This window comes from Erithacus rubecula (assembly GCF_903797595.1).
Source record: "Erithacus rubecula genome assembly, chromosome: 3".
Taxonomy (NCBI): Eukaryota; Metazoa; Chordata; class Aves; order Passeriformes; family Muscicapidae; genus Erithacus; species Erithacus rubecula.
The window spans coordinates 130,488,930-130,777,287 of NC_136689.1; the positions used below are offsets into that span (position 1 = coordinate 130,488,930).

At 36.2% G+C, this 288,358-nt stretch overlaps 1 protein-coding gene across 1 annotated transcript; it reads right to left on the minus strand.

Moving 5' to 3' along the window:
• Window positions 1–17,305: 17,305 nt before the first annotated feature.
• ANGPT1 (angiopoietin 1) lies at window positions 17,306–165,051 on the minus strand. Its single transcript, XM_079300957.1, has 9 exons — window positions 164,379–165,051; window positions 98,439–98,594; window positions 97,430–97,551; window positions 88,526–88,758; window positions 72,292–72,419; window positions 66,860–66,961; window positions 52,478–52,644; window positions 26,735–26,865; window positions 17,306–17,907 (listed from the first exon to the last, which is right to left on the minus strand). Exons 1-9 carry the CDS (start codon window positions 164,670–164,672, stop codon window positions 17,747–17,749), a joined length of 1,494 nt encoding a protein of 497 aa, XP_079157083.1. The 5' UTR covers window positions 164,673–165,051; the 3' UTR covers window positions 17,306–17,746.
• Between the last annotated feature and the right edge of the window lie 123,307 nt (window positions 165,052–288,358).

Consider the following 288,358-nt stretch of genomic DNA (forward strand, 5'->3'; position numbering starts at 1 on the left):
GTCCCAAATTTGCAATGCTTGCTGATTTCAGGAAAGATTACTTGTTTTAAAGACTGTCTGCTCAATGTTTTGGTCAGTGTGGCTGGATGCCTTCTGTGCTGAGAGAACATGAGCCACAAGCAAGGTACTACCCACAGCTAATAAATGCATTTTAGCAAACCTCGTGGATTGTAGGTCTCTGATTGAGCCCTCAGTGCCCTGAGCAGGACTGCTGCCACCACTTGGGTGAAAATTCATGTGGAATTTAAATAGCCTTGGGTTTTCCCAGTTGATGCTTTAAGTGTCTATCCCTTGCTGGGATGATTTTCAGAGGTCTGGAGGTTGCTTCAGCTCCAGCAGGACTGTGTGTGATTTGTTCTGTGCATCATCTGGGGCAATGAGTGTGAGCAATGCATCTACCTGAAACAGAATGGCTGCCAACCTGTCAGGTCTGGCCCCTTCTAATATCTGGAAGCTCACACACCTCAGCAAATAACTTTGAGAAGCATTAGTTGAGATACATTTGCAAAAACAGGAATTCAGTTTTTCTAACTATAGAGATTCGAAGTACCATGAGAAAAATTAAAGCTTGATTTTTGAGACAATCAACAACTAACATTTGTTTTTTAGATTATTACTTAAATTTCCAAGTTAAATCAGTCGTTTCTTATTCCAGTGTAACAGTTCTTGTGTCAATGTGATATCTACTAGGAAATATTTTTCTCTCAATTTTGATTAAAAAACAGTGGTTAGTGAATTTTTCTCATCCCTTCATTTATTATAGACTCAGTACAAATTTAGCCTTTTGACTCCAATTAGAGCTTTGAGATTTCTTGGGAACAGATGACATATTTACAACTCAATATGTTTGTTTCATCCATCTGTTCTCTTCTGGCAGGTTGTAAATTATTAGGACACATGCTGCTTTGTGCATATCTTTCATGCACAAAAATAATTGTGTGGGTAGGGTTTCCTGCTCTAATTGGTATTTAGGTTCTTCCATTGTGTGAAAGCTATACAGTAGTAATCTATGGACAGGTTTTTGATCTTCCCTAAGTACACTTATTTTTGTCCTCACTGGGGGTCATCTCAGTAGTGGGAAGTCACAGTAAAAAGAAAACAAACACTTAAAACTTGAGCAGTGTCAGACACTGTTGGACTCAGAAAATCAGCAGGTCCCAAACAGCTTTAGAAGTGGGAGAAAGTAAATAGGAAACCTGCTTAGACATAAAATGCATTTAGTGACAGCGATGTCTTCAGTAAATGGTTCAGTGGGAAAATAAATTGTTAAGCTTGTACAGATATTTCCAATCACAAACTCATTCTCTAGGGGAATAACCATCAAGCCAAAAAAATTATCTTTTTCATCAAACCAAAATTTGCTTCATTGAAACATATGTCACTTTGAACTGCTGTAGTTTATGTGAACTCACTGCTGGAATGAATTTTCTTTGAGAATTCTCCATTTATCAAGTTTCATTTGCAAACTACAGTTGCAAGGCTGTGTCTGGTGGTGTGGACAGGCTGAAGTTTAAAAGCAAACCATAGGGAATAGAAAAGGTGTAGAAAGATTGTGCTGTAAATGCTGCTTCAACTGCAAATTCTGAGAAGACTAAAATTGCAATGCAGGTTTTCTGGAAATCAAACAAAAAGTTAAAGACTGTATTAACCACACTAGGAAAGATTATTAAGGAGTCGAGGGATGATATTGTTGACAAGGCATGAAGCCAAAAAATATTTGTCCAAAGCTGATAAGGCAAGAGGGTTAGAAATTGGAGAAACTTAAGCAGATATTTTTAAAATTTTGCTTAGTACAAACAAGCTCTCCAAGGACTGGGCCATGTTTTGCATAACCCTATTCTTAAAAAAAGTGTTCTAGGGATTTACTTAGAAAATGTATATCAATGTATTTAGCCTCATCTGGGACAGAAGTGTTTCATGAGATCAAATAAAGATACCCTTGGAAAAATCGACAGCCTGAGAACAGCCACATGTTCTCAGGAAGTGGAGATCATGCTTCAGCTGTTTGGAATTCCTGGTGGATATTATTACTAGAGAGGTGTGGGTTGATTTGCTAAAGTAGCAAACAAAAAACACAGAATTTGCACTGTGGTTGTTCAGGTATTTTGATCATGTAAACATCCTAGAACTTAAAACTGGTGAGGATTAATGTTCTATGATTCAAGGACAAGTGAAACTGATTAATGAAATTCAAGTTGTTTCTTAAATTCCCTTGGATTAATGGTTTCGAAACCAATGTCAGACTTAAACTTTGCATTTAGACTGCCTCAGATATTGCAGGATTGTACACAATGAAAAAATACTCCTGAATAGTCCCATTTCTGGAGTATTAAGACTTAGAGAGATGAAAAAAGAAACAGGAAGGCAAAGGAGCTCAGAAAATTTTTAGGATTTCTCTAAACTGCATTCTGCCACCTGGGAGAGACAGAAGAGCACTGTGTGTCTGAGCACTGTGACACACTGTGTATCTCTAATCCACTAGAGAAATGGAACTTTGGTTTGGTTAGTTGTAGACATGGACAATGCTTAGTACAGGCTTAGCAAAGCTCTTGTGTAAGTATGTTTAAAGTTAGAATCACTTTAATATTAATGGTTTAGTTTTTGGTTTAGTGCACCAAATTACAGCAGATCTACTGGGATCACCTGATTTCTTTTTGACTGCCAGTGGTGTAATACATATTCAGGAAAGATTATTAGATGAGCACACAGAGAGAAGCCATTTTCAGGAAATACTGAAGTTACTGTTCCAAGAAGAATTACTTTAGGAACTGTAAACTTTGCAGCTTGGATGACTGGAGATTTCATGATCTCCATAAAATTCCCAGATTGCATGGATTAGACAGAAGAGTCAGTTAACAAAATGAACAGATGTCAAACGAAAGCTTTCCAACAGATCTTAAGGAAAGAGCTTTAACAATCAAATCAGATCAAGGGTAAATTCTTTTGAGTGACATGGGATTACTGTAAGTCAAAGTAATAGCTAAATTCTCAAAATAAATATATCCCAAGTTATTCAATAAAGTTCAAGAGCCCTGTATGCATTGAAAATACTAGAGACTGTATTACTGGAGGAGCAACAAATAAATGTAATGGGACAACTTTAATCAGTACACTTTAACAATTTCTGGTTTGAAATGGAAAAAAAAAACAAAACAAAACAAAACAAACCAACAAAAGGACATGTGCAAATAGTGGTTGTATCTTTGGTGTTTTTAAATTTCTGCAATGAAACCTCTACTCATAAGAGAAACTTTAGCCTGCTGTTCTCACCTAAAGAAAATGAGGCAACACATCACAAAATCTCCTTTGCCTTACGAAAAAAAAAAAAAAAAAAAAAAAGAAATTTGAAATTTGTGTTATAAAATAAAAGGGAACATTTAAAAGGAAGAAAATTATGGTTTTTCTCCTCCTCTAACTGCTGTCAAGACATCATCATGAAAATTAATCCTAGCTCTTTCTCTGGCTTTTGGGCTTCTTTGAATAAAGTGTCTCCCACATATCTCTTTCAAATGAGTACAAGCCTTTCCAGGAGAAACAGGTGAGGGGCATTTCTGCTCCCTGATGGTGCAGACTGGGTTTGGTGTGTGCCAGCAGGGCAGAATGGGAGCAGCAGCATCCCCAAGGCTTTGCTGGGGGTTTCAGGTGAACCCTGCAGCTGCTGTGGACTTTGTCCTACTCAGCACCAGCCTGTCATGGTCATTGTGAAATCTCACTGTGGAAGACACAAAATCAAGGGGTGAATTCCTATGTTCAATAGCTCTTTTTTTATATTTCAGCATTGACATTGTGACTGCTAATCACTCTTTTTTCGAATTAAGTCACTGAAATGTTCTCCAGATTTTTGATTTAGCACTAAACTTGTTTTTTTTGGCTTTGGATCTGTTGAAATATCTAAGCTTGTTAGAAGTAGATGTTAGTCCAGATTGAATTGAAACCAGATTTCTGCAGCAAGGAGTCTAAAAAATTATTGACACATTTAATTACTTTTACTACAGTCTAAAATATTGGACAAATCACTAATACAAATTCACAGTTTCAATAGATTTTGGAATAAAGGCAGGCCATTAATTCTTTATGGTCAAACATGATACCTAATCACTCAAGTAACAGCACTTTGTTTAAAACTGCAGATGTCATTTTTGGTTTAGATTTTATATTAGAGGTTTTTCTGATGAGCAAAATTTGGATTATTTCTTTTGTTATATGAATTATCCTGTGTTACAATCTGCAGTTTATCTATTGCTGTGGGGTGGGAATCTATAGACAACTTGGCTTCAGTCATACTGCTCTAATGATTTAATTGTTATTTAGGGCAGAAAATGTCAATGTTGGCAGATCAAGGCCTTCTCAAAACTAAAATGAATTCCTTGGATACTCCAGAGATTTGTATCCACATTGGATCATATTACTTACAAGTCTTGCAATAATCATTTTATGCCTGTCCATAAACACAGAGCAGAGGCAGGTTTCCCCTTCTTTTAGTGTTCTTATGAATCCAGCATGGGGAGAGGCTGCCTTAGCTGTGCAGTCCATTTACATAACTCTGGATGCCCAGCAGATTTCACTGCTCTCCATCCACCCATCCAAGGGCTGACCTTATGTTTGACCAAAACTGGTAAGAAATTCAGTGAACTGGTGATCCAGACCACACAGAGTGCTGCAACTGTGTTTTGTGGAATGGATCTCCTTTTTTCACTGAATGAAGGGGCAGGTTTTTTGTAAGACTATCATGAAACTTGTGCTTTCCTATGAGAACCTTCATTTCCATGTGGGCTGCTTGATTTAAGGTGAGACTGGAATCAAGCCAGGGGAAAAAAAACAACCAACCAAACAAAAGAGACATATGACATATGAACAGAAGGATTTCTTGTACCACCCAGAACTGAAAAAGAATTCCTGGTACTTCTTATAGTTTGCCATGCCATTTTGAGAGTTTCAGGATAATGAGTAGGAAGTTGACTGCTACTTTATGGCTTACATAAATTTGGATGGTTTTCAAGTCCTGTGTTGTCTTTGGAGGTGCATGAGACAAACAGTATTTTTCCTTTGGATGTTACTGAAAAACATACATAATCCAAAAATTCTCCATTTTACATTAGGTTCTGTACAAGACACTTGGTCACACTTGAAATAAGGAATACTGACTATTTTCAACTTTCAACTTCTTTCCTCATAAAATTTTTTTCTAGAAGAGCTGGGATAGTTGTGCTTGTATTACAGAGGAAGTAATTAAGAAAATGCTTTCAGATATTTAATCATGCTTTTATACTACCTAAAATAGAGAGGTAAGGGGCAGGAATTTCATATTTCCCACAATTTCCTTTCCAGAAAACCAATAATTATCGTTCTTTATTTGAATTTAATTGCTGATTTCCTTAGTGAAATTTGGGGGTGGAAAAGGAGGAGTCCATAAAAAAAGGAGAATTTTTCCACCATAATACCAAAATATGTGGATCATTCGTTGGAAACCCACACACTTCATTCTGAGGTTTTCAGTGGGGCCACAAATATTTCCAAGGAGAAATTCCCCTTCTCTGAATATTTCTTTTTATTACCAAGACTTCTGTGAAAAAACACATTTTGTAGAAATAGATCAACGTATTTTTGATATTTGGTTGTAGTAAAAAGGTCTTTGGGTTTAAATTTTCTTAAATTTTCTTTGGATTTAATTTTTCTTAAATTTCTTAAAAGAGCTCAGTTAATGACATCATTCAGCTTTTTAGACTTGGAAATCTTAACCAAAAATCTAGAATAAGTGTCAGATACATCAAGCCTTTATAGCTTGATATACTTCATTGCATAGATATTTTATATGTAATTAACCAAGATCTGTGAAGTATAAAAATATAAATTTCACCAAAAGAAGTATTTTAGAAAAAGCTTATCAATATAAGTCATTAACATTCCAGGTGTTAACATCAACCAAACCAAAAATAACAATAAAGCTACCATAGCAAGGAATAAAGGAGATGAAGGAATATTTTTCTAAACTTTCTAAACAAAGCTCCACATGAACACAAAGAATAGCCATGGATTCTGCAGCTATACTATTCTTTTCACAGAAATTATTTGCACTGCTAGTTGCTAGAGATGGAAAAAAATAACATAGAAGTTTCAACTTCAGGATATGAATCAATTTCTATTTTATATCCCAGTTTATGTATGTATGCTGAGTATTGCCAAACCAATAAACTATCAGTTCATAGAAGTTTAATTCCTGTATTTTTCTATAAGTAATATACTGTGCAGGAAAAACCAAGAAAATACATACAAAATTGTTTAAATTCTGCTTATATGAGTTCTGACACTCAAGAATTAAAGAAAGCTAAGTGTTATTTCTTCATTTTATGAAGTTTGATAGGAAATAATTTAGAGGAGTTATAATTGAAAAAATAAAGCTACTTAGCTAAGGTGAAGCAGTTAAGAAATAATTTAAGTTGGAAATATTTTGCATTGCCCTGAGAGGGAGTCTGTATATTCTGTCACATGTATTTTTTGCACACAGAGACATGCATGTGAAATATTTTTGCATGCAGGAGACTGCAGCCTGAATATGGGATTACTTATTGTAGGCCACCCACAACAGCACTGCACTGAAGTAACTCTTCTACCAGCAATGATTCAGTTAACCTTTGATTAAACACAGGAATTTAAACTATGGAAAGGTCTGAAACCTGACACAGTCCTTTGACATCTCCATGTCTGTCATTAAAGATAATCCTGTGTTAGGTACTGATTTTTGAAAATAGAATTAAACTACTTTGGTTTTCAATCTTAACCCTTCCATATTGCAAATGTAACCCTGCTGTGTTAAGAGATTTCCTGAATTACTGCTTCTCCTTTCAAGTCTCTGTGTTTGTGAGGGAGCTTTAAAGGGAGCATTGAACACAAACTGGGCAGCTCCATCACCAGCAAATGAAGCGACTGTCCAGGCTCACAAAACTGACCAGGACTTCGTCATGCCCCATCCTTCACTCACTTTCTCACTCTGTCGCAGTGAGACAGTCACTCCAAGACAAAGACAAACAACATCTTTGTTATTTTTTTAATCTTTTCTTTGATTCAGCATCACCAATGCCCTATCACTACTTTTAACTTTCTTTCTGGGGTGATCCTTCTCCATCTTTTCCCACTATTTCTAGAAGGTTGTGTGATGGAAGCTCTATGATGATCTCAGAGGTCTCTCAGACCTACTTTTACATCTTTTTAATTGCTACTTTTTCTCCACTTCCTCAACTCTGTTTATCCAAGTTACTATGAATATCTCAGCGGGAATCTCTCAGTATTTTCTCAGCCTGATGGTTTTTTTTTTCCTTTGTCCAACATTAAACACAGTCAAGAAGTAACAGATTGTCATTTTTTCAGCTTTTGTGTCTCACCTGAATATATAAAGTAAAATAAAGATGGAGCACAACTCCGCAGAATACTTCCACTAGAAAATAGTGTATGGTGTTCCAAAGTTCATAGCCTGTGAAACATGAGAAAGTATTTGGATCTATACTGTTTTTGAGAAATTGCCCATCAGTGTTTTGGATAGGTCATGTACTGCAGCCAGTAAGGAATAAACAAGGTCCTGGCTGAGAATAGCCCAATAGTTCTGCAAAGACAGCTCTTACACCCTTAATCACCAGCAATGCTGCTGGTGACAGGACATCACCCCACAAAGGCCTGATTTGGAATTATGGCAATAGGCCAACATGAGCAAAGCAAAAACTGGCTGACAGCAGAAGACTTCTCTTGAAGCTAAGAGAGAATCCTGACCAGACTGTCAGGCGACAGTCTCACTCCTCAGCCATCTTCAAACCACACAGATGCCCCTGGATGCTCAAGTATCCACCAGTCTTTCCAAGTCACTGAAATCAGTTACATGGCTTTTAGAGAGAGAATATTTAATTTTTTTTCTTTTTCCCCAGAAGAGGCTTTTCAATCTGCCTTGTCAGCCTGTACCATCTTGCCAGTGCACATTGGGGATTCCTAGAGTCCAGCCACCCACAGCAAACTGAAAAAAAAGAAAGAAGCAGCTTGGTGTTGTTTTCTTTTAGCTGCATGATGTATAGGCATGAAGCCTGAAAAGAGCAACTTGGTCCTGGACAAGCTTTCCAGTGGCACCTACTTAACTGTCCCAGTGCTGCAGCTGCAGTTTACATATATCTAGCTTCATAGGTTCTTCTTCATTGGTGACATATGAAGGAACAGTAAATAGGTTTCAAAATTATTAGTTTCAACAGGACTGTTGAAAGGTTCTGTATTAATGGAGCCATTTTAGAAATATGTCTATATTAATATTTAAAAGCATTGCATCTACACTTTATGGAAGGAAGAAAAAAAAAAGAAAAAAGGGTGACCTAGGGAAACTTCAGTTTAAAGTTGAGCAGTGTAAACAAAGAAAAATGACAAGAGTAGAAAAGACTCCCTTGGGGATTTGAACTTTATGGAAGAAGGAAGGTGAGATCTTACCCCTGTCAGTGAAGCTCATTTTACAGTACCAAAGAGGGCATTTCATTTTGGCAGGGTCCTGCTGGCTGCTTATTAGCGCTGCTTGTTGAGCAATCATTGTTCCTGATAACAATGTGCAGAGCACTGTCTGGAGACAAATACTTTGGGATGCACAGAGTAACCTGGTATTTCCTGGTGGAATACCAAGCTTATCCCTTCCATGACACTAATCACATAATTCACTCACTGAGCAATAAAGTTTTCTCTTACAAATTAGATGTTTGATAATCTGTTCTGTGTTTTGACATGCTTGGTATGTTGCTACTAATGTTCTTTCTTGGATAGCAGTTTAATATGGTGATTTGTGATGCCAACAGGAGGTTCAGACAGGTACATGGATAAATGGAATTTCTCCATGTTCCCATTGACAAGGGGGAAATCTCATGAATTGCAAAATCTCTGTATTCCCTGCCTTCCTATTTTGTGTAAATCCTTGCTGAGTGTTGCTTGTAAAAAATTAAAATACAGAAAGAAATAATGCCAACTAACATTCCCTGACTTTGCTTTTGTGAAGAAAGAAGGATGTTTGATTCTGATTTGGTTTGGTTTTATTTGCATTATGTTCCGGATTAAAGGCCACAGGAACCATTTGATAGGTTCTGAACCTGTCCCAAAGTTCTAAGAGCTAAAGACATCAGGAGACACAGTGCTAAAATCAGAAGAAAAGGTAGGACCAGAAGGCAGTTCTGTCCCCATTGAAGTTTGGCTGTCCATATAATGCACAAGTGTTAGTACTTTGAAAAGTACATTGACTTCATGTTCTAGCTTGCCTTTCTTTTTGTAGGAATAGGACATGTCATGAGGACATTAATTTTCTCTTATTCACTAGGCTGTTTCCTGGATGTGCCCTTCTTAGGGTAGTCAAATGGAAAATATCTCATTTAAGAAACCTGTAGCATTAGGTACAAATATTGGTTCCCCACGACTGGGTAGCAGTGAGGTTTGTTATGAGTCAACAAACTGATCTCTTAGAACAACATCTGCAAAACATTTCAGTGTCTAACTCGTCAGTGGAAGTGTCTGTCTAGAAGTATGTGAATTAATGATGCTGATTTGGGCTCCTTTAGACCATGCAATAGTGATAACCCTAAAAAGGGTTGTTTTTGTGATATCTGAGCTTCTTTATGGCCAGAGATTAATCTCACCCAAAAAGATGGCAGAAAGGATATTAGTTGCATTTTCCATGGGCTCCAAGCTTCCAGGTAATTTGCAGAGCAGGTGAGAGCTGAACCACAGGCCAGGGCCCAGCTGCCATGAAAAATAGTCTTTCAGCCATTAAACCACCATTCCTTTCTAAGGATACCTATTCTGTAATCCTATGTTTCTTAACAGCCAAGCTTCTGAGGTTGAGATTTCTTTGCTTAGGTGACACAGTGCCAGTTCCTCCATGCTGCTCAGGCACCATCAACTTGCCTGTGGAGCTGCAGCCCTCTGGGGCAGCCATGGAATGGTTGTTTGTCCATGGTGGCTGTGTCCAGTGGGAAACCAAATTTCTTCTGGTTTTCTTTCATCTGCATTTCTTTTTATTTGTTCAGAGATGCTAAGTTGGCTGCCTTTGAAACTCAAAGTGGACAAGAGCACACAAACAAACGGATTTCTCCAGCTTTCTAAATATTGATTTACTTCTGGTTTCTGTAAGAAATGGCATGAAATCCTGCTAATATCTGAGGTTATCTGTGGCCTTGTGACCTGTGAATCCTAACCTCAGTGCAACTCTGGTTTGAGCACCAGAAAGTGAAAGGTCAGTGAAATGAGATAGCTTATGTATGGCACCAGGATTAACAGTTTGGGCTGCTCTGAAGATACTAATTTGGACCATCCCATGGCAAATAGCACTCAGGTGAACTTAAGGGGAAAAAAGGAATTTTTACACTCTTGAATAGACAAAGTAAGTTTTGCATTTCTGAATATGGCTCCAAAGCAAATAAAAACACTAAAATGAGCTGATTAGTTGGGAAGTTAGAAATATAAAATCATTAGTATTTATTTTCATTTCCCAATTAATTTGTCTTCATTAATCAAAAACCCAATTGAAATGTGATTCTTGAAGCATGATATAAAACCTGTGAGAGAGCAATTAAAACATTCAGGATAGTTTGTTGTACATAAATTGGTTAAGTTTAGATGCAAAGAAGAAATTGTATTTTTGCTTTTATAACTGCTGAGAATTTGTCTTGAAGACTGTTTTAAAGTGGGTTTTTTCAAATACAGTTCAGTTCCCATCTTGAACTATGGCTTTTTGCTTTTTGTTTCTTCCTTAGGCCTCTTGATGGGTGTGCTCTGTATATATAATTCTGGTCTAGTGAAAATGTAGTAACTGCAACATGAATTTTTACAATGGTTTTATGTTATTCCCGTTTCTTCACACCCGTGTTTTTTTGAGCAACTTTGTACATACAGTTATTTTCTTTAGGGACAGTCTACACTGCTATAAAACCAGTGTATTTCTAATCCACTTGGAATAAACTGAAATCAGTGGGAATTCAGTACTTTTAAAACTGAAAGCATGTACCTAAATATAGACCTAATTTTGTCATCTGTGCTGGACATACTCATCATTTTTATTTGTCCCTGCAGTTTCCTTTGCTCAACTCTCTCACTGCGTGTTTAGTGACATAGGTGATGAATTCATCTTGGAAAAGCTTCTTTTCCAACCACAGGTGGCAGCAAACAGCAGAAGCTTCAGGAGTAAGGGCTTCTCTGCATCTCTGAGTGAGCTGAGGTCACAGAATAGCTTGGCTTGTTCCACAAAGAGTGTTCTTTGTCATTTTCTCCATGCATCCATATAGTTAAACTATATGTTTTATATATTTATATTATATTGAAGTGTACTGAAATTATAAGCATTTTTGATTTTTCACTCTGAGTTCTTACATGAATAAATCTTGATGTGAACATGTTAGTCACCCTATAAATCTTCGGTTTCCAACATTTCATATATACTTGCACTTAATCTATTTTAGATTATATCAAACTGAGGCCCTTTTTCTGATCTTTTCTCTGGGTTGTGGGGTAGCTCACACAGTGTGAAAAGGAGATTCAGGAGATGCTGGTGTCAAGTGAATTTGCACAAGTCACTCAATCAAAAAGAAGCTGTGAGAGAGCTGGTTCCTGCTCCTCTGTTCATAAGCCCATATTCACATTCGGAGATGTAAATTTTCTGTCTCTGCATTTCACTGTTCTTGCTTATAAACTTATTTTAGCTAGATGAAGTCCAGTGTATTTATTGCTGTTTTTTTCCCAAAGCCTTGAAAACTCCAAACTAATGTCAAAGTTTTTGTAGCACATCTTCACCTATGTGTTTAGAAAACTCTTTGCCTGCTCCGGTAGCAAAACTAGCTCTGGTGCCTTAATCTAATAAATTGAATAAATTAGTGGAAAAGCCTTTGGCTAATGCCATTTTACTCCTCAAAAGATATTGACGTGTATTTGCATCATCTTTGTCTCGTGACCAGGCGTTCTAAATTCACTCCAAGGGTTTTGCCTTAATGTGTGCACATCCTGCAGCTGCTGTGCAGAGACACTGGTGTTACTCCCAGGAGTTCCAGGTTTCCTGGAAGGACTGAATGAACCCCCTCAAAAAGAACAGTGTTGGCTCCTGGCTGGGTGATGCTCCACTTGAAGGCAGAGCAGAAGATGAGGACAAGAGCCACTGCATTAATTCAGGAGAACTTTGCCTGGGGGTTTTACACAAGAAAGAGCACTAAGTGAGGAGGTTAAATGAGCATCTCTGGTGAATGAAATGTGAACTCCAAACTAGAAGTGTTTAAATTAGGGGAAAAAAATGGAAAAAAATAAAATAAGGTAGTGTTTCGACAATGCAGCTGAATGAGATCAGGTCAGAGATGTGCAGTTTCCTTGAGAATGTACAATGATTCTAAGTAAAACTATTGGTGGGTTGCAAATGGATGGAGATACATATATTTTAATGGAACAATAAATATTATCCAAACCTGATTGCTCTACTGGTGCATTTGTGTTTCATGGTAAAAGCATGAACTGTTTCTCAGGCCGCATGTTAGTAAAAATTTATCTAAGAAGGAACTGTTTCTCAGCATTGCTTTAGATTTTATTAGTGTACCTCCACTGCATTGCAAATAATAAAGGCAGAAAGCAAGAGAGTGATGCTATTCCTTTTAGGCTTTGGAAAGTTAATAGGATACTAATTTTGCTCTAATAAAAAAATTAAAGGATTCTTCTGCTGGATTCTTCTTAATTTGTTTCTTATCCAGTGCTTTCATCTCTGCCATTTCTCCATATTCTTTCTGTCAGACAGACAGCCTTCTTTTGCTGACCTTGCCTTCAGCTTTCTAATCTGATTCCTTTGCATTCTTAGTTTTCTTATCATATAATAAACATTTTTCTCACTCAACTCTTTCTTACCCACTTTAGTGTATCCATTTTTCTTTTACTGTGTTGGAGGTTTTTTCCCCCCATCCATTTCTTGCTGTGGCAGAGAAGCTGCCTATGAGTTAATTTTCTGGAGTCTCTTTCAGGGCTGACCTGGCAAAGCATCCACATCCTGTTTAAGTTCAAAGAAGAACCTCTGTGTGTCTTATTTTCCCCTTCACAACCTTGCAGAGCAAATGACAAGTGTCAAGGAATGTTCCTTACCCGTGTTTTGGTAGGGAGTGACTTTGCTTTCCCCACAGGTGGTGTTGTGTTGTGAAGGGTGTTGTGTTGTGAGCACATGCATCTGCAGATCTTCTGCTGTGTGGTTCTTGCCTCCTGTGACTATTTCCAGGCAGCAAAAGGCAAACACTGCCAGCAGTTTTAAAGGAGGCAAGGAGTCATAGGGGCACTATTAAAGTGGGAGGAAGGTGAGAAGTGTAAGAAGAGAAATAAAATTTATGGCAAGACTTCAAGGCTCAAAATTCTTTCTATCAAAACACAAGACTGGTGTTTAGGCCTTGATGCATTTTAATATATCATTTGGGGATCATATTTACAGTATATTTCCATTCTTTAATGTTCTTCAATTGTACTCACTGGCTCAGAAAACTGTGCTGGGCATTAGAAATTTTATCTAGTGGAAGAACAAAGTCTCTAATTTCACAAGATTTTGGATGAGCACAGGCTCTATTTCATCATCAGTACTTAAAAGTCACACAGCAGAATTCAATATTTTCTAAAGGAACTTTTTCATTTTTACAGGGCTTGCTACACAGCTAACTTGAGATAGCCATAATCAGCATGTCTTCTCAAAAACTCCATACTAAATGAGTCCCTGTGCAAAGATTTTAAAAACATACAGACAAACAAACCACTCAGAGCATATAAAAAGAAATAATATCCATAGATTTCTACTCATATGAGCAAGAGTCAGGCAAAGGGGTTTTGGACAGTCCTAGAGGACAGGGGAGTTCCCACAATGTGTGATAGTCATGGCATGGTAAATATGAAGCTGTTGTGTCTCACAGTTAATCCCTTCCTTTCAACTCTTTTCTGTCTGTTTTCCCCCCTCTCTTCATTACAGTCCCACATCCCTGTCCTCCTCCTTCCTGCTTTTACTGCTTGACATTGGCCCTTTCCATTAATTTTTTTTTTTTTTTTTAATTTTTTTTTTTTTTTTTTTTTTACCTGAGATTACAGCTCCTTTACTTAAAATTTAGGCAAGGTCATTTTGATTGGTTGTGTCAAGTTTTCTCTGGACACATGGATTTGCCTGTGCCTATGTGTCTGTGTTCACACCAGAGCTGAGAGTCAGCAGCAGCAGCAGCAGCTGTATTCAGGGTTAGTGCCTCTCTCCTCAAGCTGTCCAGCTCATGTAAAAGCTGGTAGGCAGGAATGCTTTTTGGCACAACTGCAGCACAGTCTGCTTGTAAATTACTCTTGATCCTACCTAGAGAATTAAGCTCTTGTTGTGATTGCTATTTCAGTTTTGTTCTTCCCAGAGGAGAAGGGGAAACCGTGCCAATCCCAAACAAGATTATTTGAGGCATGGTCAGAGCTGTGGTTTGTGCTTCAAGTCTGCAGAGAAGAAAGTTGTTTTTATAGCTGGAAGGATTTTTTAAGGAACTTTGTCTTGGGACTCAGTTGTACAAATGACTATAAATGTGGATGATTTACCTACTTAATAGGTCAGAACTGGATGATAGAGCACTTTGGAAAATGTGGATTTAAATAACATCTCCAGCCTCAAAAGATATTAGCAAATTAAGGATCAATATGCTTTGGAGAACTCTTCTATTAGTTTTTCAAAATTCTGTGTATTCTTATTTTATAAACTAGGAAACAGTTATCTGAGAAGGGTAAGTAGTAAAGTTATTATTACCACTGACAAATGACTATTTTTTTTTAATTATTATCTATCAAGGCAAGTTGGATTTTAATATAAATCAACTCCAAGCCCAACATTTTTAGGGATTACAATTCTTAGATTTATGCAGTACATATTCATCCAACTTTAGCAGTAAAGTGTGTTTTTATGTATATAATTCCTTGCATTTATAGTGTTGATTTGAAAACCTGTGTGTCCCTGAAGGAACATAAGAAACAAGTCAATTAAAAAATTCCTGGGAAAATAAGGATAAATTGACTACAAAGAGATGTTAAAACTGATCACTGTAGTGTTAAAAGGCATATGAATGAATGGAGCAGAAGGAATTTCTGGGTAAGAGATCAGCAGAGATTTGTCACTGCCACACAATGTGATGATAGAAGAACCCATCATAAATCAAGGAAAACATCACACTTCAATTTATAGCTTTGCATGTCAAATTAAAGAAATCATATATTTTAAAGTTTGATAGACAGTTGTATGATTTGAACCAGAGATAAGAAATATAGTCCCATGATTTTAATCAAGGAAATTAAATAGAAAATACTGAAGTATGGATATGACAGGTTAGAAATAATAATTACTGGATAAACTTGAATTAGAGTTCTTCCCTTTCTGGAATCTAAGGAGCGTCTAAGCTTATTGTTATTTCTTACGGAGAGACATAACATTTTGAAATGATATCAGCTTGCCACAGAAATTTATACTTAGAGGAAAGCAAATCACATACTCCATAATTTTTTAAAAACATTTTATTATAAAGGATAGGAAACCAAATCCACAATTTTTTCAAACCCAGATAAATAAACAGTAAATATCATGCTTTTAATATTAAATGTGTTTTGCCTTTTGCAATAGGATCTGCAAAAATGGCATTCTTAGCTTGGAGACCTGCAAAATTCTATCTTTTGAGAATATGGGGGAAGACAGACTGTGTATTTTCCACATTAGTGAAGACCATTGAAAAAATGTGCTGGAAAATGGGACAAAACATGTCTGTGAAGAAAGTGCTGCATAAAGATTATTATGGTAACTTACTCAGCAGAAAACTTCAAATTAACCCTTAGTCAAGATTGTTTCAAATATATATATAAATATATACAACTACACAAAAAAAAAAAAAAAAAAAAAAAAACCAAAAAAGAAAAACAACAAAATCTTCCCGCTTATAATGAAACAAACATCCAATTGTAATAAAATAAGAGAACCCTTAGAGGCTGCAATAGCCTCAGTGGTACTATAGCCTTTTGATCTTTAGGAAGAGGTGTTTAAAAATATCCAAGTATTTTTCCCTCTATTCCATAGAAATAAATTGATAAATTAAAAAAAGGTGAAAAATTTAGGGGGAAAAGTTTATCATTACCCTTTAAAAAAATCAGGTTATCGTTGTGCTCATCTCAGGAACAGTTTAATAAATGGAACAAAGCAAGAAAGAGATGAGCAAACACCTCACCATGTGCAGATTCTGTGTGCCATGTTGGTCCTGACTTAATTGATGAGAGTTGCTTGTGGTTTCAGTGGGAGCAGGGTAAACTTTTCTAACAGAAATGATTTCTAACAGAAATTTCATTTCTAACAGAATGACTGCAAATTACTTTCCAAATGGACTCTGTTCATATAACTTAATCAAAAGGGCTGTAAATGGAAACAGTTGTCTCTATACCCTCATAGGCCACCCATTACTTTATTGCTTGTTATTAGAAGACTTCTATCTTTTCCAATAGTCCCACACATCCGCAGCATTTTAATAGAACAAAATTAGTTGTTAGTAACCTGTAAGCAGTCATCTATAGTTCTTTAATATTTATATCCTTTTGAGGCTTTTCACCCTTCGCGTGAGTTCAGGGTTGCCTGTACAAAATAAATGACTGTTGCAGGACATATAAACATGATATTTACAAGTTCACAATTATTTATTTTTATACAGTTCTGATGAGTATTTTTAATAGTTGTAGCCTAAGCACTGTGTAGAACCGGCATGCTTCTGATATTCACAAAAATGTAATAAAAAAGTAAAATAATTAAGGATAAATCGCGCACATGCAAGGATACTGTAAAATTAATCCTGCCTTAAGCTATGCATTTATGTAATTTTTTTTGTATCCTAACAGTTTGCCTTCCTGTGTTTTTCTGATGGAAAAATTCCATGCAAATTCCTGTATTTTCTCTTGGATAATATTTCACATTCTTTAAACCTTCCATTAATTATTGTACATGACATTCAGGCTGCCTCTAATGAAAGAAAGGAAAAACCTAAAAACACAGCTACTTTTGTTATCACACTATAAATCCTAGCTCAGGGATTATGCCAATTACCTGATTTACCTCTACAGAGCAAGTGAGGAATTTATGCTTATTATCCTTATCATTTTTCATATGTTTGACTCAGTTTATTTATTAGAAAACTGTCCTTAAAGTATTTAATGAAAAATAATATTTTCACAAATAACTTGACTCTGGGATTAATATAAATCCATCCATTATTCAAATTCAGTTCATTTAAGAAAATCAATATTTGGAGTGGTCACCTTGGATGCTTTAAGACAAGTTTTAATAAAAGTGTCTCTGTAACCCTTTTTCATGGGTATAATGCTGGAATTTCATTGTTGAATAGCATTCTACTCAATAGACCATGGTTGGTGTGTTTCAGTTCTTCAAATTCTTCTGTTGCTGATTAAAAAAAGGAAAAAAACCAACATATCCACTGGCAAGCACCAAGTTTGGGCAGAATAGACAAATCCAGTTCTTCGGAAAATCATTTCAGCCACCTTCTTCCAAACGAATCTTCTGGAGCAACCAAAATGTGGGGCGAGGTGGGAAGGGTTTGCGGGTTATGGGGTGACAGCGAAGCAGCTTTGTGACATCCCTACGTGCCACTCTCAATAAACCCTTTGCCTTTTACCTTCTGTGGGTGTGCTGCTGCTGAGGGCAGTGCCAGCCAGGCTGCTCTGGGATCCACTGCAGAGCTCTTCAGAAGTCCAAGGGCCGGATCATCATGGTGGTGGAGCGCAAGGAGTAGCTGGGGCCTTTGAAGTAATGCCACTTGATGCCATTGAGCTTCCCGTGGTTCTGCCCAGCTGTGTAGAACATCCCGTTGAGATTGGAGGGGCCACAGGCGTCAAACCACCACCCTGGAACCATTAACACAAAATCTGAAACTGCAAGTGCACTAAATATTTTGTTAGCTGATTACAAAATTCTGGTAAATGGCTCATGATTAGTTCTGGTGTGGTTTTTTGTTTTGTTTTTTTTTTTTTTCTTTTCTTTTCTTTTCTTTTTTTGCTCTTTTGTGCTATTCTATAGTCAGCAGTGCTGGAGAACACATATATGTATTTACAGAATTGCAAAAGTAATTATGTCCCAACCCATCCTAGTTTTATATGCAGTATGTGAAGTAAAGGCAATAATATGAAAGATAAATGAACTGGTTTTCATATTTAAATGTCATATTCATTTAAACCTTAGAAAAAGACTATAATTCCAAAGTATTTTCCATAATTTCACTTGCTATTTTGAGTATAAGTAGATTTGATTTTATTTACCAGCCTTTTCCTTCTGCTTTACCTGTGACAATTCAGCTGCTCGATTAGTTTTGCTCTCAGAATAGATGGTTTTAGCAACTAGATTATGAGAACTGTGGTGCTGCCTTGCCCTATTTTAAATTGTTGTTTTTAGATGAAATTAATCAGTGAACTCTCTTGTTTATCTCTCCAAGATCTTTTCTTGTTAACGTGAATTTTAGATTGCCATGGGAGCTAGAGTTTTAAGAAAAAATCCAAATAACATGAAACTTGGCAACACCAACACTACAGAACACAAACTGACAAAGATAAACTAGGTGACATGCTGACTTTACTGAAAGTAGTGGGAGTTTTACTGGATACCTTGATGGGAATAGAATTTTCTCTCCAACACCTTACACAGTATCTATGTATAGTAACAGAAAGATGCTTATTTCAGACTGAGAAAGGCAGAATGAATTCCCAGACTGCAAAAAGCAACTATCCCAAATGTCAAAAATGTATTAACTTCTGTGGCTAGGAGTTCTATTTGACAGAAAGATTTCTGTTGGGGCTTTTTTATAAATCTTTAGTACAATTTTTATACATTTTTCCACGGAATATGGTTGTATTGAACATTTGTGTCATGATGAAAATGAATTTCAGCCTGCTCATCACAGCATTGCAATCTTCCCAGGACCTCTTGTAAAACCTTTTCTAACAGTACTGGCAGTGGCAAACTGATCACCCACTGAGTGCATACTGAATTCTGCAGGTGTCACTGTGGACTAGAATGCAGAATTTAAAATTTTCAATGAGTTTGACTTCTGGAAAAGGAATTAAACTGTGACAAACTCATTTCAGACAATGTTCACTGTCCCAGGGAATCCCCCAATCCCACCATATTTAATGGTTAGACTTTTATCTACCTATAATGAATGTATTATATTAAAGTATTTTAATCCACAGTTTACTACTACCACCAATATGATACAGGTTGTGTTTAGCCCTCAGAACCTTTACTCTGTCCTTTGTATTCAGATCCACATAATTTATGCTTCTAGTGTTGTAATTCCTAAGAATTTGGAAAGTACTTAGTGTTTGGGTTTTTTTTTTTTTTTCTTTTTAAGAAGTAACACTTCATAATGAAATCTTGAGGGATGAATTCATGCCAGATAAATTCTGACAATCTTCTATTTTGGTACAGCTGACCTTCCTTTGATTTCAATGTTATGCCTAAGGGGGCAATAACCAAAGAAAGGGAAAGCTGTACAGCTGATGTTTTACTATAACCAGAGCCTAATCTTGTAGAAATTTAAGATGAAGTTAAACAGAGAAATCCTAATCCTCATTTTTCAAAGCTGAAACTCAGATGCAGCTGGATTCTGTTTATGGTGTTGGGATGAAGACATGGCAAACTGACTTAGTTACTATTTCATCTTAAAGGAACAGGAATAGATCCATAAATGGTCTTTTTTGGGGTGAAGGTTTCAGTGATGCCATAAAAAAAAATCAGTGTAAAAACTGGAATAAACCAAAGAAACACATAATTTTATAAAACATTTGTGAGGACTTTTTCCAACCTCTCATAATAGATTTTTCCTAAATAAATACTTATGTGTTTTAATGATCTTAACTTTTTTCATATTGTCCTGCTCTTGTTAGTGAGAATGAATGAATGAATGCTCTTAAGATGTTTCCTAATATCACATTAAAACTTTGGGTTTAATTTCTCACTGTCTTTTTTTTTTTTTTTTTTGTGAAGTTTGGTGATTTTTTGTTTTTATTTTTTGGTTTTTTTTTTTATTTTTTGTTTGTTTGTTTTGTTTGGTTTGGTGGTTTTTTGGTTTTTTTTTTTTTTGTTTTTTTTTGTTGTTTTGTTTTTGGTTTTTTTTTTTGTTTTTTTTTGTTTTTTGTTTGTTTGTTTTTTTTGGGGTTTTTTTGTTTTTTTCCTCACAACTTTGAATGGATGCAAAGGAAATATTTTTTGCAAATGCTTTTTACGTTGAGGGAAAGAAGAATGCAAGAAAGTGACTTTCTTGGTAGCTATAAGGAAGTGAGGGGATATAAACCAGGGGTTTCTGGAAGATATACCTGAAACATGCCATTGCAGAAAACACCAAATGAAGCAGCTCCAGAGCTGTGAGACAGCCTGACCCAAATAAAGACACTCAGTAGTGAGATGTTGGCTTTTTACCTGGAGTTCCCAGGATTTTCTTATGAAAAATCTTATTTTTCTCTGCAAGGTAGTAATGGCTTTTTCAAATAAGTATAAAGTCATCTTTGAACCACAGTAAGAATTTAACTTTGGAGAAAAGTTCTGGCAACAATTTCAATGAGATATTTGAATCAGGAAAGAGAATGATGAATAGTGGGCATTTTAAGAAGTAATAATAGAAGAAATATTTGAAAGTGAAGTGATAAAAATAAGGCTTTCTTGAGAAGTTTAAGTGGGTTTTTATTTAGAGAGGTAGTTTCAAGGTGTTGTGATCACAAAGTCACTAACTACATATTTGAACTGAAGGCCAATTCAATTATTTAAGTTACCCTATCTCTAATATTTTGTATAATACAAGCAGCATTACCATCTCTGTTTGTAATAAAAATCCCTAGGTCATAAAATATATTTTCCAGACAAAATATAAAGTAAATTATGCAGAGATAAGTTGTTTGAAAGTTCAGCTACACATACAGAAATGAATCCTCAATGTAGATGGTTGTTCTTCTGGAACAGTTAAAGTAGGTTCATGTATTATGCATGGTTATGCTTTGGTCTTTAATTCGTGTTGTTATGATCAATGGGAAGTTGTTAAATTTCATGCCAGCTCTTTTCATTAATAAATATTTTTTTTTATGCTTAAGCTGCCTATCTCAGACACTTGAGCTGCAGACTATTCTATGTCTATACTGTACTTTATATTTGACTGAATATAAATGCATATTGAAATAATTTCCACAAATTCTTGCTAAAAACCTAACAAAGAGGCATTGCCCAAATGAGTAACAATAATAAAAGGAAAAGAAACCAACAAGCATACTTTATAATGGTTCTCTGAAGTGACAAGTATAATTTTTGCATGATAGAATCTTCATTGTCAAAAGCAATATTTTATAAAGTTCTTGTGTATGCCAAAGCTAACAGATTTGCTTTTTTGGCTTGTATAAATTGCAATTAAGCATGCATGCATGTAAAATTCTTTTTCAGTGACCTAATGCTCATCAATTCATGAATGCACTGTAAGGCTGGTGTGCATTGGGAAGGGTAATGACCTCTCAGGTTTGATGGGAGGTTCACTTGCTGACTTTTACATTCTAAAATAATAGGAGTCTAAACACTGCATATTTGAGGGCAGACTCTTTCCTCACACATCTCTGTTCTACCTCCTGAGGACACTGAATGTCTCCAAATGCAGCAGGATCAGTGGAGGCCATTCAATGAGATCTAAAGTATGTCTGAATTGTACATTTGCATGAATTTATGGAATAAATGGATCCTATGGAAAGCAAATATTTCTTTCTAGCCCTCTGGGTTTGTCCATAAAATTTTGTGCATTTGGCAACAAAGCCAATAAGAAAATCCAAAAAGTATTGAAATAGTCCTCAAAGTTAAAAAGAAATAAAATTCACTTTAAGAAAGATTTCAATGTTTCTGATATTCTATTCTTTAAAGAAGTTAGATGTCAATACTTCAGATCTGCTTGATTTTCCATTGGTAATTTCTCTGGGTGAACTTTTGGATGACACCTCAAATATCAGTGGAGCCACAGGACAGATTCCAAAAGAGTGAATGTAACAGGAAGGACTTAGGATTGTTTAGTCAGAATTTAAAAGACAAATTGCCAGCAATTTCAAATTAGAAAAAAACCAAAACAACAAAATTCCAAAGGAATGAAAAGGAATGGAGTCTATTCATTCCAATGGTGGAGGATATGACAGGATGGAATGCATTCAAATTATCATAGAATTAGTCAACATGCAGAACTTGCTTATATTAAGTGTAGATAAACTCAGTAACAGATTTTAACATGAAAATGAACATAAATAGAAATCTTGAAGATTAATAGAAAGGCAGAAACAAATAGATAGAGAAGAATGTGTCTTGGAAAGGGACTAAATGATCACTGGAAGTAATTTCTATTCTAGTTTATTCCTTAGAGTACTGGATTGACCAGAGTACCATTTGAGAATCTGAAGATTACATTAGAATTTAGCTGTCAGAATATAAGATGAAAAGGCATTAGCTTTTCATGTCAACTAGATAATGTAGTCCCTTTCATAGGGACCTTTTTATGAGGCAAAAATAACATGAAACTTGCAGACTGGTGACTATGTTCTAATATATCAAAAGTTAGTCACTTCCTGAAGGTCTCCTTAGACTCTATTACAGTTGCCCATAAACACACCAATTTAGTAATGCTTTTGCTAAAAGTGCTGCATAGTCATATGTCTAAATATTTTGAATATTTCTAGCAAAAAAACAAATAATGTTCTAACCACTTCTTATTTGCTTGGTCAATATATTTTTTTCATAAAAATGTTAGGCAATATAAATGGTATTTCATTAATGGTATTTTTTGAGCAATTTTTTAATGGAAGTTGAAATATGAATAAAACTTAAAAATGGGTGTTTTTTATGTAAAAAGATGTATATTCAGAGTTTCAGATGGGATACTTTTAAGTGTGTTGCTGTTGTTTCTTTCAAATATTTTGTTTCAAGGAAAATATAAAAAAACCTGTGGCTTTTCTGATTGGAGTGTATGGGCAGATTTCTATATTCCGCCAAGAACTTCCCTCCAAATTATGACATGAATCCTCCATACCAGAGATGCATAAAATTCATCACAAGGAGAAAAAGTAGTGAAACAACAGGCAATGAATGCAACAGTGTTTGGGAGTCATTGAGCAGTCTTTGACTTGATAGATGACAAATCTATAGAGGCTCAATAAATATGTATTTAATAAATACATATTTCTCTAACTCAGGATGCCCCTGAGATTCAAAAGATACTTGGAAAATACTCAAGAGATGTGTAATTTATTTGCCTACATTGACTGCTGTCAGAGGCATCAGGAGGAGACTCCAGCTGGATGGACCTCTGCTTCCAGTAAAATAAAACAAACAAACAATTTATTTCAGTCATCTATGCTGCTTCAAACCTGGAAAGGCATCTAGAAAGTCTCCCTGTCTTTGTCAAATTACTTTAGGGTTCACAAGTTTAACAATATTTTCACTTCTCCCTTGAAGCAAGGTAAATGCCTTTGTGAACACCTCAGACTGCAGCCAATGCCAGACAAAGAAAATCACCTTAAAACTTTCTTGGTGAGCCAAGATACCATAAGTCACTTTCCAGAGACTGAAAACAATTTCACAAACAATTTGAGGCTCAGCTGACAGGTGGTATCTGGCAGAACAGATGGGAATTTGGTCCAGGAATTTGATCCAGAGATATTAATGGCTAAGGGCTGTATTGGAAATCCAAGCATTTTTAACTTCTACTCATAGACTCATTCTGGTGACAGTTTGTTGCATTTTTAGTGCTGTTTCTTGCAAAAAGCTGTGTACATAACTAACTGGAGCATTCTTCAGACTAAAGCTTGAAATAATATGTGGATATATATATACATTTTATATATATATAAACACCGGGGTTTTTTTTGGTTTTTTTTTCAGTTTACTGGCCTGAGATATTGCAACACTGAAGAAATTATTTAAATTAATATGGTTTAAAGTAAATCAATCATGCTTAGCTTGAATTTTCCAAGTCACAAAAAAGGAGCTAAAATATTTAAATATTATGATAGTTTAGAGGGCTTAAGAATCCAACTCAGGCACATAATTTTGAAGGCATTCCCTAAAATCCATGTAGAGATAGAGCCAAGTACCACAGCATGGTTCTTGAAAAGAAAAGACACACACACACACACACACAAAATACACTGTTGGCGTTTCTATATTATTCTCCCAGTATTTAATTTCTCATTCTAGGGAAGAGGGTTGAGATATAGGAGGAGAGAGAATAATAGTTATGATATAGACCAAATAAAACTGACAACTAGCAAGATCACAGAGAGAAATGTGTGTTTTCCTTACATTTTTATTTTCAGCCTTGATTATAACCATATTCACAGTCTTGAGCTTTGGCTTATCTCAGCCTTTATTCCTGACATAAATATATTCAGTTCACCTCATAGAGATAACAGACTCACCCAAACTGTCAAGATAGCTAGAAACTTGCCTCCAGATTTCATACCATTCATCATTAAAGAGCTCTCTGTGATGTTGCCAAAACTAACAGTCTGATATCTTTTTGAGAGGGGAAAAAAAGAGGTTTTCCAAAATCTGTTATCATTGCTACTTTTCTTTTGTTTGTCTGGTACAAAACTGAAATATGCTCCCTAAAAAGATGTTTTAGTATTTAATTCAATTCTGATATTTCTCAAGGAATGAGAAAGTTGTTTCAAGGAGAAAAGCATAGCAGAGTGTTTGAGTAAAACTCTGGCATGATTAAAGTCTTTCTTGAGGAACTACAAATTACAGTGCTGTACAACCTGCCTCCAAAGGAATATTACTCAGAGTCTAGTCCATAAGAGTAAACTCATCTATCTCCAAAGGATAATTGCACCTCCTTTTACTGTGTGGTGATTTGCTAAACTTGTGGTTTTCCCAGCCTTTGATAATTCTCTCCCTTCCTCCCTATTCATTTCAATTGGTACCAGTAAATTCCAAAATGTGGTTATGCTGTTGATTTAATGGAATGCTGAAGCAACAGATGTGAGCCTGGTGGAGTGGCTGTTCAAGAGCAGACTGACCTTAGCAGGGCATTGACCTGTCATAGAACTCAGGGCAGGAAAATAAGCAAAGCCCTCAGCTCCCAGAAAGAGCTGGCAGGCAGCAGAGGTGTTTCCAGGCAGCTCAGACACATGGATGAGTCTGCACTCCAGCACAGACACAACTCACACTCAGGAGCTTCTCACTACACTCTGGCCTGCCCTGGAAGTAACACACTTTAATTTAGCATGTTCTCTAAAGAGACAGGTCAACAGCTTTAACTAAAATAAACTACTTACTTCTTATTCCTGTCTGTCTCCAGATCTATCTGGTTACCTTCTCTATTTTATAGAAATGGAAAGGTAGTCTGATAACCTGTCCACTGGAAGAAGTTTCCCATGACAACTTCTAATATGATATCCCTAGAGGAAGTTAGGAGAGCTCAAAAAATTGGCTCCTTAAAGATTTTCCCAACTGGGTTGCTTCCAACTGGCAAAAGAGAATGAGGAGTTGGGTTGTGCATCTGATATAAATTCTCAGTGATGGGAAACCATCTTTTGTTAGCAGATGATTGCTTTAGAAGCTCATATGTGCCTGGATGTAGCCTGAGCTGAATTCTACCAGAGTGCCAGTAACCACAAATAATACAGGTTTAACAGTCTGATCCAAAACACTGAAAAATTTACATGCTATAGACTATTTTTCAGGAAAGTTAGAAATCACTGAGAGAGAGTCTCCAAACAAGATCACATGTGAAGATAAGAAAGGGCCTTTCTTGGTCATGCAGTCAGCAAACCAAAGAATCCCAGTTTAAGCTTTCTGCTATAATGTGGTATTCTGGAGATAAAAGTGAGCTTGCCCATCGAGAGACTAGGAATAACTATCATTTGCCAGAGAAAATTCCCAGTCTTAAGAGCATTAGGAGTCTGAATGGAGAGATAAACTCAGATATTCATTCTCTGTGCTGGAGGGTACAAATACAAATCATATACACTGTACTGGCTGGCAGTCAGATTGACTTGGGACTTTAAACTGTCCCAGTGTAACTTGTCTGTGCTCTTCCCCACCTCAACACTCCTTTCATTCCTTCTGCACTTTGACTCAGCTCACAAAGGATATTAGCTTAAACCTTCCAGATTTACACAGGTAGTTGAAGGTCATCTTTCACAGGTGAGTGAATTAGTCATTTGGTATCTTTATGCATTATGCTCACCTAACAGAGAAAGTTTAACTATTAAAAATATCTTAATAACAGAATCACATCCCTAAGCTAAATAGTATTATAAGTCTAGACTTTGATTGTTTCTAAGCTGTTTTCTTTCCTGGTTGATTGTCCAACTTCTCACAAACTTCTTTTCACCTTTTTAATCTTTTATATTTTTCTTTCCTATTTTGCCTTTCCTGCCTAAACAATTACACTGACTTATGCCTTCCTCTTTGACAGTGTTGCAACAGCTTCAGTGCAGAATTATACTGACTGTGTCTCTGAATAATCCTTTCTCTGCTGATAGGAATCCAAGTATTGACATCATGACAATATATTTATAGAAAAAAGTAGCAATAATAATAATAAAAGATGGTTTCACTTAGGACTTATAATCTGTGACAAAATTCCATCCATGGGTGCTTTAGGAAAACACAGTAGCTTCCTATTCAATGTACCATATTTTCTGAGTCAGTTGTACTCACCTCCAGTCAACATGAGAGCACATTTACACATGCAGTTGTCATTGTCAGCATCTTTTGTACTGAATTCAGCACCATGCAAGATCAGGCTACTCTGTTTTCCAGCAGTTCCACTATGACCTTTTAAATAAAGCCTGAAACAACAAAAGAAAAAAATCAGGATCATCAAACAGGAAAAAAAAAAAAAAAAGATAAGATTCAGATTTTTTTTCCACATCAGGTTGGCATTGTATGAAGTGCACCCAGGAAATTTGTGAATCTTTTATGCTTTGACTCAATCTCTCTGTTGTTTCAGGTGTGAAAAGGGGACATTTAGGGTTTTTCAGTGTATATGTAGTAGCACATAATCCTTCCTCCAAAGTAGAACTGAGCTCAAGGAATTGGAACTGGAAATACAACAAAGTAGAGGCAGAGAGAGAGGAGGAGTGAGAAGAGATGCCCAGATATCTGGAATACATTGACAGAATTACTGATGACTCAAGTAGCTGGTTTCTTTACTGTTTCTTTACTGTGGCACAGAAACAGCAACCCCAGTTAATAGGAGTCATGTAATTAATGCCTGGGCTTGGAAGAGGATTTTAGCAGCCTTAGAATTTTAATTCCACCATTTACAGCACAAGCCAACAACCCTGTTCTGCCAAATCTGTCTGTGACAAATGGAGAATAAGTTGGAGTTCAAGCCACAAAAGCCTTCATAATTTGCAATGCAAAGCATCTCTTTTTTTTTAGGGAGTCTTTCAACTAGTTGAAACCACAATCATGAGCTAGGAGCTGGAGTTCATCTGCCAGCAGCCAAATGTGCCAGCTGCAGGAATGTCAAATGGAACCTCTGATCCAGCAAGGAAATGCTGAGTACCTGGGCATGTCTGACCTGAGATCATGAGGAGGAGAGGAGAGGAGAGGAGAGGAGAGGAGAGGAGAGGAGAGGAGAGGAGAGGAGAGGAGAGGAGAGGAGAGGAGAGGAGAGGAGAGGAGAGGAGAGGAGAGGAGAGGAGAGGAGAGGAGAGGAGAGGAGAGGAGAGGAGAGGAGAGGAGAGGAGGAGAGGAGAGGAGAGGAGAGGAGAGGAGAGGAGAGGAGAGGAGAGGAGAGGAGAGGAGAGGAGAGGAGAGGATGAGGAGAGGAGAGGAGAGGAGAGGAGAGGAGAGGAGAGGAGAGGAGAGGAGAGGAGAGGAGAGGAGAGGAGAGGAGAGGAGAGGAGAGGAGAGGAGAGGAGAGGAGAGGAGAGGAGAGGAGAGGAGAGGAGAGGAGAGGAGAGGAGAGGAGAGGAGAGGAGAGGAGAGGAGAGGAGAGGAGAGGAGAGGTATCCTTTGTCATAATAGCTTCATATGCAAGTAGGAAGACATAGGATGTCAGTGTCACTGGAGAAGTTTGAAGCCACAATCCTTACACTCAGGAGCAAGCCCTAGCCACTGGAGCAAATAAGGGGGGAGGACACATCCCTCCCCTGTCTCACTGAATCTATAGGCTAGGAATAAACCAGCCACAGGGCTAACCAAGAAAGATTTGGTAAATAGTGGGTTAGACTTCTCCACTGAAGTGAGAGACATCTGTTTCTGTTTCTTTTTGAGTTATTGAAGAAGGGCAAATATGTCTTTTAAATATCAAATATAAAATGCATAAGGACTCATAAGAAGAAAGGCAGGACATAAACAGGAGAGATGTCTTTTTTCTCTGTAATTTACCTGTGAGTGCTATTCTAGAAAATGTTTACCCTACTTCTCCCACAGACAGAGTGAACAATGAGAGCAGATGAGAGTAACTGACTGTCACTGTCTCTCTGTTGCTGTATTTTTATGTAGTTACTTTGCACAAATAAAAGAATAAATGCCTTTACAGAGTATCATTCATCCATTTGTTTAGATGGAAGACATATTTGCTGTGGTGTTCACAGTATCAACAGCTGGAGTAGAGATCATCCCTAACCTTTCTAGCCTACAGTAGTAGTAGTTAAGCTGTTGGCATTTTTCTGAGATGAGGAGAGTCTGTCCCAAGACTGAGATTTAAATAAAATCCAGCTCTCCCACAGAACTTTGGAGCTGAATTCTGCTTATGAGAGCAAGGGCACCATATGACAGGTTCCCTTAATCAAGTGGCTGCTGGTTTTTGTTGGTTTAGTTTTGGGTTTTTTTTGTTTTGTTTTGCTTTGCATGCATCTGTGGGTGCATATTAGGTCCAAGCAAAACCAATTGGATAAAACTTGTCACAGAGACTCCTTACAGAAAAGCCTTGTCAGAATATCTGATGAGGTTACTCAAAATGTGAAGGCTTAGAACCAGAATTTAGCAACCTACAGTTTCACTCTTGTAGACTGATGTGAACTTCACCTAATTTTCAGTGACTTTCTTCCTATGTGTCCTTTGTTGAACTCTAAAAGTGAAGACAGTAGATGCTAAGAATGAATATTAAAAAAAATAAATTAGAAGGAATTGTCAGGTTTATCCTTTAAAGCAGTTACACTGCCTACCTTAATTTAATTTTGAATGTTACGTGGCTGAGGCTGATGATTGAATACCCTTGGACTCAATCCTTAGAGCAAATTTTGTATATATACATAGATAACTACACACACATAAACATACAAAACTTTTTGGATTCAATACAAATATCATACATAGTCAAATACCTTCTGATGGAACAAAAATAGATAAGGCCAAGTGTAAGCCTCACTAAAAGACTGTGAAAATCCTTTATAATTTAACAAGAAACAGCCTAGGAACAGGAATTCAGGAAGGTCATCGCATTAGGCTTTTGCCCAATCATGGTGGAAATTAGCCTGTAGTGACCTTGTTAATCTATCAAAGGATGTTTGTTTTAGACAAGATTAATCTAAGATCTGTCTTTGCACATGTCCATTTCTTTGTTTCATACAAATGAAAAGCTGGAATTGATCCCATCTTCATTCATTGGACTTTTGCCTTGTTTTTCAGGCTGTTCTTAATATTTTGCAGAACAAAATAAACTTCCCGGAGGTTGTGTTGATAGAAAAATTATTTTGTCACATGATATCTATGATCTGAGTTTAAATGGCCATACGTTCTCATTATATCAGCCACACCAAAGCTCACAGAAGTCTCATAAAGTCAGTATAAAAAGCACATGCTGTTTACTTAAATAAGAAAGACAAGGTTAGCCAGACCTTTTTATTAGCAATCAACACTATAAAACACACATAGTTCAATTAAAAAAAAAAAAAAGTATAATCTAAGAAAACATAAAACATAAATAAATATTACTTGATGTTCAGTGTTTTCCCCAAAGGGTGAGGGCATTAGGATTGTTTACAAGCTCTTTACTTTCCCATATATTTTACAAGCATTCCACTCATCACAGATTTAGATGTTGCCAGTTATGTTTGACTATCCCTCAACACAATTTTTCTAGTAGGTCTCCACTGACTTTAAAAGAATAAAGCTTAACTTGGCTCTGAGCTCTAGTGTATTCATCTGCACTGCAACCATGAGCAGATTAACCACAGAGTGAAACAGTAATTCTGTGTCTTTGGGCTTTTCTCCCTGAACTGGCATTGCCCAACAGTTAGGAAAAAATAACACTGTGAAGTTGGCACTACTTTATACCAAAATTAGATCTCAGTCAAAACCAGAACTGATCCTGAAGCAATAAGGAACTTCAGTTCAAGCCATAAAGTCCAAACTAGTCTGGCTTAGGACAGCAAGCCCGCCCAGCAGAAGGCCAGCTGGTGAGCTGGTTAGGTCCCAGGAGCAACAGACATCTTACTGCTCAGCTCAATTATTTATTCAGTGTTCTCAGATCTAGATTGGTAGCATTGAACCTTTAAAACACACTTCAAATAACTGCTAGGACACAATTTCTCTCCCTTAGAAAAATGGCAATTCAGGGTATAGTTCCTCTTGGTTGTTCTTGTGGACAAAGGAAAGGAAGTTATGAATAAAAAGCAACTCATTATTGATCAAAATTCAAAGAACATTTTTAGGGGTACATCTCCAGTCTTTCCACTTGCTCACAGCCAGGAAATTCTGATCAAGGAAAGAAGGGGAAATGCTACTCTGATTTACACAGTAGGCAGGAAAATAAATTCATGGACATAATAAGAATGAATCTACTTTATCTGCATAGAAATTGAAAAAGCAACAAATAAGCAATAGCAATTAAATAATGAGTATATAGGAGCAAGAGAAATATTGCATTTGTATTCATATTGAATTTTGAGGACTTCTGAAGAATTTTTCATGAAACTCTGAAATCACTATGAGGAACAGAGCAGTACTCATTTAGAAACTAGCAACTTTCATGTACTGAAGAAGAAACAACAGATTTTTAAAAATATTTAAACTGGTAGATCTTATCTAGGATGGATGTTAGAAACATTCAGCATTTTTTACTGGTGATATTATATCAATGGCAGCTTGGGATCTCACTTCTCAGATGGTAAGGGAGAACTCTTAAATATGTTTTGCTTTTCAGCATTCTTACTGTGTGATACAACTTGACTATCTACAGTCCCTTGAAACAAAAGTAAGGTATACTGTGTGCAAAGAATAGAATTAAAAATATTGCATATTAAATTAATTTCAGGGCAGCTTGAAAAGGCATTTTAAATTTGCATCAGAAATTTTTGCTTTTGCAGTGATTAGATGACCTCAAATTCTTTCAAATATATACAGTTTAACTCTCTTCATACCATGTTAAAAAGTTTAACAGATAAACTTGGGATAAGTCTAAATAAATAACAAAAAATATTAAAATAGTATAGTTCTGCAACATACAGCTGTAAAAATTCCAACATACCAAATGAGATATAGAAAATTCTTAAAAATAAATGCAATCATAAGTCCACATGAAAAAGTTGCCTGCTATATATCACTAAAAGTGTAGGAAATCGTTTCTGGTGCTGTGCTTCAAATACCAAACATCTAACTTTGGACTTTGCATTTACATATTTATTTCTTTTTAGTAGAATGAGCGGGAGTTCAGTAAAACTCTGAGAATTTAATATTAACTAGTTTTTTTCTAAGTTTTTGTTGTTGTTGTTGTTTTTTTTTTTGTTTTTTTTTTTTTTTTTCTTCTCAGTTAGAGTTGCTAGACATCACTCAGTCCTTTATTTACAGCAGTTTCTCAATGAAATAACTGAGAAGTCATAACCAGCTTTGCTGGTGAGTGATAGTTACTTTGTCTGTAAAGAAACAAAGAAGATAACAGCTTATTGCAAACATGAACAACCATCATTAAGAGATGTAAAGAACCATCTCAACTACCTCAGTGTGCATCTCTTGAATATCCTGAGTTAAGTGCAAATTTCACTGTTGTCATAGTACTAAAAATTTGAGCAGAGACCTCAATGACTGGAATTCATAAACATGAGTAATGGCCTAATATCCTTAACAACTAAATAGAGAGAACCAGGAGTTCTGAAGTAGGATTTTAGTTTCAGCATGATGAATGGAGATGAACACATCAAAGCTTGCCTTTGGGAAATATTTTAAAGGGATGCCTCCAAACTCCCACCTCAGCTTTGCCTCTGCAGCCTAAAATGTCCTTTCTCAAGCCAGCTTGTTCCACATGGCAGGAGGGAATCCCAGATTCTGACTCCTTCTCAAAAGAAGGGTTGTTTTGAAGGAAATGATCATGGGGGAAAAAAGAATAGTTGCATGGGGGTCAGAATCCTGTACCCAGAGTTTCCTTTTCTGAGCTCCCTCCTCACTGGGTTTTTATTTTTTCCTAACTTTGACAGGAATAGAGGGCACCTACATCTCAGTCCTTCTAACCTACTGGCCACCACTTAGGTATGTCCTGCAAGTGAAAGACATCATAGTTTTTAAAATGTGACTTGCATTACTTTGCCCTGGTTAGAGTTTAGAAATGTTTGAGGAAGGATTTAACTTGCATCTTCCATCTGGTTCACAGCTGCATCTAAATTTTAGATGGCTTCAGTTTCTGAAACAAAACCCAGTTGCAAAGATGCTGAGATTGGTAAAGTTTCATGAAATGTTGTGTTAGTCAAATAATTCCATTCATAGTGGATTTTAGGGGATTAAGTCCCCTTGTGAACCAAAGCCCACTGGACTGCAACCACTTAGGTGGATCCAGTATGAGATTATACTTAGGATCTCTCAAGTCTAGACATTAATTGTAATTATACTAGTAAGAAATAAAAGAAAACAAAACCAGAGAGTAACTTCATTTTAAGTTAAGGTTTGGGGGTTGTTTTCCCTTCAAAATGCTTTGATTAATTATTTGGGAATAAAACCCCCTTTTTGTCAATTAATAAGACCCATGTCTACATTGAATATTGTTAATTTCTTAGAATTCTTGGCAATGAGCCTTTTTCTGAACACATTGCAAAATCTCACCAAGTCTCCCAAAGGTAACAGCTGTCCATAAATAGCTAAATCACCTCAATAATAAAGACATCTTACAAATATTCAGTGATAGATAATATGTTGTGAACAGGAAAAAAAAAATCTAAATAATCACTCTGGAGAAATACTGCTGTCACTGAGGTTGAAACTAAAATGTCTTCCAAAAGCTGGCTAAACATGGAACAAAATATAAAGTGGTAACTATCTGGGAATCCCAACCTTGGTATTTTACCTATATACCCTAATTGTTTCATCATTTAGTACTCTCGTTGAAGGATAAAGGCAAACATCCCAGCCTGCTAGGTTTTAAAATCAGTGGGAAGATGATCTCACTACAGACAGAGCATGAGCCATCAGTGGTGACCAGGGAGAACCCTTGAGTCTGAACTGTGACAGACTGCAGAGCAAAAGGCACCTTAGTCAGTGCCCTTGCCCTTTTTTACAGATAGATTGCCTGGGCACTCATTTTTATCCTTTTCCTTTTTTAGCAAATAAAACTTTTTCTTAAAATAACTTCTTTTTAAAAAAAAAAAATACTTATTTATTTGAAAGGGAAAGGTGAAAATATTTAGATTTCATTAGGACACTGCATACTCTCCTTATGAAAACAAACTAAATTCAATCGACCCACAGTATTTTTTATCATTAATCAAGATTAACTAGATAGAAAGAATGTAACACCAGATGAGGTAAATAAGTATTAGAAATAAACTAAAAGCTACTCTAAAAGAAAGGAAAATACTTTGGAGAAATTGAAGAAACAAGATAGGGTGAAAGATGACAAAAGCTTGGTCACCACCACGTGCAAAATATTGAACTCTTGCTAACTCCTTTAATCAAGCTGCAAGAATAATTCACCTTGATCGCTGCCTGTTTTTGAATTAATAACTGATATAAAAGTACCAAAGAGATGCAGAAAGGGAATACCACAGTTGGTGTCTGATTGGAGAAAACCAGAAATATCAACAATAAAACCTTAGATATAATTTTTTCCTACTCCTATCTTTAGTACAAACTTGAGAAACAGTGTACTTGGTAAATTCATGGACTTTTTATTGAACTTTATTAGATTCCTAATAGAGGTTGTGACTGCAAACAGTAGGCATGATGGCTCTGCAAAATGTTGGAAACCTGAATAAAGCAGTAAGTACCTCTGGCAACTTGAATAGATTTTTAATTTGGCTCTTAAAATTCTTGCTGCCAGCACATGAAAATAATTTCATTCTACATTTCCTTTAGAAAAGTGTAAGACAAAATAACCTCTGTATTTCTCCTCAGTTGCTCTGTAGCAATGACTCACTGCTGTAATTATTGTTTGACATCACTGCAGCTCCTTGCCCATTCTCCTGTTGAGACAACTGAAATGTGCCAGCCAACAAAATATTAGTTGAATATATCCAGAGTAAGAACACATATCTGGCAATTTTAAAGATAAAATGTTAATATAAAATACAGCTGTAAATGAATATGATCAGCTTTCCTCTGGAATTGTTTCAGTTCAACCTGTCTAAGGGACAGCAAATGCTTTACAGCAGAGGGATCCTTCCCTGGTCTTGCACACTGTTAACAGAAAAATTTGTTTTCTCTCTAAGAACCCATGGTAATTTTAGCTTGCATTTGAACTTCACACCTGACAAGTCAAAGGAGAAAAATATATTTAATCTGAACAGAGAACAAGCAAACAACCCAGTCATGAATAAGAAATGCATCTACACATTACAACAAAATATAAAATAGTCTAGTAACCTGGATGATGTACTGATTGTGAGTTTTTACATATAATGCAACAAATTTGATTTTTCTATATTAAATTTGATTAATGATCAAGTAAAGTACTGTACTCATTGAGCAAAAGTATACTGGGTAGAGATAATTAAAAGACATCAGGATCTACTGTCAGAGAAATCTTTCCTTACATACAGCACATGGCCTGTCATGCTGCTGTGTGCAGACAAATGGTGCTTTGTCAGGGTTTACAACAACTGCTTGAAAATATGTTTATTCTGGACACTGAACAGGCAAACATATGTTTCTATTGCTTGAAATACATGCTACAGAAGCCACAGAAAGTCACTGAGCTGCTGGGCTTGCAGCTGATGTCAGTAGCACAGTGGTGATGGAGAGGAAACATACGGTAACGCCGGGTTTTACTAACAGCAACAGAAACATATTTAAGGCTTCTATCACAATGATGTGTTGAACAGGAATAATTCCCTCTACTCTAATCTCTCACCAAACACAGCACAGAAGAGATACATTAATCTGCTACTACCATTTTCTGTTAAAACTATTTTTCAACACAATACTTATTAAAACAAAATCAACCACCAAGGTTTTTTCTTGCAAAAATCTGAAATAAAACTCGTCAGTTGTTAGATTTATTACATTTTGTATTAAATGAAAGTTAAATTCTTGCTACAGAAAAAAAATTCACTCTCCCATCAGTTATATAGAGGCTAAGATTTCCTGTTGCTGCACAAGTGACCTCTTTTGTCCTGATTCATGGCTATATAAAAAATAATGTTAATTTATAAAATGTAGAAGTTGCATTAATTTCAAGCTTGAAATAACTAGAGATGATCAATGTTTTAAATGGACACATAAACACTGAACTAAGCTAATTGATAATGCAAATTATTTTTATACTACTGATGAACTTCTTAAAAAATAAAATACAAAATTAGTTATATGAACTTTTTCCCAGGACATGGACAAAGCTAAGGTTAGAGAAATTTGGTTAATTAAAAATGTAGCTAAAAAAAAAGAAAAAAAAAAAAAATCTCCCTGCTCAAATAACATATTTCCTGGGTTTGGCTGAAGCCAAGACCAGAAATGCCAAAACTGATTCTTATGGGATTTTTTTTCAGCACAGAAATACAGGGAGTCTACAGAGAAAGTAATATTTTAAAAGTTTTTAAAGTTATATAAATAATCAGACATTCTGATGATTATCTTTTCTGAACTGCTGAAGCTTGTGGTGTTTGTATATCTTTATTTAAGAATCTGTTTTACAGACATTGAAGTTAGTGGAAAAGTTCAGTGAACATTTGTTGGAAATTTGATTTATCTTTAAATTGATTAAACATGTTTGAAAATCCAGTAAAAAGAGACACACACAACTACAGTAAAATTTAAACTTAATACTTCTTCCAAAATATGCTTGGAAGCTCCAGAAGTCTCATAAATATACTTTGTTGAAATCCATGCAGATATATTTTAATAGTGGATTTCATAAATCTATGCTTTGGTTGTACTGAGGGTGACATTAATTACACACTGTCATCCACATAGCTTATACATTATCCTAATTAACTGGTTTAGATAAAATAGAAATAGAAAACTTAATGTATCAGCATGTTCATGCTTACTTTTACCCTGATGGCTACTGTAGAGATATTGGGTTTTTCTTACCATGCAGTGTCATTGAGAAATATCATTTACAGGTCACAGTAAAATATTCATCATACAGTTCACTTAACTGAAAGTCATTAATCATAAGTAACTACAGAAGTTACTAATATCATAGATAGACTTAAGTTAAAAATTCATATTAATCTTACTGAGATAAGTTGGTGTTTGGAAATTAATGTGTCTAAAAAGTATATAGTCAATGTGGGTTGGGGGAGGGGTGCTAGTGTTTTGATTTGGGTTTCTTGGTAGTTTTGTTTTTTTTTTTTATTGTAATGAGTGTGCTGGAATTATGCTTGAAATTATCTATAGTTGTGGTCTAAGAACGTTAAGTATCCTAAGCCCATCTTTACTAATCAATTATGTTAATTAAAACTTTGCTATGTTGTTGTTTGCAATTAGAAGAAGAAATATATGAAGATGGCATTCAAATATGTCATTTCTATTTACAGACATACAAAAAAATGTGTACATATGTACATGCCTAGTTCTTGATGCTCCATGAGTTTTGTATTTCTTTTATATTATTAAAAAAAAAAAATAGTAACTTTCTGGATGGTTATGGTTTTTTATTTTACCTGGATATTGGATCCTCACTCCTTTCTTTATAGTGGAGGTTCAATTACATGTCTATACAGCTCAGCAGAGAACTGCAGTCTACCTGCAAATGCCACTATCCCAGGGAATCAGAGTAAGTCTCAGGGAAGAAATTGAAGTGGTAGTTTATAATTGATATTGGCCCATTCTGAACATTAAATTATTTTCCTGGAATTCCATGGTCATGATAATATCTCAGGTCAAAAAACAGGCATTGAGGAAATTGAGCCTTAAGCACCCTGTCCTGCTGGAGAAACAGATCAAGAACTGCATCTAATGCCACAAAATACTGAGTTTTCTATGAGAGCAAGTGGGAAGAATCAGATTAGTGAGGATCAGAAAAATAAAAAGAAATCTAAGGACTGGCAGTTAGATGATGTCTAAAGATTACAAATATTTTGCATAAACTAAAAAGAGGCAATGTCCTTGAAAAAACCTGTTCCAAAAATGTCAGAGGTTCAAAAATCTCCTGTAGTGTCAGTTGTTGTGATTTCACTTTAGGGAAATATCTACCCTTCCATAAAGTCAAAGTAGGATAAAATTGGACAAAATACCTAGGTTGAATAACATTTTTCCTAATGTTTCCACTGGCACAACAGTTAATTGAAACTGTGAAAGGTATCTTTCAATATCATAGAATGACAGAAAAATTTTATATTGGAAAAGACCTTAAATATCATTGAGTTGAATCATTAATCCAGCACTGCCACACTAAGCCATGTTGCTAAGTACTGCATCTCTACAGGTGATACCTCCAGGGATGCTGACCCAAACACCGCTCTTGGCAGCCTGTTCCAATGCTTGACAACTCTTTCTGAGAATTTTTTTTCCTATTTTCCAATCTAAAAGTCCCTTCATGCAGCTTGAGGCTGTTTCCTATTGTCACTTGTTACCTGGAGAAGAGCTGATCCCCACCTGGTGACAAACTCTTATCAGAGATTTGTAGAGTGATAAGGTTCCTTCCTGAGCCTCCTTTTCTCCAGACTAAGCACCCCCAGCTACCTCAGCTACTCCCCACAAGACTTGTGTTCCAGACATTTCCCCAGCTCTGTTCCCTTTGTCAGGACATGATTTAGAAATCTCTGAAGGGTTTGTTGTTATTTTTTTCTCCTTGTGAAGAGCTTGGATGTAAGGAAGTAAATCATTATTGATAGAGGCAGAAATAGTCTGCAATTAATTTTTAATCAATTTTTTTTGATTATTTATTGTTTATTCTGTTCTAGCAGTGCAATCTTCTTTACAATTCTACCCCTTTGGGCATTTGCAGATTCTACTTTAGAATTTTTTCTGGTTGCTAATGACCTAATAACCCTATCAAATCTTACTACAGCATTATTTTAATGTGGATGGAACGGGATGAATTTTCAGCTGCCAACAGGCTACAATGTAAAGAAATAACTTAATGAATAACACATTAATATAAATATTTTGGGTTCTTCATGAGATTTTCAAGATTTATGCTGGGATTCATGTCAAGGGCTTTAGATGTGGCTGTGTACTCAGACTCATGACATCAGTAAACAGCAAGAGATACTGAAGAATCACTTTGTGAAAGTGACAGGAAAAGCAAAAATTTCCAAATATGGAAACAACATAAGGTAGTATAAATGACAACATAATTGTCATGATCTCTTTCTGACCCTTATATTTTAAAAGTTTTTTATAGTTTTATGTCATTTTAAAGAGGGTGCAATCACAGTGAAACAAGAGTGACTTGACCTTCAGTGACAGCTCTGGTGGTCTTGCCTCAACAAGTACTTACTATGTGCTTAAAGGCAAAAATTTGCTTGGGTACATTGCAGAATGAGGGTCTAAGCGTGTGAAAAAAAAAAATTAAATGGAGGAGGGGAAGGAGAAGAAGAAAAAAGGTGGAGAAGAGAAAGCCAAGGCCTGTCTTATTCATATAGCATAATTCATGCCATCATTGTTAATTTTTTGATTAAAGATTTATTACGTTGGAAACAGAATATAGAATAAAAGGTACTTATATACACAAGCACACCCCACCTTCAGTCTAAATAGTGTGCAACAGGCCTGGCTTGATTCTTTCACTCATTAGTGATTGTATTGTACAATATGCTACACTTATCCTCTGACTTTTGTCTCCATTACCACACTAAGGTTAAGCTTTCATTATAAGGGCAAGTATCTAGGAAAAGGTAACAAATTTTCTAAGTGACTGATGCATAGAGAGTTTCTGTGAAATGTTTATAGCTATTTGAAAAATAAATATGGGCTTCACTGTTTCCTTCGTTTTCTTAATGCAAAATTAAGTTTAAAAAATGCCAAAATGAGTTATGTGGCACTAAGACCTTGGTAGAAAAATATAAACAGACTATTAAAACATATTTCAACTCCCTTGGCGTCATTTGTGGCCAACAAACAGTCATCTGTGAGTGAAAGGTTAACTGACTGTCACCCATTTATGATCCAAGTCCTTTCCTGGTGCCACACTGACCAGGCTAACAGAGAGCAGCATGTTTTACATGCCTTTTTCCCCCTAAAAACCCAGGTCATGACCTAATAAGAGTTGTTATTCACAATAATGACTCCTTTGGTTCAAATGGCTTTGAGGTAGGTGCAAAGAGGTTTTACTTCAGTGCAACTGAATTATAATTCTAAATAAAAGAAAACAAAACATGAACAGTGCACATGCACTTGGCTCGAGTTTGTTGAGCTGTTCCAACACTGATTAAAAATTGAAAACACTTCAGCCTCTAGGATCTGTTGAAACAGAAGACTGGAGACAAAACTCTCTATGGTACCAGGAACTTTTCTTTCTTTTCCTGATTAGGCTTTCATTGTTATTGACTGCATCCTTCTTGCAGATCTTTCAGACCAACCAAACGATAAAAGATTTCACTGTATTAGATATCACAATAACTTTGTGCTCTGATATTCAAAGTTGTTATCTGTTCGATGGTTTATGTAAATTAGCAGTTCTTTAGACATGATGTATACCTCTGCTTTGTGATCTAACTCAGCTGCTGCATTGCTGCTGGGGACCAAATAATGAATAATATCACTTTTTATTACCATTATCTTAGGAATAGAGACAGCTAAATCAAGTGTCCACTTGATAGGATAAAAGTCCCAAAACTCAAACCCAAGACAACAAGAAACTCTCAAAGATTGCTGCAATAAACAACTATGAAAAATCTGAAAATTATCCCTTTGCCAGATTCTTTTCAGGCCCTACAGGTACTCTTTAATCTTTGACTCATGGAAGAAGGAAACTCACAAAAAACACCACACCACTTTGTTGGTATTTGCTCAAAATAGTGAATCAGTGCAGAAAGTGTTCTCAGGATCAGGCTCTAGAAACCTTGCCAGTGGAGCTGTTAATGATAAAAGGACAGGGGAAAACCACTGGCATTGGTTGGCTGGAAAGCTGGTAACAGATTTCACAGACTTTAACCATGTACATTCTAGATTAAATAGGGGTCACCCTAAGACTTTCTGCTTGTGTTTTTCAAGCAGATGAAAGCTTGCTCTGTCAGTTCTCTGGGCAGACATGAGCTCATTCTGCCCACTCTCTGTCCTGGCTGACACTGAGCCTACTCAGAGGCAGGATATTTTAGCTTGGGCTCAATGCCACATTGACAGGTCTACCAAGCTTCTGCTCAGCTCAGAGAGAGGGCAGAGAGTGGGCAGAGTCAGCAGCTATGGGGACTCACTGAGCCCAGGCTCTCTTAGGGGAAATTCAGGTCTCATTTTTCTTTGCTTCTGCAGTATGAAGATATAAATTTCAATGTTTGACTCATGGTGAAAACTGTGGACATTCCAGAAAACTTTGCAAGCAGCATTTTTTAAAAATCTTGAGATATTGTCACTAATACTAAATAAATTCATTATAAACACTTAATGATCAACTACACTTTGATGGAGGTCTGGTCATCCACAGTAAAAATAATTATTTTCCTCATTGAAATCAGAGATATATTCAATTTTTTATACTCAGATTTTCTACCTTTTCAGGAATGGTATTTGGAAGTGTCATTTTTTTCAGTTTTGATCAAAGTTATAGGAAGAATAATGTCCAAGTTAAATATTTTGAGCTGGAGCTGGACCTGAATTTGATCCTGAAAATGTACTGCACTTTACCTGTGCACAGATAATAGTAAAGAGAATGATGCAACCAAGGAATCTTCATTAAAGAAACTTTTCCAATACAGAAATGTTTTCTAATTGTGAATTTTACTGTGAGATTTTTTTTCTCATTCTGCATTTTACTTTTGTATTAGTTCTTCTGCTTGCACACTAAAGATAGGTGTATATGCTGCAATAATATAATTTCTGCATATCAGTGATTAGCAAACATTAATGAAACTCTAAATTTTTGCACTGTGATGCTGAATCTATCTGTAACATTTGACATGGCCTTAGATATATCCATTACACTTTGTACATGAATTTTCACTATGCTAATCTACATTCTGAAAATGATTATAAATTGCAGAGAGTTTTAACACACTATACAAGCATAAGAATTAAAACACTGAAAAAGTTACAAGAGCACTCAAGTTCAAATTAAGAAAGTTATTGTAATAATAAAAATCAATTCCTATATTATTAATTTTTTATAGAAATTGAGGCAAATATCACATCATTTATGCGCCTGTGATGAATAGTCTGAATTTAAAAACCACATGACCTTGGAGATGTTTAAATATTCTACAAAGTGGAGTTTTGACATTAAAACATTCCTCATGGGTGGCAAATATCCAGAAGTGTCTCAGCTACACAAAATACTTTTATTCAAGAGCTGTTTCATGTTAAAGCCCAGGGGAGATGAAGAAACAATGTTACTGACTTCTATATCAAAATCTACACTAATAAAACGATTACTTTTTAACTCTTTGTAGATGCATTGATGGAAGCAGTTTAAAGAAATGTAGCTATTTTTGGTGTTATTACTGGTAGAATTGGGAGCTCTTACTCTGGGGACCATGAAGTCAGCATAAGATTTGTTAAATTTTGTTAAAATACTTGTTTGAAATTCTTTCATAATATAAATGTAGAGGTGGCATAAAGCAAGAAAGGCTTAAAAGAGTGCAAGACTGACAATGTAGATAGTGAAGATAATAAAACCAAAATGAAAGTGTTCATTTTAAATTGGAAAAGCAAAAACCAATCAATATTATGTTAAAGTCTGTGCAGCTTTCTTTTAGATGCCACAACATGCTCAGTCTACCCCTTAGCTGGGACAGACCTTGTGAAATCTCCACTGAACTACAACATGTAACAAGTAAGATCACTACCAAGTTTCCATTGATAATTTTTCTGCCAATACTTACACTTATTAAAGAGTTCTCTCAGATCTCAGACTCGTGTAGCTCTGTAGTAGTCCTCACCAAGTATTTCATAACACTGTTCTGTCTAAAATTACATTATTCTCACATAAATTTACTTTTTCTTCATTAGGTAGTAAGTGGTTGAGCTACCAGTGGCTGTTATTCTCAACTTTTCATGTAACAATTAACTGACCTGAATGATTACTACCAACCACACAGGAGTTAAGGTTTCTATGGACTCAGCAAGAGAAAAGTTTAAAACCACAAAACTTCCCTCAGCATGCCATAACCAGCAACATGTGTGCTGCTGCAAATAAATTAAGATTCACTGAGCCTCAAAGGGAGTACAAATGTGTGTAGCAGAATAGGATCCACTGCTTCATAACTACATAATTCAATAAAAACCTATTTAATTCAAATTAAGACATGGATCAGGGAGCAGAATCTTAGAAACCACTCTCCTACTTCATTGACAAGTGACCTGGTAGCTATTCATTCACTGGGCAGTGAATTCAGCCCTGCACAGTGTCACAGATTCATTGATGAGCAGCAGGGATTGCTGCTTTCTCTTGGGAAACAGTAGCTGAGGTCTGGATACACTCTGGCAAATGAATGCATTAACCCAAGGCCTTTCATTTCTTTTGTAAGACAAGATATTGTCTTCCTACCTTCAGGCTGTGGGCTGTGAACTGTCATGGGATATAAATGGATGCCTTGCTATTTTCAGAATTTCCTAATGGTTAACTCTAGGCAGCTTTCTGCTCGGCATGTTGCCTGATTTGGCTTCTGTCTAAGGAGTTTATCTCTCCCCAGGCATGCACAGAGAATTGAGTGTCTCAGATAGGGTCCTGCAGTCTCTTCCTAGGGCTCAACAGCTCTAATGTTAGCACTGAAAAATCTTTATCTCATCTACATGTAAGAAAATGTGAATAATCACTTAAATTCATTAAATTTAGGATGATGTCTAAGCCTAAAAAAATTTTACAAAATATTCTTTTTTTTCATTGCCTCAAATTCGAATAGATGTTCATTTTATTGCAGATAAGCTTTATGGGAAAATAAGACAATTTTGTTCTTACTCATATATTTTCCATTTCTTTAAAAACAAGTTTAGGAGTCTGGAGGAGGAGATATCATGCCCACTATGTTCCATAGTGATAGTTGTGGTGAAACATATTGGAAAACAAGCTTCTCTTCAGCTAAGTGGCAGAAAAGCATTCTTGATTTCATCCCTGCATAACCAGGCAGTGTATACCTACACTTTTTCCAGGATACCTGACTGTGCTTCCACTGCTGTGCACTTCCTTCTTGCCCTTTAGTTTGACCAGCAGGTCTCAAATCAGCCATGGTGCTGTCTTGCCTTTCTTTACTGATTTCTTGCACCATGGATTTCTAGATCTTGAATTTTATGGGAAGCATTCTGAAAGATCTATCAGTCTGTTCTGCTTCCTTATCCCTGAGGACACACTCCCAGGGGGTCCTATCAATTCATTCTTTGACTGGAGGTTTGTGTTCCTAAAATTGAGGCTCCCAACTTTACTGTTTGTCTGACCAACATCCCTCAGGACTGTGAACTCCACCAGTGCATGAGCTACCTGGTCTAGTGGGAAGTGGCCCTGTCTTTGACAGCGAGTTGAAACTAGTTGATCTTTAAGGGTGCTTTCAACCCAAACCATTCTATGATTCTATGATTCTATGATTCTATGATTCTATGATTCTATGATTCTATGATTCTATGAGCACTGAAGTGCAGGTTGTTTTCAATCTTGATATCATTGATTAGCTAGCTCCCATTTTTTGGTAACCATCAGATCCAGTATTCCATCCTCTCTGGTAGGGCTGCTTGTTACCTGGCTGTGTTGGGTTGATGTGGCCAGAAAATGTGTATTCTATCACCATCTGCTAAAACCAGGTGGGGTAGTGGTTCCCTATCTCTGTAGCACATATGTTACATGTAACACATGTGTTACATGGTCCATCTTTAAAACCAGGTGGAGCAATCATCTTTATATTTTCCACAACCCATCCTCCCTCCAGGAAGATATCATCTGCTGCTGGCCCATTGAGTCCCACTGTGTGACTGATAAAATTACATCATCCCACTGGGAGATGCTCCAGCCAGGGGGAGGATCCAAGCCTTTCCTACTTAGACAAAAACTGAGATTTTGGACACCAAGGTACCTTCTTTCCACTGGATTCCAGAGGAAAACTGGACCTTTTCCACATCATCTCTGGACCTTCAGAGGAAAACTGCACCTTCTACAGGAGCACTGCTCCAGCTGAACCACATCTGCCACTGCAGGAGGATGCAGCCACCATTTAATGGGACTGCTACAACACCCTGACTGACTGACAGGGTGTCAGGTTGTATTCTGACTCTGTCAGGGTTGGGATTGTTCTTTGTAATACTGTATTTCTATTTTCATTTTCGTAGTAAAGAACTGTTATTCCTAATTCCCATATCTTGCCCTGAGAAACCCTTAATTTCAAAATGATAATAATTTGGAGGGAGAGGGTTTACATTCTCCATTTCAAAGAGAATCTTCTGCCTTTATTGGCAGGCACCTGTCCTTCAAATCAGGACACTGGCTTAAGAAGTTATCCTCCATGCACTCCATGAGTTTCCTGGATAGTTACAGCTTGCTATGATAATTTCTTAGCAGGTGTTGGAGTGACTGAAGTCCTCCAGCAGGACAAGAGCCTGTAAGTGCAGTGCTTCCCATAGCTAGAGCAAGAAGCCTTTGTCAATAGACTCTTTTTGATCAAGTGGCCTGGAGCAGACACCAACAACCAGGCTCCAGTTCTTACCTCTAAACTTTCAATCTGTTTGTGGCTGTTCTTCAGAAGCAGCTCTTTGCAGTGTATCCATTTATTGATGTTGAGAGCAATCCTCCACCCCTCTTTCCTTGCCTGGTCTTTCTGAACAGCCTGTACCCACCGACAGCCACACTCTAGTCAGGACACCCATCCCACCAAGTTTCAGTAATGGCAAGTAATTCTCAGTTTTCCAGTGGCACAGTGGCTTCCAGCTCCTGTCTGCTGCCCATGCTGTGTGCACTGGGCTGTCAGCTCTGCCCCCTTCCTGGAGGAATGACCCTTGATTCTTTTCAAATATTTCTGTGATGTTTCTCTCTTGGCTTCTGTTACCTCAGGAGTCCCTCATCTTCTGAATATTTGAACTGCACTCCAGTGCAGCCAGCATAGATTCCATAACACAGAAGGAAACCTCTGCTCCATGGTAGTCACAGCTATTATATATTGAACTATAAATGACTTTAACTAAGTTAGAAGTGGGAAATGATTAGCTGTGGATGGATAGTGTATACTGGGATGCATGTGGATTAAGTTAATTTTTAAAAATTCCATGAGTATATTTACATTGACTTTCAGTCAGAGAAATTGTTATATTTAGTTTCTGCTTACATTTGGAGATACTGCATGAACTGCCAGTGAGTTTTAGTCACTGATATGATATAGCAACACTGGCGTGTTTCCAGAAAGACCTCTGGTTAATGGGCATTGGATTGAATCCTTGCTCTTCCAGTATTTAGGCTTCATGGAATATAATTGGAGTGGCAGTATTGTTAAATAAAACAAAATTATTTAAGCCAGATATTTATATATACATAAGATATTAAATATTTTTATCCATGTTATTGATTTTAAACCACTGTTAAGTGAAAATATTTTTAAATCATAGAAATGATGCATACCATAGATACCATTCTGTCTGTTAATAGAACTTTACATGGATATTTCCTCTGAAGTAGACTTGCAAATTGAATTTCAGCTTCCAAAGAAAAGTGAATACCTACAGGTTTTTTTGCATTTTTGCACCATGACTATTTTTAAAAGTTATTCTGTATTTTTCATATTTGGCAAGAAAAGTGCTGGGGTCTGAGCACAGAACTGGTTCCCAAGAGGATCTATGTTTACTTTTTTCACTTTGCTACAGATTTCCTATATATCTTCTACTATACTTTTCTTTACCCATTTTACAAAAGACTGAATAGATCCTTCTAAGGTTTACTGTGATACAAATCAGAAGAAGATAAGCAGATGGCTCAAAAAACCTACAAGTCAGACTGATCCTCTATTTTGCCTAAGAAACTCAAGTGACATAAGAAGAAAATGTTACTTATACAAATACATCACTGAAAAGTCTGGGTAATAACAAGAACCACACCAATATTTAAAAATGAGATTTTGTACACCAAGGAAGTGGCAATGGCCTATTTGTGTCCTGCTTCTGAAGCAGCAATACTATGTGGAATATGTTTTTTTATTGAAGATATATAAAACCATCTGTTGCCATAAAATTTCTACTCTCAGATAATACTTATTTTACTATCTACTACAGAATTTTCAGCAGTAAAATTTTAAAGACTGTACAGATAAATATAGTTTTCTCTATTTTACAGAAAGATAAGTGAGGCTTTTTGCAAGATATTCCATCATTAGTTCAACAATCATGAAATATAAATAGGCTCAACCTTAAAAAACAAAAATCTAAGATGAACATTATATCAAGGCTTCTGGCAGCAGACTACCTACCTGATTTGTCTAAGAAAATGCAAAGAAACAATACTATTGCTAAAATTAAATATACAAACTCTTAATCAAACAGGAACTAAAAGTCCAATATTCTACTCAGTGAATTGAAAACTCTCTGCTACCTGGTCCCATAAAGTTTACCAATTCTTGGTTTACTTTCAACAACTGATCTTGTTTCCTAAAGCAAAACCTGGAGAGACACAGGATATTGGAGAATTGGAACTGTCACCTAGATTTGTGAGGCTTGGAAGATCATGTCAGCAGTATAAGTGATCTGAAAATTTTAATGACTACCTCTCCTGTTTTCAGCAAGTTTCATCAACTTGTTGCCTCTGAGGATCCACACTCAAACTCTTCCCTACATGACTGTCACTGCCCTGCCAAAGAGTGTCTTTTGTTCCTAATGGATCTATGCTCTCTTTCACTTTCCCATGAGATTTTGTAGTCTCTTTCTCATGCACATTCCAATATAAAGTCTTTTCTTTATTTTAACTACCAAAGGTCAGTCACCACCTTAAGTCTAAAATGACTCAGGGGAATTAGGATGTTCTCTGTTCACCATCAGGTTTCACCTATGCCTACACCAAAGCCTTGCTCACCTGAGCAGCCCTGTCTGATAATTTAATCATATTTCTCCATGGATAGGACCAAAGTTAGTGATTTATTGCAGCAATAACAAACTTTTCTAACTAAAAGAATTATTAAATACCAGAGTATATTGTCACAGGGAGATGAGTGTCTATTAAACCTCTCTAATGGTTCTGAAGTAAAAATAACTCAGCCAATTAAAAAGTATAAATTCCCCCATTCTTCACCCCTTGCTTTTCTTGGAAGAGCTTCTCCTGTATCATGAGTAGAACAAACAGATGTATCTGAGTCTGAAATTACTACTGTTCAAAATTCAGCATCAATATATCTGTTTTCATAAACTAAGATGTAGGATCTTGAATTGTGGTGCCTGGAATTCCAACACATGGTTACTTCTCCTGTTCAGTTTTGGAGGATCTGAGGACACAGGTCAGGGCAGCACTGTATCATAGCTAAACAGCTCCTGAGTCCATCAAACAATGTCAAGTGGGCTGGCAGAGTCACAGAGGAAGAGAGGTTGTGTGTCTTTTAGGATTCACTTTCAACTCATGTTTTATAGTTCTATAAATAATTCTTAATTACATTAAGAAACAGTGCACTAAATGGGAGATCTGCGAGATCTGGCTCTTCTTACTGCATGGAGAATTTACTTGCCACAGTGTCAGTCACAAAGAGTCTGACAGAGATATTTTCATCATATTTACAGTCTCTGTGTAATCATCTTGTGTAGATAAGAAACCTAAGGATGTTCTAAAAGATATAAATCACTTAGATGCTATTATCAAAAATTTCACATGTGGTGCAACATTAGATTTTCTGTTTCAGTTATCATTTATCATTATACATTTACTGATTCAGTAACCACATTCTCATCTCAACCTTCTTCCCATCATCTGGGATAAATAGATTTTATTCTGATTTCCCAGAAAACTTCTTGGAGCTGTCTCATTTTGAAATAGAAACAAGTATATTTGAACTTACATGTGTTCAGCATTACCCTTTTAATAATAGATTCTTTAGACTAATAAAAAGTAGTAAAGAGAATGCAGAAAGCCCAGAGAAAAACCAGACCCTTCTGAAATCACCAACTGGGAGTTATCCAGACTGAATTGAACTTTGTGTAATGTTGAGGCTGGATTTTGGAAGAACAACATGAAAATTATTTTTGATATTTTCTCCAGCAGACTTTATCACTTCATAGATTTTTCTTTTCTCTTTTTCCTTTCCTTTCCTTTCCTTTCCTTTCCTTTCCTTTCCTTTCCTTTCCTTTCCTTTCCTTTCCTTTCCTTTCCTTTCCTTTCCTTTCCTTTCCTTTCCTTTCCTTTTCCTTTCCTTTCCTTTCCTTTCCTTTCCTTTCCTTTCCTTTCCTTTCCTTTCCTTTCCTTTTCCTTTCCTTTCCTTCCTTTCCTTCCTTCCTTTCCTTTCCTTTCCTTCCTTTCCTTTCCTTTCCTTTTCCTTTCCTACCTTCGTCTGCCTTTCCTTTCTTTCCTTTCCTTTCCTTTCCTTTCCTTTTCCTTTCCTTTTCCTTTCCTTTCCTTTCCTTTCCTTTCCTTTCCTTTCCTTTCCTTTCCTTTCCTCTTTCCTTCTTTTTTCTTTTTTTGTTTTTTAATTTTCTTTTATTCCCTCTTCTCTTCTCTTCTCTTCTCTTCTCTTCTCTTCTCTTCTCTTCTCTTCTCTTCTCTTCTCTTCTCTTCTCTTCTCTTCTCTTCTCTTCTCTTCTCTTCTCTTCTCTTCTCTTCTCTTCTCTTCTCTTCTCTTCTCTTTTTATTTTTTAACTGTATTTGAACATAAGACCTGGAACTATTTTTTTTTTTTTCATGTCTTCCAAATATACAAGGCACTGCCATAGCAAAATTTAAAATGGTCCACTTCTTGAGATTTTCTTTTCATTTCATTTCAATGCCCTTTTTCTATTTCAGACTTTCTTGATCCACTTCCCAGACCAGCTTAGAAACTTGTCTCTTTCCTGTTACTATTACTGAGTGAACTTATGCTATTTGACACTAATGTGACTCTAGTTGTGGTGTACAATTACATATTTCTGCTAACAGAAACAGCATTTAATGTGGGTCATTATAAGAAACAAGCTTCCAAAATAAGACAGCATCTGTTTTGTTTGGCAAAATTATTTCAAATAACAGTAAGAAAAGTTTTGAAAAGGTGTGCTGTTCTGTGTTTGAGGTATTGAAAGCAAACATGGCAAATGCCTGAAACTTGTGAGGAAAGGCACTGAGAGCAGAAGTCTGGGAATTATGGTATTCAGCTTCAGAGGAATCATTTAAATCCTTAATGGCAGCTCCTCAGATAAAGGGAAAACAGAATTCTCTAAAGAGTGGCCAACTGTTTAGTACTCAATAATTAGCTTTTTATTCAGCCAGCCTTCTGGAATTGCTGCTATCACAGATAGTGATGTTGGCAAGCAAAATAAAGAGTTTTTATGTCATAGGATGCATGTCTGTAAAAATTTATAAAATAGCACAACATAATTTTGGTTTACAAAATATCTGTTGGGCATATATTTTTTCTGGACTAGACACTAGTACATTTGTGTAGCATGCAAAATGGCTTAGACTTGCATGTAACTTATACATAATTATTTCCAGAACTGTCACCATGTAACTCAGCTGTTTTCTTTGAATATTCAAATACACTTGAGTAAAAATAATAGAGGAATTAATTTAGAATCCAAAGGGCTAGCAGAGATGGACATTTTTATTTCTTTATGTTTTCACCTTTGCTTATTCCATAAAAGTACGAATGAGACTGGTTCCCCATTTTCTCAACAGAAGAGTTTCTGTTGCACCATAAGGAGACCACAGAGTGTGAGCAGATCTCATTCTGGCCTTCATTTATACAATGGAGTAGGACAGGAACCAAAAGTGCAGTCAATGAGCTTCAGTTAAAATCCTTTGACTTTTGTGGAAAAGTGGCTTGGACACAAGTAGTAGAATTTATGCCTGTATGACCCCTCTGATTTAATTTCTACAGGTTTGAATTATATCTCTTTTGGTTTTCTTGATCAGCAAGAAGAATTTACAATTTTAGATTTTTTTTCCAAGTTCAGAAAATATTATTTATATTGCAAAAGATCTCCCTTTTTCATAATGAAAGTGATTCCCTTCCCTTCCCTTCCCTTCCCTTCCCTTCCCTTCCCTTCCCTTCCCTTCCCTTCCCTTCCCTTCCCTTCCCTTCCCTTCCCTTCCCTTCCCTTCCCTTTCCCTTCCTTCCCTTCCCTTCCCTTCCCTTCCCTTCCCTTCCCTTCCCTTCCCTTCCCTTCCCTTCCCTTCCCTTCCCTTCCCTTCCCTTCCCTTCCCTTCCCTTCCCTTCCCTTCCCTTCCCTTCCCTTCCCTTCCCTTCCCTTCCCTTCCCTTCCCTTCCCTTCCCTTCCCTTCCCTTCCCTTCCCTTCCCTTCCCTTCCCTTCCCTTCCCTTCCCTTCCATTCCCTTCTTTTGAAACATAACAAAACACTCTCTTGCAATTTTGAATGAATACAGAGGAATCCTGAAAAAGGAATCCTCTCTAAACATGAGTTCTAACATGTTAAATTTTCAACAGCCTTCCAATTCCTCAACAATATGTATTGTGCTTAGTTCAGAATGAAGATGAGCAAAAATGATCCTATTTTTGTTAGTAAATTCATTCATATTAATTCATCCTCTGAGTAAAACTGCTTTCCTCTGATTCATCATACATTTTTGGGCAATGTGTAACTGCCCTTCAACATTTTTCTTCATTTGACAAGGATTTGTCTCATCTTTTCCTTTTGAATATCTCCTACTAATGTTTAAGTCCCCACTTTTACGCTGCAGTTTTTATGTTTTGTATAAATCATTTTAGCCTCTCTTTTGAGAAATTTTCTCTACTTACACTTATCCTTTGCCAAAAACTACCTTGGAATAGGTGTCCCACCTTTCCTGACTTGGGGAAATGTGTTCCCATGGGCAGTGTCAGGCACAGCACTGCTGGAGGCAGGAGGGGATGGAATCATCCTCTGTGTGCAGAGGGACAATCCTGGATTTATGCAGGAGCTAAACTCGTTCTGATTGCTTCTGAAGGCATCCTCTGCACTTGTGCACCATTCACTGCTGCCCCCACAAACCCCAGAGGGCAGGGGCACTGCTCTGTGTCCCACCTGGGCACAGCCCTGTCAGCAGAAAGAGCAAATTGCCATCACCTCCATTTCTCTGGGGACCCGGTGGAGGCAGCCAGCATTTCTGAGAATCATGTTACTTGAATTCAAAGATCTGAATACCAGCCTGGTTTCACATGCCTTGAATGTTTGAGTTCACCATATATCTGTTTCTCTACCGAGTCTTATGCTAATTAGATGTGTTGTAATAAATAATTAGATATTTTTATGGGTTTTAGTTTCTTTTTCTAACATTGTACTGTTTGCTCAGATGAAGCAATGATAAAAAATTAGTATAAATGACTAATTAGGTTATCCAAATTTCTTGTGTCTTCATTTCTCCATTTATTTTTAATAAGCTTTTATCTTAAAACAAAATATGGGAGAAAAATAGTATTAATAAAACTTTTTGTGTTCAATTTCTTCAAAATAAGATTTGGCATTCTGCTTTTCCTCTTCATTTACACTGAATGTTTAGTTTGGAAATATCAAATGGTTTAACAGCATTTCTGGTGTTTTATTTCCATATCCATTGTTTCACTCTTCTGCTTCTGAGGTAGACATCCTTTAGGTTTTATTGAAGAATTTAAATCTTTGGGTTCTATAAAAGTTGTACAGTTAGCAGTTATACCAGACAACATGATTAATAGACACCTTGTTCTCAGATATGTTAGGTTTACACTATCCTACCACCACCGAGAAATCTTTTTATTTATTTTTACAATCTTTATCCACTTTTGATGAAAATCAGTATCATATCATTGCCATTTTTCATATTTGAACAATGAACAATATGTATCACTCATCAGAGTCATAAGAATTTCAAAAGATTCTTACCTGTAATTCTGTTTTTCATTTCCTATGTGAAATCTGTCATATTGTGAATACGCCCGGTTTCCTTCCCAGTCCATTAATTCGATTCTTAGAGAATATTGCCTCTGACTTGTTATTGCAAAGATAAATTCATTTCCCAGCCAATGTTCACCTGATGGGCTACCAAAACCCTAGAAAAAAATTGGCAAAAGAACTAGATGTAGTTATTATAATTTGCAGAGCCTTTATACAGTAAAAAAAAAAAAAATCATTATATTTTACTTATATATTTTAATTACTGGTCATATCTTTCTTTGCTCCAGCTTGACTGTTTCTAAAATGATTCTATGAATACATATGATGTAGGAATGTCATGCAGTTCAGCTGGTGTTTGAAAGGGCAGCTGAGGTTATCAGCTGGAAATCATTTTGCAGGTCCATGGTATTAACAGCATGATGCTGTATTTGCACGTTGTTCAGTGGGAATACTTGACACATTAATAGTCTATAATGCATTTAATATGGTGTTAAACATTGTTATCTAGGTCTTCTCCCAGTCGCCTTGCTCTGCTCACATTTCAGATGATCTTATTTCCAGTTAAGCAAACAATATCATTTTCAAGCATAGAAAAATAATAATGAAAGAAAAAGCATAATTAATTTTCAAAACAATTCCTAGAGATATGTTTTTATACATTTCCAGGTTTGGAAAAAAAATACATATATATATTACTACATTAAATGTAAGGTTGTATTTAATGACATTAACTTATTTACTGTATATTAGGATAATTATTCTATTTAAACTATTAGTTCATACTTGAGAACGCTACAGTCTGTTTGCAGTTTTCTATTTTTCCTCTTTAAACAGTAAAAGTTATTTTCAACTATAAAATTTACTTGTGAAGAACTACTCCAACACGACTGTGCTTATTCGTAATTCTTAAGACAGGAAAAATGGGAACCAGAAATCTCCTGATTTGCTTACATTGGTTTACTGAGGGTGTTTCAGAAGGTCCTGTGAAAATTTCCTAGTCAAATTAAATGAAAGATTGGATTATTTCCAGAAAGCACATATTTTTTAAAGGGGTTTAAATCAAGAGACTTCCTTGGGACTAAAGGTTAGATAAGGAGAAATGTGTCTGTGAGACACATTGGCAAGACATCAACCTCTCTATATAATGTTTCAGTCACTCCTAACATGAGATGAAAACATTGAAAGTAGAGCTCTCTCTCTTTTTTTTTCCCTTTTTTCTTTATTGTATTGCTCTGACTCCAGCCTTGATTAGTTGAATCTCTGGAGGATGAAATCCTGCCTCCCCAGAGGCCATGTGGCTGCACAGGTAATACTTAGGCAATGCATAGGTATATCAGTTGTAAAGTTCTAAAGAAAATTAATTTTAAAAATTTAGGAGCTTAAAAGCTTGACTGGTCCAAATAATAAAAACAGAGGAAATTTTTTTGTTGTTCCTAGAGAGAATTACAGTAGAAAATACTCAGGATGCATTTTTGTTGACACAACCCTACCTGAGCATATATTTGGTGACTCACTGATGGTACAGGCTGAGAAGACATGCCACATTTGGTTATGCTGAACTGAGTACATTAACCTATATTTTGAATAAGTATCTGCCTTTTGGCTCAGAGACCATCAAGAGATACCCATGGACAGAGTGTTTCATCTGCAAGAACTGAAATTCAGTAGACTGTGGCAAGTCTCTAAGAAGTCTCAGACTGAAATGTGGGAGCATACTTTTCCCTTCCTGCATGTTATTTCATCAAATCCTCTTTCTCCAGCAGACTATTTCCTATAGAAGTCTCTGTAAATACTGGTTGCAGGTAATACTGGTCATACCCTGCTTTGAACCCATCTGTCTTCCAGTGTGAGCTGCTGCTCCTCAAGGTTTCCATTATGATGCTTTCTGTTATTTCTCACTTGGTGCTTTGATGGCATTCACATTCATATTGCTCCTAAAACACAAAAATACTTGTTCCTCACCTGTATAAACCCTCTCTAGATCTGGCACACCCTTCTGTAGTTATCAATCTTTTCTGTCTGTGCCTTTGATTCTCTTCTTGCCTTTTCTTCCTACCCTTGACTGACCCATCTGGTGTCCCTTGTTCTGGTAGCTTTGGCAGTGTCATACCAGAGCAGTTGGTGATTTGTCTCTGACACCTTTCACCACTGGTCACTGCCACTCATCTCAGAGGAAGGCAAAATATGCTCTGCATATACTACCTACCAGGAAGTTTCTCTCCCTAAAATCCAGAAAGAAGTGGAGGATAGTTGTTCAGACATCAGTCGAATTAGATTTTCTTGGAGTTTACACGGTTTCTTCTTCACAGAATTTTTATTATTATTATTATTATTATTAATCTCTAAGAGAGGTTATTATCTTCTTTAATAGATTATCAGGAAATTCTTTCTCCCTTTTTTCCAGTGGAGAAAAGCTGAGGGGACTCCCCTTTGAACTGGCACCTATTGAATTATATATATCTTATCTCATTTAGATTACAGCCTATTCAGGATGTAATATATGTAGTGTTTTAACATTATATAATCTCTTATGTATTCTATAGAAACTCCAGACCCCATATATAACTATTCTGAAGTAATTATTTTTATTCTTCAAATTTTCACCTTCTTCTCTCTTTTCACATGTGTTATTGCACTAAAATGAAAATCTATCACTAAAGTGCTTTGCTCTCTTGACCAGAGGAAATGAAGCTGCAGCAACAGGGAAAAAAAGCAATATAAAAAGAAATATTACAAATTATGAGGAAATCCATCACATTAGTTATGAAAAAGGGAATCCTACTATCAGGGGCTACAATACTGATTAGAAATAAAGATCAGAAAATGCCTAGAAAAACACTTTTTTTCCTTGACAGAAGTAACTTCTTTTTAAACAAGCTACTTGCTTTTATGAAAAGAAAACCAAGGAAGTAATTTGGATATAAAACATCTCTCTGAAGCAAGGAATGTTCCAAAGGAGAAGCAGTGTACTTTATTAAACACCTAATATGGCTAGGAAGACATAAACAAACAAACAGCCACTCAAAGTTTTCATAGATGTAAACCAAAGAAGAGCAGTACATTTCTGTTAAGCACAGGGGTTGGCAGCAATGTCTTCAACCATAATTTTATTATGCCAAACTCAGCTGTTTCCAACCTGTATTTAGTCTGCAGTTTACTGCCTGTATTTCGGAGCTGAAGAAAGGCTTGCGTGCATACTGTTTTCCCCAGATGCTTTGGCTGACTTAATAACTACACAGCTCTCCTTGTTTACATCTTATTTAGACTGTCTCTACTACAAGAACACTACCACTTTGATGGGATATGTAAACTTCTGTGTCCAAAAGAAAATGACATAATATTAGCCAAAAAAAACCCTGAAAAGCATGATTTAATTTTGTGTTTCCATTCCCAACCCTGAGGCTGGTAAAGAAAATGGTTGTGCTGGTTCTTTTGATTTACCTTCAGAATCCTTAGAATATTTCAGAATTATACCTTCAAATACAGTTTTCTTTATTGTCTCAGTTAGAAAACTAGGGAAAACAAACTTGTGTAATCCTTATGCCCACCTCTCCTTTACATTTGTGAAATATTTTTGGAACACTTTTGAGATTTGGTTAAATACACACAAATTTAAGTACAAATTTAACATGGTTTCAGAGGACTGATGTCTCTGTGATGAGCTGCTGCTGGGAGAAATGCTGAAGCAGAAGCTCAGCAGTTGCCTATTCCAATTCCTACAGGCAGACCCAGAGCAGCCAGCCAAGTGCAGATGCTGAGCAAATATTGCCTCAGAGGTTCTTAGACATCTGGGAGAGATTGAGGGACATAAAAGGGGAACTCAAGCTTTTACCACAGAGAATTCTAGAAAATAATTTGGTTTCAGACGATTATCAGTAATAAGAATAGGAGTTCTATGTGGGATATAGGACAAAGTCCACAGAAAAGAAGATCTCATTAATTTTGATGTTCATGAGAGAATTCAGCAATTGTTCAGTAATTAAAATTCAGTAATGAGAAATAAGCATTTTAGTTAGCAGACTATTCGGTTTTATACTGCTTAAATCTGTGGGGCCCCAAGTGATAAGATGCCTAAAGCCTTGCCTAAGACCATGCTTTTCATTTATGGACCCATGCCTAAGATTTAGGACAAGAAATTTGGGTTTGAGAATGCCTTAGGGCAGTGTTAAAAGTTAACATTAGGAATGATCAATTTCAGGCCCATAGTTGTTATTAAATATATTTGTTTCCCAGTATATATATTCCCTGTCAACAAACATTTTGGGTTTTACATTCAAATAGTTACAGCAAAGGCTTCCAGAATTATTTGTGTTAAAGTTTTGTGCCTAAACCCAAGGAATTACATGAGGTGATCCAAGTTATCCTCAGCTATCAATCCACAAGGAAAAGGAACATCTGCATTTCATGAATGTGTTTGCAGTTAACTACATTTTAAGACTCTCTGAAACCCAGTGGGTCTTAAACACTGTTCCAAAATTGCATTTAAAGTTACTAAGAGACACTTATTTTTTTCATTATCTTTCTATATTTTGTTCATTTTGTGTTTTCAAATAAAGAGATTAATACTTTAAACCCTACATTTTATTAAAAAAATACTCAAATTTGCTTTTCCCTAGAAATTTGCATAATATTTTGAGATGGCTGGTGAATCAGAGGCTTTAAGCTGCCAAAATAGTGCTTAATGTAATAGGAAAAAGAGTCAGTAATTTCCAAAGGTTCTCAGAGTTCTCCTTCATTTTCCCCACTAGCATTCTATGGAAGCTGGGAAAATATAGCAGGGAAATATGCTTATATTTTCATAATATGCTTTCTTATCTCTCCACTAAAAGGATACACAAATGTTTGCACTGACCCAGAATAGATTATTGTAATGTGTTTTTTTATTCTTCACAAACAGAAGAAAATTGTATTTTAGCTGCTGAAAATTGCATTAAGATCATATTTTGGCAAAGGCTGATCTGAAATAAGACATAAAAATTACAAACAAAGAGTAAATTTTTTTATCCAGGTTTTGTCATTGAGGACTAATAAAGTAATGCTTCATACTACATTAGAGCAGATTGTTCTTGTCAACATCATAGAATTTGTTTTCAGAGAAAAAAATAACACAATATAGAACTTTACTGACAATTGCTAATCCATTTTTCTAGTTGAAAGAAGCAAAGATGTTTTCTGTTTCTGTATAATTGTATTGTAAATTCTGTATATTCTGACATAATGCCCAACTGCTATCCAAAAAAAAAAAAAAAAAAAAAAAAAAAAAAAAAAAAAAAAAAAAAAGATTTTTTATGGATTAAAGTACTTAGAACTAACAACCAAAGACAAAAGCATATGATTGTATAATATTTATTCTAGATGACATCTGGGTTCTACATCAGCTCATTTTCAATTTCAATTTGGTTATTAACAGAGTCCAAACTAGTAAAGCAGTCATAAGTACAAAGAAATAGAATTCAGTACTGGTTTTAAAAATGCCCTTAAGAATTTATAAAGTTGATACTTATTCAAAAATAATAAGTAGGGTGCAAAAGAATTTTATTAGCTTTGGCAAAATCTGTGAGGGTATTCTGCCTGAATCATGTTGCTCCAAGTTCATTAAACAATTATCTCTCTTACTTTATTTATTTTGTCTGATAATGCTCACAGGAAGCTCTGACGTTTTATAGACAAAACAAATTGAAACCAGACACAGCCAATATATTCTATGGGTTCATCTTCTGTCAGAAAATTCAGTGAATAAAGCAGATAACAATTCAGTGTTTTAGAGCAGCAGTGACTTTCTAGAAGCCATAAAGAATATTCATCTCCTTTTGCCTTAGCTGTGAAAGTGGAATGGATATTCTTTAGGAAGATAATTTGTAAAATAATGTTTCCATACTTTCTTTGTATACTTGCATCAGATTATATTATTCATTCTGCTAATTGAAATAAAGATTTGGTTTATAGAAATTACTTCGGCTTCCTCAGACAATGTGTTAATTAATGCTAACTTAAAAGAAGATTGAAAAAAAAATCTAAATATTCAGATTTTTTTTTCCTACATATGTTATATGTATATATATATGTGCATACATATATATATGTATATATGTATGTATAATATATATCTAACTTTATTTTTTGGCAAATTTTAAAAATATATTTATATTGAAGCCAGAGATACCTTCTCAAAAGACTAAAAAGAAAATAAAGGTATTGTCAGATTAAATAAAGAACTAAATATCTGCATAATCTGCCTGAAAATGTTGTTCATAATCTGCAGCAACACTGTTGCATTTCATTCTAGACTAAATATATTAGCAGGCATACAGAAATTAGGTTTATTTTTTACTTTTTCCTTCTCAAACACAAACAGTATCAGTAGCTACAAAATTCCCAGTGAATAAAAATTACAGTGAGAGAATGAAGTACAAACCTTACACAAAGGTTAAATCTGGCTGGGCAAGGGGCCCAAAATAGCTCAGTTAACTACATACATTTTCTACAAATAAAACAAGCACTACATCTTCCTCAGGCCTGGATTTCAATTTAACTTCCTTTCCATGTAACCAAAAAATTGAGAATAATTCTTATTGAGAAAATGGTGTTGAGAGCCTCTATCCCAAACCATGCTTTTCATTCCAGGACAAGTGGGTCCTAGGAATACATAGACATTTAGTGTAGCTCCTAGCAAGAGCATCCCAGGGAAATGGGCATGTATTATAGAAAAGAAAGCTTGTTTTTTGTGCTCTAAGGAAAAGGAATGTTGATCTTTCTGATATCTTTCTAATGACTTTCTGATTCATTATTTGCAAAGAAATAAATGGTAAGTTTTAGGGCTAAACATGCAAAATGTAAGACTAAAACTAAAAAAGATATTTTTGATCATTTCAGGTAAACCTAAAAACTTTTGGGATGTAGGACTTCTCCAAGTACACTGATTAATTCCAAGTAACAAAAATGAGCATGACTAGCAGCATAGTTGCTACAACAAAGACCAAAAGTTTGTGAGTTTGAGAAGGGATTTGAGTTTCAGCCCCATAATCTGTCTAAATAGAGCAAGCATCAAATTTATGGATTGTTTTTGAATCTCATGCTTGGGCTTAGCTGGTAGTCTAAACAGTTGAACAAGAATAGAAGTCGACTAACATCAGAGTCAGAAAGTTATACTTCTAATTTGACATAAAGTGAAGAGCTGTTCCAGTAAGGTCCAAATGGGGCAGATCACACAGAAGATGCTCCTCCTTGAAGAGAAATGCTGTTCCACCATGAGAGCACACAAATGCTGTTTGGGAAGACCTCTGCTACAATTCTACTATATTTTCAAGTCAGAGATTTTAAAAGCAGCCTCACAGAATCTCACCTGGCTCTTCTAATAAAGCATCTTCATCTTGTGATTAGAACAGTTTTAAATGACTTTAGTAGTTCTCATGGTGCTCTTCTAGAGGCTGTTTGCATAATTAAGCTAAATCTTGATATCATTATATAAAATTTATTAAATAACAGTCTTTGGAATGTCACATGAGTCTTACCAATATAAATTAATGCTGTTAAATTGAAGCACTGGTGGCAAAGGAGGCACAAGTACATATCCATGTGTCAACACAGCTCTTGAAACTGATGTTATCCAGTAATGTTTGATTAGGAAAGGCTGTGCTGAGTATAGGACATTTAAAACACAACTGTGCTCTAACACAAAATTGTGTTTAATTTCACATCCAAAAATATTCTCCAAAATAAAGAGGATGCTTCCTTTTGTAGTAGCATCCCTGGTGCCGAATATAGTGATCCAACCCTCTCTGAGACAAATATTGTTTCATTCTTGCTCCCTTACATAAATCCATGGAAGCTTAGACTACAGATTAAGCCTTGGTCAGGACCAGAAGAGTTTCATGAACAAGTTTTCATAGAATGAAACATGGTCTCTTACCACTTCAATATCATGTCTATCTCTACTGGACATAATGGATTTAGATCTCGGGAGAGGCAGAGAAAATTCTGCCTCTTTTCACAGCACTGATGAAAATAACAATTATCTGAGTAACTGTTGCAGTCAGAAGGGACATTTTATTAAACCAGCATGACATGCCATTCTTTATCACAGAAGGGTGGGTCTCTGTCAAAGGCGTTACTCACACAATATCTTAATACACATTCCAGTCACCAAAAATCATTTCCTTATATCCAACTTACTTGGTAAATGTGTGAAAGAAACAAATTACTTCCATGTCATCTATCCCAGTCCCTTGACGAAAATTGTTTCGTTTCAGATGTAAGAAATTTATGACTTTGAAGCATACTATCATAAGTAATGAATTTGTCACTATATGTTACAAAATTATTCACATCTTGAGTGTGCCTTTTTTATCCCCCTGTAATCATAACTCACATCTATAAGTCATTCATTCAACATATTATTTCAAGACCACCACTACTCCCAACCTGTCTGATTAGTTTACACTACAGGAACCTAACTTCTGTCTTCTCCAAGGTCATACATTCTCTAGCTTTTGCTTTTCTCACAGGTCAGTCCTGTTCTCAAATCCTTCATTTTGCAGAAGGACCATGTTGGTATTACAAGGCACTTTATAAGCTGCTTCACACTACTGACAGGTTAAAAACACAAAGTCATCTCTGCTGAAAAAATTATGGGATTCATCTCCAGCTAGTAACTAGGTAGATAGATCTTGTACAGACAGCTTTATGAAGGCTTTCTTCCTTCCAGAATTTTTTGGCTTCATTTCCTATTCCAAGATTATCTATAAAATGCTTACTCAGGTTCTTTGAACCAGTAATTCTTTCCCTCACAAGTGTTTCACTAAGATACAGGGGGAAGAAGAATCTGTGAAAACTGCCCTGAAGATTTCCTGTGCTAACAGTGAAACTGTCTGGGATCTAATATCAAAGTGGCCCCATTCCAGCTGCCATTGGAGAGTGGCCCATCGCCTGTCACTGCTTGGGAATTATCCGTGAATATTATTTGAGTCAGATCAAAACTGCTACTACTACTACTCTAAAATTTAGGGATGAGGATCTTTTGACATGAGACATATTTGAGTCCTCATTTAGAGGACACAGGGATAGATCTATTAATGCAAGAAGTGTGAAGATTTCATGACAATAACAATGCATATTATACCTTAAATAATTATAATTCTGAAAAAGGAATGAAAATTCATTCATAATATCTAGCTTTGAAAAACTGAGAATTATGAAACATACTGTTCCCACAGTATGGCCTTTGAAATTATGCGCAAATTTTTTTCTGTCAAGAGCCTTCTCTTCAGCCAAGTCATATGGTTTATGTATTTTTTGTTTAAAATCCCACCCACATCTGAAATTATTTTGCACTAAGATAGTGGAAGTAGAATCAATAAGCTTACACAAGCAATTCTACAAGGTGCTTTATGCATTTTTATGCAATCATTGTATCACTTGAAAAAGAAAGTAATGAGCATAATGCTCTAATTATTGAAAGGGGTTGGAGCTCTGTCTGTAGTTGTTTGATTCTTCAAGTATTTGGGGATAAAATATAACCTGAATACTATTTGTAAATGGATACAAGTACAACAGAGAACTATCCATCATTACTGAAGGCTCCAAGAGGAAACAACATCAGCTTGAGTTTTTGTCTCTTTGTTCAAGACAAATACAATATAAATGGTTTCTCATTCATTATTTTGAATGAGAAAAATGTGCAAGTTAACATTACTACTGAAACAATATGGAAAAAAGAAGAAATGTTAAAGACAAGAAAGGTGGGCAGGGAGAATTATAACAGAACTTGAAATTTGAACAGAAACTTGCACAAAAGAAATTAAAATTTTCAGGTTTAAAGGCTTTCAACAGGTGGAGACCATAAAAGGAATTAGGAGGCCATATTCTAAAACAGGAGCTGAACAGTTTGCAAATAAAACATCAAATGGAAGTAACATCTGGAAGTGTTCAGAATGAACTGAAAAAGGCACTGAGAATAAAGTCTTTGTTGGAATGGTAGCTCTTATGTATAATTCAGGCTTGTTGGACTTGCAAAGACTAGCAAGATGAAAACATGGGGTGAGCAGCAGCCCTACTGTCACAAAGAAGGTCTTCCAGGAAATAGGTAGGACCTCTGTCCAAACTAGAACTATCTCACAGAGGGGAACTGTAGGAAGTATATAAAAATGTGTAAAAACCATCGTGTCTGGAAGGAAATCAGAGACTTAGAGTCCAAAGATGTGCTCGGCTGTCTTTTAAGTAAGCAGAAGACCCAGATCTCCAGATTTGTTATAAAACCTTAAATTTTCGGAGGCTCACAGGAAAGTCAGGCCATTCTAGATAACACAATGTAGAATTGCATCCCCCAGAAAGTTCTGGTGACTACCTCTGTGGTCTGGCCCTCAGTGTGTGGAGAATGTAAATCACAGAAGAACACAAATTATCCTGCTCCAGTGTCACACCATGTCGGCACTATGGAGATATCACCAATTTGACCCAACAGCTTTAAGGAGAAAAGAGAAAGAAACTGCAACAGAAATGGAAGTGGTTTTGTAGATTTGCTCTTCAGGCCCACATAAATGCTACTGATGACTTCTGAAACAATTGGCAGCAGACTTGTTTTAAGCACTGAACTGTTGTTGGACTCTTAGATATTAATCAGGAACATGAAATTAAAGGAATGTGGAATTTAGCGCTGAACGTCATTCTTGCCTCAAAGAAGCCAAAAGAAAAAGCAGCTGCTGGTCAGGAAGGTAGGAGGTGGTTGCCATAAAGCTTAGAAATTCATCTTTGGGTATACCATGTACAAGTGATCCTAATCTAGCTCATGACATTTTGAGTGATTAAAAGAAATGATAGGGGTCTTTTTCATCAGAGAGTGGAAAGTGGTAATTAAGGCATAGAGTACAATTAAATACTGACATGCAGGAAAAAAAGCTGGCTAGGGAAAGGATTGCTGTGAGCTGGCTAAGGCATGCAATTCAAATACCTATTGAGAGTTTTTCTCAAATGAGAGAAAGTAAGAAAAATTATTTTAAATGTCTGAGGAAGCTCCCAATAGACTTGAACCCAAAGAAGGCCCCTAGGAAACTCAAAGTGAATGTTGGGCTATCAAGTGTAGAATAAACTCAGAGAATTTCACGGGAATTATTAAACTAGACATGTTAAAAGGCTGGAGAATAGGGAATCCAATATTCCATCACCTAATTTGGCAAAAATGGAGACAGTTACTGGGAAAGGTGCATTCATCCAAGAACTGAAAACTGGAAAATGATCAAGAAGTCTCCACAGCCAAGTTAGCACATGAGCTAATCATTTACTCAGATTTGATTATTGCTAATAAGTGCCTGATAAATGCCAGAAACTCTTTCTTGGACAGTAAGCTTGCAGAAAACCCCTTCTAAAAAGTCTTGGGTTTGCAGATGGCAAGTAATAGGTTTTAAGTGATATTCTTCTCTAGAGATCAAAATTCGTAATAGTGTTTTACATTTACTCAGGCAAGAAAATATGAAAAATGCTTGAAACTTGCTTCAGAGTGATCTCACCTGCTGTTAAAGAAATTATTTGTTATTCCAATTCAATTTTTTTTCTGATAAGCAACAAAAAGTATAACAGGAAATTCATTGCAAAATATGAAGGAACAAATGTAGTAGATACTGTCAAGGAAAAGATGGAAGGATGAGGTTGTGGGGTTTTCTAAGAATTTATCCCAATTGCTATTGAATGCACAAAACTCAAATGGCTGGCCCAAGAGATTTCCTAGTCAGAAATGAGTTTTCAGAAGCAAAGGTAAAAATTACACTGCACACCATAAGACTAACAAGAAAATTGAAGGAAATTGGGGATACATGCCCCTAAGCAAGAAGGTACATCATCAATCTTGCATAACAGTGAATCTGCAGAAAAGTTTTTGCACTCATTAGCTATTATTTTAGATACCAAAGAAAGTGCTAATTTGTTTTACAAAGTGGAGACTGAATACAAGTGGAAGCGGAGAAAAAATATACCAGGAGAGAAAGTTGGAACCACTATTGCTCTGTTGCTGACTGTGGGGGAATTTATGTATGAATGGAGTTGTATATTTCCTACTCAAAAGATTTATAGCTACCCTATCTCTCACTTAACCTGTTTACTATATGGGTGTCTAGAACAGAATTTAAATGCTCTAAGAGTCTGTGTAGAGTCAGAGCATGTGTGCAGTGGCCTCCTAGCACTAACAGCCATTTACATGTGAGGGCTTTAGCACTAGTGCAGGCTGGTGGCCTGAATTCCTGTCCAGCTCAGAAGCTGGCAATCAGTACTTGCTTATAGTGCAAGTTTGGAAAACTTCAAGAGTTTTCCAAGTTTCTTTCCAGTAAGAACTAAATGCACTGAAAATAAATGAAGCCCCAGAGACCCATGGTTGCTGTTATTATATTATGATATTATTTCTGTTAGCTTTAGGACCCCAATGAGATACAAGCACAAGAAGAATATCTTAACAAAAGTGGAAATCTCTATATGAACTATGGGCTGAAAAAACACACACTTTAAATTCAACTACTCCAAATAAGCCTAAGTGCCACCTTATTTCCCCACCACACTACCCAGCCTCCACTGGCAGAAACACCAGGCAGATGTCAGGAAAGAGAGGGGGTGTGGTTCAACAGAACAATCAAAGAATTAAGTGAGGAGTGCTATTGGCTTGAAGCTCAGATGTTTCAGACATCCCAGTAACACAGAGAGAGTTCATCAGCCTCTACCATTCTACATTCAACACTTGGAGTTATGTGATGACCAGAGAAGGGAGCCTAACATTGTTACTTGGGTGAAATGGTTCATAGAAGCAGAGTAAGCCTGAATCCCATCTTGTTTCATGACATATAGGATAATCTGTCAGTAAAAAAGGGATTCTCTTTGCCTAGTAGCAGTAAATGGTCCCTTAGAATACTATATAATTCCTAAAGAAAAGCAAAATTATTTCATACTGCTTGAATTAGACAAAACCAAGATAATCTAATCCTGTACAGATTCACACCATTGTGAAGGAAATGTGGAGGAAAATTACTAAGTGAAGGGATTTATATAAAAAAATGGCCACAGGGGAAAATTTACAAAGGCTTTATTTATTACACTGCCTAAGAAAATCTCAGGAGATACAAGCTGAGAAAATAATTTATGTGATTTGTATAAATTTTAGAAAGCCCATATGTAAGTTACATATGCAAATTCTAATTTCTTCACTAATAATACTGGTAGAATCTTCAAATTTTAGTCCCCAAAAGTAATTTGGTGGTTTATATTTTATTTGATTCTGAACAAACATCGAGTATAACTGTTTCCAAGTTTTCTGCTAAATTAAATCAATATGAACTCTAAAAGGAATTTATAATTTTGTAAATCTATTAAAAACATTTTTGTCATTTTAATATCATGTTAGTTAATATCTATTATGAAGTAGATTGCATCCTCAAGTTATCCACAGGAGCAGGAGTCTGACCCAAATGATTATTTATATTTTCAAGCAATATAAAATTATTAGAAATAAAGCATCAATAGAACCAAAATTAGATTTTTGTTCAATAATATGATATTATGTTTGTTTCTGAAATTGTAAGTTCTACAATAGAACTTTTTCCCATAGAAATTTTTACTGAACTGAACTTGCTTTTATTTTTAAACATTTAAAATTCTCTTTTCAGGTTTTTTTTTCAAAAACTGTAAAAAATTCTTTCCTCTGTCAGGCTGATAACACAGTGTTGAAAACTTCCCTAGGAATGTCATTGAAATCCAAGCCAATCCTCTGGGACTCAGAGAAAGGAACTCCATCAGAAAGTTTGATTAGGCAGAGAAAGAAAAAAAAATATAGAAGTTATTTGGATTGGAGTAAAATTTTTTGAGTTGGCAAAAGGAAAATAGCCTGCTTGATGTAATGTCATCTTTAATTTGTTAAGTTATTTATTTTCTTGTAATCCAATTTGAAGTATCAACATTAACTTGATTGGCAGAGGTGCTGGATGACTTGGGATAAACCCCAGCATAAAAATTTTTATTCCTATCTGAGGTGCTCCAAATTCTGAATGAGTTCCTCTCAGCTGAAAACATCCCTGCCTTAGAAACATAACGTGCCTTTTACCTCTTAACATCACATCAAGTCAAAACTTCAGAGAGATAGACAACAGTGTTCTGGCCTCATCTCATTTTAATTTCAGTAACTGGTCTGAAAGAAACCCTAAATAAGGGGAAATCATACTCAACTAACTGTGCAAAAAGTACTATCAAAAGTAACAGACATGGTGAAAGGTAGTTCATAAAAGACTGCAGAACCATACCACATCACTATAGGAAGAATTATATATTTAGGTCAGTAGGAAGTAATATTTGAAAGCTGGCACCTATATAAATTGTACAGCTATTGCACATTTTTCATCTTACCATTTTGTATTCTTTCCAGCTTTTCTGAAAATCCAGACTTCCATCTTCTCGGTGTTGTATAACTGTCCATCCTCCTCCAGCAATTTCCATATTGCAAAAGACCTACATAGCAAATAAAAAAAATTTAAAAACAAACAAAAAGAAAGCAAGTTTGCATTGGAATTCTGGCATCATGGGGAAGGGAAGCGTTTGTGAATAACAGTATTATGGAAGTGTGTTCTCTGTGCACTCATGCCCTGTTCTCTCAATGATGTCCTCAGACATTTGATGACAACCAGATTCTCATTATGTTTAGTGCAATTCTCCCAGCAATGTCTCCTTTCTGAACATCACCAAGAACATCTCCCCATCATCCCCTCTGCTTCTTCAGCTTCCCCCTTCACATTCCCTCCATGCTCTTTTCTCTGTTTTCTCTGCAGTGCCCCTGAAACCACTCCCTTCCTCCTAACAGAGAGTAATTCTTACAGTGATAAAAATGCTTTGTATATCTAGTAGCAGTGTCATTTGGTCTCAGAGAGAATCTTGATAATTCTTACAGAAAACACTCATTTTAGGAGTCTGAAATGTAGCACAAATGAGGTTATTCTGTTTTCCTTTGAACTGTATATTACCTACAGTGTTCCCAAAATGGGACAGGTGACCTCAGAGCAAGCTGCCTGATACTGACAGAGAACATAGAAACAGGTTCAAGAGATGAGGTCTGTGAGACAAGTTCAGATCTACACTGAATATATAAGATCATACCCTGTCACCATTGCATGAAGAAAATTATAACCTGTGTATAAAGGATAATGAAACAATTTGACAATTTTGTTGACCTTTGATATTAGAATATTGTGTAAACTGAAATCTGTTACCACTCTTTAATAATCTGTATAATAATTAAAATGGATATTAACTTTTATTCACTTCACTCTTTCTCATTATCCTTCCAAAAATATAGAAGATAAACTATGAAAAAAATAAAATACTGCTTGTGCATTTGTTTTCTTGGTATGTGACAAGCAGTAATAATTTTTGTTCCTGTTTTTGTAGCACACTTGATTTTAAGATCTAAGTTGCTTAGGGCTACTCCTTCAAGGAAATTTTCCTGATTTCATTCCCCTGTACTCATCAATGCCATATCTGCAACTATTCCAAATTCTCTTTGTCTGTACTTTTAAAAGCTGAATTTGCTCTTTAAGTAAAAAGTCAGTATATAAGAGTGTTGAAGAAGTTTAGCTTTTGGCACTCACATCATCAAGAGACAATCCATTAAACATTGGCTGGCAATTTAAAGCTTTATGTTGCTTTGACAAATTGGAGGTTACTATCCAACACAGTTAAATAAAAATGTGTCCTGCAGTTGACTAGGGTACCATATTCTACCCTCAGGAAAAGCCATTCTATTAATAAGAACTGTCATAGTAACAATATGCAAGTGTTTTTGTTTTAATTTGCATCAGGCATGCCAAGTGAAGTCCCTGTGAAAGTACAGGAAGGAAATAGAATATCAGGACAAACATGAAATTGATCCAGGGTAACCACAAGAAAACCCACAATTTTCTAGACAAATATTTTGGCCCTATTCCTTCTTTAGGGAAGCCACTGTGAGTCAAAACATTTATCTACAGGATTTAATGTCTTTAGTCTGATTTACGGTGAGAATTTCTAAAAGATGGATTTACTTTCCTTATAAACTCCCATGAATCCACTGCCAATTTTTAAAGCATTAAATCCTTGACTGTATTAAGATTACTCATTTTATAGACACACACAAATTTTGGGATTTTCATACTACAATATAATGAAATACCTATAAAAAGATTGACGTTTTCTGAACAATATATCAAATTGAAAGAGAGAATTGCAGGGTGAAGAAAAGATTTGCCAGCAGCACATTTTTCACTTGCCATCATTGTGTGGTCTGGCACTTTCCACAGTGGTAGACACAAACACCTGTCCATGTTAACAGGAGTTCCAAGGTGATTGTAGATGTTACTGTGCACAGCTCCAGCCTTGTCTGTCTCAGAAAAGATCAAGGCACTCAGCCATTTCATTAATGTGCTCTGATACTTAACCCTCTATTAGAAAAGGATGAAAAAAAGTGAGTGATTTTGTATGCGTTATAGATTCTAATTTTATAATTAATAAAATAACCTGACTTAGAATAAAAGACTATCGAAAATATCTTGCTTAAATGCATGGGTAAAAATTCTCAAGCTCCTAAAAGGCAAATACGGGATTATTTCTATTTATTTTAGCTTTATGGACTACATTATTAAAAAAAATATTTAGAATAAAAAACTATTTAGAATAATTAGAGTAATTAGAATTCAGATATAAACTCAATTTTAAAGTAAAAAGAAGATGTGAAATTTTCACAGATTGCATTTTAAGTGCATGTACACTAAGGCCACAAGTCTATTTCATTGCCATGGGGCAACAAGCTGGAGACCAGACCTCTGAGATCCAGGGAATGTGTCTCTGCTATGCAGAAACAAAAAAACCTGATAGACTACCATGTTGGAGGACAGTCTGCACAGTACAGAGGGATAGCCTACATTTAATGGGTTAAAATTCCTCAAGATATTTTCATCAGCACCAATTTAGTGGGAAGTCCACAAGAAGGAAGTAAAGGGGGAGGAGTGAAGATCACAGCCACAGCAATTGCTTTTGCAGACCATGCAGACACACAGAGGCCAGCAGTGGTGGATAACATTACATTTCCAGTGAGAGCTGGTGACATTCAGGTTTGTGAGGACATTGGGGGAGACAGTGGTGACTCACTACACTGACCAAGGGCATGTGCAGAGCTCCTGTTTGCAGCCAGACCAATCACACCTGGCCTGCTCTGGCTCCCAAAGGTCACTTGGCTCTTTCAACCCCAAAATGGGGACAGCCTCACTTTCCCTGCTCCCTTGCTCATCAGAAGCCTTGCTTCCCTGTATTCCCAGCCATATTCCCTGACTATGCTGGGGACTGAGGTGATTCTTCCTGCCTTTTCTTTCACTTGGAATAATCACTTGTCCACACTGTACATGCACACATCACAGTAAGCCAATTAATGAGCTGAATAGTTTAATTCTATATTTTTCTCTATCTGTATAAAAATATGGAATATTATTAAGATCCTTTCAAACAGATATTAAACACCAATATTTGATGAGGGTTTGAAGACTGATGAACTATATTAATGAACTGTTGAAGCTAGGAACAAGAAACAAAAATTGCAGTCTAAAGCATATGTGAGCATATAAAAATGAGGCATGTAAATGGTATGGAGCTGTAAGAATGAAGGGTAATTTTTGATGAATATATGAATGTGAAACCAACAAAACACTAAAACTGAGAGTAATATTTGTGTATATACAAAGGTATTTTCCACTGAATATCAGGATTCTAGTAAGTAACCACTAGAAAATATAAATTGAAATTAAGGTGTGTTTTGTAACCTGATGTATCAAATTGTTATGAATGAGATAGTTGCCTGTGACTGTGAGTAATACAGAAGATAATAATATATTAGGGCTGCTAAAAACGTCAGAACTGTGCATTGTATTGTAGTAGTCCAGATAACTAAGCTGGCTTTAAACAAGCAACTCTGTGTCCTATCAGAATATTAGAACAATCTGGCTGTGTCTGCATGGTGCTACCTCTGGGCTAATTAGTGCTGGCCTGGCACAGTGCTGCAGTGATGGGATTTTGAAGCTGTCTCAGCTGGAGTTAGTTCAGCTATCTGCACAGCACTGCCTTACAGCTTGTTTAAATGACCTTCATGTTTAAAAAAATACCTGTTAAACCAACCACACTCCTCACTTGACTGTCATGAACATGTCTGGGATCAGCTCTTGCTGTGCTATTGCTAGGGCAGGACAGAAATGGGTGGATGAGAAATGCCCTCAACACTCAAAAACACACACTCCTGCCTTTCCTTGCTAAAACAGGAACCCTCCAGGAAAACATAATGCAAATGCAGCTGAGTTTTGATACCTCTGTTGATTGGCAGCAGCATCTCTAATCAGGGATATAGTGGAAACACAGGATGGCTTCCATTGTGTCACTGTCCTTATACTGGCAATGCAGTGAGTTTGAGGTAAATATACCAGAAGCATCAGTGTCACAGTGTTTTCAAGTAACCATTGTTTTTAATTTAAGTCCATCTTCTGGTCACAGTTTATGAACTTTGGTAAAGTTAAGAAAACTACTGTCAATTGGTTCATGTGATTTGGACGTGAATGTTACATCTCTTTTTGAGTGGAACACCAGCTACAGAATTTCTTTTATTATTTTTGTCCTGCTCAGTAATGTTTTCAGGGATATTTGCCTTTTATGTCATGTCAATTGTTTTCCCATTCACATTCACCAGAATTATGTTGATCTTGGCCCATAAAGCTGCCTCACCCCAATTCTACTCATGGCTTAATGAACTGGAATTCCTTGCAAAACTATAACATCTTGATGCTTACAGGCTTCCAAAGGCCTTTGGTAATACCAAACTCCACTTAGGAATAAGGTTGGCATATCTTAACCTGATCATGATATTATTGTAAATAATAATACTGGTAATATTTTTTACAGTCTTTTTCTGCTTGCAGGGTCACCATTTTACTGCAGTAAGAATAAGTTCACCAGCCAGAAGTGGCTCCTTCCCTCCTGTCTGGCAGCCTTTATGGCCACCACTGTATTTCCCAGGCAATCAGCCCTTACTCTTGGTGGCTGCTCCCAGCAGTGCCCTGTCAGAGGGACAGCCACCATTCCTCCAAGGATAAACTGGGTTTGAGTTATCCTCTCCTGTTCCTAGGCTCAGCTGACTCAGCTACCTTAGCAACAAAAGCCTTGCCAAAAAATACTCTCTTATACAAACTAATGTTTCATTTGCATAAAAAAGAAACCCTCCCAAGCTTCTTTTTTTGGGAAGGATGGGATTATACATGCTTCATAATTTCAAGCAGTGCTAGCGCTCAGCATGTTGTGTTCTTTACAGCCAAAACCACTTTTTCCTGTCCCCTACAAGAGAAGCAGAATTTTAAAAAAATCCTTATCTTTAAAAACTACTCATTCTCCTATTTCTTTCCTCATGCTACCAGATAATCCCCTAGATCAGCTTCCTCATTATCACACTTTACAAATTCACTTCTAAATTTTATTGCAGATTTATTTGCACCCATAGTTTGATTCAACTGAGCTTGCCAAGTGGGAGGAAGTGAATCAACTATTGAGTGTACACTGGAACTTAGGAAGGATTTTCTGTCAGTGGGAAAGAAGAATGTCTGGAATAATACAGTTAATCATTTTCTCAGTCTATTATGCTTATTAAAAACTAAATATAAAGACAAGCTTTTTATACCACAATATTTTGTGGAATGGTAATTTCAATAAAGGCTCAAAACACTCCTTTCAGTTCAGAGCAATATGGTATTAACAAACAAGAAAATAAACCCAGTCTTTACCTTTTTAGGATCTGACACATTGTTAATATAAATAGTGTAGACCCCACTCTTGTTAAAACCAGATTGGTATACATCTGCACAGTCTCTGAATGGCTTTTCTTCCTCCTTTTTTGCATTCTTTAGTAAAACTGCAAAACAAAAAATATGATAATATAAGTTACATCAACAGTCTTAAGCATTTCTGTATCTAGGAGTCCACTTTTGCACACTGCATCCCTTACAAAAATACACAGAAATAATTGTACTGTGTTTCTTACACCTTTCATGCATTTGGCAAATTCTAGTAAAGAACAAGTACAAAGCTTTCAGACACATGGCAGAGTAAGCACCAGAAGAAATCATGATAAAAATAGCTGAACAGGGCATTCTTTGCCCTGAGAGTAACACAGCATGTTCTGAGTGCAAAGGTCTGTGCCACTGCAGCTGTGGCTTCCAGCTAAAGACCTACCTGGGAAGCTGCCAAAGAATGCCCCAGAGATGGCACATGAAGGTGGAAAATGTGTTCAGTGTTGTGATCTGACACAGATGCTCACATAAGACATCAGTGCTGGAAGGAGAGAGTTTGTGCTGTTCATTAAGTAATGGCTTTGGGCAGTACAGGAGCTGGGGGCAAGGCAGCTGCTTGCTTAAATTTACTTTTTGGAAGAGAATAATTTAATTATCTTCATATCTACATTCATAAAGGTTGTGAAATACAATAAAAGAAAAAAACAGTGCTACTGAAGTCAGGTGTCTAGAGGCAATATTTATAGAATTCTTTTTGGCTCAGCACAGAGAAACAGTTGATGTTATAACACCAGGGCAGATCTTGATCCTGTGCATTACAGACAGACCTGGGCTGAGAAATCAGGAGTGCAAAATGTTGAGAATCTCAGTCTTGAACAACCAGGAAATTCCCTGTAGGAGGAGTAACATCTGAGAGTGTTCTTCACTTTCACAAACAAAAGTAGCATGACCCCACACAACAGTGAAGGATATGATTTCATTCCAACAACACATATTTTAAGCACATCAGTATTCCCAGAAATCCATCCATCTACTCAGATTCTTAAACATGTCTTTAAGTGATGTGCAGGGTTCAGGCCAGCACTTCATTAATCCCTACAACAAGGATACAATATTTAAATCTTCCAGACACACTCATCCTCTGGTGACAGATACTTCTTTTTCATTTTGGCTTGAAAGTGTGAGTTATAGACACAAAAGGGACTATGTCTTATTCACTAAGAGTGAAGTGGCCTCTGCTGCAAAACTGATGTTGATGTGCAACAAGGCAATGCCCTTGCAGAGCATGTGGGACCACATGGGCATAGATGGTGAGAATAATGTCAAGGGTGTGCAGCTGGAAACACCATCTTCCCTTTGAACACCTCCAAGCAGCATTTTAGGATGGCAAATTCCTGCCAGAGCACTTGTAATTATTACAATTTCACAGATGGGGAAATTGGAGTAAATAAGGGTTCAACATTTTACCTGTCATTCTGTGAAAAGGCAAAAATAGAAAAATAGTGAGAAATCAAATCCTAACTGTAAGGCTATACTGCTCTCTAGGTTGGAATTTTGTACAAAAATGATATTATTATTTTCCTTTTATGTGATTTACACTATTATTTTAAAATTTTATTTTAAGAAACAAAAATCCCTTACTTCTCCCTTGACATGTATTTGCTTAATATTTATTATTTTTATTCAAGACCATCAACAAAAATAAAACCTAATTTATATATTTGCATATGAAATTCGATTAGGAAATCAATGGCTTTGAAACTTAGCCATATATGGAAAAGTAAGTGCTGGCAATGCTGTAGATTACACACTTCCCTGTGAGATAGCAGGGAGTGAGGTCCTTAGCAAGGTGCACATCAATTGTGCACTCTCTCAAAAATTACTTTTTAGATAAGACCTAGAACTGAGGCCCTCGTGATGTTTTGTTAATCAAAGACTTCATGGTACTTTCTGTAAGCAGATGGTGTTAGTATCTGTGGCCCAAGTCCAACCTGAATAATTACTTGGGGCTGGAGCCAAAGCCTAGAGGAGTTAAAGAAAAGCCTCTCATTGATTTCAGAGGGCTTTAGAATAGATCCATTCTTTCTGGCCTGAATTTCTCTAGTGCTGTTGTTTCAACTGTAGACATCAGTCTCTCCTGTCTAAAAATCATATTTAGTGGTGTAAAGGCACTGCTCATTTCCTTCAGTCTTAAAACACTTATATTTTATTGGCTGTGTGCAGTGAGATTATCTTACTTCTCACATGAGTGTTATGTGTACATTGAAAACCACTTGAAAATAACTAAGAATCAATAAAGGAAATTTGAATTTTGGTCCTTTGTAATTGAAACTTAGACAAAAGAAATCATGAGAGTATTCTAAAGTTTATATCATTAAAATTTTAAACAAGGTAAGATTTTAATATCAGAACAAATAGCTTTGGTAATTTTTTAAAGAGTTGGATCTCTAGGAATCATCCTTAGAAATAAATTACCTTCTCATGCTTAAAAACTAAAAGAAACCAAATAAAAGGCATGTTTGTGTGATAGATTAAGTTGAAAAAGACAGATAAATGTCATAGATATGGCCATCTTTCCTCTTAGAACCATTCAGCTGAAGTAGTTGAGATCACACAGAGAGCACATGTATAATTTTCTAAAAACTAAGCAATCCAACACCTGTTTGGAGTTTTTACACCAGGGATTTTATTCCACTGCAGCCAGGAGAAGAGGGCTTTCCTTGGGTGCCTCTCACGCCTCTCTCAGGATCTGGCAAAACCTTCACAAGGACCTGCACTATTACAGATTGCAGCACAGTATATTAAGCATGACTAGCTAAAGTTTAGGTTTTCTTAATACATCACACTGTAATTTGCAAGAACAGCCCAAACTTGACAGAAAATTAATACTCAGGAATGTTACTGGTAATGGGCTTTTAGCATAAAATATGTTTTCTCTAAGGTTTGCTGTTGTTTTTCTAACTTAATATTCCATACAGTTTCCAAACTACTTCTATGTAATATAGCTCTAGACTATTTTTTTCTACAACATTACATAGACCTTGAATCCTTTATACATTAAGCAAAGTCTCTGAACGATATATTGGCTCACATATGGTAGATGTGCAAATAATTTTTTTTTTAAATAAGAAAGTTTTAATAAATTACTTCTAAAACCAAATATGTAACCTTTAAATTCCTTTGTCAGCTTCAAGTTATGGACTTTACACAAACTTTTAATGTTAGTTTAGCTGTTTTCAAATACAATGCTTATGACAGTGTTTTATGTACCTGAAGAAAGGTAAGTGTATATCAAGCAAAATAATATTATTATTCTTTAAACCTGAATGCTTAGCCATGATTTGGAACCCTGGAGGGTTTGCTGATTGCTTTCTCTGGATGAACAAGCTGGTAATGAAGTCATGCTCCTTTAAAGCAATGATGCCTGTGTGGAAAATCCTGTTTTTCTGAACAGAAGGTGAACCAACAATAATTTTTTCACTGCACTTCCAAAAGCCTTCTGGGTTATTTTGAGCCCAATAACTTTCTCCTTGGGCTATGCTATCTGTTTTTCCCTACTTGATGGGAATTATTTCCCTACTTGATGGGAATTATTTCTTTCAGTTATCAGTCCTTCAGCTGGTCCTTTTCCTCAGTGCCCCGGATGATGTCTGGAGTACAAACAGCACAGCAGGTGCCACCCATAACTGTCCAGGTCCTGTGGATGGGCAGGGACCAAAATCAATGGTTACCCATAGGCTGTGCAGCACCAGGGCTGAGCCCAAATCTATGGTAAGGGAAATTGGACTCATGGTTATGTGTGCCCTGTATAGAGCCAGACCATTTTCCTGCTGTCAGTTGTAAAATTAAATAAATAGTTAGTTAGTTTATTTCCTAACAGCTATCACAAATGAAGGATGTTTGCTTTTCTGCCCAGGTTTAAAAAAATACCAACTGACTACTAAGAACGAGTAGCTTCTGAAATATTTAGTTATCTAGTATTCTCCTCTAGGAATATGAAATTGAAAGCATACAATATTTGTCTTTCCTAGGTGTATGAAAAATACCTAATTTCATTTCAACAAGGGAAAAAAAATTAAATCTATTTGATATTTTTGAACTGAAATTTCTGGTTGTTTTTGAGAAATTTAAGTTGTCTCATTGCTTTTCAGATCTCCATCAGATATCTGGTGAATAGCACAGCTTGTCTATAAGCAATAAAGTATGTTAAAATTCAGTTCATTATGTTGACTGAATCAATAAATCACAATCATACTTCCTAAATTATTTGAGCTCTGAACTGCTATGTTTATGAAATCAGTTGAGACTGAGTTAATCACTAGCCTCTTATGTCCTTTAGTGATACAAACAACAAATGAAAAACAGCTGTTTGTTTTTCTGCATGGTAGTGACTTATTTGGACAGATATGCAGAGATTTCTTTAGTGTCTGAGTGAATTATTATATTTTCATTGTTTCAGTGTTCCATTTACATAAATCTAATTTTTTTTATAGAAGTACCAAAGAGGCACTTAAAAAAAATCATTCATGCTTTTGAAGTCAGAACTGAAAAGTCTTTCTCCATATGTTATTGGAATATATAATTGACCTAGATTTTAGCTCTGCTATCAAAAGCATCTGAGGTAAAACTTATGTCTCCTATTGAGCAGCTCCTAAAAATTCAAAAAGGAGAAGGCTGTAAATTGAAGGTTTTTACCTAAAGCTGCTACATTCAAGGACAGGGTCATACAAGGACTGCCAAATGTTGGTTTCTGTCTAGATCCTGACTGCAAATAAATTTTGCCTTGATCTTGTCATTGTTCCAGACATACTGTGGGGAATCCTGCATTTCTGTAGGGACCCTGTGTCTCTGACCTCTTTCCCAGCCATTTGGGTGCAGCTGCTGTGCATCAACAAAACTCCAGTTTCGATGGCAAACAGTGCTGGCTTGGGAAGAATCAAATCCAGAACAGTTTGTTAATGTTTTCCATAGCATGTTACTCAAAATGTTTCCCAGTGAAGAGGCTGGAACACTGTCCATGCAAATATAGATATAGATGATATAGATATAGATAGATGATATAGATATAAGATATATATAGATATAGATTAGATATAGATAGATATAGATATAGATAGATATAGATATAGATGTATGTTCCCTGACTCAGCAGCAGCAACCTCAAGCAGATATGACAGAATAACGTGAAGATTTTTTTGTTTTGTTTTGGGGATGAAAAATATGCAAAGACTTACAGTTTTTTATTGACTTACAGCCAGAGGTCTGGTCTGCTGTTTCAGTGTCCTTGACTTGCATGTACCAACCTCCACTTGAGAACAAACATTAAACTGCAACCTAACAGCTGACTGTGACACCAAATATTGCCTGCAATAAGGCAACCCTGTGACAACACCACTTGGTTGAAAATGATGCACAAACCAAAGGGAAAAGCACAAACCTGAAGGCTGATTTCACTTCACTTATGCTCTCCAGATAACTACTACAAACTGAAATGATAGCTATGCTAGAGCACACTTGGGACCCTTTAAAAATGGACTTCAAAGCACATTTTCATTCAAGTATATTACACATTGTTTTTCTTCCACAAAATATGTTTCTGGATTGATAAAGGTACCACTGTCACTCAATACAACCAATGCAAAAAATAATTAGAAAATTATAATCCATCGAGAAGTAGGAAATGAAGCAAAATATTGCAGTTACTTATTCTTGATAAAATATCAGGAACTTTTTGTGTATCTAGCTAGTCAACTAAAAGTTTTAAATGGGTAGTTATTACCCAATTCTATTTGTTAAAAAGACAAACTATCACCACCTTATTTAAAACGTTCTCCAATGTCAAGTTTATTTCCTGCTTTATAAATTCTATGTTTCATTTTCATCTTCATAAAGTCTAAAAATCTTTAAAAAACAAAACAAAATGGGTATATTAGTATGAAAGCTGCTTCTGTATGTCTTGGAGTCCAGCAGTCTTCTCAAATGGTGCATGCTTGTATATTCATATTTGCTTACTAGAGAGGTGAAAGGAAGTTTAGGACTGGGGTTTGGACATGCATTTTCCTTTCAACAAAATATGCATTTGCCAAAATGCTTTTCAAGCTAATATTTCTTTGTGACATTGCTCTGAATCTGACAAAAAGAGCAGGTCATTGGCAACCTGGAAAGCTTATTTTGACATACTGCAATAAAATATTTCTGTTCTGGGAACTATTTCTCGATATTCAAGTTTATAGATTATAAATTTGCAGATTCTGGTGTATAAAACTGTGTTGTCAAGGCCCCCATTATTCCCAAATGAAGTTACAAGACTAGATATCCCAGGTTACAATTCTGCTCCTGCCTCTCCAGTGTCCCATCTCCAGCATCAGGGCCCCAGAAACCATGGGGCTTCCTCATCAGACTTCATCTTTCAACCATCATCTTCTGGTTTCCCTTCTTTTACTTTAATAATTGCTTATTTTCTTCTTATTTTCATTTCCTTTAGGACTTTTCTCCTCAGGAGGGCCCTAAGATTTTGCAAGAGCTTGGCTAACACCTGGCCTGAAAAAAGTCTTTAATATGAGCACACGTTCCAAGAAGATGACTGGAGAACAGCATAAGTGCAAGAAAGGATATCCAGGAATTTACAGTGTAAGTTCTTCCTCCTCCAGTTGCAATGTCTTCATCTTTAATAAGTTTTGAGAGAATTCTCTTCCATTAATTTCTCCATTTAGCGTTTCTGAAGCATGTTAATTTTCATCATTCAGTGCCTCATACCAAGGAACTCCATAACCACACCATGTGAAGGACAATTTCCCATCATCAGCTTTTTACAAGAGTGTTCCAGCTGGTGACACTGCATTCTTAGCTGAAAGTATCAGTAAGTCTGCACCCATTTTCTACAAGCCACTTACAATTTCTACTGCAATCTCTTTCTATTATCTTTTGCACCTCCTGAAGTATCTGTCATAGATTTAATTAATGGTATTTATGTACTCAGTCTTTTGTCTTTGTATATTTATCTTTTTATTTTTGTTCAATATGGGTTCCAACACTTTATACAGTATTTGAACACACCGTGGGTTATGTGGTAGATTTTTCTTTTCTGATTTCCTGTCTATTCCTTCATAACAATTTTAAAAATAATATTTTAATTTGGGCCATTAACTGACAAGTAACACCTCCTGCATCTTTCATTCAAGATCACTCTGGGAGCTTTCCCTGAATTCATATGGTTGTTTTAAAAGGTGAGAGAAAATAAAACTATAGAATTCCTTCCTCAGGCACATCCATTTGCTGAATGATGACAAGAGAAAATTCTGGCCTTCATTAAAATGTTCAGACTCTGTGACAGCATAAGCTTGTGTCTAATAGACATGCACATTTTGAATGTCTAAGGGAGCACTTAGTGCTAACCCCAAATGTGGTGCAGTCACAGAATGTCACTTGCAGGAGCAGGGCTGCTCTGGCTATATCTGTTAGCTGTGGACTGGTTCCATAGCCACAGAATGAATCAGCTAATAGCAGATCTTGCAAAAACTGTTTGGATTTGTTGTAGGGGTAAAAGGGGGAGGCAAGGTTAGGGATTTTGTTTGTTTGCTTGGCTGTTTGTGTTGTTTCTTTGTTGGTTATACTAGTTTGTTCTGCTGGAGCAGCTCTATGATCTTAATTCACCCTGTGACCCTACAGTCCCTGGACTGGATGGAGAAGTGGAAGGGTTTTGTTTTCAAGGAAAAATGACAAAAGCAAAAATAGTCCCTCTGCTGTCACCCTCTAGCCCTTAATGGCTACATGCACTGCCCTGGCTGCATGTGGGAGGCCCAAAGAGGTGTGTGAGCCTCGCTTAATACAGTCCACAGTAACTACCAGGCCATGCTGAAATGCAATTAACAGGGCTGCAAGATTCTACCAGCCTAGGCATTAGTCCAAGCACCAGATTTGTTAGGAGCACTAAGGTTCATTACATACAAGAATTTGAGATCAATACTTTTAACATGGGGAGGAAAGAGGAAAGGTTTAGTCAATTAGACGTCTCAGGTTAACATTTACAGAAATATTTTAGCAGCTAACAGAACATTACTTTGCCCTCCCACACAGCCTAAGAGTCTGAACTAAGAAAGGCAAACAATTGCATAGCAAGAGCACTCAAGCTATCCAACTACTTATAAATCATTTAAAGCAGAATTTCCCTCCTGTAGGGCTGCAGGAATTAACTTGGTCTTGGAAAATGAAATTAACATAGAGAGCTTTCACCCTCTCCAGGGCCTAATTATTTAATACCTAATAAATTATCTACAGTTATCAAGTTTGTTTCCCAATAAATCCAGCCTTAGTGACTGGGAAGAACAATAATACTTCAAATCACTATGCATTTGAAAGAAATCACTTAAGAATAGCATAAAATGGTCCTCATTAGTGAGCTGCAATAGAATGCCTTATGGCCCATTTACAAAGAGATAAAGACACTTAATTATCCAGCTGCAATATAATTCCTTAAGAGTTTCTGCTTGAGACAGCAATTTTGTGAGTAACTAGCTATTCACTGAGAGGAGAACTAAAGAAGTCTTTCACTAACTGTACAAGGAGATTAAGTTGCTGGCATTGTTTAATATTTCTAGTGCCCATATTTCTTTAATTGATTTATATTTTTCCACACAGACACCCTAATGTGCATTTGATGTTTCCATCTGAACAATGGTATGCATACAAAGAAATTTTTTATTAACAAGCCATTTGGCTTGACACCAACAGTGCTTGGTTTATACATGCTGATATTCTCTGTAATATCTTTGGTGTGAGTGAATAATGCCAGTTTCACAAAACTGAGTGAAGAGGGATTTGGCATGGACCTATACTGGAGGAATGAGGGTGAGTAATTGATTTTAATATCAGCAATCAAGAATTTATATACCCTTCCAGTATTAAGTTTTCAGTACAAATAAATATTGACCTTCTGCTATGATCATCAAGTTAGTAGGGATAAAATATCAGAATCAGGGATAAAATATCAGAATCAAAAATTTAGTTTTGAAGAATTTAAATATTTTTCCACTGACAAATTTCAAAAGCTGCACATTCAAATATACTTATTTCAGAACTGAATCTCTATTAAAGTGCAGCCTAAGTTGCTACTACCTAATATGGTTTGTTGTACTTTCAGAATAAGGCATAACTTTGAAATTAAGGTATTTTTGCCTAAGCAGGGTATGAAAACATTTTTATTTTTAAAATACGATGATTTGGGATTGATATATTTTTAGTTTTAGAAAAAAACAACACATGTAGTGACCATATAAATATCAGCATTAACGTTATTACCTTTTAACAGATAATATGGAGAAAAAGGGTACTTGTAGTTGTAAATCACCTCATCATGAAACAACTCACTTGGACAGAAGTGACTTTGCTGATCTAAAAGAAGTCCAGACCCAAACTAAAAAATGTTAGGTGTGTTAGATAAGAGTGACCCCAAAAACTCTGAATAGAACTTTCTAAGAATCTCTGAAAACTGCATATCAACAAAGAAAACAGAAATTGTGTAGCACCTGAACAGAAAAACAGAAAAAACAAGAAACACAAAGCTGGTGCTGATGTGTGTGTGTGACCATCCAGAGGACTGCACAGTCAGACCAGCCTCTGTCTGCAGCCCTGCAGCACTTCCCAGTTAATTTGCTCAATGGGATCCAGCCACACTGAGAGCAAGGGGACCCCTCTTCCCTGACACTGAGTGCAAAAGAAAGATTCAGCTTTCTTACAGCTTTCAGGATATAAATAAGAGCAGATCACATAATGGAATGTATCCTTTGAATAGTGTGCTTTGTGAATTGCTGGTGAACATTTTCTGATAGTGATCTTCTGATCTCTTTTTAAACTAAAAGCATTTCTGTTATGCTTTAAGATATCTTAATAAAAATGAAAACCACATACTCATAAAAATCTCTAAATATGAAGAAAATAGAGAGAAACTGGGAAAATGGATGCTTTCCATAATCTTGAACACATAATGTCAACCTTAGCCTAAGTTATCTGCTTTGACATCTTTGGGGAAATTAAAAAGTGTGGAAGGCCAGTGCATTAAACTGGATTTTGTTTAAAGCTTTGTTGCAGGCATTCTAACTTTTTCAAATCTGCAATATATTAGAACACATTGATAATTAAAATTCAATTTCTAGTATAAGAAAAAAGTGTCTGTTATTTCATTCATGAGCTCATTTCTTAAATGATGTTTCAAGTACAATTCTGATCCACCTCAAACCTACAGCTTTCAGCCAAAGCTGGTCAAAATCTTCTGTGCACTCAGCACAAAAGATTCTTCTATGTTTTGAAAGAAAAATAATGAAGTGATTGATGTGACACAGTCTAAGTTCTGCCTCACCAGTTATGTCTCATCATGTTTAAAAAAACCTTAATAATGTCAAAGATGAGGTACCAAGAAGAGGCATGGGCTTAAGGAATGAAATATTTATAGGCAAATGGTATCAGAAAAGTTCAAAATATATCACCTCAAAATATGTCTCAGATGAGTACTGATATTATTCTTTCCATGAACAGGAGAAAAATGTTTAAGACCTGTATCATAAAACCTTGCTCTCCTACACTGTTAACATCTAGTGGATATAAATATCCTCATTATTGCATTCTAATGTATGAATAAATCAATATAATATATATAATATAGAAAATTGTCAGAACACTAATATTTAAAGCTACTCTTCTCTTTTTCTGCGCTGTGTTCCCACTAGGATTTTAGATTTGGTTTGGTTTTGACTTTTCGTGGTTTTGGTTGTTCTTTTGGATTTTGTGGGTTTTTTAAAAGTTTGGATTATTGGTTTTTTGGTTTTTTTTTTTTTTGTAAATACTAGCCCATATTATAAAAGGTGTCTTTGAAGTCTGTCTAATGAAGAAGGCCAGCATCACTGCTGAGACAATTCTGCTTCTGTCAATGGAGTTTTCCCTGAGTCTGTAACCTTCAGGTCATTTCTTTGAAGTTCTCAGTCTATTCTCACTCTTTTCATTTCAGAATAAATTTTTACATCACATCAACTTTGGACTAAGAAGTAGAATAGATTACTATTCAGTTTTTTAAAATAAATAAATAAATTGCTATGCCTTTAAAAAAACATGAATTCCTTTCAAATAAACTTTTGGATGTATTTACTTTTCCTACCCATAAACTAGGATACTTGTACCTTTTCTGAAATGCAGACCCACTAACCATGTTGTTTACTTTATAAAGTCAATAGCCACTTCTGAGGATGTAAATTCTTAGCATACACATGTATTATTTTGATAATTAGGCTTAGCATCTTGTCAGCATTCAAAAGAAAGATAAATCTTCATTTCTCTTTTATTAAGAGGTCACAAAACCAGACATTCATGACAAAACTTTCTCTTCTGTTCCATCAGTTTTCTGAGGTAAGTAAGTTTAGGTCAAATGTTTTAGCAAGGTACATTATTATGCAGTCTGGAAGACAGCCAAAGAAAAATCTAATTGGAAAACAAAAATGAATTTATGGTTAAATATTCCTTCCCACTGAATTTTACCTTCCTTTATCCTGTGGGTAGGACTACCTAGGCAGTTTTCACAAGTTATGCAAATTAATTTTAGCACAATAGAAATTTAATACATTTTCTTATACTGTGTCTTCTATTTTTGACTGGGCACCTTGTCTGACTTTTGGCTTGAAACATAATTTCCCAGTGGATCAGTATACTTTCTGAACTAATTGCTTTGAATTTGCATGCGCATCTTTGATTGTATTATCTATTTCTTAACATAATTTATAGCATAAGGCTTGTTTTGGGATTGAGGAATTTTCTGGAGTAATATTCATATGACTATCTACTTCAGAACTACATATCTTCTCCATAAATAATTTTTCTGATGTGGGAAGTACTTAGAAAGTTGTTGCATTTTTTTGTTTTTGTTTTTGTTTGTTTGGTTTTTTTTCCTTTTTTGTTTTGTTGTTTGTTTTTGTATTTTTTTTCATTGGGGTAAGGTAAAAGTTTGCATTTATCTACATTTTAATTTGGAGATCACTTCATTTTTAAATAGTTATTTTTATATTCACCATAATGAACAACCATTTTCTTTGGAAGGCTTGTGTCTGAAGGTGCATCTATTTTTGAAATTCTTCTGCAGTAATTTACTGGCAGATGTTTTTGGCCCTGCCTAAAATATAGAAATATACTGAGACAATGTGACAAGTGTGTTTAGTCACAGACACATAAATAGAGAAGTGTGAGTCTCCATGGTACTCTGCATTTATTTGACTCTCTGTAGGTTTTTGACCTATTAGAATGTGTATTTGAAGGATTACATGCAACTGAAACTTTAGAATTGCTCACACTGGGAGAGAGGTGGGTGGTATTTTGGAAACTGAACTCACAAACAATTCCAAGTTTTGCAGGTGGCCCTCATCCCAAAACTGGTCTGTACCAAAACTGACACTGGAAATGGAAACTGGATTTTATATTTAGGTTGACTTATATTTTTTTTTAATTTATTTTTTTAAATTTGTGTTGCTTTTAGTTTTTCAATTGGCTTTTTTTTGAGGTTTTTGTTTTGTTTGGTTGGTTTGGTCTCGTTGGTTTGGATTATTTTTTCTCTTTCTCTTTTGCCTTTATATTCTTCAGAAATTCTCCTAACATATGCCTAGGCACAGTGGAAGCAGTAAAGCAGATTTCTTAGGGTTTTCAACCAGTTCTAGGGACTTTATTAGCTCCTTAGTCTGTTTAACTGAACAAAACCAGTTTCTGTTCAGACCTGTATCTCTGCACTACCCAGCTACATTATTGATAGGCTCCTAGTAGGAAAGCTTCAGATAGTGTCCCAATTTACTTAAATTAATTTAAAAATAGATTTTCTGTTATAATTATGTCATTACTGGAATAAATGCATCTTATGTTCTGTGATCAAAAAACACATTGATTATCACCAGATTGGTTTCAAATTAATTGGTTTAGCTACATTATATTTTTCACTTTCACAAATGGGAAACTCTTCAATACTATGATTTGCAAGTGAAAGAAAATAATTTTCCTTTCTGTGACTTATCCTGGGAGAGAATTTACACAAGGATGGATGGATGGATGGATGGATGGATGGATGGATGGATGGATGGATGGATGGATGGATGGATGGATGGATGGATGGATGGACAGCCAGACAATTTTTAAAATACCATGGTGTAAATATAAGATAATCTATACTGACTTAAATTTTTAGTAAGGAAAATCTGACAAAGGTACTTAAAGTCTTTCTTAAAATACCACAGGATTTAGACATACTTTGCAATTCCTCTCAACTCTGTTGTTCATGCTTATGTTACTCATCTTTGACAATCTGGCTTTCTGGACTTGATGCCTCAGGTTGTGCTTTCTGTCAAAGATGGGTGCTCCTGTTAGAGACTCAAAGTTCTTAGGAGGACCCATCCTTTTCTATTTCTACAGCTTTCTAATAATTAAAAAATATTTATCAATCTCAATGATATCTAGTAACATTTACCTAAATTACTCAAGTCCTCTCTTTTATCGTTGGAAAACACTTCTCAGTGTTACTGGCTATTCCTTTTCTCCCTATCATAAATTACTTTGTGCATTTCCATAACAGCATTCCATGTATCTTCTTTCCTACCTAATAGTTCTGTATGTTACAGCACTCTCTCCTCATATGAAAATCGTTCCAGGACTTGAATTTTTTCCATTGCCCTATTGTTTTCTGGACCGTTTCCATTTCTGCTATATCCCTTATGAAATTAGATGACTAAGATTTACTGAAGTATAAGACAGAAGAGGTGCCACTGATTTATGTATCACTTTTTTTGTTCTCCATTTCCCAAGAAACACCAGTTCTCATAGAGCATTTTTTGTTCTGATCATTAATGCACACATCAAGATTTGTGAAAGACTACCCAAACTCCATATTTTGGTGTGAATTTAGAGTATCTCCAGTGGTACTTCCCAACATGCATACATGTCCACCTTCAACATATATTTGCACAGATTGAAGTTGACATTAATTTTTGGCACAACCTTTAGTACTTAGTTTTCATTAGAGTGGTCTTATGCTCCAGGAAAATATTTTTTCAACTTAAACAATCTAGCTACTTCTTTAGCTGTGAATGTACCTACCAAAAATATTGGTCAGTTAGACTTAATTAGACAATAAGACAGAAACATTTCCTTTAACATTTCTTGTTAAGTTATTCTCCACAAAGAACAAATGTATCCAAGGAAAATTCTGAACATGATAATACACAAAAGGTAATAGAGTCCAAAATCATGGACTTAGGTAAACTATTGAAGTTATATTTAGGCATTTAACTGTGCTAAGCATCATTTACTTCCACAGTTCCTCAGAAGTTAAAAAGACCATTGAAAACTCAGGTTTTCAGGCACCTGAATTTGTACCCAGGAGTCCCATTTGAAACACTCACTTCTGTATTCCTCATTCAAAGTTTTTATAAGAAGCAGCTGAGGAAACTTAGTTTAGGGAAAATGTTGGTTTGTTTGTTGCTTTTTTTTCTTTCTTTGAATCATATTCAAGACTATTAGAAAATCTTTTCAAGCTTAAAAGAACTTGCTATATATCTCTGTATGAGAATAATATATCTTTCATTTTGATATTGATTTTAAAATACTCCTGAGCTTTATTCAAACACTCTGGACTCAGCCTTGCCAGGTTTCTTTGCCAAAAGTCCATAAAACATAATAAAGGATTTGCATTGCATCACAATGTTTCTCTATTGATATGAGAACAGCCTACTATGAAACATGTTATTTAATTCAGAATGCTAGGGAACTATATAACAGAATGAGCAGAAGGGAACATTTAGAATGAACATGAGAACAGGAAAAGATTTTTTAAAAAAAAAAAAAAGTAGTCTATCAACACTGGCCCAAGCATGCAACACTTCCAAAGTTAGAGATGCAATCCTCATGACTGGACCAGTTATATTTAAGCCACACAAGTTGCATGGGAATATATAGCAGAGAGAAAACCCACATTGCCTTGAGCTGAACAGTTTGACTGATTTGGGATGGCTTCTGCCTCTTAGAGAAAGCACTGAATAATGATGCAGGTGACAAATTTTCAGTTGGGGGGATGGGGAAGTTGTGTGGCTTCATTTTGGTATTTTGCCTTTTAGTTTATGGCACTTAGAGCTCTAGAATGACAATAATCTATTATGCTGGGCTCTTCAGACTTCTGGTACCTCTCACAGAACTCTTTGATCTATGATTCCACAATCACTAAAGGACTATCACAACTCACATATTGACAATTTCTCTCTGTGTTTATCCTGTACCTTTCTCAGAAGGATTTTTGTGTTTTCATTTCTGTAAGATTTTGCCTTGTTTTTCATGGTTATTAATATCTTCTTCCAAGTGTACCATTTAGATTTTTCACAGTGGTCTCTTCCCATTTCCTTCGACCAGTTCTGGTGAAATGAATTTCTTTCTTAAGACTTTCTGCAGTGTCTTTGGCATTTGAAAATTGAAATTTTATCTGAATTTCAGTCTCTGTTTCAGTAAAAAAACTGTTTAGTAAGAAACATACTTGAAGAAAATTGCCCTATGGAGTCTTTGCTGAGCACTTCTTTCAAAGCATATTACTTCTACCTTTTTTACTTGGAGCATCCAGAAACAAACAAAACACAGCAAAAGAAAAGAAGAAAATGATCCCCTATTACAAATAAAATCTAATTCAAGAGAAGAGATTAATCTTTTGTATGTCTAACTATAGCACCATAAGGGTATATATCCAAAATCATTATTCTAACCCATAAACATTTACATTTGAAACTCTGAACTACTTTCCTTTGGTTAGTATCCTGTTCTCTCCATTGACTGAAAAGGAAGTCAAGAGTAGATGAGGTACACACATCTGTAAAGTTAAGGTCCATGGCTGGTTGTCTTACTTCCAGCAGAAGGAGACAGACACTCAGAGGAACAAATCAGTATTTCTAGTGCAAAGTCAATGTAATTTGGGCCTATATCTGGTATGGTCAAAATATAAAACCTCAATGATATTAAATTAAAAGAATCAAATATGGTGTTGGTACAAGGGTCAGCCTCAGCACTGTCTGAACTTTACTTGATTTGTGGGTTCTCATCAGTTCTTTTCTCCTCAATTATAATTTTTCTTTCTTAGAATAAGACTATTAAGTTTTGCTTTTCCAAAAATTCAGGCCTTAATTCACAATAAATTTCCTAGTACTTCTAATGTTTTATGATTCCAATTTCTTACCTCCTTCCTTGGAGCAGAGGGTGATCAGGGTGTGAACTGTATCCATCAATTCAAGCTGCTGTTTCTGCAGGACACTGTTGTTGCTTGTTGCCTTGTTTAGCTGCTTCTCTAGTTCCTGGATTACATAGCTTTGTCGTGTAACTAAGTTTTGTAGATTTTCTTTTTCCTCTTTCAAAGTGGCCAGCTCCTCTTTGTGCCTTTCTTCCATTTCTAGAACTCTGTGCTCAAGTAAACTAAAATGAGATAAAACAATTAGTAGATATTATTTAATGGCAACACAGTTTATAATAGAGAAACCAGAACATTTTTTTCAGTGCATAATTCACTACCTAAATCAATAATTCTAAAATATGTCACATCTATTAATTCAGCCCACTGAGTGTCTCTGTCAAGTAGTCAACCATAACTGATCTCTAGGACTGCATTTTGTGATGTTTGCATGTTGTAATGCTTAAAGGGCATGAGACTGTCTATGTAGACATCACTGTGATCTACAAACATCCCCATGGACAAGAATAGGAGCAGTAAAACATTTGAGTGTAAAAGCTCAGGCAGAAAAGCCTGAGGGAAGCAGAGGAGGGAGGAGAGCAGGGCATTGAAGATGACATGGTTGGTAATGGGTCAATATGATGAGACAAAACCCAGGACAAACTGCAGAAGAGCTTGTGAAGGGCCTTGTCACTGGGTGAAAGGCAAGCATTATAAGTTATGGAGAAACATCAAGTAAAAGTACAAATAAAATATACAAATAGTACAATAAATGTACTTTTTGATGTGCTCTGTGAAGCTGGGGTAAAAATCTCACATCAGATGAGCAGTACCTGCTTTCACATTAAGATTAATACTGTTTTCCCAAAAGGTAAATCAGCAACTTGCATTTTAATGCAGGTCTCCCTTGTTTTCCTTGAGCCAACATTCATGTCCCACTAACACTCCCCAGCCATGCTGTTCCACAAAAGGCTCCACAGGCAGAAAACTGTTGGGCACCGTGCTATGTGACCTGCTTACATCAATTTTTATAAAGAATTTTGCACACGTATAGAAACTTTCTCTGGATTAATATTCTTTTTCTAGTACTCTTTCTGTCCTGTGCTGGAAGTGTTCCATTTACCAAGATGAAAGTCATATTAGGTTACATCTAGAAAAATAGTGGTGGTGTAGACTTAAAGGGCAGCTAATATTTGTCAGCTGTGAACAAGAAGCTTTTCCAGGACAGTGCTTTGATGCTGTGGTGGGAATTTAGCAGAAAGAATGTATTAGTATTAGATAAAGAAATTAATTCATTCTTGCTGCTACTTTCTCTTTGGGGTTTCTGTTGTATACACCAAAAGTTGTGTTTCTCATGCCCACAAACCAAGAGATGGTTAAAAACTTGCCAAAAAACTGCTTCCTGCTCAAGTCAGTCCTAGGTTTTATTTATTTGCACTCTCCCTCTACCTTTGTTTTTACTTCTGGATAATAGATCAGTGGCAAAATGCCTGCATAATTTTAGGTCATTTAACCTAACAGAGGAATGTAATAAAATCCATATGGAGTTCCTTCTATTCTATATCATGGAGCATTAATATGAGCTGTTAGAGATGATAACAATGAAAGGATTAAATTCAGGCACCAAAATTTGCAGTGCAAACTAGAGTGAGAACAATTTTTTTTTTTTAAGAAGCAATTTTTTTCTCTGAAATATTATAAATGTGGAATGTATAAAGATACTGAAGAAAACACACTTTGTAATATCAATATGTCTAGTTCTGTGAAAACCAGAAGCATCTGGTAAAGGGAGCAAAAAAGTAAAGATGTGATGGAAAATACATTTTTGTGGGGTCCCAGACACAAAGGAGAATATACCTCATTTTAAAAGGTCATTATTAAAAACAAAATAACAAGTTTTAGTGGACTGGAATAAGATGGTAGAAGGTTACACCCTGAAAAAATATATAGATTTTGAAGCCAAAGACTATAAATTATTTTAGCACCTTATCAGACCTATGGCTGATTTTTCATCACTTGAACACTAATATTAAACATCATGGTCTAAATTCACATGGATTTTTTTGAGAATATTTATGTGGTAGCTTTTGAACTTTCTTATGCAGAAAGTCAGATGTAGTTTAGGTTGGCAGCAGCATTTGAAAAATCTTCAGATAGATTTAGTTCTAGTCAAATTATTGCCAAACAAATCCACTTCCTTTTGAAATTTATCAGTTCTATCTACAGAATAATTCTCTTCACTGATAATTTTTCACAGAAATTACTGAAATCCTGATTGTGACTCTAGATTTTATCTTTTCTGATAGACTAGTTACATCAATGCACTTGGGATAGGAAAAAGGTGGCCTGGTCACAGTCTGTAATAGAATGGGTGCTAATGGGGCCAAATCCCAGTCTGACATCTTACAGTCCCCCAAAATATTATGTATTTTCAATGCAAGAGAAGATGTAATTTGGGAAGATAGAATATAGCGTTATAGTTATATTGTAAGTAAAGACAAAAAAGTTTCCTTTTTCCATATACTGCAGTACAATGTATTTCCATAATTCCATGTATCCTATCTGTATGGCCACAACTAAATAATCTCCATATCTGAATGATTTCATATCAAAGAAAGAGCCTTTGACAGCCACAATTTATGCATTGCATTATTTGTTTCCCACTGTGGCCTTCCTAAGGCCATAGTAAGTGAATCTAGGGGGTTGACAATCTTATTTGTGGCAGCATTGGCCATGTCTAGCAAGAAAAGAGAAGCTGACAATGTTTAGAGCTCCACAGTTTGGAATCTACAGAGACAGAGAGGAAGCAGATGTTTTATGGCTTTAATAATAATACATCCTAATATTTCTGAGTGGTGTGTCAACATGTGGTGGAAAGATGGAAGTGTCATAGTGCTTGCTTCCTTTAGTTTTCTACATAGATTAAAAGTTTTGTAATTATAAACTGCTAAACTGTGCTATTTTCAGGAATGCATATATGTTCATGCAATTAGCTTTCTATATCCATAAATCTGTATCAGATAAAAGTAAGTCCTGAGGATAGGACAACTCCCTGTATTCCTGGGAGAAGTCCAAAACATTCATTTTTGTTTTACTGTGAAACAATGAGAAAACTTTGGTCAAATCTCCAAATGGACAAAAGCAAAGTCTTCACACAGATTGGGGATTTCTGAACTGATCTGTTCCAAAAGGAACAAATCCTTCAACAGCGTGAGAAAAACTGCTCTTATGGCTTTTGACTCCAATATATGGCCAGAATTATTCATTTGTACTGTTATACTAATATTTGCTATAGATCACTTATATAAAAAGATAAAGTGCTGAGTAGTTAAAAATAATCTTGCAACAGATTGAAAGTGATTAAAAAGATATTTAGGGTTTCTTTAACTGTGGCAAGGTCACTCTGTTGCCTCTTTTTTGTAACATCAGACAACTTCTAACAGACAAATACAAATATTAAGAAATAACTTTGCTGAATGCTTGGTAAAGATATTTTCTCAAATTTTTAAAAATGCATTGTGAAGACAGGGTCAAAATTGAAATATTTTTAATAATTTTCATTAATGGCTATTGCTGACACAAAATATTAATTAAAACAGAATTAAAGCTCTCTCTTCATGAATCAGTCCAACATCCTCAAAAGACTGACTGAAACATTCTTTTATTACATTTCCCAGTAAAATGTTATAGCTCTTTTTTTGCAGTAAGTTTCCTGCATTAATTTCCTATAAAATTCCTACATGTTTGAAATTTCTAAATTTTCAAAAATATTACTAATATAAACTTATAAAACATTAATGGGAACTACAACACAATAAAAATAAATCACCATTCACCAGAAGCATCATATAAATATTCATCTATTTATTTATAAATATGCACACATAAACACACATATATATATATGTGTGTGGGTTTTTTTCAATTGGAGCCTTCATTTTGGGGAAATAAATCAGGCATTTGGGGAACAGAATAAATTTGTGAATAAAAAAGTGTAGTTAACATGAATAAATACCAATATTACCCATTGGTAATAAACACTTTGGAGTCATTTTCTAGGCAAATATTAATTTAAAACCAAACACACATACACACATGCAGATCCCAAACCCAGACAAAGTTAATTTTTCCAAAGGTTTTCTGTGTCTCAATGTCTAATGTGGTTTTGGTGGGGATAGGGACCCACTTTCATTGGTACAAATGGTTTATTGGCTTTGTCAGGATACAAGCCCATGGAATGACTTGGTGCAATGCCTCAGTGCACCTGTGCTAGGTCCAGCTGATTCAGAAAAAAACCTTACTAGTGCTGGAGAGGGTAGAATACCCATAGAGATGTCAAAGAATGACTTCTAGTGCAAGCTGTTGTCATTTTGAAAGGTGATGAAGTAGAACATGTAGGAAACACTCTGGTTGCTGTCCAAGGGGAAAGTCTGGTTTAGACAAACTGCCTTATAAGGTAGTTTAATCACTAATCCACTCCAGACCACAGAAGTTTATGAGATTTTTTTAATCTTTGTTTTCAGAATTTTCCGTTTAGACGTGTAAGAACAGGATATAGACTAGACCTTGGAGGTAGACACTTTTGCATTAAAATAATCTTCAAAAAATTATGATTTATTAAATATACAGATAAAACATATACTTTGTTGAGCTATTCAATAATTAAAGACAAGTAAAAAAGTCACTAGAAAAAAAGTTATTTTACCATATATAGGTTTCTTTTATTATATATGCATGGGAAGACACGTGGGTAGAGGATTTCAATGCTTACTTTTGAGTGCAAGAACATTATTTTACCAAATAAAGAGTGACACAGCTTCTTTATATTCCCTTTTATGTGAGTGTTTTTAGGTGCTGGCCACTCATATTACCTTGTGAGTCTGATACTGTCTGATCAGTTTATGGAAATGTGAAAATATGTCCCCATATTTCTCAGGGCCAATAAAGTAACAAGTCACTTAGCAGCAGCAAGACTGCTTTTTATGCCAGTGACAAGATAATTCCATTGAAATCACATAAATGAAGTGTAAAATTGGGATTTATCTTGTTAGTATATCCACAACCCATCTTTCACAGTCAGACATCCAAGAGCCATTCTTGAGTCCTTGCTTTTTATAGCATACAACAATTCTTGTACTGAAAGTGTTAATCCAGTATTATTTTCTGCAAATTCAAGCAAGATTTTACATTTAAATTTCACTTCCACTACTTCTTGATGGAAGATCCAGAATTCCATTATATTTTACCTCATTTGTTTCATTTTAGCAAATAGAAAGTTTTTTTGCACTTGCATATTGAAACAAATGGCATGCTATAAATTAAATACAGCTGGTACACTCTGGGGAAAAAAAAAAAAAGAAAGGGGTTCATAAGGCACTTAAGAAGGAAAATTTTTCAAGAATAAATCAAAATAGCATTTAGAAAGCTCTTGTGGGAAAAAAAAATGGCAATGGAACAAACCACCATTTACATTATAGTGGGTGGGAACCCACAAAACCAAATTATTTATGGCATGAGAACACTCAATAGACGCATGATTCTAAGGCAAATGTGACTCTACTTACACCATGGAATATCTTCCATTTCAGTGGAATAAAAAGAAAAAAAATTGGCCCTTCTTCTGAGCAGAGACAGGCAGTAAAGAGAAAGGCCAAGGATAGACATATTTCTAGTCTAAAGAACATGTACTGCTCTCTTGTTAATGTGAAGTGTTAGTTTTATTTAAGGATAATATGCAAGTTACTGTAGTATATCAATGATCAGTTATTGTTACTATAAGAATTTGGATTACTTTCTTCCACAATTCAGTTCTATGAATGTGATTAATATCTTAATTTTTATTTTATATATAGGAAATTTTAGCACAGAGAAAGAATTTACCAGCCCACAGTACACTATCTCTTTTGATTGTTTTTGCAAAGACAATAGCTCCCACTGTGCTGTAAACTGTGCAAAAGAAAGAAACTTTCCAAAATAGCTTAGAGTCCATGTATGTAACGTGGATAAAAGGAGTTTTCTCTATTTATTGGTGTGAAAGTGATATGGAGAGGGATTATGAGTACCTAACTACAAATAGCAACTAAACACAGCCTGATGAGTAATCTTCAAATATTGTTTAAATTTAAGCAAGCATCATTGGCATGTCCAGAAGCCTGGTATCTGCTGAGATCACCAAGATTTGTCCCACAGTCAACCTGACACCCACAATTAATTTCAAGTTTAGAACCTGCAAGGCCAAGACTAGACAGTTCTTTGTGAGGAGTAGATGATAATACCAGAAAAAATCCATATTTTAGTGTAATTCTAACACTACCTCCTCCCTAATTTTATCAGATGCGAGGAGACTTTAAAAGAACCCACACAATGTATGCCAGGTCCTCAAGGTGCTACAAGGTGAAATTCTGCATGCTTTGCCATCTATCCACAAATACCTATACCTCTGAGACAAACAACAAAAATGTGCTTTTAAAACACTCTCTGTTTCTTCTGACTTTTCAAAAACCATTTTATCATAATGTCAGCCAAGTCAAAGGTCAATTCAAGTAGGGCTTATTTGTTTACTGACATGAAGGCTTTTTACTCTGATTCATTCCTATGGTAAATAAATAAACAAATCCAAATGATTAAGTATATAAAATGCAGTCTCTTAAGCAGCCAACAAAATTTTGTTGCTAACCATATTGCAGCAGATAAAAGCACAAGTACTTATATATTATATAGGTCTTATATTGATATTCAAATAATGCTTGAATTAAGTCAATTTTGAAATAAATTTGTAAAACATGTAGAATGAACTTCCCCCTGCCTATCCCATCTGTGGATTACAGAGAGACCCCATACAAGCAGTGTAGGTGAATTACTTATTTTTGAGATTGCTGAAGACAAAATTAATCCCATACTAATTTATTCACATTTCTATTTGGTTAAGGGACATATGTGGAGTTCAAGAGCTTTCAATGTAATACAATTTCTTCAGAATAACATTTGCTGGAATTACTGGTTACAAATAGTTTTTAGATTAAACACATTAAATTGTTTTTTATAATCAGTATCAATAATGACCTATTATTCAACCAGCTTTGCAACTAGACACATTTAACAAACACATTTCTTCATAGCAATATTTCCTATGTTATAATTGCATTTTGCCTTCTTTACCCTGAAGCCTCTTGCCCTCCATGGTGCTGGTCTGCCTTATGCATAACCCTGGGCAAGGTTTTTCTGCCTCAGCTGCTGATTCCTGTCCAGCAGCATGGGGTCACACTGCTGTCCTTGGAAGACTGACTGATCTCAGTTAAAACAGTCCTCTGCAGCTTGTATCACATACTTCAATGTCTGCCTTGTCCTAAAAACTCTTTGCCTCATTTCAATATCAAATGTAGACAGAGGAAATAGAAAGCTCAGTCCTAGACTGCCCTGACTGCTGTTCCTTCTAGAAGGGGGCTGAGTGAGGCTGAGGAGTCAGAGCCCTGCCTGCCCTGGCTGCTCACCCCTGTGCATTGCAGAGGCACAGGGCTCTGGTACACAGGGCAATGGAAGGGGAGCAGCTTTCCCCACTGCCAGTGCCTGTGAGGAAAGGCCAGAGCTGACCCGTGCTGGGCACAGCTGGCTACAGCTGTACAGTGTGAGGAGTGGAAAAAGGGAGAGAATCAGTGCTGCAGACCAAGGTCAGAGAAGGGGAAGGAACAAGGCACTGGAGCAGACACAGCCCTGCAGCCTGTGGCACTGACCATGGTGCAGCAGATATTTCCCATGGAGGACCCTACACTGGGGCAGATATGTCTGGAAGGAAGGTGACACCTGTGGAGAGCTCATGTGGAGCATTCTCACCCTGAAGTACTCAAGCCTGTGGGAAAAAAACAAGCTGGAGACTGGAAAAAAACACGAGGAAGAAGGCGAGGCAAAGTGTTGTGCACCGTCAACAGCCCCAATTCCTCATCCCTTGTACTGCTCAGAGGGCATACAGAAGAATCAGGAGTGAAATTAACCCTGGGAAGAAGGGGAGGTAGAGGTGAAAGGTCTTTGTGGGTTTGTTTCTCTTTCTCACCATCCTACACTGTTATTAATTGGCAGTAAATAAGGCTGTTTTGCCCATGACAGTAACTGGTGAGTGATCTCCCTGTCTTTATCTCAACCACGAGTTTTTAATCATATTTTCTCCCTGTTTTGATGATGAGGGGGTGTGAGAGAGTGTCTGGGTGGGCGTCTGGCATCCCAGACAAGGTCAGCTCACCACACATGCTCTCTGACATATTAAATTGCTAAGCCCAGTGACTTCAGATGCTGAGTCCCTCTGTCACAGAAAGGCAACACTGGAATTGCTTCCTAGCTCTCAATTTACTGCTTAAAAAGTTGTGTTGATAAATGTTTTTTCATCAGCTTAAACATAAAACCCAAATGTTTACCAGTGACTTCTTAAAATGGAGTATAGCTACAAGTATGCTAATAGATATTTGCTAACATAATTGAGCACAAAAGGAGGGGGAGAATGTGCCTTATCTTTGAATTCATTAAAATTAGAAAGATGAAATAATGAAGATTTTCTGTTTATGATGTACTTTAAGGTCATTGAAGATCTCATAATTTAATATTAGTATTTTTTTTCTTGAAAACACTCTTAAATGTTATCCCTATGCTGCTAATTTGCAGGAATTGTGGTCATATGACTAAGTTGTCATGAAACAGAGTAAGAGGTAAATTTACAGTTAACATTAAAAAAGTGGTAAAAATCAGTTTACGTTTATCATACAGGACATAAAATAGTGTAAATTCACACCCCAGGTATTTTAGACACTACACAAATATTACCTATGTTGTCCACTTACTATATTTGCTCCTTTTATCAATGGCTTGAAACAAAGTGTACACAAACCACATTCTAATGAACAGAGAAAGAGACCAATCACTCACTCTTACCTGTTCTTCTCATGAATTTTTAGAATTTCATGTGTCTGTTGTAGCAGCTGCTTTTCTAGTTTGTACGTTGACAGGGAATTTTCCAGTAGCTGAATTTCAAGTCTGGATGTTTGATTTAGCACCTTAAGGATAAATTCAAAGCATTAATGTTTATACTGTCCTGAATATTTTGTTTTAGCAGCATAGCATAACCATTTCATTCTGATTTGATGATTTGTCAGAAATTGTTTCTAAATCCTTTTTTAACCTCGGCTGCTCAGCTGATGCAGATGAACTCAATCAAGCTACACTGATATGTACCAGCTGATATTCTGGCACTCTGTTTACTGTAGAATAGTAGTAGATCAGCAGAGAAAGGCAAGGTGACTGCCAAATAAGCTTCATTTCAATGGAAAGAACAAGAGACATGCCTCAAACATGCATTCCTACAAAGCATGCTTAAACCAGAAAAGTGCAAGACTAGTTGGAATGAAGTCAATGTGTTGCATCTGCTATTTTGTAAATAGAGCTCCTACTTTAGCTTTCTCCTGCATTCTCTCTTTTGTGGTGTTGGCAGCTCAGTGGCTTATTTTCATTTGAAATCGTTGACATTTGCAGAGCAATATGAACTGTCCTTTTATGTTGTCCTACAGAGCTTTAAAAAATGGGAAATGATTGATATACAGCAACAATGAAGATCAAAAGCTATGGTTTAACCTGTTACTCATTATTTAGCCTGACACTTGCATCATTGACAATAGGTAGCTGTTTATTGAAAGTCAAATGCTGATCTAGTTTCCTGGGCAGTCCTACCTTTGTTGCACACACAGAGCTAAATGTACTAACCAAATGAAACCAAAACGAACAACATAACAAGGGTCAATCATCAATGCCATTATTACCAAGAAACAAAGTGTGTTTCCTGGACCCCTGTGTTGAAATGTTTTGTGTGGTAATGCATTAGAAAGGAAAGAGTTTGGGAAATGTTCTCTGCAATTAACAGCTTTTTGTAACCATGCTGGGAACATACCTGGGTTTCAACATCCGTGAGTTTCCTGGTCTGCTCTGCTGTCTGGCTGAGGAGGCTGGTCCCTATCTCGAGCATGGTGGCCGTGTGGTTCTGCACAGCATTCTGCTGCAGCTGCACCATCTCTGATTTCATGTTTTCCACAATGTAGTTCTCAAGCTGTAAAAGAGAAAAGGTTGTAGCTTTGTAGTATTTTAACCTGTTTAGGCATTCTGGTGTCATAATGGGTGCATAGCTGGCATTATTGTCGAAAGCAGAAATTTTAATGTTTTCAGGGGGATCCCAAGTCTCAGTTGACCATATGACCACTGGAGTAGGGATCTGACTATCTTCCCCTTTCAGTCAGAGTCCCAAGATTTTTCCAAGTATCATGGACTGCTGGCATGAGCTGGAGCAGGCCCTGCCTTTATTTGTGTCAAGGTTGCAGTGAGCATCTGTCATGGAGATATCACAGCACCTTCAAAATTAAACCCTAAAAGAGCGAAGCACACCAAAGGAAACCATCAAACCCTATTTGGACATCATAACTTTTATGTGGACATCATAACTTATATATGCATTTATTCCATATCAGAAATCAGAAACTAGATGTTTTCACATATAAATAAAATACCCACAGATAGGGATATAAATACAAAAATAAATTAATATTTTTAAGTAATTTTCTTTGCCTGTTACTTTAATCACATTACAGAGGGCACTGTGATTGTGATTGCATCTGTGTGAGCTACAGCAGTTTTGACTAGCAAGAACACAACCATAGATTGATGCACATTGTATAACTCATACTTTTAATTATTCCTGTCTAACACTGTCCCCATGGTATCCAGTCTTTGGCAATTGCCCTTGGTTATTCACCCCTAAGACAGCCTCAGATTGAATGAGAGACTGACTCATTATAACAACAGAGCTGATTTTCCTGTTTCAGAATTACTCATTAAATGCTTTTGTAAATATTTGGTTCAGAATACCACCCCAATAGTTTCTGTGAGCACATCTCTGGAGTATCAAGAGCTGTTCACTCAGGCAAAGGAGGGTTGAACAAGGTCTGAAATAATATAGGGGCTTTGTTACATTAATTCCCCTTCCTTCCTCCCTTCACCTACTTCTTTTAGTTTGCTCTGTAGATTTATTGGTTGCAATACTGGTCCTGCTAAAATCAATGCCAAAATTCCCATTGGCTTCCATAGGCCAAGATTTCACCTATTATTTTTATTGCAGGAAGCCAACAATTTACCAGGTGCATTATGACCAAGCATGGAATTTCACCTGAAGTCTTCCCTTCTCTGGAGGCCTTGTATTAAGCATATGAACTGAGCTTTCTTTGTGATTAGTTAAGAGCAATAGCATCTATTTACTAGGTGACAAAAGGATCCTTGCAGGGTGGCCTCACAGAAGATTTGACACGTGGAAACCTATTCACAGAAACAAATTAAAGAACATTTAGGAGTTTAAGTAATTTTCTAGAATTCCTTCATCCTATAATCAAATTAAGTTCAATTCCTCTGGAGACTCTGAATTAACAAGTCCTTAATTTACTATATCTACTTATTTCAGCTACTTTCTTTGCAAAAGTGAAACAGAATTATCTTCTGCATTCTTTTCCTCTCATCTCACCCCTCCAACTATATGTGCTTCCACAGTAAACTGATGTCCTTGTTATTAATTTGGCTGCATCTGCTTTCAGTAAGACTCATTACATTGCAGAGGAGTTGTGGGTAATGCTGAATTACCAGCGGGATGCATAAGAACATTGTAACATTCTCAAAAATAAAACTGTCAAAATGTTCAGTGTTATTGGTTAATAAACATTCCAGAGGATTATATATTAGAAGTATCTAGCCTTTTCTGGAAAATGTCTAGTGAACAACCCCCATAGAAACCACCCAAACACTAAAAGAACTATTAAAATGGAAGCTGTAATTTAGGGTCTATGTAATGATAAGTGTTTGTGGCAGACAGCTTATAAATAAAATTAGAGCTTTTCCTTTGATTAAATAATGTTGATTCCAAGTAACAACTATATGTTAAGAATTGGCATGATATCCAGAAGATGTTTTCATACAGTGCCTTACAACAAGACTACAAGCTAAAGTGACAATAGACTGTTCTCCTCCAACCACAGACTGCACATCATTTGGAAATATAGAAAGACAATGTCCAGTGTTATTTTGTAAGAGCAGTTTTGTGTCATGCCTTAAAAACATAGCAATAGTGCAAACATGCTAGTAATGCTCCACTGCAATCTAACCCAACCAATGAAAGTTCAATTCTTCTTTATTTTTCTGTTTGAGGGAAGGTCATATCTCCCCACAGTGACAAATTGCCGCAGGGAGTGAGATAAAAAAATGACATTTGATGTGATTTGTGTTTTATAAACACACAAACAGCCTTAGTGGGAATAAGCAGGAAGTAGAAATATATAGAATACCTTAGAATTTCTTTGAGTTTTGAAGAAGCAGAAAGGGGTTAGGAAAGATGTTATCACTAGAAAAGTTCTTTTATTCATGTAAAAAGCCAATATTGCATTTATTTAAAAATATATTCTAACTATTAACTATTTATCAATGAGGAAAAATTGATAAAATGGTAAACTTACAATGATACAAGCTTCATGTATTACAATTCCAATGAGTAGAAAACAACAGTGCTTGCACAATTTCTGTTGGTATATGATTACTGGGAATCAAGCACAATGAACATGGAGGGCACATAAAGGCAGTGATTTGATCATTTATAAACGTTAAAACTCTAATCTGTACCACTTTTGAAACAACCTTACCAGATTACCTACATTATGATGATACAGGGTCATAACTTCAGTAAATTTATGAAAACAAGCTGAAGTGAGAACTTTAAGTGACTGCTGCACAAATTGGACTCATAGAAAGGCACGTTGGGATATGTGTTATATGGGGCTTTCACAAAACCATTGGTTATGAAATATACTGGTTATGAAATACATTGGTTATGAAATTTATTTTTGGGTTTCAATTCTAAGAGGAACCAGATAACAAATCCACAAACTCCATATGTATTCAAACAAACACTTATGAGAAAAGCTGGGTGTAAAAACTGTATTCCTTTTTTTTTTTTTTTTAATTCAATGTACCCAGATTTCTAGCCTTAAGGCAACAAGAAAATAAGCCTGTCAGTTTTTCAGTTGCATATTACTAAAAGTAAATATTAGCATGGTACTGGCACAATTATTATATGCTTGGTTTTGCTTTTTCATGTTTCTGTAATATTGCAACTCATAATTTTGACTTGCTTAGATATTTTTTATATCTCAACACCCAATCACAATAATGTGATTTTCCAAATTCTGTTCCTGATGGAGAAACAAACAATGACTTGCAGGGAATGAATGTTCATTTCTGAACTGAAACTTTGGACTGTTTCTTTCCAAACCAAATGTTCCAAACACATAAATGATACTTTTCCTTAAATCCTTGATTCCTTGAATGTCTGAATCTTTGGCATATCATATGTTTACAGTCTGGCTATAAGTCATAATTCAATAGATGCAATTCCACTGTGACCAGTGAAGCCACAGCTGCATTCTCCTCACACAACGACTGAACACTGCTTGATTCAGCCCCAGCTGAGTGATACTGAGATTTCTTGTCTGGTTGATTTCCAATACACTAATGACACTTGTCCTCATGGAGGCTGAGCTTGGGTTTATAGAAACCTTCAGTGAAATAAAAGTATGTTATAAATGTAGAGGAACCTTTCAGCTAGCTAAAAAACAAACAAACCAAAGCCCCAAATCAAACAGGTTTTACTCTTCAGATAACAAGACAACATTTTGTCAGAAGATTTTCCAAAATGCATGAAGTAATCTTTCTGCTGCATTCACATCAGTATGGTGTCTGCAGCAGTTTTGTTTTCAGTTCTGTGTGTTGCAATTCAAGAAAGATGTACATTATTTGAAAAAGTGTACAGAAGATGAAGAGTCATAAATATAAAAAATTGAAATACTTGGAAATTCTTATATTGATAGGAAGGCTAACAAGAATATCACTTACTGGACTAACACAAAAATGCAAAGGGAGAGTGAATAACCTGTTTCCCACATTCATGAAGTTTCAGGATCAGAAGTTTTGTTTTTGCAAATTAGATGAAAAGTTTTGTAACAGTACAGACAATAAAATACTGGTAGGGATTTTTCTGACAGCAAACTGTGAAAAGCCCATTGCTGTGGAGAGCACTTCAGGTAAAGACCAGACAAATTATGTAATTTTCCAGGTCTTTCTACTTATATTGATTTAATTATTCATAGGCTATGCTTCAGACCCAAGCTCGCAGGCTCAATATTTGGAATCAAACTCTATAGTAAAATCTCCCTTGAACTGAGAAGAGGTTTGGAAGACTCATCTCCTAATGAGACTTTTTGAAGAAGTCAAGAAAACAGAGGAATGTCCTCAATTAAAACCACAAAAATTAAAGAAAAAAAACCAAACCGAACAAACAAACCAAGAAAAGCAAGCCACAGATAATGATATCAAAAAACGGAATGTTCTGGATAGAACAAATCGATCAAATTAGGACATTCATTGAGGAAGTTTCTGAATGTATGAACATTCCTCCATAGGATAGCAGCCTCCAGAGCATCTGAGAAATTATTTCATGACCCAGCTCTGCAATTATAAACTGGCAGAAATTTCTTAAACTCAAGTTACTTATATTAGGCTACTTTCAAAACTGCAACCCCTAAGAAATCAAGCAATTTGTGGATATCCAAGTTTGTGTCAGTGGTGTCTTGGCATTTTTGTACCATTTTATGTTATTCAGTAAAATATATAACACGTAAAAGGTGGTAACAGATAATAATGGAAGAAGAATATGATGTGTGGCATCCCACTAAAATCTTAGGAAACTGGAAGGGGGAAGTATTTCTTTTTATTCATTACTATATTTTATTATGAATAGAAATAAAAGATATGGGCAATATATGGTTCTTTGCTTCAAGATACTTAAAGACATCCCCAGCATAATATAATAGCATAATATTCAAATATGAATTTTAGTTCCTTATTAAATATGTGGCAAGAAATATTTCCAATTTGTTTTTGAAACTTTATGTCATTCTAAAAGCTTAGCCATTTCTTAGACCTAAAACCCAAAAGTCAATATGAATGAAATTTGTCACTTGAAATGCCACTAATTACCTCTTCTACAAAAGCATACAAAATATTTAGGAATAAATTTCAATTATTTTTGTGTGAATATTTGTTCATACAACTTATTTTTTAACCTTAAGCCTTAATAAAGCCAACAAGCAGCATAAGTGAGAATCACATCAAACATGATTAAATGGGTCCCACAAGGAAACTTCTGATAATATTTAATCATAACAATATGTTCTCATTTTCTACTGATTAGTATTATTTCTGGTTCAAATAATTATCTTGTTGAATGTCAACATTTATAAATTTTGTTACTGCATGAATGATATTTTTCTTTCTTGATAATTTTCTAAACCATTTCATTCTATAAACTAAATTTGTTTGGTTTTACAGTTGACTGAAAATATGAACCATCCTCAATATACACTGGGAAGATATAGTTATGAAAGGAAAGACATAGTTATGAAAAATGCATAAAATCTGTCATATCAACCTAAACACATTAACATCTGTGGAGATTTTAAAAAAATATTTTTCTATTAAAGTGTGGAACTAATTAGTTTTCTTTAGAAAATACACTTTTGGTGAGGTCTACTTTTCAGAAACACTAATTTTGGAACAACTTCTGTGCAGAAGAATATTTAAACACCTTTTGGCTCCTCCCTAGCTTATGCACATATGACATAACCTAAATTAGTTCCACTGAAATATCTCCTTACTGCATTGCATGTGGTTCTTGAAAAATGTAATCTTACACTGCATAAAGAGTTCTGGTTGCTTTATTGCTCTGCCAGCTTGTATCTAAACTTTCAATGATCCTGAGAAGCTGGAATATAGTTTGGAATCTATATGTGTTATGGGAGATAGTATAATGATTTAACTACTTAACCTATTTTTAATTCTGCTTGATTTCTGACACTTATCACAATGACATATGGCCACACTTTTCAGAGAAAGATTGTGAAACTAAGACTAAATGGTATTATGTGCTTTAGTCTTTCAGCAAGTTTCTTTATTTCATATTATATATATATATATGTATATATATTTCTATCTATCTCACAGAAGCTGAATCTCTTTATTCATTGCCATGTACTCTGCTTCAGCTCTTCTGTTCTGTCTCAGGACCTTCCTGATGAAAAGATCACAAATTCTTTTTTATTACCATTTTTCTCTTTCCTGTGCAAGTTGCAGATTACCATTCTGTCTTTCATTAATCTGATAAGAAGTCACAAAGATAGCTAAAGACCCAGTGCATCATATCAACCATCAACAAAGTCTCAATTTTTAATCCTTTTCAAAAGCTTAAATTGGAAATTTCGATGGCATAAATCATAAGTTTAGATGCACTGAATCCCCAGCAATTTCAGTACACTTGGACCTGCAGGAATTCAAGGCCATCTTCTGGTCCATAAAACAACTTCCTTACTTATTTTTACTTTCATCCCAGAGATATCAACAAAACATCCACTCTAAGCATCCCATCAATCTTCTAGCACTAACCAGAACTCATGACCTGCACACTACATGTTCACATCCTCTGTGTGTGTGTTTCTATCATAAATCACCTGCTGGTGAGGAGAACTGAAACCTATGTCAGATCTTTTCCTAGGTAATAGGGAGTAATGAAAGCTTTCTCAAGTTTGATTATTATGGGAAATGTAAATCTCACTGTGCACTCCCTGTCCTATGATGTCTCATACACACCTGGTAAGGACTGAAATGTGGTAGGGTTTTGCTTTGTTCAAAAAAACTGATAAAGTGCAGGAACACTGTGTGTCCACGGTTAGCATTTATGCAGCTAACTTTACCTCAAAACACATGGAAAAATAGGAACAGAACAAATCTGCATGGGCAAAATGGTTCATGGTCTGCTTAAGAGCAGATAATTCCACCACCAGCTTCTGAATCGATGAAACCTCTGACAAGCTAGAACAGCTGAGTGGACAAGGCATTTGTGAGAAAATGAGACTCCTCAACATATCTTATTTAGCAAAACATGTTTATAAAAATCCTATCTAGACTACAAAGAATACAAACATTCTAATCAAGAACCCAGTCCTTTTCTTATCCCCTCCCTTGCCTAATAATGGCAAGTATTATTTTGTTATGCTTTATGTCTTGCATTCAGCATTTGGCTTCAACACCATGAGTCTAATTAATACTGAAGAAAGATGATCTTGTCCACTGGTACTTCATATAGCAAAGAGCAAAACCTCTATGTGCTCTAAAATCCATTCTCCTGCAGAGCCCAGGGAGGCCAAAACCTGAAATCTGCTGAACTTCCTCAGTCAATAAGGAATTAATATCTAGACAAGAGTTTACATATTCTCACACACAGTATTTATGTGCACAGATTTACATGAGTGTATACATAATATCTCTTAAATTATGGGGTTTAATCTATATAGGCAGCAATGTTCATTTATTTCCTATAAATTTTGCCTGTATTTATGATTCTCAACTTTTATTACAGCAATCTGGGCACAAGCACTTTAATGGTAGATGTTCTGCATATGTGGCAATGTTTACCTTAGTTTTAATCCAGGCATTAAAAAATTGATACATCTCTGCTGGAATCACTTTATAATTTTAAGAAATACATATAATACATGCAAATAAATGAAATTTCCAGAAATATCTGTAGTAGTAAACTAAGAGCTTCAATTTCCCACAGCACCATAAAAAAGTTAACTGCTAGTACAAACTCTAACACCTTTTCATCCCATTCTTGAAATTCTATATACACCCATTAATCTCTAAGTGCCTCCAGACATACTTATAATTCTCAGCATTATAATGGATGTGTAAATGCATACCAGGGAGATGGACCAACCAAAATATGTGCAGCCCTCAAAAATTTGGTTTCTTCCCATGCTGATGGATCTGATTGCCTTCATACATATAAAACAGTGTACTAAAATACATAAATACAGCTTGCCAAATATTTCCTTCCAATTAAAATCAGAAGAATACGCAAAAATCTCAGAGTGAAACTGTCTCAAATTCAGTACACGTGTATATAATTATATATGCATATACTTGAATGTATACATTAAATAAGGATGAGTTAATTCCACCAAATAGATTATAAAAAATGTTTTGCAAGTAGTATTGTAAATGACTGAAAGTCACTAAACAATATAATGAAATATCATGTATTTAAATTAGCCTGTAGAAAAGACTAGGAAACTTAATAAGATAAAAGTGCCTTGGTTTATCTGAAATTACATGGTTCAAGATAAATATCTTTTTATGGCTTTAATAATTGTATAGAAAGATAAGACCTTCTTTAATAGGAAATATGAGAGCAGCCAAAGAATACAAAGACAGTTCTAGTCCCTTTTTTCATTACACTCCTCTTGAGATTTTGAAAGAGAACAATCACTTTTCCTTTTAGTAAATGTGTGCTAATAAAATCTCCTTCATCCCCAGTTGTTGGAATGAGATTATGGGTATGATTACAGGGATCAAATCCTTGCCCTGAGTTTACTTCTTGAATGCCACAGTCTCTCAATGAAAAATGTTGTACTGTGGGTTTCTCGAGAGAGCTCATATAGTGGGAATAAGTATTTCTATTTCCATTAACTGCTAAAGGAATAACCATCCTGGAATTGCAATAAAGAGCAGAATTGGCAGCTCTGTCCTTAGCACTGAGCACAAACTCAGCAGTAATAACAAGAAAACTGGATTGAAAATCTCTATTTTAATGTAACTCTGAAGAATAAAAGCCATTTCAAATGTTTAAATTTAAGGAAAATCTGAAAATAAGAAACTTTTGGAGATATTCCTATTTAGTCACTGTAAAGAGGAAACAAATGAACAGGAATGATGGAAGAGTCTCTGTCCTAAAGCCCTACTTTAGGAGAAGTATTTTTTCCCCCATGTTTTTTTCTAGGACCTGGCAAGAATATTCTCTCCTACTTCAGTTTATCATAATCACAGCTCTTCCTGGAAGACAATGTTATTGTGATGCATTCTTTTGTAAGTCATGAAATCATGAGCTGAAGTGGGGAGGCTTTCAACCTTCAATTACATGTCTGCTAACTCATTGTCAGTAGTTTCTCTTTCTATGGCTGATATAGTTTCTAGTTGTTCTTAACAAAGATAGGACAAATAAATTCATAGATGAGCTACTAAGTCTGTCCTGAGCACTCATGCAGTACAGACATAAGAAATGATAGAGGAACATTGAGAAGTATTAGAAATGGATTGTCAGACAAGAGATGGGCAGTTTGAATGCAGAAATTTGAAAATACATCCGGTTTTAAGCCACCAAGCATATATTTGCAAAAGTTATACTTAAGGGCCACAGTTAGACATATACTAGTAGTGAAGAGGAATGGCTTTAATTTTTTTTTTTTTAGTAGCAGGAAACTGTTCACATGTCTTTGATATGTCCTTCAGATAATCTAAATATGAATATATTTCTGGTGATCCAGGAGTCCTGGCACCCTTGCTGCTCCTGCATTCCCAGTGAAGTGGCAGGGTGGCTGTCAGGCTCACTCTGTCACTGATTAAGTTGCTACTTTTGTTTGCAGATTTCTACGCAGTGTCCCTGTGCCCAGAGTGATACTGATCACAGTCATTTCCGATTTGTAATCCAGGAACATGCACAGGCCCTTGCCCTGACAGACCTTCACAGTTCACAAGTAGGAAGTGACAATGCTTCTGGCATGATTAATGGAGTGAAAACACAGAGCCACGAGTCAAAGACGAGACACACCAGTTATTGCAAGTCTGTACTTCACTCAGATATTACATGAATTCTTAGCATTTGTCACTGGTTTTGCTTTCTTGTTCTTCCTTCTACAATACTTTTAATTTTACAATAAATCCCAAGTAGGTCATGCATAACAATAAGACTAATGTTTTCTTGCCAAGTAAAACCACACTCAGAAGGGTGGTTTAGTAATAACTCAGAAGCATTTACAATGTAATAAAAATACATTGAATAAACCAACATATCAGAATAACAGGACTATTAAATAAAAGGAAAATATCCTAGGCCTTTCAAATATGCTGTAACTCTTCAGAAAAAGAAATGTACAGGGCTCAAAATCAAATATAGATACTCTTAAACTTTCAAGTATTCCAAGTCAGGATTTTACTTCAATCTCATTTTCATAATGATAGCCATGTGGTGCTGTTCCTCTCCCTCATGGGCAAGGAAATATATCTGTTCTACTGACTTTGTAGTTGCTGTATAAATGCAGACTTTCAAGTCATTATTTTAACCACATGTGCAGAACATATAGGAATTAGGATAACATTTCCCATGACTACAGCTATTTGATTGAAAGAAGAATTGACATCAATAATGCTCATATCTATCACACTTTGTACTATAATAGTACAGAACAAAGTGTTCATGAATCCCAAGGAAAGTTTGGCAGCTGTTTCACTGAGCTGTAGATTGCAACCATGGTAATAATTATACATCCTGTCCAATAGTTGGCAATAAAGTTTGTGCCCTGTATTCAAAACTTTGCAGCACAGCAAATCCTTCAGTACTGGAAAGACATAAAAAATCCTGTCAGGTACTAAAGAAATGCTCTAACTATGACTCTGGCAAAGTCATATCTGCTGCTCCTGGAGGAGCCACAGAAACTCTGTTGGCTACTGAAGGGTACAACTGAACTCCAATGTCACCTGCAAACTCCTGTGCCCAGAGCACAAAAAATTTAAGTATAAGCCATCAAAACACTGAAAAATAAATGTTCTGAAACCGCTATTCTCTTTTTCAGGACAAAGGTTCCCCATGCCTGGTATTGATGCTGACAGAAACAGGCTAATTCTGTGCCATGCCTGAAGGTTTGATTTGATAGGGGGGCCAAGAGTGACAAAATCAACTGAACCATACAAGAGACCTGTGGGCAGCAGGTCAGGAAACTCCTGATTCCCCTGTCTCATTTGGATCCAATTCATTGCATTCAGGTAATGCTGTGTTTTCAATTTCCATTTGGTCAAATAATATGAGCTTAGGAAACACATTTTTGGAGGGAGAGAGGATGGCACAGGAAGTCTGGAATTCTGACATATTAAAGTCAAGGGAGGTTTTGCAGGTGCCCACAGTCTGCCCAGGGTTTCATTCCTGAGGCTTTCTTTTTTAACTTTCAGCTCCAGAACAGGTAAAATTGTCTTCCCAAAGCCAATATGAATGCTTTTATTTTTAAAATTTTATTAGCTGGCTACAATTCTAATCTGCTCTAAAACCAAACATTGGGGCTTTTCCTTACTGTAAACCTATTAACATGCTATTTAAGATTATTTTCTTGTGAAAAGTATGCTGCTGACATTAGTGCAGGTGTGGACATAGGGATTATCAACCATTATTATATTTGGACTAAACTTCTAACTTCTAGACATGAAAAGAAAAGTAAAACAGAAATGCTTCTGTTCCACTTGAAATAAATTACCATTCTACCACAAATTCCCAGCAGGAAAATGGGAGGGGAGGTGTAAATGTCTTCAGAATGTGTAGAATGTTTAATGGATTTCTGTGTGATAACAGCAGAAATTGTGTCACTGTTCTTTTTTGTCAGTGTAAAGACAAAAAGTAGGAAAACAGGACTTCACTTCTTTCTTTGCAAGTGGACTTCAAGGCCACCACAAAGATGTTTTCCTTTAAAGGAAGAATACAGAAAGGATTATGTAAAATAAGAGTTCCAGTTGAGAACTGAACTTCCTGAAAGGTCAGGTGTTGGGGTTTTGTTTGAAGTTTATCTTTTTGCCTCTTTGCCATTCAAGAGCAGATCTTTCACAGCTGGGAAGAAGCAAGATCTCTGCTTTCATGACATCCCAAAAAACAGGATATTCCAAGCAGACCTGCAGTCCACTGCCACATGAGAGAAAGTCATGGCATAAAAGCATCTTCCTCATTGTCATCCCCAAATCTGTGGCATGTGTGAGTAGAGGATCAGCTGGAACACTGCAGTAGCTTGACTCATCTGAATGATTTTTCTAGGTAGGACTTCTTCGACTTACCAAAAGAGAAATAGATAAAAGAATCTCACATGTACTACAAAACCCTGCTCTAGATGAAATTCCCTTATCCAAACATACAGCTGAGTGTTTAGAAAATGTGATTCTATTTCCTCTCCTTCACACTCCTTTTAACATCTGTGTTAGTCTCTGTTACTTCAAGGTCCCCCTTTACCCCCGATGATTGCACTGGCTTTTCACTTCAAGAGTGAAAGCAGATTTTTTGCAGGAAGTATAACAAAATATCTCTAACTGGACTATCAAAATTCCCAAAATATTTATTTTTCAATATTACAAAAATGTAAGATAAAAATAGTCTGGTTTTTTAATCTTGTATCACCTCCCACATACTCAGTGCAGATCAGGGATTCACCTAGTTATTTGTGAATGTGATTCACTCATAATCCTGCTTCTATTTATGTTGTGCAGAAGGGATGTAGACTCTGGATTATTGGTGGTTGGAGCTGATTATTCATGAGACAGGTTGAAACAAGGGTTTAATCCATTCCCCACTGTCCTGGTGGTGACTGTACTCATGTATGTGACAGTTGGCTCTGTAATATCTAAGAAGTAGCTTCCGTTTCCATCCTGCCAGAAAAGACTGTGTTCAACAGATGGGTCCATGAATTTATCAGGTATAAAAGGAGGCTCACACTGATAACTCATCCACTACTAAAATTAAGAGTGTGAGTCCCTGTTTAATAACTTACTATAAAGAACATTGAAATACAAGGAGTGGCTAAAAAACAAGTGATGTTAGAACTTACATCTTCCTGGCTTCTATGGGCTTTCTACACCGCTGCTAAGTTGTCTCATAAGGAGTCTCTGATACACCTCTGAAATAATAAACTAAAACATGGGCTGTCCCAGTAATTTTTCTTCATAAGACAGATCTAATATCTTTCTGAAAATAATATATTGACACCATATTTCAGAAGGTAGCACTGAGTGAACTATCAAAATCAGAAAGCTGAAGTTATAAGTCATATAACTGCTTATAGAAAAATAGTTTTCTACCAGTTGTTTTTTATTTCAGTGCTATTTTTTATTGGTTAATAAACAAGTATTGTCATAAATATTAATGGAACTCTTCCATGCCTGATTAGAACATAATTTCAGCCCAATTTGCCCTTTGATTGTAAAGAAGCTTCAGAAAAATTATTAGTGACATGTGAAAGACTGAAATGACCAGTCACAAAAATGAAGAGGAGCTCAGTGGTGGATGTGTTTCATTGACATATTTACAAACAGCAGAGAGTGTTGGCACAGACTGCACTGCACATCAGCCAAACCAGCTGAAGAATGTTCAAATACTTTGCTGCAATGGATCTCCATAATCCCCATCTTTTAGCACATGGTTCACAAAGCCATTGTGGAAAGAAGGATTTTTAATATAAACTGGCTTTCTGAGACCTGCAAAGTTAATCAGATTGGTATTTAATTTTATTTCTTTTATGCTTAAAGCCTATTCTACTTGTGCATGAACTGCAAAGCTTTTATTGAGAAGAGTGATCTGAATGCTAAAAATGGAATATACAGTATATAATTAGCTATGGTAGATTCAGTAGTTGGAGGAATATACTTTAGAAAATAATCCTGAGCTTTCATAAAAGGAAATAGATGACCAAATAGTTTTATTCAATTTATAATTTCTGGGATGCTGTGAGTAGTTGCCCTTTGGTAACTCAGCAAAATGATTGCTTAATGATGTATCATAGAAACATAGAATGTTTTATGTTTGAAGGGACCTTAAAGACCATCTACTTCCACCTCTGCTGCCATGGGTAGGAACACTCACACTAGAGCAGGTTGTTGAGAGCTCCATCCATCCTTGGCATTGAACACAGAGAGATGGGGCATCCACAGCACAGTTCCAGTGCTTCACCACCCTTACCATAAAGAATTTCTTCCTGATATCCAATCCAATCCATCTCCTTTTCCATTTAAAGCCATTCCTCATCCTATCACTACAGTTCCTGAGCCATTCTCCAGCTCCCTTGTAGACCACCTTCAGGTATGAGAATGATTCATTATTTGACTATGATCATTTAATTAAAAAAATGAGTAAAATTAAATTGCTATAAATATCATTCCAGAATAGTTTTGTGCAAAATAAGATATAAACACAAACAAGATGTTTTATTGTCTCTTGATTTTAGATTATTTTGAAGTTATGGTAATTTAAAAATAAGACAGTATGGTTTCTACTCAGAAAATTGTGTGAGATAAATATATTGAATTTCAAAGTACAGGCCAGCCTTTCTGCTAGAAAGGCCATTTTACTTAAAAAGGAGAAACCTGTAATAGAACATCAGAACTGATGGCACAACATGACAGTTATACTTTATTTGTGCTAACTTGCAAAATTCCATTAAATTAGATATTTCAACTGTCCTCCTAATTTTGTTTAAAATTGCATTTTATTCTCAGATTTAATGATACTTTAATACCATTAAAGGACAAGCTAGTTAGCTCATTAAATTAAATTTAAATTCATACAGTTTTTCCAACATAAATAAATACTCCAAATATTTTTTTATCCACACAAATCTAACGTGATGTTCAGTTAAGAGAACAGAACATTCTGTGATAATCTAAGTCTACACAGTAACTAGAAATATTTTCATAAGACAATGCCAACTTAAAGTCAACCTTCTCTTTAGACCTTTTTTACCTTTTCATCACTCTTTCCAAGTAATACCAACAGTAACATGTAAATGAGTGCTGAGGGAAAGAAATTATTTGTGGTAAGTTTGTTTGGGTTTCATAGTTAATGACATTTGTCTCTGTTCAATTTCTACTCACTTAACTGTGCCCAAGAAGGGCCATAAATAATGCCAAGATGACAATGTCAGTCTACACATAAGCCCAGCACTTACCATAGGCAGGCAACTTCAGACAGAGACAAATTGATATAATTTATCACTTCTGTTCTTTGGAAAAGAGGAAGGACTGAAGGACTTCTCAGTTTGTCTTTTCACACATGTATAGAACAGTATTATCAAGTGTGTATATGACAGTATTGGAACATTTGTACAATGGGTGAAATTGTGAGCATTTGTTATTGCATGATCTGCTCTCATAGGGATCTCAGTACAGGAGCAGGCCATATGAACTGAAGAGAAGACAGTAAATTATTTCATCAAACTCCCTGAAATCTGATAAATGGAGATGCCTTTGACTGCACTGACCTGTGAGGTATTTTACAAGTGAGCAGATTGTGACAAGATGTCCTGACCATTAATTTTCTGAGTTGTGCAGTTAAACCATAGGAACCTTTCTCCTTTTTCATTCTTAGCTATCTGCATAAAAGGCCTAATCATGATCTCATTAAAGACAGTGGCTCAAGTAGGGGTTTTGTGGTGATTTTCTGCCTGTTAACGATCTCTTTTACAAGGCAGGTAGTAGTTCTTTCTTTGACTGTAGAAATGCACATCAATTATCTCTTCAAAGAGACTTTCAACTTACTTAAAATCAGCTATTCAAAGGTTTATATTTACTTAAAAAACCTTAGCATCTCCTCAGAAAGAATCCTTATTTTGGCTTAATTTCCACTGTTGGGTTTTCACTGGACTTGCTTCTGCCACTGCAACTCAGTAGAAACTTTGTTAGGTTCAGCCACAGAAATGTTTTATCACCATGGCTACACAGAATTAAGCACACTGGACATTCAGAAAAGCCTGAGGCCAGTCCAGGTCTCAGTTTAAACATGGAGTGTTTCTACAATTGCTGGGATGATTCACAGGCACACACACGATGTGTACTTAATCTGGGGAATGAGGAGCAGAGTGTTCAGAAGGCTGGTGGATCCAAACCAGCTCCATCCCACACATCCCCTTCATTTCAAAACTGTCTTCAGAGTTTGTAATACTCCATCACTTTCCCCTCCTCACATCTTCAGCTTTTTTTCCAGTTTCATTATCCACTTGCAAAACAGAAAGTTAAAATTTAAAGCCTAACTTTGATCTCAGATGTCATAACATAAACAACAGATGCAAATACTTCTTTGATGACCACTAATCTGTCTGTAAATCTTCTGTTGAATCAGAGCTAAAAATAATGACATTTTGTGTTATTTGGCATAATTCAGCTCTTCACTTTTATATTCTGGGAAAACAGAAAAAATATTGTAACTCGAAGGAATTTCTGCTTTTAAGAGATCTCATAGATGGTTCATTGTATCCCTTAGTGCCATGGGAGAGAGGGAGGAGCAGCTCTAAACTATGTTTTAATGCATTTATAAAAAGTAGATTTTTTTTTTCCCTACTTCTTTACTTTTCTTAACAAGGAAACTGTGTGAGTCACTCAAATAAATTTGCCAGAATTAGCCCTCTCAGTTCACCTCTTTTACAAGGATATTCCTTCAGGTTTACAAGTTGAGGGTACAGCTTTACTAATGTGGTTTACTATTTCCTTTACCCTGGGCACTAGAACAATTCTGCATTAATAGCATTTATTCTGTCATTTCACTAATACTTCCCAATAGGCCATGGCAGGAGCTGTTATATGATTAATGGTTTTAGAGATGATGGTTGAAAACCCAACTACTGTTAAAGTAGCCAACCTAAAACCAAAAAAAAAAGTAATTTTCAGCCAAATGTTGCCAAATGCACAGAGAACTAACAGTGCCAAACAAAACTATTTATAGCATTATATAGCATATATAGCATTGACTACAGAATATTCAATTTGCTTTCCTATAAATTGTATTTGTCAAGCTACAAAAAGTTCACTGTCTTATTCCTACAAGACACTCCTCTATAGGATATAGTCTCAAAATTGTATCTCTTATAAATATGAAGAAGTATAGGAACATTTTTAAGAATAGTCTTTCATTACAGGAATCTCAAAGATGCCAAATTTTATATCTATAAAGAGAGGTTTGGAACAAAGATAAATACCTGAATTTCTAATACAACAAAAAATTAAATGCTAAGGAACATGATTTGTGGGCACAAATGCAGTAAGCAGTTCAGGTGTGTCTCACTCTGTTAGATCTTTCCTCGTGAATTAGCTGTCACTTACACAGTTACAGCAAACTGATTTACCTGTGTTTAATTTTCTTTGAAACACCATCACATGAGAGACTAGAAAACAGGGCTTGTATTCCTTCCTAAATCTGCAGGATTACAGGCCTACAAATCCTCTTCAAAGTAAAAGCTTAGTCCACAGGAATATTGGCTAGGATGGGCCAAATGTGTTTTCTATTCCTCTATTCTCCACAGTGGCTAAAGCAGGACATATGCCACAAAGAGCACAGGTTCATCATGCTAAAGGGGAAGGGCTCAAATACAACTGTGCTCTGACAGCCCATCAATACATGTGTCAGCTCTAAGAACTTGTCTCTTTTCTGAATATTGTTTATTAATTTTGCTGGGATTATTAAAATAATTATACAATTTGACTTCTCTTAATAATTAAGCTGTTAAATTATAGAAAGGATGGCATTGTACTTCATGGTGAGTTTAAGATTTCAGATATGCAGAAAGTATGCACAGTTTCTAAAGACAGTGTTTGAATATACTTGTGGAAACATACTGGCCTGAGGGTTCTCATGTTGGGTGATCCCAGCCTAATCCATTGTTAATTAGTAAAATGCTTAAATTTCTGTGCCTCCATATCATTAAAATTTCACCAGATTGTTTTTAATTGGGGGCTTAGGCCCATAATGTATTTCTGTACCTGATTCCCATTGATTTCTTATTTGAAAAGTAGAAAAATATTCAGACAACTGCTCTACAAACTTTCTGTGTAAACAAACCTTTGGTTGGAATGTTCTGATTGCAGGAGTTGTCACACCCCACAAGCACAACAGTTGCACTGCATTCAACTCTGACAGGACTCTTCCAAAGAAATCAGAATTGACAGCTATACACACACACTGACAACCTGCCTGTGATGGTTTTTAGAGACAGAATTAGTTATCCTTACAAAAATTAAGGATTTAATGGGACTTGGATCCCATAAGATTTCTTTGTTTACACGTGGATGTCTATACATAACAACCCTAAAATGTTCATCAAAACCATTCAACTTTGTGTTCTGGACATATTTAATGCTTACAAGACAGCCAGCAGCTATTTTTAAGAAAATATTTTTTCAGACAAAAGTGACTTTGAAAGAAATAACATGACACAGCCAATAAAAACAGGTTTCAAATGAACTGCTTTTTATCAGTCATCACTTAAATGAAATAGAGCTTCTGGCTTTCTTTTTTTCCCAAATAATGTGGTTTCTGATATTATGTCCACTTGAAAGTGCTATTATCAGTTTGGGACTCCCTACATGGGTTGTGAGTATGAAAGCAATACTGACCAGAGTCTACATTTCACAAGGAACATTTTTTTTACCCAGAGAATCCATTTAGTTCTTTCTAATGGTTCCTGTTCATTGTGTAACGGGATTTTTTTTTCTCATGATTCAGATAAGGAACAAGGGACATAGGAATATCAAACTATTGCATTTCAAGAATGCAGTTAATGACTTCACCTTCAGTAGTGACAGCTTGATTACCACTGAATATGCTCATCTAGGCTTTAAAGCATGGCTGTTAGGATTTGGTTATAGAGGACCACATCCTCAAGCGTTATACAGCACCACAAAGCTCTGTGAATTTGGTGTCAAAAATCAAGGGAATTATTAAAAACTTGAGGATCTCCAGGTTTCAAAAGAACCCATAAATATATAATCACTTCCTTCTAAAACACACGTAGTTTTCATAGATGAGGTGATTTATAAATGTCAGATAATCATCTGTCATAAAAGCAACTGTAGAAATTTTTATTCCCCTTTCCCCTCCCTTTAATTTTCTCCTTTAACCTTCCCCTCCTCTTATTATTTTCTGGCTTTATCCTTCCCCTCACAATATAAGGCAGGGCTTGACATTTCTTCTGTCTTTCATGCCAGGTGAAAAGCAACTCTCAGGACTATCAACTTCTTCCAGCTATCAGAGCATATGTAAACATTGATTGGTCTCTTTCTTTAGTGCAAGTACAATTTGAAAAACCAAAAGCCACTGGCACAATATTTATTAGGCTACAGAAAAACATATTGAAAATTTAGGGCTGCCATGATCATATCAGATGCCTTAAGTTGACAACAACTGAATTGTTGCAAGAATAGCTCAGAAATTGAAATGTGCCATTCATTCCCCTTGACTTTGCAGTCTTCATATTTAACAAAAAAGTTTTATCCACTGGCTTAATTATCTAGTTTTTATTGTGGAATTTATAGCATTCAACTTATGACCTTATTCATTCCTTTTATTTCTTTTATGAAGGCGTGATCCCAAATACAGTAAATTTCTGGCTTCACTTACCAAAATTTTAGGTTTTCCAGAAGTTTAAAGGATATGGGATGTACAGTGATGTACAGTGATGGTACTCAGTCTCTCAGCTGGTATTTAGTTTCTTAGGAGATTTAGGAGCATTTACAACCTGGCCCTCAGACTGTGACTGCAAAAATACTTTTCTGGTTTTACCTGCAGAAGGATTTAGACAGCTCAAACACTTTATTGAATGCAACATTGTCAAACTTTGGCTTGAGGTAGTGTGGTTCAACTCAAGACATACAATTATTTATTTGAAAGAAGTGGTACACATGGATAACATGGAGATTGTTTCTCCTCTGCTGTTAGCTGCCAATCCATTTTGTTAACAAGTGATGATGTCAATTTACAGGATTATAGAGATTTGCCTGAAAAATACACCAACCCTCATTGATTTAAGTTCTATTTTGAAATCTCTCTGAAGAAACTAATCCTGCTTAGTTTGCATTCCCTTATTTCCATCACAGAACTTTCTTTCCTTCTCACACTTTGTTTACAGCTTTCATTTTCTCTGTGGCAATCTGACTATGTATCTTATGTCTACATGTTTAAGCAAAAGCATTCAGCACAATCTTTCAGTACATCACTATCTTTTTACATAGAAATATCTTAGCCCTGTCTTAGCAAAACCCTAACTTATTTCCTTCAAAACCAGTTTACTTTAATGCTGTGAAATTGAGACAGACTGTATTTAATCAAAGAATGACTTCAGGCTGAGAAGCTTTCATTGAAATGCATAGTCACAGAGTATATAGTCTTTACTGAATGTGCCTCCTGAGGGTGACTGGGATTAGGTGTTTTCTAGCTGAGTTAAGTATTTAACAAAAGAACTATTTTCCCATCTGTGAATACAGGTCTACTGTGCAAATACCATTACTGCCAGCTGAAATTACATAGTTAACATCCATAGGTCATATGCACAATTTCTACTGATGTTAGAGGGAACACTGTATTTGTATGGAAAAAGGCCAGTGCATGGTGCTTAGACAGAGAGTGGGAAGAAATGAAATATTCAAATACAGCTTGGGACAACATGAAGCTACAGGCCTGATCCTGCTTTCATTAAAATAATTTGGATTTGTCTGACCACTCCAGCTTACTTCACTAGCAGTTAAGTTACAAAGAATTTCCAAGATCAAGAACAGTAGTTTATTTAAGAGGGAAAAATATGACCTTTGAAAGCAAGCAACTGAAGAAGAAGAAACTTTTAAAATATAGAACTTCAATGTTTCTGTTTTCATTTAAATCTCAGATCTCATCTTCTACTGTCTGACTCAGCTAGAGATACTGAAGTTGATTAGTGCTGAATAAGTATCTACACCTTTAACAACAGTTCATAAGTCTTTAGCCAATTGCACAATGGACAACCCTCTCTGGGCAGCCCGTGCAAACAGGTCCCAGATCAGTTCCTGTAGACTCTTGATGGAATGCAGTGGTGTAAGTATAAACCAGTTCAGTATTTAGCAATTTTTAAAAAGGAATTATTTTTCCTAAAGAGCAACAGCATATTTATTTTGGTTAAAATGTGTTGCAAGCTGCGCTCATTACACAACCTGTGAAACTGCTCTGCTTCAGCAAAATGGCTTCCATCTTCTGTTAGAGTAAAAAAATCTACTGTGGTAATCTGAGAATATTTTTTATGAAACAAGTTGACATTTTAGTAACATTTTCTATTGCTTCATTACCTTGGGAAATGAGTTTGTGGGTTAAAGGAGAAAGTAAATAAGAAAGATACTGAGAGACTGTATGTACTTTAACACTGCCACTAGTTATTTTCTTAAGAAATTAAAAATGAGAAAAGCAGAAAGACATAAAATGGCTATAAAGATCTATGCCAAAGGTTTATCTTGTTCAGAATCCTGTTTCTGCCAACAATCAATACTAGAAGCCCAGGGCACTATATTCTACAAAATATCCTCAGCTCAGGAACTTTGTGAGGTAAATTCTTATGTAGATAATTGTACTTTATGGTCAGTGCTGGACTCTACCCTCACGCATTTATCTAATATAATTTTTTTTTAAATTCTAATATTGGTCTCCACAACATCCTGTGGCAGAGTTCCATAATTTTATTATGCATCATGAGAAAAAGTACTGTTCCATTTGTTTGTTTGTCCCTTGGGACAAATGAAAAGGGGATGTATTTACCCAATAACCAGAAATGCTTGCAGATATTTGCAGAGCTGCACAAGAAGGCTTTGCAGGCAAGGGACAGTCACAGCACAATCCAAAGACTGAACTGAAATTTTGCAGTAGGAGAAAGCAGGGAAGTCATTGCTTGTCGTGTCTCATTAGAGTTTCTCATTTTGTCAATGCTCTTTGGAGTCCTGGATATCTCTGTGCCACAAACCAATGCCAGATGTTTATCTGCGCATATCCAGTGAGAAGTGTGACTGAAAAGAAGGGTTTATCTCCTGTGCACTCCACTGAACAGCCCCAGGCTGCTAGAGAAATCCAAGAACAGGAAATTGTATGGATGTGAGGGGAGCCCAGAGCACGGCCTGCGGTGTGGTGAGCTGCATGTGTTCACATGCTGTGGTTTGTCCTTTTTGAAGTGGTCTTGTAATGAGCTGAAAATATCCACATTTAGATGGTAAACATGCACGTAAGTCTGCTGGTAGTGAATTTCCACTTTGGAGAGTATGACTTACTTAACAGACAGCTACAGCCTGTCACCCTTACACCATCCCTTTCTAGAGACAGAAAGCAAAACCCAACACTTCTCACCTTATTCCCACATTTCTTCTGTTTATCAAATACAAAGCAAATGTATTGTATTTACTTTTTCAATGCACAAATGACTAAAACTGCTAACTATAGAGTTTGAAAATTGTTATTGCCTAACTGGAAAGTATTCAGTGTGGACAGAAAGTATGGCTTCACAGCTAAGGACTTCATAACTAAGGACTGGTGGCAGTGGAAGCACTTTTCAAATAAAAGCTATAATCCATAAGCATCATTTTTCTTTAAAAGTAAATGGTGTTTGCTAAATTACTTAGTGGGTCTGGGGGCTGAGGTTCTTGAGGCTTTTCTTGGTCTTGGAAAGGAGTACTGCAATATGTGGAATGAGGTGAATAGTACTGACTTTGCAGCTTTTGGCTGGATGTCAAGCTTCTGGTAAATAATAGATATGGGTGCTGCAATTAATTGATTGAGCAAGGAAGTTTCCAATGAATGTCTAGTGCTTTGAGTAATTTTAGGAAAATGAGCACCTGGAAAGTATGAAATATTTGAAATAAGTGCAGCTGAAGATCTTTGGTGTTTAGGAATATGCATTAGCCAGTTGCACTTTGTCATTCTTTTATATTTTGTAGTATTTCAAGTAGTTCATAGCACCCTTGGATTCCAGTGTCTTACTTTACCTTAACAACAAGTATTACCAGGCATTCCCTGAACAAAATAGTGGTGGAAAAGGGAGAATAGAGTAACTGACAAAGGTGTTTACTTAGAGTTGGTAGTGTATCTGTCTTTGCTTTTTAACGTTTTATGAACTAGAATATAATAATGTCAGCAACATTTCACATGAATGGCTTGTCAAATCAGAGTGAGTACTTCAAAGAAGAAAGGAATCCAGAGAAATATATGGAAGAAACTGAAGTACACCAAATTTCAATATATTATACCCCAAGAAAGTAAGGAATGATAAAAGCTACTTAACTGAATTTATTTTGCTCCTTATTCTATCATTCTACATAGTCTTTAAATAGGCTATTACTATGTTATGAATCTATGTATAGATAGATGCCAAAACCTGTTTGGTGATAATGCTTACTGAATTAAATATGATACATGAAAGTGAAGAGAAATTTTTTATCTCAATTCAAAAAAGTAAGTCACTAGTTTGGCTAAGCAAATGCCAAGTCCAATGAAAAACAAAACTTTCAAATTAAAATATGCCAAAAAGTACCAATATGCTGGTGTGAAGAAAAAAGAAAAAATAAGGAATTTTATTCCTTACACATGTGAAGAGGTATTTATTACTTAGCCTAAAACAATTGATAGCAGCTATGCAAACAGAAAAAGACACACTCAGCAAAGTGAAGATATTCTTATTTCAGCTGGCAGCATAGTGAGGGTAATTTTTTTAGTTAGAAAGGCAAGAGATTAGTTTGAAGATGAGGTTTCAAAACTTGTGCTTCAAAGAAGACATCAAGGGGCCAATGCTGCAGTTAATTTCCATCACCTATGCACTGTCCATATTCAGACCATACACTCTTGAAAGATCCCTCTAATGAGAAGCTCTCAGGGCTTTCCAGCAGAGGCTTCCAGCTGACATTGCTCCAGGTTATGTGTCCTGCTTAAAACCTTGTCATGATTAGCACCCTCCTGGAGGCACACTAGCTGGTCACAGGGAAGAAGCACCAACCAGCACAGCCTCACAAACCATTTACTGTCCTTTCTTTTCAATTCACTTATTCAACAAGCTCCTGTGTTATCTATTTTGAACACAATGACTTTATTAAACTGTCATCTTAAGCTGACTTAAAGTAAGTATTATTTTAAGGCAACCGGATAAGAGAAATCTCTTTAGGTGGTATGGAAAAATGTATAAATGTAGGAAGTGGGACACCTTTTAACTTCCCTATCTCTGCAGTATTTCTTCTAAAGCATTTGAAGAATAATAGATGGCATCTCAGCTCCAGTTTCAAGTTATTAGCATGCAGTAGGATATTGATAAACATGTGTGAACAAGAGGCTCATGGAGTATGTGACAGGCTCAGAGAGCACAAATCTTGGTGTTATTCACATTACCTGCCTGAGGCAGGACACACTGGTGTCTGTAAAGGCTGACTCACAGTATTGCTGATCTGCTTTACTCTTCACAGATCCCTCCTTTCTTCACTGCTTATGTAAATTTTCCATACTCCTCATATACCCAAGCAGCTCAAGTGCCTGGAGCTGAAGAGCAAACATAGTATGGTTCCCTTTCCTATTCTCTATGTCCCATCAAATAATAACAGAGCTGAGGTAGTTGCAGCTTATTTTTTACTTGCTTTCCTAGCCCCTTTCTCATTTTAAATAGATGTGATTTTAGCTAGCTTCCAATTGAAGCTGTTAGAAAATGTGGTCCTGTGGTGTTAACTTTGACACGGGGCTGCCCATGTCAATAGCAATCACTGCATGACACTCTGATCCTTGAAAGGAAACTGAAAAATAGCATGTGATTTTCTGAGATAAACAGGCATACTGGAACAGTTCATTATATAGTGCCAAGCTGAATAGACACAGTACAAATTAGAAACTCCTGTGGTCTAGATCTTACTGTGCCACTATCTTCATTTGCCATCCCCATGTTTTAGTTTTCTTTGCAAAAAAAGGGATTATCTCGCATTTACTTGTGAATAAAATAAATCCTGAGCTCTGAGTGTTCCCAATAGGTAGGTTTCTTGGTGTTTTTTTTTTCTCTTTTAATTCAGCTCTCTTATTAGAACATTTCTAACAACCGAGGACAATGAAGCAAGCATCTAGTAGAACAAGTGTCTAAAATTAATCATTGTTACAGAACAAGCTCTCAAAAAGTCAATAGATCTAGAAAACAGAAAAGGCTTATAAATGAGTCATCAGTTCTCATAAAAAGCTGAAACTACAGTTGTGGTCATTCATAAAAATGTTTTAAAACCAATGGGGTGTGTTTCAACTTAAAGCAATAACATTTCTCTAACTAGTGAAAGCTGGCAAGATCAACTTTAACCCACTTTTTACTTCAGATCTTTCAGTGCCTTTTCTGCTTGTATTTTCTAAAACATTTAGATTTAGTCCCTTAAGAGCAAAAATTAGTAAAAAATCAATCAGAAATTGTGTCAATGGTCAAGAGACACTTAGGTGTTACCGCCATGAAAGGAGCAGAGGTTCTCGAAGTAGACACATCTCTGGTTTTTGTACCAGAAAATCCTTTTTATTTCCTTACTCAGAGGGGAGTAATCTCATATCTAAATTACAGACCTTGTGAACTGACAGTCCAGTGTTGTAACTCTGATAGTGCATGAAAGACAGTAAAATTTCTCCTGTAATCACTTAAACCACTGACACTAGTAAGTCATCAGATCTACAGTGATGATCCTGAGAACTCTTTATTTCTCTGACTTATATACTACAAAAATTCTGGGCTGGATGTGGTTTTAATTCTCCTTAGCAGAAACTCACTACCAGAGCAATATTACAGTAATACATTTAAAAAGTCACTTCCACAGGTAATGGTGCAGAAAACTGATTTTTAATTTTGGGAGTTTAATTAATCTAAAATTTCTTTTTTTCTTTTTACAGTTAGCAAACTAAAATAAGTGTTTCAATGATAGAGAGCTAGAGAGTATGGCCAGTGAATATTCTGAATGCTGGGCCATAGCTCTTAGGTAGCATAAAATCCTTCATTAATGCAGACAAAGCTGATTTTTTTATAGAAGCCTTCCATATATAAGTGGTATTATCTAGACATTCTTTGAAGATACTGGGACTGTGCTGGTATTAGGATGAGTGCATAAATGTCTTTGTGGAACCAACCATTCTGAAATATGTGTGGTTCTTTTTTGGAAAGTTGAAGAAAACTTAATTGCTTTAAATTTTTTTTAATTTAATATTTTATCAAAAAGTTTCAGTCAAACTCTACCTTATTATTTAAATTAAAATGTATTCAAACTCCCTTATACTTTTTTAGAGATAAATGAATCCCCTAGACCTATTCCTATGCCATCATGTTATCCCTTTCTAATTATGGCTGCATTATTTCCTTATCTCTCATTCTGTAATGTATTTACCCATGCAACACCATTTAAAAGCAAAAAATGTAATTATTCTAATTTTGCAGAGAAGAAAACTGAATCATGAGGTCTGAAGTTCATACAGGACTCTATCTGACCCATCACATGCAGCTAAGGCAGGATCCTGCAGAGATGACAGCAGTAAGTTAATGGTCCAATAGTGATGAGAGTGCATTATAATGTGCCAATACAAATATGATTGCTCAACAGAAGGTATGGAATATTAACACAACACCTGGCAGGGGAATCTGACTGTTCCACTGAGTTCAAGAAATGTATTTTTTCACCACTTTTCCATTCTATTAAAACAAAAAATATGTTGCAGAGAGCTGGGTAGAATTAAAAAAAAAAGTGACAATCAAGACATTTCTAATCCCTACAGGAGGCCACTATGCTCAGGAGAGTTTTGCTTCTCCCTCCCACAGTGTACTGGAGCTCCTGGAGTGTTGAAACATCTTGAGGTAGACACACAGAGTTCCTAAATTTAGTAAATCAATCAATTTAAGAAAATTTTAACCAAGTTTCTGTAACATATTAGATGTTGTAACAATATCAACATTAAGACAATGAGACAAAAAATAGCTTTCATTTTAATGCATTACTAGTTTCATAATTTACATGCTAGTGTTGGATAAATTATTTTACAGACCTATTTTACATGATCTATTGAGCTAAAATAATACATTCAATAATATTTATCTCTTAAAAAGTGGCTAATTGAGCATTTAAAAATGCACATATTAGCTTCTGACACTGACAAAAAAAACCATGATTAACTGAAAAATCAAGTCATAAAGGCATTTAAGTGAAAGGTGGAATAACAAGGTTTTGTTATTAAATTATTACATTTCTGAAGCTCAGCAAATGTGAAGCATATATGAGAATATGTATAGGAATGTTAATGCTTAGAAGAACCACCAGCAAATCTGTATTTGGACCCCTGGAAACTTTGAATGTGCTCCAGCTTTACTCTTTCAGAGCCTGAGGAAGGCAGAGCACTCTCTCCTAGTGAGCCATGGGGCTCAGTGCTGTGGGCAATGGTGCAGGGCAGCACTTCTGGCAGCAGCACTCAGGCATGGCAGGCTGGACCTGGCAGAGTTTGCTCAAAGTGCTTGTGCCCACAGGGCTGTGTCTGAAGGCAGATTGGTACAAAGAAATCTGAGGAAGAGCTCATCAGGCAGCATGCTGTCCAGGAATCTGAGCAGAGACTGATGCATTCCATTGCACACTGACAGATGAAAAGCAGCAATCCTGCCCTAAGGCCTTGGACATGGATATTCATTTAGCATCCAACCCTGAGCTGACAGACTTGGCTGATTCACAATGGAGACTGCACTCCTGTCTCTGCTCAGAGCAGAAGGAAGATCCTTCCCCTTGCTACCAGTGTGCTCCTAAGAAACAGAGATGATGTCCTGGGGCTGGGAGGAGAAGAATCCATCTAAAATCATCAAGACTAAGAGAAGGACAATGTACAAAGTTGGTACAATCAACCATCCATGTTGGAACAATGCCTCTGGAAATTGGGGTGGACAGAGAGCTGGCTTCATCTACAGATGCAGAGAGCTTGAGCTTCAAACCCCAGGAGGAGGAAAAACCAAACTCAGCTAGGAAGAAGGACATCCTTGACATCATGGTGACAGAGTAGAAAGAAGGATTGTCTTATGGGAACTAACATGTTAACCAGTTTGTTGCAATAAGGTGTTGTTCCTAGTTTCAAAGTATGGTTGGCTAATGGCCAGCTACAAACATGGTTCTGTTCCTTATCCTCATTATTGATTGGACCCTCCACCCTATGTATAAAGCACCTCTGTGTTTTCCAGGTTTCAGGGTCTTTGGAGATTGCTTTTGTATGATATGGTTTCTATGTTTGCTATTTTTGCATTAAAAGTTCTTTGTTTTGAGGCAACTCCATTGTTCCCGTCCCTCTACATTTACACCAAAAACTCCCCAGTTCTGTTGTGTGGCTGCTCACAGTGGCCATGTACCTCAGAAAGGTGTTGAGGCTGTAAGGAGCACAAGGAGTGTTCTCCTCCTTCCAGTTGAAGGATGGTAGAACATCTTTAAGAATTGTTGAAATCTTCACTGAGAAAAACCTCTCTGAAGATGTAAATAACTGCTGAAAAGTTCTGCTGAAAAGTTCTGCTTCCGGTGGAACTGACCTTTGAGTGATGGAGATCACTGCAGAGGCTGGCAGAAGGAACAGCCACCAACCCACACGAGCTGCAGAGCATGCAGAGAAAGTCTGTAACAGCACAATTTGGCATGTGCCACACCATCCTTTCAAGCAACAATCCATCCAAATGAGAACAAAATGGTTAGGCCACATTGAAGGGATCATAAATGCTGAATTTGTGCTACTGTTGTAGGGAAACAATGGGGAATGCCTTCTGACCCTCCATTTTCCATGCATATTCAACAATTGCTAGGGTCAAATACTTATAGGAAATTCTACTCTCACTGGAATGTAAATAAAGAATATCACACTCTCCCTTCCCAGCTTTATCTCATGAATAATGCATCTGGTCCCCTAAAGACACACATAGCAAAGACACAATTCATTTCAAGGAAAGCAAAATTTATATCCCATATAGTCCAGCTGAGTGGTGAGTCTGAGTATCCTACCCTGCAGAGTAGATAATTGCATGTGCTGTTGCCAAAATGAGGGGCAGTCTGAGGATGGGTGTGAGATGCACAGGGATAAGAAATTCTTCCTCTCTGCACCTCTCCTGAGACAGTTCCAGGCAAAAAAACACTTAAGTGTATATAAGTATCCCAGTATCCTGAAAATCCCCCCTTTCCCTTTCTGTGGAAAGGATGAAGTGTCCTGCTGGAAGGGCTATCTAGGGATCAGGGAGCTGGGGTTTCCCACTCAAATGAGTGACATTCAAATCTGACACTCAAGCCAGCTCCTGAGACCAGGCATTGTGCAGATGACTGGCTCCAAGCAACACCAACCCTCATTCTATACTCACCCAAAAGGCCATTTTGGTTCCACTGGCAATTCTGTCTACAGATAAGGTCAGTCCTAAAAGCAATAAATAGCCAGGCACTCAAGGCTTTCTGAATCCCTTTGGCATTCACTTGAGGTGCATCCAGATGACAAAGCAACCTTTCAAGTAGTAGCCAAAAGATGACTGTTTGGCTAATATGTTAATAAAGTGATCTTTACTTGTTTCCATGGTGAAATGCCACTGAAGAAAAGGTGTACTGACAAGAATAAATATGCAAATTGTTTACTTTCCAGTCCATGCATGCCATTTTGCATATTCATTCATTCTAGCAATTAAAAGTCTGTGTTGCCTCTATGTAGTCATTGGGCTGAGTGGAAAGGTAAACACTGGAAGTCTTTATTCTTCTGGTAGCTGACAGCTTCTCTCTTTGGAGAATAAAAAATTGTCTATTTTTACTCTTGTCAAAAAACAATAGAGGTTGCATTAGTCACAGACAATATGGAAATCTGCCAGGAAAACAATATTAGCTGTACCTCTGTAGAAATCTAATAAAAATGTCTATTGGGCTTTTGGAAATGGCCCTTAACTACCAGCTAAAGCATAATGAAATTGGCAAAACACAAAAAAGCAAAGTCTCACTTTGCTTTGCAGCTTTCAAATGACCCACAAACCTCATTAAAAGGGATCAGCAGTGGCAAATGAAGACTTTGCCAAAATTCTTTGGCAACATGTCCCAAAAAACTGAAAGAGAACAGGTTTACATAGAAGCAACAAGCTTGCCTGTAAGGTTAGCTGCTGTCAACATCTCTCACCCTACATACAGAAAAATCCCTTTTGACTTGTTTTCTTAATGAGTTATCCTGTTGAATTTATTTCATCCACAGTCCACAGGAGCAGATAGTGCTGCTCTTTACTCAGATAAAATCCAGATGAAGCTAATGAAGGGGGATTGCTGGCTCAGAAAGGAGGACAGCAGGACACCAGAAAGGGAGGACAGCACTAGACTTTCTTTTTCTCTTTTATGTTAATAGTAAGGAAATGTTAGTTTTTAAAGAAGAGTGTTGTAGAGCATTTACTATTTTATTGTCCACATTCATGTTCATAAACTATAATTAAGGATAAATGTTGTACTGAATTAAACAAAATCAAACTAAAAAATTATGGAACTCAGTTCTCCTTCCCTGCTAGCTGTTTATGCCTATGAGAAGGCAAAATCAAGATTTCACCTTTGTTTACATTCCAGGAAATATGGTCCAGATCAAGTGCAGATTATGAGTTTGTAGATGATCTGTTTATGTTATGACAGAGTTCTGGCTAGCTGCTTGTCTCAGATCTTAAAATCTGCTAGCTGTTGAAAACGTTAGTGTTCTACTGTCAAGGTATGAGTTAAAAAATCTTCCCTGTTTCTTTACAAAAAAATTGTAAGTAATGTCATGTGCAATTGGCCTCACATGCCCCTTCATGCAAAAAAAGCAGAGAGAAATATGCATGCTTAGCCATACTGAGGCAACAGGGTGGAGAAGGAGTGAATATTTGGACTGGTGAGGTTTTTGATGAGTGTGCAGAGTTGATTCTTCTGTAGACAGTCCTGAGGCCTCCATCATGCTATTGAAGCTCACAGGGTGGTTTTTAACACTGAACCATCAGATTATAACAAAGCAACCTGAAACTCCATTTCTGTAGAGATCTTTATTCAGTGTGTGTCTTGCTCTGTTTCTGGACTGTAATCTTTTAATGAGCTACATTAAGTCAGCTGGTAGGTTGTGGCCTGCCCCCCTACCAAAATTCAATTTAACCATTTTTCCTCTCACTCATCCTCGCCGTTTTCCTTCACGCTGAGGCAGGAAAACAGCCTTAAAAATACGTCAACCTATATAATTCAAAGACAACACTGGAGTTTGAGTGGTTTTGTCCTTGCTTAAGACTGAAGTTACAAAACACAAAATATTTAGTTAGAAAATTAAATCTGAGGTCAGCCAAAAGGTAATGGAAAGGTCTTTCAGAGTAACAATAATAAAAACCCTAACAAACCAGTGCTCTTAGACATTGCCTACTCTAGAGACAAAAGAGGGATGCTATGCACCTTAGCAATTTCACTTGTGTTTTTCTTTAGCTATCTTATGGTATATGTAGCTAAATATGGGGCAGTAGGGTGTTTAAAAATAATTGAGACATACTAAGTGCCTTTCTGCCTCTGTATTGCCTAGCTAGAAAAATCCAGACTCTCCCCATGACTAAAAGCAGCAGGACTGGGGACAAGAGACCAGGATGGGCACGGGAGGATAATCTGGCATGGGTCAGTGTGTGTGCTGTGGCTTGGGTGGCTAATCCAGCACACCTGGGAGCTCAGACTTTGGCTGTGCCTCCCAAACCCAGCTTCTCGGTGGTCTTCTCAAGGTGCAATAAATCCACATGACATTTCTGTGCTGTGCAGACCTTAAAGACAGAAAAGATTAAAAGCTGTGTTCTCATCACAGAGGAGGTCTGTGTGGAAACCTTGAGATGTTACCAAAGCACAGGGATAAAATCATCTGCTCATGAGCATTACACGCCTAATTAAAAAAAGAAAAAGAAGACAGCGTACAATTGATTTCACTCCAGGTTCTCTCTTAACTTTGCAAAAATATTCTGGTATTATTCTAGCTTTCTTGTTCCCCTGAACTTCCTGCTCAGACTGGAAATTGAAAGGCCAGACAGTTCTTCTCTTCTCAAGGGATTTTCAGAGCAATTCTGAAGAAAAGTGCATTCATATTTTCAAAGTTGGTGCTGACACTCAACTATAAATCACAGATCTCCAGTTATTCTTAACAGGGAGATGTACTGGCCAAAATCCCCAAGAATCAAAGGTGTCAAAAAGCAAAAGAATCTTCATAATCAATAGAGGGAAAATTGGGATCAGGAGGCCTGCTTGAGGGTTGTATGAGAAATTTCACAAACTTACATTATTCTTTCAAACAGGAACATTTGTCTTTAGGAGTTCCTTATTTTATCATTAATAAAATAAGTAAAACTCAAAAATGTATGAATGAGTGGGAAACTTAGAAAGCAAATTTACCAAAGTATAGTTTGATTCTCTTTTTCTCTGCTTTATTTTTATCTTTTACAAGATTTAGCTGCCATTTTGTCTGTTGTGAGTATACTTTTGGTTCAGAATATACTTATGGCAGTATTTTAAGGTATATTCAACAAATCTTTTGGTTCATAACCTTTCTCTAAGGACTGGCAAAAAGTGTCAAAAAAAAGAAAGTTTACTTCATATCAAAAAGGCCTTCATATCACACCAGAAAACTGTGGTTTGCAAACACCAAAAGTTTAAAATCCTGTTAGGTGAGCAAAAGAAAAGAAAGGATTTATAAATGCTTACTCAATTATAATGTTGCTCAGATCAGCTCATTACCAGTTAATTATTAAATGTACTTTACAGTCATTCTCTAGATGAGATATTTGGGAAGCAGCTGGCTCCTATCAACAGAGTTTAAAATAAATAAGACTGTCTTCAGGAACATCTGGTGCTGGTGACTGTCAGAAACCATGCCAAGCTTAAAAATTCAAATAAATCCATGGAGTTTGAGATCTTTTATCCATACATTTATGAGCAAAAGGGCCAAAGAAAAGGTCTCACTATGAAATTTGATTTGGAATCAGATGTCAAACTTTCTTCAAGGTATTTGTCCATGTTGAGACCAAAACATTTTTTTGTCCCTTGCCTTTGGCCTACCACAGCTTAACACTGAAGCACAGGTAAATCTGTTACTTCATATTGTGTCGTGTGACTGAAATTGAATTTGCTTCACAAAATCTGTTTAATTTCCCAGGTGACAGTGTTACAGGAGCGACATGAATTTCAGTAAACTTTTTTACCATATCTCTCACTGTGATGTCATCAAAATTTTTTTGTGAGAAAGGGACAGTATTGTTTATCTTGTTGGTATTTGGATTAGTCTCTAATTAATTTTCTTGTAAGGAAGTAAAAACACTATCAAAATGAAATTTAAGTGTTTCAGCGTTGTCTTATTCTTTTATCTATATTTTCAATAGGACTATTGAATTTCACCCTAAAATATACCAGCTTGACCACCCATGGGTATAATCCTCTCTTTCCAAAGAGTATGTCCAATTTAACCACTGATTGTCCTGCTGAATCAGAGTCCACTTTAGAAGTTTGTTTTCAAAGAAAACAATGAGGGCAGAGCTGGAGTTTGGTGTGTATGTGTGTGTGAGTGGGGTTGTGAAATCCTGATCAGGATCCATCTGGGAATGTTCTTTCATTGAAATATCAGTTAGACAAATTAATTCCAGGGGACAAGCCTTATATAGGGGACAAGTCTTATATAGAGGACAAGTCTTCCAGGAAAGAAGAAACTGGAGCACTAACAAGGGCATACTTTCCCATTTCCTATTATGGCTTCTCCCAAAATCCACATTCAATACATAACTGGTATTAGTCCAAAAATGGACTAATCTTGCCCAACCAAAGAAACTTTGGACAGCCTCTTGTGGTTTCTCACTTGTCCTGTGACAACTTAATGGGTCTGAACAGCCACTCCATTTTTGTCTCTACCTTATCCTGAGTTCAGGGTAATATCCAAGATAACTGGGGCTTTGTCCAGGTTCAGCCCCTGGTTGCTGTACTTGGGTGACTCCATGGCTGTCTCTCTTGTCACTGCTGGAAGCTGCACAAGAGTCCAGGTGTCTCCTCTGCCACCTGCTCCACAACCATACACCTCAGAGAATAGTAAATTAAGCCATCTCAGATTTTCAGGTTCATTTTTTTGTCTTTGTTTCCCCTGATGTGGTCTGCCATTGTGAAGGGCAAGCCCAATTAGAGGAGTTTGCAGCTCCTTGTTTTTGGGGTTTTTTTGCAGGCTGCCTCACTGACACAGGAATTGTGCTGACGTTCACGAGATCTCATACAGCTCTGTTGAAAGTAAAGGAAGGGATTGGAAGTCCCACCAGTTTCAATTTGAAACATTTAGTTTGAATTTTTTTTCCCCTCAGCAGAGTGTGCCTCAGGCCTGAGCTTTGGTGGTCTGGTGATTAACACTGCTGTCTAGAGTTTCATGATACTGAGATTCCATTTTCTGCTTTACCACAGATTTCCTGTGTCCTTGAGAAAATGACTCAATCTACTGTTCCCTCAATACCACAGAGAAAATTATGCTGCTCCTCCTGAGCAAGGGCATTGAGGGACAATTCTGCTCCCTCTCAGAGGAGAATGTGTGGCACTGTGGATTTAGATGGGCAAAAAAATGGAACCTTTTAAACTCAGTGGTAAAGTTGGGTCATTCATTGTAACATAAAGTCATCTGTAAAGGACAGACAGGACCACTTTGCTCATGGAGGAGATTATTCTAGAATGCATTTTTACATGGATTTATTTCCATGTCAGTTTTTTATGTTATTTTTAACGTTATATGTTATTTATATCTTTAATGTTAACATTAAAAGTCCTGAATATTTCCTTCAACACAGAATAAATCCTTAATAGAAATAGTTGCAACTCTATGTGTGCAATTATCTGTGGAAAGTTAAAACAAATTTGTAAGTACCCTTCAGCCATTAACTCAATTACTTTAGTTGTGAAAGTGGTTTTTAAGACAGCTTTGCCTCACTGTTTCATCATAATCTGTCATGTTTTGTACCTAAAAAGCATCTTGACACTGAGAAAGATCTCAGATGGCAGGATACACAAGTTCTGGCCTGACACCCTTTGAAAGTTACATTCCTGTCTTCCTAGATTCCTCTGATTACTGGCATTTTCAGTTAAATAAATTTTTTAAAAGTCCTTATTTCTACTCAGTCCCCTGATTTTAATTCATCAGATCTTCAGGCAAACAAATAAAGCAGAACTGAGTTTGGATTAAGTATCAAGAAGGGCTGTTGGATTTTCAGAATTAGAGACTGAAGTGACCTAAAAGTTGGAGGATTTTGACCAAGAACCTTATCAAACTCCAAGGAACTGTTTAAATGAAGAAAAATTATATCAGTGGCATGTTGTAGATCGTTGGTGTGCAGCCCACTATTTCCTGGAGATGAATATTGGTATAGTGTGCAACAGATAACATCCAAACATTTCAATTAGCAAATACTCAGATGACCCCAAACTGGAGCAGTTAGCTGGTGAGTGAGTTTCCAATTTAGATTCCCTAATACAAGAAAGCCATAGGCAGACCAGAGCAGTTACCTTCCAGAAGATCCATGGTGGCAGAGAAAAGCCTGGGCATCTACACAAAGTAATTGAAATTCTTATATTAATACGTCTTTGAATTTAAGATACCTTCAATATTGTAATCTAAATTTTCCCTTAATTTTAGCCACATACTCCATTTTGGATCCATACATTATAGTACAATTTCTAAAACTTCTTTAGGTGCCTAATAAATATGCTACAACATATATTCACACATATTTTGGAATGAAAGGAAATGAGAATAAAAGGAATACTAAACAATGCAACAAAAAATACAGAGAGAAAAAAATCCACTAAGAGATTGTTTTCTTAACTTGGATAAGTCTATTTTTCTTTTCTAGAGTCTTTCTTAAAAATAAAAAAATAATGCTTTTCAATCAATTCTCTCACAGAAGGATAACATTTTTTTCAAAAATCTCCCCTTCTTGATCAGATATTCATTCTCATGTTCCTGAACTATAAATGGCATGTAATTCAATATACTTTTCAGTCTCCTATTAAAGTAAGTTGATTAGTTGAACTGTTAAGTGAATCAAACCTGTTTCCTTTCTCTGTAATGCTTCAGTTTCTCCTGTTGGATGAGTAGCACAGTGTGTTGGGACACTCATTTTTGGGGTAGTTGTAATGATGTGGTGTCCTCAAGCAAATGCACTGTATCAGTGCACAGCTATGAAATTGCAACATCTAATGTGCTTTCTTAATTGAAGTAGTCAATTAAAAGATCCGTTTTTCCTTAGCAATACAAACTTCCGTTAACTTACGCAATACAAATTCCAAGAATTCCCTGGAAATGTTGAGTCACTATTTCAACCAAATGCATGAAGATTCATGGAATATGAAAAGTTTTCCTGACCTAGTTTTAAGTTTAATGGATGGTTATTGCATGCTTGAACAAATCTAAAATTTAGTATTTCAAGTATATTAAGGAACATCTCCTAATATAGCAAACTTTTTGTTTGGAATTCAAATAAGAGCACTGATTGCCAGTGATTTGGTCAAACATGGCATGAATATAATCAGTAGAAATTCTAAAGATAATTTGTATTTTAAATAGTTCATTTCTCAATCATACATGCAGATCTATCTTCTGTTTTGAATTCCAGTATAAAGCACTTATTAAATAAATTAATATGGTCACAATTAATGGGCCCAGAGGAGTGCTGAAGGGAAAGTGAAAGAAATGTGGAAGTCAGAACAGACTGTAGACAGAAAAACTTGAATTTAAGCTCAAGCTAAGTTTAGAAGGGAAGCACTTCAACTTTTTTCTTCAGAAATTCTTTACCAAATTTGTCAGCAATTGTATAAAAATACATCCCCACTCTAGACAATGAGAATGAAAATGAGGTTTTCAGAAGTGATAGCGAAGACAGTATGTGAAAAATTTCAAGGAAAAATAAGTTAGTGTCAGTGAAAGATATGTGTTGCACCATCCTGGCAGATATTCCAGAAACACAAAAACACAGCTATTTCATTTCTATATGCCTATTTCCAACCTCAAATTTCCTGAAGGTTTAGAGATTGACAAACCTGGAGTTTTGGACCTAATACAACTCAACTAGATACCATAGAGGCAGAAAATAGAAACCAGCTTGTCTAACACAACCCCTAGAAAAGTTGTTGAGGATATGAACTAGAGACCACATTTCAAGACTACATTTGTAAGATTCACTTCATGATCAGCAGCAAGTTTACCTTGGATTCCTGTAGAGGCTCATGCAGAGTCTGTCTGAGCATATCTTTCCTGTTAAGGCTTGATTATCTGGAAAACTTGAGTATCTCTGCTCTGAAAACCTGCTCTCCTCAACATGCCTGAATTAATCATTATCAATAGTAGATACAAACAAAACATTAATGGCTTTTCAAAATCCTGACCACATTTGCTCTTAGAGTCGGCAGCTATTAGAAGACAGGACTTGTAATTTTTAGTATTTTACACACTGTTATTTTTTTCTAACATTGTGTTAATTGCAACAAATCAGATTTATATCCTGTTCCCTTATTATTTTTCAAGGCTTATTATTAACTTATTTTACAGAAATTATATTTCCTATATGTATGTCTTTGTACAAACATGCCCTAAATATTTCATCTGAGCAGTTTAAAACATCTTAAATTTGGAAGAAATTATATTTACAAAATGTTAACAGTTTACACATTTTTCTAGCATAAGTATTTTGGTTTGGTGTGATTTTTTTTTAAATTTACATTAATTTTAATTCATAAATTATTCTGCCTAATACTGTAGTTAAGGTCAGTTTTCTTGGTTGCAATGGGTATCTGTCACCCAATTTTAATAGGTTTTATCTCTCTTGCAGCAAAAATAACAAATGAAAGTTTGCCTTTCCAATAAAGCGATTAACAGTAGAAGTGATAGAGACATAGGATCCTTTCATGTTGAATCCTTGAAAATTTATCCTGTTGACAGAAAGAAATTAATACGAAAGCACTTATATGGCTAAAGTTGACTAAACCTAACCACCTCTCATCTTCAGGCTCAGTTTTTTTTCTTTGAAACAAGTTCTGTATATGAAATAATCTGGAAAAGCAAATATTTCAAAAATTTAAGTACCCCACAGTATTTAAATGGCTACAGTTTCATGACAACTTCAGTAAGTACACAAAACTTTTTTTATGGCTATGATTAGGATATGGTAAAGTGCTAAATGTGCAAGCAATTATGAACTTGGCACAGTAGCAATATTTATTTTAAGCTCTACTTGTGCTGCTTTGGTGGAGGATGTTTACTTAACCAGACTCTATTAAACATGCTGAAGGCTTTGTACTCTAAAACATTTTTAATTGATGAAACACAGAAGCAATCAATCAACACAAACGGTTAAGAAAGGCAGACAGGACCAGGCAAACAGAATAAGATCTGTAGGTGTCTTTTTATCTCTTAAGGGGAAAAAAAAAAGTGAAAAAGTCTATTTGTGCTGCTGAATTAAGTGTTGTGAAAAGAGAAGACTTGATAGTGGTGGAGACTGAAGTCTTCTATTTATTTACAAGTCAGGCATAGTGGTGGGAACTCTTGCATGGTCTCTTGCCTTTCCTATTCAACCTCTGACCTAATGGACCTGATGAGCTTATCCTCTCTTCTGACAGGAAAAATCCATGCTGAGTATACAACCTGTGGGTCTAACTTACCCAAACAATGCTGAACGGTGATGCTTGTCATGCACCATTTGTAAACATATGAAAGCCATTGCACTGCCTCACATTCCTGCCCCAGGAAGCAAATTCCACACAGCCCTGAGCACCAGTAGATAGGAAGCATTTCTGCAGCTACCTTACTCTCAAACTGCATCTGTTCTGAGCTTCCAGATGTTAATTCTAAATCATGTGCTCATAAATGTATTTTAAATGTTAGTCAAAAAAAAAAAAAAATTGTCAGAATACAGTTCTGTCAGACCACAGATGTTCTTTGAAATTGGGTTTATTGGCAGTTATTTCTTTGTAAAGAGCTTAAACCTAAAATACTTGCTCAGATTAAACTCCTCATTTCAGTGGGAATGTTGCCTGAAAGAGGATGGCATCTATCTCCATAGAAGAAAAAGTTTATATATTTAGCAAGTCATTTAGGGAGGTAGTTCAAAATGGAGTAGCTACTTGTCCATCTCATAACTGTGAAGTTGGAAGGAAATGTATTTATATTAACTGTATATATGTATATATATACATATATATATATATATCTGTATTTTCTTTCAACATCACATGAATAGATTTGTATTTATCATAGCAAGCGCTTAAAAGTTTTATGTGTACAATGGATTGAAACATAAAAGAATTGTGTTTATGACATAAATTGTGTTTATAAGCACATAAAATAAATAAACACATACATGAATGCCTTCATACATGCATCCAAACCAGATTCCATATGAACAAATATTTGGACCCTAAAATAATGAAATATTGGCAGGAATCATTTAATTCCAAAATACATAATAGAGTCAAGACAGGCTTCTTAAAATGTATGCAGGTCTTAGTATTTCACTGTGAGACTTTTCCTTGTATTTATATTTTTCTTATTGTATTTTATATTTTTATGTGCTATATATATACTTTCATAATACTTATATAAATTAAAATGTACTTTTCCTACTATCCCAGAAAATTAGAATGCCCTCTGCTGTTAAAGACTCCTCAATTCTTGTAAAACTCTTTAAATAGGCAAAATTACTGCTTTCTGTTCTAACAAGTTTGATTGCAAATCTGGACATCTTTGTTATCGAATCTTACTAATTTTTTTCATCCTTGTGACAGAGATTGTGGAAATAATATTTTTGATATCTTGATCTGTGAAAATAAAGAATAATAATTAACTTTGTATTTATTTCTGTTCAGAATTCAAAGATATTAGAATTTGATTGCAATTTTCTCATATAAAAAGAGTATTTCTTATATATAATGGATTTTTTTTATTCTTTAAAAAGCCATGTCTTCACTGTGGATCATTAATTAAATTCATACTATGAGTGGTATTTCTTGCTTTTATTTAGTTATTTAACAGTATATGAGTTTTTTATAGTTCAGCACTCCTTTATTTATTTTTTATATTTTATTTTCTATATAGTTCCAACTGAAATTATTTTAGTACTGATTCCTACTTCTACTTTTCAAAAAATGAAATGCACAATAGAATATGACATCTTATGGATGATATCCTGTGGAAGTTTGCAAGTGGATGTGCCCTTGATGTTTTCAAGGGGAATCAATTTTGTGTTATTGGCCAAAATTAAGGATTTGATATAATATTTAATAGAACAAGAGATATGTGATTCAGACCTTGGTTACATGTTAATATATATAAACAGCTTTTCCTATTTAGCTGATAAAATGTTGAATCCCTATTCTAAGCAGGTAGCATAAATGGTACAGGATGAATCATTACTTCCAGGTTTCATTAAATTCATATGAATTTGAATTTTAGGTAGCAGTGTGAAGAATTGTATTATTTCTGTGTTATTCAAAGTTTATGTTAAAGCTTGGGGCACCCCTTAAGTGAGAAGGAAAATCAGTCTGGTGCATAAGTTTTAAAATTTCATAGCTGAAATATTAGTCTCACAAGTTTTCATGGTTTTGTTATTTTATAACTAGAATTTTCCACTTTTTGGCCTAAACTGACTACATTTTTTTTTCTGGCTACACAAAGAGGAAGTGTGCTCTGATCCAACTCAGGTGGTGTATACAATAATATGACATGAAAGGAATTAGTATTTCTTATTTCCAATATGTTTTTGAGACTTTGATCTATAATTTTATAGAGATTAATTAATTTCATTTCACTTTTTCCTTTATTTTCTGGGAATGAGTCACATAAGTGCCTATGCCACTGTTAGTTATAAAGCAAGGAATATTGACTTTTAAGTCTTTGTTGTCAGGCAAAACTACCCACTTCCATTATTTTCTCAGTGGTCAGTGTTGAACAAACATCTCCAAAACTCAACATCTTCCATAAATCTTTACATTATCAACATAAGGTGAATTCATGGTCAACAAATAAGTTTCTGAATTTACAAATGACAGCATAATAGTTTGTAACTGCATTATAATATTCTTTATATTTATTTTCCTAATTTGGCAGAAACAAGCAAACAAAACCAATCCCTCCAGGGACACTATAATGGTATATTGACTTTAAGTCTTTTGAGAAAAAGAATTTTTTTAGAATTTTAGCTCAATTAGTCTGACAGAGCAAGTCAGTTGTTGGAGCCATTTTATTTCTTGAACTAGCTCATTGTCTGTGATTTGTGGCTGTCACTTTTGTCCTATCACAGCAGTGACAAATGAGCCAGAAGACACAAAAGCTGCACCAATCTCTGAGCACAGATCACCCTGCCCAGATCATCCTTCACCCTGCCACCCTGTGCCAAACATGCTCCCCACTGGGAACTGAGTGTCATCTAAATTAAAACTTAGATTTTTAAAATGTGCATAAAAATGCATAAACATCTGTGATACATGTGAATTTTCTTGTGAGTTACCAAAAAAAAAAAAAAAAAAGGAAAGAGAAACTTCAGAGGAGGTTTATATTGGAAAATATTGTGACTCCTTAAGTGACAGGTCATGAGTAGTGCCCTGTAAATTAATGTAAGCCAATCTGTGTGACCTAAAGTGGTCTATTCTTCCACTATATCATTTAACATGCAATTTCTGTGTTCAAATCCATCAAGAGTGATACAAAATAAATTTTAAAAGACAAAGCCTTTTATAAGAAACTGTCCTTTTATGTTTAAAAATAGCCCATTTAATAAAAACATGGACATCTATTACCTTCTAAGAAAGATTCAGCTGGTGTCTAGTTCTTTGTAATACAATATTTCCCACTGGTAGAAAGGGGAATATTTAAGTCATTCCAAAAAGTAGATGTTTGTCATTGCTGTTTATTTATATACAATCCTACAAACAACTTTACCCAATTTATTTTACTTAGTAATCATATCTGTTCACAGTTGTTCATGTCCTTATTTGACTTAGTTGCTTATGTGTCATCTACATCAAATAATCTCACTTCCCATTTGTATCAGCATGATACAAAAATTAAACTTCTCAGATAATTATTTTTTACAAATATAATCAGAATAAAAAAATCAAATTTAATTGTCTGACTTCAGTGACTTACTAACCAAAGTTCAAAAAGGAATCACCTCCAATTAATGATCAGTCTTTAAGCTTTTTTAACATAAAACAGAAAATGGCTGCAGAGAACCACATTTTCTAGCTGTTTATTTCAATTGACAGAAAGCAGAATACAAACTTCATCAATAATGCGGACAATTCTGAGCCAGATCCTCTAAAATTGTAAACTTTTCTAAAATCCATTTAATGATAATTGAGTTGTTTGACATATATTAATGCAGGCATTTAGCACAAAATAAACTTTTAGGAAGGTTTGAATTGTTATTTTGTTTGTATAACTTTTGCTGATTGTATGTTCTATAAAGCAGGCAAAAGCTAGATCCTAATTGAATAAAATAACATTTTTATCAGAGAGAACTAATGAACAGTTTTTTAAAAAATGTTTTAAAAGTGGTACCATTAATTATTTTTTCCAGTCATTACCTGACACTGTCTATAATTTCCTTTTTTTGTTTCCCACTTATAATTTGTTTCTTTCTTCTCTGACTTCCCAATTTATACATAAACATGAAGCATGCTGTTAATTTAGATTCACATCTAAGAAGATACTTAGGCATCTGCATCCTAAGGAGTGAAGGAATAAAGATATAACCTTGTGAATAACATTTAAACTCAGAGTCTGAGGCTGTGTTCTAGCCCTTGAGACATCGTATTTATTGTTTATCAGGAAATAGTGCAACACAGTGTTTCACTGCTTTGGGGTGTTAACATAGGCTGAATCACCAGTTGAAAAGATAGATACACCTTTATATTCTTGTGGTTAAGAGACCAAATACATTATTTTCACAAAGACATTCAGAAATATTCTTAAAAAGTTGTGATTAGGCTCTATATGTTCTGTTATATACCAAGGCCTTGTTGGCACCTTTCTGATCTGTAGAAATTACCCTAATGAATATAACTCTCTGCCATACTAGGAGTACCTTCTCAGCAGGAGAGCATTTGGTCCTGCATCTTCTCCCTTTCACCTTATCAGCATAGTGTCAGACTGAGCAAAGTTCTTGAATAGGTCTTTTTAAATCAATAGAAACATTGCAAAGTAGTAGATGCCTTTGTTTAGTGAATCCTGAAATATGGGATGTTACCCTTGTTAAAGAGTATTTTTTTGTTAATTGGAAGAATGTTGTTCCCTATTAAAGAGAAACACAGTCAGAACATCAAGAATAAGTTTAAAAGGAAGAGGATCTTCCTGCCATCACTGTCTGTCCTTTTACTCTTGTATGCAATCCTGAATCCACTACAATCACTGTGGGCACAGTCCCTGATTCCATGTAACAAGCCCTAAATGATAATCTGTAGTTTAAGACATCCTGTAATCACAAGTGATTTAAAGCTAATAACTAACTTCCATAGGGACTTTTGTTTAAGAGATAACCACAATAAGTCTCAAGCATATTTTTAGCGTTAAACTTTAATGCTGTTGAACAGAATCTTGACTAAGGAAAAATGTAATAAATGTAACACTTTCTACTTTTCCTGAGACACTTCATTTGACTATTTATAATGCCCTCTCTTATCCAAAAATATTATTTTGATGTTTTCATCTTGTATTCATCGTAGTAATTGCATGCTGTGACTTTCAGTTCTGGAGATCTATATTAAGCAGTAAATATATCTCTATCTTTGGTATACCAAACATGGATTATGTGGGTTGTTTCAACAGCTAAAAAAGTTTGCAATGGAAACCCAAGGTATTCTTCTACCTTTGTATTAAAACATCAGGTAGTGTCTTTGAATAGGTTTCTGTGGTTTACACCATTTTTAACTGCTTCTCTGCTCATTGAGTTTTAATAATATACTGTCCTGGTTCCAGCCTTAAGTTTTGCAGTACCTGGGAGGGAACATGGCTGGGACCTGGAGGTTATTCTGCACCAACTCAAGTCATTGCCAGGAAAATGGGAAGGGAATCTTTTCTAAGAAAAAGGGTTCCAGTCTGGAGGGAGCAGTTGGTGTTACCTGTTGTTGGGGAGAGGGGTGTGTGAGGAGTGGGGTTCTGTGTGACTCCTTCCCATCCTTGTACCCTCAGTCACTAGTATTGTTGTTGTTACTTTTCAGTTCCTTATCTCATTGGTGTTACCAGTAAATTGTTTTTATCTCAACTTATGATCTTTGCCTTTCCTGCCTCCAATTCCCCTCTCCATCCTGCCACAGGGGAAGGAGAAGCAAGCAGTTTTAGTGGGAGTACTAAACTGGAGAATACCATTCCTAAACCAAAACATATGCCTGAAAATAAATACTGCAATTCTAAACCTTTGATTCAGAGGCTGTTTTCCACTGCACTGTCCTGTCCAGAAGCATTAGTTCAGTTAACAAGAGTTAACTGACATAGTCAAACAAAGCAGAGCCCACTTCAACTGCAGCAGTTGATACTTTTGAAGGGCAGGACCTCTGGTCACACAGATTTCCTCTCCAAGAGCTTTTCCTACTCCACAGAAGATGGTTTGAGGGACCAAGGCTGTACCTTTTCTCCCAGTTCAGGACTGGGAGAGCAAACAGAAGATGGGATGATGAGTGAATTCTTCCTAGGTAATGGGTGGCAGAGCCAAAACTTTCTGAGAGATCTCTGTGTGATAGGACAGCCACACAAAGATATGTGGTTTCAGGCAAACAACAACTGCTGATCAGAAAAAGAGTCCTAACAGACTGGTCTAAGCAGGACAATATCCAGCCTTTTTTCCCCCCTCATATTAGATCATTCACTGCATATTTCAGAAAATTCAGAGCCCAATAAAACAAAACCAAAGTCTGAGACAAAGACTGTTTCACAAAGTTTGTGGCTCTTTAGCAAAAAGTATTGGAAATCTTAAAAACATCATATTTTCCTATGGAGTTCTTAGCTCAGGTTTTTTAACATAAAGAACTTGATACATTTCTTTGCCCATAGGCAGTGAAATGTTACTATAAAATAAGCATCTGAATGTTTGGAGGTTCATTCTAAGTGATCTTGAATTCTGATCTTATAACTAAAAGTTGCTTTGACTCACACACAGTTCAGTCCAAAGTACTGGGAAGTGTAATATTCTGCCTCTCTGGCCTGAAACTAAAGATGAATTTCCTTTGGGAAATGTACATCCTTTAGAAAAAAAGATAATTAACTAAAACCAGCAAGTATCCACATTACTGGAACTCAAACAACCTTGTCACTTTCTGTGGAATTCTTTTTTGATTCTGTTTCCGTCCATAAATTACACAAACCCCTTTCCAATTTTTAAAAGCAACAAGCCTCACAACCATTATGAGAAGACACAAACTCAACATACCAAAAGAGTCTGTTTATTTCAGAATGAACATCTAATTTGTTTTTACTGATATTTGTTGCCAAACTTCAGATGATTTTAGGGCAAGTAGAATTATGATCATTGTGGAATTCCAGCATAAACACTAACATAAACTATGCACACCCTTATGAGAAATAACCTTGAGGTCATCAATAACGTAGGACACATCTTCCTATCTATGGCCAATCTGGAGCAAGACTTGAAATCAATTCTGGAGCCATTGCAAGATACCTCAGATGCTCTTATTCCACAAAAAAAGTGTTTCCAAGAGCAAAACATTAAGAAACAGAGGCTCTTTGAGCTAATGTGTTTAACACTGCTCCAAAACTGTTTCCTCTTTAAAGAATTCCAGATTATTATTGTAAAAATATTCCATGAATGGAGTTCAAATGCAACAATTGAACCTGCTTTTTAGGCAGGATTTGTCACTTTGACTGCCAGGCTCCTGTGGCCCAGCAGAAAGAGATTTCCAAGCTCCCATCTCTGCAAAGAGCTACTGAGCTGATATGCAGGAGGCTGTGACACAGAAAGTTCTGGAATTGCCAGCTGCAAAGGCCCAGATTCCCAGGTCCTCCAAGGTTAGAAAGCTCTTGGCTGAATTTCATCCTGGACAGCCATAAAGCCAGGAATTTCAAAGCTCATGGGAGCCATTACATCCAGATGCCAAGGTTTCTGGGTCAGCTTTGATTCCTAGGCACTCCAGTTCCTCCACACCCTGGGATCTCAGGGAATCCAAGACCTGCAGCACAAAGCCAGCTCATCAGACTGGCTGTTTCTGAGCCAGGATTGCATTTCCTTTCACAGTTAACTACAAATAATAGATACCAATAAAACTGAAATATGATTTTAAAATCTAGGAAAATTCCTGAAACTACCAGAATAATTGAGCAATAACTGGAAAAATTACCTACAAAGAATGGCCAAAGGAAAATATATATTAATGACAAAATAAAATTATGCCATAACTGACAGAGGCACTTGAATAGATAGATCATAGAATATCAATTTATAATAAGTAAAGAGTACAAGAAATAAAGAAACAAGACAATGAGCTGGTGATGTAAATGTTCAAAATCAAAGGTAATCCAAGTATGGCCTGAAAAATGAATAAACTTTTTTTGCAGTTTTTTATTAATATTTTTTTTTTTAAGATTGTGGAGACAGATGGCTATTTAGCATCTAGAAATGGAAGCTCCTGTCATAAAATGCGATATTTATTAGTTGAAGTTTTAAAAAAATTAAAATATTAGAGAGAGAACTCTGTAAAATTCTTCTCTCATTCTATATAAACAGGTGCAGAAAGTGCTATTGTGATGATTGAAAGTATGGAGCATTAAACTGACAACAAACTAAAAGTGACATGCTTATTTTACTTTGAAAATAGAAATAGGCAAAAAAATTCCAGACAAGATTTTTCAATAATAAATAACTTGCCTTCCTATCTTTAAATTCTAGTTTCTTTCTTCATCCACCAATTTTCAGGATATTCAGCTGAGGTGCTTAGGCTCAGTATGTCTTCATTTCTTACTGCTATATAACCTTTTGAGATGTAAATTAGGAAATTCAAGATTTAAATCACTCTATTAATTCCACCAAAGCTGATAGACTGAGAATACTATTTACTGACAAAAGAAAATCCTGTTACATTAAAGTTTTGTTACTGAGAGGTATACTTTGCCCTCAAAGCAAAAGGGGTTAGTATTAGTAAGATGAATACATGTAAATTGTTCCTGCTTTAATCAAAATTATTGTTATATCTCCATTTTCACTATCACTAGGTAAAAATACAGATAGGTTTTCTAACAGGATAGTTGAACAGCACACTCTGACATATGATTTCTCATTACTTTAACATCATACCCACTTTCAACCAAGCCAGACTTTTTGAAGACAGATGTCTTTTCACATTTGTAATGCAGTTAGCTAATGTTCTTTCTGAAGTCAGTATAAGTAGATTCAGTGACAATAAATAATAAACAAAATGTGGTAAAATGATTCTTCCAAAATATATTTTAAGTCTGTCAAAGTTGCAGATGTTTTCAGTTCAATTCAATATCCTTCTTCTACAGAACATGTCAATTCCTAGATGGGACACAACACTTTTTGCATCATATTCCTTAAGACAATGTGCTCAACTAATACAGTTTAGATATTTCTTAATCATAACTAGAAGATGAAAATATTATATACATTTAAAGGATTATCTTGTGCCAAAGGGGTACTTAATGCCAAACTTTCTTTGAATCATGTGTTGAAATAAGAGTAAATGTAAATTTTTCAGCCTGTCCCATGAATGATGAGTATCTGAAAGAAAAGTGGTATCACCAGAAGTTAGACTACCTTCACATGAAAGCTCATCTTTAGTAACTATCAAAATCTCCTTTGCTAGTAGCAGTTGTTAATTTGAATTGTATTTACCTCTTTTCAGGTTTGCTTCTCAGCACAGCCCTTTGTACCAAGGAACCTAATTGTGTTTGGATGCCCTCATTTCTAGCTGCTTTCTTTTATTTCTTTTAGGGTGTTGCCCAAAGAAGGGGTCTTGCAGATGGCTATGAATCTCTTGGGCAACAAATGCAAAACATAAAAGCAGGAAAAAAAATTATAACAAGCATTCATTGAAGTTAGTGACAACTTAATTCGAAAATATGCTTGGAACCATATGTTCAAAATTATGTGTACATATGCAAAAGAAAACAATGCCTGTTCTGCTTCTAGTTACATTTTGTTGAAGTCAGTGATGCTGTACTAATTTATGGTAAACAGAAACAGAACAACAACAGTAAATATTCCAATAAGCAGAACTAGAAAGAATAAAAATCAAACTAACATTCCATAGCCCTGCTAACATAAAGAAGGTTATAAAAATATAGGTAATCCCTGAAGCCCCAAAAAAGCTGCTTTTTCTGTTGCAAGGAATATTTGAGGTATTGATAGTAGACCTGCTAATTTTCTTTAGTTGAAATGTAGTCCACAATTTTTCAGACATAATAACATTGTTTCTTGAAATTTTCTTATAGTTCCTTCTTCCTACCAAAAATTTGGTATGTTTACTACAGAATAGTTCAGTAATGTGTTCACTGCTGGTATTCCTTAACATTTTTGTCAAACCTGCTTGTTCTTATGTAATTTCACATATTTTAATAAATTGTTCTCTTACATGCTATGCAACAGAGATGACAGTGGTTTGACCTAACAGGCTAAACTTCTTACCTAGAAGACATTTGAAAAACTGTAAATCAAACCAAAGTATGCTATTCTAAACATTTACATGAACACAACTTTTCTAAGACCATCAGTAGAATATGTGAACATATGTGAACATATATGAAGAATCAGATAAAATAGTACACAGAATTGTAAATTTGGAAATATGCACACAATATATAAAAACACACTGCTTTGCTTGCTGTGTCTGAAAATTCACACCATATGGGCTAAGTCAAATAAGTGGTAACATGAAGTCACTCACTTTAAAAATCAATTAAATATCCATACTTCCATAGTTATTTGTTCTCCAATGAATGATTTTTTATCACACTGTGATAAAAAATATGCATCATAAAACAGTAGGAGAGTGTTGAAAAATTTGATCCAAAACTTTGTGTAGAGACTAATCCCTTTAAAGATGGTCATATTGTGCAATCATTTTGCAACAAACTCATCTCTTTTATTCATAGTGATAGGATCATAGAATCATTAGGCTGGAGAAGTCCAATGCCAAATCCACCACTAAACCATGTCCCTAAGCACCACATCTACACTTTTTAAATACCTCCAGGGATGGTGACTCAATCATTTCCCAAAACCAACAGATCTAGCTACTAAAGTAATATTCCAGTAATATTTTTATTGTCTTTTACAGCAGTGACCAGATTAAGCTCTAGTTGTGTTTGGGCCCTTCTAGTTTTCTTCCTACAGAAGCTCATGACATCACTGTAGTGCTCCTGAGTGGTCTGGCCCTTCTTCCATAGGTCAGAATCTCTCCTTCCTTAGCTCCAGTCAGATCTCTCTGTTCAGCATTGCGTGCTTTTCTCACTGGCTTGTCTTTCTGCATGTGTCATCTGACAAACATAAACAGATGTCAAATGGTTTGATATTTCCATGCATGGGTGTTGCGGAGGATTTGTTGCTGCTCCACAGCCCTGCTCCTCTGCACATCAAGTTGTGTGAGCAGGGCTGATCTCTTCAGAAATACAAAAAACAGTCATTTTAGAAACTGAATGAGAAAAGGAAACAGTTTTAGTGCAAGCATGAGCATACAGAAGCCTACCTGATTTAAACTGACACCATTCCAGTAACATTGGTTGAGCAGTGTAGATTTACATCAGTTATTAAATTAGCCCACAAAGCCCAAATTTTTTGACAGCAGTGGGAGGAGAAACCTGAGAGAAGTTGGATATTTACCTATCTTGTATTAGAGGGGAGTATTTTGATAGATATTATATAAAAACTGGAGCTACCTCAGGTCTTGGTTTATTATTGGCTGTACTTAGGATTCTGAAGTGCCTAAAGGTACATCACCTTGTAGGCTGTGTACCTTGGGTTTTCCAATGGGTAATAATAAGGAAATTACTGCCATCTCTAAGCTTTCTGGGTGTTATGAAGCTTTATACATTTCTAAATGTGTTGGGATCCTCAACACAAAAGGTTGTAGTAGTATGATCAATTGTTGCTATTCTTTAAAAAACGAATGCAGGACTGTAAAGCAACCACGGAGTCTCTATCAATATTGAACAGAGCTATAATAGACATATGCATGGAACTTACAGAAGTAACACTGCATGTTTCATAGGGCCAGAAATATAACCAGCAGAGTTAGATATGCAGCCTTGATGCACTGAAATTTCTTGAGTTTGGCCTTTGACATCACTACAGCTGGTACTTCTATAGCTAGAATCTTTATACCAGAAAACGTAAGTAAACCATTTCCAGTAATTTGAAATATCATCATTACAATATTTTCTTTGCAAGTTTGTCCACATTTTTGTACACTTTGTTCTAAGCTCCAAATCCTGTAAATGTTTATTGCAATGGAATTTCATTTGTGCTAAAAGAAAGGAGGTGTTCATGTTCCACTATGTTGCATTTAATGCATATTATTAAGCTGTCATAAATTATGAAGGACAAGGGACTTTTATCTACATTCCGTAATAAAAAGAAATGCTGAAAAACTGCATGACTTGCTTCCATGTAGTAATACTGTAGAAAAATTTCTGGATTTAAGAAGTATTTTATTACAATGCACAAAAGGTATCCCAAACAATGGCAATAACAGTCATACTTTGTTTGGAAACCATATCTTTAGTTAATAAACAATTTTTCAAAAAGCACTACACAAAAGAATCACAGAAATTAATTTCCTCAGTTGTTACCAAACATAACATAAGCTTAAAAATATGAGCAGGTTAAAAATTCAAGCAGAGAGGTCATTTATGGGGAGGGATGTTCAAGCAGCCCTTATTTTTTGTAAATTTTATCTGGTGACCTTCACAGAAAGATTTTTTTTCTTAGTGTGCTGCAGTGTAGATGCAGAAAACTGAAGTGTATGTGGGCTTGGTGACTGGCATATGGAATGAAAAGACATCTTTGTCATAAGAAACCAGAGGGAAGACATATAACCTCATCAAACAAGACACACAGGTTCCAGCAAGTTCAGGAAGAAAAGTGCCCCTGGTTTTCAGAGCATCTCTGCCTGGAGAAGCTGTGCCTGCCCCATCCCTGGAAATGTCAAAGGCCAGGTTGGATGTGGCTTTGTACAAACTGGTCTAGTGGAAGATGTACCTGACTGTGACTGTGAGGTTGGAACCAGATGGTCTTTAAGGTCCTTTCCAACACCAAAAATTCAATCTTTCTAATATCCCCGCATGAATTTCTAGTATATCACTAAACAAAAAGTGCAATATTATCACGTGTTCAATTGATAAAACCAGCAGAGTTCTACAAAGTGGCTGCCTTAGGGCTAACTTGGGTGAGAGCAGGATCAGATTCTGATATTATCTTGGTGTATGAAGGAGAAGCCTAAATGTAATATTTGTGTACAGTCACAGTACATGGATATATTTTCTAGCAAGAAAAGGGATGCACTGTTTTGGTGTCCTCCCGTTTATCTGGAATCAGTTGCTTCTGCAGTTCCTTTTTTTACTTGAAGAAGATAGAAAGAATATGCATGTGGAATGTTGTTGATGTAGAAAAGATCATGCAAACTGTCCCCACTGAACTAGAGGCATATGAGTTCAAAGAGAACTATTTGTAACTTTTCTTCCAATGTCCTGGGTTTTGGTTTAATTAAGAAAAATAACTTTTAGCTGGCTAATTAACTCATGTGAAAAAAAAAAATCAATCTGCTGATCTTATCAGCAGGAAAATATTTTCCAATTACATTTCTTTCAGTTCTTGAAAAAACTCGAATTTCTAAAAGAAAATGAAGATTAATTTATAAATAAATTAATAAAAAAAGAGAAAGATGACATTATTTAAGAATTTTAACCTCTTGACTGGAAACAACAGCATTTTGGTTTACAGTTGCTCTGTGCCATGCGGCTATTGTTACCTGTGGTCTCAAGACCTCAGATTGGAGACCCTCTATTTCAGGAGTTTGAAGAGTTTTCTATTTTAAAGTATTAAAAATTAAATTCCCTAAACCATTTCCTGATTGGCTTCAGCAATAGAAACACAAAAAATGACTAAAATGTTCACTGAAAACTAGATGCCAGATATAACCAAGATTGGTTTAAATTAAGATAATCTGCCTGATTATTTTGAGTGCTTCTGTTTCAACAAGTATCTCAGTTCCTCTGTGGTGTTTTAAAGGACTGAAAAGAAAAATGGTGAAAAAAAAGGGTACGCAAAATTGTTTTATTGTTTTATTTTTGTTTATTGTTTTATTTTTGACATGAAATAGAAAGGAAATACTGAAATACTGAAATACTGAAAATATCTCTATAAAATTATTCTCATGAGATATCCCCCATGATCCCCCTTCAGATCTGGAGAGTGTTTGGAGTAGACTGTATCCATAATAAAAGCTATACTGAATCCTATCCTCAAATTAACAAAAAAATCTGAGCTTGACTCCTTCTCACAGCCTGGATTTGAGTACTCTTCTTTAAACTACAACAGATTGATATTGGATTATTCCACTTGTGCCAGTGACTACATGATTTCTGTCTCATGCTGTTGTTCCAGGGCTTTAACAGTGGGGGATTTTGTGGTTTTTTTGGAGGTTTTTTGTCTTCCATTATTAGAAAACTGCCACTGCTCACAGAGTTACTTGGTATCATTCTAGGCATGTGGAAGAAAGAACTGGCTGGGGATAGAGACCATGCTATCATTTCATATGTTGATGTGGTACCCCACAAATTTATCTTGACACAATGCAATGATTGTAGAGCATATTGTGAGGAAGCATGTCATTCATTTTTTTGCTTGTTATTTTCTATAAATAAAATACTTCAGTCTCCATGGGTGCCAGGCTAGTATTTTGCAACATTCCACTCCAACCCTTTAAAATTCTTCCTGACCATGTGGGAATTTCCTGTTCTGCCAAATAGGTTTGCCTGGACAGTGCTGAGGTCTGTCAGTCTCTTACTGGAGAGAAATCCCCTTTTGTTAGGGCAGAAACATTTTGATGTAGATGAACACAGACAGCTGCTATCAAAAGGTAACCTGGAAATTCTGCCACTTTTGAAAGTGACAAGAGAAGAACAAAGGAGTCAGCTTAAGCTGGGTGGGCCTGAGGTTAGGAAAACCCCTTTTCTAAATAGAAATTGAGCTTAGTTTTTTTCCTGCTGATTCACTGTGAGTAGCATCAGACCAAGCTTCATATGAATTCACTAACATCACATTCCAAGTGAGAGTCAAAAGCCTTTTTTCAGTTTCTAACCCTCTTGAGAATCTTTAATGATAATAGTTTGGGTTTGTGGACTGTGTTGAAAACCTCCTTTGAGTTTATGTTCCCATAGAAAAGTAGTAGTTTTTCGAGTTGACTTTTTGGTAAGATCTCATGATAACACCTGGAAAATATAATAGCAATGCCAGGCTAAGCCTAAGAGAAGCAAAACCAAAATTAATATTTGTTATGATAGAAAAAACACTGAGCAACTCTAACTTAGGATGACTCAAAATATAAAGCTTGTATTGCCTTATGAGTAGTATTCTAAAATTGTCTTGCTTCAGCTTTCTTATAGCCTTTCAGAAAGATTTTGCTATGGAAGTGAAAACACAACAGTGTTCAAAACCATACTGGTAGAACTAACACTGAGGTGTCATCTTGAAGCTTAAGAATAATGAAAATGGGAAATTTACCCTAAAACACATTTTTGGTGTCCCATCATGGTGTTATAGCCCAGAGAAAAAAATAAACAAAAAAAGATGCAAAACCAAACAAGACTAATTCTACTGATGAACAACCAGAGTTTTGATCATGATTTCAGGAGCTTTGTGTGATTTTTGTTAGGAAAATAATGAATAAAAATGTTGAAGTAGTCTTTAAAAATACACATGAAAAAAGATGCCACACTTGGTACATATTTTATGGATAAAGAATTCATGTCTTATTTTCATGCCCATAACAGTGCAACAAAAACATTTTCAGTCTTGCTCAATTCTGCTTCTAGGAAATACCCCAGGGGGTGAGTGGCCAAATCACTAGATGTTTCCAAGATGCGTAGGAGTACTAAATCCTGGGTCAAGGCAGCTTTTTTCTTTTTCATTTTCCCCTCTATTTCTAGGGTTTTTAAGGCAGGTTTTTTTGTGGGAGGCATTAAGGTAGAACATAACAAATGCTTTGTTTGTCTTACTGGTTTATCATTAAAGAAATATAATCACTAATCCTAGCTTCAAAAAACTGAATTCTTGACCAGTTTTTTTTTTTTTTTTTTATTTCAGTCTGTGTTTAATTTTATAATTATTTTTTAATGTTGCTACATCCATTTCACTTTAAAAGTCAATATATAAAAGTCAGTATGTTGAATAAACAATTAAACATTACATTTATTCCTGTTCTGTGTAGTGGCTTGTACAGTGTGTGCTATGAGGGCTATCATCCACTGGAAAAAGAAAGGTAATTAATGACAAAATATTCTTTTGGTAAACTGTACAAGGAATAATAATTATCTTTTTGTTGTTTTTTTGTTTTTTGGGGTTTTTTTTGTACTTTTGTGTCAATGTTCTCTGTAAAAAGTCTCCGGACTTCTCATTCTCACCCATTTATCCAAAAGAATAAAATGTACATATGCTTGTTCAGTGTAACAGAGGAATTCCAACTCAGTTCTACCTCTTGTTGAAGTCTGTGAAAAGTAGCTGTTCTTGTGCTAACAGTCCAATGATGAAATTTAAACAATTTATTTTTCTGGGTTAAAGCTTACTTCATGAAACATTTGGGTACAACAACTCAAAATAGGACCCTTGGTGCACTTGGGGTCAAGTTCTTAGATCTTGCAAAATTTAAAGTTGGCAAATTTGGGCAAATGCCTTTCCAGTATTCCTGACCTCTAGCTCATCATCACAAACTGCCCAAGGTGCTTGCTTAATGCTAGCAAACAGTTTCTTCATTTAATGGTCATAAGCAGCAAACACAAGCACTACTTATGAGGTTATCAATAATGGCTGGAAGGGCATTCCTGGTGACAAAGTGACACATTAGTTACAACCTGTAATGCCCCACATGGCGTTTGGGTTCCATTCAGCATTTCAGCCTGGGATCATCTTCATTTTAGATACACCTTGATAACCAGCAAAATTTGGAGAATTTCTAATTTCCTTATTAAAACATGCTGCTGAGCATCTTCTATTACTCACTCTTGTATCATTAAATTTAGAAAAATAATTTTCCCATTCTTTTTTAAAAAAAGGAAGATCTTATTTTGTCTATGTTAAATTCTTCTTCAGCAGGTTGTACAACTACTGAAATATGCAGTATTATGACATTGGTAGGGCCACACCAGTAAACAGTTTATATCTGCATTGTATCAGGATATTTTACTGAACATAGTGCTGTATATCAAGGTAATTTCTCAGTCTTTTCTGTCACATCAGGACAAGGTGTGTAAATTTGTGATTGTATCATTTATACTTCCTAGGAATTTTTAATCAAATCTTCTATCAACCTCAAATCAACAGACTTCATGCTCTGAAGCACCACCCTCATTTCCCACCTATATTTAGCTTTTTCAATATCTCTCTAGGTCCCTTACTCTTTCCTCAAGCTAACTCTCCTAGACTGATAGTCCACAGTTAGAAATTGGGTCATTAAGCTGATCAAGACTTTTTTTTTTGTTTCCCAATTATTATTGAATTAATTCTGCTGTAATTATAATTTAACAATAACCTTGTGGTACGTGGCAAACTCCTCTTCCCTTGTTTGCCTCTGCAAATACAGTTGTCTTGCTTCCCTGTATAAAACTTTGGTATTGTAACAGGTACAAATAGTTCTTTTGAAGACAGAGACTCTAGTGGTTGAGCTGAGGGATGTCATGGAGGTCAATGATGTCAGAGGAATATACAAAAGAATATTTATTGCATCTGCTAGAATTCTTAGAAAAGCCAAGAGATCAAACTGGATCACTCAAGAAAAATGTGAAGAGAAACAACCTTAATCATCACCTCTGTATTTCACAGGCTAAAGTGATAAAGAATTTTGCAGTCCATATCTCCTCCACACGAAAATAGCAACACAGAAAAACCTTCTAGCAGAGCATTGATGGCCTTTCCCATTGACAGGATAGAAGTGACGCAGGAAAGATAGGTGGCCCTTGACCATTTATCTCTACTGTGGTAAGTCACACACAGAGTGAAGTATGAAGTTTTAGCCAAGGAACAAAGGGGAATAGTTCATTCAGGAAGAGATTAGATCATCTCTTTGAGCAATTTTCCTTCCAAGCAGATCCTCTAAATTCCAGGCACAGCACCAAACCGTGGTTTGGGGGCTTCCCATTGCTGTGTTGACTTGCTGATGTGGCCTAGAAGGCTACTGGAATTTCCTGATGAATTAAGACTGGGAAGGGTAAATATTTAACTATGACACAAATAAATATACTTAAAGGATAAAGGAAGTTATCCTAAATCCTCATTTCTGTTTCTACTATCTTCATATGAATGCCCAATTTTTGAAAAGCTGCAGCAGTCTTCCTTGAATTCTTTGGTATTGGAGGAGACTTCAGGGAAATAGATTTTATATGAAGCGTTTCTCTGAGATTTCAGAAATATCTAGTTATTTCTACACAGGATTTCCAATTTAAAAAAAAAAAACAACTTTTTTTTAGGAATAGTGCTCTGATATTTGAAAATCCTTGCTTTTTTGAGGCTCAAATGCATGACTCACAAGTGAGACAAGAAAGGCATGTAATTGACCCTATAATTCACCCTCACTGTTACCCACACACTGAACTGATGGCAGAGTTTTAAGGAAAAGATTTATTTGATACAGTTATCTTCCCTTCAAAAGACTTCTGCATAAGAACTAAAATTACCAGAAAATAAATACCACTAAAGGCACTCAAAGCTGAATGTATGAAAGTGAAAATCAGCACTTTTAAATAGAACAATGAGTGGTTTAATACAGATTCAAACATTCATTCAATAGATTTCCTAGAAAAAGAAACCAAAGAAAATTATCACTTAACAACTAAATTATTAGAGATTGTACTAGGACTTCTCCTTTGATTTTTGTATTTAAAATATGTTCTGTGGATTTGGAGTGTATTAAAGGTGAAAAATTAAAATACATCTCAAAATATTAAATTTGCATATCGAGAATCAGATTTTTTTTTCACCTACAACTAGGACATAAGAATCTCACTTTAAAGAATGAATAGCCTTTGGTAATGACTCAAAGTTTGCTGCAACACTTAAAATGGTGGTCAGGAGCCCTCACCTGCCTTAAACTCAGTGCTTTTCTCTTTGAAACCTTACAAGTTCCTCTGCAATTTTAGATTGGATTACAGATCAGGAAACTAAAAGTCTGACCTGCTAACAGTGTTATCCCTAAGACTTAAATTTTTAAACTTAAATAATGTCTTTCAAGAAAAATCAATTGTTTACAGAAAGCCTTGAAGGGAAGTTCAGATGTGAAAGAAGGCAGGATCAGTCTATAAACGGCACACCAGACTGCAGCAGAAATAATATTTTAGATTCAAAATTGATTAGCAGCAATGTGATCTTCTGTGTTCTGGTGTGAAAGAATCCATGCTGCAAAAACAGACAAATTGCCTTCTAAGGTTGTCCTCTCATGCTCCCAATTTTCTCCCACAGTTCTCTAGTCTTGTCTTAATTCCATCCTGGCAGGAATGCTCAGAGTTTATCCTATCTCTACTGTAATCTCTCAAGCCTCCATGGTACAAGAGGAGCAGGAATAATACCAGTACCCAAATTCTCAGACATAACAGAACCAGAAGAAAATTCAGCTAACAGGAAAAAATGAATTTTTGTTGTTTACATGCATTCCTATGTCAGAAGGCATGCCTGGTACCTCTATTTGAAGCATGACAACTAGAGAAAACATGACAAATGGCAAGAATTTACAAAAAAAAAAAAAAAATCCCCAGAAGTGATGAAAAGTTATATCTGTACACCTCTGCTGTTTTCTGTTAAAGATGTCATACATACCCAGAGCACAATCAGGTTTGTCTTACAGCATATGTACATGTAAGCACAGAAACGTGCCTGGGATGGGGAGAAGAAAAGTCCAATATTTTTTCCAGAATATATGAACATTCCTGTTTCATATGCATTGTGGAAGGGACAAAAGTAGAAGCGCTTTTGTAAAATATTTTTTTCCACAATACAGTTGGGGAATTGTTCACACAGAATTAATGCCTGTACAACAAACAAGGTTTCACCTTCCTACCAATTTTTTTTTAAGCCAACAGGTCAGTTTGAGGAGAGCAACAGATTGACAGGAGGTACGTTGGTATAAAATATGCGAATGGATTTAAGACACAATACGTAAAAACAGATTTCCAAGTATTTTAACATCAAACACTCCAAAGATCAACATGTAAATATATGTGGACACACTCATGCATCAGGGTGAGGTGTTGAGGGGAGAGAAATTCTGCAGACTTCTTAGAGAGTTTCATCAGCCATTTTTTACGCATAGCTCTCCTACACAGATTTTCCACTGCCAAGTTTTGCATGGATTTCCAGCCTCTCTCCTTTAAGAAAGGATTAATAATGCAGATCATATGATTGATCACGTACCATCACATAACATACCTTTAAAATACCTCCCCTAAAGACACACCTACTCCACCATGAAATTAGCATAGTTCTCTTACTCTTACCCTTTTTTTCCTTTTTTTCTTTTTTTTTTAAATTTCTCCTCCTAGAAGCTAGTCAAGGAGCTATAAGAAATTTCCTTCAATCAGACACCTTTGTGGCCTTGAATACAGATTTTCTGTATGGCTTCCTCTGAGTAATTACAGCATTATCTTAAACATTTTTTTTTTTTTTTTGGTGCCTTGGTTTGGTTTAAATCTGAAAGCAAACCATTTATATAGTGTAACTTGAGAATCTTTCCAGCTGTACCTGTCTTGCTTTGACTGTCTGCACCATACACTTGTTCAGTTTTGTGTGTAACCCAGTGTTAGGTCTTGTTTAGACAAGAAAGTTATGCTAGTTTGATTTGCATCAGTTTTAAACAGGGATAATTAAACTGGTGCAAGTGGCAGATTAGAATTCCTATCCCAGTTGAGTAGTGAGTTACACTTAGATTAACCTGATTCCTAAGGCAATGAAAAGTGAATCTTGATCTTTGTGCAGAAATATTAATGAAAATTCAGTGCAAATGTGCAACAATTTATGGCATTCTAAGTTACCCTTCCAAGTGAATATTCACCACTGGAGTGTTTCATAACACTTTCTAAAATATGCACATGTGGTTGCATAAAAATAACCTTGTGTTAAAGTACAGCTTGTTTCATAAGAAAAGAGTTTTTTTTCTATGAAATACAAAACTATTTCAATTTCCTTTTCCTGATCAAACTTCAACCCCTTAATAAGAGAGGAAATTCTTATGCTACTGGGAGGACTTTTACACCAGGGCTGTTTATTCAAGACACGTGAGCTGCTGGTGTTAAAGATGAGTTCACAGCAAACTTGCATGATACTGGTTTTAGAAAATCCTCATTTACTGCCTCGTCCTTCTGCAATTGTTGCAAATACAGACAGTAAGACTGAACTAAGCTGAACTGTAAATCAAGATGAATACAAGTACATGGTTCAGTATCCTCACCCTTCAGAGTTTACTTGCAATAGATCATGCAAATGACCCCAGTTTTGATAACAACAAGTTTATCCAAAATTTTTTGTTAATGGCAGCTCTGAATATCAAGACATTCCTCGCTGGTCTTCATGAGAATCTGTATAAAACTCAGTCCCTTGCAGATGGATACAGGTAGAGCAGATGCTTGATGGGTTTTGAAAACTCTGCAAGAACGAGGATCATTCTGACTGTAAGCAGGACACAATCTCTTTAGCCAACTTCAACCTTCAAGATATTCTTGGCTTTATAGATGTATATTCATTGTATTTATCTGCTTATTTTTTATGAACTATTTTAGTTACTTATATTAAAAGCAATTTCCCTCCAAAAGATTTTTAATATCACAATTTTCTATAAATATTGGAAACATTATCATAATACATACACTGTTTAAGAGCACAAAATACCTTCCACAAGAAAGACTCCAAAAGCAACACAATAAATAACATAATAAGCCCCCTAACAGCCTTATGAAATTGAGTAGTAGTACTACATCTGTATTAGAAAAGAGAAATCAGAATACTTAAAGTTTACAATTTCCTAGCAATCACAAGTGAAGTCCATACTCCAGGCATGGACTGAAGTAAATCTTAAATCCATCACACTTAACTGAGGCATTTAAATCAGGAAGTGAGCTGCTCAGGATTTTCCTGGGGTCAGTGAAGAGAAACAGGGACTTCCACAGAACAGTTCAGACAGCTGTGTCTTCCTCTGGGCTTGCTACTGTCCCATGACACAAAACTATGAGACTCCCCACAGCAAAGAAAAAACTATTTGGGTAACTGGCATTCCCCTGGAGAAGCTGGAAGTCAATGGCTTGGACAGGTGCACTCTTTGCTGGGTTAAAAACTGGCTCTAAGGCTGGGCCCAGAGTGCCATAGTGAATGGTGAATGCTGCTGCTTCTAGCTAGTGGCCAGTCACTCATGTGGTCCCCAAGGTTCAGTATTGGGGCCAGTCCTATTTAATGACCTTTTCAATGAACTTTTGGTTGAGGAGGTCTAGTACATCCTCAGTAAGTTCACAGAATGCAGTAAGTTGAGTGAGAATGTTGATCTGCTGGAGGGTAGGAAGTCTCTGCAGAGGGATCTGGACAGGCTGGGTCTATGAACCAAGGCCAGCTGTATGAGGTTAAACGAGGCCAAGTGCTGGGTCCTGCCCTTGGGTCACAGCAACTCCCTGCAGTGGGAACAGTGGCTGGAAAGCTGCCCAGTAGCAAAGGACCTGGGGTGCTGGTTGACAGCAGCTGGATGTGAGCCAGTGCATGCCCAGGTGGCCAAGACAGCCAATGGCATCCTGGCCTGTGCCAGAGACAGTGTGGCCAGCAGGATTAGGAAAGGGATTGCCCTGAACTGGGCACTGGTGAAGCCACACCTCGGATGCTGTGTCCAGTTTCAGGCCACTCAATTCGAGTGAGTGGCTGGAGCAGGTCTAGAGAAGGGCAGCAAAGCTGGTGAAGAGTTTAAAGGTAAGTTGTATGAGGAGCAGCTGAGATTGTTTAGCCTGGAGAAAAGGGGACTAAATCATTATTATTCTCCACAACTGCATGAAAAAAGGTTGTAGTGAGGTGGGGGTTGGTCTCTTTCCCCTAGCAACAAGGGACAAAACGTGAGGAAATGGTCTCAAACTGTGCCAGGGAAGGTTCAGGTTGGATGTCAGGAAAGAATTCTTCACTGGAAGGGTGGTTAAGCATGGGAACAGGCTGCCCATGGAGCTAGTGGAGTCACTATCTGTTGTAACCCAATACCACAACTGTCCAGGAAAGTGTTCAAGAAATGACTGAATGTAGCACTTAGTGCAATGATTTAGTTGATGTAGTGATGTTTGGGTGAAGGTTGGACTTGGTCTTGGAAGTCTTTTCCAACCTTAGTGATCCTATAATTTTAAGTTTGGGTGGGATGATGCAGGCCTAACACACCAACCTTATTGCTTTCCCCCTGGTGGCAGTCTTTTTTTTTTTTTTTTTTTCCAGGGCACACAGCACTGTGGAATAGGTTGCTTACATGAATGGGAACAATAAGTTCTCAGCACCCTCAAAATGACATATCATTTACTGTATTTCAGTTTCCTTTAGAAAAGCTCTCAGTGCTCCAAATTAAATCTCCCACTGGGCATCTCAGTTGGACAATTCTGATGACTAATAAATGTAATATTTTATTGTTACCAGAAATTGCCTAATTATGGCTGTCATCACTGTAAATAAACACATTCAGGTCCTACTGAACATAATGATAAAGCCTTTCCTCCAAGCATGGGAAATTTTTTTCAAGTAATTTGCTATTAAATGTGGCAACATGAGAAACTATCTCTCAGTCTAATTCCCTGATTCTTCTGCTTCTTAAAAAAAAATTGCCAACAAAATTATTCCCCAATAATCTAAAGCTTTCAGGCATTTCCACATTTGATGTCTTGCCTCTTTCTTGTGGGTACACCAGAATATTTCAAGAATTTGAGCAATTTGACTAATAAAGCTTTGAAGAGCAAGCATATTTTTGGCCAATACATTTTTGGGGGTATATAAGCAATTTTGGATTTACACTCAAACATTAATTTTCTTGGGGCCAGTTTATTCCCATTAAGTTATTTTTTACTCCTTAAATGTGGATTTTGTATATACTTGCTATATATACATACATATATATATATACTTGCTTTTATGTATACATATATACTTGCTCATTGAGTGGTACACTAAGAAATCCCACTAATTTGTTTCACAGTGACATGTAAGGGATTTTCCCATCTTCAGCAAACCATATAATATCCAAGACAAAACTCACACACATAATCATTTTACATTTCATTGCAGAAAAAAGTAGTTAAACCCTGATAGTAAAGATTGCAAAATGGCAGACTTTCAGTGGAGCCACAGCACACAGTGACAGACACTGGTCTTTCCAAAAATAGTTTGTTTCTACATAATGACTGTCCCCCTCAAAACCTAGATCCCTTGCCTGTTTAAAACCTACATGAGCACTTGTGTTGTTACTCTTGTAAAATAAGGAAGTCAACAAAGACCACAAAAAATGCCACAAAAATAATTTAGTACAATTGTTCTAAGAATAAACTTTAGACTACCAAATGATTACAGATATCCCAGAAAAACTGCTCATAATTTCTCTCCTTAATGACTGAATAAAGACCATAATTTCATACTTCCTCAGCTGTAGCTGGTAAATAACAGCACAGACATTTTGAAAGAAGAGGAAATGAGATGAAGCTGATTTTTTTTGTGTGTGTGTTTAAGTATATCTACTTTCTTGTAATACTTGTATGTGTTAGCTTCTAATAGTTTATTATTATTAAGGAATATTTTTATACTTTTTTAGTACTCTGCTTAAATAATGAGCAAGAAGAAAAAAGAAGAGTGGATCATGAAAAATTCACTTTTTACCATTATAACAATTATTACTACCATTTAGATGTGAGGAAAAGTATATGGAACACTCATCTATAGAGCTATCCTGAATGCACACTGTGTCCATCAGCACTGTGATTCAGCAAGCCAGCAGCAGCTTCCTAAGCAAGACATGATGATAACATTTCATCTAACTCCTCTTTGGCAATACTTAGACATTGCAGCTGAATACCAAACAGTGTCACGTGAGCCAGCCAGTTACTGCAAGAGAGAAAATGTGATGAACTGTTTGTTTTGAACTATCAGTATAAACATATTGCAGAAATGAAAACCAAGCTTAAACAATGGGGAAAGTTATCCGGTATTAAAATAAACAGTTCTAGGAAAATCTCTAAAAAATGTTTACCAAGTCATCTTCTTCCGCATAGTTTGTGTGCAGAGCATTTTGCCATGTCCCTGGTTTGTCAACCAACGCCAGTTACACTGATTATAGATATGCAAATTATAATGGACAAAGCTGGGCCTTAATTGCCTTTAATTGGCTCCCCAAGCAAGGGCATTTTTATCTACAATCAAGCTTGTAGACCATCAAAGAAGCAATTTTGTTTTAAGAAAAAAAAAAATATTTTTTTAAAGAAAAGTATATGTGTTTTGCTTCTAAAAATCTGATAGTTTGGATATTAAATAACAATTTTAAATTAAAATTTAAGCAAGCCACGATTCTTCCAAAATGTCACAGTATTTTTTAAATATCAGAGGGGAGCATTTGTGCTGAGAAGATAATTCACTTTGCCAAACATTTGCTATGTAAATTTTTATTGAAAGTTACATATATTACCTGAGGTAATAAACATAACTCCTTTAAGTAAGTCAGACTATTTAAAAAATCGTTGAACTTTATTTCTGATCATAAGTATTCTTTTCCAGTAAAAGACCTGCAACTATCAATTATTCTTTAGTTCATTCACAGCAGGTGCATTGTAAAATGCTGTCTAGTGTAGGAAGTTTAAGGGGAAAATAAATGCCGAGTATAAAAATGAGATGTGAGATACCTACATAATATATTCATGACACTTGAGCACTATGCATGTTTTGAAAGGAAATGAGTTATGGCTGCTTTGTAGTGGCAACAGCAACAAAGCAAATTCAGTATTCAGAGATGCTATAAAGGAGCTGCATCAGCCTCATTTGTTCAGAGTGAGACATGGTCCTTCACACAGAGAAACAGGTCCTTTCATTCCAAGGAAAACTGACACATGGGGATACATGCATAATCCCAGTTTTATGCTATCCCCTGGGAGCAGGGTGTTGCGGGCTGGGAGGGAAAGGAGGAGGGGAATAGTTCTGCCCTCAGCCAGTTTTGCAATGATTGTAGAAGAAAACAGTCCTAGTATAAACCCCTTTCACTGGGCTTCCTACCTGTTTAATCACTTCCCTCAGAAGTGTGAGAGGACTAACCCTCAGACATTCACACTCCAGAGACTCATATTTCCTCATGTTCAGTGAAACAGTGATCTTAGTTCAGTCTCTAGTGGACAAACACAGAATAAGTTGAGCCTTAGAAGCATGATTCAGCAGGCAATTTCCTCAAGTAAAATCATATGTTTATAAAAACAGAAAACAACTTTTCTCTTTTTAGTGCTTGTCTCAGCCTGCCAAGGCACAGTAAAATAATTTATTTTCCTCTATATAAAACATCCTCTTATTTCCAGCCCTATATTCCCCAAGGCAGAACAAGACATTAAAAAACAAGGGAAGTAGTTAAAAATTAAATGCTTGGTTATATTTTCCACACAGAATTTTTTCTCTCTTGCTATGGTCAAATATGCACGAAAACAAATAATTTACAAAAAATCAGGAAATTCTCTCTTAAAATTCTACTAGAGCTAGGGGGATGGGAAGGCTGTATATGCTTTTTAACATATTTATGTCTTATATACTGTAAGGATGAAACAAAACTTATAAATGAGTTAGCAGCAACTATGCTAATATGAAGTCCCTTCTAGTAGAGTCTTCCTTAGAGTTTTACAGATGTTCATTCTTAGTATGAACTTGTGTTGGAGTTAAATTGTGTATCTTTCAAATGGGTACATACAGCAGTTTTCTTGTACCAGATTACATGACTACTTGCATCACTCAGTTGTGCAATTTTCTAAGTTTTGCCGGATCAAAATGGCAGAATGTGAATGGGAATATCACAAATAGCTATACACAGACTGTTTATTTATTTTAACTGGTCAGCTACCCCATAGTATTTTCTTTATCAAGGTATGAACAACATCTGTGCAAGGCATGTAATTTTACACACATGAGTAATCATGCTAAGGTGGCTGGGACTGCTCATATGAGTGAAATTATTCACAAATTTAAGCCTTTCAGACCCAACTTCATAAAAGTAATTACTTCTATTAAGTTACTGCAACACCTTGAAACTTATTTTCCCCTTTCTAGGAAAGAATGCACATATATAAACACAAATTGAAACAGGCTGTTTCAAGACCAGTGTATTCAACATGGTTAAAAATGTTTACAGTGAAGTTTTAGAAGTATAAATGCCTATATATTTTTCTGTTTCTTTCCAGCAGTCAGCTAGGTAGAATGGTATTACAGGATCTCTTTATGGAGGAACAATGATATTCTTATCCCAGTGCCCTTAAATGCTGATTTTTTTAATGCTCCCTTTTGCTGTCACAGTAGCAGGTATCCTGCATGACATCTGAGCTGAATCTGTGAACTATAAGGAGAGCTTGTAAGAACTTAGTAAGTTCTGTCAGTAGAGTCTCTGGAGGATTTTTGTGTTCTCCCACTCAAATGCATACATAGTTTCTTGAAAAGAAGCCTTAAGTAGTCACATCTTTCAGTAAAGTGAAGAAAGTTCAGCTCCCAAAAGCAATGTCCCTAGGAAGGGTGCACTCTGGCTAAAACATTTCTCTCCTACACAGCCAAGAACTATATCAATCCTTACTACCTCTGTTCTCATAGAAACTAATGAAAGCTTGGAACAACATAAACATCCTCCAAAAAAAACCATTTAGCGAGAAACAAAAAAAAAAAAAAGAAACACTTACTTTTTGCAGCCACTGAGTATAATTTTCCATCACATGCTCCAGATGTTGCAGCTTCTGGGAAGAGAAATCCTGTTCCACGTGAGGAGCATCTCTCTGAAGAGCGTTTGTGCTGTACTGGTCTGTGGTGCTTTCGCGACAGCTGCCGTCCTGTTCTGGCAGGATGAAGGTGTAGGTGCACTGCCCGTGCTGAACCCGGTTAAACCTTCTCCCACTGCCTTCCGCACCCCGCCGCTGGTTACAGCCTACCAGAGCCACAACCACTGCCAGGAAAGCAAAGGAAAAGAACACTGACATGGTATTGCTGCTTTCCTTGCCCGCTTTAAGAAAAAAAAAAAACTTTTTCTTCCTCTTTCTTTAAATTTGTTCTTAATTTCTCTTAAAGTCTTTGGGAAAAGGAGCAGAGCAGCACACTTTAGCAATCAAGCCCGGATAAACTGTTTTTTTTTTTTTTTTTTTAAATTTCACTGTGAGGATAGCTTCCTTAGTTAAAATTGGGAATATTTATTGCATAGTAGCTAAGATTTATTGTTTCCTCTCTGTTACAGTCCAGCATGTAGCCTGCTTTAGTCAGCTGCATATGCATATCCCAGTCTCTTTCCCCTACACTATCTGCTGCAGAACTGCTATTTTCTCTCAGGCTTCAGTGAGTTTTATTAAGGTTGCACTTTCAAGCCAAGCTGGAAGCAAGCAGCCTTTCACAAGATGACTTGACAGGAATGCGTGTATGAGTGCGCCCCTGTGCTAAGGATGGCTGATGGCTCAGCGCAGAGGGATCATCTTACAAACTGCTGGATGCATGACCTCAGCCATGTCTGCCCAGCCCCTGCTGCACACAGCTGCTGGGGGCTCCGGGAGAATTCACCTACCTTCAACGAGGAAGTCAGTCCACCTTAATACGCTTCATATGTTCGCACTGACCTATTAAAATGTAGATAAAGTGTAGAAGTTTGTTGTAATCCCTCTGTAAATATACAAAGCACTGAAATTAAAAATACTTTCAGTTCTGCTCTGCTCTGTTTCTATTAAAGAATTCTGGGTCGGGCAAATGACACTTACAGGGAAAAAAAGTTCTGTTTAACCCTAACTAGGTTTATCTAGTTTTCTAAGACAGTTGTGTTTCTTTAACAGTTTTCAGAAAGCTGTTTCACATCATATATTGAAATTAGAGTAGCCAAATAGTAATCACGAAAAGTAGTTCAGAAGGACAATCATTTTCTGTGCTTGGTAAGGTAACTAATTAAAACTAATCAAAAACCATGAAAGACAGTGACCAAACTAGATTATCTTCTGTACCACTGCATAGTTATCACATACATAACACCAATTTGCAAGTATGTATGGGCTATACAGGCACTCCTTGTTGCATGTGGAAACTTCCTCTGGGGCAACTTCCTCAGAATAAGTCTGTGGTAGCTGCTTAAACTTCCCATAACCTGTGGTTTTTGGACTGTATGTATTCACTAGCCTGGCACATCATAACAGGCTATTGGGGTTACATGCATCATAAAGTCAGCCCAGGACATTGCTATCTTAAATAATGCCTTTGGCATTTGCTAGAGACAAATAAAAAAATCATTTATAATGATTATAAACAGGACTGGAATATTAGTGAAATTGTTAAATAAATATCAGCCAAAATTAATGTGGGGCACTTTGCAAAAAACTTCCCATGAAAGTAAGTAGTCTTCTAAATAGCAATAGTGCACTACTTAAAAAAAAAAAAAATAAAAAATCAAGGAGACCTAATTGCACAAATACTGAGTGCAAACCACTTCTGTGCTCATGTAATTGTGACCTGTATCACAACTGCAATGTCATTCTAAAAGAACAGCCTGCAATATTTAGTCAGGCATCTGCTCTGTTCCTGTGGAAGCTATTCCTACTCCCTACTCAAACTGCAAAACACCTTGCATCTGAAAAGAAACCACTGCATTTGAACCAAAAAGTAATACTGCCTACAATAAAATAGAAAAAAAAGAGAAATTCATATGTTGCTTTAAATTTTTACTATATCCAAGAGAGAGAGAGAGAGAGAGAGAGATAAAAGGAGTAATGCAAAGCAAAAAGCAAATCATCAATGCTTTGAGCAAAACCAGAATATCATTCCACCTCTGAACTGTTCAGGCCAATTTAGCACTTGTTTTTCTGCTTCTGAAAACCAACTTCTTAGTTTATTTTCTTCGTCACATACAGGACTTCCCATAACTCTCCACCACCACCTGAACTAATGCTGCTGTGGTTTATTACAGTCTTTGCAATTATTGTGAAATGTATTTCTAAGATATTTGCTCATCTAAGATCAGAGATGAAAAGGGAAGAAAAGTGTAGGATCAGACACTGAGCTGAAGGGTTAGAAAAAAAGCAGCTATTCCCTCTGAGGCAAAGCAAAAATACCAGAGCACAAACATGGCAACAATACATGCTTTTCTTGTAAGTAAAAAAGAGTACTTTATGAAAGGGCCTCAGAGCAGCTGAAAGAGGGATAGCAAAGGTGGGTGTACAAAGGCTTCCTAGATTTTTAGTTGATAATTTCAAATATGAACACACATTTGCACAAATGCCTCATTCATTTTTTGCAGAGCATTTAACCATGTCCAAGTTTTATTCAGATTTATTCACATGCAAATATGAAAAGTGAGATTTGAAGAATTACAATTGATGTTTTTCAGATGAGGATTTCACAGAAGAGCTGATTCCCTTTGTTGCTGTTACATGGCCCCTTCCTGCTGGCTTGTGGTGGCTTCTCCTTCCCCTTTCTGTCCCCTTCTTCCAGAGGATGACATCCATCAAGACCTTCAAGAACCATGCAGAGTTACCAGACATTTTTGACATTGTTCATCTCCAGCTTAGTTCCCTGCCACAGCACCTGGCTCTCGGACCCCCCAGCCCTGGCCCCAAATGGGTGGACCAGGGGCAATGTGCCATTATCAGGTGCCACAGCAGGGAGATGTGGCTGAGCATCCAGAGCATGTCCTACCAGCTCACTGCTCCCTTGATGGAGAGAATCAACTCTCCCACTCCTGCACTGTCCCATCTGAGCTGTAGGATTAGTGCTCTTGTGTGTCCAGACACCTGGGGTCTCACACAGAGGCAAGGAAGGGATGGCAGGAGTCTGGAAGCCCAGGCTCCATTCTGTCACTCCCAGTTTGCAGCCTTTCTAGCCTGCTGAGAAGCACAGAAAGGGACTCATGAACTGTGAGGGGGTGCACTTAAATATTTTCAAGGGCTCCTTGAAATGGCAGCAGCTCTGTTGGCTACATAGAAACTCAGCAAGCTTTAGGGCTACCCTGGCAGATCCCAGAATTTGAGCTAATCACCAGGGTCCCTAACTAGAATCACAGACATTCCCAGTCCTTTAACACAGGGACCAGCAAGGTCAGCTTGCTGTTTCCCTAAACACACAGCAGAGTCATGTTGATAAACACACTGAACCAACCAGGCCAGGTTCAGTTTACACTTCTCCCTGACACACTTGTGGTTCCCTGCATACACAGGCAGAAGTGCAATAACCAATAGTGAATAAATCTTTTTTCCAGATCTACAGATTATTTCATTTAATTCTACGCTGCAATTTTATAATGAATTCCACTTTATCTAAGGACAACAAATGCAGAAATAAGAAGTTTTTGTTTTCTAAAGTTCCCTTTTCCTATTAAAGTGTTTTCTTCTTTCTTTCAAAAGCAAACCAACCAACCAATCAGCCAAACAAAACATCTTGCTCAAGAGTTTCAGTGGTTTGGTGTCTTATACCTGATTTGATAAATGTACAGTTTATTATTCCAGAACCATGTGATTTATGCAACATGTCCCAGCTTTCAAGAACTGAAAATTTCAGTGAGATGAGGGAAAAATAGTTCTCACTGTTCAGTCAAAGTCACTGTGGATATTTCTGCAGGATCTTACATTATATCCTACAGATAAAATCTAAATGATTTGCCCAGGATTGCACAGTTGCTCAACCAGAAACTAAGTAAGGATGTGTTTAAAAGGTTCTTTATTTTCCTAAGACCACTTCCTCTAACACAATTATTAGTTTCATATTCCTTGAACTTTTCCTTCTGTGTAACAGGGAAGGGATGGATCCAGAGGCTTCCTTCCCAGACCATGCAAAGCCTCAAATCCATCGTTTCTTTAACAGCTATGCAAAACACTGTAGCCCACTATGTAATCAATTCTACAAGGCAAAATAAATGGGAATTCAACATCCAGATAAAGGTTACATTCACATGATATTAGTTTCTACATATCTAGAATTAATGCAATTTAGTGACTTTTACCAGTACATATGCATACTCAGAGCTCAATTATAAATTCTGGGAAATCAAAATCTATTTATCTTTCTTTACATTTCTGCTGCAGTATATGTTGTTGCTGCAGATGAGTTGCAATAAGGTTGCATCATGTCACACACAGTACCTGGAATTACTCCAACTCAGCTTCCTTGGTGTATATGAAAATCAGAGAAGAGCAGCTTCTGAGTATAGGTATAATGAGCAAGATTTCCTCTCTCAGTAAACCAGTCATAGAGCACAGAATATTTATTCTTAGTGTAGCACATTCCAAAGAACCTCATTCTACATATATAAATTCTAGCAAATAAAATGGGGTCTTAAGTCTCACAACTCTGACTGGTTATGTGCTAGTGCTTCTCCAGTTACTTCAGTGGAGGTGGCCCCACTTATTCACAGCATACAATGCCTGTATGCTTTCTTTCCTTGCTCTCCAGGGAACAAGGAAGTAATCACAGATAGATTTCTCCTCAGGACTCAAGTCTGCATACTCACATGTGCATGCTTAAGGCATGAACCCACATAATGCTGCTTGCCAGACTCTTCCTTCAAAGGAACACGGTGATGGGTGCTCATACTGCAGCCCAGCCCAGCTCTCCCAGCACTTGATTTCACACCTGAGAACCAGTAAACAGCTGTGAGCATTAACAGAGTGGCAAAAAGCAGCTTTCAGAAGAAGATGGAGGTTTGCAGAAACATCTGAGCTATGGTTTATGCTGGATGCAGTCTGAATTTTGTTTCACGCAGAAGCTTTATTAGGTTCTTTCCAATATGATAGCACATGAGAGAGGTAGATGTTTCTTGCACTTATATTCACTTATAAACCACTATATTCATGATGTGGGAAAATCAAATTGTTCTTATATTCAAAAGCAATCTGAGCTTATGCATGCAGGGACAAAACACATAGATTATTTCTGTAGAATTTAGTCTCATTCCTTGGGGAAGGAGGCAATGTTACAAGCATCCTCTTGTTATCTGTGTAGGGTTTTTATTTTCAAAGTTTCTGGATGCCTGAGTTGTTTTAAGATCAACCCCCAACACTATCAAAGAGGAGGATACACAGTAATGGAACACAGTGGGTATGATGTTTCTGTTTCAAAAGGATAAAAATATATGCCCTAATCAAAATGCCTCATGAAAAAAACAGCACTGATCTTCCCCTGTAAAGCTTGGACAAAACCAAAAAACTGCTTGGTTTTAAAAGACAGATATTTTGTATGCCTACAGGCATTTCAGCCCTATCATGTGAATGTGCCTTGTGTTGCAAGTTAATTGAAAGTGCAGTTTGGTGGAAATTATTTATCAGCAGTGTTGTCTGGTTGAATGATTTACTTATTCTGTGAATTATCTCTATGTCTTAATGCTCACCAGGGAGAATACAGGGGACAAACAGCAATCCATTGGTGCGTTACCTTCAATTCCTGAATTAATTTAACATGTAGCCTCAAGTGCAGTGCTGCATGTGCATCTGTTCTTGAGGTCACAAAGCAGTTCCACAATAGTGTAATTTGCCTATGAAAGGAATAATTGCAGTGCCCTAGTCAAGTGCAAATGAAAAAGATTATTCCAAATACTGGTAAAAGTTTAACACTTAATGACCAAAAAAAAAAACCAAGCCAAAAACAGAACACTGAGGTTTCTTCAGACTTTATTACTAGAATAACAAATAAACATCTTTCCTTTGGAGTCTTAACTAAAATTCTTAAGATCACAACCTTCTTCCCTAATGGAAACCAATATTCTGATTCAGGTGCTTAAGAAGTCTTTTTTTCTGAGGAGAACTAGATATATCATTGTTAGAGACACAGAACAAAATATTGGTTGCAAAATCTCTTAGATTTTACATAGAAGAAATAGGAGATCTACCCACCCTTTCTGGGCAGGATGCTCCTGTGAGCCCAATCTTTCTGTCTAATCACAAAGTCTTTTCCTCACAGGCCTCTATAGCTCAGATCTTTCAATTCAGCAACTGCAGCAAAGAGGGAAATGATGCCACTGACAAGGATGGTTAGAGCATTTGGAGGTGAGCCCCAGATAAAATCCTTCTACTGCCTGATATGGAGAGAGGTGGGAATCAGACTCTGGTCCTTTTGGGCTTGTATATTCATAGCAGAACATGAGTTCATATTCTGATTTCTTCTGCTGGTTGAGACACATCAGCCAGACTCCCTATCAACTTCTATGAGACCTTGAGCCACCAAAAGTCAGTCTTTGTTAAAATTAAAATGTAAAACATTCCCCTTCACATAGAAAAGAACATAAATCCAGGTCAGTTGTCAGTATTTATGTTCTACATGAATTTAACTATTTGGCTAAAGTACATGTAGAAGGAATATAGATCTACTACTTGAAAAACAGAAAGGTTTTTCTAATTAAGACTGATTTTCCTAAAATTTTTATCTACAATAGACTTAGATAAAATAATCCACAGGAAATGAATTTTATTGGATATAATGCTGTGATAGAAGTTATGAACATCAACTTTTTCTCTTGAGATTTTGTGGAGCTCTGATTAACTTTTACATACTTTTTGAAAAAGGCCTGCAAATCAAAGGGACTTGGAAAAAAAGGCCTGGAAGAAATGTAGTCTATACACCAAGAGGCAAAGACAAAAAGCTGCAGAGAATGCACAAAATCTTCATTTTACAAGTTTCTGTGAAAAGTCTGGTATTATCACTTTCCTAGAACAATCATAGCACATCTTCTGCATTCAATCAAAATAAGGATGAATCTCATCCTTCAACAAGCTAATAGTTAATTATGTTGGTGAAAAATCTATCTTTTGATTTAGCTGTAAACTGGGAAAACAGATTTAAGAGCTTGGATTGCTATTCTTGTTTGAGTTCAACTTTAAAACAGTTGTTTCAGATGTCTATTTAAAATAAGAATGTGACACATGCAATGATACTTCCAAAACATATTTCATTTTAAATGAGAAATTGAGTCCCAAGAGTGAGCAATCTCAATTTTGCAGCTTTTTGGATTCTCACACGTGTTTTATTTTTCATGAATGGCAACATTCAACTCCATGTGTTCTTTCAGCATTCATCCAACTTAGCTTAACTTTTTGGCCAGAGTTTGACTCTAACAGGAGAAGGAGAGGCCAATAGTAATGATATTACCCAGTGCAAGCAGCCGAGTTTTCCAGCATTCAGGATCACCTCGCTGGTACTTGTTCTGGAGAGGATAAATAGTATGAAAGGAAGCAGAGAGCAGAATATGAACAATATAGATGCTTTTGATACAGAGAACAGAAAGATTTATAGCATAGGCAACCTAGCTTGGAAGCTACAGAATTCTCAGCTGGGAAGAAACACTTTAAATGCAGTAAATGGAACAAAACCAAACACACTGGCAATGTTCTAAAATCTGGTGAAAGACAATATAAAGTTGCTTTTCAGTTGAAACTATAGGAGATATAAACTCCCCATGACTATGTCAACCTATCACAGGTCTGACAAGCTCAGATTTTGAAAAAAAAAAAAGTTAAAATCTTACTGTTTTCTCTGAGAGCCAGAATGATTTCTTTCTCCTACAGGACCAGTAGATTATATATGTGTATTACTATATGAATTGTCAGGAATTAAGTAAAATTCTGATGGAATACTTGGATAATAAGGCTGCCATGTTAGACTTCCATCTATTTAGGTCCTTAAAACCATGGCAGCTTCCTTACAGTCTATTTATTCACTCATTCCCAGCAGCTAAGAGTTAGGTACTGGGTGACAGATATAGCAGAGAACAAGGCAGGAATAAACCACCAGGAATCTGAGGTGTAGGAGGTAAATAAACAGCAGTGCAGCCATGGAAAGGGAGAGGCACCGAGAGACAGTCTGGAATTAGGAATTGCAAGCATTTCTTATTTAAGAAGGTGATTTATAAATAAAATATATCTTATATTTTATAGTGTACTTTTCTCCCCACACCTATTATTTATTTTTGCAAACAGCTTCTGGTTTCACATTCCATATGTGTATACGAGGCAGCGACTTGGCTTTCTGTGCGACATCCTGGCCTCATCCCCATAACACCAAAATTCATCATTAACTAATTAGAAACTGCAGTCAACTGGTCAAAATTATTTTAAGAAGCCAATCAGCTTCTCCCCAACTGTACATGTCATTTTTAATTAGGAAAGAAGAGGCCAGACAGCACAAATAAATAGCAGTGAGGCAAGAGGCTGGCTATGGTTTGTGAGCAGGACTCGCAGCAGCAAGGCACACCAGCTGCACAGCACTAAATATCCTCACTGCATCCACGTGCCACACGCCTTGGATGGAATACAGGGTGCACCCGTCCTGTACTTAGACAGCAAGCTGTCATAATGGTATGTGGGAGAAACATTTATCAAAATTTGGCTCTGATTAATTGGCCTGCTAGACTCAAGTCATTAATAGAAGTCAGAGACAGTATTTTTGAGCTGAGTTGGAAAACAGAGACATGAATCCATGTCCTGAGGACTAGGGCGTTCTAGTATTAAGGCACAGGCATTGCACTGCATATCTCTAGCCAGCCCTGTGGTGCAGATATCCCCATGTCACACTGCAGTCACAGGGATGGAGTGCTGCCTTCCCTTCAGATTCTCTCTATCCCTTTTGTACAGCCTGCTCTGGCACATGTGCCCAATGCTGGGTGTAAAACTCACTCCACAGGATGCTGTAGGACTGTGGTTCCCTGCAGAAAGCAGGCAGAGCCACACTGTTTGAGATTGGCACCTGTAGCATCTGGCAAGGATATAGGTCCCATGTTTCTACCTGACATGGAAGATCTCAAAATGCCCAATCACTATAATCAAAAAATGGAGTTAATGGAATTACAAGTATCTTTGGTTTCCTCTAATGAGAGTCGTCATATAAATGCTGTAACAATTGTATTAAATCCAAACATATTTATAAGCATAATGAGATTTGCAGCCAGTTCTTCAACCACCTCTGTGAACACAGTGCCATACCTGTGACACTCCATCAATACTTCTGCTGTATCCCTTGGAAAACCAGCTCTGAAAATGAGCACCAGAGCCTGGACCGTGTCCTCTGGACCCACTGTACCTAGGCACAGGTTACTGGAGCACCAGTAGCCTGAAAGCTTTAATGCAGCTTATATTGTATGAATAGAATATGAAATGGTTTGAAGTACAATATTTAAAAATTAACATTTTTTCTCTGTGTACAGCACTTACTGTGCATCTCATATACATTAATACAGGGTACTCAAATGACCCAGTGCCTCCAATAGGATGTAACTCAAAGATGAACTCTTAATTACTTTGGTCATCATAAACCCATCAGCACACTACTAGACATTTAACTACTGTATGCCAATAAAAATGTTGTTTAAAGTGTTAACTGCCTGTTTAAAGCAGTAATTAATCCCCAAGATCAACACCTTCGAAATTACTGCCACAGGGCATAGATAAATATTAACCTTGGCTCTTAGGGAGTGTTGGGCTTATGACCTGGAAGGAGATCACTCTTGGTAGTCTAGGGTTTTCTCCCCTGGTTTGCCATTGAGATATTGTATAACTCTTAGAAGAAAAAAAAGTCAAAACCACTATTCTATTTTTAGCATCCTTGATGTAACCCTCTTACTCAGAATGTGGAGTTTTCTAACTGCAACTTTCTCTGCATATTTCCTGTGAAATAGTTAAACCACATCCTTTGGAACAGGTAAAAATAATTTTGCTGAAATTATGGAGACTGGGTGGGACATGACTTGAAGATATTCACATTTTTCATTCTAAAAGGATGATCATCCCTCTCCCTATTTAATTTCGAGACTGTGCTCAGCAGATACTCACTGATGATTTATCAGCCATGCATTACCATGTAGGTCCCAGAGCAAGAGCCAGGTTTGTGGCACTAAATTAATTTGAGCTGTAATGCTGGCACAAGAGAGCAGGAGGCAGAGAAGAAACACAGTAAGCAGGAGAGTAGATAGGTCTGTGTCCATGTATAACTGCTGGTAAAGTACCTTACATCCCTTGTATAAAAGGTAAAAATATCAGGTATTTATATAATGCTATGTATTCAGTCATTTCAGCAATTTTTACAACACTGTTATTGTACTTTATAAAAAGTACTGTCTGGCCAATAATATTTTTTATAGAGAAAATCTTTATTTTGAAACAAGTGGCTAAATGAGGACAAATTTAACCATCATAATTCTAAGCACAGCTTTGAAGGTGTAAACTAAATCCAATCCAGCCAGGCTCTGTGGATTTTTTTTTTGCATGATACAATCTTGCTCTTTAGATTCTGAAGTGTATAAAAGAAAAATCCTGTACACATATTTAACATCTGCTTTAGCTACACACACATCCAAGTTTGAAGTGCCATGAATTCAGGTTCCCTTCATTTCTTACCCAACTTGACACTGTATGAGTGGGTGGAACCACTAATAAGGGATGAAGTTCAGAGTGCAGTGACATCTGATGTGGCTCTGCCTACTCCACCCTTAATTCATCTGCTTCTGCAAGTTCTCTATTGCTCATTTGGTATTTTTAAATAATTTATTTTTATAGATATGGAACCATCACTCTGAATGCTGCCATTGGCAACAAGCAAGTATGAAATCACCATTCCTAAAATACACTTTAAAGCAGCTGAACATGCAAAGTAAGGCTGTGCATCTGAAGGCACTCCCTGTGCACCCCTCTGGGGGCTGGGAGGCTGTCAGGCTTTGTCCAGTACAGTGGAAGCAGACAGAAAGGTCAATGGGAACTAAGGAATGCTGGGGAAGTTGTAATGTCATTATTAAGTTGCCATCATACTGTTTTTCTTGCTTTTTTTGAAATAGATTGCACATACCATTTATGTTCTTCTGGGGCCAGTCAACAGGTGGGATATATTTTTCTACCTGTGCTGTTCATGAGAAAAAGAAAACCTATATCACTCTTCCAAAATTTCTGTAGCAGGAACTATCAACAATTTATATTTTGAAAGTTGTGTTGTGCTTTCTGTTTTCACCCTAGATGTGACAGGTGAGATTTTCTATTTTCAACAGCATAAGAAAGGTCCTGAAGACTTGAATGGGAACACAAGCAAATGTAACTCAGAACAGGAGTGATATTAAATACTTTAAACAAGGCAATTCCTCAACGTATAAAACATGAAGAAAACAATATTATCCCATTCTCTGTGCTTTCTGCAACACTTTCAAAGTTTACATTTCTTTTCTTTAGCTTTATTCAGGATATCTTTCTGCCATAGCATTTACCAGAATTAGATCCTCTGAAGTATATCATTCCTAAAATTGCAGTACCTCAGAAGAAAGGGGAAATCTAAAACCCAAAGAAGCACAAGAATATTCGCATATAGACCCTTAACAGAAAAATAACCTCTTCCTCTAATAGTTTTTATCTTTTTTTTCAATTAGTACATGATTAAAACATTTAGCTGAGAATATCACCAAAGATGAGAAGTGGCTTCACTGTTGCATCAGAGATTGGACAAAACAAAGAATATTTGGACTCAGTAGGCAGATAGTGCTGATGGGAAGATTTCAGCTGCAAGTGCAGTCTTCCTTATTGAAAGATGGAAAGATTGAAGTTGATGAAGTTGAAGATTGAAAGTTCAGACTGTGATCCACATAATTGACAGAAAGACAACCATATGGTATCCAGACAGCTATTGATCTGCTCTGCATCACTTTCCAGTCAAACCACAGTGATGCAAGGTGCTTGAGCAGCAACTTTGGAGCTGCCTGATCAACTAAATGGTTTAGAATGCTTTGGCAACACAGCCTGATGCAAATAATTGGATCTTCCTCTGCACACTGACAAAATTTCATGAAAAGTTCACGATCTTGGTCCATTTGACTAAATTGTTTTATGAACATTGCCCAAGATATCTAACTGATCTACTAAAGATTGTGGGTGATAAATGTCCTCAAGTGCAAAGGAGCTTAAAAGAAGCAGGTCATCTTCAGTGAAAGAAACTGGTTGCTTGTGTTCAGATGGAAAGTACCTTACAAGTTTCTAATTCCAGATGGAAGGCACATTTCTCTACAAAGCATTTAAGCAACATGAATGCATGCATGGCCTTTTTAAATTTTTTTGTTGTTTGTTTTTTAGTTTTACTTTCAGTGGGTTGTGGATTTTTTTTTTTTTTTTTTTTTTTTGTTGGTTTGAGGCTTTTTTTTATACTTCAAAGCTACTTATATGTCACAGAGGCAGGAGACAAGTATTATTATTCCCCAGCCTAAACAACACTCTAATGATGTGGAACATGCCTTAAGAAAGGAGAAAGAAGCAACTAAGAGAAAGCAAATGTAACTAGGCTGTGATTTTGTGACAGGTTCTGTTACAACCAACCAGTGTATTTTCCTATACATAAATATTTCCTCAGATGAGGAAATATAGAAGTGTTAGATGAAATTGAAGATCAGTAAGCCACTGGAAAGGTGACATTCATATCTAATGTCCCATTGGTGGGAGACATCTACGTGTGGGAGTTTATAACAGGAGAGGGGGTTTGGAAGTATGTTGCCTGTGCATATCAGCATCTCTATACAGATGAATCTTACAGAAAAGTAGTTCTCATTGATGTTAAATTACTGCCATCCTTTTTTCAAAATTACTAAAGAAAACTGAAGTGAGAATATGATACATGTGGGTAGCTAGGCCTAGGAAAAAAACCCATGAGCTTTGTCATACAAGAGTCTACCTTAACTCTTCTCTAAGCAATAAACATATCAGTTTTGAGCTAAATTGATTATGATGGGGAAATCATTATTAGAATCCAAACAAAAAGAGAAATCCAGTAACAGAAAGCTGCAGTCCATTGTTTATCTCTTCAGCTTTATGCTACTGCTCTATATTTAGACACTGCTCTGATTTAATAAGAGTGATTTTGTTGTGCTACTAACCAAAGAAAAGGACAAAGATCACTTGTGATGGGACCTCTTACACAGATTCTACTACTAGTGAAAAAGAGAAAGGTAGGTAAGCTGTATTTAAGCAGATACAAAATTGAACAAGATACTCATGCAATGTCTTTCATGCTCATGTAAGATTTAAATGATGCAGTAGAGGCATATATATAATTTTACTCTTGAAAAAAAAAAACCTTGAAATTAAATCCCCTCTTAAATATCCATCCTTGTAGGAGAGGCTACTTCAAAAACATTAATTTCAGTTCCCATGAACTTATCTATACAGGCTTTTGGAACATGTTTCAAGCCAAAGGAATTCCCAGTCACTGCAGCAAAGCAAAGTCTAGATTGTCAGAAGTTAGTTTGGTCTCTATAGCACTGTAACTAGTATATTCTTGCAGTATATTTGAATCATAGCATTGTTTAGGTTGGGAAAAACCCTCTAGGAACATAAAATTATCCCTGCAGTGTCAAGTCCACCACTAAACCGTGTCCCTGAGTGCCCTGTCCACACATCTTTGTACACATCCATGGATGGTGACACAGCCACTTCCCGGGGCAGCCTGTTCCAATGCTTGACAGTACTTTCAGTGAAGAAAGTTTACCTAACATCCAACCTAAACTTCCACTGATGCAACATGAAACCATTTCCTCTCACCCTGTATTTTGTTACCTGGGAGAAAAAAGTGAGTCCCACCTCTCTACACACTCTGTTCAGGTAGTTGTAGAGAGCAATAAGATCCCCTTTGAATCTGCTTTACTCCAGAGTAAACACCCCCAGCTCCCTCAGCCACTTGCCATGAGTCCTGATGCAGATGTTTGAAATTCCTGTTATACCCTGATGCAAAAAACTGGGGGTGTTGGTTGGCTTGTTTAGAGATGTTAGATGGACAGTGGCAAAGTAATCCCTTCCCACAGTGTGAGCAGCTCCTGAGGCTGGTTAGCTGTGCTAAGACTTGTTAGCTGCTGATCAGGCTGGTTAGCTGTGCTAAGACTAGTTAGCTGCTGAACAGGCTGGTTAGCTGTGCTAAGGCTGTTACCTATACTAAGGCTGTTACCCGTTCTAAGGAAGGCTGTTACCTGTTCTAAGGCTGTTACTTGTTCTAAGGCTGGTTACCTGTTCTAAGGCTGGTTACCCGTGCCAAAGCTGTCACCTGTTCTGAGGCTGTTACCTGTTCTAAGGCTGGATACCTGTTCTAAGGCTGGTTACCCGTGCCAAAGCTGTCACCTGTTCTGAGGCTGTCACCTGTGCTAAGGCTGTTACCTGTTCTAAGGCTGGTTACCTGTTCTAAGGCTGGTTACCCATGCCAAGGCTGTCACCTGTGCTAAGGCTGTTACCTGTGCTAATGCTGTCACCTGTTCTAAGTCTGTCACCTGTTCTGAGGCTGTTACCTGTGCTAATGCCGTCACCTGTTCTAAGGCTGTCACCTGTTCTGAGGCTGTCACCTGTGCTAATGCCGTCACCTGTTCCGTTACCGTGCGATGCTCTCCCCGCCCGTGCGCTGTGTCGCTCTCCCCGGGCGCGGCCCCGCAGCCCCGGCGCGGAGCGCGGGCTCCCCCTGCCGGCCGCGCCCCGCACTGCACCGCGGGGACGGACCGAGCGAACGGGCCGGGCACGGCAGCGGCAACGGGGAAAAACCCTCCCGGCCCGGGGCAGGGAAAAACCCTCCCGGCCCGGGGCAGGGAAGAATTCCCCTGTCTCACTGACAGTGCTTTGCGATGCTCCTACGCTCCGCAGTTTCTGTGCAGTCTGGCTAATGCATCCAGCAATGCAGCTGCAGCGGCAGAAGAGCGAGAACACGGGTTCGGGCCAGTCTGGGCACAGGGGAAGGAGGCAGAGGTCCTGTCCTGTGCTTAAGCCTTGCTTTAGTTAATGTAGCGAGTGTACCTAGGGTCCACGAGGCCAATTTCTGACTAACTGCAAGTCTGACTAGCAGATCACTAGTAAAAATATATCTTTGTAATTACCTGTAGAGTCCATAGAAAAATATTCCTTTCTTTTCCCTAATTTTCTCTAATTTCTAAACAAAGCTTAAAATAGGAATAGATATTTATATTCAGGTTTCCACTGAAACCTGTATGTTGACTTGCTGCTCATTCCAGCTTTCTATATGTAATTGCCAATTAAGAGATGCTACTAACTGAAGTGGTTACGCTGGAACAAGATGCCCAGAGAAGCTGTAGATGCTCCAACCCTGAAATTGCTTAAGATCAGTCTGAAGCAGCCTGGTCTAGTGGAAGGTGTTATTGACCATGGAAGAGAGTTTGGAGCTAGAACATCTTTAAGGTACAATCTTCTTAACACGTTCTGTGACTGTGAAATTCTGTAAAAGTAAAGTTTCCCACTTCAATTATTTTCACACTACTACATACTTCATTATCAAAAGTATTTCAACTATAGTTCTGCCCAATATTCAAAGCAGAAAAATTTCTAAAGTTCAAATTAATCATTATACCAGAATGTGATGTCATTATTAGAGACTGTCTTGACAGGCATATTCTTCATAAACGAAGGAGGAAAAAAAAAAAAATAAAACAGACCAACAAGCCTCTCACTCAGTCAAGGCAATGTCATATTTCTGGCATTAGCAAAGACTTTTGTGTTAAAAATGCCCAGTACAAATGATAGATCAGCTTCACAGCAGGGGGGTAAATCTTGAAGTCATTAAAGTTAATGAAAGTTTTTCCATGGAACTAGAATTTTGCCTAAAAATATTTATGCTCCTTTTTCAGCAACTCTCTGACTGTACAATCTTACAACACAGTCTACTGCAGCCTTGGTAAAAGGATCTGGGCTTGGAACCAAGCCTCAGTCCCTTATCAGACTAATTCTACTTGTTTCAGTCAGCTGTAAACAATTGATACCATCACTGAAAAGTGCAAGAAATCTGTTATAAATAATATTATCTGTCCTTGGAGAAATGTCATTCTCCCCTTTACACACAGCGCTGACCTATACGTAATCTTAATCTTAAACGCCGTGCAGCGACATTAGCATTTCAGAGTGCTCAAAACTCAGAGCCCATACTGCTGTGTGTGGTGTGTGACAAGAACATGCTGTCCCCTCCCTCCTGCAGAAAGCAAGGTCTCAAGCTGCAGTTCTGTGGCAGCACACGCCTACACAGGTCACCAGTGCAGGCACAGGGGGTGCGGGATCTCTGCGAACAGGAACGGATTGCTTCAGACTGGCTGAAAGGAGTTGAGCAACAGCAGAGAACTCTTAATGTCCTTGCAGTTGTACAATGGCAGCATTCATGCACGTTTGTACAGGATTCTGCTATGGCTTCTTTATTCTTGTAACTTGCATAAAGACCCAAAAATCTTTTTACTACAATGGTTCATATTTTCTATCAGGTGCGAAGTGAAACAAAATTAGTCACTGAGAGCAAAAGCAGAAACAGGATAAATTTTATTTAGATATTTATGACCTGGTAGCTTTAATACTGAAATGCTCGACAAAGCAATAGTGCAGGGTGCCAATGTAGATTTGCACCACCAAAAGCTCCACAAATATGAGTGAGAGAGGAAGTGTGTGTCTGAAGGATGTGGGTATGAATCAGTTCTATGCTGGTGCCTTGGGTTTTAGTTTTTATATTTTTCAGATCCTCTGCTGCTTGTTGTGTAACTCTGAAAATTCATATTAGCTGTTAGTATGTTCTCTTCACAGGGTAGTCAGACAAAACAAACCCTTCCCAGCTACAGAATCAATAACAACTGGTACCCAAAAAGCACAAACAACGGCGAGGGAAAGGGGACAAGCCCAAGGAGGCTGAGGCATAATCTGGGCCTGTGGTTGGATAATTGATCCAAATATGTAGATGAACCAAAACTTATAAAAGTGAAAAAACTCGTGGATCAAACTCATCAACTCATGGATTTGATTTGGGTGCATCCTCAGCCAGGCTCTAGCACTGCCCAAAGTGTATCCTTTCAATAAATATATATTTTATTCCTTTTGCTCTGTCTAGTCTCTGTTCCAGGTCAGCCTTTCCAGGCATCAATGCCAGCATGATTTGCTATGCAAAGCGTACTAAATACCAAAATAGCTGTTTCTTAATAGTGTGGGGAACCACATGCAAGGTTCACTTGCATGATAAGCGATTTGAAATCTGTCACCGTAATTAAAAGAGAAAGTAAACAACAATTTGCTTGTATGAAGGGCTCATAAGAAGAATGAAGCTTTACTTCTGCAGTGTAGGCTACAGCTCTTCTGACTTAGTGCATTTATCATAGAATCACAGAAAATATTGACCCTCCTGCCATTTCCTCAATTCCTGTCACTGCTCTCAAGAGCAGAGAGATTGGTACCTGCCCCTTCTCTTCCCCTCATGAGGAAGTTGTATCTGCAATGAGGTCTCTCCTCAGTCTCCTCTTTTCCAGGTTGAACAGACCAAATGACCTCAGCTCCTCCTCACACAGCTTTCCCTTACAGCCCTAAATCAACTTTGTTGCCTTATTTTAGATGCTCCCTAATAGTTTAATGTCTTCCTTTATATTGTGGTGCCCAAAACTGCACACAGGATGCAAGGCCAGCCCAGGGCATTCACTCCACTTTAGTGATACAGTCAGCATATAGACACTTTAAAAAGCAGAACTAGGAGATAATCAAAATTTAAATGTGTGTTTATTTCTTGCAGTCTAAAATAGCAGTCCCCATAAGTGACAAACATGAACAAATCTTCTTTTTAGAAGTTCAATAAATAATGGAAGTTACAAAGAAGCCCTAAACCATAAGTATGAAATAGAGAAAGAAAAAGTGCAAAGGAGTTATTTATAGATTTTTATTCAATTCCACCTAATTTTTATAAGGTGTCTTGGATCCTCAACATTACCATGTTTAAGTTATGTCAAATAGATCTATTGTATATGAAAATGCAGAAATGGATTCCCTCATGATCATAGTGTGTGTAGGACAAAGCTGTCAAACCAAAAGAAATTATATAGTGGTTTTAAAAAATGTATCTTCTTCTCATTAAATGTAAGCCTTGAAAATCACAAATATAAATATTTACTACTTTCACTGCACATTAAATCTTACTATTTATATTTTTCTGAAGGCCAGACTACATTATATATTGTTTAACATACTAGCATACAACTTGTTTGACATACTAGCATACTAAAAAGCTGATTCTTTAGTAGTGCTATCTGAAGACTATTTATAGGAAACCAGAATTTTGAGTACTTAAGTTTTCTATAAAACTTAGGTTTTCTAAAAAGAGAAGGAAAATTATATAAATATATATTATATTTAAATTTTTAACTTCCAATTTTCATGTTTTTCTAACACTTACAGTATTTTCCTGCAACACTGACAGAGGACCACAGACAAATAGTGAAATAACTCTTTAAATATAGAAAGTAGCCCCAAGAAACTACTTGAACAAAACAAAACAAAAAAATCAATTATAATTCTGCTTTCATTTTCACCCTTGTGTTAAAGTCAGGGACATTTTGTAAAATGAATTATTGAATTACTAAAGAAAAAGCTTTGATTATTTGCATGTGGTTATAGTTACTTTATTTCTTGGTTTCTCTATTAGGGAGGTAGAACTTATCACCTGGATCATCACAGAAATTTCTTTCTTTGAAGGAAGGGAGACAAGTACCATATGTATTTTTTAAAAGATCCAAAACCAAACATCAAAGATGTCTTTTCTAATTATATACTTTCAAACTCATTTGGTCTGAGAAATAACTAGTACACAGTCTGGCCATATACATATACATATACATATACATATACATATACATATACATATACATATACATATACATATACACATATACATATACCTATACCTACAGATGCATATGCAAACATATCTAAATGAAGTAGGGGATTATATATAATGGTATTTTATGTATATAGTTATATACCTATGTGCAATGGAGGTATAGATAGAAACATCTATAGCTTTGGCTTTGGTTTACACTTCTATTGGCATCTCTGTGATTTTGCATAACATATTGCTTGTGATTTCTGCATCTCCTTACTGAGCACATCTCTGGGAGGCAGGAACAGTTGCACATGCATTTCAAAAGCAGCTTTCAGTGGAGACCAAATCTCAAGTGGAGCTACAGAACCCCTGTGCCCCCCCAGCCCCTCAGTTTGCCTGGTGCCACCTGTAGGCTTTACATCCTGAATGAGCTGGCACCCAGTTTAGAGCATGCAATTGCTTCATTTTGGAACAATCTGCAAATGCTGTTTTTCCTGTTTGCAGTTCCATTAGAAGCCAACAGTTCAACTTTCTCTTGTTTTCCATCTTTATTGAGGCTCTTGGTAAAAGAAGGATATTCCTGGTGTTGGAATTCCAGAACTAATATTTAATACACTGAGGGCAGAAAATTTTTTTCACATAAAGAGCAATTTAGTTTAGTATTTTAATTTGTTTACATTGTTATAGGGATATTGTATGCCAAGTCAATGAAGACATATCTGGCTTTCCATTGTTAACAGGAGCAATGACATCTTAATATATAGTATCAAAGACCTATAGCATTAAGTCAAATAATTACATTAAAAATGGAATTTTCTATGCAACTAACAATGCATTATTTTAGTGAACACTACAATGTATAATAAATAGATTTTCCAATAATTTTATAGTATGTGCATTACAATTTTAAATAACACAGTAAGTGTTACATGCTTACTAGATTAGCTGTATATATTAAAATAAATGCATAAATTGATGTGTGAATTATTTTTAAAGACTGATATGCAGCAGTTTGAAAGTCTTCCTTAAAGGGATACTTCTGTAAAATTTTGAGTGACTGAACTGTTTTACAGAGTTACAGTCTGCCCTCAAATACTTTGGAGTTTAAGGGAGGCTATAATTGTTAGCTAAGATATCTGCTGCAAATTGGTTAAGCATCCAGTGATTAAAAGCTCTTTGAGGTCTACATGTAAGTGCTCAGTGTGAGTATTGCTCTTCTCAGTTACAGAGCCTGGGTACATTTGTGATAACCCCTAACCATGGAGATTTTCGCTTTACTAAACCTGAAGTCGATTAATTGAAAACTTTCAAGGCCTGACATATAGTTTAGAAATATACCAGACCTCAGTCTAATGTCTCACTGAAAACATTTACTTGTGACACATTATTATGATCTTCTGGCCATTCTATGATTACAGCAGCAATAAGGACCCTGTGCCTTTTCTGCCAAGGCCTCAAGAAAGTAAATAATCAGGAGGCTTCTCCTTCATGTTTCTTCAGTGTTACTTATTAGAAGAAAAATAAAAACTCTCTAATAAACCAAGGGGAACTATTTAGAATTAGAATAGATAATATACATACTTTCAGAAACGAACTTTGCTATTTCTGTGTAGCTAATGGGAGACATAAGTCTTAGCTAGAACTTGAGCAGGACACAATAGCTACATGCAGTTTCTCTTTCCACACATTAAGTGCTTAAAGGCTTTTGGTCTTGAAAGAAAGACATGAAAATTTTGAAGTTAAAAAACCACAAGTTTATTTTTTAACTTGTGCATAGGAACACAGAGTTTTAATATCTGTCCTTCTCAAACTAAGTTCTGCTCCAGGACTCCAGAAAGGAGGATTTGGGGAGGTGTACTGAATAGAGAAAATTTTCTGTGCAGCAATTGCAGAAAGAAATGATGTTTTAATGACTAGAACTACTGTATCAGCACAAATAAAGACTTCTCACATTCTGGATATCACAAACAATCTAAAATTCAAAAGTGTGGTTTTATCAGGATGAGGAGTGTGCTCTTGCTGGTAAACCAGGGAAGATAATCATAAACAGAATCCACTGTTTACATATTTGCTTCTGCTAAATAAGTAGCACAAAGGGACAAAAACCCTACTGTATGATAAGTATCAAAGTGCACATTACACCTCTTTATCTGCATGCCTTCATATTCTCATTCCCAGCCACTCTCAGGAGGTTGCTCACGCTGAGAGATAAACCATCCTGAATTAGTTCTCATGAGTACACAGCCTAAGACATTGGGAAATTGCCATTCCCCCTCACACCCACACTCACACACAAATCCCATCTACCCCTTCATTTAGCCTCAAGCACAGGAGAAGAACAACTATCCTGTATGAGAGAAGAACACAATAGCCCATCCCTGTCCTGCAGCTTTCCCCAGATTCTGAGGTTATCATAGGAGGGACCTGGAGCAGAGTGAGAGAATCAGCACAGCGACACCATAGCACGACCTCTCTCTAATCCTATAATGGACACATTCTCCTCTGGTCCAATTACAAATTGAACCCTTTCCAGTTGGTTTTTTCCCTATGCATTTAGTTCACAAACTCCCTTAGTGGGGATAAGTTCCCTATCATAAGGCTGAAGTTTACCACCTTACCCTCTGCTGCCTGTGGCTCTCCTTTCAGTGCTAATATTACAGTTTCTGGCATAATACTGTCTTGCACAGCTATATCAAACTTTAAATTTAGCTTTCTCTGTGCTTTCAGACTGACAGCCCATTCATCTTACCCTTAAAAATTTCTGCTTTTTCCTAATAATATTAATGTGGGGTGCAACATCTTCAGAATTTTTTAATGCAATTTTACAGCCACCCTGCTCCGAATACAGCAGCTGAAAACAATCAAGTGCATGAGAACAAAGCATTTTTTTAAGAAAACCCTTTTGTGTCTAACATTCCTGCAATATTGCTCTCCACAGAACAAAGCAGTGTTTTCTCCAGCCATGCATTTGTAGAACTTTTGGGCCCTTCATTTGGATGAATCTTTAGTATAAGCCAAAGATCTCATTTTTCTTAGATAATTTTATGAGCATCAGTTATTGTTCAGTAAGTATTAAAAAATACTTACTCCAGTCAGTGTCAGAATTGTAAATGACCATTACCACACAGATTTCAAGTATAAAATATAACAGTTTGTGTCATATTAACCAGTCTTTGTTGTTTCCTTCTTCGCCCCCTCCCCCCCCCCGCCCCCCCCCCCCCCGGTCTTTCAAAAGAACTTCAAGAAAACAGAAAAATCACTGCAGTCTGACTTCAGGCTATTCCAGAAATCCTGGGGAGTTTTTCCAGCGGCATTCCAGTGTTCTATCACAAAAGGTGCCAACCTTCCAGGGTTGCTTCTCTGAACAAATGCCAACTATTGAAAAAAAAGAAAATAAAAATATATTTTTTTTTAATTACACCTGAATTCAGCACGAGCCAGCTGCTTACAGGTGCACATGGATAATTCTCCATCTTCTGTAAGCTATGAGGATGTGAGGATGAGTGTGTACCATTTTGAGTGCTGTACAGCTGTTCCCTACAGGCAACTCTAGATAGGAACTCAAAGGCACTGTAACAATTTTTCCGTTTTTATTTGCCTATAGCAGAGGGAGAATGAGAAATCACTTCTAATGCAAGGTGTGCTCTCAGGACCTGACAAGGCTGACCAAGGCCACAGACTGACCCCAGCCTCTTTTACCCTGCCCAAACCCTGCTCAGGAAACATACAGCTGCTTCTCAATTTTTGAGAAGGTCTGCTTCCTAACATTCTAGACTACAGCTATTATATATAATACTAAAAGTGTTATTTTATAAGTTTAGAAATCTAGTAGAGTCAGAAAAACATGTGGGGATATTTATAATTATTACTTTTTATATTTTGCATTGTGATAATGCAAAAATATTTCAGTCCTGTTCAAACTGTGTCCTGACACATAGTGTCAGTAAACCTTTCCTAATGAAAAACCTTTTTCTTCAACAGATGTATGGCTTTTGTTTCCACACAGTCCTGGGAAATCTGTTAAGTACATAGCACAAGTATTTTCTAAACTCTAAGTACCATTTATAGCTGTCTGTCTCTGGAGGAGGGGTCACTAATGGCATCCTCCAGTCCTCTACATTACCAGTGCAGTCAGATGTGAAGGGTCTAGGCAATAGAATCCAAAAGAGGCTAGTTACAACTCTGTCATAGTGCCAAATGTAAATATAAATCTCTATAATTATAAGTGTTTGAAATACAGATGGATCAAATGGCTTTATGGTAATTTAAAGCTTAGAAATTGAAACTGTTTAGAAATTTGTGTATTATCTATGGCCTTGTGCCTTCATTTCTTAAGGAAAGTCAAGGGAACAAAAAATTAATTTCCTGGTGGAAAAGCAGCTATTATGCAGTCTTTAGAATGAACACATTTTTCCATTATTTTGCAAAATCAGGAAAATACATTAGTTAGCAATATTTCTGTAAAAAATATATTTTGAATGTTTAAATAATATCTATCTAATAAAAATAATATAAACATATATACATATATATATATATATAAAAAAACCTCAACCCATCTCTCCTGAAGGGATACATTGAGTTTGGATTGGGCTAGAGGAGATATTTATGATTCCAGGTAAATTCAGCTGCAGAAGGAAATTATATACAGTCAACCATGGGTTTGTGCACAAACCTGAATTATGAATGTATAAATGTACAGCTGTGCATGCATATATCTGCCATAATATTAGCAGTTACATACTACCTGAATTCTGAAGACAAAGAGCTTCTACTTCCCTGTATGGCCTCAGTTTAAGGATATAACTCAGCTGAGGTCAGTGTATGCTTAAAATTAATGTATTGGCTAGTCAGGATGCAAAATAATAACAATAACAATAATCATATCCTTAATTATTGTCTCATAATACTGTCTGTTTCAATAGTAACTTTTTCTTTCAAGAGTGTATTCATAGGTGTTGTTTTCACATTAATAAACACCAAGCAAGATGGGGATTAAATAATAATCACAGGGTTATTAGAAGATAGGTTTCTCACAAATCAGTAAATGATACTGGTTTTAAATAGTATCATAGTATCATATGATACAATAGTATCATATCAGCTCACCTACATAGTTCTGTAACAGCTCAGTACAGAGATAATACAAAGTCTACCTCCAGCTTTTGTCCTAAGGAACATTTCCCAAGATCTTTCCCTTGTAACTTGAACAACAAGGATAGAGCATTCAGAGATGAGGGCATTTAGTAGGTTACACAAAAGGTTGTGGCTCTGGACTTTGCTGGAGTTTTTCCCAGTCTTTCTCTCACCTGAATGTTGATATTGTTTTTTTCTGGAGGCATCACACAGCTCAAGTCTGTTTCATCTAATTTTAACTTCACTGTACAACCACAGGTAGTTGAAGCCACAAACATTAATTATGATAAGGTTTTTTATAAGTGCTTATCAGTCTGGACGCAGTAGGGATGTTGAATGGACAGGTGTATAGAGGACATCTCAGCCTCTCCAACAGTCATGAGTGTGATCAGCTCTTCCTTCCCTTCCTCCCAGTATATCCACTCGAGATTTTAAATTATTTGGCAGCAGCAAGCAGTCACTGTTTGTCTCCCAGGTTTTAACTCTGGTCATCTGCAAGTCAGTGCAGCAGAGCAAGCTTGCCCTGCCTGCTGCAGTCCTGGCCTCCATGTCCATGGCATTCACAGTGAGGAGCTGGGAGCAAACCAAACCACTGCTGTCATACAGTTGCCATCTGCATATTCTTGTAAGCATCGTGGCTCCTGTCACTTTTATCCAACCCTGTGGAAGTTAGACATGAGATAAATTGTGTTTGATTTTCATTCATGGAAACAGACATGTTGGGAATGCTGGGACCAGCCAATAATTCATGTAGACAAAGTCATCTGATGCTTGTGTAAATAAACATGCCAATAACTCAATTAAATTTAGTATTGTTTGTGAGGCAATTTCATCAGTAAAAATGTCAGTGTACACTTGAGGTTTGACATCACAACTGAAAATTGTGAAAACGTTAATCTATTAGCTCATTGAGTCCTGCTAAGCAGGTGATTTTCACAACTGTTTCCATGACAGGAAAAAGTAAATATCGTTTTTCCAGTGCCTAGTTTCACCCCTTTAGTGTTTTACTTTCATATAATGAAATCTGAATCAAATTTCTCTAATGAACTTAATAACCCTTACTCCCTTTCCTAACTTTTTTCTTCAAATAATTATTTAAACATTTTGTATAAGTCACATTATACAACAATGTGGCTTACTATGGATATGTTTGCATGGAATATCATAAAAATAAACCATTAAAAATGCTTGACAGGTTTATATTTCACTTATAAACCCCCCGTTAAACAAAGCACCATAAAAATACATGTTTCTACAAGGATTCCTTATCTTTATCTCAGATTGCTGAATATATGAAAGGAAAAACAACTACCTGGTACCCTATGCTTAGTCTTCTATTTTGGCTTATTTATCAGTCATTTAACTATATGCCTTTAAACAAACTTAAATAGCATAGGAAATTCACAGGTTTTCAAGCAAACAAACATTTCTTATGGCTGAAGAAAAGCAGTCTATCCAAAGATTGACTTTTTCCCCCAGTTGTGCCAGTTGATCTGGCAGATGGCATTACATTTCTCTCCAAACTTTGCATTAATTATCTTTTTAAATCATGACAACTATAAAACTAGTATCTGTCTTCCTTAGAATATCCAAAATGGTACTATTTCAGATAACATTATATCCTAAGGAAAAAAAATTAAAATGAAGCACAACAAAAATATTTAAACAATCTAAAACCTGAAATTAGTTATCATCTAACAACTAGACTGCTGAATTTAGTACTGCATAGTCTTCTGTACAACCATATCTTACTTTTTAAGAAGAGTCTTACCTGTTTTTTGCAGGGTAAAATTAAAATTAGTCACTGCATTGAAATTTGTCTTCAACCTTTACTAAACTGTCATTGATTTTGGAGCACTGTGTTACAGCTTTTTACACAACTGCAATACTTTTGTCCTTGAGATCACCTTACTCTTCCTGTACAATTCCATTGTACACTTCTCAATGCTCATTGACTTTGTGCTGTCAGCACTTTCAATCCTTGGAAGGTGAAAAACCTTCAGACAACTGTGTCATCTGCAGCATGACCAAGTTTGAGACAATAGCTTAGGACAAATCTTCTGAGTCCAGAATATTTTCTGAAGAAATTTATTAAGTTAATTTTTTTTCAAATCTGAAATTTTTATGACAGCTGGGCTGTTTGTAGCAGAATTGTCTAAGATATGAAAAAAGGTCAGTCGATATGAAATGACTGTAGAGATTATAAATTTCTAATTGCTCATTCTTTACTGAGAAAGTGTAGCATGATAGGCTTTGTAACTACTTTGTTTTCTTCTGTTTTTATGTAAGTACAATTTCCCATTCAAGCCAATACCTTCCAATACATGTTTACATTAATTAGATGTTTATGGTATTTATTCTTTCTAAACACAGAAATTGATATAGAAGATCCAGTATAAGTCCCATTTCATATTGAAACCTGCCATGGAGTCACCAAGCAAGGACAAGTTGTACCAGGATGAAAGTGTAGACCATTTTACTTTCCAGATTAGCAATAGTCTAATTGTTCAAAAATATGAAACAATGCTCTATTTAACAGACAGGTACAATCAAAATATCTCACAATTAAGAAAGGAACAGAACAAATATCAAATTGAAATACTTGTCTCAGTCTGTCTGGGAATTTAAAGGGAGTTTGTCTTCTAGCATTAGCAATCTCCACATATAAAAAATCATGGTGTAGTCAGTGGTTTATCTGAAGATCATCTGAAGTGATGCTTCTGTAGGCAACCTCCTGAAATTGCCTCTGCAAGTGACGTGTAACAGGTATCCAGGGCTAGAATTTTTTTCAGAAAGGAGTGACCTGCATAAGGCAGATATCTTTCTGTCATAAATGTAGCAAGAATAAATGTAATAGTTTTTTTCTTTTTTTTTTTCACATAAAACTTTCTAAAGACTAGCAACTGCATTGTCTGTCTGGGATGCTATGAATACTGGCAATTTCTACGTGGCTTTGCCTTTTTTGATTTCAGCATGGTCAATGACATCTGAATAACAATAAAATGTTTCTTACCTACAGGAAGAACTGAACCTATAAACTGGGGAATGGGGCAATTTTTCATGCACTTTATTCTCCAGAATACATTTGAGAAGATTCAGATGGCACAAAGTAGGTCCTCTGCTTAGCTGCATGGTCCAGTACTAATAAAGAAGCAACAGTGAAAGAAAGCAGGGGAGAATTCCAGTAAAATTAGAAACACTGAAAATTCTCTGGCCTGAACACTGAAAATTCTCTGGCCTGCAGGAAATTGTTGGTGTGATACATGAACATTAAGGATCACAGGGAGCATATCACAGGCTCGTTCACTGTGTTTCTCACTTGTCTTTCCTACTGTGAGGGCTGTATATTTCAACTTCCTCAAGGCCATTTGCAAAACATTTGTCACAGCATGCTCTGCACTTGATATCCATAGGAATTGTATATGCTGTGTATAGCATCATGCCTCTATAATCACTTGGTATTTTTGATACTTTTCATTTCTCTTCTCAGCACTTATATTTGCCAGTTTGCTCCCCCATGTTGTAATGACTTTTTCCCCCTCAATTTTTACCATTACTACACGTATCCATTTTCTTGTTCTGTTACAGCTCTCACTGGCTGTTTCTATGGTTTGACTGTAGATTAAATCCAGACTCCTCTGGAATAAGAATACTCCCCCTACATGATGCAGAGTGCTGATAAACTTACACTTGAGCCAGCGGAGCAAGTTTATAGTACTTCAAAAATGTTGATGAGATGACTTTGTGCCAGTAAACTTTATGCTAAGTCAGGACTGTGTGACCATGCCAGATCTCCCACAGCTAGTGAACCTCCTACAGATAGGCTGTGAGCCTTCTCACAGCCCTTCTTGCTTTGTTTCTGCCTACTTGCCCACAGTCATTGTCCTTGGAATCAGCCTTGCATCTTTTACATGCAGGCACAAAATTTCTGCTTGTCTTTGGTTTCCATCTATGGTCATGGCCCTAGCTGTGGATCTGCCATGCATTGCAGGTCTCTGTTGGCACACTGCCTTGGACTTTGCCACTGCCACATCACTGCATGTTAGCTACACCATGATTATCATCACAGAGACAGGGACAGGATTTAAGCCAGATCAAAGCCATGTGTGTCTCATTTGCCCTAACCCAAATCCCACCATTACGTTGTTCCCAATCCAGAGTGAAGGTGGGTGGATCAACAACAGCTGCTAGAGCTCTAGAGGGAGACTCTTCTCAGGTCTGCACGTTGCCAGCACATGCAAAGGGGCTGTGTTGTGCTATGGTTGTGCATTGTTTACTTGGCCTCCTGCAGGACCATAGTGTTCCACTGAATCTTGCCCTGCTGTTCAACAGCTCACACTCTCCTTGATGTGTATCTGGCCTGAGCCAGCTGAATTTCTTCCACTGGTGAAAAACTGTTGGCCAGGGACTGGTCCAGAACCCCACTTGACATCATATTTTTTTCCTGTAGAGAGGAGAAAATTTTAGCCATCCAAACCTCCTGTGTTCTGGGCCATGAGAGAGACCCTGGCTTTGTTTTGTTTATTGGAATAGAACTAAACAGTGAGCAGTGTTTGATTAAGCCGAAGGTTCTGAAGAAGGACTAACATGGGTTGAGGATAATAATGGCTGCATGGACGATAGGAAGACATTCTGCAACTATCCAAACTTGGCAACTGCAACGTACTCAGATGCAGAGGTTTGAGATTTCAAGCCTCCTGTGTGTTGCCCTCTTTGAGGAAACAAGGGAGCATCTGAGGACAAATTCTGTATCATTTTTGAAGGCCTTTGAGACCTCTTACTTTTTTCCTATAATTTTCTAAGCATACAGCCAGCTCCTAGGCATTTTGCCAATAGTATGTGTTGCTGGCAATTCTGTCCCTGTTTTGTCAGTGACTGGGAACTGGCCATATGCTACCTAAACCCTTCCAATCTCAGACAAAGCTTTCCTACTCCTGGACCTAGTGTCTGCCACATTTGGAGGCTTTGACTACTGTCTATATTTGTTTCACCCTGGGAAAATGTGAATCACAGCCCCATACCTGTTCCTTTCTACAAAAAGCCCTCACTGGCTTATTTTACTGGATTTGAATAGGAATATGTATTGCATTCAAACTATAGATTCATACATAATACATGAAAAGCAAGAATGGTGATTTTTTCTGCTTATCAACAGTACCTGAAGAAGGGAAAAGAAACTGGACAGATGTCACTTCTGCCCATCATTATCATCATCCCCATCATCATCATCATCATCACTTACTATTCTCCTTCCAGCTTATGTGTCGGCAGTTATAGAGCTATACTTCAGCCTGAGAGAGGCAGTAAGTATAGCCAGATGTTTCCTGAGATAATAGACTTCTCCGTGGACCATGCTTTTTTCTGCACAATGCTTTCCATATTTTGGAGCATTTTGTGCTATATAGGAAGGTTGCATGCTGTTGAAAAAATATTTGCATATCCCTGCAGTCACATGGGTGATTACCATAATGAAGCAGGGAGGATTGTTTGCCAGAGATAACATCTGCATGCGATGGTCCTCACGATTCATCATGGGTCTGGTGAAGCTTTTGTCCTCCATGTACTGGACCCAGTCATGGAAGGGTCTGGAAAGAGCATGCAGCAGTTCTTAGCTCTTCTCTTCTCTATTCTCACTGGGACACCAGCCAGACACAGGATCACACTGACAGAACCTATCACTACCAGGCCTGATGCAGACAGAGAATATGTCAGCTGGGTACATGACAGCCTAGGGCAAAGGGGTCTCATTTAGCTGGGGTATCTACAAGGACCATTTCTATTTTCTGTTTGAACAGTTTGGGCATCTGCAGTCAAAGTCAGCTGCCTGGGCACATGGGCCTGTTCTTTGGCCAAGTGGATGGGTAATCTATGAATTTAAAATTATGGGAGCTGTGCAGAGAGTACTCAAGCAAACATGGTTTGGCTCAGAGGAGGTGTACTGCTCTGCTATTGTCCTGGGCCAGAGCCAAGTAAAAGCTGCAGCTGTACTCAAATCTATTTTCATACTAGCTCTAAACAGGACTGAAGACAGAGGTAGGCTATGAGACCTAGCACACTGTATGGGACATCTTGGCTGGTACCTGGCTCTTACTGAAACACGTCACACACTGAATACTCAGTCACCTATCTCATGAACACAGTTCCCCCAGTCCATGCCTAATGCACTTACCTGAGCAAACAGCCCACTTCTAATAGCTTCCAGAAACCAAAACCTAGTAGGAAAAGAGCAGATTGCAAGCAATGCCTACTGGGATCAGGTCTGGTTCTGTGATCCTGGGAGCTAAATATACTCTAAATTTTGCACAGTTCCTGTTACATGTTGTTTCTAGCATCCCTTTTCCAAAATCCTTTGTTTTAAAATTTTTCTTCTGTTTTCCATGACAAACCCTAAACTGTACTGTTATTTCTATAGTCAGCAGCCCAGAACCTTCTCAGGGCTGGGATGGAGAAACCCATTCATTTGTGATTAAAATGGTGGTAGTGAGAACTATACTGGTAGAATCTGCAGGAAAAAGGGGACCATAGGGACAAACAAAAAAGAGAAAAAAGTGGAAATTAAGTTGTATCATTGTCTCATTATTGACTGACATCTGTGGGGCTGTTTCCATGTCATGAAACTGACCTGTTACATAAAAGCATGTAGATATGTAAAAAAAATCTTGTAACAATAAGGCTGAAGGGGTGTGTAAAGAAGCAAAGCTAATATACAATCTTACATACTGTCTGTTGGCATGATTTTCTGAAGGGGTTGTTCCTCAGAGTCAAACCACAAAAGTCCACCGAGAATGCACAGTGTACACAGGATGGATAATCATCACATATTCAATGGAAAGTGCACTGAAAGGATCTAATTCTGCAAGACCAGGACAGAGGCATGTGTTCAGCACCCAAAATTTCAACTCCTTTACTGCAGTTACCAGGTGCCTGGGAAGGTGACTCAGATGTCACCTTAGTCATGCAAGGAGAGGCGTAAGTGCAGCCTGGTTCAGCAAGACTCTCAGGTAAGATCATCCCTAAAAATGGTGGCTGATTTTGAAAAGAAAAGCTGAGTTACCTCAGAGAACTGCCCATGTACTTTTTACTACATTGTACTGAGATTCACATTCCATGGCTTATAAAATGGGCAAGTGGATGCACCACGTGTTATGATTCTCAGACATAAAACCATGATCTTTTATTGGTACAAAATCACTGTCATGTGAGCTTCCTAAATGATATGTGCATTGTGTGCCTTCAACTGGATCACATCTGTGTTCCAAAACATACTGTGGTACATATAAACCACATGCTTTCAGAAAATAAAATAGTCTGTAGGAGGGAAATTCTATTATGTGACCTCACACACAATTAACATACCATGACAATTTTTTAAACAAGGAAAACATAGTTACACACTTCTGATTTTCAAAATCTATCTACGAGAATATAGACTCTATTCACACTTTTTGTTTCTGTGCTGCTTTTTCAGCCTTGTCTTCTTTGCTTTTCCCCCCATCTGTAATACAGATAGGACAATGCCCTTCCAGTGCAAGTCACCCTTCATTGCTGCTAGTTCTGGCTTCTGGAACACCTACCTTAGTCAACCTTACCCTATCACAGAGCTTTGGCAGCTAACAAAATATTAAGACTGTTGGCAGTGATTAAAAGCAGAAGGGCTTTTTCACCCCTCAAGCTTCAAGATGTTTTTCCTTCCCTCAACAGACAGCCCCAAACAGACTATTCAAACCCAACACTGCAGCCAAACCACAAATCTGACAAACTGCAATCAAACAAACCATTACTCAACAGATAAGCAAACAAATTAATTTACCCCCGGGGAACAAGGACTTATTCCTTACACACTAGCAATCACACAAGAAACTTAGTCTTTCATACACTCTGCAATCTGACTTTGCTGAGAAAGAGGAAATGTGGGTTAAGAAAGCCCTGAAGATATGTGCATTTTTCCTGCCCCATCCTGATGAGGACTTAATTACTCCCAGAAAGAGAAATAGCTTCAATAGATATCTTGGCTGCTCACAAATGTCCTGAGTAGTAAAAAGTTTGAAAACTGGGAGCTTTGTTGCTGAAAAACCTTTATAATTCACATCTAGTTATTTGCTTTCAACTTCTATCAACTACTGAACCACAAGGGCCAAGTGTCATCACCGGTGTTTGTAAGTCCTGGCAAGGAATGAACACTCCCCACCTGTCCCATGTTCCTTCAAGCTGTAGGATAAACACTCCTATGAAACAGCTGATGTGTGTTTAAATCAATTTAGGGAGAATATGAACCTGTAGCCAAGTCTCCTGATGGTAAGTGAATGTTGTGATACAGGCTACATGGAAACAGCCACAATTGCACTCTTCCTTTGACCTTGATCCTCCACTCATTCCTTAAGCAAAGGGTCTCAACAGCAGGAATGTCCATGAATCATATATGAAGTGAAATCTCTCACTCTTGCAAAGCCAAAATGTCTAAACCTTAGCAGGGGATTTTGTGTAATGTTTCCTGTTAGCTGGCCTAGGTTTTTTATTATCTGTTCAGAGTGCTGGCACTCCTTTCTTTCTATATGCTCCATTGACAATCTATATCTAATTTGTCTTGTGATGTCCCAAGAGATGGCAGGAGTTTAAAACCTGTACACTGCAGTACCAGTGAACATAAACATTGCACCTCAGTGTGTCACAGATTGCCAGACACATGATAGCTGCCTTAGTGGGGTGTCCATACAGGTTGATTTGCCCAACTCCTCAGCAGCTGGATTGCTTGTGGCAGCCAAACTGCAATGTGCAGTACAGATGTATCCTGATCACAAGGTAGCAGTGTTCTGTGAATTTAGCCCAAAAAACATTTAATTCCATTAAATTAAAATATATGTTGGCAATATCTTTGATAGTCAAGTTGCATTTTATACATTTAAATATGAAAGTATACATGTATTATCTTAGAATTAATCTAATAAACTTACTGTTGTTAAATCTAAATTGAATAATCCAGAACTTTTTGGAATCCAAGCTTTTTGATATCTCCTTCTGCTTTATCACTTTCTTGTTTTAACTGATACCAGCCATCAGTTGGGACACAGTCATAGCCATGATCAAACCTCTTTAAAACAATTGAACCAAAAGAGCCCTTTCTGAAGTCAGAAAGGGAAAAACAGACTTTGGCATAGTTTCTCTGCCATGAACATCAGAAGGGTGTTGGATAAAATATTATCCATGGAAAAGGAAGAGTAGAAACAGAGAACAAGAAGAGTAGATACAGAGATTTTTATTTCAATTTCATATTACAACAATTCAGCGTAGTTTTTTTTACTACAGACATCTGCAACTGAATGGTAAAACTTTGCATCCCAATATTAAAAAAAGAATAATGGCTGCTGGCAACAAAAATGAATGACAAAATATGTGGTATAGAGAAGATCAGTAGTCTGGTGGGTTCAATAGCACATGTTTGGAGAACTTATAAACGTCTTTCTTATAGATGTCAATTCGAATTTTATTAAAAGACTCTTATAAATGAAGCAAGATGCAAAAAACACCAAAGATATCACAAAATATCTTGCATTTGATATCTGGAACTAAGACAAGATTTCTTTTTATTATTGTATTAATTAAAATGCTACAAATTATCTGTAAATTATTCTCTGTAATTTTAAGTATTTGATTGATATGGAACACTACTGCAAACATGCTTGGGTCCATTAGAGGAATTAACAGGAGCTTTACACTATTTTCTTGCCACAAAACCTCAAAATCTTCTTTTTATAATTTATTCTTTAATCCAGAAGCTATAACACTTGTTTCTTTCCATACAATTCCTAGCTTGAAGTAAGTTTTAGTTGTAGAAATAATTAATAAATAAATAGCAATTAAATTATTAATGACTCAAGTATTACATATCCAGTAATGGTTATTTATTATTTAGGACTCTTGAAAAACCTTCCCTACACAATCTGTCAAAAATTATTACCTACTGCTAAAATATTTTTTTTTCTCTACAAAATTCCTGTTGCTGCTTCCTGTATTTCTTTTCACATTTCTTAAAATAGGCTTTTGGTATGATTGCTTCTTTTACACTGAGAGTGTTACACAGGCATAGTCCTCAGATAAAGGGACTACAGTCTGGAAAGACAGGCAAGAAATCCCAGCATGGAGAAGAACATCTAAACTAAAGTAGATTTACAGCCACATATTAAAATGTTGTGGGGGGAGTTAATTAAGCTGAGACCAAGCAAAAATCTTGACTTCCCTTGGGTTTTAATCATGCTTTGTGAATGGGCATGTTGACATGTACAACAATTCAGTGCTGACAGGTGCAACAATGCATACTGAAGGAAAATCACTTGCAGCACATGTTACTGAATTAATGTCAATTCAGGAGATTAATGTAGGTATTCAGGAGATATCTCTCTGTGGACAGCTGAGATGATAAAATCTTAGAGGCCACATTGGAGGAAAGTCATTCCAACTTTCAGAAGTTGGCTGGTTTACCTTTCCAGTGAGGTGTGCTGTACTGCTCATGCCTTCACCATTAATATGTTGCAGAAGTGCAATATTCTCAATATTCTGAGAAAGACTGGGGCCATGAAAAATTTCTGTGTAGGAAGACTGAATAGTTTGGAGGTGTTTAGAAAAGAGGTAGATAAAAGGAGACATGATAAGTACATGATTTTAATATAGTCAGTCTCATAAAAAAAGGAAAATATAGCTCTATAAAATGTCAATTTTTTGTCAGAACTTAAAACTCAGCTATCAGCTGAGAAAAAAAGAAGAATTGGGGGTTGTTGACAAAGATTTTGGTGTGGGAGCTGTGGCAAAAGGTCAGGTTTTCCACTGAAAGCATATAATTGCAGTATGTAAATTCTTCTTGCAAAATTAAATTTTCTGCTAAACCCAAATTTCATATAATATATTTGATCATCCCTGATTCGGTTGCATAAAGTCCAGATAGGATGTGATCCTGGTATTAGACAAAACTCCTAGTCAAGCAAGGTTGACAATTTCATACAAAGTATGAAGCATTTCACCAGGACCCAGGAAAAATTCTGCTGCCAGCATTTTGTCTGCAAAGATGCCTCCTTTTTTAGTCTGACTCCTTTGAATTGCAGCTAATTCAGTTCTCTTGATGTAAAAAGAACATCTTCAAGAAGTCAATGTTCTTTCAGCAATTATTGAGTGGAAAAATTCAATCAAATCTGATTTTACATATTACTAAATGTTTTATTGAGACAAATTGCTGTTTGTTCTGTCTTTTGTGAAAAAGAGAGCTGCAGGAGGTCTCCAGTTTTGTTTTAAAGGAGGAAAAAGGTTGCAATTTCTAAATTTCAACACAGAAAATGAGGGTATGCGTCCATATCCATGGTTGCTTCTAGTTTAAAAGTTGTAAAAAATGCCTGCAGCAAAGTTTGGGTGCCCTTGTTTTTATGTAAACAAATCAACTGATAATGAATTTGCCTTTAATGTTATTTGTCATGCTAAATTTGCAGTCAGCCAAAACAGCAATCTGTTCCTCTGCAAGATTAAGCACGCCAGTTTTCACATGCTCCTTTTTTTTTTTACCCTTAGATGTGAAAATGCATATTTAGATAATAAAATATGTACTTTGCACTACAGCCACTGCATAATCTTTTTCACCAAGAAACAAATACTCAATCATTTTTTGCAGAATCTTGGCAGGCTGGGAGTGTCTGCTACTAGTTTCCTTGCTTTCTTGGGCATTGTGGAAAAGATCTTATTGATCTGCTTGGAGTCCAGATGTTTCTTTTCCCTGATGTGTTGACATACTCGGCCAGATTCTCATCTCACATCTGCTGAGTGTAAATCTGGAATATTCCTACACAAGTTGAAGAAGGATCTGAATATAATTTTTGTACAGAAATGTGCCAAGAATCCAGGTGAAATTTTTAGTATTGACTAAAAGTTAAAATCCTTTTAAAAATGTATTTACTGCATATTGCTGAGAATACCAGGTCATATCAGACTTACTCCCCCTTTTAGAGCAGTTAATATGTGGTAAGGAAACATTTCAGTGGAAAACAGGGGACCACTCTGTGTGGAAGATGGGAGAGGAAGAAGAAAAAAGGAGAAAATATCTGGTCAATGTTATGAATGCCTCTCTTATTTTTCATTATTGCTATATTCAGAAAACTGTGCACTTTTGCAGCTCATTGTTAGGCACAGTTTTACCATCTTAGTAGTATTTCTGTCTGAAATGGAATGAAAGAAGGTAAATGCCTGCCTCCTCTTCTTTTTAGCATCCTGAATAGTTTTGACAACGAAAACATAGAAATAAAGGGACTGTCCAGGAAAACTCAGAGGGGCTAAGCCAGAATATTTGTTTATCAAGGATAAACTCATATAAGTAACAGTTTTCCCAGAATTCAGAGAAAAATTTTGCTTGATTTGTCTTGATTTTCCCATCTAACATCCCTTCATTTTTGCACCAACTTTTTTTAGTCCTGTCTTATTATATCCATATAGCTCCTCTTTACATTAATGAGCAAGTGCAGATGAAAATAAATCTGTAATTTATTTCACTCTCATATTTCCATATAGTTGACACCCAGATGAGGTCTGCTTCATGACAGATGCAGTTGGATGAGAAACAGTTTTTGAAATTTGCTTTTTAAGCCTGATATATCCCAGGGTTCAGCAAATGGCCCTATTGCAGAACTGAATTCTAATTTATCATCTTACAAAGCCCTTATGAAAATGACAGTGCAGTGTCTGAGCAAAAAAGTCATCTAACTTTCTTCTAGTTCTGAAATGTGTCAATTGCTCTAATATCAGCATAATTTTCTCCCCCTCCCTGAGATCATCAATGTTCTTATTTAGTTTTATTCTGTGAAATGCCCCGAAAAGAACAATCACAAAAAACACAGTAAGGGATTCTGCAATTTTTTTTCTCCCTCAGTGATGATGTTTCTTATCATGACTGTGAACAACCTGCCTTTTTCACTACAACTGGAATGCACATATGCTAAGGGAAGACATGGAAAAAATTCAGACTGTTTATGTTACTGTGCATTGACATAAGCGTATAAATAAAAAAAATGTGGAAGTAATATCACTTTTATCTGTGTTGCAAGTTATATCGTCCACTTCCATGCTCAAAGAACAACATGAGTTTCAGTTGTGACTTGTTTATGGACCACACTAGTCAGGGATTTTGACAGGTTTGCTGTATCTGATGCAACCTGACAGGAATTTAACAGGCATGACAGAGAGATACAGTCTTGACAAACTCATGCAAACTTCATCATCAGAAGGTCAAATAGACATATGTCTTTTTAAATATGTTTAGCTCTGTGGAGCTCTGACTGCTCCACCATGAAGTGAATATGTCCATATAGAAATAAGCAAAATAGACAAACCAAAAAATTTCCTGAAGTGGAAATAGGAAGAAGGTGAAAAGTTTTGAGGGAAATATTATACAAGAGGCTTGTATGCATCTTCTTTTTCCCTGATGTCCACTTATGGGAAGAATGCTGGCCTACATGGAGCTTTCATGAGATACAGCATGGCCATTCTGTATTCTTAGGCTGGTTTTAGGTATAGTGAGGTGAAAATGCAATTCTGCCACTAGCAGATAAGAGATTGTCTTTGGTACTATTTTTCAAATAAAGAGATTATCTGCAGGCTTAAAGACCACATTGGTGGCATGCCTAGTTTTGAAAGCACAACTTATGATTTGATGTACAAAAAAAAAAAAAAAAGAGGATGGAAATGGGATAAAAAGCAGTGCTTAAGAAACTGCAAACTCTATTTATAAAATCACATAAAAATCACAATTTTATATTTTATAATTTATAATATGGTTTTCACCAATAATAAATCAAAGCATTTATAAGAGTCTTATATAATTTATATTTCATAAACAACATTGTAGGATATATAGCTCTATTTTAATGTGACTTAAAAGAGTTGTTTCATCTAACATTCCACAAAAACTCTTACTGAGTTTTCTACCTTTAATTTTTTCACTCATAGCTCTATTGCTCTATGTTTTTAATTAGGGAAGTCATATGTTTTACATTACTTGGCTTGTAAGAATAATAGTCAGTTCCATAGTCTCATTAAGCTCTAAAAGATTATCTAACTAGTTTACTTACAGGGTTATTTCATTCTATGCCCCTATAAAGAAGAAGAGCTGCTTATCTATTTCTCTTCTAAAATATTCCCTTTTTTCCATAAAAGGAAAACAAGAAGACATTTCAAGCTGGATATTTAAGATAGTTCCAATTATCTCTGCTTGTCACAGAGAAAAACATTGCTGTTAAAATGTAATAATGTCAAATGATCCCTACTAAATACGAAGTAATGCTTTGCTTTTTAAAACAAACAAATTATAACTGTGGAGATTGCTTTAAAATTATTCTGTCTCCTCCTGCAGCCATGATCTTTGCTAGTGTAATTTGGCACAGGTTCACCAAATTAAAGGGAGATCACACATTCACTCCAACTGATCATTTACTGCTATCTGTACACACAAAAAAAGGTCGTTTTAATTTGGAAAAATTCCCAATATAATCCTGAAAGTTTGAGTTGCTCCTTTAACATCTGGAAGTTAGCTGCCCTCATATGGACAGCAATTTGATCCTACAATGGTTGTGATATGTGATAAGACATGTTGGACTATTTGCAGACTTCCATCAAGTTGGCAGTAATTAAAAATGATTCAGTCAATCTGTTGTTCTTGAATGTGAAAAATACCAAACTTTTGCTCCTCATTGATGGGCTGCCCAGTTTGGACAGCAAAGGAGCATGGATAGTGGCAGTGGGCTGTAGAACAAGTAGTCTCTAGGAGGAATGCAAAAAAGACCTTACTGGTCATATTTCTCTGGTTTGTGATACAAGAGTGTTCTCAGTGAGTGTTCTTGAGTCCAAGTGTGTTCTCAGTGTCAGGGTCTGGCATGTCATGAGGGTGCTGTATTGTACCAGTGACCTTCAATACAGACATCAATGACAGCTCTAAAAAGAATCTTCATGGTGGAGATTTCTCTAATAAAGCTATTCAGATGGAATCATTGTGAAAGATCATATGCTAGTAAAAAGACTCAGCTGAGACCCCAATGCATGGCATTTTATATACTTAGAGCTAAACTCTGTCACCCCTAAAAACAGTGGTTTCATCCAAACCTCCCCCAGAAGAGTTTCTGTCTGGTCTTAGAGGTCCAAGTCAAGGTGGGTTTTTTTTGAGAGATTGTTTTTGAGAGTTTCAAGACAAGGGGTTTTTTTGAGAGATTGCAGGCTCAGTCCAGCTGCTATTTGCCAACAACTAAACAGCATAAACAGCTTGAGCTCAGATATTGGGCACCTTTGTTTTACTAATGGAGAAGTTTCTCAGGCAGCTAGCACAGAAAGAATGCCTCTACAGAGAGGAACTTTAAAACTTCTGGAATTCTATATTATTATAGTCTTGGCTGCTGGGATAGGAAGTTCCAAGGTCAGAGCTCACACTGACTAGTACCCAGCAGCCTGTGGCCCCATGATCAGTGATACCGTCTATCCACTCTGTCTCCAAAACCTTTACAGAATCTATCTCTGCATGTAATATTATTAATATCACAGTGTCCCTTGGCAACATTTCAAATATTATTATATGGAATCCTGCAGAATTGAGAATCTGTGTATTGTTTGCTAACAGTTGCAGATTAATGTGGAAAATTGTATTACAAGAATGTAGGTAGATGAATTTCAGTCTCAAAGACAAAAATATGCATAAGACACATAAAATCAATTTTTTTCATCAACAAAACATTTCACAAGTATTCTGCTATAGGATTGTGAAAGAGATGATTTAAATTTATTTAGGGTATGAGAAATAAGCATAGGCCTTTATTTTTTTGGCTTTTCTTCCTGAATAAACTTTTTAAACATTCCTTTGTGCTTCATGCAACTGTTGAAGGAAAGAAGCAGCAGTTATGTCTTTTCAAATACCAGGAGAATAATATTAAGGAACACTTTTGAAAGATTAAAACTTTACCAAAACTAGAATTTCAATAAAATCAAACAGCTTCTCTTCAATTAAACCCTTTGTACATAATTGAGAAAACAACTATTTGTCTTATGAGAAGTCACAGTCTTTAAAGTAGACTTTGGTCAATCAAATTTCTAATAAAAACAGAAAGTTGATCATCATGTTTAGGAATTTTAATGTCTTAGAATGAATTAGCATTTGTGGATGCTAGCAATGGAAACTTCACACTCTTCTGAAAACCAATCTAGGTTTTTCTTCCAAAGCTACTGATGTTTTTAAGAAAGCATCTTTTATATTACAAAAATCTCAGCTGTTCTGGAGACTTCTTCAGCAAATGAAATTTCAGAGGAAGGAAAATATATAGACAAATAGTAAAAAGCAAAGAAAATCTTATAGAAAATACTGAAACAAAACAACTGTCAGAATGGAATTATAGTTCAAGAATAAAAAAATTACTAGTGGCCTCAGTGACCTTTAAAAAAAACTCAATGAAGCCTAAATGTGTCTCCAAATGGTGAGGACAGGTACCTCCATTCAAAATGAAAACCTTCAGTCCTCTGGCCTGGCTGATACCAATGTCTGAGACTCAAAAGTTTTAATATTAATGTCATATGGTTTGGATCCAATCAGCCCCAAATTAGTAGGATTCACCCAGTTGCTGAATTGGTTATTTGATGTGATACAAAGTCTGTTCTGAATCATTGATGAAATTCATACTGCATGATAAAATTATTAATAATGGGGAAAAAAAACCCCACCTGTCTTAGGGCAGACTAGAGAGTGAATTTGAGATGAATGTATAGGACCAGTTAGTGTCAATCAGGGATAAATCATGTTTGATCAGCTGGATAACCTTCTGTGATGAAGTGACCATCTGTGAAAACAGACAGAAATCATCTATTTGTGGTATGTTCATGCATGTATCATAACTTTACTTCAATATGGCCTTTGACACCACCTCCCATAGCATTCTCAAATGGAAGTTGAATAGCTAAGGGCTGGATGGATTCAGTGTTGGAGTTGTTGAAAACTGGTTGAAGCTATTGTGCTCAGAAGACAGCATTTGCCATCCAGGTTGTGGCTGGTCAGGAGTGCTGTATCCCACAAGTGCCTGTGCTGATGTTGTTCAGTATCTTCATCTTTGGGCACATCCTCATCAATGTTGTGGATTTTATTGAAATAAGGTGACAAAATGATATCCAATCCAAATAGCTTCAACTCAGACTCTGTTGAGAACTTGAGGACTAGGCCAACAGAAAATACATGAGGTTCAAGACACAAATACAAGGTTTTCATAGTGGCCTGTAAATGTGGGCAGGTGCTCTGTCCCAACTTTCACCTGCCCCTGTCCCCAGAGAGATGGCTGGTTGTCAGGGCTGGGGCTGTCCCCGTGTTCCTGGGAGGTGCCCTGCTTCTGCTGGGCTGGGACAGTCCAGGCTGCAGGACTCTGTCCCTGCTGTCCCCAGCTGCCCTGCAGCCCATGCTGCAGCCTGACTGTTCTGCACCCAGGATGGGGAAAGCCCCCACAGCAGCCCAGGGTGCAAATCATGGAGGGGCAGCTGGAAACCAGCCCTGACTGAGCTGCTCTGATGTAACCTGCCTGTACAGGACACTGGAACTGGTTTCTCTACTTCTGCTAAGTTTGTCACAGAATGTCTAATTATGCTTGACCCAAATTTATGTATCTAAACTGAGTCAAATTAATGAAAAACTTAGTGCATTGGTTAAAGAAAGATTTTAGGAAAAATTTCCAGGAGGATACCGTGGAAAGCCAAGTCATTGTTACTACTTTGTCTGTATTTATTCATCTTTTTTTGTCATAACTTGATTTCATGGGCATGACTTCCCTTTCATGTTTCATGATGTCTCATGCATTTTTATTTCTAATGATACCTCAAAGTCTAAGATTGTTTTTGAAGTGATTGGCAGTCGCCTTTCTACAACTGAATCTAGCATATAATAAATTATTAGGGTCTCTGTAAGGTTATAACAAGCTCTAAAATTCACACCTCTCACATTCTTAATATATCTATATCTATATCTATATCTATATCTATATCTATATCTATATCTATATCTATATCATCTATATCTACATATCTATCTCTATATATAATCTACTTCTATATATTTATATTAATATTAATATTTATATTAATATTTATATTTATATTTATATTTATATTTATATTTATATTTATATTTATATTTATATTTATATTTATATTTATATTTATATTTATATTTAATTATGTCTGCTGGAATAGCCATGTTGGGGAGTGAAACAAAACAGATCTGTGTGCCAAGGCAAGTCACTCAGTCACAGACAAAAAGTGATGGGCAGAACTTCCCCATGTGCTGCTCAAAAAAGAGCACTTTTTTTTTTTTTTTTTTTTTTTTTTTTACATATTGTGGAAAGCAATTGAGAAGTCCCAGCCCAGCACCCAGTGCAATGTCCCAGAGCTGGAGCAGCTGCCTGTCTGCAGCTGGAGCAAGGTGAGCACAGAAGGGGTTTGGAATGGGAGGTGCTGCAGGCTGAGCACGGATGTGCTGCAGATTTGCTGGTCAAGGTAAGCCACCTGACAGACCCTGGGGACAGGAACAGTGAGGGCAGACTGCATTGCCAGCTGGGCAGGAAGAGACAAATATTCTGCTTTTATTGCTTTAAGATGAAAGTATTCACCTACCTGCAAGAGGGAAAGACTTTTGCTTTTGAACATGTATTGGTATTACAGGCTGGTAGGGTTTCTTTCACAATTTATGACTAGCAGATGTTATTAAATGGAAACACTACAAGACAAGCTAGAAAATTCTTAGAATGCCCTTTTCTCATTTCACTTTCATTTCAGTGGCCAGTTCTTAAAAGCTAACCACAGCATATGCAGAGGTTTAGCTGTTCTGGGACATGATGAGAAGAAAGTCATGTTGAAATTAACAATTAAAGTATTTTCAAAGTCATTTACTTCCACAAAACTAGGGGAGAATTTTCATTTTTGGCAACTGACACAAAGAATTCTTTTACTTTTATGTATTTTATCTTAGGAATAACTCTTTGATTTTTCATATGCTTCTAAGAGATCTTTGCATACAAATAAGGAGAGGGGCAAGCCTGCCTGTGACTGTGAAACAAATACTTCCTAGTATTTGGAGAAGGGATTGCCACAGTCAGGACAATTTAAACTCTTATCATTCTGCTTATTAAAGACTGCAGACTAGCCAGATTATTAATTGCCAGGTGCTACTCATCTCCAGTCTTGGTTCTCCTGTTATCAAATCGGAGGGCAGGAGATACTTGCAGCTTACAAACCTAAAATAGCTCAAAAGTGTTGGTAAAGATATACTTGCTCTGAAGGTACATAAAGTGCTCTTTGTCAATTTTACTCTACAGTGTTAACTGACATACTGCATGTGGTGCTTGACAGTCCTGTTAAAACTTAGTTTAAAAGTAACTAAAAGACTGAGAATTTGGCTGTGTGTTATATGGGCCACTTCAGCTTTCACAACACAAAAAGAGGAGGCTTACAGAGGTGCCAGATCACTCCTCTTCACGACAGAGGCAGAGCTGATAAATACATAGTTCCCAGTTTAATTTAATATTCTTTACTCTCTTTACTGGTGACAGGCCTGGAATGCTGAGGGTGGAAAAACAAATAAGTTTGGACAAGAGCTGTGGAAATAAAGATGTTCACAGAGTAATATTTGAGCTGCCAATCAGTCCAGCATGAATGGGAATAGCTGTAAATTAGTCTAGATTATTGTCTATTTTCTGTACTGCTCTTGAGGGAATTTTTTGGAACTGTCCCTTTATACTCATTTTGTGTTCTGCAGTTGACTTTATTGTAAAAAAGTTTAGGCACTTTGGATTCATTTTTATCTTTCACAGTAACAGCTAAATACAGATTTTGTACTGAAATACTGAAATCCTAATTTCATTGATATCAGGGGAGAAATTTTATTGATCGTGGTGGGGCCCTGGCTTCACCCAGCTCACTCTGATCTCTTGCTGGTTTCTTCTCCCTGGCATCCTGTGACAAGAAGCGTGAAAATGGCTGAAAACTCCACAAGGAGGGTTTCAGACTGGATACTAGGACACATTTCTTTACCATAAGAGTGCTTAAATACTGGAGTAGATTTCACAGAGAGGTGATGCCCCAAGCCTCTCAGTATTTAAAAGGTATTTGGACAATGTACTTACTAAGGTGCTTTAACATTGGTCAGCCTTGAATTGTTTAGGCAGTTGGACTAGATGATCACTGTGACTTCCAAGTGAAATAATCTGTTCTGTAATGCAGGAAATATCCAACAAGTTCCCCGTGGATTACGTAAATTTGGATTGTTCACTTTAACTGCATTTTGTTTGCTACCAGTCTTCACTGACTGTCAGATACACAGCTGAATGTTTCACAGTCTGGGAATGGATGAGCTGGGATGTACATCATGGACATTTATTTTTAAGATTTATTATTAAGAGCCGCAGCACACTACCATGAGCAACAGGCTTACTCAAGACCATATGTTTCTGGTAAATTATTGTATCTTATAATATTATAATCAGTTGAGCTATCATGCTAAAAATGAAAGTCAGCACAAAGTTCTCTTGTTGCTTGAGCTGCATTATTTCAGGTATCAGATACTGCATGATGCAGCCTAAATGATATAATGCAACATTCCCAAGTACTGGGAAAGCTGAATGTTATTTCATCTGCCAGGAATATTTTTGGACAGTAAGTTTTACAGCCAGTGCTTGTGCAAGAGCAAATAGAAAACAGAAGACAACTACTTGTGGGCTGTGACATATTATCAATTTCAGAAATAGGCTGTAGATATTTCTGCTGTACTGCAACCTCCAGCACACGTACACACACATGCACACACACATATTTTGAAATACCTGTACTATCTATGGTAGCTGAAAATAAAATATTTCCATGTTAAAAAAAAAAGGACAATACTAAAAGGCCCTTATGTGAATAACTAGGTAAAGGAAAGAAGGAGGTGGGAAGTAATAGACCTCATTGTCTACAAGAAGTGAAAGGGGCAGGAGTCAAAGACAACATAATTATTTTGTGTGGTCAGAGAGGTTACCCTTAGACTGAGTTCAGGGAGTATCTAGTAGCTATCTGGATATGTTTCCTAAAGCAAGGCCTGTTAAACTGGTAAATACTCCTGAGAAAAGATGGAGATGCCCCTTAATACTCAGGTCATTTAAAACTAGATTGCAAGCTGCAGGGAAAAATTTTAGACTGGCAGGGGAGAGTAACATGCAACCTAATACTCAACTTTTCATCTCTAGTTACTCTCACTCTGTGACTTCACATTTCAGGGGACTCGAAAGAAAATACCAGCCTCTCACACTGAGGGCACTGGAGATTTCTGTGTGGCTTGTTTGCCATTGTTCTGTGTAATTTCAGTAGAGGTGTACTGACTCTGTGACCAGATATGAATTCAGGGTAAAACACCACAAAAATATCCTTAAAAAGCTGTCAAAGGGAAAAGACACATCATCTACACACATCAGAACCCTCTTTTAAATATTAGCTAAGGCTTAGTGCATGGGATGGGGCTGGGGAATTCTCAGACTGATTATGCATTATAGCCCACTTCCTGTTTCCATTGAAGTCAAAGGCAAAACTCTCATTGATCCCATGGGAACACATGCTATACTTTCCCACTCCATAGCTCTAATATTTTAATGGATTTAAACATTTTTGCTTTACACTCATGCTGACAGTTTAGACACCAAATTTCTTGAAGCTTGATATAGTTTGAAATAAGCCAGATGTGAAAACCTCTACAAACAAGATTTATAATGGAAACAAAATTTTAACCTTAATGTTGACAACTCTAGTGATATCACTAATATCAATAAAGGGAAGAAAAGAGGGGCTTTTTGGTCACTCTGTGGGGACAAACCATACAGCAACTCCCATATGAAAAATAACTCCCTCTAGGACTTCAAAAAATACTGGTCACAACCTCTCATACATGAGGATTCATTAAGTTTCTCATAGCTCTCTCTAAGCTATTTCTGTGCAAGGCTGTGGGTTCAGAGGTCACACTGCACATCATGCACAGCATATTGGGGAGCTTTCAGAAGCACAGGTACAGTTTGAAAGATTGTGTCACACTATAAAGCAGCTTTACAAAGACCTAAGACATTTCTGTTCAAAGTGAAAAAAGCACATGCTTTCTTCCAAATTTCATTTCATGAAATTCCTGAACCAAGACAAACCTCTCTTTGGACAAAAAGAGATGAATGCAGGTCTTTCTTATTCTTAAGAAAGCCACTAGACAGACCAGAGACCAAAGTCAGTCTAGACTTGTCACCCTTGGGACAAGAGTCTCATCCTGTGCTCCTCCTATTTAGCAGGCCAAGTTCAAGTCTTTACCACTGGTTTTCAAATGTTACTTTTCACTCTTCTGTGGACAGTCCTAATAAAGTGCAGACTTTTAGAGACTTTCAACAAATGTTCCCACATCACAGAACTGACTTTTCTTTCCTCGATTTTCCATGATTCAGAAAGTATCTGGGTCAAGGTAAATAGCACCAAATATGTGTATTGCACTTGGGAGAAGCATGCTCATTGGATTATTCTTTTTTATATTTCACTCTCCTTTTCCTTTTGTGATGTCAATAGCCCTCTTGTTTCAGAAAATACAGCTTTCTGTCATATCTGTGATGAAGGTAACCTTCCTATGCAACATAAATCACTTAGGGAGGCAGGGAGGAAGATGCAGATCTCTTATGCATGGGATTCAGTGACAGGATGCATGGGAATGGTTTAAAACTGCATCAGAGGAGGTTCAGACTGGACATTAGGAAGCATTTCTTTATCAAGAAGGTGGCAAAACATTGCATGAGGCTTCCTAGAGGGGTGGTTGATGCTCCAAGCCTGTCAGTGTTTAAAAGACACTTGAGTAATGCCCATCAGGAGTTGGTGAAATTACATGGCAGCCTGAAGTCAAGCCTTTTTTCTCTGGGCACAGCTTTGCCCACAAAATTAGGTTCTATCAATTAATTCTTTATGAATTAATACTTTATGAATTAATTCTTTATGAATTAACTGTCAATTAGAGGATACTCTAGAAACTCCATTGATAGATAAAGCAAGGATATGTGACATTTTCAAAACTCTGAAAGTGTTAGATAATTAGCTCCCACAGCATTGTAATGGCATTTGAACAATTAAATCCTTACATTTCCTAGTAAATGGCAGATAGCCACAGTAGTAGAAGAGAAAAAGGCAACAATGATTAAAGCTGAACAAATGTTTTTGAAGAAGTGAAATTTTATTAAAGCAAATGTCTTCCAGAAATGTATCTGTTTCAACACTTTTGAATATCCATGTCCTTCTGTCTATTCCAGGCAGCAAACAGGAGAAATATTAAGATTAATCCTCACATTGCATTAGTTCAGATGTTGAGATGTCAAAGAAAGAGCTTCAAATTCTTAATCTAACTCAGACAGTAAAATATCTCTCCCAGATCACAAGAGAGAGAATCACATATATACAGTCAAAAGAACCTTCTCATGTAAAACCATTTCTGGTTTTGACTTGAAAATTCTTATTTCTCCATAATTTTATTTTGAAAAATTTTCCAAAGGTTTGGAGTATTTTTTTCAAAATATAATCAAACTTTTAAACCTTTAAATTCATTGAAAAACTGTCTTTGTCCTCCAGATATCTTTGCATGCAATATATCTCTACTGTTTTTTTATTATTCATGTCCCACTTCCTTAATCCAGTGTAAACTACCATTGTTTTATTATCCAAGTTTGATTCCAGTCTGGAAGAAGACTGGAGATGTGAAACAGCTATCATTGCAACTTTCAACTAACTTCCACAAAGATATGGCAGGCAGGACTCCACACGTTTCAAGGTACATATGGAGCTGCAGCCCCTTAAATGGCCATTGATTCCCATCATTATCTTCTCTCATGAGGGCATGTGTTCTTCACACAGGCTGTCTCTGAAATGCTGAACTGATTTGGGATGGCTGCATTGGCAGTGTTTGCTTGCAGGGATTCATTCATTGTCCCTGCAGTCAGTGTAATACACTTCACTGTGGCAGCTCTAAGTGACAGCAGCTGGCTCTGCCACAGCCAGTTCCTAGTCCAGGTCTGATTTTAAAAAACTTAAAAGATTTTCCAATATGTTCCATTCTCTTTTCCTTCTTATCCTTCAGGGTTGATTTTTTTTTTGTTTTGTTTTGTTTTTTTTTTTTTGGTTTTTGTTTTTGTTTCTCGGCTTTTTGGGTTTTTTTAGTTGAATTATTGAACACTTTCATGAGTGGATATAATGAAATCTTATGTTTTCAAAATGGGCAGTTCTGCCAAGTGTGTCTCAATCTGTTAAAAGTTAAAGGGCTATTTTTGGTTTTTTTCTAGTATAAATCAGAAATTGATAAAATTAATTGACTAAATTAAATTAACAACTACACTCCTGAATAATTCTATACTTTTCACATGTTCTTTTCTTTCCTTGCTTTCTTGTCTTCAGACTAAAATCTTTCTAAATCTTTGCAGACAACTATAATGAAACCATCATATTTTGGTCATGCTGACACCATTTAATTAACCATGTTGCAAAGACCCTGAGATATAGACCCAATGTCTATTCTAAGAACACAAAATATTTAGATACCTCAATCTATCATTACATCATTTCTCAGAGACCATTAACTTTGGCAATATTGTTCTAAAGATAATCTCAGCATGGTCTGGATGGAGCAAATGGAATAATACAAGCTCATGGATCCTGTCTCCTTTGCATCACCAGGCAGAGCCCCTGTATCCTTCCCTTCTCCCTCCCATCTGCAAGGGACCCTCTTTTAATAAAGTATTGCTGAGTATGAATATATATACAGCTCCCCTATAATTTTCTAATATAATTTATTGCCTATTTATTGTCTATGTTATTTTTAAAAGGCAAATAATAAACATACAAACTGAGCTGTCAACTTCATTCTCAAATGCTTCATTTTCGACTTCATTTTCAAGATGCTGCAATTTATGTAGGTTTCAAAAATACTGAGAAAGGTAAGTGTACTGATTTGCAACACGAAAGAATAGCAGTTCTTATCAACTAATAAATTAAAAAGGAATAAAATAATATATGCTTCAGAAAGAAAAAATACAAAGGATAATGAATAAGAAATAATCAGCTACGAAAAAAGGACTCTTCTCCCCATAAAACTGATTATCAGATATTAAAAATTCACAGAATGATAAGTAGTGTTTTAGAAATAAATTTAAATAAAACATTTGATATTCTATATTGAAAAATCTAGCTTGACATATTTATCCAAACCAATATGAATTAATAGAGATATAAATGTAGATTTATAGCTGGCTAAAGAAGCAAATAAAGGATTATAATACAGAAGTAATATCACATTGGAAGAGACAGCATGCAAGATGATTGACAATTGACCTTATGGGATGTCTCCATCTGGAAGTTGTAGTATAGGGAGCATGGATGAAATTCTGAGACAGCACCGAGCTGGAAAAGGCATCAGCTCTAGATGGAAAGTGATGGAATAGGAGCAGGAAATTTTTTCTTTGAAGAACTGCAAATCCCAGGTGAAAAATGATTAATTTCATGTTGAATAGAAGAAGTAAGAAATCTAGGAAAAATTATTGCAGCATATTAGTATTTTGACATCAACAAAGACATGATCACACAAAATATTATGCTGTGTTTCTGAAGCTGAATAAATGACTAAAAGACAAAGCAGGTTTTGTATGGTAGCTGTAAAGAGGTAGCAAAGATGGAACAGGCCTTCTGTAAACAGCTGAGATGCAGCAAATCATCTGGAAATTTATGGCAATTAAAGGTGCTGAAAAGAAAAATAAACCTGACTCACACATGAGTTAAAATGCTAGGTCTAAATTTATTTCTCTTGGAAAAGGAACTAATGGGGATGAGGCCCTATAGCAGTCCACATACAACTGACAAGTAAGGGCATGGACAGTGGAAAAGAATCTGATTAAGGAGTCAGAAGACGAAATGAAAAATGGATGATTTACTCTAAGCAGCTCAAAACCTTCTCACAGGGAGCCATGTTATTCTGCAAAAGAGTCAAAGACACCAAATTGAAGGCTTTAAACATGCCTGGGTAGACCACTAAGACTACAACTTCATCCTTTAACTCAGGCCCATGCATATTTAGCTAAAAAAACAACATTTACACATTTTTGTGTCTGTTAAAGGCTGCTTGGGCTTCAGTCCATCCCTGGAAACTTCACTGCAGTCTCCCACTTACAGCTGCTTCTTCCTTCCTGTCTCCCTGCACCTCTGTCCTTAAGGAAAGGACATCAGTATTTCTACAGAAGATATTGTTATTGTCCTGTGGGGTCAACTCTTGAAGAGCTGTGACTTTCACAGCAGAATGTTGGTCTGGACAAAATCCTTCCTGGTGATTGTGCCATGAAGACAATCTACCTTGACCCAAACACACACAGCCACAGACTCCATCCTTCTCCCATTCCCTAGATTGTTTGTAATGTTGCACTTTTCACCTTTTTTTTATGTCAGATTTATGAGTTATAAGTAAAATATATAAGTTTACTCATCTGCATGTTTTTCATATAATAAAGTCAACTGAATTATAAGCAAGTCCATGATTTCAGCAAAGGTTCTCCAATGTCCCTTATTGCATGGAAGTTAGAAGAGGGTTTTAGAAGTTAAAGAAAGTTTGGTGGGTTTTATCTCTATCAATTGATGTTGTAATGCCATTTACCATATAATTTTATATCAATCCCTGATGATATTATTTCTGCCTTATGCAACAAACATCAGCCACTATTTTTCAGAAAAAGTTTATGCTTACAACTTCCAAAATTACCTTTCAGCATCTTATGTAAAAGCACTGAATATTTGTCTTTAAATAATTAAATTACTAATTTGGATTTCAAAAATTATTTAAAAAAATATATTTCAGGTACTCTTACTTAAAACTTGTTGATTTCTGACTTATTGTAGGCAAATATAATCAATCATCCACACTGTGCATAGCCAAAAATGACTGAGGTTTGCAACAAGATATTGGAAATCTTTACATTTTCTAAAATAATATTTATTTTTAATATCCTGAACAACACATATTTCAAGTGTTAGAAATAAAGTGCCTGGGATATATATAGTAGAAAGAGTTGAATTTCAGGCAAAGGTGACTGGAACAGATGAGTGAAAATAATGCAGAGGAATTAAGTGCTGAGAGCTGCAGTAATGTGATGCTTCAGGTTTTTCTTCTGCACACACATCTTGTTAAGTCTGCAAAGCCTGTGCTGGGCTAGAGCAGTCCTGTTTTCAGGCCATGCTCTCAGGCCCTTGCTCTAACCCCAGGTAAAGGGGATGTCAGGACTGGTTTTCTTGGTTGCCACCTGTGCACAAGCATGCACATGCATATACACACAGAGTCAGGATTAAGGTGAGATCAAAAAGCAATTAAAATGACTGATAGATTAGTGGAGAAAGAATTTAAACAGATTTAGCTGTGTTTGTCTCATCAATGACAGAGACAATGCATCAAAGAACCTAAAAGGAAAAAAAAAATAAGTTATGTGCAGCCTACAAAAGAATAATGCTGCATTCTTTGATTTTTTGTCAAAGACCATATTTAGGGAAGAAGGGAGAGAAATAAAAGTCCTGCAGCCACATTTCAACTGCTGCTTATTTTATTCTCCTTCCTGCTGAGCTTGAAGAGGCACAGCCTGGGTTCACAAGACATTCTGTGTCCTGATTGAGCAGCCTCTGCTTTTCTGTTGCACATTCTGGAGATCCTCTTCACTAATCACTGACAAGATTTAATCCACCTTGAATATTATTTGTGTTCTCTGAGTGGTAATTGCTTATGTCAATAATCTTTGCCTGAAAAAAAAGCTCATCTGCTTCTTGAAGTTCACATTAAATGAAGAGCAGTTATTTTGCTACCACAGTCTCCTGAGCTGCAGTATCAGGCCCTTAAGCCTTCCCAAAATTCTGATAAAATGTGTGTGGCTAGTGTCAGAAATTTGCTTTTCCTACATCATGATAATACAGATGCTAAAATAATGTGAGTTATGGAATATCTTGGACTCTTCTTTGCTACTAAATTCTGCACAACCTACAGTCAGCAAAATGTACTTACCCCTGAAGAGGTAGATCTTGCCAGGGGTGAGCAGCTCTTAGCAGAGGCATAATTATAGTCAGAAGTGTGGGTATGCCTCAGTTCATGGGCAATGGAAAATAATCAAAGATCTCCTCTCATGAAAAGCCATGTGCATTGCAAACTACACAAAACTTCCAAAGTGCTGAAGACATTAAGTGTCAGCACCAGCAGGGTGTGTGTGTTAGCCCGATAAAAGCCTGCAGCCAGTGAAGTGAGCAGGGCTGTGAGTTTGGCAGGTACCTCTGTGCTGCTGACAAGGATCACAACCACTCTCTCCCACAGCAGCTCCCACTGAGCACTGAAACCCTGAAGGGGATTTGAGCCCAGCCCAGCCAGCAGTGCCCACCTGAGGGGTTTGCTCACCCATCAGCAGCCCAGTGTCCAACACATCCACCGTCTGTGAGCCACCTCTCAGTAACCCAGCATGGGTCTAGCTGTCCTTCCACAACTCTGCTGTGAACAGGTTATTCCTAAAACATCCACTTTCATCCTCAGCCAGAAATCAGGAGCTGGCACCTTGGTTCATCTTCTTCAGTCAATCTTACAGAGCTGTGTGCTGCTTTGAGTGACATGCCTCAAGGAAGCTGTGTCACACAAATGCATCTTTCCACAAAATGACTGAAGAGACAGTGGTTTCCTGTGCAAGAGGATGCTTGGGTTGAGTACAGTAAGAAAACAACACCTTAACCTTCCAGAAATATATATTTTTATAAGCTTGGTTTGCTAAAAACAATATATTTGAATAGTCAAATTCTAGAAAAAAAATCAATAAAATCCACATAATTTTTCACTGAAAGTAGAAAAGAACTGAATGTCACCTAAAAAATAATAGAATTAGAATAATCAGAATAAAATAATAGAATTATTAATAGAATAGAATAGTTCCACTATTTCATGTTTCCACAAAAATGATAGAAATATTTGCTGTTTTTCTTCTTCATAAGAGATAACTCTCAGAGTCTTCAAGCACAGGTCATGTCTATACAGCCCAGCCTTAAAGCATTTAACCTTTACTTGGAGATAAGAGATCATACCACTTTTTTTTTTTAAACCTTACGTTTTATTTGCAGTAAGCCTACAAGAATTCCATATGGCAGTCTAAGATTAATATTACAATTCCTTACCTTTTGTGCCTCTACAGAAGACTTGACTCTTCCTGGTCAACTCTTGGAGGCAGTCAAGTATATACAGGAGAGTAATTCCTAAGGAAAAATCTGTTGTACATGGATTAATGTGGTGTGAAATCACATTATATGCAGAAATGTTTTTCCATGATAGCCCTGAGTGACTTAAGTTTACAGGATTTTTATAAGGAGAAAAAGTGTTATTCACAAACACCTCAACACATGGGTTTTGAGAAATTGGAAAAGAACAGCTTTTTAACTAATTGCCTTTCACATGAACAAAATCTAGCCAGCTTTTTTATTATAGACACCTTTTGAACTCCTGCACAGTTTGGAATTGGAAGACTTGGATATGAAATGTTGAGTGTGTATTCCTGTAGGGCATGCACTGAAGCATGAGATTCATCTTGAAAAAGAAGTAGATATTTTTTCCCTTGTAGATGGAGGACAGCTTAAAGAACTTTTTGTTTTTTCTTTTTTTACTCAGATACAAGCTTTGAATTTTGTACATCTAACAGAGCATTTGTCTCATATCATATATTCACTTAGGAAATATATATCACATGGGAAATAAATGAAAACATTTGTCTTCAAGTACCTTCTACTTACTGTTTATATCTAAATGTTTTTCGAACTACCATTTAACATTTTGTTACTTTGTCATACACCCCACAATTACCAAATAACTGAAAAGAACCCTTTGGTACCAGTTGCCTGGACAAGATAAGCATGGCTTCAAACCCAGGCCTCAAAGTACACAGTTCCTAAAGATGTACTATAGGAAGTGACATGAAGACCTTCAGCCTGCAATGAGGGAGGAAATACATTTCTCATCCCAGAGAACACTGAGGTTTCATAACTGCTTTTCACTTTCCACTGAGAAGAACCCAAGAAACTTGCAATAGCACTAGGCAGAAAGACAGAAACCACTGCTGACAGTGTTCTTGTCTGTGCAGGGATGGTGGCTTCAGACACAGGGTCCAAACTGTGATAGTTTGGTGCAGGGCCAACCTGCACAGGGGAAACTCCAACCTCATCTTGAGCACTTGCTGTCTGAGCCAATGCCAGAAAGTTCACTGGTATCTCTACATCAAATCTTGGAGGAACAAGAGTTTGCTTCAAAATCCAGCTATACTCCCACTCCCTCTTTGGAAAGTGATCAATACTAAGTGCTGTAGTCACAGCATTACTGAGGGTAAGGGTCAGCATGACAATTCAGATTCTGCTGAGCCCTCTGTGGGACTCAGTGCCTGCATGAGAAGAGGCAGTGCAGCAGTTTGCACACATCTTTGCACCCTTCAAAGAAAAATAAAGCCCAGCTGAATATTCTGGCTTATATCCATGGCTGCCAGCATTTCAAAAGTCTTTTGCAAGGGTGTTTTGAGTTTTCCCACACTGAGAAGAGAAATTTTTCAATCTGGGTAACTTATTTCAGTAAAAAGTACAACTAGAAGGCAAATAAAGTGCATATGTGTGTGTATTTGTGCTATGCCTGTGCAAATGTGCACAAGAGAAACAAAATGGATACTTGGCTCTTTTGAGCTGGTATTAGGAAGTCAAGCACCAGGTAGGATCATTTGCATTTCTTAAGTGCTCAAAGTATCTGCATAGAGAAAGATAAACTGATGGATCTTTTTTCCCCTTGTTTTTTTTTTTTTTTTTGTTTTTTGTTGTTTTTTTTGGGTTTTTTTTTTGGTTTTTTTGTTGTTGTTGTTTTTGGTTTTTGTTGTTGTGGTTTTTTTGGTTTGTTTTTTTTTTTTTTTTGTCCTGCAAGAACTACTACAGGGACAACAATTTATAAAAATAAAATACCTGAATTTTTCTAGGAGGCTGACACTTCCAGTAGGAGATACTATTCTCAAAGGAGAGCATCTTCTCAATTTTTTTTTTCTGTTTATCTTCATATATATTTCCTGTATTAGGCAGAAGATAAAAAAAGTTGCAGTGTCTCAGGCTCACCAGTCATATGTAACTTGTGACCCCAACATTCAGCTCATCTACTGCATGGCCATGTTCATGTAAGACTTTTTCTCATCCCTTTAAGGCTGTTTAAGTGAAACCAAGACATTTTCAAATTTCATTCAGGAATAATATGAAATGAGATGAGGCAAAAAAGAGACTGTTTTTCCTACCTTCCTCTCATTCCTGAAATTCTATCCTTTTCTTTAATCTTCACAATCTTTCCTTTTCCAGCTTACATTAACATACTTACACTTTAAAATGGTGTAATTTGACAATGACATTCCTAGAAGTTTTCTGGCTTCCTACAGAGCAGATTATTGTTATAGAATTTTATTTTTAAACCAGGATATCAAAAGAGTACAGTACCAAAAAAAAATCTGAAAATCCTCTCTTGAAAAAATTTTTTTAAAAACTAAGCTGATGTTGCTAATGCAGTAAAATTTGCATATGAGCTATTGCCATGGTTTTAGAGCTTGCACTGAAGTAAGAGAAGCAATCAAATGTTTTAGGTGATTATCAAACTTCATGCAAATAGCCAGAAATACTTTTAATTTCAAAGCTTGAAGAAACTCTTGAGAGTAGAGTTTAAAATGCGGCTGACTCGGCTCTTATGCCAGCTGAAAAACAGAATTTCCAGTTGCTTCCAAAGGCATTTCAAGCTAAAGCCAGCAGAAAAGGAGCAAATGTGATCTGGAAGTTCAGAAAATATTTGATCTGCATGGTTAAGAATCTAGATTGAGCAAAGTAATTTTGCATTTGTATGTTGATACAGAGTCCATCTTTGGGCGGGATCAACTCTAATAGGATTCCTAGTCTGGCTAATGGAAAAGTGTTCTTTTTATATGAAAATGTGCATTTCACAATGCAATCAGGAACCTGCATGCTTGCTTGAAGAAGCACTGCCACTGCACTTAAAGGAATTGTATCTCCTGATGCAGAGTTTGGAACACCAGTGAAGACAGCTGCAACCTGTGTATTTTATTGTGATTGTGTCCAGCATCATCTGAAAATTGTTGCAGAAAATTGCCTAATATCTGAAAAATCAGAGATTATCAGCCAAATGCACCACAAGCCCCAGACTTGCACTCTAGAGGCAGCAGAGCAAACAGAGAATGTGGTAGGACTTGTTTGGAGGTCTGACCTAGTGCTGGTAGACAGTGTTGAATCTGATTCATCTTACAGAGATCAGTTCAGGGTTAACCCAAAAAAAAAAAGAAAAAAATTCAGTTGACTTAATGAAGTCTTTATTTTCAATCACAAGTAACATGTTTTTTGGCTTTTTTTATACAAAGTTGAATGTTCTGTGGACACAACAATTTCATTAATTCTTAGTAAATAGAACTTAGTAAATAGAGCTTTTTCTAAAAAGCTCTAGTCCATGAATTTGTGTGTGTTTGATGTAACTTGTTCAAGATGGATTTTTTTTTCCCTTTCCACTTCATCAACAGCCACAAAATCTTCGTTTTTTTATTCTTTGAAAGCACTTGCCATCTGCCTTTAATTAACAAAAGCAAACAGTGATTGATAGACAGATACTATATCTGGTAGTAGTACCAAAAAGTCAGTTTACAGGTGTGGTGAAAACTAAGAATGCAGAAAACAGATTCCCCAACTGGGAGAAAGTTCTTTGTACAATAGTTTATGTGACTTTAGACCTCCACTGGACCTGTAGGTTTCTTTTAGTTTTTAAAGCTGAAAACAGGATTCTACTTCTCTTCTTACTTTAAGTAAGCAGACTACTTGGAATGAAAATAAATGTAAAACCCCTAAACTAAGATTAAAACTATTAAAAAAGAATGTTGAATGAAGGCAGGGAGCTATGGAAAAGAGCAATGACCTACAATGGAACACATCAAGGGATTTTACAAGAAAAGTAGCAGAGCAGCAAAGCAGAATAAATTTCAGGATTTTTTCAGTCATGGGAAAAATTGCTAACTGGAATTTACCAGTCAGTGCAGAATACATGTAGTCTTAAAAAAATCTATATACTGCAGTTTACAAAGGAAAATAAATAAATCCTGATTGGTTAATCAGCACAGAAATTCAAAAAGTTATAGAAAACCCTCTCTGCATGTTATACATAAGAGAGGGATTTACCATAACACTATAATTACAGTGTATATCTTAGCACCCCATAATTGCAGCATGTATTGTAGAACTGTATCTATATATGTTGGCCATGAAATTTTTAGGGGAAAAGTAGAGAAAAATGTGTTAGTGCTCTTTAGCAACAGAGCAGCTGTGGGTTTTGAACAACACTCTCTTCATGTCAATTTTTGCCCATCTGATAAATTATTCTTTACAGAGAGATACAAGTCTGATTTGTCTCTACATTGCTAATAAAATGTTTACTAAAAAGGTAAGGAATTCCAGTATTTTCCAGGAAGAAGTAAGGAATTTGGACACTATCCTCTTTGCAGATACCCATTAAGTAAATTTTCCTTCAGTAAGTTTTCCTTCCTAAGCCTTTCATGATAAACTTCAAGGCTGTGAAATATGGTTTTGCTTTGCACTTGTATGAAAACAAAGCCTGTAAGACACATTTGCATACAGTGCCTTAGTATATAAATTTGCATTTTTAAACTCTTATCTTTACAGAAAAAAAAAGTTAGACTTAAAGATCTACCCATGTTGAAACTCTTAAACTGACACATTATTCAATGTATTTTGGATTCAATAGCAGAGCTTTTTTAAATAACAAAAAATTTTTCTAACTATTTCCTGATAAACTCATCCTTTCCAAGACTTTTCCATCAACAATTGAGCTAAGATAAAGAGACACAGCTTCACCTCTGTACAGGGATTTGTTTTTTTCATTCATTGGAACAAGACATGGTATTTTACTGTAAAACATTTTTGCTTTGATGAACATTTTGTCATGACATGCCAACAGAGGGGAAAGGGCTGTTATGAGAGGGGTAAGATAAGAAATCTTACTGTGTAAATTATATGAATATGCACCTTTGAATAATTGGACTACCTCCATGATTTTCATCTGTAAAGAATAAATTCTGGTCTGTTCCACCTAGAAAATGTTAGTCTAAATACAACCTAAGTAAACTCAATGGTAACATGTAAGTATAACTGAAAAGCTCTATTAAATGTGATTTGTGCTGACAAATAAAAATAATTGCATGAAACCTTTTCAATATTTCTATCAATTCTTTAATCTACAGTTAATCAGTAAGCTGTTTATACAACTTTAGATGTTAAAATATCAAGAGCATTTCTAAAACTACCAGAAAATAATTCCCCCAGAATTCAGAAGAATTCCAGAAATCTTCCAAATTATATAATCTTTAAGATTTAAAAAAATTCTATGAATCCTACCCCATCTCTGCAGTACTTCAGTGTCTAACTTAAGAAGTCAAGATTAAAATGGATGTACAAATTAAACTGTTGATAGCTGGCACTCTCCCAACATCATTTTTTTTCCTTATACATCTAGATCACCAAAATAATCACAAAATTATTCCTGCTAAATATTAGACTACTTAGAAACAGCCCCAAATTCAGCGGGATTAAATATGTCAGTAAAATTCTCCATGTAGGTATCATAAAAAATTGATGCATCAGGGACTAATCTTAAAAGCTGAAGCAAAATCTTTTGAACATATGTAATAGCTGTGGGTGGTGAAATACAGTGGTCCTGAATTATGCAAATTTGTCTTGAAAAGTCTGGGGAGTAATGCAATAATTCAAGGCATCTGTTACTGCTCTTCACCTCCAATTAATGACATGTTTTTGTAGCCCTCATCCAAATTTGGATCTGTTTCCTGCTGGCAGGCCAACCCCATTTCCTTGCCAAATACCCTCAGCCACTGTGCTGGGAATGGCAGTGCCATGTGCTCCTCATTTGTCCTGGGTTGCAATAACCCAAGGGTAATATTAAACCTGGATAATTCTGACTCCTTGAGGTCAAACATTATTCATCCTGACTCCTGCCTAGCATGACTTTTGAGTATCTTTTACTTTTTCATCTCAATATTCTTGTAGGATGGAGGACTGTGAGTGTTTAGAATTAAATGAACTGCTGAAACTATAATGTACTCTGTTTTACCCAATACTCTTGTTTTACCTAGTTAAAAATGGTTTATTTCCACTTCTTTCAAAAGCTGATCAGGATCAGACAACAGCAGGATTCCTACATTTTGATGATGTGGATCACTCTGACAATTCCCAGTATAAATCTCACAGGCATTTCCCCTCCTATGCCCAACACCACAAGAAAGAGTTGAACATATATTCTGAATAATCCAGTTCTTGTTCTCACATTTCTCCATGACATACCAGTAGCAGTAAGAGCAGCAAAAAAAATCTGTTATATATATGTTCTATTTATGAACACCATGACACCATGATAAAATAACAAACTAAACAAGTAGGTTAAAATAATATATATCTTCTTTAGTAAGCTTGAGTTCATTCAAAAATTTATTTTATTCACTGTAGTGTACAAAAATCTCCTCTGTGGACATTTATATTGTTGTATTTCAAAAATATTTATATTGTTGTATTTCCTTTAAATCCCAGCACACTTTAATTCATAGGATGCCTGTGAAGCCTCATTGCAGCTTGCCAGTTCAGAGCAAATCCCTCTCTTTGAACACCTTGTTGTGATGAGAGCTGCCTGCCAAGAAAGCTCTCAACATATGGATTGAAGCTCTGAAGAATGTCTTTCTTGACTTAGAGATGTCTTTGACACCACTTTCACAGTAAGACTTGTAAATCCTTCTGTAATTTTGGGGAAGGATAAGAGATGTGTCTGCAAATGCACCTGATCAAAATATAAGCCATTCCAGAGGTATTTCCTAATCACCCCTCCACATTTCCCAAAAGATAAAGATAGTGTATTTCACTGATGCCTGCTTTCTGCCTTAAAGGGTCAGCCACACTGCCCTAAAGTATGCAACATTAAAAAAGAAGCATCTGCATAAAGAGGAGGATATATCAGGCGTTGTACAGATACTTCTGAAAGCAAATTAACAGCTAGGCTTTTGTAATGACTGATTTTGTTTATCTATCATATAGCAGCAAGTCTTAGCCTCTTTCTGTCCTCTAGGCTCACAGGGGTTTTTGAATGGATACTTTAGGGTAGAGACTATGTACAGCCATGGTAAAAATGTTATCATTTAATTTTTAATCTCTGCACACTCTAGCTAAGTCTCTGTGTGGAAGATAAGATTGCAAGAATACAACAATAATTGCTCATGTAACAGAAGCTTTCTCCTGAACTCTTAAGTGACCCAAGGCTGTCTTTGGACAAACCTTAAATGGCATATCTAAACAATGAGATTCCCCCTTGGGCTTTCAAATTAAGCTGGAAATCTTGATAATTGTCTATCTCACAATAATTCCAGCACTTCCTGGCCCAAGACTGATATACCACAACAAGGGCCTTCTTTGTAACACAGCCTATTTATTTCTACATCCCTTTAGCTGCAAATGGAGGGGCAGTGCACACAAAACTGAAAAGAATCCTAAGCCCTTTGAAAGGACTTGATATTTCCAGAAATAATTTTTAAACAGATGTTTTTCACCAGTAAAGTTGGTGGGCGAACTTGACAAAATGTGTTCTCCTAAAATATGTTGTTTTGCCAAAACTGAAATGTTTTGTTAAATTGCATCACTTTTGATAGTATTTGATAGATCTTGAGTACTCCAGAGCTCCAGAGTACATTGTTTTTTTCAAACAGAATTAAAGAGATAACAAAAATTGTGCATTTGATGAAAAAGCATATATTCTCAGTAAATTAATATTTTTCACTAAATATAGAAATAATTTTTTAATTAAGGTGTTGAATGCAGAAAAAATTAAAAATACAAACATTCATAGGACAGAAAATTTTTGTCTTCCAATCGTTTCAGTTTGCAAGGCAATAACCTGAATAAAACATCATATTATATCATCTTGAGATTAATTTTATACAACTTTCTGATATGTAAGATAGTCTTTAGCACACAAAAACCCCTTTTTTCTTGTGATTTCCATGTTCAATCTTGGGTTTGTTGCCATTTTTTCTTGTAAAGCTGAAATATTTTGATAGAACCACTGAAGCTGTATTAAATACTTAAGGCCACAAAGTTGTAAAGACTCCAGGTTAAGAGGCAATAACCCAGCAATTTATGCCATTAATTCATTCTGAGTAGGCAATTTAATCATGCCTTTAATTTAATCATGCCTTTAAACCTCTCCTGGTTGTTTTCTGAGAGAGAGTGCTGGGATACCAAGGAAAGAATCTTCCTGCACAAAAACATATAAACATCAATTTAATGTAAATATTGTATGTCTGGCACAAATGCAGCAAAAGATTGCCAAGAGATTCTGTGTTCTCATCTTCCAGAATGTAAAGCCCATATGGAGAAGACATTTTTCTGACAGCCTCAAAAATGAATTCTATTCACTTGGGTTCTGTCAACTACCAAAGAGTGCATTCCACAGCATCTTGTACAGGTTATTCACAAGTGAAATGCAAAAAGTGTCCCAGAGGTAAAGAGTTTGTATTTGTAAGGCTCATCTGACCCCTAAGGTGACCCTTAAAACACTGATGAAGGAAAGATAGTTTTTGAGTTTTCTAAAACTGCTCAGAATTAACAAGTATAAGACTTTTCAGATAATCTCACACTATTCAATCTTCCTACCAACTGTAAGTCATAGAGACAAGGCCATATACAGAGAGAAAAGGAGTAAAAGGAGACCCACGTACATTTTATTAAGATTGTACTATTTGTCACTAAAAGATAAAACAGCTCAAATTTTAAACAAAACTTGAAATATGCATGGTGGTTCACCCATTCCAACTCAGATGGAAAATAATTGTATTTCTTCCACATGAGTTAAAAACTGATAAAGGGGCTAACAGTAATTGCACTAATAGCAATAATAAATTATCATCTAAAAAATAATTGAATCAAAGTGTTTCTGTAAACAGAATATTTTTCTTGACATTTAGCCTATAAATGAAATTCTTAGTTAAGATATCAGTTCTTGGTCTTAGTGGCTCTAAAGTAATTTGCATTACTTTAAAAAAATATATATTTATGATACAATTTATGATAAAATGACATTTGATTTCCATCAGAAATTGCACATTAGAAGCTGCATATTATTTTGTCTGTAATGAATATTTACTATTTAAAGTGTTCATCTGTACATGAATGACTACATTCATGAATCAATTACAATGTTAAAGAAGTATTACCCTATAATTCTCATAAAAATTTGATTTTTAAAGCTTTGAACTTTAACCACATACACTTCTTGTTGTGGAGAGGGATGTAATCAAAAATCTAAGTAATGTTATGTGTGTCAGCAATGTAACTGTCACATAATACTCAGTTATACTTTAACATAAATGTTCAGATGCTTGAACTATGTCCAAAAAACTTATATTCTGCAAATAATCAGCAAAATATTCCAATTTGTCTTTTTAAATATAAAATTTCTACTTCAACAGCACTTTTTCCATCTTGTTTTCCATCCTGAAGTTCACTGAAAGATAATTCCATGAAGCACAATATGATAAATATAAAGAAGCAACATTCTACTGGATTGATTTTTCTTACCTCAGATTTTTGATCGCCTTCTCTAAAAGACACTACCATTCTCTCAGCCAAAATTGTCTCTAGTAATGTAATGTAATGTAATATAATGTAATGTAATGTAATGTCTGCCTGTAATGCAGGCACTTAAGGGCAAAATCTAAAAGACCTTGACATTTGAGACTACTTAATACATTTTAGAGGCAATATAGAAAGTCCAAAATAAATGAGAAAGAGATGCTACTTTTAAAGAACTGTAATTTTCCAGAACTTGACATCTCTTGACAGGTATGATTTACTCCTGCCACATTCTGCTTCATATCTAAGAACATAAGGGGTGATGAATTTCTTAAAATTACAACATAAACAAATAAAGATAGGTATAATTATCTGGGTCTGCCTTAAGAATTAAAGTGATATTTGATATTGTAAGGTTATAACATCTACAGAATATATCAATCATTTTTGCCTTTGAAAGAACCCTAGTACATCAAATTCAGGGAGTGTTGTGAAACTGGCAGAGCATTTTATCCAAGGGGAAAAGTAAGATATGTAAGAAAAAAGATATTGTTCCACCTTTAATCACATATTGTTTTCTCTGTTGATGTTACTGATTCAAAGGACTAAAAATTGAAAAAAAAATTGTGTTTTCTCTAGTGTATCTTCTTTTTAGGTGATAGTGCTAATTAATACAGGAAGAATTTTAGTACATTTTGTAACTGTTGGCTCCTTATGCTTTTGTTCAAGCAGGTAACAATACTATAAATAACATAATGTTTGATGGCATGCTTTTAAAAAGAGCTTATTCAGATAGCAAAGTGAGAAAATTTGGCATCAAGTAACAAACACAAATATTCAAAGAATATTTATCCTAACTGAAACTGACAATGCTTTGAACTGCCTTTCATGCCAATCCTCACATCCTATGTTGAGAAAAGTCAAACAAAACAAGATAACAACCTGAATTTCCCCATGCCAGGGAAGTGCACTGGGCCAGGTGATGTACTGACCTAATGCACAGGCTTTGTTCCAGACTCAGTGTAGTTTCTGGGGATTAATTCATATTTTGAAAATTGTATTTAAATGCTCTCCTAGATTATGTCTATGTTGTGTTCTTCATTTGTTAGGGCTGGAGCTCTGAGGAGGCAAATCAAGTCCCAGTGGACATCTGAAGAATTTTAGCAATTATCTGATGAGAAAAGCAGAGGGCATGTAAGCTGAGGCAGTTTATATTTTTATATTATTTAATTATTAATGAATTTTCAGTATAGTGTCATATTCAGTTACATATTCTCTTTGTTAAGACAAATATCAGGGAGATAGAGTCAGTTTTTGTAAATATTTGTCTAATTGTCTACTTTTAATGCTCCACTATATCTCTACAACACTAGCAACAGTTTTCAAATATTAAAACATATGTGCGTGTTATATGAATAAACAGGAATTTTTTTTTAAGATTGCAAGTAACTCCATTTTCTGGATCATTGATTCCCATTTGCAATCACAATAATCATGGTGGATAATTCCCTGTAACATTTATTCTGGCCCCATCATGAAAGCAGTTTTATTTCTTGCCTCCAGTGTTCCTGAAGAGTTTTACACAATCTTGTTGTTCTAATGTTTAAGAACATTTTTCTCATTTCCTTCTTGTATTTATCCATATGTTTAATTTTCACTTGTTTCTGCTTTGTCCTTTAGTTAAATAACACCCCAGATTTGTGGATATATCTTCCTTCTAAATCTATTATTTTACATCACAGTGAAATTTTCTATTTTCATTCTTCATCCTACCAGTAATGCCAGTTTTATGACGTGAATAATTTTAACTACAAAATTTCTACCCACCATGTTCTGGTCAATAAATGAAATATTTAAAATTATTAATCGCAAGTTAGTCCTTCGAGAGCTCAACTAAAGTTCCTGTTCAGCATAATACCCTGAAATCTGCTTTTTGGCAAGACAGAATGCAAGGTACTAATACTATATTATTTCTCACTTTCCTTGAATTTAGTAATGACTTTAAATTATATCTTAAGATCTATTCATCTACAGTTTCACCTAAGTAATTCTGATTAAATTAGAAAAGATGACCACTACTGTAAAATAAATTTCCTTCAAATTACTTTTCCCAAAGCAAATTAAAAAAATGTCCATAGAAACAAAGCCTATTTAGGGTCTGTATTCAGCTATGACCAGAAGCAGAAGTGCTAGAAATCTTAAAAGTAATCATCCTCCTGCAAGCCTTTGCAGCCCAACTCTGTAAACTCCAGAGGATCAGATAAACATCTGAACTTTTAGACACTTGCCCATGGCTTACCCAAATTCCAAGTCTTTTGGGGTCACCCTTCATTATGAATTTCCTTATTTTTATGTTTGCCAGACCCTTTTAACCCTAAATTTTCAGAGCTTCATAGAATTTAAGTGCTCAACTCCCACAAAATCCAAAGGTTGTGTGATTAAATTCCACTTAACTCTGAAAAGATAGAGTTCACTATTACTTAATCTATAACCCTGTCTAAAAAATGTCATTAACACATACAATTCACACAACAGTGGAAACTCTAGTATCCCCTTAAGGTGAAGCTGCTCTAGTCTTGCTCTGTGCATGTATGTCAATTTTTTCCCCCATTTCTGACTCCATATTAAAAAAAAAAATCCAAACAAACCAGAAAACCCCCCACAAAGCCAACCTTTAGTGTGTTAAAACTCCTTAACTTTATAAAGTACAGGTTCTATAAAATACCAAAGTTTTTCCATTTTTGTTAACTTAATGTGTTATTTGAAAACCTAAATTTTAAAAGAAAACAGTATATTCTTACATCTATTTTTATGTTTTTTATTTTTTATTGTCTTAATGTCTTTAATGTCTAAATGGATTTACCAATTATGTCATACTTAGCAGTAATTTTCATGTTTGAAACAAATTTTTGATTATTATTCATGTAAAGTCATTTGTGTCTACACATACTCACAGACTGGGAAAAGGAGGTACCCATTTGAGACATTTTTGCATCTGACTGCCTGAAATTAGAAACATAAAATCCTTATAAAGGGCCTAACTTGCTTCATTTTCAGTACCCAATTTCTATCCTCTTGTTCAACACTAATCACCAAGTAAAAAAAAAAAAGATCTTCACAATGCAGTCTGTTGTTTGATATTTAAACACTGTATCTCTGAGAGCTGAGATGATCACTCTGCAGGTTTCCTCTACAGATATTTCAGAAAAGAGCAAGAGGAATTCAGAACTGCTCCATGAATATCTGGAATTCCCATTCATTGCACTATTCTGTGTAGTGTGGACACATTTATTTCTCTCTTCCATTTCTTTGCCCTTGACCAGAAATACTTGTGGAAGATGGGATGGCACATAACAGTTTACATTTTCTCAATAATCAACACCATATAAATTTCTCATAAACAAATATAAGTTTATTTTAGATGTGTCTCTTAGAAGGCTGAACTTCTTCAGCTCCAGAAATGTTATCAAGAGTGCTGTATTTGTCAAAAGGAAAATACTGAGCTCTGATGAATAGAAAATCACTATGTGGCCACAGTCCTGCAGAGACTTGCACTAGTGTTGGGTTTTGTGTGTTAGGATTAGTGCCTTCAAAATCCATGTGATTAATAAAAGCAGCATCTCACGGTGTGTGTGTTTGAACATGAATATAAGTTATTGCAGGCTTGTCTCAATGAAACCTTCTGAAAGTTTCAGGTTTCTCTAGGGAGAACTTCAGAAACTGAAAACAGACTAAACTGAGGAAATAAAATAAATCTGAAGTGCTTTTCCAGTGTCTGCGGGAATGGGGAGAGTGTTCATTTTAAAATATAGAATTTAACAAAAAGAGCAGGATTAATTGAAAAAGCTCTTAAAATAGCTTTGCATTAAAAAAACAATAATTATAAGAACTTCTGTGAAGTCTGACTTTTGGGTACATGGAGAATTCAATTTATGAAATTAAATCTAAATCTGAGCTGTCCAGACCTATTGAAGGATGCCAAGATTCCTAAATGACTCCTGAAAGTGTCTTTCACCTTTTTTCAAATTACTTTCCTGATAACTTATTCAGCATATTAAATGGAAAGAAATTAACCACTAAAGACCAAACCCCATCATTCCCCTAAAAATCTTGAGAGAAACATGAATTCCTAAACTGATACAAAAGCCACTTTTATATTTAATGTCTCCAGAGCAGTTACCATAAAGTTACTTCAGAATAAAGCTCATCCTTTCAAGGAAGTGTTACATGTTTGAAAAACACAACATATTTTTCATTCTAGCTCTATTCCTACAATAATCTGAGTATGACCATGACAGTATTTCATTTTTCCTCTATGAGAATGATGTATTGCTTTGGCATCAAAGCCTGGTTGCACCAAGTGACTAAATGTTGGTTTGACATTGAAGGGCAGAATTTTTTTTAATTTTATGGAAAACCAACATTGGTTAGAATTGCAATGTGGAGTTTTGTTCTAATATGACTAATTTTCATTTTATAGTACATTTTTTTGCCAGATTTTGTTCCTATTGGCAGATTAAAATGACAAAGTAGTGTATAGCCTTGCTTTTATTTTTTTTTTTTAATTGCCAAAACTTCATTAAAAGGCAATATTGACATCTTTAACTCATTAGAATAAAACTTTGTGTCATGGCAACAAAAACCAGTAAATTTTTGTTCAAATTTGCTACAGTCATTTCTGCAATGATATCCAGTTACATTTTTGTGTCTATCCTGTTGAATACCCCTTCTTAGCTTCAGCCACCTTACTGGAGTTCATCACAGTCTCTGTGCTGATGTTAGCAAGGAATAAAAATTAGATTGCTTCTAAATGGATGTTTAAATTGGATAACGTGCAAAATCTCTGTCTGTGTGAGACAGCAGAATGATAAATGAGCACACTTTAAAGTGGGAAGCCCTCCAGGTCATGTGCCTCCTCAAATCCCCCTGAAGACTGTGAACACATCATAGACATTCTGTAGTGATAGGTATCAATAGTAATTACATTCCAGCAAAAAAAAAAAAAACAAGAAATAATATAAAAAATAAGTATGCAGAAGTAAAGACATATTACGTAGTTCTGATGTAGTTAAAGGATTTACTGCTTCTTTCAGAATTTAATTTGAAAGGAAGGAAAATAATTGTATAAGATTCTGATGTAGAGGAGAATTGAAATTATGTGATTGCTTGTTTGACTGATTTCTTAATTGTAAAACCTTTCATCAAAGTTTAACATATATGTCTGTGAATGTGCTTAAGATTTTGATCTCACAGAGTTTTGTGTCTGTTAAAGCAGTGGAATGTTTTCCACTGGAATAAAGTCAAGCAGATCTGTGCTGGGGGTAGTAGAAAGGCAGCATCAGAAAGAAAATTATCTTTGCTGTACTTGTGGTATTTTAGTACTTGTTCAATATACTGCAGTTGTAGTTGCATTGAGATCACTACCATTTCAAAAAAAAAAAACCCTCAGAAAAACAAAAAAAAACCAACAACAACAAAAAAGTAGAGATAATAATTAGCTTCAGCATAAAAAAACACAAGGCCAGCCCCAAATGACTTTCCTCATGTCAAGCGACACTTAATCACACAGAGAGGAACCTCATCAATTTCAGTGAGAGTTTCTACTGAGGAACTGCTGGGTTTGAAACACATCAGAATCTGCTCATAATGTGTGAATGGTCTGTATCACAGAGCTTCCATAATCTCTGTATAAACACACTGTAAATAGTTTATGCACACTAAGGTGAAACATCCACAGTGCACTAAGCAGGTTCAACTCACAGTACTTGCTCTCCTGGTGAAGAGTGTGGGATTGTCCTGCAGCAAACACTGGGAGTTGAAAGAAAGGTCAACAATAGTCATAAAATAAAGTTCTACCATATGGTAAGTTATTGTTTTCATATGCTGTGAAGCATAGACAGGCCATAGAGTGAGCTTCAGAGTAAAACAGAACTTTCTAAATCTAAGCTGAGCCCAAATCACGTCAATCATTAAAAGCTAAGTGAATTACTATCAAAATATATTTTTTTTCTTTTCAGGTATCTAGCTCATCCTTCTCAGATAGGAATTGTAACAGAGTGAGGAAAAGGTTTTCATCACACTATTGGTTCGAGTAAAATTTCACAAAATATCTAGCTCATATATATATTTATATAAACTGAATTGGCAATAATCAGGATACTCAAAACAGTAATTTCTCCTTCTCTACAGGAAGCTTTTCATCATTACCTATGTAAACCTTCATAACTCCTTTGCAAGTGACATTTTTAATATATATAGCAGATCAACAGAGTGGTTGGGGTGGGAAGGAAGCTGGAGGTCATCTGGTGAAATACCCCTTGGTGCCAAGCCTGTACACTTAGATATACTTGCCTGGGATCACATCCAGACAGCTTTTGAATATCTCCAAGGAGGGAGATTCCACTGGTCTCTGGGCAATCTTTATCAAACCTCAGTTACCCTCACAGTGGAAAGTGTTTTCTGATTTTTATAGGGAACTTCTTCTGCCTCAGTTTGTGCTCCTGGTCCTGTCACTGTGCACCTCTGAACAGAGTCTGGTTCCATCCACGTTACACCCTCCCCTCAGGTTTGCACACATTTATGGGATCTTTCCTGAACATTCTCCTCTCCAGACATTACAGTCCCAGCTTTCTCTGCCTCTCTTCAGAGAAGTTTCAGGCCCTTATCTTCTTTGTGGCACTTCACTGGGCTCTCTCCAGCAGCTCCATTTCTCTCCTGTACTGGAAAGGTTAACCTTGCTCATCCTGTTAGAAACATTTCTCCTCATGCAGCTCAGGATACCCTTAACCTTCACTGTAGTGTTCAGTGTTTCATCCACAGGTCCCTCAGGTCCTTTTCTGCCAAATAGATGTACAGCCAGCTGGCCCTCAAAAATGTACTTACTAAAAATTATTTTTCTCTCACACCTGAAGAATTCATAATTGCCAAAAATTTTGTTGTTGTCACATAAAAAGAATATAGTCTTTCATTTTAGAAAATCTAAAAGAAGCAAGTGTATGAGAATCCAGCTTTACACCACAATAATTTGGAACAAATGGACAAATTAGAACCATTGGAAGTCAATGCCTAATTAACTATTGCTCAATGTACAAGTACATTTGAATGATATCTCAAGGAGTTATTTTAGCAATTTACCTAAAAGCTCTCAGGACAGCTTAATAATGGTGAGCAGAAATCATTGTTTGTGTATTTGGCTGGAATCAAAACATCTTTTCTTAAATCCACAAAGATTTTGCAGGGCAGGCAGATAGAGATGATTCAGACCTTTGGTAGTGAAAACAGCAGGGGCAAGCCATGCAGGCAGGCTGCAGGGCAATAACTGGGAATTAAAGTATACAGAAAAACTTAGCCCTCACAAGAGCTGCTTTGTGCAGTTCAGCTTAGTCCACTTTTGGAAAGAGCCTGTTTAGGTTTGTCCTCATGGAGACTTCACATTGTTTTGCAAGAGCCTTCCTTGGCAGCAGCTAAGATTGATTCAGCCAGCCCTTATTGATATGACAGACAATGCGAGCATTGTCAGAAGGAAGAGAGAAAGGGATCCTGATTGGGACCTGTCTGAAACAGCAACAGTCCATTGCCTTTTAAAGAGTTTTCTTTTACCCACTTCAGTGGCCATAAGCTTACCACAAAAGAAATCTTTTTTGTCTCAGAAAGGTCAAAACAGATGTGCAGCAAATGAAGACAAAGTAAGGAAAGGTCTGACTCTAGTGTCTTCACACAGCTGAACTGAAAAAGACTTGTGTACCTTTTCAATATGTCTCTTCCCTTCATTTCTCTTTGGGATTAAAAGCTGAAGAGCCAGAGAAACAAAGACAGGCTGTTTTAATCAAGAGTCCTAGGAGAATACCTGCAGTTGCAAAATTACCATTGTGATTTCTCAAAGTGAAGCAGGCCAAACAAGCATCCAACAAACATGCAAAAATTTGGCACTTTATCTAAATTATTTCCCCTAACAATTTAAAGTCCTCCCATCTCAAATCCATGATGATATTTTAAATACATACTGCAAATGCAGTAGAAGTATGAACTAAAGAATATATTACTGTTTTTCTCAGTGTTGGTCAACCCAGAGATCACTGCTGTCTTTATTACAAATTGCCCAAGCTGACATGAATACTGTTCCAGTTCTACTGAAATGCCCATAATTGAGCAGATAATTTCCCTTAAAAACCTTGTTTTAATACTGAAATGGACTCAGAGCAGTTGTGTTAAATTAAAATTAGCAGGTGAAGACAAAGTAAAAATAAATTAACAAATAAAGACAAAGCAATTAAAACTATGTAAACTGTCACTGACCAATGAAAACAGATCCTCCTTTCTGGCCCTGTACACAGAACATCTTTGGTGCTCTGCTTTCTGTGGTGCAGAACTACAATGAAATGTAGAATGTAAAAGAGATTTTTCATGCTATGGAGGAAGAAATTCATTAGTATTAAACTTGATGTTGTGCATGATGGAAGAACATAAGTTCTGGGAGCTGAGATTTAGCTTCATATTTTTAGCATTTTCTCCACTCTTCCTGGTACGAAAACATTTCCCTAATACAAATATTCTCTAATTGAGCCCTTGCTGCATGAATGAGTGTGGTTTTCCTTTGGGAGCTCATTACACAACCTTGCTCCCTTGCCCAAATATTCTGCAGCTTTCATACAACCCCTCACACTTTACAGTTGTATTACACAAGGAGACTACAAACATCTTCCCGAGTTGTGAATTTTCAATCCTTGTTTCAAAAAGGGTCTTAGTTTTGAAAAAGTAAAGCCACTAAAAACGCTTTGCAGTGCTGGGTGTGAGTGAGGGATTCTGCTCTGCAGAGACACCCTCTCTTGCATGCTCATGCCTGCACTATCTGTGCTCCCCACCTGAGCACAGGGATTTATGAGACCTCGTTTTCTTCCACATTCCCACCCCAGTCATAGGAGGAACTTTAAGGTGCAAAGCTCAATTTCCTCTGACAATGCAGTATTATTCCTCTGACAGCAATTAATTTCTCCAACAGCAAAGATACATGAGCTTTTAGCAAATGCAAAATTTACTAAGGTCACCTACAGCTGCACAATAAAAGTATGAAGAATAAGTTTTACCACAGTATAGACAACTTAAGTGTGGGTCAAAATCAAAATTATCTTTCATTAGTATCTTTTAAATATCCTCGAACACAAATGCCTATATGTTCAGAATTTTATTGTAAATAAAAATTAGTCCCACTAAACAAATTCATATTCTCAACAAAAATGAATTGTACAAAAAAAAGAAATTTCTTTCTGTGAAATGAAAAATCTCTTTTTAAAATTATTAATTAAAATACAACATTGTAACACTGAATTTAGTATTTTACAGAAGAAATTTTGCACAAAAACACTGAGATTTCTGCCAAAGTTAGTAGAACAACTGGCAATTCTCAGTATTTCAAGTCTTCCTATATAGCAGTAAACATTTGTTTTCAGCAGAACATTACATCTTCTTTAAAATTCCATCCAGAAATATAAATACAAAAAAGATTCACTATGTCATGCAGAAGGTTCTAAAAGAACAAATTAATGTTGAATATGTCATCAGCTTCATATTAACTGGACACATCTTTAGGATGTTTGGGACATAACAGCCTATAAGAATTATGGATAATGAAAAATATTTATAAAATGTTTACAGTAAGTGAATTCAACAAATAATGAGGTCAGGAGATTACTAGATGAACTTTAAGATCCCTTCTAACTCAAGCCATTCTATGATCATACACTCAATCAAACAGCTTTTTTCAAAACTTCTAAATTATTTCTGTGTTAGATACAGTTGCATATCTTCTCAAGAAAACTGAAAATATTGTAGGCTTGCTCTTAATATAGAACTTTAATTTTTTTAAAAAAAAAGTTAATTTTATTAATTTTTAAAGAGTGAAAATTAATTTTTAAAGAGTTTTGGATAAATTTATCAAAAAATATAGTTTTTATTCCTCTAAATAATGTTGAAAACCAAATATTGAAAGATACAATCGAAGAAATTATGAAAAATATGAACTCAAAAAGACCATACCTATTTGAAACAAAAAATTCCGTTTCATTGGAATAACACAAATCAGTAGGAAAACAGTTAATTTTTTCCACTGAAACTTTTAATTAAGATGGACATTAACAATATCCCAGATATTTTCCTGAATCAAAGAGATTCTTATCTGCAGAAATGTACAGGTGCTTGAGTTTTTAAAATTTTGATTTCATGCTTGTCAGCATGTTCTTATATATAACAATGTCAATATGACTTTTTATTGCATAGTACCATTGTAAACTAAAAAATGGAAAGAGGAGATGTTAAAAAGTATCTGTCCACTCCATTGCTTGGAAAAATTCTCAAAATAACATTCTTAGTAGATGTTTGCATGAGCTGATCCTGAAAAACCTCCAATACAATATTCTACAATATTTCATTTGAAATTTCCTTTACTAGAATCAAATATCTATTTCTATTTGTCCAGTTTCTGTGAGAAAGGAGAATAAATTGATCACTGGTCTTTCATGGATTTTGTCTACTGGAAGTTGCTTATGTCCCTCCCTAGATGCTTAGTTTCCTGAATAAAAAAAAAAAAAACCTCAATTCTTTTGACCTTTTCTATCAGTTAATTGTTTCAAAACTTCTTTTCATGCCCGTTTTTTCCCTCTCAATTCCTCCATGTTGATCTGTATTTTCCTTGTAACATGGCAAGCAGCTGGGCACAGCCATCCAGATGAATCCCTACATTTCCTGAAAAAAACAACTTGCTAGTTACTTTCTGGTTAAAGATATAGCCCTCATCTGGAATGAGATTTATTCAGTTCTCTTTGCAGCCTCCTAATCTTATTTTCTGTTTAGTTTGTCATCCATTTCAATAGGCCAATTTCTGCCATAAGAAATAACTTGTTATGTATCGAGCTTTTGCTTTAGAAACACTTCACACACGTTTTAGTGTGTTTTGCTTTGTTTACTGTCTCTTCAACTCTTAAGAACCATTTTGAATGGCCTTCAATAATTACATTATGTTTGGGTCTTGTCAGTAGTTTGACTTTAGTGTTATCCTTCCATAAAAAAGATTAATTGGCCTATGAAAAGCCATTAGTGTCTCCTACAATAAATAATGCCTTTTATTTCTGCCCATGGGAGTTTAAAACAGCTATGGTCTCTTTCTTCTTCAAAGTAATAATTGACGACATTGTTGAGGTAATAAAGACAACAAATCCCAGCTACCTTACCTACACTGTTAGTTCAAATGACTTCAAAAAAGTTAATGGTCAGAGCAATTCAAATGGAATTTGGCCCCGATGACACACGACCATTTTTATAACCATTAGTTAGAAATATGGTTTTGTGTAAATATTAAATTTTGCCAGTTCACTTGCAACCAAATTACAGAATCTCAGGAAACTCTGTTGTGTATACTACCATCATCTGGTGTATTCTAGGATACAGGCTCTTTTCCTGTGGTAACAGGATGAATATTGAAACAACTTCTTACATGTGAACACTAAGTGATGCCTCTTAGGTATCTTCAGAAGAATATTTCATGACTATAGGTGTTTTTTTAGTGGGTTTTTCTTGTTTTGTCTTGTTTTGTTTTGCTTTGTTTTGCATTTGTTTCACTTTGTTTTGGTTTTGTTTTTTTTTTTTCTGATTTTGGACGAAACACCACCTACCCCCAAAAAAATCTAGAAGAGATTTTTTTTTTTCCCCTGAAGAATAAAGGTCAGGAACTTCTCAACACTGCATTTCTAGGATAACTATCCTGGTATACTCATCTTATTTAGCTGGCTTCTTTAAGAAAGGAAATCTCACTGAAGGGAGAAGGGCATTATCAAGTTATTACCACTGAATATTTTGTTTGTCTGGTCTCCTGATCAAATTCCCTTAATTGCATTATACAATCCCATTGTGCCTTAAATGCTACACATCTGGAATGGAGCATAAATGGTTTATTGGATTGATGTCCCCTACTTCTTTAAAATAAAGTATGTAGGAAATCTCATTTTTCATTTGAACTCGTTGGAAAAATCTCAGAGTAGGCAGAGGTGAGGGAATTTGCTGTTACAAAAATGTTATGCATAGTAATTAAAATGCTCCATTTGTTTCACTGAGTGACTGACAAGAATATAGCATCTCTTTGATTATTTACAGACCCAGCATTTCAAGATCATTTACTTAAGCAAAAAGATTTGGCAGCCTCGTATCCCCTGGAAACCTACATGAGATTTGGATCACAGTTTTATTAAACACTGAAAATAGTTTAGAGGTATTTTCTTCTTGCCCTCTCAATGGGATCTGCAGATATGCCTAAGGGACCCAGAGAAATTCCTTATCTGATCATAGTATTCGTAATACATAAAGTTCAGGTTTGCTTTTAACACACAATAACATGAGACAAAGTCAATATTGTTATTCAGATATGCTCAGCTCTACTTTAGTAGAACTAAAGTAATTTACTATACATGCTTATATTTTCACAATCAAGACCAATTATTGTTCTAGGTGTTGTATGAAGACATCCCACTGCATCTGCCATCTCATTTAGGGAAAGATGTAATTGATGTGTAAAATACAAAATAAGTGGTAACATTCAGAATATTGTATTAAATAATCAAGTTAAACTATTGAGTCAAATTTTTCTTCTGTCTTTTAGCTATCAACTGCATCTCAATCATTAAGATGCATGTAACAGATGGATTTATATTAAAGAAGATCTGATCCATCATCAGTGTCAAAGCAACTTCTGATTTTTTTGCCATCTGTACCAATAATTATGTGCTGATATCAATGATATACAAGATAGGCATTTCAAAATTATAACAGATGCATTTCCAATAATGACTATGTCTGATGCTTCACATTAATATTATAAGAAATCTTATGAGTAAACAGGAGTCTAGTAGTAGAAACCACCATAACCACTGAGGCACAATATATATTACTTACTCTGAAGCTGATTTTTCAAATCAAATTAATCCTTTATATTCAAATATCCTATTTTCTTCTTTCATCTTTTCCTGTGAGAGGCATTCTATGACAAAAAAGGTGTGCAATGCACTACGTAGGAAAGTATTACCTTTCATAAATTTTAGATTCCTTAGACTTCATTTCCTTTGCATGTTTCACACTTCTAAGGGATAGGAGAACAGAAGCTGCAAACACTTAGTTTCTGCTTAATTCTTTATATTCTTTTATCTACTGCTGTAAAAAACTGTCTAGCATGATAAGCAAGAGAGCCTTTGATTTCTCGTGATATAAACTGCTTTTATAATCACGTTTGATAATTTCATCATGCAGTTCTGGTTCTCTTTTTGCTCTGCATTATTCCTTTTTGTTTTTAAGATATGGTGGCCAATTTCAAATAAAATATCCCAGACAAACCTATAAATGAATTATATAATGGACATAATAAACATAGCAATGAATTGCATAATGGTAACAATTTTTTATAAAATTTCCCAGTTCTCACAATCTCTAATGACTTAGGTTATCTATCCTTCATCTCATTGCTGTCTAACTGTCTTGAACAAAGGTCCTCACTAACATATTTGCAGTGACATCAGATTCTCTAAACATTCCTGGTGCTGTCCATTTTAGATTCTTCTAAAGTGCTCCAGTTTTTCCCTATAGTATTGTTATTTATTTATCAGCATTGAAATCCAACTACAATAGCAGTGACTTCATTTACTTCAGTACTTTATCAATCTCTGAATTTTTTTACAGTCTTCTGCTGGACTTAACAAAATCCTTCTCATCTAGTTGTATGTCTTTCTACAAAATATTTTCTATTTTATCTCAGCATCTCTTCACCTTCCCCATAAAACAAATGACAGTAATGCAGAAATTAGTGAACCTCTAAAAGACTTCAATACTTCCTTCTTCAGAAAGAAAAAGCCTCTTGAAACAAGATTTCACTTGGGAATTAGTAGAAAAGAGAAAGCCATTATAAGATACCGGAGAAAAAATTAATTTGTGGGGATACAAATATTGGAGAATGTGTCTAGAAAAGGAAAGCTGTTGACCAAAACAGACAGACTTGACATCAGCTTCAAGTCTTCAGACCCTCACCTTGGCACTGTCTTCTTTGACAAATAACTCTTGTCCCCAGCTTTAGCTTGTTCTTTTCTGTGTGGTTATAGAATTTGCCAAGTTAAATCCTGTTCTGTTTGGTAATTGTCTTCAAGATCCTCAAGATCAGAAAGAAGACCTTAAACTCAAAGAGGAAGTCACTTACCATGATGGACTTCTGTACAAAGTTCAATTAAAAGAAAGAAGAAAGTCACAACAATATTTTTGCAACTCCAACCTTCAAAGAAGGTAGCCATAGTAAGAAATCACATCAATATAATGAAAATTCTACCTGATAAAATTCTCTTATTGGCAGCCTTTCTTTTTTAGGAAAATGTGCCAAAATATCTCCAAATATATAAAATAATTCCATTCCAGTCTTTGGAAGATGTCAACTCCATTAGGCATCCCTTGAATTGTTGATTTGACAACAGACCTTTTATGTAGCATTAATGGTATATATATCTGCCACAATTCCAGATTACATCAAAGTAAATATAATTAAAAATAACCTACCTTTCCATATGGTCTTAATCAGAGTAAAGCTGTACACTGTCCATACAAGCAAAAGTTCTTTTCTGATCAGCTAAATTGAAGAGATAGTCTTGCAAAATATTCTGACAGAAGAAAAGCTGAAGATTGTACAGACCTTGGAGGCAAAATGCTGTGAAGACCAAATGGAAAATGATCTGTCAGGCAGTCTATGTATTCTTATAGAATGAATTTGTCTTCTGTCACATTTCCTGGCCAAAATTTGCCATGAAGGGACCTGAGATCTGTTAGGCTACACTTACAAAGTTAAATACCTCCAGTCTATGGGTTTGTTTTCAGATTTGAGTCCAATTAGAACAGACCTCCCACATTCACATCTCCTAACACTTGACCCTATGTTCTTAATCCTGTGCTGTTTCCGAGTAGCAAATGATGTTGTATTTTATGTGTTGGGTTTTTTTTTAATTCAAAATGCAGTTTTGAAGCCTACTACAGTGGGGTATTTTTCAAAGCACAATACTGGAAGTGTGTGTTACATTGCAAGGGGTAAGCTAGGAAGGTGTATGAGTGCATTTCATCGAAAAGCTTTTGGAATAAACAAGGAAATATGGGTAAAAGTTCAATATCTGCCGCAGTCTTGAAAATGCTGCCTGTTGGGGATGGTCCTGGGCTCATGTTTTATCCACAAATCATGCCAAGACTGTGTCTCAGAGAAAATTAGTCTCCATTAGTGACTAGACAGTGTGTAGAAGCATGACAACAAGGAATATGGATAGCTGACAGTTTATTTGTGTGTCTCACTGTTTTCTATTTAGCAACATAAATACAGGTTTTGTGAGGAATGTAGGACTTGGGAGGAATGCAGACACTCTGTCTGGGCATGTAGGAATGAGATGAGCCAAAGCCCAAATGGAATTGAATTTGGCTAGGATTGTCAAAGGCATCCAAAAAGGCTTCTAAAAGTATGTAGGTGACAAAAGGAAGACTAGGAAAAATGTGGATATTGCTGAAGAAAAGGTCAAGGTGCTGAACACCTTCTTCACTTCAATCTTTGCTAGTAAGACCAGTCTTTAGTAATCTCAGGTCCAAGAAGCATAGAGGAAGGCCTGGAACAAAGAATGTGTACCCATGGTAGAAGAGGATCAGGATAGGGAACACTTAAGCAAATGGACTCTGATGGAATACTCACAGGTAATGAAGGAGCTGGCACATGTCATTGCAAGGCCACTCTCAATAATCTTCAAACAGTCATGATCAGAAGTGCCTGAGGACTGGCAGAAAACAAGCACCACTCATGTCATCAAGAAGGGCAAGAAAGAGGATCCAGGAAACTACACGAAGAGGAATGGACAGGTTGGGAAGAGGGTGAGGTGGACTGAAAACCCACCAGACTCAGATCATGAGGATCAGTGGCACAAAGTCTAGTTTACACTAGTAATTGGTGTACCCCAGGGATGAATACTGGGTACAGTCCTGTTTAACATCTTTATTAATGATCAGCATTCTGGAGCAGAGTGTATCCTCAGCAAGTTTGCTGATGACACAAAATTAGCAAGAGTGGCTGATATGCCAGAGGGTCCTGCTGCTGTCCAGAGTGACCTCAACTAGAATGAGGCATGGGCTGACAAGAATCTCATGAAGTCCAAAAAGGGCCACAGAGGTGATTAAGAGACAGAAACATCTCTTCTGTAACAAGGCTGAGAGAGCCAGGACTGTTCTGCCTAGAGGAGACGCAAGGGGGATCTCATCCAAGTGTCCAAAGGGAAGATATGGAGGACAGAACCAGCTCTTTCCTTGGTGCCCGTGGGAGGACCAGAGGCAGTGGGCACACACTGAATCACAAAATGTCCCTCTGAACAAAGGAAACACTTCTTTACTGTGACAGTGGCTAAGGACTGGCACAGGCCACTCAGAGGTCTATGGAATCTCCCTCCTTGGGGATATTTAAAAGCTGTCTGGGTTTAATTCTGTGTCTAAATGTCCCTTCCTGAGCAAGTCTGTAGACCAGATGACCTCCAGAGTTTTCTTCCTCAATGTCAACCATTCTGTGAGTTTTTGACTCTAAATCGAATCCCCCATTTGTAGTCCAAGACAACTACCTCAATGTCAGCCTTGAAAACAGATAAATTTTAAAAGATCACATAGTAATGGTTGAGTTCATTCATAAAAAAAAAACAAAAAAAAACCAAAACCTCAACTTAATTAATATGTTTAGGTTTGTTGAGTTGTTTTGGGTTTTTATAGCACACTGTAGAGTACTGAATGTAAGTAGAGCATAGGGTAGTAGTTCAACACTGGCATGAAAATTGTTAATGATAGCAGTAAGTTATCTGAAATAAACCAGCAGTGCCTGTTAGCTCTCTCTGACTGAAAAGAGGCAGATCTTCAAATACATGAGGTTTAGAAAACTATTTAGATAGGGCACAGGATGTCACAATGTTTTGGTCCAATGCCCAGTACAAGGTAGTCCACAGACAAGTTGAGGTCAGCTTCACAGTACTAGTGTAACAGGCTATAAATAATAAGTACAGAGGTTTTGTCTATGCTTACATATATGTATGACATTTTAAAGAGCATCTTTATTTATAGGGTCCTAACCTGACTCATTCACTAAGTCCTAATGAAATCATATTACTATCCTCTTGTCATAGCTGAGTTCTGTTGCATTATGTACAACTGCCTGGAGAGTTGGCTGACTGCTGGCAGGAAAGAATGTTATATATTTCCCTGAAGTGCCACAATGAAGACTAGATATTCTTTTGTGATTTCATTTGCTCTTTCAACCTCTCATTAAAGGTAATTTAGGAGTAAAACTTCTTTTTATAGGCAGTCATTCTCTCCAACTAAGTCACTCTATCCTCCTCCTCCAGATTTTCAGAGGCTGCCATTTATTCTCTCCCAAAAATGTCATGTTTTGGGAGACCATCATCCTAGTCACATCTTAAAGAACTTTCTTGTTTTGAAGAATCAGGGCACCAAGAAATCAGCAATGTGAGGAATTTATTTATTTATTTATTTATTTATTAGGTTTTTTTGCCTTGCTGATAATTGGCAATTTGTTCTTTTCGACTGTAGTGATAAAACCAGCAGTGCCTTTTGCCTACAAAAACTAGACTTTTGGCTACATATTAATACTGTCTCTTAATAAAATACAAATTTTTATGAGCTAGAAGCCACAATAGCTACATTTAGGAATAGTTAATGCTAAGTCCTAACAATGAAAGAATTGAAGCTAAAGTTTTGATTAATATTTATGTGACAGTTGATTTGTCAGTTGACATCAAGAGCTGAAAGTGATCTCCAGATTTATAATAGCGTACTCCTGACCTAAAGAGCTGAACACTGAAAGTCAGAGCTGTAATTGGTCTGCATCTGGAAGGAAACAGTTGAGCTCACTGCAGTTTGAGAGCAAGGTATAGAAGCTTGTCATTAAATTTCAGTTGAAATGTAGACATACACTTCATATCAGAAATCTTTTCTGAGTGAGTGCCACAGAGCTGTTATGATTTCTGCAAGCCAAAAACTTTGACTAAACCCCACAGAAAATATTCTAATTTTTAAAGAGGAATGACAGTATGACTTTACTCTGGAAAAAAAAAAAAAAAAAAAAAAAAGGAAACTTGTTTTAAACAAGTTATAGATTTAGAATCAGTCTTGCTGTGTGGGATAGCCAATGGTGTGGGCTTCAGCCCTAGTGATGTTCCACACTAATGAGCTGTAGAGACACATTAAATCATAGAGTGAGCATGTAGAAGTTATAAGTGACCTTTGAGCTACAGTGAATAGAGAAACAAGTTTGCTGTGTGTTACAGAGAGATTGGACAGAGAGATTAGAAGGGCCTCTGAGACCTGGTTAGGAACACAATGTTTTCCCATGAAAAAATACTGAATTGTTAGAAGAATGACATATGAATGTGGGAATGCATCCATTCCATTATCTCCCCCTTGGAAAGGAGAGAAAACCTGTTTTGTGGCATCTTATAGATCTTCTCTGCATTTGTCCCAGGTCCTAAAGCAGCTGGCTCCTTGACATTCAGGAATGATAAGCCACCTCCTTGGAAAGCTGGATGCCACAGAAATCCCAGCTCCCCAGCACAGCTGAGCTTCCACAGTTCATAACCCTTAATACACTTCACACTGCTCCAGGAACAGCCTCTGGGCTTCAATAGTTTTTAAATCACAGCTCTTGTATATTTTATTTTTTACATTTTAGAATGTGTCTTGAAAAGTCTGAACGGAAGCTCTGTGAACAATACTTTAAATGTTACATTTTAATTTCATTGAAGCATCTCCTCTGTTGCAATAAATTTTGATATCTTGAATCAATGTGAAAAACTGTTCCATTTTAATGTCAAATAAGAGAAGAAATGCTTGGAACAAGAAAGAAAGGTGGTCATTTATTACCTTACAGTAGGTTACAGTTACAGCTGTTTCATTACTGCAGAAAAATGCAACCAAGCTGCCACAATAAAAACAGATGTCTATATAAAGTGTGATGAGAACTCATGTAATTTTCTACTTAAAGTTTTAAAGCTTTCTATGAAACTTCTACAGCAAAAGCATTCTGAAGAGAAAAATAACATAGACTTTAGGTCAGAACAATTTTTTAAAAATAGGATTCAAAAAAGAAAAAAAAAAAGAGAGTAATTAGGCAAACTAATTTAAAATAAAGTCTCATATAAAATCACAAATTGAGTGTATAAGAATAATAAAATAATAATAAAACCAGGTTTGCAAGTATTATATTATTTCTTAATTATGAAAATTTGCATTTTTACAGGGATTCCAAATAAAATTTACAGTTTTTTGAAATAAATATTTTAGTTAGTCTGCAATTTAATCCATAATTAAATCATTTTGCTACAGAGACCTCTGTAATTTTTAGATTTCCCTTCAAATTCAAATAGAAGCAAATGTCAAACCCCCTAGCCATGGATTTTTCTGCCTTAGCCCATTTCTGTTTGCAAGCACCAAAAGATTTTTTTTAACTGCATTGTGAGAATGTATTTTCTTTGGCAGTCTCAAAAACAAGGAGATAGTTTTTTCAGATGTCAATTAAAATGCCTTCTATTTCAGTCTACAGTGTATTCCAAACATATGTCTGCTACCAAGATGCCAGTTCAGTATGTTTCATTTCTTTGGGATTTATTGCTGCTCTTTGCAAAGTACTTTTAGAAAGAAGCACATAAGAAGCAGATTTAAGAATAAAATATAGAATAAAAAAGAATAAAAAAGGATAATTGATTTTTTAAATAAACATTATGCATGTTAATTAAAAACTTATCATGTATTTAATTATGAAGATTTTTTTCCCATATGAGCATTAAGCATCTGTCATGAAATTTCTGTACAGATGTACAGGTACAAGTGTAGCCAGGAAGTGTGAACTGCAAAGGTCTGACATCCCATCTGTCCTCAGAAATGTTCCTTACCTACTTCTTCAGCATATGTGAAAATTTATGTTATATCTTTAAAACCCAAATAGCTGGAGATGCAATTATGGATTTGAAGCACATAATGGTGTTTTTGTCCAAGATTTTTTATGACCAGACTGATTTCTTGGGTTACTCAACTTGTTTGTTAAAAAAATGGAAATAAAATAGCAAGAAAATTCTGATTGGTGTTTTATTTTAAGAATAAAAAATATCTATGTTTCATTTTAAACTGCACATTTCAAAAAGAAAATCTTTGCATTATTAAATTATATTTATAGGAATTTGGGGTTTGTTAGCATTTAGATAACTATTCAAATATTTTTATAAAACACATAATAATAGTGTGAAACCTTCAATGTCAATAATCATGAAAGTGACTTTTAAAAAAAGTAAATTAGTCTTTCATTTGAAACATTTAACCAAGATTTGACTTTTACACATACCTGGAAAAGTACTGTATCCCTTTTCCATTTGCAGATTTCATGAGCTAAAGTCAAAATACAGTAAAGATTCTGAGTAGCCTGCTCTAATTTTTTTAACTATAACTGAAATGCTGGGATGCATAATTTACCTTAGGGTGTGAGAAGTTTTGGAAAAGGCATTGTGAGAGATGACTGCATGCTCAGCTGTAGCAGAAGCTCTGAACCCTGCTAATTTTAAGCCTGTGGTCACTAGAGTAATGATCATGACACTGAAAAGGAGTCTGCTGAGCTGCACCACTTCCCAACACCTTTCCTGCCTTTAGGCCAATAAAGTTGGAGTGCTGTTAGGTTCCTCTTTTCTTTCTGGTGCTCATAAAGATGCACATTTGTCATTTATTTACCACATCAAAGTCCTGAGAAGAATAATTTAAACCTGGTGTCCTGGTTTGAGTGAAGCCTTCCATGCCTCTCTGGTGCCATAAACTCTGCTGCAAATTGTGCCAATTCTGAATGCAGCAGTCTAGATACAATATCCTGTTTTCCAGAGCTCCTTAAAAAGTCTGGGAAAGAGTGATGACTCCTTTACAAGCTTGTGACACTCTCTTTCCCCTGAAGCATTTATTTCCTCCCAAGAAGATATTTTTTCATGCTCTAAAGCATGCCTTGCCATAATTTCCTGGAAGCCAGCCACATCCAACAGGTTAAAACCTTTCAAGATTGTCCAGTTTGCAGGATTTTTTAAAGAACAGGAATAACTCAAGTATGATGTGAGTACAAATGCAGAATTTAAAACACTAAAGATAACTAAAAATAGTGCTTAAGAGCTATGAAGAAATGGTTCTGTTCCTTCTTAATCTCCAGATTTACCATGGTATAGAAGCTGATTCCATATCCTGGTGATTTGTACATGCAAAAATTGAACAGATATTTCAGGTCTTTGTGAGAAGAAAATACAGATTTGAGGAATACTTTGAAAAAAACAGTAAAACTATAGTTATTGGATTGCAGTAAACCCTAATTCACAGGGAGAGAGGTCAGTGTAGCCCACCTCACAAATCAGAGTGCAGAATTATTAGCATATCTTGTGGTTTCTTTTAGTGTATTTGTAGAAGCTTTTCATGGCAGGTCTAGATTATTATTTACAGTAACACAAAGGGTCCACTGCCACAATAGAACTGGGCTGTGTGCAGGTCACATCTTGTACTATGTCAGCTTTTATGCCTGCACCTTATTTTCTTACCAGGCAAAAAGCATCACTTGTTGTTAACTATTGCTGACAAAGCTCCTCTTTTTTCCTCCTGCACTTACTGCCCTGGAGACCTCATCCCCTAATTTCAGTTCAGCACTGTTTCTATAAAGCAGTCTTCTTGGAAGGTTTTCAGCCTGACATAATTTCCAAATCACAAGAATATGTTATACAAATCTTTCTGTCACCAGTATGGGTTAAAGAGGTTCCACTGCCCCACTAAAAGAGAGAGAGAGAGAAGCAAGCTCCCAGATTTGGTGCATTAGTTATGGAGCCCCTCCTCATCCCCATCAAAATATTTGGCCACCTCAGTATTAGTTTTATCTAAACAACAATCTAATTAGAAAATCATACACTCTTGAGACCTCTCAAGACTTAGTTTTCATTAGCTGTTGCTCATAACTTGATTTTATGGAAAGAAATAAGCCAGATTTTCACTAAACCATCTCGTAGATAATAATGATGGGATGCCATGACACACAGCCATTTGATGAATACATTTCCAAAATTTAAAGCTATGTAATGAGAAAGAAATCCTTGACATAAAAAAGTCTTATTTTAAAGAGGTCCTGGGAAACACTCTGGACACAGACAGATTCACAGATGGAGTGTCACGGTCTATCATATATTTATTTCAGTAAGACAGTTAACTTTTGGAAAAAAAAATGCAGCAACTATTTGAAATAACATTTGCTAAATTCCAATTATCTTATCACCCTCTATCTGAAAACAGGTTAGTCATGTCCATACATTTCACCCAACCATTACCTATCTCTATTATAGGAGAGAAGAAGTAGCACTGCTAATTGCAGGTTTAACTTCTGCCATATATCTTCCTCACTTCATGTCAGGTTCCAAGTCCCATTCATTCATACCTCTAAGTGTATATGTACAAACATGATCTGCAAGTAAATAATATGCATCTCACAAAAGAGAAGGAACCTATACCTTTTTTCCTATTCAGATATTGCCAACACAGTAACACTAAAGCACATAGATCATTACATTTTATCAGATAAAAAACACCTCAGCATTTAGCACTTAAATCTTCATCTCCAGCTTTAAACATTTCAAAACAAAAAAATTCTTTATGCATCTCATGTGTTTGTCAGACAACTAAAAATCTGTGAAAAGCTCCACTGAATCCTTCAAAAGATATGCAATAATTTATAATTCATCCATGGTTTTTAAAACAAAATAAAATCAATCAGTATCATATTTCAGAGGATACTTCTGCTTATATTTTCATATGGTTTTTAATAGCAACAAAAATCTATTTCTTATCCAACTGAGTACTTCTGAGGCAGCTGCAGAGAGACAGTGGAAGGCTGTTTGTAGAAATAGCAGATTATTTTTCTTTCTCTGGGTAACTTAACATTTTAATTCTTTTTACTCCTCCAAGTTATTTTTGGCTGAGCTGACAGAACTGACCATTGTGATGAAGTCTGATCCCACAGCCCTCTGTTCTTGTAAATGACAGCCTCAGCTTTCTTTTTCTGTGCAAGAAAGACTTAAAAATTTCCCTCAGAAAGTCACATCCCCACTCAGCTATGCCCACTGTTATCCAGATGTGGAAATTTCTATGCACCTCAAAGCCATTCTTTGCATCTTTAATAACAGGGAAATTTTAATCACCATAAAATGAATGCAGAGTACTGATTTCTCATCATCCACTGATTAATCATATGCATATCTCTCTCCAGCTCATAGCTGTACTTCTGGGATCTAGGGAGAACCATACCTCTAAGTCCACTGAAAATGAGAAAAAAGCCATTGGAGGGGACATACCATAATCTCAGTAAATCAAAATAGATTACATGCAGTTTGCTACCAGAACATTAGTCATCAGAAGTAAATTGCAGTATTTTGGATGACAGACAGAGTCTCTAATTTTTTGGACTAATAGTTGTGAAGTTCACAGCAGCATTCCTTGTGTCTGACCAGACCTGCTCAGGCCAGCCCTCCAGAGATGCTCAGGGAGAGGAAAACAGCCACATCCACCTCCACAGCCTCAGCACTGAGATTACAAAATGCATCTCTGGGAGAGCATTTGTGACTTCATGTGTGGAGACTCGTGTGGTGATGAACTGGAAATGTTTAAATCAGGGCTTCTAAAACAGGCAGATTGGTGTGCTGCTTCCAGACAAGCACAGTTAGTAGTGATGGATATCTTTAATGCTGCCAAGATCCAGCTGGGACAGGTTCTCAAAAGTACAGAGGGAAGATAGATTATGTTTTCTTCTACTCAAATTAAGTCTCTCACCTACAATGCCACAAATCTCACATCTCTGGCATTTCAAACTGTAGCAAGCCTTGATTTTAAGGTGGAATATGTATTGAACGATTTAAGAGAAATGAGAGCACCATACAGTCCCTCTTCTTAACTTAGCAAACCTCTAGTTCTGAGGATCTAAGACACAACCAAAATATTACAGAACTTATATAAAATATTGAAGGTGTACATTTAGTTTTATTAAATTTCTGTGAAGGATATTTTATGTCAAGAGGTTTTTATTTGAGTAATATAAATATATTGCTGCATTTATTTAATATATTGGTTGCTGAATTTGTGCAAGATAAAAGAAGCAATAATCTTTGAAGTATGTGTAAACTTCTCCTCTTACTAATGAATCGATTTTTTTTACATTTTAACTTTATAAATCATTAAGTCTTTTTATTCTTTTCTTTTTTTTTTTTTTTTACTTTAGGAATAAGTCAGCTTTGTGCTGAATACAGCAGGAATGAAGTGTATCATCACCCTGATGTGACAAGAGTGTTAAACCCCAGCATGCTAAAGCAATACCAACAAGAGTAAAAGCAGTAGTGAAAAACAGCAATATAGGGAAACCCACAGTAAGAAAATATTTGCTTATAGATGTCCATAATATTACCAGAGCTCTCTTGGAACAGAGAGATAGGTGTTCAAGTATTTATCACATGTGAAATGTAGGCAAAACTTTGGCTTTATTCTTTCTTCAGCACTCAACCCAATGCCTTTGTTCAAGTGATATCCATAACTTCAGCTTTAGCAGCATAATTATTCAATTAAAAATTAGCAGGAGCAAAAATGATAGTACAAAAATTGCAACATTTCCCTTTAACCAGTAGAATACCCGAATAAACCAGTGAATTATCTAATTTTTACAGGAAAGTAATTTGAGATGCATTTCACTTACATAAAAGAGGATCCCAAAGACTTGAAATCTCAGCTGAAGTGCAGAGATCTAAGTGACAGAAACAAAGATGCTTTACTGTTAAACACATTGTAAAATGAACCATACACAAATCTTACTCTCCCTAGAAAAATATTTGGACTTCAATTACTACTTGAAGTAAGTAAAATAATTTCATAGTAGTGTCAATGCAAACTTTAGACTTATGGGATGTAGCTTCTGTGTTACAATTCTGCAAAGTGTTCGAGCTAAAATACTGTGAATACAGTGGTGTGGCAAAACAGCTGCCAACACAGCCAACAATTCCATTGGTCTTTGCACCAATTTGTGTGAAAATATTAGGTTTTGGAATACAGAAATCAGCCATTTGGATTAAACTGGCTCTATCTTTTCCATAATCTGCTTTTGACAAAAAGCAGAATCCGAAAATTTGAGTGAACTAGATGTGAACCACAGTAATGGGCAAGCTCTTCCTGTCACACTGTATCTACTAGCTCAGCTAAAAGAAATACATTGCTACTTTCTAAGGCTTTTATTGACTGAAAAAAATGTTAGAATTATTTAAATGCAATAATGACCTTTTGACTTTAGACTTGTAATTCTCACTTTCTCTCTGAAGGGTTGCAAAGTACTTCATAAACACAATGTGAAAAAAATGAAACCTCAGTCTAAGTTGCTAATGGAAGGTGCAGGAAAAACACAGGGAGGTTTAGTACCTGGCCAAACACTCCATATCAGCCCTCTGACAATGCCAAGTACAGAACACCAAGCTCCCAGCTTTAAATTTTCTGTTTTAACATTTAGCTACTTTCTGAGAAGTCTTCCTTACACATACATTTAGCTAAATCACAATTCTGTTGGGTATAAAGTCAATATGATTCATTCTGCTTTAAGCAGTTTGTGGTCTTGCTAATGTGATTATATTCAGGTCACTGAGCGATACCTTCACGGAAAGTGAAACTACCATAACACACTGAATCAATATCTTGTGGAATTGCTGTCAGATATATGTTGGAGGATAAGTTTTCAATTCTTACTCATATGAGACCACATGTTTAGCTGGGTCATACTGGTGGTTTGGATCAAATGGCAGTCTGTTACACACACACACACACACACACATGGTTTCTTCCAATGCAAATAATTCATCAGCTGTGCTTTGCTCCACAGAATTTAAAAAATTCCTGTGTGAAGAAACCTGCCACAATAGGGATTCCATTTACAGAATCAGACATCAGTGAGTTACCAACCTGACAGTGCACAAGTTTTTATAGAGCTATAGCTGCAGGTAATTATGCTTTATTTTTTTGTTTTGTTTTGTTCTTCTTTTTGTTTTGGTTTTTTTTTTTTCTGAAGAGTTTAAGCAGTGGCATTCCTGAAATCATGTTTCCGTAAAGACTCAAGTACTTTACTGCACTCCGACCCAAAATACAAAATTAAAAATTGTTTAAATGTTGAAAAACCAGCAATTTTCATTTAAGCTTTTTAAATTAAATGCAGATATCTTTTAATCAAAACATTATTTCCCTGTACATTTAAAAGACTGCCATCAGCTAGGGAGACAGCATAGTCTGTATGGAACTTCATATTCTCTCTACAGCAATCTCTTGTAAATGATCAAAACCTATCTGTTTACATATGTATTAGCAAGTGGTTTATTCAAGGGTTTTTTACATGCTACAGAAACAGAAACACACACCCTGTGATACAGAGTGTAAAACACTAAATTACAATATTGCACATCATAGAATATTGAATATCATTATATTATCTCACCAGTGCCTATTTTGCTGCTGTTAAATAGAACAAGAAAAGAATTTAACTTTTTACCCCTACTACTCTTTTCATAGTTCCCTTAGGTTGGGGGATCAGTCATTAGTCTGACACAAGTGGCAGAAAATAATTTTTTATTTGGCTGGTCCAAAATAATTGTTATCAAACTAGTTTATTTCTGCAGCTCTTCAGCTGTCCCTTAGTCAAATACTAAAGGAAAAAATTAAAGTCTTCATTTTTCTGCACACAGAGTTACTATGCTACAACTCGTGTGTTTTCATGAAGAACATGGGTCTGAAATGGTTAGGTCTATTTGATCATATTTTAACTGGTTTTCTAACGTGATGTGAGAATTTGCACTTCATTTGCACAAAATTATTGTCGGTTTGGGATTATTTTTTGCAAATTAATAGCAAAACTTTTCCTTGTGCATTAGGTTTTTTGAGTGTGAATCTGCCTTAATGACTAAATTGAGTACTTTGAAGTGAGGGGTATTTAGTTATTAATTTTCTTTCCTAATGTTTCCAGATTATTTTTTATTTTGCTGCCAGTCAGGATTGAAGAAGAAGAAGCAGAAATGTTTTCAATTCAGCCTGAGGTAGGCCTCTAGGAATAATTAATGACTTTTATGTCATTTAAATATTTTAATGAAAAAAAAAATAAAAGTTTAAAAAGCCCTGCAACACCAAAATTAGAACAAAACTTAACCCAATATTATAAATCAAAACCTTTCCTATGTATATAAGCCAAGTGCTTGCTCCTAACAAAGGAGCAAGGATAAACTATCCCCAGTTCTAAAACTCAGGGGAGCTGCACATCCCAGTCAGCAACTCCATCCTAATAGATCTTAGGCTCAAGACTTTGGGAATGACAAGTTTGAGGGGCAGAAATGGCTTCTGGCCTGGGAAAACAAGGTGTTAGGGAAGCTGTTTTGCAGCTATTTCAACCTATCACAGTTTATTTCAAAGGAAACAGGTGCAAATTATAAATATTTGTTGAAATTAGCTGATTTGTCACCCTAATTCCTTTCGTCCTTCTTTCCATATAAGCTATTCACAAACTCAGAAACAGTTCACATTTAAGCCCACTAAGAAATTGCAAAATATGCTTCGTGACAAAATCATATTTGGACTTCAAAGAACTCCAAACAAGAGCTCAGCAGCAGTGCTGAGCACTGTTCATCTTAATGCTGCTTATCCTAACATTATTGACTCTGTCTTATACTTCTGTAAGGAAATCTCTACTTTTCAGACACAGCATATTCCAGAGCACAAACTTCATTTTGAAATATAAGTGAAAAAACCCTCCAAAACCACAGAAGTTGGACTTGAATTAATTCTGTTTCTGGGGAAGAATTTCTACCCAGAAGCATTACTTTACATATAATTATTTGATAGGTAATGACAAATGACCTAATGATTAGAAAGTTGTCATCGCCATCCATTTGCCAGTGATGGGAAACATCTGCATCCCTACATGGAAATAAGTGCCACAAAACCAGATTTCAAAATCAAATGTACAAACCATGCTTACCTCATTACATAAATTCTTGTTGCACTTCTGGAATAATCACACATTTATGTTTTAGAAGATAGGGAAGTAATACAACTCAAGAGCTACCATCCTAAGAAATGACCATACAACAGAGTGTGAGAACTTTAACAAGCAATGATAAGTCACTTATAGAAAGTTCTCTAAATAATATCACTCACAAGTGTATTGAAAAAAGTGGCAATAATACATGAAAGACAGGAATGTACTTTGTAATTTCAGAACAACTTTATATGTCAGACTGCCAGATAAATATTTACAACACACTCCAACTTAGCTGAACTTATATGACTTCAATCAAGGGAAACTGCTTCCAGACACGAAGGTCATGAAACATGTTATCAACTTTCCAGAGCCTGCCTTCAAAATCACATTGAAAGTGGAGAGCCACACGGCTGTCTAGTGTTATACAGACTTAGAAACACTGATAGGAAGTTTATGAAATCCTCCCCAGAGGAAAAAAAAAAAAAAAAAAAGCAGGATTGTGCTGCTATCACATTATTTAATAAAAACTAGGGAAGGTTGTTCTTTATGTATGATTCTTATAACCATGCCTGGGAACACCAGCCTGTGACATGGGAGACCATGTAGATTGCAAAGGCTTTGAATGTGGATGGTAAAAGTCACCCTGACAAGTGAGAACAAATGCAGAGAGGGTCTGTGCAGCAGGCCTCTAGCCAGATCTGCAGTGTCAAGTTGTCTTCTTTTAAAAGAAATGCTACTACTGCTACACAAGAGTGGAAAGGGAAAGCAGACCGGTTAGAAAAGGCTGAATGAAAGCAAAAACCAGACAAAGTTGTCATTTACACCCACAGTCAGAGCCAACTACAAAAAGTTATAATTATTTGAGATTACAATCTTTCAAATGTTAATGAGGAAAAAGTCAAGAATGAACTATTTTTGCAAGAAAAGTCACATTTCTTTTGACATATTTATTATTCTCTTATTAATAAATTACGTCAACACATTGCATGAAATTATCATGCAAAGGATCTTTTACCCTGCTAAACTGAAGACAGAAGAAGTAAACTATTCCAGGTATCACAGAACCTTGCAATTAAGGCATTAGGTCATGTACAATAAATTCATCAAATTGCAGTTAAAACTAGTGTTTTGGTGTTAATTACTATTCTGGAAAATCACTGGAAATGTTGAGAATTCAAAAAATTCCAGACTGGAAATCTTTCCTCTAATTACAATGTCTCATTTATTTTTATTTTCTTTCTGTTCTCTGAACCTTAGGCATAACAAAAATACCAGTGATAAAAACTAAAAATTGCTTCTGCTTCCTTTGCTTGGACTTAAGGTTTTGTTAAAGAAAAGCTAAAATAGAGCATGCAGTACTAACTTGCTAACCTTCTTCACCATGGGTTTATGCTCATCTAGAAAAAGCAGAACAAGTAGACTCAATTATTTTTCTTGCAATTATTTTTCTTTTTCTTATTACTTTTTTCATACTCAGCTATTGCTGCTACTTACAGGTTGCAGGTTACTGTCAGTTACTTTTGTTACTACTGGATAACAATGTTTCTACTGCAATAAAGACTATAAAACATAGTAAAAAAGTAGCAATATGCACAGTAAATAAAAAATATAATTGGCACCACTGTTTGTAAAAATGCATACAGAAAGCTGTGACTTTAAGAATACTACTGCCAAATTATCTGAAATTTGCTGGTTGTGTCCTACAATGACAATGTGGTGTATTACCACCAGCACAGTGAATATGTCAGTTCTCAACACCTAAGTGATGGAAAAAAGCCAGAAAAGGCAGACCCAGAGAGTATTCACTCACTTAGCACTTTCTGTCATGAAATGCTTTTAAGTAAATCTGAGGGGTAAAGCAGGATGTTCACTGCAGCCTTATGAAATCTTTGCCAATGTCCAGCCTATTCTTCTGGGAATCACAAGTTAAGATGATTGCAATTTAAATCCCCAGCTGAGACTCATCTGGAGTTCTGGAATACTGGTCATGATGCACAGCAAGAGAAGTAGATAGAATCACATCCTTGACCAAATGAAAGAGTAGGCAAGTTGTATTAGTTCTCCCATCCATCTAAGTTATTTTTTGACATTCCTGCTTGGCTCTTAAGCAAATTAAATTGATTGATTTAACTTACAAAATTCCAAAGAATAGAACTGGAAGAAACACTTCTAATCCACAGCAAAAGAGTAGAGTTGTTTTCCTTTTCCAAAGCCAGTCATGGGAATATAAAACAAACTCATGTGTAGCTCAAATGTCCCCAAAAACAAATAGGTGGCTTTTCTTACTATTGAAGTAGAAGCCCATCACCAAAGCTAAATGCATTTGCCATGTCATTAACAAGTCATAAAAACAGTTCTGTTTGAGCTTGCTATGTCACATGTACAACTCTGCTTTTATGTACAACAGCCACACAGATTTGACTATTTTTTAACATCTGAACCTTTTTTTCCCTCAATCTGTTTTATTTTAACACGAACTGTCAGAAGAACAAGATACTCTGAAACCGCACTGCTGTCTCTTGTGGGTGAGATAATCGATGTTACAGGCCTGTTGCTCTTATCTTTGGGGAGTGTTTAACAGCATGATGGGAGTTCCATTTTGATTTGTGACTGTTTCATCTGGGTGGCCCAAGCAGCCCATGGAAGGTGTGAATAGAGAGCTGCTGCATTTATGAAGCAAAGAGTTTGTCCTGAATCTTGAGTTTTAATTTTTGAGGCAGGTATAATCTTGGGATTACAGCAAGTCAGATCTTGGGATCAAGCTTGTGTGTGCCCGCACATCACACATCTGATACTATTTCTTTAAATGGGGATTCAGTCATTTAAAACCCTGGAATAGTTCATCCAAGCAATAGTACCAAAAAGGATGCACTAGAAGATGCACTTCCTCTTGTAGCATAAACAACAGAGAGTTGGAAGGGTCATGGGGATATTCTCAAGGCAACTTACAAAAACAAACAACAAAAAAGACCTTTTCAGTTGTTGGTCTCTCTCAAATCACTTTTTAAAAAGTTTTTGTTTTCAAGCATGGCATCTACTACTGTTGCTTTTAATGTGATGTGAACAATGAAATAAAAAGAATAGCATTTTACACAAGAGACTTAGGTTCCTGAAGTATTTCAGGCACAATGTTGTATTTAAATTTGTTCAGACATGAGGAAGAAATGGGCAAGAAAACTACTATAAAAAGCTCCTCTGCAAGTATAATCTCTGCTGGTCATTTCAAAAAGTACGTCCAACCCTGATGTAATTTATTGTTTTCTACTGAAAAGAGAAACACATTAACATATTGTGCCTGGTTTTGGTTGTTAGGGCCACTGTTCAATTAAGTGGATTTCAGCTGAAGGTTTAAGTCGCAAGATAATTAGGAAAGTTGATGACCTACAGGAATATGTAGAGTATGCATGGTGCTGAAAGGCAAGAGAGTGAAGTTTGACTCTATTAAGATGGATGTGGAGTGATTGATAACATGTGTGAGAATGTAGATAGGACTGTTGAACATGGAAGCAGAGGAGACAGGGAGTGTATTTTTACTCATTTCTAAATTCTAAAGACAGGAGAGGCATTGTGCGGGTAATTTGTACTCTCCTCTAGTTTGCTGTAGCAAATATGATTTTTTAAATCATGTTATCACAACTAAACCTAGAACACCTGAAAGACCTCAACAGAAAGAAATGTTGATTGAATGCACAAGGCCCTCTAATTTTTAAGTGAATCCTGTTCATATTGCACAGAACCACAAGAAAAGCTGTCATCATCCATTACAGACACTTTGAAACAAAAGTTCAAGAAGGATCTTTTGTCTTTTCACAGAGCTATCTTTTCATTTTCTCTGTAGAAGATCTACCTTGAGAAATGAGAAAATAAGCTGAGAGAACTTTGTCATAAGCACACAAATAAAGAGACTCTCTGCCTTTTAAACCAGCTTCTTAGAAATGATTCTGCACCTTAAGTGTGAGTTAAGCCATTTTAAAATGTTTGTGTCTTAGCCTTTCGCCCATAAATGAGGCATACATTTTTCCTAAAAACAGTGGATTTGATTTACTGAAACCAGTAGAATCTCAACCACTAAATAATGATAATCCATTTAATGTTTTTAGCCTCAAATGAACACTAAAGTCTTATAGAAAAAAATATTATCTACATTCTCAAACTCCTAGTTGTTACAAGAACCGATATTTGAGCCTAATCTTTCAATGCATTCCTAAAAGCCTTTGTGTAAGTTGCTTTCTCTGTTCTTATGAATCATAGAATAGTTTGGGTTGGAAAGCACCTTTAAGATCACTTTGCTCCAAATCCCCTGCCATGAGCAGTGACATCTTGCATTAGCCCAGATTGCTCCAAGCTCCATCCAAACTGTCCTTGATCACTCCCAGGGATGGGGCATCCACAGCTTCTCTGGGCAACCTGTTCCTGTGCCTCACCACCCTCAGTAAAGGATTTCTCCTAATATCCAAACTAAATCTACCCCCTTTCAATTTAAAGTCACCGCCCCTTTTCCCAATCACTATTCTTCATTATCATTATTTTGACAGTAAAACATCTCCCCCTTTGAGCTTTTCCAAAATTCTCAATTATATCTTGAAGGAGCAGCCTGGTATCCAGGATGGCCTTGAGCAGTGATGTCCCCACCATATTCAGCACACAGTTATGTACCCCACACCAGCTCCTTTTCCTTTTCCCTGTGCACTGTGACAGGCCCATGAGCTGGCTGCACTTACTACAAGAGAAAAAGATGCAGAAAGATTCCTCTGTATCTTGTGGAGAGTTCAAGAGTGGATCTTGATAGTCAAATGGCAAAAGAAGGCACTGATCTAAAGACAGTCTTTCCTTATTAAATATCATGATCTTCCACTCACTCTTGTCTCTAAACAAACTATTTTTACCACTGTTAACATTTTCCTCCAAGTAATAAACTCCTCAGTAAATAAATAAATTTCAGCAACTTTTTTGCATTTTCACACCACACCATGAGAAAGCATTTCTGGAAAAAGTTCTAGAACTATTTGGTCCTGACTTTTTCAGATTATTTGTCATTAAATTTTCAGCATTTCACACAATGTTTTCTCTTTTATATCTACTGTTTCACTGAAAATGTCCTTTAATCTGCTTTCCAATTATTAGAAGATTTTCTCTGAAAGTTGAAGAAATTATTTGTTTAAAGCTGATCAAATGCAAAGAAGGAAAGAATAAGCCATGAGCTTAGCTGTGAGCTGTCTTTGCATGTCCAAATCCAGACACAGTATGCAAGTGATTTGACATTGAATAACCTGAGTTTTGGAGTCACTTTGAATGTAAGCATCCAGATGTTTTCTGTATTATCTTTGAGGAGTGTAAATGTAAATTTAGCAGTAAGGAAGTCCAGGTTCTTCCACTTGATTTATTGTCAGACTTGAGGAAATCAGTTCTTTAAACTTCTATTTTTTTTTCATTGGAGGTTTAAAGTACTTATCTATCACAGCCCCTGCTTTGAGGCAAATGCTTTTGGTAATGCAGGAGAGGGTGGCTTGTTATGCTCACACTTGGCACCTCCCTGCTGCTGCTCTTCATCAGCCTCTGCTCACTGCAGAGCCTTCACAAACCTTCCTTTTGCAGCTTCCTCCAGCCAACAGAAGCAAGCACTACACACCTCATGACAGAGTCCAGCAGACTGTGCATACTCCATGGTTGTTCCTAGCCCACTGTGATTGCATTCATCATCTCTGAGACCTTTATTATTTGTACTATTTACTTCTTCCCCGTAATAACATCATTTAACAGAGAAGCTATGCCATGTTTACATGTGCAAAATACTGCCTTCTTACACTTGAACAGACCTTTAATTTGTTGTATCCATCTTAACACATGCAAGGAGATTTATGAAAGCACTTCTTGTTTGGTCCTCATGAATTCTCTCCCAGCTGAACATTCTTTTATGCTTTTTCATGTTTGGCATAAATCACATCATATTATGTTAAAAACTTCTGGCTCCATTTCATAACATTGAAGTAGAAAAGCTCATAATAAGTTGATTTATGATCTGTACAAAGATCTTAAAGTATTTAGGAGCCCTGGTCCTCATTACAGTGTGCATACATATGAGAACATATGCATTCATATTCATATGTGAGTGTGTGTACACGTATGTTGTACATATGTGTAGGTTTTGTTACTGCAATGTGTCAAATGTTCAGGATCTGAATGTTTCCAGCTATGGCAGATCATTAGCCAAAATACACTGACAGCAAATATATCACTAGCACAATCAGCAGAAGAACATGTCACAGTAACTGCTTCTCACTTCTGCTAATACAGACTTCACTTTTCTCAGTAAAGCTTGTGTGCAGAGCTACCCTTCTGAAAGAGAGAAGAAAAGTGGGGAGGGGAGAAGAAAGTAAAAGAACCCCACAGTATTTAATCCAAGCAAGTTTCTACACACTTCTACTGATTCTAACTTAAAGATTTCACTAATCTTTTTAGAGGATAGAACTGTTGGCAAGTATTTGTAAGGGTGAAATAAACACTGTTATTTTAAGCAAAGCATATATACATGTTTTTAAAACCTCTTGGCATGTTGAAGAGTGAGACACTAGGGAAATAGTAGTGTCTGTTTTTTTGTAAAATTCCTCTGGTTTCTACAAAGATCCTCTCTGACCACAAAAGTTTACAAGGGAAAAGAAAGTATAATGAATTCTCTCATAACTGCTTTCATAGACCTGAATTTTTTGCCAATATGTCCTGATTATTAGTACAAGGTATACTTCTTTCTTCGTGTGTCTAGAAACAGGATTTGCTTCACAAAACTCAGAATCTTGGCTAAAAATAAGTAGGAATTGTTAGTACTCAGATGTTCTACTTTTCCCCTTACGCAGTGACCAAGCTGATTAGTCAAGTACCTTAATGCTGCTTTAATGTTTATCTGAAATTTATGCTACACTGTAGTTATAAAATGTTGAAAAACTGCTTGATAACTTTGGTTTTTACATTGCTTTTCTGATGCATATTTCTTTGTATCTTTTACTTAAGCTATTGCAGTCTTTATCCTTGCCTTCCCAGACCTTTTTCATCTTCAATTTTACTACTCACCAAAATTTTTTAGTGACTGACTCTGCTCAGTTTTACATGTGAGAATGCAAAGAGTTCAAGATGTTTTGGCACCTGCTAATTTCTTAGAACAAGCAGAGAATGGTCAGCTGGCTGTCCCAAGATACATTTTAAATTACACAAATGAGACAAACCTTATACATTTCAAGAGTTACGGCAAATATACCTTAGTGATAGCTTTGGTCTCCAAATCTAAATAATTTTATACTGCAATGTTCAGAACAAAATATAGAAAGATAAAATATTCTAGTGTTAGTCAAAACACCTTGAGGCTCTAGGATTTTAGCCCAAATTTCAGAAGGAACTGTTCATTTAGAAGTGCCATTGTGATTAGGCCTGAATCAGCACCTAGTTTTTTATCAAATATTTTCCCTTTCTGAATTAGGCCCTTCCATATGCTTGTTTTTAGCAAACATAGGTCTATAAGCCCTGGAGTGTAGGTAATTGCAGTGCCAAACCTGTAAGAAGATCTTCTGTTTCATCTTTGATGCAACTCTAAGGAAGTGCTGGCAATCTGAAATATAGAACCTGATAGTGTGGACTAGACAGAGCATACTTTCATTACCAAAGCCAGGGCTGAATTTATAAGCCTATCAATCAGCTAACTAGGGGTTCATTGTTCCCCTAAGAAAGTTATATGTGGCCATTGAAATGGGAAACACAGAGTTTGCAAATTTAATCTACCATTTTTCATATAAATATACACACAACCTACATATGTGCCTGTCAGTGTGCAACCATCCATGACTAATGGATGAGTGCATGCCCATTAGGTAACTTAAAAACATGTAAACCCAGAAAAAGTATTTTTAAATATTGTTATATTTAAAATACTGTTTATTCTATTGCTTTGTCTCTTCACATTCCTTTCAAAAAAAATGAGTGGGTTTTTTTTCAAAGCTTAGTGTATATTTGTGATAAGGAACTATGACCTGGCCTGATGATGAGGACAACTGTACAAACCAATCTAAAACACCACTAAAATTTGGTCTGTCAGAGATAGGTCTGCTGGGTATTAAATTTGAATGGGACTGCTCTCTGGCAACAAAAATGTTCTATCTACAGCCTTGGCACAGCCACACACTCCCATCTTAATTTAACTTGTCAGGCTCATCATGAAGTGAACTGTGCTCATTTAAGTCAAGACAGTTTATAGCATATAGAAAACAAGACCAATTCCACACAAGAAGCTAACTAAAAAGTGGAGTAAAGCACCAGCTCAGTCTCATCATCACTTGGATTAAACTGCAGCCTACACATTTTTCCACCCACTGCTTGTAACAACAGGCAATAAAAAATCCAACTTATGATGACAGAAAAAAACCAGGTAGGATTCTCCTTAGAATAACACATTCACTTAGGGTTAATGCTCAAGTGACAAAAAGTGAGAATTAAATACTATTAAAATGAGGATATTCTACAAGTTCTTTGTGACTTCTGTGAGCTATGTCTTTGGACACCACAGAGATTACTTCAGTGGGTAAATGCCACTAGGTTCTATTCACTACCCTTTTTCTGAAAGTAAAGTCATAATGCTAACCTCTAGTAGCTTTTCAACCACACAAAGCAGTATTTATGTGCCATAACATTGGCATGTGTTTAATGCACGTGGTAGTGTGACATCTACAGTCTGTCATTATAGTCCACAGAGAAAAATAAGCACATCTAGTACATCATTTCATCTTGAGACAGGTGTGCCCAAAACAGGTTTTCCTGTCAGCCTGCTCTTTAAGGTCTTTATTCCAGCAATACCTCTGAGAAAAAGTGCATTCAGCAGTAGAGCACAAATATGCTGGAGGCAATGTTCACAAAGGTATTTAGACAACTGCTCTTAATTAGGTACCTAATTTCTTGTGAAATTTGCAGACAGACAGTGTTTTCCTAAGGTTAAGCTGTAAACCATAATCTCCTTGTAATACCTGGCTTTGGCAGTTTGCATGTGGTCACACAGGAAATTTTTGACAGAGCAGGGGAGTGACTTTTGCAAATTTATATCAACACTAAAGCTACCAGGTCATCTGTCCTCTACATTATCTCTCAGCTTTGTCTAGCTAGTGCTCCTTCCTTAATATTTATTTGGCTAGTTCCTATGTCTCTGTGTCTCAGTGGACCCACTGCTTATGAGAAAATGCCTTATACATTATCTTTAACAAAATCACTCTTACCACAAACAAGTTATTTGAAAAGCAGCATAGATATCCCCAAAGAGGATTAGCAGAGTCTCCTTCCAGCAAGCTGACAGGTTCTCCTTTGTTTCCTAGTCTTTTCTTCCCTGGCACCATAATCCTTCTCGTGAATTCAGAGAGTCTGTAAGAATCAACACTCATCAGTATATTAGTATATATATATATATGTATATCAGTATATATCAACTCCACAGCTAAAAATCCTGAGACAAGAGCCACTCAGGTAAATTTCAAAATGGGAAAAATCCACAAACTGGGGGGGGGGGGGGGGGGGGGGGAAGAGAAAAAAAAAAAGAAAAAAAGAAAAAAAACCTTGTTCAATTTTTTCAGAGATGCAAGTGATAAATACATTGATTATTCCCGAATCTCATACTCATGTACTATTGCCAGCCTGCTATCTGCACTGAGGAAAGAGGAGAGAATTGATGACTAGTCATAACCCTATCCTGTTCCAAGACTGAAACAAATGGTCCATCAGATGAGACAGTTCTGGTATAGAAGCTGAACAGATCTGATAGCTCAACAAACAAATACAACCATCATCTCATGACAGTTTGTTGGCTCCAAGGTGTGTGATGTCCTGAAACTGCCTGTTTGAGCATGATTTGGCACGAAGATAAAGCTTTCCTGCAGTTACCCATACTCACCAATAACAGGTCTGTCCATGGGCCAGTCTTCCCTTTGTGGCAGTCCCACTGCCTGATGTCCTGCAGAGCTGAAGGGATATGAAGACTCGGGTCCAACAGATCCCAAAAATTCAGGGGAAGAGAAGGCCCAGCCATTCTTCCTGGTGCTCACACTGGAGTTCACAAAGCCAGTAGCCCACAAGAGAATCAAAGGATCTATTAAATTGTCTCACATTCCTCCATGTGGACAAGTGAAGGTTAACTTCCCAGGAAGAAACAATTACCAAAATCCAGAGCCTCTGTGTCAACCACAGACTTCAGACATATCTACACAGCAAACGTGAGAAAGGTTTCAACCTATTTGAAGCAGAAGCACTTTTTGGAGTCCAGGCATTGGTTTGGTGATTATTTGTTCATAAGTTTCCTGTCCTAGACAGTCAGAGACAGAGATTGTATTTCTAAAATATGTCAAGCACTAGATTAACCTTTAAACCTGGATAAATGCCTTCCCCATTCTACAAGAATAACTCCTTGAAATTAGTTTTAATGACATTACAAAAGCATGGAGAGGTTTATAATTAACTGCTAATACGTACCTACATGATTTGGAAGGGTTTAATAGATTTAATTAAATTACTTAAACATTTACATTGCTCTAAACAAGTGCTACAAAATTAGCATGATACTTGGTTTTATGATTAATTTTTAAAAAACTTTTATTAATATAAATAGACTTTTGATTGAAAGTTATATAAACATTAGCAAGTGTAAAAGGTGAATGCCTGCACATCTTTTCCTTAGGAAATGAATGTGGTTTCCTCAGCAGATGTTTATAATGAATGGAAAAGTTCCTTCCTGTAAAGAATTTTACAGAAACTGTTATTGACACAGTTAAGCCCTCAGATTTTTATCTCCATTTGACATGCTGCTTGTGTGTTAAGATGAAGGGATGAGTCAGGGCTGTTTATTTTCCTGCCTTCTGGCAGGTTGCTCTTGCTGCTTTACTATGTGCAAACAAATAATTTTTTAAGCACAAATGACAAATAAACTGTTCCAAATACTACAGGTTTGGGTTAAAATTAATTATCATGAATAAAATTGTTGACTGTCATTCACATTTCATCTGGCCATGGGAGGAGCAGCTGTGGTTTCATCTGGAACTAGAGAGATGAAAAAATTAGGTGCCTCTCTAGAAGAAAACCTCATGGCACAAAATCCAAATAACATGAGGGATGGGTGAGTTTGGAAGAATCATTGGATATTCTTTTGTGAAGAACTCTATGTCTATAAAAGTAAGGCAAGAAGCCCCAGTGGGAATGGGAGAAAAAGGTATCAACCACCAATGTAATATCATGATCCTGAGCAAGTTTGCTGGGATCTGCTTCCTGATCTTGTGAGGTTAGCAAAATACCCATTCCCTGTTCTTGGAATCCTGCTGTGTCCATAACAGAAAAAATATCATTAAAGTTATAAAAAGCACTCAGTATTTTCTCCTCCAAAGTGTCTGAGTCAACACCACGATGCTGTGAGCCAGGAATTCAGGCAGATCCCAGGAAGGGTCTTTAAGCAGCCATCAGCTTGGCCAACACAACCTCTAGAAGGCTACAGCTGCTGCTTGCCTGAACATATTCACCTTATTCTTTAACCTCTGTTCCTTCACAAGTGCAAGCAACTATTAATAGGCATCAATTAAAAATAAGAAAATGGGGAAGATGAACTTCAAGGTTTTTATCTGGAGATTCCTCAGTTTTATCCACTTTCTCAGTTTATTAAAAAAAAAAAAAAAAAAAAAAAAGATAAAATAGCATGACAAGAAACTCAGCATTATATTGGAGGAGGCACAGTTTGAAGTTGTGGTTAATGTCTTCATTTCATAACACACTCTGAAGTATTCAACATTTTTTTGAACAATACAAAGGATTACAAAGGTAACAGTGACACATTTTATTTCTTGAGAGGGAAATCATACACAAATTGGAGTTAAGTTGTATTTTGGCCTGTTAAACAAAAAATAAGGTCTTCATTATTGCTTCTTTACTTTCATTTTTTGTTAATTCCTTTGAACCACAGCAAATAACAAAATGAACTGTGAAATATGCACACACAAAACTCTTCCCCATATTTAATTTTCTGCATTGCCAAGCTCTACAGTGAGAGTCTGAAGACATTGCTACATTTTAACTGTTATATTGCACTTATTGATTTTTTTTTTTTTTTTTAATGTACCACCATAGCTTGTAAAAACAGGGTCAAATTATGCCAGGTGTTTTTATATAGATAAGCAATAATTCTTGTTTATCCAAGGATTGCTTGGATACATACGTGCCAGATCTTCAGTGACATGCTGAAGAATAACTAGGTTCAGAGGCTGGACTGTGACAGAGTAAGGCTTTTGAAGAATAGATTGGAAAAAAAATAAGAGGTAAAAGCAAAGCAGCTAAAATAATGTCTGAATATTCAGAATTAATCATGTTTCACAGCATTTGTCTTTAGGTAGAACTATGGAGTGTGTGTGGTCTTGGCAGGCTTTAAGGGATTTACCAAAGGGTTACTGTTAGAGTGAGCATAGATGGAGAGATTTTAAAAACCTGCATGTGAAGTGAAGAGAAAGAAGTCTTTTAAACAAGATAATATAATAAAATATTTTATATGGATGAAGTAAGATGTCCACCTGCAAGGTGCTTTGGAACTGCATTATTTTATATTAATAACACAAATGTATTTTGTACTGCAATGCTAAATATAAGCCAGGCACCACATAAGTTGTTATGCAAGCACCTCCATTCAGCTTTGCCAGCAAATGTCAGCACTGACCCCACAACAGCCCATTTCCAGGGCCTCTCTTACACAGAGAATGCCAATTGTACTGAACTGTGGGAGCACTTAAACTGCAGAGAAGAGGCTAAATGAGACTCACCAAACTTATTTTCACTTGAGATCAAAGGCAGAATGTGAGTTCCACTCTCCAGACATCAAAGACCAGTGCAAAGCCCACTGTGCCACTTCAACCTGAAATTATGTCCTTATTACATACAGTGGGAAGTTTACAGCTTTTATCTCAAAGTGCAATGCAAGAAATTCAGCCAGCTAAAAATAACTAGTAGTAGTAGTAGTAGTAGTAGTAGTAGTAGTAGTAGTAGTAGCAATCATTATCATCATCATCTGGGCTTGATCCAGATGACTAGTAAGAGCAATGCTGATTAAAAGAATTTTTTTTTTCCCAAGGTTTCAGGTTACATAGACTAGGAAAATGATTGAGAGACTTTATTCACAGACAATGAAATCAATACAAGTGTCTTTCTAATAGAATGAGGTTACACTCTGACTTAAGTGTCACGTGGTTTTACTAAGTTTCATACAGAGAGACCTCAGAGCTGACTTCTAATTAAATCTAGTTTACTAAATTGAAGATTATAAGCCACTGCAGCTCTGTTTCCACGCTCTTTGAAATTATCACAGTTTCAGGCTAGTGGGCAAGTGGAGGATATTTCCATTGGTGTGGTTAAGTTTTGTCTTACTCAACATCCACATTTTTCTGCAAGTGGATTCATTGATGCCAATGTGAAGACTTCACCAGTGCAACCAAGGTAGGCAAGTTAGACCTGCAGAGTTTTGCTCTCCAGAGAAGAGGTGATTCAGACAGGAACTTTTTTAAGTTGGAGGGATGACAACAACATGCATGGATCCAGATGATGCTCATGCACAAGTCAGGCACTCGCCCAACTTTGACACAATTTTGATAATACACAGCAACATGTTGAAATTACTTTGTTATGTGGCAGTAAGAAGAGTGCAGAACACACATTTTTATCTAGTCCAATGTCACTTAGACTTTTTAAAATTTTGTTTGGGACACAAACAAAATGTGAAAAATTTTCAGTGGAAATGTGTAGACTTAACTAGAGAATCATCCTACTGTGAATTTGTTCTCAGCAAATCCCTCAGAAGTAATGAAGCCCATAGAAACCCTAGGACATAGGAAAAGAAAAGTTAAGCAATGCACTGATCTAATAAATGTTTCTGTTCCAAACACATCCCATGAAATATAACCAAGAATTCTGGAGTTATCATGAACAGTCAGTCATGCACACAGAATAGACATAGTGCATTGCACTATTTTCTGCTGATGAACTTCTATACCATGAATATGAGCCCTTGGTGAGGGACTTTCTGAAATTTTTGAAGAATACTGTAGTGAAGGGAGCACCACTGAAGCTCCAGTAAGTATTAAATATAGATTGTTATCTGTATGTGGACTGTAAAATTACAAAAGGTATGCCTAGATTAGACAACAGGCACACAAGGGTTGTGGACTTCTAAACATCTGTACCAAGGATCTGGACAATGCATCTTCTTTCCAATAATCAGCCTGAGTTTTCTGCTGCAGAAACAAGAGTGTATGAGGCAGACAAGGTGTACAGCACATACCTAGGCACATCAAGCTTGGTAAATGAAAGTGTTCCAATACCCTGAGGTTTAGGTTCAGTGATATGTGACTGCCTCTCTCATCTGCAGGAGCTTTTCGCTTGTTAACTTACAAGAAAGTGCTGTGAAATATCAGGCAAAATAAAACTTCATCAACCCATAGTCCAGAGCCAATACACAAACTGAAATCCTTAACTCTGGAAGAGCTACAAAACAGAAGGCATAGTAAGCACAAACAAATGTATTAAAAACTTTCTTTTGATCACCATAATACGTGCCACAACATGCCAGCTTCTCTTCTGACATTGTAAGCTGATAGTACAAGGGATTTACTTCATGGTTCACTTCCACTCTTGTTGCCTTGTAATGGATTTCTTTAGGCTGACTGCTCACCCCTCTGTCTGCAGCCAGGTTTGACCCAAGCCCATAAATCAATGCTGTTACCTCAGCTCTTATTGAAATGTGGATGCACAATACACTGTAATAGATAGTTGCAGTCAATAAAAGAAATAGGACAAAATACGTTGTCCTATAAAATAAAAACTGAATTGAGTCGATAGTAGTCCAGCCTCCCAAGCAGTGAGCAAGGCACATTTTCAAGTAGCAAGCAATAAATTAATGGCCACATTATGCCCACCCACATTGTATCTGGGCCTTGAACGTATATAAATACAAAGAAAAAATTATTTGAGCTTTTTAGTACATGAATGTATAAATATAGAAGGAAATAGTGTTTTTAATATAACTTAAACTACTAGAATTTCAGAAAGAAGTTATTTAACCCCAGTTTTTGGCATTAGTTTGTTTCTATTATTGCATTTTATTAAATTTTTATATTGTAATATTCCTATAAAACTAAATATTTACATGAAGGTGCCAGTGAATTAAGACTACACACAGATTTTCATTAAATTTTTTGTGGTTTTCGTGTCCTATAAAAATAAATAAGCTTTTCTTCAACTGGCCAAAATGTGATCATTTTGAATAAGAGTTCAATGCATCATCCATCCAAGTCTATGTTTAACAGTACCCTTTGTCTCTCTGATATAAGGCTAGAGTCATTGCTTTTTGAAAATTTGTACTCTTAAATGCTTGTCCTGAAAATACTTTGTTTCTTTCAAAGCATATATTAAGGAATAGTGAAACTTAATTTTGAAGCTGATTTTTAATAATGACAGGGTTATAAATACTAAGCCTGAAACAGAAATTTTTGCAGGTAAGGACATAACTTTGGTGCAACCAGAACTGTGCAGCATGGGAAGCGCCAGGGTCCAGCTTGGATTGCAGACTGGCTCAGCTCTGTCACCACCAGCCATGGTTCTCAGGGCTACAGCCACACCAGCCCCCATGGGCATCCAAGGCAAGAGAGATGGAGCAGCTGGAGACAAGGACAGCCTGTCAGATCCCTGTCAACACTGGGGCTTGGCTTAGGAGAAGAAATTAATTGTACAAAAAGTTATTACATAGCATGGTGCCTTTTTGCATCACAGTGGATCACAATTCAGAGCTGTCACCACTAAGATATACGGCTCAGAAATTGAGAAAAAAATGGTGTAGAAGCCTGTGTAGAAAGAAGACCAGCAGGCAAGGCAGGCTGAACTCAAGTAAGTTGTGCTAAAGTCAACCAGATATAGCAGCTTGTGATTTCCCATCAGAAAATTGGTGCCAGCAACACACAATATAGACAAGAGTGCCAGTGCCTCAGCTAGAATAAACAAAGGGGCACAACAACAGATTAGCTGTGGTCAGACCAGCTTTGCTGGTTTACACCAACTCAAAATCCATGATGCTCCATGCCAAAAAGCTGTGGAATAGCTCACTTTAAATACAGTTTTAAAGTGGATGGAAAAGTTCTTGGTGGTCATAATGACTGCACCTTCAACAAATGAAAGCAAAAAGTTATTTTAATCTCTCATGTTAATCCCTCACTAAGTTTTGCTTTCTTTCTAAGTAATATTGTTTTAACACTTGTGCCAATGGAAGCCTTGCCAATATTTTCACAAAATGTTGATAGGTTTTGCCAATATTATATTAAGAAGGACATCTAAGAAATGCAAACATTTAGTAGACTTTTATGAAAAGTGATGTCTGTCCAGTATCTCATATCACTAGATAAAAAAAGAAAACAAACCAAGAACTAGACCTCTGGAGTACATTCAGATTTCATACGACAAAGAGACTCACTTTTTGTCCTGTAAAATAATGAATACAAAATAGCATTATTTGCTCTCAGTCACCCAAATATGCTCACATAATCTCTTCATGATGTTCTTATCATGAAGCCCTAGCAGCCTACCAGACAGCACTAAAGAGACATGAATGCACAGAAAAGAAGTAAAGAAAGGGGGGAAAAAAGGTGATGATACTGAATTCTATGAGACTAGCCAGGTCAGGAAACCTATCTAGTGAGTTCATCACTCATTCCTTCCCTTTACAAGATGCTTATTGCATGACTGTGTACTTAGAACTGGTATGTTTTTGAATGTTTTTTCTACAAAAACAGAGACTGTTACACATAAATAGTTATGATGCTCTCAGAAATATGCTGGGAGAGGCAACGTGAGTCAGCAAAGAACTAAAATGTATGGCAATTCTTATGCAGAGTGAATCCCAGAATTTTAATTTCTCCATGAAGAAAAAAAGGGACTTGGTCTGCAAGCCAAGCTGAATGGAGGAGCTTGGCAGATACAGATCCCTTGAAACTGCAAAGGCTCAACCTCAAAACCAAGGCAAAGAAATGGAAGGGCTTCATCCAACTCTTGCCCATGTTCTACCAGCTCCTTGCTCAGGACAGAGTATGTGGGTATAATGACTTGATTTCTATGATTATGCCAATTCTGAACGTGCTTTGAAAAATAAAAAGGGAAAAAACAAGGTTAAAAGTGAAGTTTAAGGTTTAATACTTTCTACAAGGCTTTTATGAGCATTAAGAACCACAAATGGTTCTAAGTGGAGAGTTAACTTCTAATATTTAGAACAAATGGCATAAAAACTCTTGGCTTAAAAATATGCAGCAATGAGTAGATGAGGAGAGACACTGGCAGAATAGACATGAGTTCAGAAGCTCAGCATTATTGAAGAGATAGTAAGGAATGCAAAATGTTCCCTGCAATGGAAAACAGGCAGGTTTTTTTTTCCTGCTGGGAAAAAAGGAATCTCTACAATATGAAGGTGTGCAATGTATTAGGAAACATGTTCTGCACCTCAACAACATCTTAAATAAGTATAAATCAAATGTTTCAAAGTTGTAAGAGTTAAAACTCAAGATTTGTTTTCACATGGATGAAAACACAAGATTCTTCACAGAAATGGAGCCTGAAGCTCTACAAAGAAGGCTGAGGTTAACACAATCTCCATCTTGCAGGCATCAGGCCCAGGAAGGACAGTGATGACATTATGCAAATGTAACAAGGAAAACTGAAGAGGAATTGTTAAGAATTGTTTCGGGTATTCTGATCTTGCTCTGGTATTGAGTAGTACCGAGAATGCTGGAAAAGAGTTTGAATTTAATTCAAATTAAATTTATACTCACTCAGTCCTTTCAGTGAAGGACTAAAGCTGTGAGTCATTGGCATCATCTCCTAGCTGGAGTTTTTTTGCAAAGAAGATCCACAGGAGGGGAAAATAGAAATAGGATTAAAGGATGAGTCCTGTGAGGAGCTTGGGAGGAAACCAGGCAGTGTCCCAAGGGAAACAATAGCAGCCAATATTGTTTCTACATATTGTAACATGTTTGGCAATTCAAAGCTTTCCTTAAGGAAATGAAATGAAGCACAGCTGATTATAGGTAAGTTTTAATACAGTGGTAAGAAGATAATTTCCAATATCTAAAGGATGGCTCTTAAGTAAATTTGCTGCAGTATTTATTATCAGTATTTATCAGCAACAAGGCAACCACTGCTGTCAAGCACGCATGGTATTTAATATTATATAGGTACTTTTCTCTTGGGCTCTTTTTTTATATCTTCTGGTGTCTCAATGTCTCTAAATTTTGCTCTTACTTCCTCCACTTAATTTAATCTAGTCTAATAACACTTTCAAGTAAGTTTAGACAAAGGTTGTTTAAGTCCTTTAAACTGAGGATGGTATTTCAAGAACTTTAACTAGAAAGAAATACAGAATTTTTACTCAGGTCTGTAGAACAAAATATAGTATAATAAGTCAGTAAATGTTTACTAAAATCTGTAATAGCTTTATAAATTACACTGGTTTATTCTTTTTTAACTTAAGAATATTTCAGTAAGGTTTTTGCTTTCCATGGTAGTGTTTCCCCATCTCTTTGCCCAGTTCTTCCACCTAACTGAAAAATTTATTTTGCAAATGACAGACTATGCTGAGCATGGTCATGACTTATTGAGTCTACACAGTCAGCTGATGTAGAATGAAATGTCAGTTTGCTCTAAAAAATAGAACAAATTTGACATGTTCACAATCAGTACTGAATACTATAGTTATTTGACATATATTTAACATACCATTAAGTGGTAACAACTTTTAAACCACTGTATCCTACAGCATCTTAAGCTGTAGGAACAGTTGGAATAGTCATTCTCAGATTGCCCTCTGCTGTTTAAGGTTGAAAAGACAAAGCAAGTTTTACAGAGCCATAAAAAGCAGTTTGGTGAGAGAGGTAGATCTGGGACTAGAGCAGGAAAAATTAAACTTGAACAGAGGATTTGTATCTTTATATAAAGTCCATCCATTTTCAAAAAAATAAACAGCCTCTGAAGGGTCCTTGAAGGAGAAAGTGTAGAAAGTTAAGAGATGCATCTTTATTCCTGTGATTGTAAAATTTTTACTTTTCCTGGAGAATCATCAGCTATAGGAACAAATCCTGCAGTTGCAAAATAATTTCCCATCAAAGTGAATGCCACAAATCTAATTCTTACCCATTTGAACACTCAGATGAAATTCCTGGTTTTAAGTATTTGACCTGAGAATGCAGCAAGAAGTACTTAATTTCTTTCACATCTATTTTATAGATGAATATAATTTGGTCCAATATCTATCAAATTGTAAAATCCCAGTGCTGCATTACCTAAATAATTGAACTCAAGGGAACCCAGGTGCTTCTTGAGCCTCAGTAAATTCCAGTGATTTATTCAGAGAGGTTTTATACTTGCCCAAAGAATCAACTGATCTTTAACATTGCAACTAAAATGAAATCAAATTTATTTGGTTGAGAATGAAGAAGAGAGGCTGGATGGGCTCTGCTTAACTGGAACAGAGGGGTAGGAAGGTCCATTGCTTTGCAGTGGCTGCCAGATATGGGATAAACCCATTTGCTGGCCCAGACAGTGACTGTGGACCTTCAGAACATGCTGCAGTGTCTTCATTCTGGGCAGAAGAAGGTTCTGAATGAAGTTTTGTATTCAGTAATGCTCACAGGAGAATGCAATGCTGGTATTTTTGGGTGACTTGCTGACTTGCTGATTATATTGCTTGTTTCTTTTACCCATGAAAATGTAAAACTGTCAAAGGTTGTTTTTTATTCAGGAAGAAAATAACAAGGAAAAGGCTTAGTGTTCATTGGCAATGGAGCATTAGTGGGAAAAACTTGGGATGATTTTGGGTGATTCAGGTCTGTTGGATGAAATAACTAGAGGAAACACGTTTCTTTAAGAGTTTAATTATATTTGGGCTGCTATGAAAAAATCAAATTACTGCCACATGGCATCACTGCAAAAAACAGGGGAGCAGGAGGAGGCTTGAATGTCTCTCTTGTGCATTTTCTTCATCAGACTCATTTAGGTTTCTTACACAGCTCTTTTTCTTGTATTTGCTGTGCATGCCCTTTGGATATCTTTATTGCTTCAAATTATAGCTACATCTTGTGACCTTTACTTGAGCTTAGCATAGTTTTTGTCTAAGACTGTGTATGTTTAAGGTCACTACCAATTAACTTCAATATAAGATTGAATTCACATCATAAATTCAAGAGAATGTAGTATGTAAAAAGCTCTCATTGCCTCTAAGAAAACATTCTGAACCAACCCAGATGTGCAAGAACAATACTTACTGACTACACAGAACAGGTTCTGGGGTCCTTTGATCTTAACCTCCCCCTTTTTTTTCTAAACATCTTCAAAAGCTGCCCTTTTGGAAATGAGTTCTCCCTTCCTTATTTGCTGAGCAGGAAGGGCACATGGAAGCTCTTCTTATTTTATTGTGTGATTTACTTAGAAAGCAAAGGCAGAAGGTCTGATGTGTGTAACACTGGGATCCAGTACTCTTCAATACACAGCTCAGTTCTGTATCATGGCAAGCTCAGAGGAGTAAATAGCTACAGCTGTACATAACAATTATTTAAGCCACTCACAATGCAAAAGTGAATGTTTTTTTTTTTTCACTTACATGCTAGTAGTCTAACACAATAAAATTCCAACATGGTTAAATCTTGTCTGAATTGTCCCTGTCACTTATAGAAATATGAAATACTGACAGGTCTCAGAATATAGAGAAGTTCTTATTTATTGGAAGCAGTGTTCTCTCTGGGTTTTATTCAGACTGTTGGAAAAATCTGAAGGGAAAAGTATAAGTACCTAACTTCTTTAGTATTATTCACGGAGTAGTTGATACAGACCTCTTGAGCAACATTGCAAATATTCCTTAAGTCTATAAAAAAAATTAGAAAACAATTACTTTAGTCAATTTCTGCAAAACCAACAGAGTAGAAATCAGTAGCGAGGCTAAAATATGATGTAGGACCTGACCCTTCCCAACCATCTATGTACTTCTTTATAGCAGTTCAAAGTGGATATGGTCATAGTCTTACATTGTAAGACGTTCAGAGACTCCTTTATGAATACTTTAAGGGGTATTTATTTCTACCACACCAGCATCCTTGAAATGTTAGTCATTATTTCAACAGATATTCTGTATTATCAATCATTTTACAAATGAGAAGACAGCCACTTTTTCATTTTCCAAAATGTGGACAGAGGCAATCAGGCAGCTTCTTAGCATCCTTAGAGATATTAAAAAACAGATTAAATCCATTTTACAGTGTTACTCTTCTGACTCTCAGAAAACAAACCAGATATCCCAATAATGGTAGCTTTCAAATATGTATGTGGGAAATTATGCTTCATAGAAGAGAAATTGGTTTATTACTGCCATTGATCTATGGAGTTTCAAAACATTGGGACTTCTGAAATGCAAGCTTTACACCTAAACACAGACTAAATTTCTTGTCCTTGCCAACTCCAAGAGCTGTGAGTCCACATATGGAGTGCTGTGTCTGGGGGGAGGCTGCTCAGCACAGGGACATTGACACTCAGCAGCAAAATCCAGTGGGGGCATTTAGCCAATAGGTGACACCACAGGGCCCATGAGCAGGGACTGAGAAACTGGGCCTGCTCAACCTCAAAAGAAGATTAAGTTTCTGGGTAAAGGACAAAGCTACTATGAAGACAAACTCTCCCAAATGTACAGTGAAAATGAGTCAAGACACACAAGTTAGGAACATGGAAAGATCTATCTAGATATTAGAAAAATTGTTTTTCTATTAAATATTGGGAAAGTTCATCCAGAAAGATTGTAGAATCTCCATCTTGGACATGTTCTGAATACAGTGCTGAGAAATCTGGTCTAAATAGAAATGCTTTGAGCAAAGGATCAGACTGGATGAGCTCCAGATGTCCCTAACACCATCAATTGTGTGATTCAGTGAGTGATCTTCTTCCACTATTTTTGTCATCATCTGAGCACCTGGGTGTACTGCTATGGATTTGAATCCTAGCAGGTTGGAAAAGTGTACTGATTTTAAGAATCCCACATTCCATCAAGAGCACCAACTGATTTAGAATTGCAGTCAGGAAACACAACCTCTACTGTTCTAGATAATAAAGGATTCGTTTATTCTGATGTACAGGACCAGGAGACACCTTTGCTTTATGGTAACTAAATGGGCAAAATACCTGTCCACTGCTTTTATAAAAGTGTGCACAAATTCTAAAAATCAATGGCTACTCAAAACTCAAGATTTCTTGATTATCCTTTAGATCTTTTAAATTCTCCAGTGCCTTACAGGCGGATGCAGGTTGGTTCTGGATTTCATTTACCATTCTTGGGATTGTCCTGTGTAGTGCCTGGATTTGGAGTTGATGACCCTTTTGTATCCCTTCCAACTCAGGATATTCTATGGATGAATTAATTTCTTTGTTTGAGAGCTGTTATTATGGACCAAACATACAACTCTTCACTTTGTTTATTTACCAGAAATTCTCCTGTCATTTTTTTCACAAAAAGCACTCTCTCAGGCAACATCTGAGAACTGTTGAGAATAGCATAGGGTATAGAAAAAGATATATTCAGCTATTTGGGTATAAATTGTGGCATGACATGCTCCCTAATGTCCTTTTTGAATTGACTCTTAGACTCTTAGTTTATTTCATGGATAGAATTTATTATAAAAACTATTTACCCATACAAAAAGGAGGAAAACCTGATTGAAGCTCCATTTATACTTTATCCATGCCTGTCCTTAGGACTTAGAAGAAACAAGTCAAGCATTCTGAGGATACTACACCAATGGAAAATGCCAAGGCAGACTAGTTACACCATATGAATGTTAGAAAGATGCCAGTGTAGTGCCCACTGCAGCCAACAGAAAAATTCATACTGACATTGCCTAAACTAAACTAACTAAATATATAAATGAAATTCAAGAAATAAGAGGCAGCAATACAGAAAAGACTGATAATACTGAAACCATGGGGCTAGCTAGGGGAGTTGTCAAAGGCACAAGAGTTGAAATTCCTCAACAAAACCTTAGTTAAGAGCCAAAGAATGTGTATTTATTTCACTGATGATGACAAGTTCAAGGCATCCACATGAAAATAAGATGAGTGCTGAAAGATGAACTGAAACAGAGTGTGCATTTCATCTGAGGAGTGTGGATGCTGTTCTTGTAGGAGAGAATCATTCAGAGTACAAATTATTAATATTACAGAGAGAACAATCACTGCAGTAGTGGAATGACATACAGAGACATACAAAAGCTGCTTCCTTTCAGATTATAATTAAAGGCTTTTTCTGTTTTAGAGCTGATAATAAAATTGTCCATATTGAGGAGCAGCTGAGAATCCCCAAGCACATTATTGCTGTGTATTTTATCAGTTCCTTCCCTCTCAAAGAGGGGAATGCTACAAATAGATACAAGCAATTCCCATTGCACAAGTTTATTTTCAACATGACTTAACACTCAACATTGTCACTGTATATAGCTGGTGACAATCTTTCTGTATTTACAAACTGCATTAGTTAAGTTCACTAGGGAACTGAAGTGTTTGAATTGGAAGCATAGGAAATTCCAGGAATTCAAGATAAAAGTAAGCACTATTATACTCTAAATGTTCATTTTATAAACTGCTGGATGGCCTCAGCATTCCATTTGGTCCTCCAAACCAGGGCTTGCTATGGGACATTTGGACACAGAGACTAGAAAAATTAATGTTTTAATGGGAGTAGGAAAGAGTTCTTGTCAATAAGAACTTTGTCTTTCAGAAGTTATGAGGAATTATGATTATTAAAGAACCCTCTGAACTGAAACTACTAGAAAGTACATGGACTTAATGAAGACCTAGTTCTTACAGACATTGCACTGATTTATTGAAATGGGATGCTAAAAGACAACTTTAGCACTATCATTTTTACTGTGAGAATAATTCATTTTGCTTTAAAATCAGATTATTCTTAAATTATAAATTAAACTCATTTCTCATTGAGATAGGCTTTAATGCTACAAACTCTTAAGAAATTTTAAAATTTACATTATTCTGTTTTTCTGAAGTAGTCCCACAAAGTATGACATTTTACAACTCAGCTCTGTCTCCCAGCAATATCTATTTACAAACAATCACTAAAGATTTTGATACCAAAACTACAGACATACAGGGCAAAAAAGACAATCTAAAAAGGAATATTCAGCCAGTATCTTCCTTATGGTATATTTGAATACTGAACTGCAAAAAAAAAGGTATCTTGTTACCTTGAAGAACATTCTAGTCCTTCACTGATGAGACTGGGGATGGATCAAGGGCAAAAGATTTTCAATATTCTGCTCACCAATTCTATGAAATCTTATAGTGTGTCAGATCTTTAATGCTACTTTTCATTTCATATTTTTCATCTCATTCACATAATATGGAGGAATATAGGAAAGACTTCAGATAGATACACAGGAAAAAAAAGAGACAATATTCCAATGCAGTTTATCTGTCTCCTTATCTTGTGAACCATCTGAGAGCTTGTCTAGATTTCATCTCTAATCACTAAATTTAAACCCAGAGATATTCACAAACTCAGCCCAGAATACTGTGCACAGAAGCCTACGCATTAAAGGCCTTTTGTAGAGAGGTTAAACCAATCCTAAGTTTAGAGTTTTAATGATTTTATTCCTTTTTCCCTTCACAATAAAGTCCATTTAGCTGAAAGAGCCACAACAGTATCCCACTTCAGGGAAACATACTCCTGTAATTAGTAGGAGGAAAATCTGGTCCTTAAGGGTAACTGGTAAGATAAAGAAGTTCAGGTGAAGGGAATTTATCTTTCTTTACTACTAACTGAGCAGAGTTGCCCATTCTGTTGAGTCAATAAATTTATTTTGTGTAAAACAGGAGATGTTTTATTTCCTGATCAGGAACAAGTTGTTAGACTAAGAGAAGACCACACGTGTTAAATTGACCTGGAAAAATGCCATTTGAAAATTTGTGCATAGGTGTTGAGACAAAAATAATGAAATCAGTAATATTTATAGACTTAAATCTCATGTTCTCTACTACCTTAACAACACAATCCCCAAACCTTCTTGTTTTTTAACAAATGAAATCTGGGGTTCTGAAATCATCCCATGCTGAGCAAAAGAAAACGGATTTTTTTTTAAATATAGTGGAACTTTTAAAAAATTACAAAGACAGAAAGAAAATCTAGGCAATGTTCATTCATTAACTACTTAAGCAGCTATTTACAAAGCACATTTAAATCTTTGGAGGAAATACTGGAAAAATGTGTAAAGCATTGCTGCTAGAAGATGTTAAAACAGATGTTCCCCAACAATTTGTCACAAAAATTTAAAATATTTTATTAAGTTAATTTATTTTTTTCAACAGTCTTTGAAGTACAGAACAACATTTTTTAAGAGCTGTGATTAATAGGCATACTGTTTTATTTGGGTTGTTTTGTAAATCATGTGGGGCTTTTTTCTGTTCCTGTAATGTGACAGCTTAACTCCTCTCTTATGTCAGAACAAACTGAAAAAAAACCCATAAACAAAGAAAACTCTCTTTGGGCTTGTAAATCACAAAGAATATGTTGGCATGATGCACATGAGAAAAAAACCTGTAGGTGATTTCACACTTGCTTTCTGTTCCAAAGGCTGGTGACTGGAGTTCTATTACTTCATTGAAAGTAAGGACCTTACACCTAGTTTACACAAAACTCATATTAAATATTGCAATGTGATAATGGTGGACATGTCTAACTGAATGTGGTACACATAAAATACGTTGTGAATTCATCACCACCTCATCCTGTGTTGGCCACAGGAATTTCCCAAGCAATTAACCAACTTCCAGTGCTTTATTAATTTTGGGAGACAGTCCTCCTGCCATGTCTGAGTCTAAAGGCAGCAGGAGAAGACTTCTGAACCAGCCACTGGTATGACTCTGAACATGTTTATAGTTCCTGAAACAAATGCCTTCCTGTTGATCATTTCCCCTGTTGGTGAACACCAGTATGGAATAGCCATTAGCTATTCCATAGAACTGGATGAGGTTTTATTTCATAGATTTCCTGCCAACAAGAAAAATTATTTGTCTCATACAGGAACTGAAGTGAAAGTGCTTCAAAAAAGTCATTTATTGTTAATTTTTTAATAAATGCTTTGGTTTTGTTTTTTACCATCCAAAATAACTTGAACTGTTGAAAAACCCCATGATTTTTTTCCAAAATTCTGAGTCTTCAAATTAAACTTTTGTATCAATTTACAGTCGAACTTAAGGTGTCTCAAAATTGTCATATATTGCCCCCAACCATGTGCGTGACATTTATTCAGAGCTCTAGCTAACAAGGAGTTAGATACAATTAATTCTATATATCAATTACACTTATTACCAATATCAGTTAAACCTCTGGTGAATCTAGTGACTTTTCCATTCCCAGCTCCCTTAATTTGTTACAGAGCAAATATCTCTTTTCATCAGTAACAAAAAACAGCTTAGCCATATCTTAACACAATTACTTGAGAATTTTCCTTTTGTGAGTCCTCTTTACAATACTTTCCCTAAAGTGTCTGAAGAGGACACTGACTTTTGTACTGAGCAGGTCCCTGTGAGAGTGGAGCAGCAAGTTAGGCTGAAAAATTGCCAAAGTATTTAGCATTTATGCTCCTTTTATCAGCAAAATCCCTGGGTCCTGAAAAGTGATGGTAAATCAAAATCTTTATTTGCTGCTCTGCAAACAGAGGAAGGAGAACAGTTTTAATGACCTATTGGTAAGTCAGTTGAGGTCACAATATTAATTAACAAAATTGTTAACATCTGTGAGTGGCTGATTCGATGACCAGGAATACAGAAAAGCCTGAACATCTTTATTTGCAGAAAGATTCATATGGCTGTACAAATCTAATTTATTTTGACAGGCACCTATGAAACTGCTAATTATTCAAAAGTTGGAAAGTTGTGAGAGGGGAAAAAGCCTCCAAGTGCATTTCATGCTCATGCACTGAGTTCAGAATGCACTAATCTGGAAAATATGCCTAAGAACCCAAAGGGGTGGCTGAATTCACGTGTGTCTCTGTGAAAGTTAATTGACATTATGGAGGAACATAAAATGATCCAGAATGTGCTTTGACACTATATTGTTCTGCATTCAATGTAAGTTTTAAAGGTGCACCTACTATGAAGTACTTACACAAGCCAACTTCTGACAGATTATACCCTGGAAACCAGGATGCTTAAACAATGACACCATTTCAATGATTTTTATGAATAATCACACATTTTTTGCTGTGTATTATTTCTTTAATTCTGTATTTTTTACTATATTACATAAAAGACATTTAAAGAATTTACATGTTTGAAGAGCCCCACTAATAGAGATTTACCCCTGGGTCAAGGTAAAATATATTCTACACTGTATTCTTTTCTTTTGGGACTAGTTACCTTTAAAATAACTTTTCTAAAAATTCTGGAAGTGTTTTAAATGAATATTTGCATTCTCCAGTTTATTCTGTACATCTGGGATCTCTTGAATCAGTCATTTTTTATGAGACCATGTGGAGAAATGATAGTCTTGTTCACACAGCACTGCATTAAAAACAATGCATATGTTTGCTTCATGAAAGGAATTAAAAGAGCCTAGGGATGCTGGAGTTGACTGCATGATCTGATTATTTGAGATTTAGCAATTCTTGCTATTCACAGCTGTCAGTGTTACATGTAAGTGTTTTATTCCCTCTTGTTTCCCAACTCTTTGTACTTTTTGTAAGATTAATACTGGTTAAAGGATTTTGTAAGACATACAGCTGGTAATCAGCTATCTGTGATTAAAGAAATTTTAAAAGGTACCAGATATCCAAATCCCTTTAATTCTTCATTTGCATAACAATTTGTTTTTATATTTTCCCTAGGAAGTTTAAAACTGCAATGTAAGAAAAGGAGAAAGTTTCATTTCCTAATTAAAAATTTCTATTCACATCAGTAGTAAATCTGAGACTGGAACAAGAATTAGCTGTTGCTTAGGGGGCAAGGAAACTTCTGAAACAACTCCAACAACTGTAGATTCAAAACATGGTCCAATCTGGAAAAATTTTTGCTGTTTCATAAACCTGAACATGTGCATCACCACCCTATTTCCAAAGACCCCATGAGAAAGGGGAAGATAGAGGGATCTGCATGAGAGGAAGAGAGCAGAGACATAACCTTCAGCATTTTTCTCTTAGTATCAGTGTGAGGGCTAAAGGAAATTAACAGAAATTTCAGACAGCATTCACCAGTAGATTGTTAAATCTCATCCTGGGATGGATAAAAGGATAGATGAATGAGTGGTAGGATAAATAATATTTTTTTAATCAACAGAAATCTCTAATAGAAACATCAAAAATCTACTTAAGCTCTAACTCCACGGCAAGAAGTTACAGCAGCTTTATTTAATTTACTTTGTTGTTCAGCATGACATTTTCACAATGAGCTTGAATTGTAAAATAACAAGTTTTGGAACTATGGACTCCTAGCTAGTGTTCCATATTATGCTCAAGAAGAACAATAATTTTGCTCCTAAAAAATATTTTTTTACTCATGTAATGGGGAAGAACATTACATTTTCACAGCAAATTCATGTTTCAAATGCTTTAATTGCCAGTTTCTGTGGAGTCTCAACCATGTGCCTTTTCCCATTTGGGTATTAAGTTGTTCACAGACCTCAGCAAAGAAACCCTTTGTAGGAAAATAATAGCATATTTTTATATTTTCTCCTAAAACTAACAAGAAGAAGGAGGAGGAAAAAATTGTGTAACTGTTCCTTTAACCAATGTGCAGAAAGTCAATGCTTTCCACTTAACATGGTGATATTTCCAGCTGTTTCCACTGTTGAATAAATTACCTAAGGAAAAAAGATTTCCTAAAAGTAAAATCTCATTAAAATAAGATGTTCTTGAAAAGTTCTGTTGGCTTTTACAAATGAGAAAACAACCAAAACAAAATTACCAGAGCAGAAGAAAATCCCAAATCAAAGAGCCAGACCCTAGCAGACCAACAAGACACTTGAGTTCTGAAAGTCATCACACCAGCAAGACTCACAAATATCCTCACGTGGAGCAGTCAGAGTACACTGCTGGAAACAGATCTTACATCAGGCATGCAAAGAGCCCTATTAAAGAGCCATTGCATTTCCACTGAGGCTGGAACACTACAAGTACCACTTTATGCTTTTGTTCGTTTGGTTTCCACTCCTACATCACCAATTCTCTAGTTACATTGCAAGTACAATACTGTTTATGCAAGAATTAGTTTTCCTAACAAGTATTCTTGTGTAGATTCACAGAACAGTCTGAGTTGGAAGGGACCCACAAGAATCATCAAATCCAACTCTTAAATTGATGACTCATGCAGAGAACAAACCCATAACCTTGGTATTACTAGCAACATGCTCCAAACAACTGATGTAATCTCAGGATGTAAGTAGAATACCACTTAATATGATGAGAGGCTATTGAAGAGCATATTTTGTGTTTCTTCTCATTTACTCCTATAAACACAAAAATTAGAGCCAGCTGCCAAAGTAGTTGAAATTAAAAGTATGCATATTACTTTAATTTTACAAATGAAACCAGATTATTTTTTAAAGAAAGAAAAAAGCAGCAAGTTATTTCTTGAAGACTTTGTGGAAGATTTATTGTAAATACACAGTCCAAATTCATTAATGCAACCACAGCAAAGATGCAGTATATATTGTTTAATTCTCATATAGCTAATTCTGGCAGATATGAATTATCCACTCTAAACCTTCATATGTCTTTAATTATCTCTTTGTCTCTACAGCTGATATGATTTCTGTAATAAAATTCAAACATTTTAAATATATTTAATTATTATTATTAATAGGTGTAACACAGTTTTCCTTACCTTGTGTTTAAAATAAAATTCTACTATTCTACAAATTATTCTGATATTATTTTCTTATCTAGATTTTTCTATTAAGAAAAGCTCAGCTTGGTAATGTTTTGTGAGACCAGATGAACTTCTACCATGGAAGCAATAAAATGCAAAGCTGACTGTAATCATTGAAGACAAAATTGAACAAAAACAAGGTGCAGATCGTTTAACCTCTGCATGTAGCTGCCTCATGAGAAAATATTTGCCACTACAGTCTGCTAATAGCAGCCAGAGTACACACCAGCACTAGCTGTATTCTAGCAGTGAGGCAATTTTTTCAAAGGCACTTGTCTTCAAGCTGTGATCCAGGCTATGGCCTGCAGCAGTGCCTCCCTTCCCTGGCTTTGTTGAAGGCTCTCCATATTCATCTGTGCTCTGGAGTTTACTCACGTTCCTGTTTCAACAACTTTAAATAATCCCAGTGTCATCACATGATTTGTGTTTCTCCTGGTGCCTTCCAGCAGAGTGTTTTGTCCCCAGCAGGTGTTTGTCCAAGCACAGTGGGACATCACACAGTGCCATGGGGAGGTCTGGCAGGGGAATGCAGCAGGGATGCTCCCAGCAGCAGGGAGAGGCTTCCCTGTCCCAGGCACCTGCCAGGGCTGTGTGGTCATCAGTCTGCAGTGCTCCCTGGAGTGTAAGGGAGGGTGGGACACAATCCCCAATGCTCTACAAACCTGTCCATGCTTTTATGACCCATTTGCAAGAGAGTTGGCTCACTTGGATCATACCATAACTCTGGTGAGTAACAGGAGCTTCAGATTTTTTGATCCTTTTCTCTGATGATCTGGGACAAAAGTTTAGCCTTTAGTACAAAGAGTCTGCAGGGACATTTTCTCTCCACTTCCACCAGTTACAGTTAGACTACATTTCCCATAGCTATCCCATGAAGTTTGTCCCTTGTATTCCCAACAGTGCCATAGGAAAAAAATATTGATTCCTGCAATGCATGTCTTCCTGCAGGCTCAGTGCTCTGACTCTCACCTGCCCCTATCAGGAAAAGCTATCACCTGAGAGTCCAGCCTATGCCTCACCTGCCCAGCCACACTTCCAGCTGAGCTAGGAAGCATTTCTCTTCTAAATGTATAGGAAATTATAAAAAGGGTGAAGAAAGGGTCATAGCTGTATTTTTTAATGGGGGGATGGGTTAAGGGATCTTTCCTGTGTTAGTCCAGTTCCTTGAGAGGATGCTAGCCAGTATATCTACAGATTTTTGCTTGACATGAGATGTGAAGCAAAATATGCAGAAGACAGACCTTCCATCTTTCAGAATGCCCTCTCTTGTGATGAAAAGAGGGATAACAAACATCCTTTGATTTTACATCTTAGTGCTATCCATTTGCCAATTGTTTCTCTCTGGAAACATTGCCATCCATGAACTGTACAGCTGTAAGAATTTTCAAATTTGAACAGTGTCCTCTCACTACATCACATCTAAGCTTGTCCCTGAAGTAAACAGAGCATTTTGAATATTTGATTTATCCTTACTTAAGTCATAACATTTAAGTTTGTCCCCCTGCTCTTGATACCTGCCAAGGCTTTTCTCTTGCTTAGAACCAGGTTGTTCTGTTTCTTCTCTCATTGTTACAGCCTGCTGCTTGCCCATCTCTTTTGCTCTTTCATACCTTGTAGGAAATTTTCTATTGCTCTGGAAACTTCTTGAGTTTCTGTGACTCTCTTTACAATTCCTTGGCAAGCTGCTTTGAGACTCCTGATCTCTCTGGGTTCTGGCTTTTGATTATTTCTGGCATGGGATGGGAGGAATGACATTCTCTCCTCAGTTTTGCCTAGCATATTTGAAAGTGACAATACAAAAGAAGCATTGTTAAACAAGTTTTTTCATTGTTTGATGTTAGACTTTTTTCCCTCCTGTTGACTTTCATATGTCCCTGACATTGAAAAGGAGAGAGGAAAGAAAGGGAATTAACTTTCCTCTGGCTCTTTTCTGTTTCCTCAAGTATATTCTACATGAAAATTTCATTTTTCCTGTTACCTACTGGTATATCTTTAATTGGCACAATTATTGTTCACTACTTAGAACAGTCCGATGTTCCTGCTCTGATCTAAGCTCAGAAGATGAGTTTTCTCAATATATGATATGTGTCACCTGTGCACTCACCCTGTGTTACCAGAATGAACAAAGTTGTGGCAAAAGCTAAGAGGACAGAAAGCAAGGAAAAAGTTTCAGCTTTAGCTTTCTGTAGACAGTTCTCAGTGTCAGGCTGCCAAAAATATATTCATCACTCTAAGGAGAAAGGCAATCTTTTTGATTTACATCTGTGTTTAGGTTTTGAGTTTTAAAATAGAATTGAGATTAAGTAAGAGGGATGTAAAATTACATAAAATGTTTTTCCTTCATCATCCACTTACCACGGATGTAATTTTTTTTCTTAATTAAAGGAGTATAGAAGTCTCATCAGCTAGTAGTAGGTATTTGGAATTGTAGATGAATACGATATCTCATGCAGTAACCACTACACTCTGTTCCAACTATTTTGTTTCCATAGGAGAAAGATAAAGGGAGAGAGCAGAATTACACAATGTAATATAATATGATCAGAACCCTCAGGAGAGCAGACTTCAGCCTCTTCAGGGATCTGCTTGGAGAAATACCATGTGATACTGTCCTGGAGAGAAGAGCAGCCCAGGAGAGATAGTTGATTTTTGAGGATCACCTCTTCCAAGCTCAAGGGATAGATCACCCTCATGTGCAGGAAATCAAGCAAAGGCAGTTTGCAGGGGTCCTTCATGGATAACAAGAACATCCTGACAAAACACAAATATAAAAGGAAGTCATAGAGGAGGTTAGAAGAAGTAAGAACAAGTGAAATAGAGGGATGTAAAAAGAGTCCTAGCATACAGAGATGGGCAGGACAAACACTTCTAGAGTTTAATCTGGTGAGCTTTGTAAAGAGCAGGGAGAAAGGTTTCTACCAATTTATTGATAACAAAATGAAAATATTAGAAGAAACACAGACCCACTTCTGAATGGAATAGGGGTCTTGGTGACAAAGGATATGGGAACAAGGTGCCTAATACCTTATTTGACTTGGACTACACTGGAAAGCCCAGGATTCAGGAATCCAGACC

Coding starts and splice junctions, on each gene's coding strand:
- ANGPT1 (XM_079300957.1), bottom strand. CDS start 164,672: ATGTCAGTGTTCTTTTCCTTTGCTTTCCTGGCAGTGGTTGTGGCTCTG. Junction 26,866..52,477: donor AATGAAAAACAGAATTACAG/GTAAGAATCTTT, acceptor TTGTTGTTTCAG/GCTTTATTTAAAAGGTCATA. Junction 17,908..26,734: donor TGCTCTCATGTTGACTGGAG/GTGAGTACAACT, acceptor TAATGGTTCCAG/GGTGGTGGTTTGACGCCTGT.